General features: G+C 43.4%; 1 protein-coding gene across 1 annotated transcript; it reads left to right on the top strand.

Moving 5' to 3' along the window:
• The first annotated feature begins 157,941 nt into the window (after positions 1 to 157,941).
• WDR36 (WD repeat domain 36) lies at positions 157,942 to 277,783 on the top strand. Its single transcript, XM_077462297.1, has 23 exons — positions 157,942 to 158,189; positions 165,157 to 165,184; positions 171,409 to 171,509; positions 175,728 to 175,845; positions 175,985 to 176,117; positions 183,373 to 183,427; positions 187,456 to 187,588; positions 200,045 to 200,220; positions 205,890 to 206,010; positions 206,135 to 206,200; positions 212,301 to 212,384; positions 216,076 to 216,230; positions 235,151 to 235,265; positions 245,710 to 245,875; positions 249,244 to 249,352; positions 254,918 to 254,997; positions 258,486 to 258,593; positions 259,624 to 259,724; positions 263,135 to 263,277; positions 265,855 to 265,971; positions 267,659 to 267,740; positions 274,418 to 274,605; positions 277,259 to 277,783. Exons 1-23 carry the CDS (start codon positions 158,034 to 158,036, stop codon positions 277,406 to 277,408), a joined length of 2,685 nt encoding a protein of 894 aa, XP_077318423.1. The 5' UTR covers positions 157,942 to 158,033; the 3' UTR covers positions 277,409 to 277,783.
• The last annotated feature ends 10,575 nt before the right edge of the window (positions 277,784 to 288,358 follow it).

Genomic DNA, 288,358 nt, shown 5'->3' with positions numbered 1-288,358 from the left:
AAAGTTAGAAGCTGATTGGCTACCATGCACAGCGCTACCAGATTTTGCACCCTCCAGTTTTAGTAAATCAACCCTTATGTGTTCTCTCGGCTGGGATGGCTCATTTTTCCTCACCAGGAGAACACAACAGCTCCATGGGAGACCCATGGTTGCAGGAAAGAAAATGGCACCATCTGTGGCCGGCTTAAATCATGCAGATTGCTCCAGTCTCCGAAAGGCTCAATGATACGCTGATGTTTCATTCCCCTTCATTCTTGGTGAGACATCTGCCTGACTGTAAGCTGTCTTTGGGGAAGAAAGCACACTGGTATGCCTCCTTATTTTGTATGTAAAAATAATTGCACACAAGGCTGGAGAAGGAATTCCTTGCAATGATGCACTGATTATGTTTTGAATGTGAAAGAAGTCAGCATAAGGGGCCATGTACACTGGGCTTACAATAATGCCAGAAAAAAAAAACGCTCATACAGAGTGTTTTTATACAGGAGTTTAGGAGCATTTAGCATTTTTTTCTGCCAGAATACTCCTTTCAAAAATGCAAAGCAGAAGGTTTTTTTTTTTTTTCTCTAAATGTCCTAATGTGCATGGACACATAGGATAACATTGAGCTGCTTCTAGAAGGCAAAATGCAAAACTCCTGTAGAAGGATAATTATTTTTAAGTCAGTGTGCATGGACCCAAGTGTGTATGTTGAAATGTTTACAAGAATTTATTGTTACCTAGTTATTGCAAAATGTCTTTTATTTGCAAGTTTTTTTGCATAGTGTGTTTCTTTATATGTTTGGGTAATTGCTAGTTAGAAGGCAGGATTAATGAAAACTTGTGCAGGCACTTTTAAACAGCCACTGACTGAGTAGTACATAAAGCAACATTTTGATTTACAAAAGTGTGCCTGGGAAAAAAAATCCTTTTATTTCCTATTCCTTGCAATCTGATTGGTTGTTTGGTGTGCATAGATTTCAGGGCCAAGCGAACCTTTTGTAAATCAACTCCTTTGTTCTCCAATGTAGTACAAACAGAAACCATTCAGTTGTTTTCATTGGTGCCCTTTCTAGCAATAATAGGGGGAGATTTAATGAAACTGGTGCACACAGAATTTGGTGCAGTTGTGCATAGAAACCAATCAGGTCCTAGGTTTTATTATCAAAGCCTTATTAAACAAGCTAAAGTTAGAAGCTGATTGGTTATTATGAACAGGTGCACTAAAATCTGCAAAGTTTTAGTAAATCTCCCCCATAATGTTTACCATTTTTTGGGCAAAGGCGCTATTGCATGTTGCACTTTTAACATAGTTGCCAATTTTATGCTAAATTGAAAAATAGAGCTTTATATTTTCAAATTTTAGAGGTATTATAAATTAAAAGATCGTATATATAACGTTTGATGCTGGTTTTTAGTTGAACTTTATAACCAGATTATACTATTTGAATATAGTGGTTAGAGGAATGATATATTTAAAGGCAGGCATGTTTGCTACTAGTACCCAGTCCTTTACTGTTAATTATGTTTTTCTGTCCCTCAAATTGGGTTTTACTAGAAAGCATTAGTCCTCTGCCTTTAAATAAATCACGGATATTATGTTTTCACATTGAAAGTTTTGGACAATTAAACAAAACTGAACTTTGTCTTATTAACAATAATATTTGTTGCTGTCTATTTAACATGTTGCTTCATTTTGGGAAGTTTCAGGAAAAAAATGTTTATCCTTGACATGTAGATGCTTGTTGTCTAAATTATAATATGAACCAATTGATATCTAAAGACATAGTCCTGTTTTCTAAATTAGGAAAAATAGAGTTTATTTATGTTTATTTACTTTAACAGAGGGAATTGTTTCCTGATACCCGTCTCGGTGAACCTGTGCTCGCTTCTAACATCTCATTATGTTTAGGAAATATTTTTGTTTCCTCTTACTTAATTTAATTGGCTATTTGTCTGATGAGAACACAGGTTGTTGTAAAAAAAAAAAATAGTAAAATTTAAAGTGAACCTGTACACAGAGTATGCACACTAAAGTGTTTACATATTCCAAACAAGCTGTGGAAGCATGCCCTTATTCACCTCTCTAGCTATCAGCATTATGGAGACATTCATCTTCAAATTTCACAACAGTGGAACTGAATTCACAGCTATGTCTCCTTTTATTTCTATAGAAGCAGAGTATTAGCAGCTTGCCAGTCATCTAATGAAAACACAGAGCATGTGTTTCTAAGCTGTTTATGTGGTCTTTGAAAATCTTTGATCATTGATTACTTTAAATTACAAGCAACTAGAGAGGTCAGAGGTGGCTTGTTTTAAAGCTCTTCTACAGCTTCTTAAGAAATTATAAATACTTTATGGTCTGTAGTCTGGTGCATATTAATATTACTGTATGGTTGGTAAAATTTTAAATATTATTGTTGCAAAGAATATCATAAGATGTTATAAGAAGTACACTAATAAAATGTATGATATAAGCTATCATCTGTAACTGTATTGTGTCTTAAATAGATATGGTTTAATTTTACTCTGTTTCTGTCTTGTCTCATAGTTTTCATAATAAATAACTTATTGCATTTATTTAGAATGAGTCTTTTTTTTTTTTTTTTTTAAACGTTATCTGTGCAACCACTGATTATTGTACATAGGCCTCTGGCCTTAAAGTGGCTGTAAACCCTTACATATACCCAGTGACGTGACTGGTTTCAGGTCATACACAGAGATAAAACAAATTCTCCTGTATAAGTTGCACCGGTTTATCTGCAGCCATATCTCCTCTACAGTCATTCAAAGTGCTGAATTTATAGACTTGAATGAAAGTTGAGAAAAAAGGGGGCAGAAAGCTGAAATTACACTCTGCTGAGCTTAGTGAGAAGAGCTCTGATATTTGATTGGAGGGACACACCCTCCTCTACACAGAACATAGGAACAGGCCTGAAACTGTCAATCTCAGAATGTGTGCTGGAGCTCACTCCCTGTCACTATTTTTCTCTTGGTGTCAGGAAAACTTGTCATAAGTTACTCATGCTGACAGCAGGAGAAGGAGGCAGCAGACAGGAATGTACACACTATAGAGGGATATGCTTTGTTCATATTTCATGTTTGAGGTTTACAGCCACTTTAACTACATATATACACTTTTACCACGGTGCTTAATTGTCCTAGCTGCTATACTGTAAATGTAAAGTGCAAGGAAAGCCTTGCACTCCTTTCTTCACACCTTTAAATTACTAAAACGAAACTTAAGCTGCGTACACACGGGCGGACTGTATGGCCAACTTAGTCCGTCAGACAATCCGACGGACAGTCCGTCCTACTTTCGAGTGAACGGACTTGACCACACACGGATGCAAAACAGTCCGTCGAAAGTTTGCGCGATGACGTGTACAGCACGAACGACGGGACTAGAAATAGGAAGTCCAATACACAGCAATGCAACCTTTTGCTGTGTAAATCCTTTCTGAGCATGCGCCATACTTAAGCCCCGTACACACGAGAGGACTTATGTCCGACAGACCTCCAAAGGAGTTCCGCCGGAGTTCCGACGGAGTTCTGGCGGAGTTCTGGCGGACTTTTCGACCGGACTTGGACACACACCATCACACCAAACTCCGACGGAGTCGAACGTGATGACGAACGACTGGATTCGAATAAGGAAGTTCATAGCCAGTAGCCAATAGCTGCCCTAGCGTCGGTTTTAGTCCGTCGGAGTAGCATACACACGAGCGGATTTTTCGAAGGGGACCGGGTCCGGCGGAGTTCCGTTGGGAAAATTTGAAGCATGCTTCATTTCTAAAGTCCGTCAGACTTTTGCGAAGCTAAAGTCCGTTGCAGCCCACACACGATCGGATAGTCTGACGGACTCGGTCTGACGGACTTTGGATGTTGAAAAGTCCGCTCGTGTGTACGGGGCTTTAGTCCGTCGAACTAGCCTACTCACGAGCGGATTGTCCGCTGAAACCAAAGTACGACGGACAATATTACGGAAATTCCGAAATACTTAGTCCGCCAGACTGTCCGCTGAAAAAGTCCGCTGAAGCCCACACACGAGCGGACTGTCCGCTGAAATGTGTTTCGACTGACTAAGTTGGCCAGACAGTCCGCCCGTGTGTACGCGGCTTTACTCTCCTTCAAGATGGTCAACTTTTTTCGTTTAGACAACTGTCAGGACATCATTTTCCCTGAAATAGCCACTCTGGCCCACAAATGCAGACACAGTGGTCTATATTTGTGGTCTGCATATTTGTTCTGGTGCTTATCTCTGCCGGACTGACTCAAAACAACGTAAGCAGTATTCTTAGCTGACATTACCTACAGTAAACACAAGTACCATCAATGGTAATATTTCCAAACCAATCTACTGAATATGACAAAAAGGAATGCTCTGTGTAAGAAAGACATGGTGAAGAAATACATTGCAATACTCTAAACAGAATTTTGTGGTGACCATCCTAATAAGATTGACATTAGCGGGAGGACCTTGCGATGGCCCCCTCCTTGTCAGAATGGAAGGCTATGCCTCCTGGGATATGTGAAGTGCATATCCTGCGAGGCACAGTGGGCAGTATGCATGCCATTTGCCTAAGGCGACTGACATGCACGGGGAGGTGGGCCAGACATTTTTGTCAACAAAAAAAAGGTAAAAAAAACTGTGCGATGCCTACAGAGGATGGAAGGAGGGGTGGCGTGGAGGGAAATTTTGGAAGAGGGTGAAGGTCCGTTTTAGCAGCCAAGGATTTGTAAATTACTTATAGACACCTGAGAAACAAATATCAATCTGCACAATCTAATATAATAGTGCAAAATCCTAAATTAAGAAAAGAAAATAGCTGCTGTCACTGACAAGTGCTCTCCACTCCACTTAAATGAATACAAAATAACAAAAAAACTGTTCTGTGCTATAATACAAATGTATAATCAATTGGTGATACATCTAAGTACCCAATTCAGGAATAAGACATACGTATTAATCCATAAGAAAATGAGTGCTATAAAGTTCATATAATATATCTGGTGACTGATTGAAGTGAATTCAGAAACATCAATATTGCAAAAATTCTAAGTGCTTGTGCTCTCCTCCACCAGTCCCATAGGCCGCTCACCTCACATCTGAGTTAAATAAGCAGTGTTCCCCTCTGGGGATCATAGAGATAGCTGGCGTGGTGCTGGTAATTAACCTCCTTCCTCCAAGACACTTGGTCCTTTGGGATATAAACTCTGATCGTCTTGCAAGATAGGAAAGGTATGCAAAAGAAGTAAGGCAAGTTGGAAAAACATTCAGACACAATAAGTCTCGAGATGGCTGTGATGTGACATCAATACGCAAGCTCCGCCCTCCTAGATGCGTGTCGTCACTGCGTTGGCCTCTTCCGTCACTGTACCCTAATACTCAGAAAAGAGCATAAAAAGAAAAGGTTAGAGGAAAAGGAAGAGAGAGGAAAACAAAGAAGAGTGGGGGGGGGGGGGTCTCAGGGTGGTGGGTCCTCCTAACATTGACAGTTTTTCATTGCTAGCATTAGTAAATACACTAGAAAGTATATCATATTTATTTATTTAAAACTTAAAAATGTCTTCTGTTGCTTCCTGGTTTCCATGCGTATGCAAATGATGTTGTACATCCCAGGATTCTTTGGGGGGGGGGGGGGTTCTCAGCTAAGCATACCCTTCTACCTGCATGCCTGAGCTAAGGGCAGATGGATTTCAGGAAGTAAATGCTACATGAATCATCTGCCCTTAATTAAGATGGCCTAGGCCAGAAATGCAAACAAGTGCTTTTCAAAGTGATTTTTCAGCAAACTAAAGCATGGAGATATGGATGGATGGATGGATGGATGGTGGAGCTTGCTTTGGTCTGTGGTGATCAGATACAGTGTAGTTCCATTTTTTTTCAGTGCAGTACAATAGCAGATAGATCAGCCTACTTAATCCACAAAATATTATTTCTCTGTGGGTTGTACATGGATAATCTCAAACCATGCAGGGCTTATTACTAATGTTCATATAAATGAACATCTTGGTAGCAGTGACCATAACATTATTTGATTTGATGTTAGCTGTAAGCAAAAAAAAAAAAAACATACGGGAAAGAAAAAATAACTTAACTTCAAGAGAGCAAATTGTCCAAGGATAAGGGCTGCTCTCCCGGACTTGTACTGGGAGGGAATATTGGCATCAATGGGCACAGAACAGAAATGGGAATTCTTCAAAGTGACTGTTTGTGACCTCACTGCAAAGTATATTCCCATGGGCAATAAGTTTAAAAAGCTAAAAAGAAAACCTATGTGGCTCCGTTAAAAAAGCTATAAACGATAAGAAAAGAGCTTAGGGGAGCTCATGTCCATAATGGGGGTGGTAGTGACACAGTCCCAAATGATCCACACTGGCTCAAAAGGGTTATGGTCCAGAAATATTTAGACAGAATAAAGGTGGATAAAGCACCTGGGCCTGATGGCATCCACCCACGGATCCTAAAAGAATTGAGCTCTGTCATTTCAAAGCCATTATATCTAGTTTTTAGAGACTCATTAATGACAGGAATAGTACCACTGGATTGACGTAGGGCCAATGTGGTGCCTATATTTAAAAAGGGAACAAAGTCTTTACCAAGTAACTATAGACCCGTTAGTTTAACTTCTATAGTCGGGAAGATACTGGAGGGATTAATAAAAGACCACATAGATGAGTTCTTGCAGGAAAAAAATATCTTAACCTCCCTGGTGGTATGATTATTTCAGATTTTAGGTGCTGAAAGCGGTACCATTATTTTGCATGGAAATTTGGCGTTTTATATTGTAGGCCTGTAATTCTTAGGAATAATTCACCTAAATCCGTCCAGACAAGAGTCTAATAGACATCCTGAGTATGATAAAATTTGAAATATGAAATCATAAATTAAAATATAATATAATATATATATATATATATTATATTATATTTTAATTTATGATTTCATATTTCAAATTTTATCATACTATTAATATAATAAAATAAATAACTATAAATAATTATAACAAATAATAATATAATAATATTAAAAATTATTCATTAATGTAATCAAATCAAAAACACTGAAATGTGCTGAGTTTCAAAATTGTCACTGTCATTACTTTTAGTGGTTGATGACAAAATTTCCCCACAAATTACTATCGCTCAATTCTGCAAGTGATTCTAATTTATTATCACTGTTTTCTAGCTGGTCTATAACCACTTTTGATGTAAACGGACATTTTTTGGTTGCCATGGACAATCTGCAGTTTCCTGGCATAAAGAACAGTATTTATAATATAAAACTGCATGCAGGACACTGGACAGACCACTAGGGACAAAGGGGATGTGTAATTGTATCTGAAAGATTACAGTATACTGTATCTATACTGTGTTTTTAACTTTTTGAATTTGGCGCCGAACTTCGTCCCTGTGCGTTGCAACGCTCGCAGGGAACGGAGCTCTGCACTGTCACAGATCAAACAAGACACAGCAGCTCGCTAATCACAGCGGGGAGACATCACTGGATCCAGGGGACAAGGTAAGTAACCAGGGGCGGGCTGGGCCGGGGGGCAGGGTGGTAATTTCCCCCTAGGCTGCCCTAACAATATACGCATAACGTCCGGCAGCCGCCGCTCACGATTTTTTTTTTTTCTGGAGGAAGTCGGATCAGGGCAGGGGCTGCAAGCTGAGACAGAGGGAGGGGCGCAGAAGCTCAAGCGGCACTCACTTATGTAGTGGAGGCCGCTCTGTTCTCGCACCTCCCGTCGGTCGCACAGCCAACCTGACCTGTCAGTTCGTGTGTGGGATTTCCCCTCTCCCTCTCCTCCAAACACTGCAGCATGTGTGAGCTCCGCTCATACAGTCAGGCCACCCATTGTGTTCCCTCCCCTGCTTCCTCATTGGTAGAGGGAGGGAGCCCATCAGCCAAGCCTCCAGCAGCTGCAAAGCATCGTGGGACATGTAGTCCTTATTGCCGACAGCCCAATAGCAATTCCTGGGTGCAAAAAATTCCCCAGCTTGCCCACAGGAGGAGGATGAACGAGAGCCTGTGGGGGAGCAGACTGTTACTCCATGAGGCTGAGCCTGAGGACAGAGCAGAGATAATGTAAGTTTTTTGGTGAATGTGTTTTTTTTTTTTTATTAAAAAGAAAGGTCTTACACTTTGAAGTTTTCTCACTTCTTTCCCATTGTTTCAAGCTGGGAGCTGATATTATTAACCCCTTCATGCCTGAACCTTTTTTTGGCAATTGTTTACAAGCAACAAATCAATATTTTTGTTAGACAATTACTTAGAACCCCTAAACATTATATATATATATATATTTTAGCAGAGACCCTAGAGCAGGGGTCTCCAACCCCCAGGCCGCGGCCCGCTACCGAGCCGCGGCCCGCTACCGGGCCGTAGCCCGTTTGCAGCTGGGCCGCGAAGTGTGCACTGAGATGCAGATGCGGCGGTGGCGAGCAGAGCGATCACCGCACTTTCGCCCCCACACAGCCCTGCCACTACACTGCTGGGGGTGAAGCAGACAGATGACATCATCTCCCACCGCCCGCCCACATCACCGCTGTTCCGCCCACACAGTCCGGCCAGTATACTGTTGGAGGTGAAGCGGGGGAGCAGAGAGATTACATCATCTCTCACAGCCTGCCCCGCATCACCTCTGTTCTCTCTCACGCGGAACCCTCCACTCCACTCCACTCCACTCCACTGCACTTAGTCACAATTTGCATTTAAGATGCTGCATCTAGTGGCATGTGTCTGTGGCAATCTGAATCTGGTGGCATGTGGCAAGTGACTGTGGCAATCTGCATCTGGTGGCATGTGTCTGTGGCAATCTGCATCTGGTGGCATGTGTCTGTGGCATGTGTCTGTGGCAATCTGCATCTGGTGGCATGTGGCAAGTGACTGTGGCAATCTGCATCTGGTGGCATGTGTCTGTGGCAATCTGCATCTGGTGGCATGTGTCTGTGGTGATCTGAATCTGGTGGCATGTGGCAAGTGACTGTGGCAATCTGCATCTGGTGGCATGTGTCTGTGGCAATCTGCATCTGGTGGCATGTGTCTGTGGCAATCTGCATCTGGTGGCATGTGGCAATCTGCATCTGGTGGCTGTGGCAAGTGACTGTGGCAATCTGCATCTGGTGACGTGGCAATCTGCATCTGGTGGCATGTGTCTGTGGCAATGCGCATCTGGTGGCATGTGGCAAGTGACTGTGGCAATCTGCATCTGGTAGCATGTGTCTGTGGCAATCTGCATCTGGTGGCATGTGTCTGTGGCAATCTGCATCTGGTGGCATGTGGCTGGTTACATGTGGCAATCTGCATCATGTGGCAAGTGACTGTGGCAATCTGCATCTGGTGGCATGTGGCAAGTGACTGTGGCAATCTGCATCTGGTGGCATGTGTCTGTGGCAATCTGCATCTGGTGGCATGTGTCTGTGGCAATCTGCATCTGGTGGCATGTGGCTGGTGACATGTGGCAATCTGCATCATGTGGCAAGTGACTGTGGCAATCTGCATCTGGTGGCATGTGGCAAGTGACTGTGGCAATCTGCATCTGGTGGCAAGTGACTGTGGCAATCTGCATCTGGTGGCATGTGGCAAGTGACTGGCAATCTGCATCTGGTGGCATGTGGCAAGTGACTGTGGCCATCTGCATCTGGTGGCATGTGTCTGTGGCAATCTGCATCTGGTGACGTGGCAATCTGGTAGCATTGAACCGTGGCAATCTGCATCTGGTGACATGTGACTGTGGCATGTGTCACTCTGCATCTGATGGCATGTGGCAATCTGCATCTGGTGGCATGTGGTAAGTGACTGTGGCAATCTGCATCTGGTGACGTGGTAATCTGGTGGCATTGAACTGTGGCAATCTGCATCTGGTGACATGTGACTGTGTCATGTGTCAATCTGCATCTGATGGCATGTGGCAGTCTGCATCTGGTGGCATGTGGAAATCTGGTGATAGGCAACGTGGCAAGCTGGTAGCAAGTGACAAGCTGCATCTAGTGACAGATTCTGCATTATGGTGAGTTGAACTATTTCATTTTATATTACAATATAATAATAAAAATGATGCACTTCAATCATCCTGACACCACATTAACCATGGTGTTGTGATGACGTGCTAACACCAGCCATTTCCTGACAAATTGGCCGCGAAAAGCCGCATCGCTCCCCATGCGCCCACCCCCCGGGCCTTGCCACAATTTTCATCCACAATGCCGGTCCCCGGTGCCAAAAAGGTTGGGGACCACTGCCCTAGAGAATAAAACGGCAATTGTTGCAATATTTTATGTCACACTGTATTTTCAAATACAATTTTTTTGGAAGAAATACACTTTCATTAATTTACCATTAATTTACCACTTTAATACCAGGCATTTTCACCCCCTTCCCCTTCAGGTCAATTTTCATTGTGCGGTCATGCAACGTTGTACCCAAATTAATTTTTTCCCACACATAGAGCTTTCTTTTGGTGGTATTTGATAACCTCTGTGGTTTTTATCATTTGCGCTTTAAACAAAAAAAGAGCAAAAACTTTGAAAAAAAACTGAATATTTTTTACTTTTTGCTATAATAAATATGCCAATTTAATTTAAAAAAAAAGTTTCCTCAGTTTAGGCCAATATGTATTTTTCTACATATTTTTGGTAAAAAATTGCGATAAACGTACATTGATTGGTTTGCACAAAAGTTATAGCGTCTACAAAATAGGTTATTGATTTATGGCATTTTTATATTTTTTTTCTTTTTACTAGTAATGGTGCAATTTTTATTGTGACTGTGACATTATGGTGGACAGATCAGACTCTTTTGACACTATTTTGGGACCAGTATCATTTATACAGCGACAACTGTGGGGGAGATGGGACTGACTAGGGAGGAGACCGATCCTATATACTAGGAACACATGATCTGTCTCCTCTTTGTCCTATGATAAACAGCACACTGGTGACATCTATCATAGAACCTGGTCCAGGAGGCAGGACTTCGTATGACAGCAGCCACACCGGGTCAACGGTAAATCTCTGCTCGGTGTAATCCAGCGGCTCTTCTCTCTCTAATCCCCATGCACTGAACAGACTGTATTGATGGGCTATGGTGAGGCTGCATTGATGGGCACTGACAAGGCTGAGCTGATGGGCACTAGTGAGGCTGCATTGATGGGCACTGATAAGGCGCATTGATAGACACTAGTGAGGCTGCATCGATGGGCATTGGTGAGGCTGCATTGATGGGCACTGGTGATGGTGAGCTGATTCGTGGTTTAATGGGCCACTTGACTAGACTTGCCCCCCAGGCCTAAGGCTGTCAGCCCTCCCCTGTAAGTAACCCTTACATGGATCCAGCGATGCAATCCCGAGTCTGGCTCGGGAATACCGCTTATGGTAATTAAATCTCACCCCGAGCTAGACTCGGGAATACCGCCAGGGAGGTTAAGCAACAGACAGCATGGATTCATGAAAGACAGAAGTTGTCAGACAAACCTGATTACGAGAAGGTAAGTAACACCTTGGACAGAGGGGTGGCGGTGGATGTGGTATACTTGGATTTTTGCAAAAGCGTTTGACACAGTTCCCCACACACGGCTCATGTGTAAGGTAAAGTCTGCAGGCTTGGAAATATCAGTTTGTAAATGGATAGAAAACTGGCCAAAAGACAGAATTCAGAGAGTAGTGGTTAATGATTTTTACTCTGAATGGTCTAAGGTTATCAGTGGTGTACCCCAAGGTTCAGTGTTGGGACCCTTACTTTTTAATATCTTTATAAATGATATTATGTCTGAGATTAAAAGCAACATTTCTATCTTTGCAGATGACACCAAGCTATGCAGTGGAATAGCGTCCCTACAGGATGTCTCCATTTACAAGCCGACTTCAATGCACTGTCTAAATGGGCGACTATGTGGCAGATGAGGTTTAATGTTGATGAATGTAAAATTATGCATTTGGGGGCTAAGAATATTCATGCATCATACAACTGGGCAAATCAATGGTAGAGAAGGATCTGGGGGTTTTGGTAGATCATAAGCTCAATAATAGCATGCAATGCCAAGCTGCGGTTTCCAAAGTGAGCAAGGTCCTCTCTTGTATTAAGAGAGGTATGGACTCCAGAGAGAGAGATAATTTTGCCCCTGTACAAATCATTAGTAAGACCTCATCTGGAATATGCAGTTTAGTTTTGGGCACCAGTTCTCAAAAAGGATATCAGGGAACTGGAGAAAGTGCAGAGAAGGGTAACCAAACTAATAAGAGGCATGGAGGAACTCAGCTATGAGGAGATTCAGAGAAACTGAATTTATTCACTCTTGAGAAGAGGAGATTAAGGGGGGATATGATCACTGTGTATAAATATATAAGGGGTCCATATAGTAAACTTGTTATTAAGTTATTCCCTTTACAGTCAACACTGACGACAAGGGGGCATTCTTTAGGTCTAGAGGAAAAGAGATTTCATCTCCAAATACGGAAATATTTCTTCACAGTAAGGCCGCGTACACACGCGGGGACTGTTCGCCCAACTTTGTCCGCTGAACAGTGTTTCGGCAAACAGTCCGCTCGTGTGTGGGCTTTCAGCGGACAGTTTCAGCGAACAGTCTGCTGAACAAGGTTTTTCGGAAATTCCGAAAAACTGTCCGCTGAAACCTTGTTTCAGCGAACAGTCCCCTCGTGTGTAGGCTTGTTCGTCAAACTTCCGCGCATGCTCAGAAAGGATTTACACGCCGAAAGTTATAATGCAGTGTATAGGACGTCGTATTTTTCGTCCCGTCGTACGTGCCGTTCACGTCATCGCGCACGGTTTCAGCAAACTGTTCATCCGTCGTGTGTGGCCATGTCCGTCCATGCTAATTTTGAGCGGACTGTTTGCCGAAACTGTTTGACGGACAAAGTTGGGCGAACAGTCCCCGCGTGTGTACGAGGCCTAAGAGCTGTGAAAATGTGGAATAGACTCATGGAGGTGGTTCTGGCCAGCTCAGTAGATTGCTTTAAGAAAGGCCTGGGATTCATTCCTAAATGTACATAATATAACTGGGTACTAACATTTATAGGTAAAGTTGATCCAGGGAAAATCCAATTGCGTCTCTGGAATCTGGAAGGGATTTTTTCCCTCTGTAGCAAATTGGATCCTGCTTTTCTGGGGAGGGGGTTGAACTAGATGGACTTGTGTCTTTTTTCAACCTGACTAACTATGTAACTTTATATATTGCTCTTTACTTATCTATTTGAAGATTTATGCGCACTTTTGGACTTTATTCTTACACGCTGTTAGCATTAGCACTTTTTAATGTTGGATTAGCTTGTACATTATATATTTTACTTGATTGTACACACTGTGAGTTGCATCTAAGGTCATTGGATTTTGAGCACTGTGCAATTTGTACTGTATACTATGATCTGCACACTTGATGTTTAGTAACAATTTTTCTGTTTCTATATTAAGTTGATATGTACTACAGCGCAACACCACGTATTGATTTTTTATATATATTTTATTTGGTACAGATTGACCAACCCGGTGTCTGCCGCAACTAGTATATCCTTGCTCTGACTAAGGTTGCTTGGGAATATTTATTTTATTCACATGGATGCAATATTACCATATGTCATCTAGGTGGACAATGCCATAGAGTATATTTATCTGAGAGGATTGTAATGACATTTGATGTGTTTAGAAAATGACAACTTGCCAGGGATATACAATTATTATAGTACAAGATAAGGTATCCTACCATGTAATACATATATTGTTTGTGGAAGGTAGAATATAAATTATGGAAAAGAATAAGAAAAAAGGGAAAAGAAGAAGAAAAAGAAAAGAGAATCCATGCTTGAAGCGAGTCAAAGAGATTCCAAGATATTAATAATATATAAATTAACAATATAACAATAGAAACGTACAAAAGTGACGGCAGAAAAAAGAGTAGTCCATCGAGCCATTTACTGTTGACTGTCTCTCTTCCTCTGCTGGAAGTTTATTCTAATTATCAACCACCCTTTTAGTAAAATAATACTTTCTATAATTAGTTTTGAACTTTCCTCCAGTTAGTTTGAGGTCATTTCCCCATGTTCTTGATTTTGGTTTCATATGGAAAAAACAGCCCTTATTCACCCCCTTTATGTATTTAAAGGTTTAAGTCATGTCTCCCCTTTCCCTTCTTTCCTCCAGACTGTACATATTAAGTTCCTGATGTCGCTCTCAATATGTTTTATCCCCAAAACCTTTCACAATTTTTGCATTTTTGCACAACAGCAAGGCAAAGTACAAGAAGAACTGCATTCATTGAGGCACTTAGATTCTTCTGTCAGTGAGTGTAGTTTGTACAAGAGGTCATTGAGGTACTAGTAAGGAGGAGATAGCAGAACAACAAAAGAAGAATTGGCTGGATCTGCACTGCAGCAGCCATGGTTTGTTCTTCTTTCTCTCTCTGGAGCTCAATATTTAAGGCTCTACTAGTGTTTCACGCATATGGCACAGCCAAGGACAGCATGGGCCGCACACAGAGTGCCTGTAGGTCATATGTTGCCTACAGATCATGTGTTGGGCACTAGGGTTGTGAAGTATTGGGCACAAGGTAGGTCAAAGGGGATAGGATAAAAAGGGTTGGTTGTTGGTGATTAAGGTTTGTGCTTACATGAGAAAGATAACTTTGGGCAGATTTTGATCGGAGAGTACTTTTACCTAGCTGCATAAGGACTCAAACAAGGATTATTTTATCCATCTTCAGCTCAAGAATATTTTAGCATCTAAAACCATAGACACTCCTACCTATGTAGGCGCTTTAAATTGAAAGTTAAGCTACTGTGAGGAGATAAAATAAATATACTGCTTGAATGCAGTGAGGGTAATATCTGTAAAAGGATTTGAAAGCAGTTTTGTGGAGGTTACTCTAAAAACTACCCTTGGAAGTGGCTGCTCTAACAACAAAAAATTATAAGATGGTAGTGCTGGGCATGACATTAGATTAGTCACGAAACTAATACACAGGTCTGCAGAGGGTTATAAAAAGGTATCATACACTTAAAGCCCAAATTGATCTTTCAGCTAAACGCTGTACATCCTTGGTGCATTGCAACAAAAGGTGTGTAAAATCTTACATTTTGTTTTCTTTAAAAATAACTTTAAAGCCTGAGTTGAAAACCCTGTCTCCTGCTAGCGGCAGCAAAAATTGACCCTTGTTCTCTATGTTGAAGCTGTGATCTTTTTGAAAAGTTTTGACATGTCTCCTGATTGATCAGAACCAGAGTTCTACAATCAGCAGGGGGCATACGCTTTTCTTATTTTAGTGTAGCACCCTGATGTTTAGGCAGGGTTGCCCTTAAATTTACCTGTCAGGTATAGTTGTCTTGGTTAATTGTTAGGGATCAATTGATTTCATCTTAAGTCTGGAATTGCTGCACTTATCTCTTCTGTCACTAGATGGCCGGGTATCTAGTGACATTAGATAAGACAAGGGCATTGCAAGGACAGATTAGGAATAGATATGGTACCTCAGCCAATGGGCAGGGATTTTCTCTGGTCCCTTGGCCTGCTGGGAGAGCCTATTTAGGTGAGGTCAGGTGATCGGGGTTCTGTGCCACCTGGATGGCTGTCTGAGTAGAAGTGTGTTGTGCTGCCCGGGCTGCTAGCCCGAAGTTTGGGTCTATCCCTGGGACATCTGACTGCTAGGCTGTCTGAGGGCCTATCCAGAAGCAAGAGAGTAGCGTAGGGTTGGGATTGTGGCTTGCAGTCCAACCAGAAGTTACGGTTCTGCCGGACGGAGAAACTGTCATAGTCAGAGCTAGAGGGGAAGCTGTTGCCACTAAGGAGCCAACCACCTTGTTACCAGGGACCACAGTGAGAAGCTACAGCAAGTACCAGAGCAGTATTCTCACCAACCGGGGACAGTAAAGAATCGACACACTTCAGCAGGTGCCAAGCCTGGGACCCAGCCAGTGGTGTGGTGCTTGAGGAATATCTGGAGTGCCAAGTCAGGTACCCAGCAGGGAAGCTTGGTGATACTTGAGGAAGATACTAAAATAAGAATATCAGAGTAGCTCACGGGATTCAGTGGCAGTGAATCAGCAAGTCTAGTGAGAGAGACTGGGAGCTCGTGGGCTGAGAGTCTAGAAGAAGTGACTGTATAAAAGTAAGGGAGTTCATTACAATCTGTGTTAGGAACTGTTCTAAGACTGTTGCCATAGGAGAGAGCACTCCTACACATGCAGATGTGATGTCTTGCTGGATGCCTTTCCCTGCATTGCTATCTAAAATCTCGGAGTCTGCTATTGACATTGCAACTTTCTAAGGGTGTCCTGGCCCTAAAATCTCTCTCCTACTGTTCTGTTCAAGAGAAAATAAATCTCTTTGCATTCAATAAGTGTCGAGCACCCGTGAATCTACCTTACACCCACTATGCCTTGCAACCCACTCTATACAGAAGGATGTCAGCTGTCCTTGGCTATGAAGGTTCTCATTAGACTAAAGGAGGCCTGGGACCTTGCTACATTTGGTGCCCAACATGGGGCAAAGGTCTTATCCCCACAGCAGACACCCAAAGCAACCGGCTGCTGCTCCATCGTGATTTTGTCTGGCTCCTTGGGAAGGTAGCAAGTAACATCTGTACTTTGCATTCTGGCAACGTGGGAAAGAACCAACAAGTCTCATTGCTCATGGGAGAGGATCGGCCTGGTCTCTCTTTGAGGGTTAAACAGACTATTACAGACGCCATTACAGTTTTGGCATGCCGCAGCGTGAGGAAGGCGGGTGCTAATGTTTCCAGAAAGAGTCTGCACCGATCCATTGGCAGGGGGAGGAGTACCCACTCTGCGGAGGAGGATAAGGAAGTGCTGTCATGTGTGCCTGTTTGTGGGTCGAAGAGAAATATGGCACAGTTTGAAAGTGAGATGGCGGATTGGAAAAATAATTCTCCGGGTGTTGGTTTTGGCCTGAGTGAGTCTAAACCTGTTCTGACTGACACCAGAGTGCGGAACATACTGAAGGGTAATCTTGCCCTGGACACAGCTGGCGGCTATGAGTCCTTGGGACTGACCTGCGGGAAGTGTTCCAGTCTGGCCACGCATCTGAGGCCTTGGATCATCTGTGGGCATTGCGGGGAACACCTGCTTGAGGTAGGCGCACCAGCCCAATCTCTGCGGATACTACAGGCCTTCTGGGACAAGAATGTCGATATCCCGGTTAGGAGTGATATCACAAATCCACCTGCCATCACAGAGTCACGCAGGAATCTGCTTTCACTGTCTCTACGACTACCCCAGGACCCAGTGCTCCGGTCGCTCCTTGAGGCCACGGTCGGGCCTATCTGCTCGCTCCAATGTCAGAGCCACTGGGGAAAATAGTGCCAGAGTCAGGTAAGCATGCAAAGTGTGAGAACAGAGTGCTTGTAAGGGAGGTGATAGATACCTGTGGCTGTTATCTATCACAGTCATGCCAGTTAAAGCAAACGGCAAGCGCAACTATATCCCAGCCGAAGAGTGCTCCACCATAACCAATTCAGATGTGCCATCTAATGGATTTTCTGAACTGTTCTCGGACACTCTATCTTGGACAGGGAAAAGGAGCGAAAGTGATGAGATGCAGATGAGTGAAGTAGAGGAGGCTGAAGTTCCCATTGCCATGGCCACTAGTGTTAAAATGTAGCTGTCTGCTAACACAGCCCCGCTGATAAATATTACCAAGTCTTTTGAGGAGGACTGTTGGGCTCGATGGGTCCCCAAAGTTTGCCCTACCAAGCCAATGCCTGTAACCAAGCCTGATTACAAGCCAGATGTAGTTGCTGGGTCCCCCGGTTCAGCGTGCTCCAGACGCACCGGTCCTGCCCGGGTACAGAGACCCTAGAACTTTGCCTTGGCTGTCTAAAGTGCAGAGGATCGTTATAAAGTGGTGAAAGAATATGAGTATCTACACCCCTATATACCGGCCTACCTGGAAGAAGACATTTTGGATAAAGAGGTCTAGTGGGTGGATGAAGATGTGCACAGTTTTCTCCGGATCCCTCTCCAGTTGGACAAATTGTCACCCAAGGTGGCTGAAAGATACCTCTCAGTGCTAAACACCTGAGGCTATGACCTAAAAATCAATCTAGACGGTGTAATTATCTGTAGGCAAGACAAGAAGGACATTCAACACTTTGTCACCATTGTGAATGCTAAAGGAGAGTCCCAATCCTGGGTACTACTGGGGAATTCCATGAAAGTTAATCTATTCTTTACCCTCTGTGGATTACAAATGTGTGCTGTATGAAGTCAAGAACGCTATACTGTAAACAGGGGAGGGCTGGCAGCCTTAGGCCTGGGGGGCAAGTCTAGTCAAGTGGCCCATTAAACCACGAATCAGCTCACCATCACCAGTGCCCATCAATGTAGCCTCACCAATGCCCATCGATGCAGCCTCACTAGTGTCTATCAATGCCGCCTCATCAGTGCCCATCAATGCAGCCTCACTAGTGCCCATCAGCTCAGCCTTGTCAGTGCCCATCAATGCAGCCTCACCATAGCCCATCAATACAGTCTGTTCAGTGCATGGGGATTAGAGAGAGAAGAGCCGCTGGATTACACAGAGCAGAGATCTACCGTTGACCTGGTGTGGCTGCTGTCATACGAAGTCCTGCCTCCTGGACCAGGTTCTGTGATAGATGTCACCAGTGTGCTGTTTATCATAGGACAAAGAGGAGACAGATCATGTGTTCCTAGTATATAGGATCGGTCTCCTCCCTAGTCAGTCCCATCTCCCCCACAGTTAGAATCACTCCCTAGGTAACACATTGAACCCCTTGAATGCCCCCTAGTGTTAACCCTTTCCCTGCCAGTGACATTTATACAGTAATCAGTGCATTTTTATAGCACTGATCGCTGTATAAATGTCACTGGTCCCAAAATAGTGTCAAAAGAGTCTGATCTGTCCACCATAATGTCACAGTCACAATAAAAATTGCAGCATTACTAGTAAAAAGAAAAAAAATATAAAAATGCCATAAATCAATAACCTATTTTGTAGACGCTATAACTTTTGTGCAAACCAATCAATGTACGTTTATCGCAATTTTTTACCAAAAATATGTAGAAAAATACATATTGGCCTAAACTGAGGAAACTTTTTTTTTTTTTATTAAATTGGCATATTTATTATAGCAAAAAGTAAAAAATATTCAGTTTTTTTTCAAAGTTTTTGCTCTTTTTTTGTTTAACCCCCCTGACGGTATTCCCGAGTCTGACTCGGGGTGGATTTTTTATACCAAAAGCGGTATCCCCGAGCCAGACTCGGGACTGCGTCGCTGGATCCAGGAGGAGGTTTCCTTACCTTCTCCTTCGAATCCAGCGATGTCTCCCCGCTGTACGAGCGAGCCGTGTCTCGCTCGATCTATCACATCGGCGATCTCCGTGCCCTGCGAGCGTTGCGACGCACGGGCACGGAGATCGGCGCCAAATTCAAAAAGTGAAATAAACAGTATACATACAGTATAATGTAATCTTACAGATTACATTGCTGTATGTAAATATTTCACATCCCCTTTGTCCCTAGTGCTCTGCCCAGTGTCCTGCATGCAGTTTTATATTGTAAAAACTGTTCTTTATGCCTGGAAACTGGAGATTGTCCATAGCAACCAAAACTGTCACTGTACATCAAAAATGATTTTAGACCAGCTAGAAAACAGCGATAATAAATTAGAATGACTCGCAGAATTGAGCGATAGCGATTTGTGGGGAGATCCGTCATCAAATACTGAAAAGTAATGACAGTGACAATTCTGCAACTCGGCAAATTTCAGTGTTTTTGATTAGATTACATTATTGAATAATTTTTATTATTGTTATATTATTATTTGGTACAATTATTTATAATTATTTATTATATTATAATTTATGATTTAATTTTTCAAACTTTATCATACCCGGGATGTCTGCTAGACTCTGGTTTGGACAGATTTAAGAGAGTTCCTAAGAATTCCTAAGAATTGCAGGACTACAATATAAAACGCCAAATTTTCATGCAAAATAATGGTACCGCTTTTAGCACCTAAAATCCGAAATAATGGTACCGCCAGGGAGGTTAAAGCGCAAATGATAAAAACCGCAGAGGTTATCAAATACCACCAAAAGAAAGCTCTATGTGTGGGAAAAAATTAATTTGGGTACAACGTTGCATGACCGCACAATGAAAATTGACCTGAGCAGGAAGGGGGTGAAAATGCCTGGTATTAAAGTGGTAAATTAATGGTAAATTAATGAAAGTGTATTTCTTCCAAAAAAATTGTATTTGAAAATACAGTGTGACATAAAATATTGCAACAATTGCCGTTTTATTCTCTAGGGCAGTGGTCCCCAACATTTTTGGCACCGGGGACCGGCATTGTGGATGAAAATTGTGGCAAGACCCGGGGGGTGGGCGCATGGGGGACGATGCAGCTTTTCGCGGCCAATTTGTCAGGAAATGGCGTCATCACAACACCATGGTTAATGTGGTGTCAGGATGATTGAAGTGCATCATTTTTATTATTATATTGTAATATAAAATGAAATAGTTCAACTCACCATAATGCAGAATCTGTCACTAGATGCAGCTTGTCACTTGCTACCAGCTTGCCACGTTGCCTATCACCAGATTTCCACATGCCACCAGATGCAGACTGCCACATGCCATCAGATGCAGATTGACACATGACACAGTCACATGTCACCAGATGCAGATTGCCACGGTTCAATGCCACCAGATTGCCACGTCACCAGATGCAGATTGCCACAGTCACTTGCCACATGCCACCAGATGCAGATTGCCACATGCCATCAGATGCAGAGTGACACATGCCACAGTCACATGTCACCAGATGCAGATTGCCACGGTTCAATGCTACCAGATTGCCACGTCACCAGATGCAGATTGCCACAGACACATGCCACCAGATGCAGATGGCCACAGTCACTTGCCACATGCCACCAGATGCAGATTGCCAGTCACTTGCCACATGCCACCAGATGCAGATTGCCACAGTCACTTGCCACCAGATGCAGATTGCCACAGTCACTTGCCACATGCCACCAGATGCAGATTGCCACAGTCACTTGCCACATGATGCAGATTGCCACATGTCACCAGCCACATGCCACCAAATGCAGATTGCCACAGACACATGCCACCAGATTCAGATTGCCACAGACACATGCCACCAGATGCAGATTGCCACAGACACTTGCCACCAGATGCAGATTGCCACAGTCACTTGCCACATGCCACCAGATGCAGATTGCCACAGTCACTTGCCACATGCCACCAGATGCAGATTGCCAGTCACTTGCCACGTGCCACCAGATGCAGATTGCCACAGTCACTTGCCACCAGATGCAGATTGCCACAGTCACTTGCCACATGCCACCAGATGCAGATTGCCACAGTCACTTGCCACATGATGCAGATTGCCACATGTCACCAGCCACATGCCACCAGATGCAGATTGCCACAGACACATGCCACCAGATGCAGATTGCCACAGACACATGCCACCAGATGCAGATTGCCACAGTCACTTGCCACATGCCACCAGATTCAGATCGCCACAGACACATGCCACCAGATGCAGATTGCCACAGACACATGCCACCAGATGCAGATTGCCACAGTCACTTGCCACGTGCCACCAGATGCAGATTGCCACAGACACATGCCACAGACACATGCCACCAGATGCAGATTGCCACAGACACATGCCACCAGATGCAGATTGCCACAGTCACTTACCACATGCCACCAGATTCAGATTGCCACAGACACATGCCACTAGATGCAGCATCTTAAATGCGAATTGTCACTAAGTGCAGTGGAGTGGAGTGGAGTGGAGTGGAGGGTTCCGCGTGAGAGAGAACAGAGGTGATGCGGGGCGGGCTGTGAGAGATGATGTAATCTCTCTGCTCCCCCGCTTCACCTCCAACAGTATACTGGCCGGGCTGTGTGGGCAGAACAGCGGTGATGTGGGCGGGCGGTGGGAGATGATGTCATCTGTCTGCTTCACCCCCAGCAGTGTAGCGGCAGGGCTGTGTGGGCGTAAGTGCGGTGATCGCTCTGCTCGCCGCCGCCGCATCCGCATCTCAGTGCACACTTCGCGGCCCGGCTGCAAACAGGCTACGGCCCCGGTAGCGGGGGTTGGAGACCCCTGCTCTAGGGTCTCTGCTAAAATATATATATATATATATAATGTTTAGGGGTTCTAAGTAATTGTCTAACAAAAATACTGATTTGTTGCTTGTAAACAATTGCCAAAAAAAGGTTCGGGCATGACGGGGTTAATAATATCAGCTCCCAGCTTGAAACAATGGGAAAGAAGTGAGAAAACTTCAAAGTGTAATACCTTTCTTTTTAATAAAAAAAAAAAAAACACATTCACCAAAAAACTTACATTATCTCTGCTCTGTCCTCAGGCTCAGCCTCATGGAGTGACAGTCTGCTCCCCCACAGGCTCTCGTTCATCCTCCTCCTGTGGGCAAGCTGGGGAATTTTTTGCGCCCAGGAATTGCTATTGGGCTGTCGGCAATAGGGACTACATGTCCCACGATGCTTTGCAGCTGCTGGAGGCTTGGCTGATGGGCTCCCTCCCTCTACCAATGAGGAAGCAGGGGAGGGAACAGAGTGGGTGGCCTGACTGTATGAGCGGAGCTCACACATGCTGCAGTGTTTGGAGGAGAGGGAGAGGGGAAATCCCACATACGAACTGACAGGTCAGGTTGACTGTGCGACTGGCGGGAGGTGCGGGAACAGAGCGGCCTCCACTACATAAGTGAGTGCCGCTTGAGCTTCTGCGCCCCTCCCTCTGTCTCAGCTTGCAGCCCCTGCCCTGATCCGACTTCCTCCAGAAAAAAAAAAAATCGTGAGCGGCGGCTGCCGGCCGTTATGCGTATATTGTTAGGGCAGCCTAGGGGGAAATTGCCACCCTGCCCCCCGGCCCAGCCTGCCCCTGACTGTAAACCACTTCACCTTTGACAAAAGTTGTTGCTAGAGGAAGAACATTCCAGGACTGTACTGCTAGATTGTGCTTCACTGAATGCTGTCAGCATATACAGGAGTGCCCACCAGAGCCACGTTGGCTAGTGATTGAAGTTGTCAGGGTGCTTCACTCTGAAGAGTGACCTGTGATCTTCTGCAGGTTGATCTTTCTCTAATTAATGAAGAAAATCTTCTCAGTCCCTGGTTGTCATATGGACAGATTGAGGACATCTTTGCAAGGGAACCTGTGTCCCGAAGTGCGGTCCCTTGCACCGTGGCCTGACTGCTTGTTATCTGAACGCAGCTGTCTCTTTGCGCCCGGAGTTACCCCTAAAAAAGAAGGGGAACTGCTGGAAAGTGTTGTCCACCCCGAATGACACTGGGTCATGGACACTGGGTGTGTAGTTAGATAGAATAAGCTGCGGCAAAGGGGCAAATTCGTGCCTTTTCTGTGAATAACGGACTAATCCATGTATCAAGACTGTTGCTTGATGAAATATTAGGGAAGTTTGTTTTTGATAAGAAAAAGGGGTGGCATTATCGGCTGAGAATGGGGCTTACTTTCATGATGTGTATAAAGTAAATATATTATAGGGTGTATTTACACTACTATGCTCTTCTAAAAACCACGTAATCAAGTATGTATATATTAGGATGGATGCATTTGCATAGCTGTTTATCTCTCTATCAGGTGTTGCTGCATCGGTACGTCTTCCTTGGACAAGGAAAGATAGGGATCTAGCCTGATGGCAACACTAACCCTACATACCCTCTTATCACTGTATATATTAGCTAGATAGTTAAGAAGTAAGGTCATTGCTCATGTCTCCTTTTAAATATTTGGGTGGTACGTCACCTTTAAAATTGTGCATAATTTTTGATATTTATCTGTCATATATGACCTACCATTTCTCATGTGTCTGATATTCATGATTATTTCATATGGTGCTCCACACGTACTGTTGTCATTGTTATTCTTTCCTTGTTTACCCACCTATCCCAGTTTTTGCCAGGACATTCGCCCTCAGGCTGAGAGCTCAAATAATTTTTTTCTGCAGACTCCCAGACGTAGTTTTGTAGGCAGGGGGAATATGTAGCACCTTGATGTTTAGGCAGGGTTGCTCTTAAATTTACCTGCCAGGTATAGTTGCCTTGGCTAATTGCTAGGGATCAATTGATTTCCTCCTAAGTCTGGAATTGCTGCACTTCTCTCTTCTGTCACTAGGAGGCTGTGGTATCTGGTGGCATTAGATAAGACAAGGACATTACAAAGACAGATTAGAAATAGATAGGGTACCCCAGCCAATGGGCAGGGATTTTCTTGGATCACTTGGCCTGCTGGGAGAGCCTATTTATTTGGGTGCGCTCAGATGATCAGGGTTCTGTCCCACCTGGATGGCTGTCTGAGTGGATGTGTGTTGTGCTGCATGGGCTGCTAGGCTGGAGTTCGGGCCCATCTCAGGCACATCTGACTGCTAGGCTGTCTCAGGGCCTATCAAGACCCAAGAGAGCAGTGTAGGGTTGGGATTGTGGCTTGCAGTCCAACCAGAAGTGACAGTTCTGGTGGCCGGAGAACCTGTCATGGTCGGAGGTAGAGGGGAAGCTGTTGCCACTAAGGGACCAACCACCTTGTTACCAGGGACCACAGTGAGTAGCTGAAGCAAGTACAGGAGCAGCATTCTTACCAGCCGGGGCAGTGAAAAATTGGGAAACTTCAGCAGGTGCCAAGCCAGGGACCCAGCCAGTAGGGTGACGCTTAAGGAGTATCTGGAGTGCCAAGCCACACCAGCAGGGAAGCAGGGGTGACGCTTGAGGAAGATGCTAAAGTAAGAAGATTAGGGGAGCTCACGGGATTTAGTAGCAGTGAACCAGCAATTCTAGTGAGAGAGACTGGGAGCTTGGTGGGCTTAGAGTCTACAAAAAGTGACTGTATAAAAGTAAAGGAGTTTGTTACAATCTGTGTTAGCAACTGTTCTAAAACTGTTGCCATAAGAGACAGCAGGGGAGGGCTGGCAGTCTTAGGCCTGGGGGGCAAGTCCAGTCAAGTGGCCCATTGAACCACCTAATCAGCTCAGCATCCATCTGCACCACATTGCTTGCACAGAGAGAGAGAGAGAGGGAGGAAGACTGCTCCACATTGCCCCAGAGAGAGAGCGACCACTCCACATTGTCTGCACAGAGAGACGGAGAAAGAGAGAGAAAGAGACCACTTCACACTGCCTGCACACAGATAAAGAGACTGCTTCCCACTGCCTCCAGAGAGAGAAAGAGACTGCTTCACACTGCCTGCACAGAGAAAGAGAGAAAGAGACCACTTTACACTGCCTGCAAACAGAGAGACAGAGAGAAAGAGACCACGTCACACTGCCTGCAGAGAGAGAGAGAGGAAGAGACCACTTCACACTGCCTGCACAGAGGGAGAGAGAGAAAGAGACTGCTTCACACTGCCTGCAGAGAGAGAAAGAGACCACTTCACATTGCCTGCAAACAGAGAGAGAGAGAGAGAGAAAGAGACCGCTTCACACTGCCTGCACAGACAGAGAGAGAGAAAAAGACCGCTTGACACTGCCTGCAGAGAGAGGGAGAGAGAGAGAAACCACTTCACATTGCCTGCACAGAGAGAGAGAGAGAGAGAAAGAGACCGCTTCACACTGCCTGCAGAGAGAGAAAGAGACCACTTCACATTGCCTGCAAACAGAGAGAGAGTGAGAAAGAGACCGCTTCACACTGCCTGCACAGACAGAGAGAGAGAAAAAGACTGCTTCACACTGCCTGCACAGAGAGAGAGAAAGAGGCCAATTCACACTGCCTGCACACAGAGAGAGAAAGAGACCGCTTCACACTGCATGCACAGAGAGAAAGAGAGAAAAAGAGACCACTTCACACTGCCTGCATAGAGAGAGAAAGAGACCTCTTCACACTGCCTGCAGAGAGAGAGAAAGAGACCTCTTCACACTGCCTGCATAGAGAGAGAAAGAGACCTCTTCACACTGCCTGCAGAGAGAGAAAGAGACCACTTCACATTGCCTGCAAACAGAGAGAGAGAGAGAGAGAAAAAGACCGCTTGACACTGCCTGCAGAGAGAGAGAGAGGGAAAGAGACCGCTTCACACTGCCTGCACGGAGAGAGAGAAAGAGGCCGATTCACACTGCCTGCACACAGAGAGAGAGAAAGAGACCGCTTCACACTGCCTGCACAGAGAGAGAGAGAGAGAAAAAAAAAGAACGCTTCACACTGCCTGCACAGAGAGTGAGAGAGAAAGAGACCGCTTCACACTGCTTGCACACAGATAAAGAGACCACTTCACACTGCCTCCAGAGAGAGAAAGAGACTGCTTCACACTGCCTGCAAACAGAGAGACAGAGAGAAAGAGACCGCTTCACACTGCCTGCAGAGAGAGAGAGAGAGAGAGAGAGAGAGAGAGAGAGAGAAAGACCACTTCACATTGCCTGCAAACAGAGAGAAAGAGACTGCTTCACACTGCCTGCATAGAGAGAAAGAGAGAGAAAGAGACCACATCACACTGCCTGTACACAGATAAAGAGACCGCTTCCCACTGCCTCCAGAGAGAGAAAGAGACTGCTTCACACTGCCTGCACAGAGAAAGAGAGAAAGAGACCACTTTACACTGCCTGCAAACAGAGAGACAGAGAGAAAGAGACTGCTTCACACTGCCTGCAGAGAGAGAGAGAGAAAGAGACTGCTTTACACTGCCTGCACAGAGAGAAAGAGAGAGAAAGAGACTGCTTTACACTGCCTGCACAGAGAGAAAGAGAGAGAAAGAGACCGCTTCACACTGCCTGCAGAGAGAGAGAGAAAAAGACCACTTCACATTGCCTGCAAAAAGAGAGAAAGAGACTGCTTCACACTGCCTGCACAGAGAGAAAGAGAGAGAAAAAGACCACTTCACACTGCCTGCACACAGATAAAGAGACCGCTTCCCACTACCTCCAGAGAGAGAAAGAGACCACTTCACATTGCCTGCAAACAGAGAGAAAGAGACTGCTTCACACTGCCTGCACAGAGAAAGAGAGAAAGAGACCACTTTACACTGCCTGCAAACAGAGAGACAGAGAGAAAGAGACCGCTTCACACTGCCTGCAGAGAGAGAGAGAGAGAGAGAGAAAGAGACCACTTCACATTGCCTGCAAAGAGAGAGAGAGAGAAAGAGACCTCTTCACACTGCCTGCACAGAGAGAGAGAGACCGCTTCACACTGCCTGCAGAGAGAGAAAGAGACCACTTCACATTGCCTGCAAACAGAGAGAGAGAGAAAAAGAGACCGCTTCACACTGCCTGCACAGACAGAGAGAGAGAAAAAGACTGCTTGACACTGCCTGCAGAGAGAGAGAGAGAAAGAGACTGATTCACACTGCCTGCAGAGAGAGAGAGAAAGATGCCAATTCACACTGCCTGCACAGAGAGAGAGAGAGAAAGAGAACGCTTCACACTGTCTGCACAGAGAGAGAGAGAGAGAAAGAGACCACTTCACATTGCCTGCAAACAGAGAGAGAGTAAAAAAGACCGCTTGACACTGCCTACAGAGAGAGAGAGAGAGAGAGAAAGAGACCGCTTCACACTGCCTGCACAGAAAGAGAGAAAGAGGCCGATTCACACTGCCTGCACAGAGAGAGAGAGAAAGAAAGAGACCGCTTCACACTGCCTGCACAGAGAGAGAAAAAGAGACTGCTTCACACTGCCTGCACAGAGAGTGAAAGAGAAAGAGACTGCTTCACACCGCCTGGACACAGATAAAGAGACCACTTCACACTGCCTCCAGAGAGAGAAAGAGACTGCGTCACACATTCTGCACAGAGAAAGAGAGAAAGAGACCACTTTACACTGCCTGTAAACAGAGTGACAGAGAGAAAGAGACCGCTTCACACTGCCTGCAGAGAGAGAGAGAGAGAGAGAGAAAGAGACCGCTTCACATTGCCTGCAAACAGAGAGAGAGAAAACGACCACTTCACACTGCCTGCTCAGACAGAGAGAGAGAAAAAGACTGCTTGACACTGCCTGCAGAGAGAGAGAGAGAAAGAGACTGATTCACACTGCCTGCAGAGAGAGAGAGAAAGATGCCAATTCACACTGCCTGCACAGAGAGAGAGAGAGAAAGAGACCGCTTCACACTGTCTGCACAGAGAGAGAGAGAGAGAGAAAGAGACCACATCACATTGCCTGCAAACAGAGAGAGAGTAAAAAAGACCGCTTGACACTGCCTACAGAGAGAGAGAGAGAGAAAGAGACCGCTTCACACTGCCTGCACAGTGAGAGAGAAAGAGGCCGATTCACACTGCCTGCACAGAGAGAGAGAGAGAGAGAGAGAGAAAGAAAGAGACCGCTTCACACTGCCTGCACAGAGAGAGAAAAAGAGACTGCTTCACACTGCCTGCACAGAGAGAGAAAAAGAGACTGCTTCACACTGCCTGCACAGAGAGTGAAAGAGAAAGAGACGGCTTCACACCGCCTGCACACAGATAAAGAGACCACTTCACACTGCCTCCAGAGAGAGAAAGAGACTGCGTCACACATCCTGCACAGAGAAAGAGAGAAAGAGACCACTTTACACTGCCTGTAAACAGAGTGACAGAGAGAAAGAGACCGCTTCACACTGCCTGCAGAGAGAGAGAGAGAGAGAGAGAGAGAGAGAGAGAAACGGACCGCTTCACATTGCCTGCAAACAGAGAGAGAGAAAACGACCGCTTCACACTGCCTGCTCAGACAGAGAGAGAGAAAAAGACTGCTTCACACTGCCTGCAGAGAGAGAAAGAGACTGCTTCATACTGCCTGCACAGAGAAAGAGAGAGAGAAAGAGAACACTTCACACTGCGTGCATGGAGAGAGAGAACAAAAGACCGCTTCACACTGCCTGCAGAGAGAGTAATGGAAATAAGGTGTGTTCAAAGTGAACCGTGCTATTACCTGGAGGGATTGGTATTTAGAAGGTTAAAATAGGCAGGGAGGAAATGTGGTGATACCTCCTCACTGCCTGTCAAATACCTCAGAAAAGTGACCCGAGCACGAATCGATTTTCAGTGGAGTGGCCGTGCCTGTGACAAGTGAATAGCCTTTGGGCGCACACTGGTGTGCTGTGGCTGCAGTGCTGGTGTACTGGTGGTTCTCTTTAGCTGCAGTCCTCCAGATATCTTTTAAGTTGCACATTTTTTGCTGCATTTTCTAAAAGTGCACCAAAGGTGCAGCATGCAGGACTTTTTTGTGCACTTTCAGAACACTCAATAAAAATGTGCAACCTAATAGTGGTCTATGGGGTCAGGGGTAACATGCAGGAAGACTACCAGCTCTGCAGCATAGCAGGATCAGTGTGAACCTCTTCATACCACCTAGGGCAAGGTACTGTCACAGGCTGCCAGAAAGAAAACTCTTTAGCTGCAAGAAGGGGAGGGACATTCACTAGAGCTGACATCTTGGTTTTAACTTTCCTGCCCATACATCCTCAGTCTTCACAGACAGCACACGTGTGGGCTGCCCGGAGTGTGGGCGGGGAAAGAAAGAGCAGATCTACCGGCCATTCACGTGGAGGAGGGAGGGGCTGGACTGGGCTGCGCTCTGTAACACAGATCACTTTCATCCCAGTGACAGAACACATTGCTGCATGGAGCTGCTGCACTCGACCACTCGGGCCTGCACATGCGCAGTTGTGAGCTGGCGACACATCGGCCAAATTGTACAGCACATCAGAGTGGCCCGGGGGGCATTTGCATCCCTGCCCCCTGGCCCAGCCCACCCCATGGGAGACAGCGCTCCTACACATGCAGATATGGTGTCTTGCTGGATACAATTCCCTGCATGACTGTCTACCTGTAGAAGTCTCGGAGTCTGCTAATTGACATTGCAACTTTCTAAGGGTGTCCTGGCCCTAAACCATCTCTTCCATTGTTCTCTTCAAGAGAAAATAGATCTCTTTCCATTCAGGAAGTGTCTGGCACCCTTGAATCTACCTTACATTACACCCACTATGCCTTGCAACCCACTCTATACAGAAGGATGTCAGCTGTCCTTGGCTCTGAAGGTTCTCATTAGACTAAAGAAGGCTTAGGAGCTTGCTACATTAGAGCTGTATGTCTGAACTTGTAGAAGGCATGTCTGACCTCTGCAGAGAGACCATGGCTTCCTCACAGAGAGCAAGGGTCTCACTCTGCAGCTGCTGGCAGATGCATTTATACTCAGGCTGTATCTGCTTTAGGAAGAAAACCAAATAAACACCTTTTGTTTCATGGTTTCTTGATGACACGGCCAGAGCTGACAGTGTGAAAGAAATTGAGCATGTTATCCTTACAGGCTGACACTCATCTATTGTAAGTGCAATAATGTTGGATGTTTAATAAATGATCAAAGCTTTTTATACTAAGAGCCCCTCTCTTTCCCTCTTCTTGTATGCATGGGAAAAATGAGATGGGACAAGAAGAGAATGAGTAATCCCCATGTACATTTGTATATAATAAATGCTCACACATTTATATATCCTGGCAGAATTTATGATTTCTTGGCCATTTTTCAGAGAATATGAATGATAACACAAAAACTTTTCTTTCACTCATGGCTAGTGTTTGGCTGAAGCCATTTATTATCAATCAACTGTGTTTACTTTTTTTTTTTTTAATCACAATGGCAATAGAAACTACCCAAATTAACCTGATCAAACGTTTTCATACCCTGGTGATTTTGGCCTGATAACATGCACCCGAGTTGACACAAAGAGGTTTAAATGGCTATTAATGGTAACTATCCTCATCTGTTTGCTTGTAAATAATGTGTGTGAATAAAAGATCAATGAGTTTCTGGACTCCTGACAGACCCCTGCATCTTCATCCAGTACTGCACTGACGTTTCTGGAGACATGGCAAAATCAAAAGAATTGTCAAAGGATCTGTAGGAAAAGGTAGTTGAACTGTATAAAATAGGAAAGGGATTTAAAAAGATATTCAAGGAATTGAGAATGCCAATTAGCAGTGTTCAAACTCTAATCAAGAAGTGGAAATTGAGGGATTCTGTTGAAACCAAAACGAAGGTCAGGTAGACCAACTAAAATTTCAGCCACAACTGCCAGGAAAATTGTTCGGGATGCAAAGACAAACCCACAATTAACTTCAGGTGAAATACAGGACTCTCTAAAAATATGTGGTGTGGCTGTTTCAAGATGCACAATCACGAGGCACTTTGAAGAAAGATGGGCTACATGGTTGAGTCACCAGAAGAAAGCCATTACTTTGCAAAAGCCACAAAGTATCCTGCTTACAATATGCCAAACAGCACAGGGACAAGCCTCAAACCTTCTGGCACAAAGTCATTTGGAGCGATGAGAACAAAATTGAGCTTTTTGGTCACAACCATAAACGCTACATTTGGAGAGGAGTCAACAAGTCCTATGATGAAAGGTATACCATTCCTACGGTGAAACATGGAGCTGGATCGATGATGCTTTGGGGATGTGTGAGCTACAAAGGCACAGGAAATTTGGTCAAAATTGATGGCAAGATGAATGCAGTATGTTATCAAAAAATACTGGAGGAACATTTGCATTCATCAGCCAGGAAGCTGCGCATGGGATGTACTTGGACATTCCAACATGACAATGATCCAAAACACAAGGCCAAGTCGACCTGTCATTGGCTACAGCAGAATAAAGTGAAGGTTCTGGAGTGGCCATCTCAGTCTCCTGACCTCAATATCATTGAGCCACTCGGAGATCTCAAACGTGCAGTTCATGCAAGACAGTCCAAGAATTTACAGGAACTGGAGGCTTTTTGCCAAGAGGAATGGGCAGCTTTACCATCTGAGAAGATAGAGCCTCATCCAAAAATAACCCAAGCTGTCATTGATGTTAAAGGGGTCAATACACAGTATTAAGAACAGGGGTATATAAACTTTTGATCAGGGTAATTTGGGTAGTTTCTGTTCTCATTATGATTTAAAAAGAGTAAACAGAGTTGATTGATAATAAATGGCTTCAGCCAAACACTAACCATGAGTGAAAGAAAAGTTTAAGTTATCATTCATATTCTCAGAAAAATGGCCAAGAAAATCATAAATTCGGCCAGGGTATGTAAACTTATGAGCACAACTGAATGCTGTAGAGGATCTTTATCTGGCTGGAGAGTTTATGTACATTTGAATAGCGTGATAGTACCGTCATTTGTATTTGATTTTATATATTTTGTCCATATGGTGAGTACACTGTGTTGTCAGGGAGAGGTTACATGGTGATCACCGAGGAGTTTGGACTGCACTTCAAAACAATTTATTTTCACTTTAAACACTTGGGGAGTTCACACACTGGGGTTGATTTACCAAAGACAAATAGACTGTACACTTTGCAAAGCACAGTCATACTCTGCAAGGGCAGTTGCTCCAGAGATTAATAAATGGGCAGAATCTCTGCTGACTTCCATAATCCAATCATATGCATGCAAAAAATGCAGTTTTTTTTTTCCTTGCATGTGATTGGGTATTCTTTGCAAATTGAAGACTTACTTCATTTACTAAGCTCTGGAGCACTTACATCTGCAGAGTGCAACTGCTCTTTCCTTTAGTAAATCAACTCCAAATGAACTAGTTTTTATGAACTACACTTGAAATTAACGTTGTGATTTATTTATTTTTCATGGGCTTTATGAATTTCACTTGGCACGTAATTGTGACATATGTATATGTAAGGATCTATTGATTTATTATATACACTAATAGTGATGAATTTTTGATCATGTAACTTTATTCATGGGTGGTGATACATAAAATTTTTGATTGTTTTTTAGTATCTATATAGTCACATACAGCGTGGTTACACTGTATGTTTCACATACACTGTTGATCCCCTAGTAACTAGAGTAAAAAGACAATGTATACAGCATAATATATGGAAATAAAAACTCACAAACAAAAAACAAGGAAAATTACATTTAGCCTACAATGCTGTAAATAAAGCTGGAGTTTCAAACTACTGTACCATCTGTTCACTGGCCACCGTCCTCACGCTCCTGCCCATCCACACGTTGCTGTATGTCTGGCCACAGATTCTCATCAACATCACAGAGTATATCCTCCCTTGCGATGCATCCCCTACACTGATCTCCTGTAATATCCTCACAGGCAGCGTCCATTGCATGGAGCAGGGACCTCTGATCTTGAGCCCGATGCTCATACACTCTCCACCTCCAAGCGGAGAAAAACTAGGATTGAGGAAAGGAGAGTAAGGTGGTAGGAACACCTTATCCATCCTTGGATGAGCAGTGAACCAGGCCCTGATAAGTGGGCCACGGTGGAAATTCACATTGTCCCATACAATTAAATATTGTGGTAGGTGAAGCCCTATGAGACCTCTCTCATTTACAGGGATCAAATCCAAATGAAGGAGGTCCAAGAAGATGAGGAGCTTCTGTGTATTGTATGGGCCAAGACTGGGGATGTGAGTGGCCACACCATTCTCAGAAATGGCAGCACAAATAGATATATTGCCCCCTCGCTGGCCTGGTACATCCACCATGGCCTGGTGGCCAAAAAAATTATGGTCACGTCTTCGGCCCTTAGCCAGTTTGAAGCTAGCCTCATCCACATACACGAGTATGTGAGAGTTCTTGTTCCCTTCCAATGCCATTATTCTCTACAATAGAGTAAAAAAAGAAAACATCAAATCAGTCATACAGAAGAGTCATACACTACAGTTTACGACAGTTACATAGGAATGTTCTATGTTCTACACAAGTTCAATATACTACTGGTCAGTATTCCAGTGGTTCCAAACCTGGGGTACATGTACCCTATACAGAGGTACTACAGGGAGTATTTGACAGAAAAGGGAGGGGAAACATTATCAATGAGTAGACTTACTGAAATGTTACAGTATTAGATTTAACCCTCTTTAACCCTTTTCTTACTGTATTGTATGTTATATAAGGATTATAATGATAATTGCATCATACAGAAAACTGCAGTTTTTGGCAAAATGTTTATAAATCAGATACGTAAATCAAATACTTTCATACCTGGATTACCTGGATTCAGAAATCAGGTAAAGTGGGTACTGAAACCAATACATTTTGGGAACCACTGCTTACAGTAATTATAAAAAGGTTATCTTGATGGACAACCAGTGACTGACTTACATGTACATACTGGTACCGCAGCTCTTTCACTCTGTCAAAGTTCCTCTCAAATGGTACCCTGTGCAAGGCGCCTGGCCCGGATGGGTTCACAGTCCCTTACTATAAGACATTTCTCCCCTTGTTGAATGCACCCTTTGTCTCGGCCTTTAATGCCATATTGGAGGGCCGGCCTATCCCATCAGAGCTTTTGCAGGCCAGCATTTCAGTCATACCCAAGCCAGAGAAAGACACTCTTCTCTGTGCTAGTTACAGACCTATCTCCCTCTTGAATTGTGACCTGAAACTGTTCACAAAAATTTTAGCCTAACAACTGGCACCTATTCTTCAATGCCTGATACCCCTAGATCAGGTGGGGTTTATTCGTAACAGGGAAGCCAGAGACAGCACCACAAGGACTATGAATGTTGTAGAACAGGCCAGGCGCCTTAAAGTTCCGCTTATGCTACTATAGTTTGACGCCGAAAAGGCGTTTGATAGGGTGAATAAAAAGAAAACAAAAAGAAAACAAAAAGAACCGCGCAATCCCTAGAAATTAATATAGGGTGTACGTCCCTCAACCGAGAGACTAGAACTTCAAAAAAACAATAGTGATTAAAGTGCAATGTCCCTTACTGCAGGAACAATCTGTGTAGTTTAAAACCACCATGTATAAAAATATTACTTAGTAAATACCAAAATATTGTGTCACATATACAAAAATATTCATAGACATACAAGAGCAACAGTGCCACAAAATACTTGTACAAATGAATGACCTGAGTTGTGAACCCCACTCTATAGTGAAATACAAAATATAATGTGCAAAATTAATTGATCAATTTTGCACATTATATATTGTATTTCACTATAGAGTGGGGTTCACAACTCAGGTCATTCATTTGTACAAGTATTTTGTGGCACTGTTGCTCTTGTATGTCTATGAGTATTTTTGTATATGTGACACAATATTTTGGTATTTACTAAGTAATATTTTTATACATGGTGGTTTTCATTATATTTTGTATTTCACTATAGAGTGGGGTTCACAACTCAGGTCATTCATTTGTACAAGTATTTTGTGGCACTGTTGCTTTTGTATGTCTATGAGTATTTTTGTATATGTGACACAATATTTTGGTATTTACTAAGTAATATTTTTATACATGGTGGTTTTAAACTACACAGATTGTTCCTGCAGTAAGGGACATTGCACTTTAATCACTATTGGTTTTTTGAAGTTCTAGTCTCTCGGTTGAGGGACGTACACCCTATATTAATTTCTAGGGATTGCGCGGTTCTTTTTGTTTTCTTTTTATTCACATGTATATATTATTTTGGTATATAATAGAACTGCAGCAGCATTGACTGTCACACATTATTCTGTAGCGCAATTTTCCTTTTCTTTTCTTTGTTTGATAGGGTGAGCTGGCCCTTTTTGCTGGCCACCCTACGACGCCTGGGGGTCCCTCCTCCTATGATCTCATTGATAACGGCTCTATATTCCTCACCAACAGCAGTAGTCAGGATTAATGGGATTGCCTCGTCTCGCTTTTCTATTGGCAATGGGACAAGGCAGGGATGTCCTTTGTCCCCCCTCCTATTTATACTCTCCCTTGAGCCCCTACTCCACCACATCAGACTTAACGCAGATATCAAGGGGTTGGAAACCCCGACATATCACCACAAGGTCGCTGCCTTTGCTGATGATCTCCTGTTTTATATCTCAGAGCTGCACACCACGTTACCGAATCTGCTATTAGAAATAAGACGATATGGAGCTCTCTCAGACTTCAAAATCAATTTGCAGAAATCAGAGGCACTTAACGTCTACATACCCCACACCGTTCAGACGTCTATGAGCAAAAACGTCCCCTTTCGCTGGGCACCTCAGGCCATACAATACTTGGGGACTAGGATACCCCCAGACCCGCAGCTTGTTTTCCAACTGAATTTCCAGCCCCTCCTGAAAATCATTACCTCGGACCTGGAGAGATGGTCACATTTGGCAACCTCCTGGTTCGGAAGGTGTAATGTGCTCAAAATGAATGTAATGCCGCGAATTTTGTACCTTATGCAGGCCCTGCCAGTACGAATTCCCCAGTCATTCTTCAAGACTCTAAGGCCGCGTACACACGCGCGGACTGTTTGCCCAACCTTGTTCGTCAAACAGTTTCGGCAAACAGTCCGCTCAAAATTTGCATGAGCGGACTTGCCCACACACGAGCGGACTGTTTCAGCGAACTGTTTGCCAAACAGTTCGCTCAACTTTTGAAATGAACGGACTCGCCCACGTAAGGAGGAGGCAAATCCGCCCATTTCGAGCGCGTGTACAGGTAGGCGGGGCCCGCGAAGGAGACGTCGCGGGCTCCGCCGCCTGGAATGGGCTTAAAGGGGAACCCCAACGCCGAAAAAAATCGGCGTGGGGGTTCCCCCAAAGTCCACACCAGACCCTTGTCCGAGCACGCTACCCGGCCGGCCAGGAAAGGGGGGCGAGCGAGCGCGCCCCTCCTGAGCCGTACCAGGCCGCGTGCCCTCAACATGGGGGGTGCCTTGGGGAAGGGGGGGCCGCGCGGCCCCCCCACCCCAAAGCACCTTGTCCCCATGTTGATGAGGACAAGGGCCTCTTCCCGACAACCCTGGCCGTTGGTTGTCGGGGTCTGCGGGCGGGGGGCTTATCGGAATCCGGGAGCCCCCTTTAAGAAGGGGGCCCCCGGATACCGGCCCCCCACCCTATGTGAATGAGTATGGGGTACAATGTACCCCTACCCATTCACCTGTGAAATAAAGTACAAAAAAAAACACAACACAGGGAAAAAATATTTTATTGCACAGCTCCGGGGGTCTTCCGTCTTCGGGGGTCTTCTCGCCGGACTCCTCCGCTATCTGTGTGTAGCTCTTTTACTAGCGGAGGAGTCCGGCTTTCTTCCTCCCCGCCGCCGGCCTCTTCTCCCGACTTCGGGGGTCTTGTCCCCCTCTTCGGTTCTTCTGCCGGGCCACCGCGCCTTCTTGTAGCTCTTTTGCAGGCGGTGGCCCGGTCTTCTGTCGCCGCTGGCTTCCGTTCTTCTGTCGCCGCCTTCGGTTCTTCTGCCGGGCCACCGCGCCTTCTTGTAGCTCTTTTACAGGCGGTGGCCCGGTCTTCTGTCGCCGCTGTCGTCGCCGCCGCCTTCCGTTCTTGTTGTTCTTCTTCTTCTCCTGGAGATGTTGACTCGACGAGCTCTCCGGCCGGAATGCCAGAGCCGCGCTGTGCGGTCACTTATATAGTGACAATGGGGCGGTGTCACATGGTATATGTCACATGGGTTGGTCACATGGTGACCCCGCCCCCTTACGATGTCATAGTCCCCATGTGACATCAACCCATGTGACCAACCCATGTGACATATACCATGTGACACCGCCCCATTGTCACTATATAAGTGACCGCACAGCGCGGCTCTGGCATTCCGGCCGGAGAGCTCGTCGAGTCAACATCTCCAGGAGAAGAAGAAGAAGAACAAGAAGAAGAACAAGAACGGAAGGCGGCGGCGACGACAGCGGCGACAGAAGACCGGGCCACCGCCTGTAAAAGAGCTACAAGAAGGCGCGGTGGCCCGGCAGAAGAACCGAAGGCGGCGACAGAAGAACGGAAGGCAGCGGCGACAGAAGACCGGGCCACCGCCTGCAAAAGAGCTACAAGAAGGCGCGGTGGCCCGGCAGAAGAACCGAAGAGGGGGACAAGACCCCCGAAGTCGGGAGAAGAGGCCGGCGGCGGGGAGGAAGAAAGCCGGACTCCTCCGCTAGTAAAAGAGCTACACACAGATAGCGGAGGAGTCCGGCGAGAAGACCCCCGAAGACGGAAGACCCCCGGAGCTGTGCAATAAAATATTTTTTCCCTGTGTTGTGTTTTTTTTTGTACTTTATTTCACAGGTGAATGGGTAGGGGTACATTGTACCCCATACTCATTCACATAGGGTGGGGGGCCGGTATCCGGGGGCCCCCTTCTTAAAGGGGGCTCCCGGATTCCGATAAGCCCCCCGCCCGCAGACCCCGACAACCAACGGCCAGGGTTGTCGGGAAGAGGCCCTTGTCCTCATCAACATGGGGACAAGGTGCTTTGGGGTGGGGGGGCCGCGCGGCCCCCCTTCCCCAAGGCACCCCCCATGTTGAGGGCACGCGGCCTGGTACGGCTCAGGAGGGGGGCGCGCTCGCTCGCCCCCCTTTCCTGGCCGGCCGGGTAGCGTGCTCGGACAAGGGTCTGGTGTGGACTTTGGGGGAACCCCCACGCCGATTTTTTTCGGCGCTGGGGTTCCCCTTTAAGCCCATTCCAGGCGGCGGAGCCCGCGACGTCTCCCTCGCGGGCCCCGCCTACCTGTACACGCGCTCGAAATGGGCGGACTTTCCGAGCGGGAACAGTTTGCTCATTTCGAAAGTAGCCTACACACGGGCGGACTGTTCGCTCAAACACAGTTTCAGCGGACAGTTTTTCGGAATTTCCGAAAGACTTTGTCCGTCCAACTGTCCGCTGAAACTGTCCGCTGAAAGCCCACACACGGGCGGACTGTCCGCCCAAACACTGTTCAGCGGACAAGGTTGGGCGAACAGTCCGCCCGTGTGTACGCAGCCTAAGATCCACCTTTATCAGATATGTTTGGCAAGGCAAGCCCCCAAGGCTCAGTCGAACTTTACTACTTAGACTGAAACACAGGGGGGGGATTGGACTCCCAGACCCGGCTTGGTACTATACAGCGGTCCATATGAACAGGACGGTTGACTGGTGCAGACACTTGGAGGACAAGCTGTGGGTTCGTCTTGAGCGAGAATCCATGCCCTTCCAGATTGAAGGATTACCCTGGGGTGGGCCTGGCTCTACAGGGGTAACGCTGACGCACCCCCTTGTTGAGCCCACGCTACGAGAGATGACCAGATACTTCTCACTAGCGGGGGTGCCCAGCTTTCCCTCACCCATGACTCCAATCATTGGACACCCGCACTTTGAGCCGGGTACGGTAGACAGGTCCTTTCGCCTCAATCCAGACCAAGATCTGATCAGAGCTTCCCACTTTTTGGGCCCGAGGGCATGGAAGAGTGTTCTGACTATATATGAGCCGTTGGGGCACACTGCCCTGGGCAGGTGGAAACTGGCCCAACTCTCTCACTTTTTGAAGTCCTTGCCCAACAGTGAGAGCTTTCGCAGACCCTTAACTCCATTCGAAGACCTGTGCTTGGGTGAGGGGCCGATCCGTGGGTCTCTTTCCCAATCGTATGGGATCTTAATAGATCTTCTATCGCGAGGAGACCCGACGTTTATAGGAAAATGGGAGAGAGACCTTGATGTCAGGTTCTCGACGGAACAAAAGACTCGAGTGCTTCTTTTTGCACACAGGTCTTCCTTGTGCAGCAAATACCAGGAAATCACATATAAGATCTTGACTTGCTGGTACAGGACTCCCACAGTCCTAGCAGCCATGTTCCCTGGGCATAGTCCAGAGTGTTGGAGATGCGGCGCTCATGCAGGTACGCTGCTCCATATATTTTGGGAATGCCCGCAATTGTCCCATTTCTGGGGGCAAGTTATCAAGATTATACTTGACCTCACAGCTATTGATCTTAGGGATAATCCAGCGGCGATCTTTCTTAACCTGGCTCCACTTTCTGGTAAGAGATTTCGTAAGTCACTGTTAAAACACCTCCTGAACGCAGCCAGGGCATGTATACCTAGTATGTGGAAGCAGCAGGCCGCCCCGACAGTGTCTCAATGGTTTGCAAGAGTTTGTGACATCTATCGAATGGAACAGCTTACATCATCCCTGAATGATAGAGAGGAGGAACAAACCCCTCGATGGATGCCTTGGAGCCTGTTTAGGTATTCCGATGCATACAGAACTTACTTGTGAAACTTGGCAAGAGAACAGAGTGGCGGTCCCGGTCTGGGCACACCACCGGGGTCCCCCACAGTCTTTACTTCCACCTGAGGATCGTTCTGGTCCACCCCACCCCCTTTATTCCCTTTCTACCTTTTGACCCAATTTACCCCCCCTTCCTTTCTTTCTGCTCCTTAGCCTCCCCACCCCCCGCCCCCCTTCCATTCCCTCTTCCACTCCCCCCAATCCCGATAAAAATAACTGGTGATTGCAAGGGCCTTATCGAACTATTTACCCAGTTTTCTTTCTAAAGACTGTTGGCCATGGGAGTGGCCCCGACTGGGCTTCCCAATCTGCGAGTGATCCCAAGCCATTAACGAAGACCCCTCAGGGTCGGCCCAGGGGGGACCACTCCAAGTGCCGCATTAATATAGAAGAGAGTACCGAGCGGGAGAACCAAAGAAGCCAGTAAGTGTTAGGGCCTTGGATACTCTAGGTCTGATACTGCTGTAATATGATAAGCTACCAAATGCTCCCCAACATGTACTGAATGTATTATTCGATGTAATGAGAAGACTGGGTGTCTATTGTTTCTTTTACAGTTTGCTTCTGTATTACCTGCAATCCATAAATAAAGAATAAAAAAAAAAAAAATGGTGCCCTGTAAATTTGCTTGATTGTCATCTGATGCTTCTTCAATATGCGGGCTATTGTAGAGATGCTTATAAAATTATGGCATTGTCTTGTAGGATTGCGGTGCGGATCTGTCTCAATGTGCCATGCCAGGTTGTTATCCAATCCTAGACATAGAATTCAAAGGACAGCACTCCATTTGTAATTTATACCTTATGTATTCCCTACAGAACGAGTTACCAATGTAATCGTATTATTGTTTTACTTACAGTAACTTTACCACAATTCTAATGCATCAGTGACTGGAATACTACTGTAAACTGTATCATCAATATTGTAGAAAATAAACTATTCCATACTATTCTATAGTTTATTTTCTACAATATTTTTCTTGTCATTGTTAGTATCATACGTAACATCCCACTGAGGTAAGATACTGTAATACTATAGGCCTATCACTCACACACACACACACACACACACACATACACACACACACACACACACACACACACACACTAAATGAATACATAAATGAGTAAATAAACATATTTGTTGCTCTGTGCACAGTGTCCTGTCCTATACATTATATAATTCCATCATTGACTGACTACATACCTGTTTTCCCTGCGAAAGGTTTGGATGATAGAGGAGACTGTAGAGCGAGGCACATTAGGCTGCACTCGGCGACCTGCCTCTGCCATTGCGAGGCCATGGTTGATGACATGGTCTATAATTGTGGCCTGGATCGAATCAGGGACAGCATCTTCGTGATCCTCTGCCTCTTTCCCCTATTCCACCACCACGCACCCTTACTCCTCCTCCTCTTTTTCTTCCTCTTCCTCAAGAAAGCCATTTACTTGGCCAGGTGCCTAAATGTTCAGAAATTGTACTGGTCCTGCATGGTCAAGCTCTATATATACATGTTTGGCAGCATTCACAGTCATGGATAGCACCTGTCAGGTAACTAAACATACTGTTTGATTGGTCATCTGAGACCAACTCCAACTCCTCCTTCGCTAGTCAAGTTCTAGTTGCACCTGACTGTCAATTGCTGTAATCATTTTATCAAATGTTCCAAGAGATTCATATATGGTATTCATGGTATTATGTTCCTGAATAATTTTGACAATTGAACAGACTATTGTGCATGCGATGACTTAAACAATGAAATGATGCTGACACGTTTTGGAGAGAACAACCATTAGACTGAGAATTGACAATCAGTTACTGGATAGGGGCTGGTGGACTTGTGGCTCAGGGTATGGGAAAACCTCACAAAACTAACAGATAACCGGAAAGACGAAATATCGAGTTTCATATGTAGGTGAGTAGTAATGAAATACCCACATATCATGTGATTTATGGTAGGTACCAATGATATTTAACAATTATGTAGAAATATTAAAATATAGATCTCACATAGAGGTAAGTGATTCCCACTATAAATGTTTTCAACAAAGTATCAATAGTACCAAGAAATACCCATAGGCAAAATGGACGCTTTAGATAAGAATCGTCTGTCAAAATTCAATAACATATGGAGACCATGGATTAGATACTATATGTCAGATAATTTTGATAATCGAATGCTCTTGTCATGGTAATTTATATATTTAAATTTTTTTTTTCTCTCTCTTTCTGGTACGATATTTAGCTATATAAACTATAATTTATCCCTGGAGTTAAATAATTATCTCTCCCCCTCCTTTCTGTCCCCATTTCCTTTTACCATTTTCTCTTCCATACTTCTTCAAAAAACCTTTAATTATACTACAGTATTTGTTATCTATATAGAAGTATACCTAAGGTCAGGATTTCGTTTTGCTCAAATATGTAAAATTGATATATTTCTGTCTTTTCTAGTTTATTGAGCTCCTGACATTTCAGATATAAACAATTTTATACTCTAGTCTTCTCTAGCTTATATAATAACCACACCTTATTTTTTTTGGAGTGTTTATTATTCCTCCTTGGTATTTTATTCCTTTTTACTTAGATATCTGTAGTTATAATTTGCATTCATCTCCATAGGTTGTAAATGATGGAGCACCCCTAATTTTTTTGCATATTTATTTATGTATTTACTTATTTTTTATATAACATTTATACTTTAATGTTATATTTTAATATTTTTGTTTTGTCAAATATTCTGTATTTGTTGTTATTTATTATTTCTAAAACAAATAAATCTTTTGAACAAGAAATACCCATAGGTACAAAGCCAATGTATTAAATGGGTCAGTACACAATCCCCTCACATATAGAGACCGATGTCATATCTGAATATGTAAATAATGCACTTATCCCACAGGGGGAGACCTTTTGTTAGGGCTCAAACCAGTGTTGCTTCATAAGCAGGGGGAAATTTTGCCCCCTTCGACACTGCACCAGTGTTTTCCTCTCAGTGCTGATGGTTTTTTCTTTGTAATCTTTCTCATGAAATCTCTGTCTTCTGAGTCTGAGCATATCCGGTGGTATGTCATGGCCTGGCTGTGTATGATGGCCCATTTAGTGTGTTTGGGGTAAAAACTGGAACTGTGGAGGTAGTTGCACCTGTCAGTAGGTTTCCTGTATATCAAAGTGTGAAGCTTATCATCGCTGATGTATACTGTGATGCCTAGGAAGTTGACATGTGTATTTGAATAATCAATTTTTTGTTTAATTGATGGGGGAAAAATGTTGATCAATGAGTAAAACAGTTTTAGATTTTCTTCACCTCCAGTCCATAGATGAAAAAATCATTGATAAAGTGATATATTTGTATGGCTTTTGTTGTATGCTGTTCAGAAATTTGTCCTCCAGGTCTGCCCTAAATAAGTTTCCGTTTCGGGGTGCCATTTTACTTACCATAGCAGTTCCCATGCACTAAAGATAGATGTCATTGTTGAAGGCGAAGTAGTTGTGTGTAAGAATAAATTCAACGAGCTGTGTAACATCCAATCTGTGACATGCAGCCAACCCATCTTTGTGAAGGATGTTACTATACAGAGATTCTACATCCATAGTGACTAAAAAGTGTATTTGGTGGTAATTGCTGTATACTGTTAAGCTTGTTCAGAAAATCAGTTGTGTCTTGCAGGAAACTAGCAGTATTCAGGACTAATGGTTTTAACATTTTATATCTACAAGGCCTGAGATTTGTTCAGTAAGTGTACCTTGTATGATGGGTCTGCCTGGATTTCCTGGCTTGTGAATCTTGGGCAGTATGTAGAAGTCCCTAATTTCTGGGTTATGCGGAATCACATTGATAAGTTCTGAATTTAGGTGGGTTGGTAATGTTTTAATGAGACCTTTTAATTGCTTAGTAAAATCCTGGGTCAAATCATAATCCATTTTTTTTATAGTAAGTAACATTTGCCAACTGCCTCTGGCCCCCTGGTATGTATTTGCTTGTATCCATCATAACAACTGCTCCTCCTTTATCCACTGGTTTGATGTTTATGGCCTGATTATTGCATAAACCGTGTATAGTCCTTCATTCTAGTGGTGAAAGATTGTATAAAACGTTCTTTTGCTGGGTGGATATCAGGGATGTAACCTAAGTTGTCAATTTAGGTTTCCTGTTTAGGGTTGCGTCCTTGTGGAGGTGTGGAGTTTCTGTTCTTTTTCTTTTTGTTGCATTCCATTGTTATAGGATTCCTTTCATTACTTATGGAAAGATTCTTTGAGCCTTAGTCTCCTGAACAATTTTTTAAATTTCTGTTTTAATATTCTTTATTAAAAATCTTTGACAAAGAATAAAGAAATTAAAAAGATTTTAAAACAATACACAATTTCCACAACATGAATTGCATTTAGGACAAGAGCAATTAAGTTTGCATTATTATTCATCAATGGAAGAACAGAAGGCATATCAAATCCAGGCTCCACACTAGCTAAGGGTTACCCCTTCTAGAATACCTGTCTTCATCTCGTCTGAACCACATAACTGCGAGACTATGATGTATCCTCGAACATTTACTGTATAGTCCAGCAGTTATAGCCTATTAAGTGATTGTAAAAACCCAGATAATCTCAGTATATCATAATATTTTCATGAAAGCCATTTAATTTGAGGGAGTTCAGGGTATGCCCTCTACATTCGGAAGTGCCAGTCCCTTCAACCATAAGGAGAGGATGTACTAGCTTCCATAGAAGAATTTTTAATTGTAATGTTTTACTGGCATAAAACGTTCTACACTTGTAGAACAACATATAGACCTTCCATAAGTCCATAAAATAGGCCTGCAGATTACTTAGGAGCTTACATTTAAACGTTTCAAGCTATTCATTTAAAAAAATAAAGCAGCAATAGTCACATCTCTGCAGACAAAATGGTACCGAAAGACTATATGGGCTCTGGAAGAAGTACAGAGAAATCTAAGAACATCTTGGCAACATGACAGTTTTGATAATTAAGTTGCGCAACTTGGATAATACTTCAACTGTGCTTTTTTAGTTGCAATCTAGCAATAGTTGACCTTTAATTCTGTACATTTTCAGAGAGCCACATGAATTATCTTTCACTGACGTCACGCAGACCTATTAATTTTTCCAGCTTTGTGAATAAGAGTTTGCCAACCACCTTATGGTTTTGTCATGGTATGAATGGCTTCTTACCTTAAAGACTATTAACTTGTTAATTGGCATATGCTATACACATATCAAGGACTTTTCTTCCCTTGTATGAAATGTGCTTGTCTGTATTGTTTTAGAAGCTATCAAGGCTGCAATGTATTTGAAGTTAAAAGATGTTACTACAACATCTGCAGGTCCTTCAAAAATAATATTCACATTCATTGACAAACTACTTCAAAGAAGCTGACGAAATGGCTCTTTAACATCTTTTGTCACTCTAGACTCTATATAGTTGGATTTCTTTTACTTTATTTTATTTTAAACTATTATTTAAAACTATTGTTCCATTTACACTGTAATTCAATAAACCATGTATACAGTGTTATTGTAACTACAGTCTAAGACAGATTCATTGAAGAAATAAAGTTGTATTTTCAGTCTAGTTTTTAACTTAAGGGCAGACATATAAAAATCAGGGCTGGATTAAACTGGACCAGAACTAAAAAAAAAAGTTTTGCTGTCTTATGTAGAACATCTAAAAATGTCCATTGTGCCTAAGCAGAATGCCAAAAAATCTATCTTTTGTCTTGGATTCCTCCTGTAAAAAAGCAGTGCACTTCATGTGCCATGATCCTCATAGCTGGATAGCTGCAGTGTGAGACTATCTAAGGCACTGCTGCTTCTAACTCCTAGTTTCAAGATATTTGAGGTTTCATAGTGTCACTACTGTGCTGCTCAGCGGTACCTGAGAACCTGCAGTACATGCTTCTTCCTAATTCTGCTTCTTTCCTTCTGTGTATCTGTACTTTTTAAACCTCTCCTGCTGCTTTTTGAATATTTCTCCACCAGTCATCAGATCACTAGTCATCAGGAGGGTAACTCTGACATGAGGCAGAAAATCCTTCTCTTGTAAGATGACCGCTTCCACACAGAGGCAGTGTTTACAATGCATGGTAAGTCAGTAATAAGCAAAAGATCAGTTGTAGAGAGACCAGAGACAATAGTGGAGAAGTGTGCTTTGTCCTCTGTTCGCCATTCATTGTACACAGCTTCCACAGTTCAGGTGTCTTTAAAGGAAAATTTCTCTTTTTTTAATAAAATATCCTATGCAGTCAAGGAGCCACTATAAATATTAAATAACTGTGCATCCTTGTAAATGTTTATTAATTTGTCATACCTGTAGGAGATTTGGACCTCCCAAAAGTCTTTCCAGCAACCCCCGGTCACATACCTGTATGCAGTGCCTGAGATTACAAGGGTGGCCCCTTACACACTTTCTGCCCAAGTGCCCCTGGAAGCTAAGACAGAGTCTGCAGGAACAAAAGAAAGGCAAAATTGCCAATGTGCTGACACTATTGGCTGGAACTTCAGAGTGTCAAAATCAGGTGAGCAAGAGCACAGCTGGGTAGGTGTGACTACAATCCATTGTTAGTTGACACGTTGACACCAAGGTGGGATAAGAATGGATGATATGCCGACTCCGGGTTCCTGCTGGACGAATGAGCCAAAAATTGAGATAAGACAGTGCATCTGCTGCGGCATTGCACTTGCCAGGGATATGCTCACTATAAATGAATTGGTGGTGTAGTGATGATTGCACCAGCATGCGCAGGAAGGACATGACGGGGAGCGACTTGGATCTACCCTTATTAAGGACATCGGCTGCAGCCTGGACAGCTGTAATGGAGAGCACTGTCTGACCTGTCCACGTGTGGCTCCAGACTTGGGCCGCTGCCACGATGAGGTATAGCTCAAACAATGATGAAGACCAAGCAAAACCAGGAATTAGGCGGATTTCTGGGGGCCAGGATCTGGCAAACCAATGATGGGCAAAAATTGCAGCAAAGCCTGTGGAGGCTGCAGCATTTGTGATTACCTGTGTTGACTGAGCTTATGCCGAGGGAATAAACACCAATATGCGGTTCCAGTTGGTGAGGAACTCGTCCCACATAGCTAAGTTCACTATTGCTACTGGGTCTAGTCTGAGGACTTGGACGGGGTGCTGCACTCTGGCAAGAGAGACCAAGAGCCGTGAGATGAACAAGTGCCCCTGAGGAATAATTCTCATAGGGAAATTGAGCAACCCCATCAAGGACTGCAGCTGTATTTTAATACACCCCTATGACCGGGTAAAATCGTGAATGACCGAACTAACATGGGATAATTTGTCAGAAAGCTGGCTAGTCTGCATAGCATGCGTATCCAGGATGCAGGGGCAGATCCAGGGGGGGCAACAGGGCAATTGCCCCCTGAAAATTTCACACTGACATGTCACTTGCTCTGGTTCTGCCTGAGTCTCTCTCCCTCACATCAGCCGATCAGCGGCGCAGAGAGAGAGACTCGTCTAGTGTTATTACCGCTACGCTAAAACTGACCAGGAGCTGGAGGAGGTGGGTGGAACCTCTTCCCTGCAATCATTGCTAGCACTTGGGCCACCTGGCGTCTAGCAATGAGTGATGTCAGAGTCACATCGGACTGGAGTCTCAGACGATTGATGTCAGTGAGTCAAGTCGGACTCCAGTCTCAGAGCCAACGTGACAGGAGCTGGAGCCTCAAATAAGTGAACAGCTGTTGCTGCAGTTTAGAGTTTAGACAGACTAGTTCAAATGTCCATTATGCACAGTTATTATGTCAGTGGCAGAGCGCCAGCATTCTTCCTTCTCTGCCCCCCATTTGTGGCAAGGGTCAATCTGAAAAATGTGGCAGGTGACATGGCAAGTGGACAATCCACAATGTGTGGCAGGTGACTCAGCAAGTGGACAATCCGCAACACGTGGCAAGTGGACAATCCGCAACTTGTGGCAGGAGATGTGGCAAGTGACAATCCGCAACAACTGGCAGGTGACGTGGCAAGTGGACAATCCGAAACTTGTGGCAAGTGGACAATCCGTAATGTGTGGCATGTGACGTGGCAAGTGGACAATCCGCAACGTGTGGAAGGTGGCAAGTGGACAATCCACAACATGTGGCAAGTGACAATCCGCAACGTGTGGCAGGTGACGTGGTAAGTGGACAATCCACAACTTGTGGCAAGTGGACAATCCGCAACGTGTGGCAGGTGACGTCGCAAGTGGACAATCCGCAATGTATGGCCGGTGATGTGGCAAGTGAACAATCTGCAACGTGTGGCAGGTGACGTGGCAAGTGACATACTCAGGGCTCCCACTGATTCTGCATTATGGTGAGTTGATTTCATTCATTCCATTTCATTTTATATTACACTGTAATATTATAAATAATTCTCTTCAATCGTCCTGACACCATAACAACCATGGTGCCATGATGATTGAAGCACCAACACCAGCCATTTCTTAGATAAATTGCCCGCAATAAAAACATTTTCTGGCAGTGCCCCTCTTGAGACTAGACTCTGGATCTGCCAGGACAATGCCTAAGAAGGTGATGGAATGTGCCAGGCCTTCCACTTTATGTTTGGCTATAGGCCCACTGAGATTGCTGAAGACCACTGTTAGCTTGTCTAGATCTACCGGGGGTATGTCCAGCTGTTCAATGAGCATAAAACCGTAGAGATAATGGTTAACCCTGTGACATTGGGCCTGGTGTGACAGGGACCAGGTAAGGGACTGGGCGAAAACCAAACCGCCGTGGGCTGTCTTTAGACCCAAAGGTCAGCTTGGTGGGCGACAGAGGGGCAGGTGTGAAGTGCTCGCTGCCTGCCTGTGAGATGGCTCTGGCTAGGCGGGGGTGCTCATGTTAAGAGGAGTCATAGCCATAGGATAGAGACTGGAGTGGTAAAGAAAAAACTCAGAGAGGAGGAAATAGGGGAAAAGAACAGGAAAAGGAATGATAGGCGTAGAGCTGACAGTGTTCTGTTGTGGCAGAACTATGTAGAGTAAGAATTTAGAAAACTCAGAAGAGTATGAGGCGACCAAGGTGGGCCAGGAGGTGATTGGTCAGATAACCGATAGCTCGGGTGCCTGCTTGTGGCAAGCACAAACCTGAAGACCAGAACTCCAGGGCGTACTGGAGTGTGAAATTGAAGTCTGGTTCGGCCTACGTAGGAATGTTGTGGTCTGTAGTGGGTGACGTATGCTTGGCCTGCTAACACTTGCACTGCCAGCAAGCCTACTGTTGGATGACCTTGTCTGCGAGGTGAAGGGTCGCCCGTTGAAAACATATTGTCATGTATAGACATATGTGACAGAATCTAATGCCTGAAAAAGCATGTCCAATGATGTATGTGATGTAACGGTATAGTAAAAAAGGTGCTGCAGAATGATGTGATTGAGAAACCCGTGAACTATGCACCTGACTGACGCTCTAGTAGTGAGGTCCTGGTTAGGATCGAACTTGGTCACTCAGGAACACCTGCAGTAGGAGTGACATAAGTGCAACAAGAGTCCTTACTCCTTTCTTTTCTTTTCTTTTCTTTTTCCTCCTATTTATTTGTCCCCCTTGTATGCGACTGGCCCTGGTGAAGATACAATCATTATGTTTTTTTTGGGCGGGGTGGAATACGTCCAAGCTGGTACAGGATTGAACCTGAACTCGACTGACCTGAGGGAGAAAGACAGATGGAAAATAATGAGTGGCTTGTATGAATATCACTGGAGACGAGAGGCCGATTAAGTGCCACTAAAATGAAGTGTGGCTGTGTGAGTGCCACTGAGTGTGCTTCCAGCGATAGCAAGGAGTTTACACTGAGATGCATGTTTGCAGGGATTCCAAATGAGTAATGCTAAGATGCGTGTACTTGCCGCAATTGCAAGGAGTTTAGGCTGAGATGCATGCTTGCAGTGATTGTAAAATGGGCAACTGCTGAGATGCGTGAATTTGCAGCGATCGCAAGGAGTTTATGCTGATTTGGCAGCGATTGCAAGATGCATATTTTTGCAGCGTTTACAAGAAAGTTTACCTACCTACTGATAGGCGAAAAGAAAAGGATAGCAGAAATTGTATGTAGGAATGAACTGTGAAATGGCATATGTAACGAATCATAGAGTTTATGATAGGGACTGTTACGAATAGGTGTGCAGGATACTCATGATGCGAACCATTGTGCCGCTGATGCAACTAGGTTCGGTTTGGATTGTGGTGCATGTAGCTGCCGACGTGATTCGCATCAGTCAGAAAATTATTTGAATAATGAATCATAGGGTATGGTGCGAACCGCTATAAACCGGTGTGTGGGATGCGACTAATGTGCAGCGCTGTGCCACCTAGACGAGTAGGCTCGAATCAGAGTGATACATGTGGCACAAAAGTGATAGATGACATAACAACGAATCGTTTGTAGGGTATGAGCAGTATGATTCGGGGGCGGGATGTATCTGAAGTGAACCGTTGTGCCGCTGATGCGCTTAGGTTCGGATCAGAGTGTCATGCACATAGCTACTGACGTGATCCCAAAAAAATTATATAAATAACGAATCGTAGGGTATGATACGAACCGCTACGAATCTGTCATGAACAGGTGTGACCAGAACCGTGTGGTCTGCAACAGAGGGAACCAAATGCATGTAAAGTGAAATAATGTAATTTATTAAGATAAGTGAATACAGATATAGAAACACCTCCAATACCAAACAGTGTACAACAATCCAACAACCAGACACTGACCCACAAATAACAACAGACAAAACAGGTATGTACAATAGATGGGGTATACGAGAATCATAAACAAGGACCAAGACAGGACAGGGAAACGGTGGAAGTGATCAGGCTGCAGGGGTACAGGAATACATGATCACAGGATGGACAGGAACAGGTACAGGTTCAGGTTCTCAAGATCATAGGATACAGGTCAGGGCTCAAGGACAACACCAAGGCAAGTGTGTGAGTGCTTGCCGCGTATAAGTACACATCTTCTGCAATTAGCCTCAGGTGACGCCTGATCGCAGGAGATAATGTCGGCTCCAAACTGCCAGGAGACACCTGCTGGTGGACACCAGTACTGTGGCTAAAAGATCAGACAGTGCCACCAGCAGGTGAAACCTTTCCTGACAGTTCAGGACTGCTAGCAGACACCCACTGGTGGACATCAGTATTGCGGGGCAAAGGTCTGACAGCACCACCAGCAGGTGAAACCATTCCTGACAGTACCCCCCCTTGAAGGAGCTGCCTCCGGACACAGGCACAAGCACATCAAGCTGGGCAGTAGGCACATCAAGCTGGTGTCAGGGCTGGCTTAGCCCTACCTTCTCTGGGCTGGCTGCTCAGCTGTCGGCTATTGCCAGCTCTCATCTCTCTCCACGGTTACCCAGCTGTTCCTGATCCTGCTCATCTGACCTGCCTAGTTAAGGCTGTCCAGCTCACTTCATCTCTGCCTTCGCCTTGGTCACATCACAAGAAACCATCTCCTGCATTCCTGTTTAGACTGGCTTGCTGATATTCCTTCTGGCTCCTTATCCTGCTTGCTGTTCCTGCACTTGGATCCCTGGCCTGCCTGATTACCCAATCTGGTTATTGAACTCTGGCCTGGCTGACTACTCAATCCAGTTACTGGACTCTGACTATGCTTTGACTACGCTTACTCTATTTACCTTTTTTATTTTTTTTATTAATAAACAAGTGTAATTTAATTGTACTTCGGTCTCGGTCTGGTTCATGGTTTCTGACAGCTGGGTAGCGGGCACCGTGACATCAAGCTGGGCAGTGGGCATAGACACATCAAGCTGGGCAGCAGGCACATCAAACTGGGCAGCAGACACTTTAAGCTGGGCAGCGGACAGAGGCACATCAGGCTGGGCAGCGGACAGAGGCACATCAGGCTGGGCAGAGGGTACTTTAAGCTGGAAAGCAGACAAAGGCACATCAGGCTGGTTGGGCAGTGGGCTCCAGGTCATTTGGCCGAGCAGCAGGCTCTGGATCCTCTGACCAGGCAGCAGACTCCGAGTCATCTGGTTGGGCTACAGGCTTCGGGTCATCTGGTTGGGTAGCAGGCTCCAGGTCATCTGGCCGGGCAGGAAGCTCTGGGTCATCTAGCTGGGTAGCAGGCTCTGGGTCATCTAGCTGGGCAGCAGGCTGTGGGTCATCTGGCTGGGCAGCAGGCTTTGGCTCATCTGGCTGAGCAGCAAGCTCCAGGTCATTTGGCTGGGCAGCAGGCTTGGGATCATCTGGCTGGGCAGCAAGCTTTGGGTCATCTGGCTGGGCATCAGGCTCTGGGTCGTCTGGCTGTATAGCAGGCTCTGGGTCATCTGGCTGGGTAGCAGGCTTTGGGTCATCTGGCTAGAGAGCAGCCACTAAATCATCAGGCCTTGCAGCAAGCACCATATCAGCAGGCTGGGTAACAGGCAACGGCTCAACAAGCTGGGTAACGGGCACCGGCCCAGTAGGCTGCGTAACAGGCACTGGCTCAGCAAGCTGGGCAACAGGCATCGGCTCAGCAATCCGGATGACAGATACTGGCTCAACCGGCCAGATGACGGGCTCTGGGTCGCTGGCTGGGTAGCAGGCTTTGGGTCAACTGGCTGGACAGCCAACACTGAAAGTTCAGGCCTGGCAGCGAGCACCATATCAGCAGGCTGGGTAACGGGCACCAGCTCTAAAAGCTGGGTAACGAGCCCCGGCTCAGTAGGCTAGGTAACTGGCATGGCTCATCAAGCTGGGCAATGAGCACCAGCTCAGCAAGCCGGATGACAGCTCAACCGGCTGGGTGATGGGCTCTGGTTCAGCAGGCTGGGTAGCGGGCACCGGCTCCACAGGCTGGGATATGGACACCGGAAATTCAGGCTGGGACACCGGAAATTCAGGCTGGGACATGGACATTGAAACTTCAGGCTGGGTCATAGACACTGGAACTTCAGGCTGGGACACGGATACTGGAATTTCAGGCTGGGACACGGATACCGGAACTTCAGGCTGGGACACGGACACCAGAACTTCAGGCTGGAATACGGGCACCGGAACTTCAGGCTGGAACACGGGCACCGGAACTTCAGGCTGGAACACGGGCACCGGAACTTCAGGCTGGAACATGGGCACCGGAACTTCAAGCTGGAACACGGGCACCAGAACTTCAGGCTGGAATACTGGCACAGAAACTTTAGGCTGGAGCAGATTGACTGGTGTGGAGGCAGGTTGGGATAATGGCAGGATCGTATGGGTCGGTAAAATCTTCAGTTTTTTCTTTGGTTTAGCCACTGAAGTTCTGTAGGTGGCTGCAGGGCTGTAAGTAAGGGGTGTAGCAGATTGAAGAGGAGGGCTGGAATACGGTAATAAAGAGGGAACAGTGGCTAGGGGAAGTTTTTGTGGGGTTGTTGCAGGCAGCAGAGAAGAGCCAGATGGATTAAAGGCAGGATAGGTGCAGCGCATAGAAACAGGTATTGATATTTGGTTGGAAGCTGAGACTGAGGTTGCCGTGGGTGATGGGGGGAAAGACTTTTGGGCATGCAGGTGTCTGGTAGCAGAAATGGATTGTTGTGAGCTGACAGAATCTGCGTGCATTATATAAGACCATTCTTGGAGTAATGGTTGAATAAAATGTGGTTCACATGCTGCCTCTCTGATAAGGGACTGCACTGAGTCATCCTCCAAAAGCCAAACTCGAGACTCAACATGATCAACAATGGAAGGGGGAGAAAAATCATCACTGCCCTTTGGAATACAGGACAGGGCTAGCCTGCACACACCTGAATTAAAGTCTGAACATCCCCAAACAGCATATGATCAACTAGAGAATGAGCTAATCAGATACTCTCTAGTAGCTTGTCACTGGTCCACTTTTTCAATGTCTAGCGGCAATATTTACCATCCTCTGACACCAGCAGAGAATAATAAACAATTTAATCAAAATTCATTTTAGCAAACCCAACAGAACTGAGATGGTTCCTCTGTGCAGCCACTTTAGGTCAGGGATGTCCTTGGTATTCTGTCATGAGCAGGTGTGACCACAACCGTGTGGACTGCAACAGAGGGAACCAAATGCATGTAAAGTGAAATAATGTAATTTATTAAGATACTAAGATATTAAGTGAATACAGATATAAAAACACCTCCAATACCAAACAGTGTACAACAATCCAACAACCAGACAGTGACCCACAAATAACAACGGACAAAACAGGTATGTACAATAGATGGGGAATACCATAATCGTAAATGTAGCCCGGTCAGGGTCATAAACAGGAGATCCGCAGATGGGGCAAGGAGATAGACAGGACAGGGAAAAGCTGGAAGTGATCAGGCTGCAGGGGTACAGGAATACAGGATCACAGGATGGACAGGAACAGATACAAATACAGGTACAGGTTTGGGTTCGGGTTCTCAGGATCACAGGATTATTATTATTATTACTATTATACACAATTTATATAGCGCCAACAGTTTACGCAGTGCTTTACAATGTATAAGGGGGGACAACACAATTACAGTACAATGCAAAAGGTACAGGATGGTCCTGCTCGTAGAGCTTACATTCTAAAGGGAGGGGGTAGTGGTACAAAAGGTAATAGCTGCAGAGAATGATTTGATGGGGGTGGCTCGGGGACAGTTGTTAGGTGGGTGTGGGATAGGCTTCCCTGAATAAATGAGTTTTCAGGGATCTCCTAAAGGTGGACAGGGTAGGGGCTGATCAGATAGACTGGGGCAGGGAGTTCCAGAGGATGGGAGAGTCTCTGGAGAAGTCTTGAAGGCGAGCATGAGAGGAGGTAACAAGGGAGCTAGAAAGCAGGAGGTCCTGGGAGGAGCGGAGGGGACGATTTGGGTGATATCTGCAGATGAGGTTGGTGATGTAGATGGAGGTAATGTTGTGGATGGCTTTGTATGTTATGGTTATCATTTTGAATTTTAGATGGTCGGGTAGGGGATGCCAGTGAAGGGATTGGCAGAGAGGGGCGGCAGTCACAGAACGATTAGTGAGGTGTATTAGTCTAGCAGCAGCATTCATAATAGACTGAAGGGGGATAGCCTGCTTAAGGGTAGGCCATTAAGGAGAGAGTTGCAGTAGTCAAGGCGGGAAATAATCAAGGAGTGAATGAGTTGCTTTGTGGTGTCATTAGTCAAGAAGGGTCGAATTCTGGAGATGTTGCAGAGGTGAAGGCGGCAGGATTTAGCCAGTGATTGGATATGGGGGCTGAAGGAGAGGTCAAAGTCAAGGATTATACCCAGGACCCTGGCATGTGTGGAGGGACCAATGGTTGTGTTGTTGATATTAATGGTGAAGTCACGGGGGGATCGTGAAGGAGGAAATATAACAAGCTCAGTTTTAGAAAGATTGAGTTTGAGGAAGTGGTGTGACATCCATACTGATATGTCATTAGTAAGTTGGAGATCTGAGAGGAGATTGAGGGGGTGAGTTGAGGAGTGGAGAGATAGATCTGGGTGTCGTCTGCATAGAGGTGGTATTGGAAACCATGGGAGGTTATCAACTGGGCCAGGGAAGAGGTATAGAGCGAGATTAGGAGGGGCCCAAGGACAAAACCTTGGGGTACCCCAACAGAAAGAGGAAGGGTAGCGGAGGAGATGGAGTTGTAAGTGACACTGAAAGTGCCCTGAGATAGGTAGGAGGAAAACGAGGATAAAGCAGAATCGCGGAGGCCAAGGGAGCGTAATTTCCTGAGGAGAAGCAGGTGGTCAACTGTGTCAAAGGCAGCAGAGAGGTCTAAAAGTATGAGTATGGAGTAGTGCCCATTGGTTTTAGCAGTTAGTAGGTCATTGTTGAGTTTTAGAAGGGCAGTTTCAGTAGAATGTTGTGGGCGGAAGCCAGACTGTAGGGGATAGAGAAGGTTGTTGTCCATGAGGTAGCGACTCATCTGGTCATGGAAAAGGCGTTCGATAAGCTTGGAGGCAAATGGGAGCAGGGAGATGGGTCTTAAGTTGTTCAAACAGGAGGGGTCTAGTGAGGGTTTTTTGAGTATGGGGGTAACCAGTGAATGTTTGAGCAGGGAAGGAAAGGTGCCGGGGGAGAGGGAGAGGTTAAAGATGTGGGTTAGGGAGTTGAGGATAGAGTGGGAAGGTGGTATCAGTAATTGTGAGGGGACAGGGTCCAGGGAACAGGTAGTGAGGGGGGCCATGGAGAGGAGTTTATTAACTTCATCTGTGGTAACTGGGCAGGAGAGTATTTAGCGTGTTGTTGGACATGTTGTGTTGTGTAGGGGAGGAAGTTGAATGCTGGATATCTCCTTGCGAATTATACAGGATACAGGTCAGGGTTCAAGGACAATACCAAGGCAAGTGTGTGAGTACGCAGGAGATAATGTCGGCTCCACACTGCCAGGAGACAAACGAATCCTGACATTGCGTATGAACGAAGAGATTCAAACCCTACCTGCAGCAGCAAGCGAGAACTGCCGATGAAGACTAAGGATGAGCCGAACATCCCCCTGTTCGGTTCGCACCAGAACCTGCGAACAGACCTAAACTTCGTGTGAACTTTAGAACCCTATTAAAGTCTATGGGACTCAAACGTTCACAATCTAAAGTGCTAATTTTAAAGGCTAATATGCAAGTTAGTATCCTAAAAAGTGTTTGGGGACCCGGGTCCTGCCCCAGGGGACATGGATCAATGCAAAAAAAAGTTTTAAAAACGGACATTTTTTCAGGAGCAGTGATTTTAATAATGATTAAAGTGAAACAATAAAAGTGTAATATTCCTTTGAATTTCGTACCTGGGGGGTGTCTATAGTATGCCTGTGAAGGGGTGCATGTTTCCCATGCTTAGAACTGTCCCTGCACAGTGTAATTTCGCAAGGAAAAAAAGTATTTTAAAAATCACTTTCCATTGTCGGCTCCTGTAATACAGAGAACACTCAATGAGTGTTAGCCGACAATTCATTCATTGATAAAAAATGTTTTTAAAAAAAGCGTGGGGGTTCCCCTAAATTCAATTACCAGGCCCTTCAGGTCTGGTATGGATATTAAGGGGAACCCTGCATCAAATTTAAAAAAAATTTTGACGTGGGGGCCCCCTAGAAATCCATACCAGACCCTTTATCCGAGCACGCAACCTGGCAGGCCGCAGGAAAAGAGGGGGGGACGAGAGAGCGTCCCCCCGAACCGTATCAGGCCACATGCCCTCAACATTGGGAGGATGCTTTGGGGGTCTGTGACCCCTCAAAGCACCATGTCCCCATGTTGATGTGGAGAAGGGCCTCATCCCCACAACCATGGCCGGTGGTTGTGGGGGTCTTCGGGCGGGGGGCTTATCAGAATCTGGAAGCCCCCTTTAACAAGGGCACCTTTCAGATCCTGGCCCCCCCAGTTTGAAATGGTAAGGGGGTACAAAAGTACCCCTACCATTTCACAAAGAAAGTGTAAAAATGGTTAAATAAGACAATCACACTTTTGAAAAATTCCTTTATTAAAAATTAAAAAAATTTAAAAAAGATTCCAGCGGGGGTAATCCACTCTTGCTATCCAGCGACGGATGATCATCTCTCCAGTGTCCAGCGATGGCTGATCTGATCCAGCGACGGGTGATTTTCAGTCCAGCATTGTCCATACATCCGTCTTCTGTCTCCACTGCAGAGACACTGCGGGGATCCCAGCGCTGAAGTTTCTTATATTAGGAGGGCGGGGCCACCCATCACCTGACCCCGTCCCCTCTGACGCTGATGAGGGAAGCAGGTGCGTTACATCAGAGGGGGGCGGGGTCACCCATACGTCACTGGGGAACCCCATGGCTTCCCTCATCAGCATCAGGATAGCAAGAGTGGATTACCACTGCTGGAATCTTTTTTTTATTTTTTTTATTTTTAATAAAGGAATTTTTCAAAAGTGTGTTTGTCTTATTTAACCATTTTTACACTTTCTTTGTGAAATGGTAGGGGTACTTTTGTACCCCCTTACCATTTCAAACAGGGGAGGGCCGGGATCTGGGGGTCCCTTTGTTAAAGGGGGCTTCCAGATTCTGATAAGCCCCCTGCCCGCAGACCCCCACAACCACCGGCCAGGGTTGTGGGGATGAGGCCCTTCTCCACATCAACATGGGAACATGGTGCTTTGAGGGGTCACGGCCCCCTCAAGCATCCTCCCAATGTTGAGGGCATGTGGCCTGGTACGGTTCAGGAGGGGGGGCACTCTCTTGCCCCCTCTTTTCCTGCAGCCTGCCAGGTTGCGTGCTTGGATAAAGGGTCTGGTATGGATTTTTAGGGGGACCCCACGTCAATTTTTTTTTTTTGATGCGGGGTTCCCCTTAATATCCATACCAGACCTGAAGGGTCTGGTATGGATATTTAGGGGGACCCCACGTTAATTTTTTTTTTATTTAAGCACGGGAAACATGCGCCCCTTCACAGGCATACTATAGACACCCCCCAGGTACGAAATTTAAAGGAATATTACACTTTTATTGTTTCACTTTAATCATTATTAAAATCACTGCTCCTGAAAAAACGTCCGTTTTTAAAACTTTTTTTTGCATTGATCCATGTCCCCTGGGGCAGGACCCAGGTTCCCAAACACTTTTTAGGACAGTAACTTGCATATTAGCCTTTAAAATTAGCACTTTAGATTTCTCCCATAGACTTGTATAGGGTGTTCCGGCCTTTCAAATTTGCCGCGAACAGCCCAAATTGTTCACTGTTCGCTGAACAGGCAAACAGGCAATGTTCAAGTCGAACATGAGTTCGACTCGAACTCGAAGCTCATCCCTAATGAAGACCATGTACGGAGAAGCTGCAAGACATGTGGAATCGAACAAACAGACTCACAAACACGAGGTAAGCTGGGAAGAGCCGGCCCAGTGACGTGTGATATCGCACACTGGAACCGACAAAGAGCAAGGGCGAGTGGTCAGCTTAAATACCCTCCGGGCTCCTCTCATAAATTCAGGCCACCATACTGGCTTTCGAATATATACCGTGTTTCCCTGAAAATATGACCAGGTCTTATATTCATTTTGGCTCCAAAAAACCCTAGGGCTTATTTTCATGGGATGTCTTATTTATTTACGTATGTACAAAAATGTTCATTACCTTGTTAGCTCAGGAGTCAGCATTGTGAAATTCTGCAATCCCAAAAATAAACCTTAGTTAAAGTCCTTGTAAAATAATGTAAACCGTTCTGTAAAAAGATTATATAATGTGCAGTGTGTCTCCCTGTGTAACTTTATCTTGTAAAATTGCAGAAGATCCCCGCTGATGTCAGCCTGCTCCGAGCACTGCAAAGGAAGGGGTTGATGACGTCAGAGGCAAGTTATATAATCTTTTTACAGAATGGATTACATGATTTTACAAGAACTTTAACTAAGGCTTATTTTTGGGGTAGGGCTTATTTTAGGGGAAACATGGTATATAGCTTTTAGAGCTGTTATTGCTCTGACTTCCACTGTTCAATTCAGAATTATTAAATATAAAAGCAGGTTTTGCAACCTAAACTACCTTTTGGTACAAGTTCAAATTAATCGGTATGGGGTGCTGCTGTATTTTTTGCAAGCCAAGCTAAATGTAAAAGTTTGAATTACACATGCAAAATATGTGATGCCAGAGAACTGTGTTGCTTATCCTGTCTGTGGCGGTCCATGAGACCACATATATCTTAGAGGCATCTTCCAAGCATGTAAAATTGCATTACTCAGTCAGCATTCCTTTAAGTTCCAAAGTCCAGCAGAAACTACCTTGGGTATATTACATAAAACTTTGCTCTTTATATATCCATATTAAAAATGACTAAGTGTTCACGTTTTGCATGTTCCATTACTTAGTCATAGCTGTCATGCAGGGATATACTGTATTATCATATGTGATTTTGCTGTATCCGGACAACAGGTGAGTCTGCCAATGCTATTCAGGAAATACTGAAAATGTGCTAAATCATCCAGTCCCGTCATTTTATCTGTATCCAAACTTATTGGGGAGAGTCACTCATGTTTTTCGTACTGTGATCATTGTCACTAAAAGTTAGGGACTATACATATTTTTATGTAACACAGAACGGGATTAGAAGGGGAGTCTTCTGGTGAGGTCCCCCCTCACTTCCTGCTAACTACTGGACAGAAAGTGAAGCAAAATATCCTCAATGTAACACAGGTGGCCAAAACAAAAACTTTTAACCATTTTCTACTCTATCCAAAAATTGAAAATAGTGTTGGCTTTATATATTTTTTCATCTGCGTTTTATAAATACCTAATCAGGTTGAGCAGACTTTTCTTATTGCTATATATGCCGTATACAGTATTTGTCTCATGAGGCTACTGTAGGCTTAGATAGAGGGCTTTAATTCATGAAAACACAGAATTCTAGGACATTTACAACTGAAAAATATCAGAAGCCATCAAAATCTACCTAGCTGAGCAATCAACTGCACAACCTGGATGCCAGGGAAAACATAAAACATTCAGAATTTTTTGAGTCAATTCAACCACTTCACCTCTGGAAGGTCTAACCCCCCCCCCCCCGCCCTTTCCTGACCAGGCCATTTTAGCACTGCAATAGAATTAGAGCTTTCTTTCGGTGGTATTTGATCAACTCTACTGTTTTTATTTTTTGCGCTATAAACAAAAACGCACCTACAATTTTGGAAAAAACAACAATATTTTTTACTTTCTTCTATAAAACACATACAATTAAAAAATGTAAAAAAATCTAATTTCTTCATCAATTTAGGCAAATATATATTCTGCTACATATTTAAAATCCCAATAAGTGTATATTGATTGGTTTGCGCAAAAGTTATAACGTCTTATAGTGTCTACAAGCGATGGGATATTTTTGTGGAATTTTTATTTATTTATTTATTTTTACCTACAATGGTGGCAATCGGTGACTTATAGTGATATTGCAGGAGACAGTCGGAACACTAACTGACACTTTTTGGGGACCGGTGACACCAATACAGTGATCAGTGCTAAAACAATTTGCACTGTTACTGTACTAATGACACTGGCTGGGAAGGGGTTAACACCAGGGGCGATCAAAGGGTTAACTGTGCCTAGCCTGTACTTTTCTAAACTGTGGGAGATGCTTGTGCTAGGGGAATGCAGAGATCAGTGTATCAGCTTATCACACAGGATCAATGTCTTCCCCACTGACAGTATGGCAATCTGCCTTGTTTACATAGGCAGACTGCCGTTCTGCTTGTGTAATTAATAATCAGCGGGTGCTGGCGGACATCAAGTCTGCGACACTCGTTGATTGGCTACCGCGGGCCGCTGGCCGCGTGCCCCCGGCGTGGAAGTGCTAGGTATGTGATTCATGCGCAGGAGAGCCGCCTTGCAGCCATATATATATATATATATATATATATATATATACATACAGTATATGGTTGGCAAGCAGTTAATTGCATTTTACAGACAAAAATACAATCTTTCTTTGAAAAGCCAAACTATTGGTAAATATGATAAAGGTGCACTGGTCTTTTATAACTTCTCATACACATTTAATATGAGTCTACTCAGTATAATAGTAAGCTTTGAGTCATACAAATAACTATTCCATGCAAATGTCGAGTTTATGGGCAGGGGATTCTCCTGATAACAACATGAACTAGCCCTGGTATGATAATTCAATTTCCATAGCATTTACATAGAAACTGATGCAGCTGAATTCCATGGTCTATACAAGTGTATCCGAGTGTGGCTGTTTTGTCATGTGCTCCATTTTCACTGCCAGGTACTGGCAACCTCTGTGTGACTACCTTTCTGGAAAGGACATCTCATATGCAAACAAAGCGTTTAGGAAATATATGCTAGTAGGTATAACAGTTTTAGAAGGCTTTAATCATAAACCCATCGCAACAATATTTGTACAATGTATTTTTATCATACTGCCTATTTGCAGACTTAAGGTTTGACCTTTGATCTGTGTACAATATCAACTCCAGCAACTTCTCACATGTAAGAAAAAAAAAAAGACAAATTAATGAACGAAAATATTGATTCATTTCTTACTCTGCTTCTTCCCATGTTATCTTTTCTTTTACTTTTGTACAGTATGTAAAGTTATTTCAGTTTTTTTTTTGTCTTACTTATTTTGCATTTTTTCTTTACTCTTTTATATTATTTGATTGATTTTTCTTTATTTGTATTTTTGGATCATTATAAACAATGCAATAACATAATAAAATGTGAACTTTTTATTTACAGTATGAGCACTTGTTTTAAAACTTCCAATAATTCAAATCTAAAAAAAGCATATTTTTAATTTTAGGGTATTTTTGTTCTTAAAATATATATAAAGAAGACAGTATCACCAAAACAAACCTTTGTCCCCAAAGAAATTATATATTTTTTTCTTTAGTACTCTTTATTAGACATTATTTTGCCTTTTTTTTTTTACAACACAATTACACATAAGACACTTTACAACCACCAACAATTACAGTTTTGATTTTCTCCAGCTATCATAATAATTACCATATACCCCTAGTGCATTATAAACAAAATATACAAACACAAAATCATATATAATAACTCACTAAGTATAACCATTTCCTCGGTCTTCTAATTAATTTGTAAACCCACTCTTATCCTTTCTAAACAACTGCCATATTGGTTATCTAGATGGATATACATGCCTCCTGCATGTATACTTATCTGTAAAATGTCTACCCTCTGTCTGCAATGAGACCCAAAAACTGCAGATTATGTGGGTGGGTCTGTTTTCCAGGGCTCAGTGGGTGGAGTCGTGATGTCAGTTGACTCCCCGTCCACTTCTACACTCCCCTTATCAACATGCATTTTCTCCTTTTTATTTCTTACACTGAACTTCTGCTATGATCATTAACATCCAGTCAAAACCCAGAAAAGTCCCCACATGACTTCAGCATGCCCAATCATGCTGAGGTGTGGAACAGCCAATCCTTGCAGAGCTGCTGAAGAAAGGATTGTGAGGCAATTAAAAAATAATGCATGTCTTAGTCTAGTGCATAAGATATGTAAATCACCTGTCAATCACAGCAAGGGGGAGGATTTGACAACGTTTTTCTCTGTTTGTCAAGATTTATCTCACTGAACAATAAAAGAGGATTGCTCAGAGCTGGATTAACTGTTTGTGGCAAGACTGGGCACAGCTGATCTGAAATCCCATACTCTATATTGTGCCAAACAAAAATAAAATTAAAAAATTTCGGGTTTACATCCACTTTAAACTATTGATATCTCTGTATGTGACCCATACCATTTCCCTTATGACCATATTAACACTTTTGACCTAAGTTACATTTTTCACTTTATTCAGATGTTACTAATATACCATTTTCTATTATCCCATATCTAGTAACCTGACTCAAACTAATTGTAGAGGGACCACCTCCGTAGTATTCAACCATTTGTCCGATATTTTTATACATTTACTTGGGTTGCCTCTATGTTGGTATATCATATGTTTTTTTTGTATGACTTTGTTTACTGCATTAGCCCACAGAAAGTGAGTTGGGGGAGTCTTGGATATCCGTCTCTGCGCAAAACATTTTCCCCAAAGAAATTATATACAGTATGTATTACTTCAATATTATAAGTAATGAGAAAATTATTTTCATGCCAAATGGTCTAAAGCTAAAATGTAATAATGCATTTGTTTCATGTGATAGCTTGCAATCAAATAGAGTTGGGTTGAATGTAAAAATGTTTTTTGATTTCATGTATTCTGCCTGCCCCCTTTTCTATGGTTTCATGTTTTTGCTTGACATTTTGGATGTTTTTAACTAAAGCCCAAGTACTCCTGAGATGTCTTTGTCCTTTGATTTTAGACTGTTTTTGTTGGCCCAATCACACTCCAATGTTGCAGGGTTCTAATAAACCCCAGTTTGTGTTCTGGTGGGTGGTGGAATCAAAATGCAGATACTGGTGGCCAGCGTGACTAGATTTCCTGTAGACTTCAATGTCTAAGGCCCCATTCATTATGCAAATAGGGTGTAACAGTAGCTTCCTATGGCAATAAACACCGGATTCCTCTGGCTAGAAATACAGGTGTATCTAAATAGCTGTCCTCCTTCAGCCTGTGCACATGAATGAATGGCTGGCAGCAGCTGCATCTAATCACACATAGAGCCAATGATCTGCATACAGGAGCTGTCCCTAACTGCAGGTCACTTCACCTTAGTGCATGCAGCACTCTGCAGCATGGAGCCTTTTACACACAGCACACCTGTGTTACACATTTTTCAGAATTCTGGAACAACGTCTTGAAATATGTGAGCTGGGTTCACCTTAAACCCTGAAGACTACTCCCAGGTATCCTCCCCCTTATCCTCTTTTCCCCTTCTCCCCTTATTCTCATCTCTTTACTGCTACTTTTTTGTAGCTCTTTTATTTACATTTGAACTCAAAGCCTCCCCTTTTTTTATTCCCTTCCTTTCATGCTTCTCCTTTTCACCACTCGATTCCCACCTTTTGTAGGCTACTTACTGGTGTCATTGCTTGTTGTCTTATCAGCCCCCATTTTCTGCTCTACCACTTTCTGAATCCATATATAGAACCCGCTGTGTACAGTAGGTACATTAAGTTGGACTCCTGCTGTAGACAGTGGAGGCAGGGTTAATTTGTTGTTGTTAGTTTAGTTGCAAGAGCTCCACAAACTGAGTCTTAGTTGCCTCCCCCTGGCTTCCAGATTCTACTGCAGTGTTATAGAACTTAGAGGGCAAAGTGGTAGAGATTAGACCTTAATATTTATGGAGGCCCTGAATGTGGAGAGATAACTCATAAGTATTCTGGAACCTGGCCATGGGGAGCAAAGTTCAGGATCCAGAAGTCTGGAGGGAACCCCTGTGCTGGGGGGGGGACTCTGCCTCCAGGCAGAAGGGGACAGAGAGGAAGAGTAGAGGAAGCCTCACATCCTTCAGCCTCAGCTACGCTTAGCTGAGCCAACCTGGGAGCCATTGGGACCTGTCCATCAGTAGGCCTGTTCAGTATATGTGCTGCAGGATCTTTACAAGGGACTGAGTGAGAAGCCTCAAATTTTCTATACCCCAGAGCTTATAGAGGAGAAGCAGCCATATTAACCCTTTCCCGCCGAGCGTACGCAGATATGCGTACTCAGCTTCCGGGGGGTATACCGGGATGATGCCCGCACCTGCAGGCATCATCCCGTTACCGTTTTCTTCAGCAGGCGATTGGCTTTCCAGCCATAACAACCGATGCAGCTAAAAGCAGCTCGGCTGTTATGCCGGAGAAGCGGGAGGGGACGTCCCCCCCTCCCGCCGCCTCCCGCCGCTGTTACCGGTGCTCCCGTTCGATCGGGAGCACCAATTCAAATTGCGCTGCCTCCGGCCGCTGGGGAGGAACTGTAACGAAGCCGTAATTGGCTTCGTTCCAGTCTCCTCATAGTAAACACGGAAGCGACGTCATGACGTCACTTCCCGTTTACACGGCTGCCAATGGCGCCAGTTTAAAAAAAATATACGGTATTCAGAATCGCCGTTTTCAGCGATCTGAATACATTGAAGTGTAAAGGAGGGGTGGGGGGTCTTTTAGACCCCCGATCCCTCCATAAAGAGTACCTGTCACCACCTATTACTGTCACAAGGGATGTTTACATTCCTTGTAACAGCAATAAAAGTGATCAAAATATTTTTTTTTAAACAATTTAGTCATTTTAAAATAAATAAAATAAATAAAAAAAGAAAAAAATTTTTTTAAAGCGCCCGCCGTCCCCGCGAGCTCGCGAAGCAAAGAAAACACATACGGAAGCCGCGCCCGCGTATGTAAACGGTGTTCAAATCACACATGTGAGGTATCTCCGCGATCATCAGAGCGAGAGCAATAATTCTAGCACTAGACCTCCTCTGTAACGCTAACCTGGTAACCGTAAAAAAAAATTAAAGCGTCGCCTATTGAGATTTTTAGGTGCCGTACTTTGTCGTCAATCCACAAGTGCGTGCGATTATAAAGTGTGACATGTTTGGTATCTATTTACTCGGCGTAACATTATCTTTCGCATTATGCAAAAAAATTGGGCTAATTTTACAGTTTTTTTTTTTTTTTTAATTCATGAAAGTGTCCCTTTTCCCAAAAAGTTGCGTTTAAAACACCGCTGCGCAAATACCGTGTGACATAAAATATTGCAACAATCGCCGTTTTATTCTCTAGAGTCTCTGCTAAAAAAATATATATAATGTTTGGGGGTTCCAAGTAATTTTCTAGCAAAAAATATGGATTTTAACTTGTAAACACCAAATGCCGAAAATAGGCTTAGTCATGAAAGGGTTAATTACCCAGCTGGCTATCTGCAAGGGACAGCTCAAAGCTATTTAGCCTATTACAGCTACCCTAAACCTCTGCTCGGGGATCCTGAGTTGAGCCAGGTGCTTTGGAATTTCTTTGTGGAGATAGAGTTTTTGAGATCAGAAGTGGAATTTATATTTGCCTGTTGGTCATATAGTCTGTCCCTCAGGAACACAGCCTTGTGACATTTCCTGGAATCTATAGACATTGCATGTCCTCAAGTTCTACTTTATTACAGTTCTGGGCATCCCATACAACCCTAATCTCATCCAAGCTGATTCTGCTAATAAACTAAAGACAAAACAAAGCCCTTGGACTGGTTTCTGACTTCTGAGCAGTGCTGCCGCTCCATTAGGGGCGCAGGGGCGGCGCACCCCTAATCCAAGCACCCGGCCCCTAATCTACATGGATTTCAATGGGGTATTTTTTTTAAGCATGTGATTAGGGCCTAAGGCTCTAATTGGCTTAAAAAAAGGGTGGGCTTGGGGTGCAGAGCACTGCGCCCTGAGCCTACCCAGTTACGAGACAATAGCAAATTAATATTCACTATTGTCTTCCTGCTTGATTGGCTGAGAGGAGAAGCAACCGTATTGGCCAGAAGCAGGAGGGAGGCGCTGAGTAGGAGACGCAGGGGGAAGCATCCGAAGCTAGCCGCTGAAGCTGCCCATGACCTGGATGGGGTAAGTGTGGGGCTGATTGGCGGATGGACTGGTGAGCGATGGAGGGGTTTGTTTTCCGATCGCCTGAATGACAGGGGGGGTGGGGGGTATGACCGATCTACCAAATGGGGGGGTCAGGTGTTTTTTTTCCGTCCCCCAAAAAATAGAGCACCAGCCGCCACTGCTTCTGAGTGCCTGCTGAAAATACTTGCTGCCTGCCTGTGCAGGTAAAATTGAGTGGCCCTTAAGGGGGTAGCACTACACGTACAAATATCTCAATCTCTAAAAAGAACCACTAGCAAGAATTGCCAATAACTTACCCAACTCTCTTCTCTCCTCATGCCCCCCCCCCCCCCCTCTAAATATCCATCTTATAAGATGGCCATATAGATTAGCTAGCCAACAGTAAGGTGGATCCTTGTAACCAGTTGATCAAGAAAACAGTTTTCAAAAAGCCTGTATGATAAAAATTCAACTGATGATCGACTTCGAATTTAGACATGGACACACAAGCATCAAAATTTGTTCGGTCCCTGCTGAACCAGCAGAATTTCAATACATCTGTGTCCAGCTTAACTCTCAACCCTTACTCATCCCCTCAACTTTTCTTGTTGAAAGTTTGTTATCTCCTTCTCAACTATGTGGCACATGTTTGGATACCCTCTACACCAGGGGTGTCCAAACTTTTTTCAAAGAGGGCCAGATTTGATGAAGGGAGCATGTGTGAGGGGCGACCATTTTGCCTGACATTCTTTGAACCATTAAAATTTGGTCTAAGCCCCCGTACACACAGTCGGAGATTCCAACAACCAAATCCATCTGAGTAATTCCGACGGATTAACTCTGGAAGAGGTCCGGAAGTGATGTTGCATACACACGGTCGGACTAAGTTGTCGGAAAATCCGATTGTACTTAACGTGATGATGTTATTTCGTTACGAAGGGACTACATTCAGGCTAGTAGCCAATAGCTTTGGTCTAGGAAGCATGCGTGGCACTTTGTCCATCGGAGTAGGCTACACATGATCAGAGTATGTCTGATAGGAGCATTTTGTCGGGAAATTTTACCGGCAAGTTAGAAAACTTGGTCCGACGGATATTCAGACGGAAACAGTCCGATGCAGACCACACACAGTCAGAATATCCGACAAAACGGTCCGATAGGAAACATTCCGTCGGAATCTCCGACCGTGTGTACAAGGGCTAAGTGTGTTCGTTCGAGCACTAATACACTGCCCAACAAGAATTCTCTTGCCTTTGTGGCTGTGTGTGGTAAAGAGATGAGCTTGGGCGTATTATTTGGATATAACGTATTTATTGCCGTATAACACACACCTTCACTTTAAGAGGGAATTTTTTTTTATTTTAAATAAAGAACTGTGAAGCAAAATAATGGTCAATGCAGCCTAATCAGTGCCCATCTGCAGCCTCACAAGTGCCCATCTGCAGACCCACCATTATCATGAATGTAGCCTCACCATTGCCAGGAATGTAGAACCCACCATTGCCAGGAACGCACTCACCATTACCAGGAACGCACTCGCCATAGCCAGGAACACACTCGCCATAGCCAGGAACGCATTCGCTATAGCCAGGAATGCACTCACCATAGCCAGGAATGTCCCCACCATTGCCAGGAATGCCCCCACCATTGCCAGGAATGCATCATTATTGTCAGGAATGCACCACCATAGCCAGGAATGCACAACCATAGCCAGGAATGCACCGCCATTCCCAGGAATGCCCCCACCATTGCCAGGAATGCACAACCATAGCCAGGAATGCACCACCATTGCCAGGAATGCCCCCACCATTGCCAGGAATGCCCCCACCATTGCCAGTAATGCACCACCATAGCCAGGAATGCACCACCATAGCCAGGAATGCCCCCAGCATTGCCAGGAATGCACCATCTTAGCCAGAAATGCACCACCATAGCCAGGAATGCACTCACTGTAGCCAGGAATGCACTCACCATTTCCAGGAATGCAGCACCCTAGCCTGGAATGCACCACCATAGCCAGGAATGCCTTACCATTGCCAGGAATGCCTCACCATTGCCAGGAATGCACAACCATAGCCAGGAATGCACCACCATAGCCAGGAATGTCTCACCATAGCCAGGAATGCCTCACCATTGCAAGGAATGCCTCACCATTGCCAGGAATGCACAACCATAGCCAGGAATGCACTCACCATTGCCAGGAATGCCTCACCATTGTCAGGAACACAGCACCATTGCCAGGAATGCACTGACGAGCGCCAAAGATTACCTAGAGGAGAATCTCCTGTTTACACCGCGGCCTCTTTAATAGAAAGTCCCGCCTCCTTTGATGGACAGAACAGTCGTCCAATGGCAGCGACGGAGATGGGCCTTCCTATTACAGAGGCCGCCCGTAAACAGGAAATTCTCCTGTGTGCGTACGGAGCTCGGCCCTGCCTCCTCCCTGTCCCTTCCAAGGCATATACATCTTTTGTGGCCCTGGCGCTGGCTAATCGCGGGGAGCCACAAAAGATATATATGTCCAAATAACCAGGCGGGCCATTCAAAACCAGAACGCAGGCCACGATTGGCCCACGGGCTGGACTTTGGACATGCCTGCTCTACACTAACAAAAATATAATAAAAATATAGTAAAAAAAAACAAAAGTGGTCTTGTAAACGAAGTTATTGGCAGTTATTTCAGGATAATGAATATCAACATAACTGTCTCATCTTCTGGAGTCTTGACTTTGCTTCTATTTTTTTCAAAACTATTATGCAAAAACCTACATCCCTTTCTAAGCTTTATTATATTTACATTTGCAGATGAACAAGTTCATAGACAGTAACACATTTGCCCTTTCAACTTGCAAATAAGCCTTGAAAGTTGAAACCATGGAAATATGGTGTGCGTATATTCAGAAGGATAAACTGCAGTATAATTATAAGCTAAAACTGCCTTAATTAGGTTTGATACCAAGGGAAGCTTAGCATATACAAAAGTATTCAAGTCCTATTAAAGAGGAAGTAAACTTCCTTTACTGCCTTTTACCTATAAGTAAGCCTATAATAAGTCTTACCTATAGGTAGTGTAAATATCTCCTAAACGTGCACCATTTAGGAGATATTTACATTACATACAGCCAGTGACATCACTGGTGCATGCGCTCTGAAGGAACGGCCACCCATGCCATTCCTTCTATACCCTGTGCCATGAACAGCGGCTCCCGTGTGCATGCATGGGAGGGATGTCATTGCGGCTCTGGCCAGTCACAGAGCCAGAGCCTGCAAACCCGGAACTTAGACAGGTGAAGATAGAAGCATTTGCGTCGCTGACATTGTAGCACTGGAACAGCTTCTTTTAAGGTAAGTTTCACATAATGTGCTAGTATGCATTGCATTATGACTTTACCTTGCAGGGGGAAAAAACATCCAACGGTATACAACCGCTTTAACAGCACATTTCAATTTTTTTACAGATTCACAGGTGAAATAAGATGATAGTTAAAGCGGAGTTCCGCCTATTTTTTTTATTTTTTTTTTAAACGTCAGCAGCTACAACTACCGCAGCTGCTGACTTTTAAAATAAGGACACGTATTAAAATAAGAACACTTGCGTCTGCAATGTCTGCACCCGAAGCTGACTCGTCCCTCGGCTCATGGGTGGAGTCATCGCCATCTTCGGTAAGGGAATCAGGAAGTGAAACCTTGCAGCTTCACTTTCTGGTTCCCTACTGCGCATGCGCGAGCTGCACTATGCTATCCCACTGGTCCCTGCTGTCTTCCGGGACCTGTGTGTCTCCCAGAAGACAGCGGGGGGGGGGGGGGTCGGAGAAGGTGCCGGAGTTGGCGTAGATACTCGTGGGTGGTTCAGCTATCTATGCCCAGAAGTGGGAGAAAAATACCTGTATTAGACAGGTATCTGCTCGCCCCTCCCCCTTGAAAGGTGGCAAATGTGACACCGGGGGGGGGGGGATTCCGAAAAGCGAAAGTTCAATTTCTGGCCGGAACTCTGCTTTAATATTCTTTAAGGCTAACCATGCACAGCCCCATTTAAGCATTGTCTGCAACAATTGGGCTTGCATAGGGAGCATCATGTGAGCTTATTCACTGTTGGGGGTGTCAGTCTATTTGGTAAAAGATGTTGGAGGAAAATCTGTAAATTTTTCCCTTTTTAACAACTTCCCGACCGGCGCACGATGATGTACGTCGGGGTCCCGCGGACTCGATCACCACGGGGATACCTGCGATCGTCTCACAGGGAGGCTGAATGGGGAGAAGTGATAGTAAACAGCATCTCTCCATTCTGCCTAGCAACAAGTGACACTGATCTCTGCTCTGTGATTGGAGCAGAGATCAGTGTTCACTAACACACAGCCACGACCCCCACAGTTAATAACACGCCCCTAGGACACACTTAACTCCTACACTGCCACCCCTGGCTAACCCCTTCACTGCCAGTGTCGTTTACACAGGAATCAGTGCATTTGCATAGCACTGATTTCTGTATAAATGACAATGGTCCCAAAAATGTGTCAAAAATGTCCGATGTGTCTGCCATAATGTCGCAGTCAGAATAAAAATTGGCATTACTAGTAAAAAAAAAATATTAATAAAAATGCCATAAAACCATCCCCTATTTTGTAAATGCTATAAATTTTGCACAAACCAATGAATAATTGTTTATTGCGATTTTTTTACCAAAAATAAGAATACATATCGGCCTAAACTGAGGAAAAATAATAATTTTTTTATATATTTTTGGGGGATATTTATTATAGCAAAAAGTAAAAAATAATGCGTTTTTTCAAAATTGTCGTCATTTTTTATTAATTGCACAAAAAATAAAAAACGCAGAAGAAAGCTCTATTTGTGGGAAAAAAAGGACGTCAATTTTGTTTGGGAGCCACGTCGAACGATCACACAATTGTCAGTTAAAGAGACGCAGTGCCGAATCGCAAAAAGTGGCCTGGTCTTAAGCCAGCAAATTGGTCCGGTCTGAAAGTGGTTAAAGGAGGCAAGAATTTTTTTAAAAACTAGCTGATAAACAAACCTGCAGATAGTAATACAGTTGACCTTAAAACTCTCAAAATTTTTTAAGAGATTCTAATTCTTCTACAACTTACACTCTATCCAAAACTGTTAAAAAAATGGACTTATTGATACTGATACACTTTAAATGCATCCACTGAGGACTTTGGGGGTGCCTGTATCAGCAGTGCTCCACCTGGGCTCTCAGTGGTAGCATTTGTGGCAGATCTAGTTTGCCGTTTGCACTTTGGAACCTCAGTAGTAAACTTAATTAAGGTTTTATCTTCATAAATGACCTGCAGTCGATCCTCTTATTACCTGGGAGGCCTTCATTAACTTACATCCCACTATATGCACACACAACTTATTTCCTTGGTTGCAACACTTATCTGAAAGTTGAAAGGGCATATGTTTTACTATTTTTGAGCTTGTACATCAGCAAAGTAAATATAATAAAGGCAAGAAATAGGATGTAAATATTTAAAAGCATTATGCTAGTTTCCAAAAATGCAGATTTCCAAATGTGAAAACATTTACTATTATCTCTACTTTCTTAAAATAACACTATATTACAGCTTGCCAAATTATTTTGCAAGATGATATTCCATGGCTCCCTTGTGCATACAATAGAGGAGTTCATATTTTAGGTGATGCAATATCTAAGCAAACACTAACTTCTGTACTTCCTCTGTGCTTTACTTATGTGTTACATGATCAGTTTTATCTAGGAGTGTTACCACGAGGTGAAATTTGCATTGGTTATGCTGAAAATTTTCACATATGATGCATGCGTACATAAAAAATAATGAAAAGAAAAATTAATAAATATTTAAAAAACGTAAGAGTCGGATTGCATTATCATTCAATTATTATTATCATGATTGAAAGTTTCCTTGTACCAGTGGATTGTTTGGCCTTTATGTAGACTAATGTGGTAAAGCCTGTGGCAAAGCAAGTTCCTAGAAAGCCCATCTGGATGCTATTTTTCAATGACACGCAAAGCCACAAGAAATAAATATCCTTTAGTGCTAGTTCACACCAGATGCAGTCCATTGCGCTTTTTTCTGCACTAAATGATGACTTCTTGATGAACCACGATCATAGGACAATTAACTCAATGCTTGCTGTAATTCTATTAATCTTTGAGTGGTCAGTTTCATATCTTGACACAACCTGCATTAGGTCAGCTCAGTAGATTGTTTTAAAAAAGGCCTGGATTCTTTCCTAAATGTAAATAATATAACTAGATACTAAAAAATTTTTTTCATGGTATCAAAAAACAATGGTACAGAATTTTTTATTATAACACAACAGTATATGGAATACACAAAAGGCAAACCAGATATGGATACTAACATTTATAGGTAAAGTTGATTCAAGGAACATCTGATTGCTGCTGAAGCACCAAAAAATTAAAGAAGATCAACAGAATCAAACTCTGACTCTATCTGTTCTCTATGTAGCTTCAGATTATCTCTTGAATTGTGAATCACTGACTAACGGGGACAAGTATCTGTAACTGAATGGAAAGATCCCACGACAGTATCAAATGGTAATATAACATTGACCTGAAACTCCAACCAAAATCCCTTTTCCAATTTTGGTCAGAGTGGGGAAGCATTAAATCCTCTAACACAGACAGAATTAAATTCTTATTTCTTGCACTCTTTAAAAAATTGAATATTGGCAAGGCCATTGGCTGCAATTTCAGAGTTCCCCCAAATCAGCACTTGAGCATAAATTCTGATATTATGGCTTATTTAATTCAAATTCATTATAATTGTACCTCAATCATAGCCTTTAAATGCTCTTAAAATATGCAGGTTGTTTTATCAAATGCAATAGAGGTTGAAAACTTTAGTGAACTGAAAAAAAAAAAGAAAAAAAAGGCTAAATTAGAAATGAACAGAAACCAAAAAAAAAAAAAAAATGTGTTTGGCCTTTGTGACTTATACATGTACATAGAAAACCGTGATAACACACATGAGCTAATTTTAGCAGATCTGTTAACCTCCTTGGCGGTATGATTATGTCAGATTTTTTATGCTGAAAGCGGTACAATTATTTTGCATGGAAATTTGGCGTTTTATATTGTAGGCCTGTAATTCTTAGGAATAACTCACTTTAATCTGTCAAAACCAGAGTGTAGTAGACATCCCGTGTATGATAAAGTCTGAAACACAAAATCATAAATTATAATATAATAAATAACTATAAATAATAACAAATAATAATGTAATAATAATAATACATTTTATTCAAAACATTTTAGTCAATAATATAATCAAATCAAAAACACTGGCATTTTTTGGGCCAAACAAGGGTGCAATATTACCAGTCATATTGCTTCAGTAAACATCCCGGGTATGGTAAATGTTGAAACATGGGACTGCACAAAGTCCAACGTCACAATCAGGACAATAGAACCTGGTTTCCTTTCGGATTTTCCTTCCAGTGTCATCATGCTTTGAGCAACAAACCACGCACATCCTTGTGGGTGCTGACTTTTTTTCAGTTGGTGGGATGTGGTCCATGAAGTGACGACCAGTTAGTTGCTCCTGGTTGACAACACCAGTAGCACAACGTCCACCTCTATTTACAGTCGTTGGTGTTTGGTGGTTCAGAAAGATCAGTTTGGCAACTTTCCAAAGAAAGTCAGCATTAACCACAGGCTTGTCACTCTTTTTTTTAGCAGAATGAAGGCATTCCACAAGCATTGCTCAAGAAGATGCCTAAAGATCTTCTTGTAATACTTTTTTTGTTATTTTCTCATTGTTGGATAAAATGTCATTGCCTGGTCGGCTCTGTCAACACCTCCCATGGTGTTGTTGTCTATCACCACTTGTGGTTTCATGATGTCTTTTAGTGTGTACCATGACAGTGGAGGTGTTATGAATTGTACTCATTAGGTACATCTCTATTTTGTCATGCCATCGCAGTGCCATCATTTTGCCTTTCTGCCAGGCAACCATTTCTCCTGTCTTGAGCTTCTTATTGCCAAAGATTGGCAGCATGTCACACTGGTTAGCCCTTACGGTTCCATAGGCATCCGTTTTGTTCTGTATAAGGAACTCATAGAGTTCAGGAGATCTGTAAAAATTGTCTGTAGTTACACAATAGCCCTGATATAGCAATGGTTCAATCAATGAAAGAACTAAAGATATTACCATTCCATAATTACTGTATTCTTGGTTGAATTTGGTTCCTTTCCCAGTGTATAGGACAGAATTCCAAATGTAACCAGTGCTCGATTCACATAGCATGAAGGATTTGATGCCAAATCGTGCTTTCTTTGATGCCATATATATATCCAGTTGAGCCTTCCCTTGTAAGCCATTAGACTTTCGTCTACACTGATGTCTCTATCTGGCACATAGCTCTGTTGGAAATTTTCCGGATTAATTTGATATACTTCCCGAATCTTCTTGAGTTTGGGTGCTGGATGAGTAGTTTTGTCAAATTCTTCATTATTTTCAAAGTGAAAATACTTCATTATCAAGAAAAAGTTGTACTCCCTGAAGAATTATTAGGCCCAGAAATTTCAAAATGTCCTCTTTGGTCACTGGTTCCCACTACTGCTCCTTGAAAACCTCTAATGCGTAGGACGACAACTGGACTGATTAAATGAAAATAGTACGATTTGGTACAAGAAAAATTGTTGCATTTGTCCATTCGGATAATAATGGATAAATTGTTGTGATCAGCTCTCGAAAGCTCTGTACTAACGATCCAATTATTGTACGATCGCTTCAAAAGTGGTATTTTTCATCCAATTTTTGGATCATGTGTATGGGCCATAGGCCCCATTTACACTGTTCCAACTTGAAAATGACACGTGATTTTGCTGCGATTTTACGGCTGTGATTTCAGGGATTGCCTGTGTAAACTTGAGGTATATGGGCCTCAACTCGCATCAAAGTTGGACCAAAGTAGTACAGGGACTACTTTGAAGTCGTACGACTTGAAGTCGCACAGATATGAATGGTACTCATTGTAAATCATGGGGTATGACTTGTCATGTGTGGCATCCCAAGTCGCAGGACAAGTCGCACAAGTGTGAAAGGGGCCTAATAGACTTCTTATGCCCCGTACACACAGTCGAACTTTGCGATGTAAAATGTGCTATCGGAGCTTGTTGTTGGAAATCCCGACCGTATGTAGGCTCCATCGGCAGTTTCCATCGGAATTTCTGTCGCACAAAATTTGAGATCTGGTTCTCAAATTTTCCCTCAACAAATCCGTTCGCGTAAATTCCGATTGTGTGTACACAATTCCGACGCACAAAGTGTCACGCATGCTCAGATTATATTACGAGACAGAAGTGCTCGGTCCTGTAAAACTAGCGTTCATAATGGACATAGCACATTCGTCACGCTGCAGATTTTGAAATCTTCTAATGCAGTGCCTTCTCTTCTTCTTTAGAATGCTAGAAGAATGAAGATGTTTCGCTGCTCATATTCACTCAGATTTCTCACAAACATATTTCTTTATAATTTCTCATGATCTGATGAATAATATAAAAAAAATTTTGTCAGATCTCCATAATACTTTTTTTTTTCTAGTGCTCTCCATAATATTATTTCTCATTTTGTGTGTCAAGTTACCACAACACCATTATTATCTTGTTTTTTTTACCCCAAGTATGTTGGTTGGTCCCCCTTGTTAATTTGACCTTGTATTTTAGAAATGCACCTGCCTGCTCAAAAACAAACTGTCCTTTTTGAAGTAAAACACATAGGCAACTATTTCTGAAAAATAAATATACATTTATTCTGGGTCATAACAAAATAAAGAGGAAGGCAACGCTGGAGAAACTGGTGAAATTTGTGAAGCCTTTGTACCCCAGGGCACAGATCTATTATTTTACAGTCAAAATTGGTGGCCTGAGGAGTCCATATAATAGTGAGCACAATCCGGTCCAAGACTACAAGAGATCAGGAACAGCAGCAGATGACATATCCCCAGGCTGTGGTCATACCACAGCCTGCATCTTTTGCCAGATCAGACTGAACCCAGACCATCACTCTCTGGTCTTCCTTTTATGCTTCCTTCCAGGCTGTGGCTCTGGTGTTGGAGGTGTGGCAGGAGGTGGAGGAGGAGGGGCAAGTGTGGCTTTGGTATGTGAGATTGCCCCTCAACCCCTTATTTAGAGCATGCAAGATCACTTCCTCACATAAGAAGCATTGGCCCGCCTCCATTTCCAGCATTTTTCAGGCTGTCATGTAGGCATAGTCCTCTTAGTCCTCTTAAACACTGGGGGGTGTTCTGAGGGCCGCAGTAGCCTTCAGAAATAGGCCAATTGCTGCCTCCTTCAGGTTCGAGGGGAGTGACCTGTGATTCAGGCAGGCTACTGGGCCCGGCCACCTCCTGGCTCCCAGTTTCCACAGCCTCCTCCTGGCTGAGGCTTTCTTGAAAAAGGGACATCGTTTTAGTTTTTGGTTCATCAATCACACACAATTTTCTGCTCTTGACTGTTGCAAATTGAATTTAATAAATAGAAAAGACTATCATTCTGACCCCAGCATTTTTCATTCTTGTCATAATCATTTGTGGCCACTACTGTCTATTGATATGTAAAACACTTTGGGAAATCAGAGATTAGTTAAAAACATATATTTAATATCATTAATTTGACAACCAGAAATATTTTGAAGAATGCTATACCTGACTCAAGCTGGGCTCCTCCACATGTGGAGGGCCCAGGTTGGTCATCAGATTACTCAGCTGGGGGGAAGGAAGCCTTGAAGGAAGACTGGAAAGTGCTGGCCCGGGTTCAGTCTGGCCTGCCAGAAAATGCAGTCTATCATAGTACCACAGCCTGAGTACATAAATGGCATCTGCTGCAGCTCCTGATCTCAGGGAATCCTGGACCTTCTTGAGCTCCCTAATATAAATGCTCCTCATGACACCAATTAGGGCTTTCAAATAGGGGATGTCTGCCGTGGGGATCACCAGCTTCACAAATTCCAGCAATTGATCCAGCGCTGCCTTCCTCTTTGTTTTATTGTTATAAAAGGGGTAGTTTACCTGCCACAGACAGGGCAGCTCCCTGTACATATCAATGAATATGGGGATAAAGTCCTCATCGTTGAATAGATCAATTTTCTCTGCAAGACACAACAAGACAAACCCTAATATCAGGCGAAACTCTCCTAATCTTGACCCAATATATGCCTCAATCTATAAGCAGTATAGGCCACTGATGCACCAACTTAAAATTGTACATTCATTATAATGATCGTTGCTTCCGTTACTTCGCCCACCACTCACAGATCTACCTATGGCACACTATGTTCTGCTTTATATACACTGTGCATGCGTGAAACTCCGCCCGCCACTGACGTTCTTTCTAGTCTATTTCCCACCACCTTCTCTTTCAGGGCAGTGGGAGAGCACATGGCAGAGAGACAACAGCTGCATGCAGATATGCAGAGAGCAGCAAAGACAAAAGGCTGGAGCCCCGAATCTCCTGATCCCTGAGGAGATTGAAGGCCTCAATTATGGCCTTTATAGAGATGGTGGAGACGGTGGACATCTTCAAAAGGGCAGACTATGATGGGAAGTATGTACCTTACCCAAACCAAAATGTGAGAAAGGCCAAGATCATGCCTAAAGTTGTAAAAAGAGTCTGCACAGGAATTTTGGGGTATGGCGCTCCAAGGATCAACTGAGGAAACGATGGTCAGAACTCAAATTGAGGGAGCAGGATCAGTACCGAAGAATCAAGAGAGTGCTGCAAAAAGTATTTTCTTTACTGTTGTACATTTTAAAATGGTAACTTTCATGTTCATGGGCACAGTAATCGGTCCTAGGAAACATCGTTCATTCGCCCACTTTAAGATGTTTTAGGCAGATACAGGTTAACTACATTTGTTCATGCCTGTTTGTATTAAAATAAGTTTGTTGACTAGATGGGTTTGTAACTAGAATGAAATGCAAACTTAATTCAGTGTAAGGAGAGGACACTCAGCAGTTGTTTACACATTTGAATGCAGGAGTACTAGTGTGGGACACCAGAATCAAACTTTTTAGGGTGTCCCACACAGGTGCTCCTGTGGGTACTAGGGGTATCTCCATGTGTGAGACTTGTACAAAAAAGGGAAGCATTCCAGCTTTGTAAATTAAATAAAAATGTCTTTAGCTTGGAACTCTGCCAAAACAGAGAATTGTACGACACTTCCAAGCAATGTTTCATATTCCTATTTCTGCCCTCCAATATCTGTGTGCTAAGTATACCTTTTTTTTTATTCCCACAGGGGAGAAAAAACTCTGCACATCTGAAGACACCAGGGACCCCCCACCTCCGAAAGAAGGGGAAGTCACCAAAACACAACCAGAGGATGAGGAGGGAGAGGTTTTGGAAGTGTGCAAAATTGTCACCACAACAGGTGAGTGTCTGAGACCACAGCTTCAGGTAAGATATCTGTTCCTGCATATTTATAATACATGGTGTTTTTTGTTTTTGGTTTTTTTAGGTGATGTGGATGTTGTGGAAGAAGAATCTAATTTCACCATTGAAAGTGCCCAGCTCCTCATCATGGAGAGAATGGGGTGCAATCACGATTTAGAAAATCTAAAGCAAAACATCAATGATGTTCAACAAAAAATGAAGAACATCATTGATGTTTTAGGGAGAATCTAAAACACACAAAATGTAACCCTTTATTTCGTGTATTTTTGGTTTTAAAAAAAGATTTTATATTATTTTAAAAGCCAAATTTTGAAGATGCACACAGTGTGTCAACATGTGCTATCTGCCATCAGGGGATATCAATGTATGCATTTTGGGGGTGCAACCCCTTTCTCGCTACTAAAGTAGCTGAGGGGAAGGGGTTGCACCCCCAAAACATGTCCATTGATCCTCCATGATGGGAACTAGCACATTAGGCATGGGATCAGGAGGGAAATCCCCATTTTGAATCCCAATTTGTGTGCATCTTCAAAATTTGGCTTTTACAGGGGTGACATCACCCCATCTGATGAAGGCAATATCAACACCGTTTTGACATACTCATATCTGATATTGCCTTCCCTTTGTCAAAGTTCTGTATGTCATGTTTTGAAACATGCCTATTTAACCAAAAAATTTCTGAATAATGTGACAAAAAATAATATTATACACCAAAGATGTTGGTTTGTTCAAAATCACTTTTCTAAACGCGCATGTGAATGTGCTTTGAGTAAAAAGTTTTCTACTCAACAATGTGTGGCTCCTTCTTTCAATGATCAAAAGCAGTTTTTGGAATAAAAGTTGGTGTTTACAGTGACAATGGGGGTTATTTACTAAAGGCAACTCCACTTTGCACTACACTTTTAAGTGCACTTGGAGTGCCATGTGGAATTTCCTTTAGTAAATAACACCCACAGTGCTTTCTAACTTGCCTCAATCAGGCCATTTTCATGACTCCACAAAATTCATTCATGGTGCTGAAAATGATTTTTGTCAGTAATGCATTACATACATTAACAACAAATACAAGGTGTGCGTGTGGCAGATCCACAACATAATAATATTTCGCTGAAGAAGAGATTGTCACCTCATGTATCAAATAAATTACATTTGCACTATTGAAGAAAATGTCCAAAAAGAAAAGCCCATTGGAGGACCTCGGAGACAGCTAAAAGATACCAAGACAGCAAATCAAAGAAAATATTCTTTTAGTTTAAGTTCAACAATTTAGGATAAAATGTTTCTTAATCAGTTTCTGGCATATCAATGGCCCCCCATCCGCAAAGTACTCAACATACTTCTGTCTTACTTTGCGAGTGCTTTGGGGGGGCAAGCCAGGACGGCCAGCTTCAAGCGCCTAACTGAGGCCACATAGTTCATTGAATTTCTCCTTAACCCCCCTGATGGTATTCCCGAGTCTGACTCGGGGTGGATTTTTCAGACCAAAAGCGGTATCCCCGAGTCAGACTCGGGACAGCGTCGCTGGATCCAGGAGGAGGTTTACTTACCTTCTCCTTCGGATCCAGCGTTGTCTCCCCGCTGTACGAGCGAGCCGTGTCTCGCTCGATGCATCACACCGCCGATCTCCGTGCCCTGCGAGCGTTGCGACGCACGGGCAAGGAGATCGGCGCCAAATTCAAAAAGTGAAACAAACAGTAAACATACAGTATAATGTAATCTTACAGATTACATTGCTGTATGTAAATATTTCACATCTCTGTTGTCCCTAGTGGTCTGCCCAGTGTCCTGCATGCAGTTTTATATAATAAAAACTGTTCTTTATGCCTGGAAACTGGAGATTGCCCATAGCAACCAAAACTGTCACTGTACATCAAAAATGATTTTAGACCAGCTAGAAAACAGCGATAATAAATTAGAATCACTCGCAGAATTGAGCGATAGCGATTTGTAGGGAGATCCGTCATCAAATACTGAAAAGTAATGACAGTGACAATTCTGCAACTGAGCAAATTTCAGTGTTTTTGATTTGATTACATTATTGAATAATTTTTATTATTGTTATATTATTATTTGGTACAATTATTTATAATTATTTATTATATTATAATTTATGATTTAATTTTTCAAACTTTATCATACCCGGGATGTCTGCTAGACTCTGGTTTGGACAGATTTAAGTGAGTTGTTCCTAAGAATTGCAGGACTACAATATAAAACGCCAAATTTTCATGCAAAATAATGGTACCGCTTTTAGCACCTAAAATCCGAAATAATCGTACCGCCAGGGAGGTTAAAGAGTTGTGTAGAATGTAGCATGCAAGGATTATATGGTTAGGTTTATATTCCGCCATGTTGACTGGCATAAGGAATAGGTGGAACCGACTGGCCATTATCCCAAAAGCGTTCTCCACCACTCTTCTGGCTCTTCTGGCCAGATGGTAGTTATAAACCCTCTGGTCTGGGGTCAGGGTCCTCATGGCTTCAAAGCGGTTGGCTGGTCAGAACAAACTAACAGAAAGCACTGAAAAACAGAAAGGCCGGAGCTGAAAATCCGATACGAGCAGACAAGAATGCACTGAAAATCAAATACGTAATAGAAATACGAACCCACAAGCACAAACTGAAGAGCAGTAATGATCGTAAAAGCAGGAGGCTAAAAAGCATGAATCGTCTGTCACCAAACTTCTACTAACACGAGATTAGCCCAAAGAGTGGTGCACTTGGTATTGAACTTCCTCTTTCTAGTGCCGTCGTACGTGTTGTACGTCCCTGCGTTCTTGACATTCGGAAATTCCGACAACTTTGTGTGACCGTGTGTATGCCAGATAAGTTTGAGCCAACATTCGTCGGAAAAAATCCATGGATTTTGTTGTCGGAATATCCGATCAATGTCCGATCGTGTGTATGGGGCATTTTGCTACAGACCAACAATAAGCACTGTGCAGCAGAGATGATTTTTTATAAAAATGCCCGGGAATGTTTTTCCTCCCAGCACTGAGGAAGTTAGAGAGAGAGCAATTCTGTCTGGATTAGTGATTGGAAGGCCTAGGGAAAAAAAACTATTTTTATCAAAGCCATTTTATAATATATCTATGACATGCTATGCAAATTATATAATATGAAGACTGATGGAGATGATAACATGGAAGATTTCTAAAACTTTATATAAAGTCTTACATTTTTGCACATTCTCTCAGCAGGGGAAAGGCTCCAGTTTGTGAGCTCCATCTTGTACCTCCTACAGTTGGGTGATTGTTGAGTTACAGTAGATGATAGTTTCTGTCCTATCAGGCCTTAATTGACAGGTAAGAGGGTGAATTTGTCTGACAAAGTAGTTTATCTTTTTAACCTATAAATTATTCTTATTAATGTTCTCCACCAACACAGCGTAATTAATGTTTGCCTATAGTCTGGTTAGTAAATTGTTTTTTCTTTTCCTCCTCTCAGTGAAATGGTGAGACCATCTAAAGTTTGGAACATATTTCCATGGCATACCTCCCAACTTTCTGACATGGGAATGAGGGACACCTATTAGCAAAAGTATGTGTGCATAAGAAACACCCCTTGCCATTCTTAACCACTTCAGGCCTGGAAGATTTGGCTGCTCAATGATCAGGCCATTTTTTGTGATAAGGCACTGCGTTGCTTTTTTTTTTTTTTTAACAAAGTGAGGCACTGCGTTGCTTTAACTGCCAATTGCACCGTAATGCAAGTTTCCCACAAATAGAGCTTTCTTTTGGTGGTATTTGATCATCTCTGCAGTTTTTATTTTTGTGTGCTATAAACAAAGAAAGAGCCACAATTTTGAAAAAAAAACCTCAATATTTGGTACTTTTTGCTATAATAAATGTCCCCAATTTTTTTAAAAAAAAGCAATTTTTTCCTCAGTTTAGGCAGATATGTATGGCAGATATGTATTCTTCTACATATTTTTGGTAATAAAAATCACAATAAGCATATATTGATTGGTTTGCGCAAAAGGTATTGCATCTACAAAATAGGGGAAAGATTTATGGCATTTTTATTGTTATTTTTTTTTTTACTAGTAATGGCGGTGAACAGTGATTTTTATCAGGACTGCGACATTATGGCAGACAGATCGGACACGTTTGACATATTTTTAGGACCATTCACATTTATACAGCGATCAGTTCTAGAAAAATGCACTGATTGCTGTGTAAATGTCACTGGCAGGGAAGGGGTTAACACTAGGGGCAATCAAGAGGTTAACTGTGTTCCCTAGGGAGTGATTCTAATTGTGGGGGGAGGGGACTGACTGTGTGAAGAGACTGATCTTTGGTCATACTTAGTATGAACAACAGATCGCTCTCCTCACACTGACAGCACGGAGATTTGTCTGTTTACATTGACAGATCTCCATTCTGTCCCTGTGTGTAGCGATCACGGGTGCCCAGCGGTCATCGCTCCTAGTGGTCAAAAGATGAGCCAACGTACAGTTACGTCGGTTTGCCCAGGGGAGCCAACCTGTGGCTGGTCGTGAAGGGGATAAAGCAGAATTGTAGAAAAAAAATGATTGGTTAAACCCACAAGTGCATTTTATTCTATTTGTAATAAAAAATAAAATTTAAAAAGCAAGTTTCGTTTATTTACTGAATAAGCTGTACTATTCTTTCAAACATACTACTTTTATATACACTGCATTTCACTTTCCCAGTATAACAAAATGCCTTTCTTTAAAAGTACTCGATACTGAATTTTTTTTAAACATTTTTTAAATTTTTTAATTTTTCCCCCCAAAAAAACCTGGGGAAAAAAACAGCTTACATAGTTACATAGTTAGTCAGGTTGAAAAAAGACACAAGTCTATCCAGTTCAACCTTAAAAAAATAAAAATAAAATAAAAAATAATCGTACCATCCAAATACCCAATTTTATGCCCACAATTGATCCAGAGGAAGGCGAAAAAAAACCCAGCAGAGCATGCTCCAATTTGCTACAGCAGGGGAAAAAAATTCCTTCCTGATCCCCCAAGAGGCAATTGGATTTTCCCTGGATCAACTTTACCTATGTTAGTACCCAGTTATATTATGTACATTCAGGAAAGTATCCAGGCCTTTCTTAAAGCAATCTCCTGAGCTGGCCAGAACCACCTCTGGCGGGAGTCTATTCCACATTTTCACAGCTCTAACTGTGAAGAAACCTTTCCGTACTTGAAGATGAAATCTCTTTTCCTCTAGACGTAAAGAGTGCCCCCGTGTCCTCTGGGTTGACCGTACAGAGAATAACTCAACACCAAGTTCACTATATGGACCCCTAATATATTTGAACATGTTGATCATATCCCCCCTTATGCTCCTCTTCCCAAGAGTGAATACATTTAGTTCCTCTAATCTCTCCTCATAGCTGAGCTCCTCCATGCCTCTTATCAGTTTGGTTGCCCTTCTCTGCACTTTCTCCAGTTCCCCGATATCCTTTTTGAGAACTGGTGCCCAAAACTGAACTGTATATTCCAGGTGAGGTCTTGCTAATGATTTGAACAGGGGCAAAATTATATCTCTCTCTGGAGTACATACCTCTCTTAATACAAGAAACGACTTTGCTCGCTTTGGAAACAGCAGCTTGGCATTGCATGTTGTTATTGAGCTTATGATCTACCAAAACCCCCAGATCCTTCTCCACTATGGATTCCCCCAGTTGTACTCCCCCTAGCATGTATGATGCATGCATATTCTTAGCCCCCAAGTGCATAACTTTACATTTATCAACATTAAACCTCATCTGCCACATAGTCGCCCCAATTAGACAGTGTATTGAGGTTGGCTTGTAAATTGGAGACATCCTGTAAGGACGTTATTCCCCTGCATAGCTTGGTGTCATCTGCAAAGACAGAAATGTTACTTTTGATCCCAGACCCTATATCATTTATAAAGATGTTAAAAAGTAAGGGTCCCAGCACTGAACCTTGGGGTACACCACTGATAACCTTAGACCATTCAGAGTAAGAATCATTAATCACTACTCTCTGAATTCTGTCTTTTAGCCAATTTTCTATCCATTTACAAACTGATATTTCCAAACCTGTAGACTTTACCTTACACATGAGCCGTGTGTGGGGATCTGTATCGAACGCTTTTGCAAAATCAAAGTATACCACATCCACCGCCACCCCTCTGTCCAAGGTTTTACTTACCTCCTCATAAAAAGAAATCAGATTTGTCTGACAACTTCTGTCTTTCATGAATCCATGTTGTCTGTTGCTTAAAGTGTTTTTGTTCAGCAAGATCTCGTCGATGTGGTCTTTTATTAAACACTCCAGTATCTTCCCAGCTATAGAAGTTAAGCTAACAGGTCTATAGTTACTTGGTAAAGACTTTGATCCCTTTTTAAATATAGGCACCACGTTCGCCCTGCGCCAATCCAGTGGGACTATTCCCGTCATTTAATGAGTCCCTAAAAATTAGATACAATGGCTCTGAAATTACAGAGCTTAATAGTTTCTGGAAATGTTACATCTCTAGTCTGGATATATGCTTGCCAGCAGGAGACCATACCACCAGAGATCTGAGCCTGAGACTGAGAGGACACCCATGAGCAGAGCAGCACCACTTACACCACAGCACCTGTACTGCTGTCACAAGAAGACTGCAGCATTCACTCACCCTCTGCTTTACACTGCTGATCACTGGAAGCTTTCGGCGAGAGACTGAGAGGGCTCCTCTTCTACAGCAAGAGGTTGCCGCAGCATCTGGGACTGGTGAGTGGGCTATTTGCTTAATGCTGATACTGCTAGCAGGGACTGAGCCACTGAGAGCAGAATACCAAGTGTAAATGAAAAATCTCAGGATCTGTGATCTAAAAACCTCATACACCACTCATCCTACCATTGTGCCACAGTAAATACTCTAGAAAACCATAACTACAAATTCAATTTACATTTAAATGAGCTGCTGCCACTTAAAAAAAATAAACGTGTATCTCCCTTATATGTTTTAGGTAATTTTGGTAGGCTACCAAGTGTACCAAATCCCTGCCGAGCCCATACTGCACTCTATACCATGGTTTTTACAAACCTAGACTGCACCTATACCAACCCTATACCGCATTATACTGAATCTTTTTCTACTCTGAACCACATCTACCTTGCACCTGTGCCGAGACTGCACCTTACCTACTGTATACTGTACCTATACTGCACGTGGGTTACATAGAATTGTTGATCAGTGCACCAACGCTCATAAACGGCCCTAACAATAGATGGCACAAAAATATGTCAATGGACTGCCTCTTCCATAATAATTATTCTGCAAACCCGTTCTGTTTCTCCGCTCCTTCAGCTACCATCCTCCTTTACCTTTGAACAGTGCACACCCAGCCAGTCTTGGACTAGCATCACCACCATATATAGTATAGTTTCAGGACTCAGTAGAATAAACTTTACTACTGCTCACTGCTGCACTTGAGATGGCTTTGCTACTGCTTATGCTGATCTGGACTCCAAATGTTATCTTATGCCTAGTCCTTACTGTTATTCATTTTGTACGCTAAATTGTGTTATTGCCATTGTTAATCCATTTTTATGCTTGCCTAGTTACCAACTGTATTGGGTGACAATATATTAGGTTTGCCTTTACTACCTTATTTTCTGCCTGTTTTCTTTGATATAGCACTACTATTGGGTACTGAGTGTTACTTTCAGTGATTTCCTGTGGTATTGTATGTTTGCACACTCAACCTGTTGCAGCCAAAGGGCTGATGTTATTGAGAAGGTCAAGGCAAAGAACAGAGAGAATCCATCCTATCCAGTTGCTCCTTTGGGGATAGCGCTACATTCACATTCCAAAGGGATTGCTTTTAAGCGATAAGGTGATTCTGCTTGTCATGTACAAGGAGAATTTGAAACATAGAAAAGTTAAATCAACCCCTGTGTTTCCAGTGTATATATTCAAGGGAATTCATAAAAGAGTCTGGTGGGGAATACTGATGGGGAACTAGCATCTCATCTTCCCCACCAGGCTCTGCCAATGGGGAAGTGGTGCCTGCAAACATACCACTTGGCTTTAATTGAACTGAATCCAGTAAAGGGCCATAGCATCAAAATTATATTTTATAACCATAAACATGTACAGCTAAATTGCCCTAGCTAGAAATTATTATAACTGTTTTTTAATGATGGTTAAATCATAACATGTTCGATTTTTAACTATATGGGTTGAGTGTTTATTTTTGGTGAATGTATAGTCACTGTAATGTAATATAATCTCTGATAACGCTCCAGTGAAATACCGGTATTTCAAATCATAAACTGACGTGGATAGTTATAAAAACGAGGTTCCCTTTGCGTAGAAAGTAATATGACCAGGCTCTTCAGTTAATAAATCACATTTACAAAAATAGATACAAATGATGACTATATGTGAGTCAGATTTTCAGAAAGGTTAAATAGTTAGGTACTATGTTTAGTTTGTTAACCCCCATGTTATATAGGTACACAATAATAGCCATCTACTGACCTAAATTAAAAGTATGAGTCAAGTGCACATGTGAACAAAAGCTGCTGAGTTAATAAAGTGGTTATAAAGCTTTTTCTAAAATAATAAACGTGTTATACTTACCTACTTGGCCTCCTCTTTTGGGGTACTCTAGTATCCTCCTTTTTCTTGCACCTGGGGCCAGGTGTTTTACAATTAACCAAGTGTTTGATCCCAGGGTCAGGAATGACACAACATATTGTAAGTGCATGGTTTTATGTGATGTGGAATCCTTCCTCTCTTCCTTTATGGTGAATGCCATTAAACATTGTTTGAGGGCAAGTGGAAACCCACACATACGTGAATGCTCATTGGGAACGATTTCATCAGACCATGATTGGACTGTGTATGCTGCTAAAGTACCCGGTTTCCTGTGAGGGTGGAGGACACTGGGTCCAAAAACCTTCCTATTCTTTTTTGCACAAGCTTATTGCACTGTAAATTAGGGAGTTTTTGCACTTTTTCATATGGTATTTGAACGCTAGAGGAAAAAAGAAGATTTTTTGGACGCTTACAAACTTTCTTTATTGATGAACTTTTTCTATTGATGAATTTGGACTAATACACATATTTGTTTGTGATTTGTGAGTTGCGATTTAAGGTGTTTTTGATCTTCTCATTTATTTTTGTATGTTTTTTGTTTATTAATAAATTAAAAATGGTGTTGGAGGTATTGCACTAAGTGTTCCCTCCTTTGTTTCTTTTTAGTTATTTTTAATATTTATTTATCTGTTTAAGCACTTGCACTATATGTTTCATATATTTAAAACAATTTTGGACTTCCTTTTTGAATGTTTGCACTTTGTTTATGAAAATATTCACTTGTATAGATGCACGTAGAAAGAGAAGAGGGGTTTGGAACTTTGAATGAGGCCTATGACAGATAAGTCAAAATGCCTCCATCCCTGGTTGACGAGGAAAAGCAAAAAAGGGGTTGGGACTTTAAATGAAGCATGCAGTTGGAAAGCAAATGAACACTATAGTTCTGTAGAAATATTTTATTATTACACATGTATATACATACATTGAAAAGCACAGTGGTTCATAGTCACTTGCAACATACCAATTTATTAAATCCATATTGGCATAGTATATGGTACATAATTGATAAAGATGTAATAAAATCAAACATGTAAAATTGAGTAGATAAGAACCTAAATTGTAAACACACGATTGTAGCATCTCAATTTCAACAGGTTTTGTGGCTGACTGCCACTCATCAGGAGAAAATATGAAGGGGGTGTCTAAAAAATATGTAGGTAAACAATAAATCAGACTGAACAAAGAAAGAGAGGGAGTGGAAGTAACAAAACATCCACTCGTACTTACAGGCTAACTATGGATAAGAAGTGTGGCAGCGAGTACTGAGGTAACTGAGGGCATTGTCTAGAATGGGAGCTGAGGCAGCACAACCCATGGCACAGCAGCGGGAAATCATGAGAGGGGTGATGTGACTGGGAAAGTGGTCCCCATCAGACAATCAATGGTGATACATTGTTCATCACCAAAACCATCTGTGAATGAATGTAGAATTAAGTGTATTAGTATATAGGAGGATTGTATTAGATTAATAGTGGATAGCCCTGTGCTTGTCCTACAAATTAATAGGAAGTGTGGAAAAGTAGGGCTGATGTGATGGTGGGTAAACCACACTCTGGATAGAAAGCAATCTAGCAGAGTGACAGATTGCATAAATGCCCCAACAATAAGGGGACTAAGATGAGTAAGTATAGAAAAACTGAACACCAAAGAAAAGTGTAAAGAAAGAGAAAAACTGTTGTAGACATTACCTTATGTTGCTATGTTAAAGACATGTTCCAAAACCAGTGCACACTATCCCAGAAACAGCAACCCAAGCATAAAAGAGTCTGGTGGGGAATACTGATGGGGAACTAGCATCTCATCTTCCCCATCAGGCTCTGCCAATGGAGAGTTAGTGGCTGCAAACATACTACTTTGGTACACAGCATACAGAGAAAGGCACTCTGCCTGTCTTTGTATGCCAACTTAAACATGGCCTTAATTGAACTGAATCTGACAAAGGGCCATAGCACCAGAAAATTATATTTTCTAACCATATACAATATGTACAGCTAAACTCCCCTAACTAGCAATTATTATAACTTTTTTTTTTTTAACAATGGTTAAATCATAACATGTTTGAAGTCAGCGCCGGCCCTAACATGGGTCCCAATGGCACATCATTATTAACAACACCTCCCTCCCTCTAGCGTGCAGTGTCATCCTCCCATATTGTCATGCTGGGGAGCAGCGGGGAGCATGCAGAGCCAGTACTAGTGGGGGGGGGGGAGCAGGAGGGTATTATGGGAACAGTGTGCAGTTTTCTGGGTACAACCAGGGCTGGTGCAAGGATTTTTGACACCCTAGGCAAAACCTAATTTTGACCCCCCGGCTCCATCCCTGACTCCACCCCTTTTGCATTGCCTATGTATACCCCACCTTTTTAATGAAATGCTCATCAAATGCAGCCCACCAGCACCCATCAAATTCAGCCTCACTGGTGCCCATCAATTCAGCCTCACCAGCGCCCATCAAATGCAGCCACGCCAGCACCCATCAAATGCAGCTTCACTAGCACCCATAAATGCAACCTCACCAGCGCCCATAAAATGCAGCCTTACCAGCACCCATCAAATGCAGCCTCACCAGCACCCACCAAATGCAGCCTCACCAGCGCCCATAAAATGCCAGCACCCCATTCATTTCTACTGACATAAGGCTGCATGGCCACTATATTCTAATATGACGCACAGGTGTGGGTTCCAATAGAAATGAATGGGACACTGGCACAGTGATGCACCCAATGTCCGTGCATCTCTGTCCCGATAAAAGAGAGCCCTGCACAGGACACGGATCTACACTGCATGTAAATGGGCCCTAAAGAACTCCTGTACATGGAGGCTTAGTGAGCCCCCCGGGCATAAGAAAACAACAGGGATTTTACACAGGACCTACTTAACCACATAAGGACCGGAAGATTTGCCCCCTAAATGACCAGGCCATTTTTTGTGATACGGCACTGCGTCACTTTAACTGACAATTGCATGGTCATACAACATTGTACACAAACAAAACTGATGTCCTTTTTTTCCCACAAATTATATTTTTTGCGCTATAAACAAAAAAAAGACCGACAATTTTGAAAAAAATATAAATATATTTTTTACTTTTTGCTATAATAAATATATAGAAAAAAAAATCTTCATCAATTTAGGCCAATATGTATGCCAATAATAACAATAAGAATATATTGATTGGTTTGCGCAAAAGTTATAGGGAAACCCTACAAAATAGGGGATAGATTTATGGCATTTTTAGTATTATATATTTTTTCTAGTAGTGGTGGTGGTCAGTGATTTTTAGTGGAACTGCAACAATGAGGTGGACATATCTGACACTTTTGACACTTTTTTGGGACCACTGACATTTTTACAGTGATCAGCGCTATAAAAATGCACTGATTACTGTATAAATTTCACTGGCAGGGAAGGGGTTTTGGGTGATTAAGGGGTTAAATGTGTTCCCAGGGAGGTATTTCTGACTGTGGGGGGAGGGGAATGACTGGGAGTAGAGAGAGATCTCTGTTCCTGATGACTAGGAACAGATGATTACTCTGAACTCCCCTGTCAGAATGGGGATCTGTTTCTTCACATTGACAGATTCCCATTCTGGCTCTCTGCGGAGCAATCATGTGTGACCAGGGGATATCCTGGCAGCCCTGCCATGCACATCAGCTCCCCCCGCCATGCCCACTGTAGCTGTTAAAAGGACTGCCATACAGCTATGCTGATTTGCGGGAACGAGCCAACCTGCTGGCATATAATGACAGTGGCTGGTTGGCAAGTGGTTAAGCTGGCCATAGATGGATGGAAATTTGACTGACCCCACAAGGACTGGACGAGTTTCAATCCATCTATGACCATTCCTGCTAAAGAGAAGTAAATTTAATTATCAACTTCTCTCAAACCAGCAGAAATGTTGCCTTCAATCTGTAGCGCTGACAAAGATGTCTCAGCAGAAAGAATTGCCTCATCCACCTTAGTTGTGTGGATGGGGGGGGTCTGCTCAGTTTTTTTTATCAGACACTGACTGATCAATAACAAAAACGGATACATCTATGGCCAGCCTCCAGCTTACCATACATTGTACAATCTGATTGTACAATATCTTTTGGATCTACCAGCAACTACAAAAGGCCTGCCTGATTGGATAATACTTAAATTAATTGTTTAGGTTTGTCCATATATTACAAAGTTTTGGTAAGTCTAAAGGAGATTGTGCAGTCAGATTGTATAGTGTATACTCCCCTTTAGTATTTGTAATGTTTTCCCTATTATCTTATTCTCATCTATGCAGACTTGTTTGCCCAGGAGCTTTGTCTTTGCCCTTGTACACACGGTCGGAGAATCTGTCGGAATGAGTCTTATCGGACCGTGTCGTCAGATAATCCGACTGTGTGTGGTATGCATCGGACTGATTCCGTCCGAATCTCCGTCCGACCCAATTTTCCAACATGTTGGAAATATTTCCCAACCAACTGGGCCGGACGGACCTAATCCGATCATGTGTAGAGCATTTTCATCGGACCAAGTGCCACGCATGCTCAGATCAAATTCCTACATCAAAGCTATTGGCTACTAGCCTGAATGTAGTCCCATCGTAACGAAATTACGTCATCACGTTCTGAAAGATCGGATTTTTGGCCAACTTGGCCCACCCGTGTGTATGCAACAGTTTCGGACACAATCCGTCGGACTAAATCCGACGGGCAAAATCCGACGGATTTGGTTGGCAAAATCTCCGACCGTGTGTACAGGGGCTTTGAGTTGATTAAACACCCTGACACATTGAGGTGGATTCACTAAAGGCAAATCCATCTGCTCTACAAGTGCACTTTTATATTCTATGTATTTCACCTTTCCAATCATTCTAACTTTCTACTCTCACTAAGTTAGCCTTATCTATACACTTATTAGCATCTCATTATCCTATCCTTTACCAAGTTTAGGACAGATGACCTATTGTACCACATAATATGATCTTCCAACCTATTTTACAATCTTTCTTTTATTTTTAGCACATATGGTCACTGTTGACCATTATTATTTTTTGGAATTTACTTTCTTGGAAACCATCTTTGTCCAGTCCTGGTCTGCCTTAACCACCTCAGCTCCCACCAGTGATACCCATATGGGGTTATTCTGATTCATTTTGGCACATTGCTACTGCATAGATACAGATAATGTAAGTACTTTTGAGAGTGGTTTTGGGGGGTTTATCCTAGCCAATATTACTTCTAATTACTTTATTTTAATCTCTGCTTTGCGTGACAGGGTCAGACCTTACAGATATTCTTGTTATTATACTACAGCATTCAGTTGTCCATGTGCATGCTCCTGAAGAGTGGATGAATCCACAAAATGCATAGAGCTACTTTATGGCATGTTTTATGCCAACTATATGTTTTACTTACTTAATGATCACTTGTAATATGTGATTTGTATTTTTAGTGGTCAATTGTTATTGCTGTATGTTTATCCATTGAATGGAATATATTGGTCTTCTTGGTGTACTCATGATTACCCTCATGCAACTTACCATTGATTTTCCAATAAATTTAAATGTTTTACACCTGCCTGCTTCACTCAAAGTCCCAACCCCCAGTCATCCTGATTGCTGTAAATCTGAGAGGTAGATCTGAAATGAGGGGAATCTGCTGATTTAACATCCAATCATGTACAAGGAAATATGCTGTTTTTTTATTTTCTTTGCATGTCCCCCTCAGATCTACAGTGACTGCATTTCCAAGTGCACTTGCAGTGCAGTGCTAGTGCAAAGTGGATTTGCCTTTAGTAAATAAACCCCATTGTCTAAAGCTTGGTATGCACTAATGTTGCACCAATATCTGTTTTGTACCTGTAAGTACAAGTACACGTGCAAATGCTTAGTATCAGCACCAATATCGGTGCAACTCTATGTAGCAGCGGCCCCTGAAGAGTTCACGCTATGCGTTTTTCAAAGTTAAATTTATGCCTGAACTGCAGTTTGGTTTGGGTACAATTGTCTAAATTTGGACCTCAGCATCAGTCTGACTGGACTATGAGATGTTCAGCCTGGCCACAGGGGGCACTGTCTCTTCTGGAAGGCATGCCAGGCATCTAGTTGGGTGCTTTAAGTTTACTCTCTCTCGGAGCCCGCCCAGTGGGAGTGGTGCTTTTGCTGTGCTTTCTGGGGGAAGGTATTTAAGATGCGGATGTCACATGGTTCAGGGTTACGGTCCAGAATGTTGTACTGACTTCGTGGTCCTGGTCCTCCTGACCAGCCCCCAGGAGGGTTGGGAGAGACCCAGTGACTTCATGCTATCCAGGGGAGGACTCTTCAGAAGAAGGCCACGTACGGGTTGGTTTCTTAGTAAAAGCCTGGAGGAGCTGGAGTACCCAAGAGAATCCGGTCTCGTGGATATCGCCAAGCTGGCTGAAAAATCCATGTATCCTACTAGTGTTCTTCAAGTTTGGTTTTCCTACGTGTTCTACAACAACGTCTGTGGCAGAGACATATCTTGTATGTTCTACAACAACATCTGTGGCAGAGACCTGTTCCTGAGTAAGCACCTTGTTGGCTGCTAGGCCTTGTGAGAGTTATCGGGCCATCTACCACAGGACACCCCTAGACGTGAAGTGAGGTGAAAAGAAGGTAACGGTAAGCCCAATCTAACCAGCAGCTCCTTCGGGGGTTAGTGCTACATCTAGTATACACTAGTATTATTTTTTTCCAGCAGTCTGAACAGATCCCTGCATCCATGCAAACAAGGTGGATGGAGGAATCCCCCTCTGTGCTATTGTACTCTGACATCAGGAGTCCTCCATTGTCAGAATACAATGATTGGTTCTGCAGCACGCTGATCGAAGGAGGCTTTCTAGCAGGACCGTTTAACAGAAGCCTAGATGAACTTCAGCTAGTTCTAGAACAACATTTACAGTCTTCAAAAATCACTCTTGGGCAGCCAGGTTACTCATTATTAGCTGTGAACCAAGCCGTCATCAAAGCAATCTAATTGGCTTTGCTTTGTGATGACCAATCACAAATAGTAATACTGGTGCACTCTGCAATCCTCACATATTTTTGTGTGCTGCAAATGCTTCTACTAGCTCCACCCCCTGCTGTCCGGGGGGGGGGGGGGCATTTTTGCATCTTCACCTTGGGCACTGAATTACCTTGTCCCGCTACTGGGGATGGGGCTGGGGAGCGGAGCAAGGAGCAGCTCTCCGGCAAAAGCTGAAGGAGCAGCCGCCACTGCAAGCGCCACTGAGTAGGCGTTCCTGTCAGTCTCACAGTAATAAGTACATGATGGTGTACCGTACATCTTGTCAATGAGAAGGACTTGCCTTGATTAAATAAAGCGCAAACCCACTATCAGCATTTATAGTGGGCTGCACTATATTTACTCAGGGCAAGTCTCTCTCAAGTGCTGATCATTGGCTAAAGAGAACTGCCCCCTCCGGCCCACCCAAAAGTAATGGAGATGATGTGCAAAAACTGAAATTTAACCTCCCTGGCGGGAAGGATTATTTCGGATTTTAGGTGCTGAAAGCGGTACAATTATTTTGCATGAAAATTTGGCCTTTATATTGTAGCCTGTAATTCTTAGGAATAACTCATTTAAATCTGTCCAAACCAGAGTCTAGCAGACATCCCAGGTATGATAAAGTTTGAAAAATGAAATCATGAATTATAATATAATAAATAACTATAAATAATTATACCAAATAATAATATAACAATAATAAAAATTATTCAATAATGTAATCAAATCAAAAACACAGACATTTGTTCAGTTGCAGAATTGTCACTGTCATTACTTTTCAATATTTGATGACGGATCTCCCCACAAATCGTTATCCTTCAATTCTGCGAGTGATTCCAATTTATTATCGCTGTTTTCTAGCTGGTTTAAAATCATTTTTGATGTAAAGGGACAGTTTTGGTTGCTATGGACAATCTCCAGTTTCCAGGCATAAAGAACAGTTTTTATTATATAAAACTGCATGCAAAGCACTGGGCAGACCAAAAGGGACAAAAGGGATGTGAAATTATTACATACAGCAATGTAATCTGTAAGATTACATTATACTGTATGTATACTGTGTGTTTCACTTTTTGAATTTGGCGCCGATCTCCGTCCCCGTGCGTCGCAACGCTCGCAGGAAACGGAGATCGGCTCTGTGATGAATCGAGCGGAGGACGAGCTGCTCGTACAGCGCGGGGACATCGCTGGATCCAAGGGAGAAGGTAAGTAAACCTCCTCCTGCATACAGCGATGTGGTCCCGAGTCTGGCTCGGGGTTACTGCTTTTGGTATAAAACTTCCACCCTGAGCCAGGCTCAGGAATACCGACAGGGGGGTTAAGTGAAGCTGTTGCCCATGGAAACACACAAGGGCTGAAGCTAGATTTACATCTAAGCAGTTCTGTGTGCTGCAGTCACGATAAAAATTGCCGCCATTGCTAATAGGAAAACAATTAATAAAAATGCCATAAAACCATCCCCTATATTGTAAGCACTATAACTTTTGCACAAACCAATCAATAAACGCTTATTGCCATTTTTTTACAAAAGATATGTAGAAAAATACGTATCAGCCTAAACTAAGGGAAAAAAATGTTTTTTTATATATTTTTTGGGGAAATTTATTATAGCAAATTTCAAAAATTGACGCTATATTTTTGTTTATAGTGCAAAAAATAAAAATCCGCAGAGGTGATCAAATACCACCAAAAGAAAGCTCTATTTGTGGGAACAAAAGGACATAAATTTTGTTTAGGAGCCACGTCACATGACCGCACAATTGTAACTTAAAACGACGCAGTGCTGAATCGCAAAAAGTGCTCTGTTCTTTGGCCAGCCAAATTATCCATGGCTTAAAGTGGTTGTAAACCCTTACAAACCACTTTGACCTACAGGTAAGCCTAGATTAAGGCTTACCTGTAGGTCCAAGCAATATCTCCTAAACCTATATGGTTTAGGAGATATTTGCCCGAAAATGGGCACCGCTGTCTACGGCGCATGCGCCGTAGACAGCGGCGCGCAGGTGCACTGAGCGTGGCATTTCCAAGAATGGAGCTGCCGCGCGCGTCGACTCCCGTGCGCATGCGCGGGAGTGACGTCATCGCGGCTTCGCCGAATGACAGCGGCGAAGCTGCGAGACCCCACCAACAAGATGGATGCGGCGGACTACAGGGGACAGTGGCGACTTCGCTGGCTCCTGTGTCAGGTAAGTGACACATAATGGGCTACTATGCGATGCATAGTAGTCCATTATGCTTTGCCTTTGCAGGGAATGAAAGAGGAAGTAAACTCATCAGGGTTTACTTCCTCTTTAAGTGGTTAAATGTGACTGCACAGAAACTGCAAGGTGCTTTTGCCTTTATGTGTGCAGGAAATTACACTGTACTTTTCTGTGCATGGGGGTGCCATTAAGAGTTTTCTTAAAGCAGCGTGTTGTGTTTTTATGCAGGTGTAGGAACATATGCAATTTATATGCACCCACTCCAGCACCCACTCCAGCACCCACACTGAACATAGCCAAAATTTTGGTGAATGTGATTTTTTTTTATTTCTTTATTTGGGGGGGGGGGGGGGGGGGGACAGCATTTTATTGTTAGACACAGGCAGCACAATGTCTTGGGCCAGCCCTGGGTTGAGTGTTTATTTTTGGTGAATGTATAGTCACTGTAATGTAATATAATCTCTGATAACCCTCAGATAAAATAGTTCAAATCATAAACTGACGTGGATAATTATAAAAACGAGGTTCCCTTTGCGTAGAGAGTGATATGACCAGGCGTTTCAGTTAATAACTCACATTTACAAATATTGCTGCAAACGATGACTGTCTGTGAGTCAGGTTTTCAAAAAGATTAAATGGTTAGGTACTATGTTTAGTTTGTTAACCACAATGTTATATAGGTATACAATAATAGCCATCTACTGACCTAAATTAGAAGTTTTAATCTAATACAATCCTCCTATATACTAATACACTTAATTCTACATTTATTCACAGATGGTTTTGGCGATGAACAATGTATCAACATTTTATGTCTGGTGGCGACCACTTTCTCAGTCACATCTCCCCTCATGATTTCCCGCTGCTGTGCCATGGGTTGTGCTGCCTCAGCTCCCATGCTAGACGATGTCCTCGGTTACCTCAGTACTCGCTGCCACACTTCTTATCCATAGTTAGCCTATACGTATGAGTGGATGTTTTTTTACCCCCCCCCCCCTTTCTTTGTTCAGTCTGATTTATTGTTTACCTATATATTTTTTAGACATCCCCTTCACATTTGCTCCTGATGAGTGGCAGTCAGCCACGAAACCTGTTGAGATTGAGATGCTACAATTCAGATTCTTATCTACTCCATTTTACATGTTTGGTTTTATTACATCTTTATCAATTATGTACCATATACTATGTCAATATGTATTTAAGAAATTGGTATGTTGCAAGTGACTATGAACCACTGTGCCTTTCAATATATGTATACACATGTGTAATAATAAAATATTTTTACAGAACTATAGTGTTCATTTGTTTTGCAACTGCATGCTTCATTTAAAATCCCAACCCCGTTCTTGCTTTTCCTTGTATGGATGAACATGTTGATGCAATTAGTTTTTTTAGATTTTCAAAACAATTTTTTCACTTTTTATTTAACTGAATAACATATAATAAGGTTAAAATTAGTTAAGTGTGCTTGCCCTATTGTTTACCATTGCTATCCTAACTGCAGCTACACCTGTTTTTCATCTGTGGCGCCAGCTTGGTTTATATAATAAACTGCCTGCAGGCTCAACTACAGTGCGTACCCATCCCACTCCCGAAAGAAAAGTCAAGCCATAGTGCTGCTCGGTCATTCAGAAGAAGCTTTGTATTCTAACTTCCTCTGATCAGTTAAGGTGGAGTCCATGACATCAATAGCCCACCTCTCTCCACCTTAGTCAATCGGAGGAAACTTTGTATTCAATCATAGAATGAAAAGATTCCTCTGAATTACTGAGCAGCACTCAGCCTGACTCAGTTTTGTTCCAGAACACAGTGTTGTATACTGTGTGTTGCAAAGGCTGGACAGCAACATTGTCATCCTGTGAAGATGGTAGTGTTAGATGGACTAGTAGATTTAGGCCTAGCAGTCAACTTAGGTCTGCCTGTCAGTTTTTCAGGTGGACACAATCGGACCCTCTATTCTCCTCTATGGAGCAGCAAGTATAAACGGACATATATACATATAAAAAAAATGTTTGTTTATATCCTCTTCCATACAATCCATCCGCTAAAAACAGATGGATGGGTTCCCCTTACATCTAGCACAATAGTTCTCAACTCCTGTCCTCAGGACCCACTAACAGGCCAGATTTTAAGTATTACCTTGTGGAGATGCAGACTAGAATACTGCAATCACTGAGCAGCAAATGATATCCCCTGGCATGCATTTCAATTATCTTGCAAATACAGTAAGGAGAAAAGTTGGCGCTATACGTCACCCTTGGTGAAGATCCACCTATCTATTACACACCTTATATATAGCAAAAGGGGGCAAAAAAAATTTCAAAAATGTTTGCAAAATAGATGACTGTGTACAGTTGTTGATAAAGTCTGCAATAAAACACTTGAAGGCAGCCCAGTGGAGATAGAAGCAGTACTCTGTGAAAGCTGGGGAGGAAGCACAAAGTGCCACTCCAAGTGCAGAAGTTAAAGCAATTTATTTGAGCAAAGAAAACATTGTACTCACAAGAGTAGGTTTAAAATAGGGATTTCAGGAAGATTAACTGTCCAGGAGGAAGTCCGTCAGGAGCAAAGCATGGATGCCGTGGAGCGGGTTGCGCCGGTGGATGCATGTGTTTCCTGGTCCTCAGTCACATGAGATGCAGGCTGATGACTTCACTTCCGGTCAGATGTGGTATCGATTGCAGCTGACGCATTTGTGGAGAGGCCTGAAGAAGGATCGCATGCTCCGCAAACGCATCGCCTGCAATCGATACCACATCTGACCAGAAGTGAAGTCATCAGCCTGCATCTCGTGTGACTGAGGACCAGGAAACACCGGCATCCATGCTCTGCTCCTGACAGACTCCCTCCTGGACAGGTAATCTTCCTGACATGCCTATTTTAAACATACTCTTGTGAGTACAATACATCCTTTGCTTAAATAAATTGTTTTAACTTTTGCACTTAGAGTGGCGCTTTGTGCTTCCTCCCCAGTTATCTTGCAAACCTGGCCTGTTAGTGAGTCCGGAGGACAGGAGTTGAGAACCACTGATCTAGCAGATCAGAACAGATCAGATGGCAGTCGAGTGTAAATGGACAGGCGATACATTTACATCTGACCACTCATAGAGGATGGCGGACTGTGTTCGATTTGCATAAGCGGAGTGGACGTGAACCAGTCACCTGGAATCAGTGGACAGATCTCATGCTGAGCAAGCAGACTCCTGGCTAAGTCCACCCTGAATGAACAGAGGCCTTAGATGGACTTTACATAAACAAACTCCAGTTAAAATTTTTAAGCAGTAATGCCACGTACACACAGCCAGACTTTCCGGCAGACTAGGTCCAACGGTCTTCCCGACAGACTTTCAGCAGAGTTCTGACGGACTTTCCGAATGAACGGACTTGGCCACACACGAACAGACTAAGTCCGTTCAAAAGTCCGTTCATTTTGAATGTGACGACTTAAGACGGGATTAAACAAGGAAGTTCAATAGCCAATAGCTAATAGCTTCCCTTACGTCGTATTTGGTCCGCCGGACCAGCACACAAACAAACGGTTTCCTGATTTTAGTCCATCAGAATTGAGTACATCGGATAGATTTGAAACATGTTCTATTTCTAGGTCCGTCTGATTTATTTTTTGAAAAACGGTCGGACTAGCCCACACATGATTGGATTGTGCGATGGACTAACCTCTTTGGACCTAGTCTGCCGGAAAGTCCGGTCGTGTGTACGCTGCATTAGAATAGTGAGGTTTTTCCTTTTGAGATAAAGGTTTTAACTAAATAAATAAAACCTGACCAGGGTAAACAACCCTGTCAGCGTTAAATGGTTAAATAAATGCAGCCACCACATCCAAGCCCCTGTACACACGGTCGGAGATTCTGCCAACCAAATCCGTCGGATTTTGTCCGTCGGATTTAGTCCGATGGATTGTGTCCAAAACTGTTGCATACACACGGTCGGACTAAGTTGTCGAAAAGTCCGATCTTTCAGAACGTGATGACGTAATTTCGTTACGATGGGACTACATTCAGGCTAGTAGCCAATAGCTTTGATGTAGGAATTTGATCTGAGCATGCGGGGCACTTGGTCCGATCAAAATTCGCTACACATGATCGGAGTATGTCCGATCAAACCAGATGGTCAGGAAATATTTCCAAAATGTTGGAAAATTGGGTCCGACGGAGATTCGGACGGAATCAGTCCGATGCATACCACACACAGTCGGATTATCTGACGACACGGTCCGATAAGATGCATTCCGACGGATTCTCCGACCGTGTGTACAAGGCTCAAGAGCTAGTAAAATTAAATATATAACATTTTCATTTTTTGGATTCATCTAGGCTTTAGCAAAAATGTCAGCATAGGTTGTGATTGGTAAGAGCGATATCTCTTATGCTGCACACATATGAGCGGAATGTCTGACAGAAAAAGTCAGATGGGAGCTTTTCATCGTACATTCCGATCCTGTGTATGCCCCATCTGACTTTTTACGTCTAAAATTCTGACGGACCTAGAAATAGAACATGTTCTAAATATTTCCAACGGAACCAATTCCTATCGAGAAAACTGCTTGTCTGTATGCTGTTCCGATGGACCAAAAACGATGCATGCTCTGAAGCAAGTACGAGATGGAAGCTATTGGCTACTGGCTATTGAACTTCCGGTTTCTAATCGTGTCGTAAATATTGTACGTCACCGCGTTCTTGACGGTCGGATTTTGGTGTGATCGTGTGTATGCAAGACAGCTTGAGCGGAGTTCTATCGGAACTCCGTCAGAGCTCCATCGGAAAAACCTTCAGGGTTTATTCCCATGGGAAAACCTGTCATGTATACAGGGCATAACATAATACACATGTAAGTTGCCACATTGCCACACTGTCATGTGTCATGTTCTTGATGGTCGGATTTTGGTGTGATCGTGTGTATGCAAGACAGCTTGAGCGGAGTTCTATCGGAACTCCGTCAGAGCTTCATCGGAAAAACCTTCAGGGTTTATTCCCATGGGAAAACCGGTCATGTGTACAGGGCATAACATAATACACATGTAAGTTGCCACATTGCCACACTGTCATGTGCAGTGCTTGTGGTGTTTTATTCAGCACTATAAGAAATACACGGGACTGTACAACCCCACAAACAATCAATCTAATTCCACCACACCATAACCATCTGATCAAATCATGATAGTACCCAGATAGCAAACAATTGAGGTGCAAGTTTGAAGATGACTTGCTAAGCTATTGCTACACTTGCCAGGCCTCACAAGTTGGTTGCACAATTACAGCAAGTCTGCATTGCATGACTGCAGCTCAACTTTGTTTGCCGCAAACTGCCGCAAGTTTTGGTTCAGTTATGTTGTGCAATCCCACCACAGGGGTCACTGTGACTTGCAGAGCTCTTGCTGTAGAGTCCAGCATTAAAAATATCACAACCAATGTCAGACAAATTAATACAGTCATTGTAAAATAATCCAGGAATAAACCCTTCCAGCTTAAAATGACAGTAAGCATGGACATGGATTCACATATCAATCTGTCAACCCCTTTTCTGATCTTATCCATGTTCTGAATTCTACAACTGGTAGCCCAAATCATATAAAAGGCAAAACCAACTTAGTATCTGGCAGCTGAAAATAAATCCCAGAGCAAATCTTTGCAGCAAGTCCAGGTTTTTTTTATTTGCCAATATAATGTGTGGTACGGGCCCGACTTTCAACAGAAGAAACAAATGATTAATTAAGTTGTCCCATTCACTACTACATTTCCACCAGCATTTCCAACAAGCAGCTCATCAGTTGAAAAAGAGAAGTTGTTTGTGTAAATTCTTTCTAAAGCCCTTCTACGGACCCAAATGATAGATGAGTGGTCTATAATTCAAGCCAACCTTGGGGAATCTAAAATGGAGTAAAATACTTCAATCTAAATCTACCAGACCCCCCTCTGCCAAATATCTTGATACGGTTTTGGCTAAGGGTGGATATATGCTCATCAATGAGACCATTTGAAGCTAATTTTTTTTTTTCAAATACCATATTAAATGTAAATCCAACCAAGGAGTACCATCTTCATGTGCTAGAAACGAAAGAGGGATGTGGCTGCCACCTACTGAGATTCCAATGCAAAAGGAACAAATAACTACCAAAACATGGATGAAGGGTTAACCATTTACCTTTACTCAACTGGCCTTTTCTTGATTTGCACAAAATATATTAAAGAGGAAGTAAACCCTGATGGGTTTACTTCCTCTTTCATTCCCTGCAAAGGTAAAGCATAATGGACTACTATGTGTCACTTACCTGACACAGGAGCCAGCGAAGTCACCGCTGTCCCCTGTAGTCCGGCACATCCATCTTCTCGGTGGGTCTCGCTGCTCCGCCGCTGTTGTGATGACGTCACTCCCGCGCATGCGCATGGGAGCCGCCACTCGCGGCATATCGCCGTTGACAACGGTGCGCTCAGTGCGCCTACACGCCGCTGTCTACGGCGCATGCGCCGTAGACAGCGGTTCCTGTCTTTCGGCAAATATCTCCTAAACCCTGTAGGTTTAGGAGATGTTTCTTGGACCTACAGGTAAGCCTTAATCTAGGCTTACCTGTAGGTCAAAGTTGGTTGTAAGGGTTTACAACCACTTTAATAGTGTTATTTGTAAGGCCGCGTACACACGGGCGGACTGTCTGTCCAACTTAGTCCGCTGAAACACATTTCAGCGGACAGTCCGCTGAAACACATTTCAGTGGACAGTCCGCTCGTGTGTGGGCTTCAGCGGACTTTTTCAGCGGACAGTCTGGCGGACTAAGTCTTTCGGAATTTCCGTAATACAGTCCGTCCAATTTTGGTTTCAGCGGACAGTCCGCTCGTGAGTAGGCTAGTCGGACGGACTAAGTATGACGCATGCCCAGAAAGGATTTACAGGGCGGAAGCGCTCGGTCTTGTAAAACTAGTGTTCGTATTGAAGCTAGCATATTCGTCATGCTGCTAATTTTGTGTTTTTTTAATATAGCCCATTCTTTACTTCTTCATAATGCAAGAAAAGTGAAGTAGCTTTGCTGCTTATATTCACACAGAGTTATCCCAAATGTTTTTATTCATCCTCATCCTATGATTAATATTCCAATTTTAGAAAAATATTTAAAAAAATAAATAAAAAAAAACACCAAAAAAAAAAATATATATATATATATATATATATATATATATATAAAATATATATATATATATATATATATATATATATATATATATATATATATATATATATATATATATATATATATATATATATATATATTAAAAAATGTATAGAATTTATCTATTACTATATATTTTTGGAACTACTATTGTCAGTTTAAAATTATTTATTTATTTATTTTTTGTGGGGGGGGGGGGGGGTTGAAACAAGATGGACTTGCGTTTTTTTTGGCCAAGCAGGACTATGTAAGTAGAGATAGATAGATAGATAGATAGATAGATAGATAGATAGATAGATAGATAGATAGATAGATAGATAGATAGATAGATAGATAGATAGATAGATAGATAGATACCCAAACCAGCATTTTAGCTTACACATGATTGAATGTTCAAAATCAGCAGAGCTTCCCCTCATTTCAAATGTTAAGCCTCAAATTTACAGCGACTGCACTTCCAAGTGCACTTGCAGTGCTTTAAAAATTGCACTTGAAGTTAGCATATTTATATTAACATGAACGTGTGTTTTGTAAAGAACCCCCATAGTCTTTTGACATGTACCTGCCTACTCACAAATAAACTTTGTTTTTTTAAGCCAAAATAACAAAAAAAAAACATACAATATTTTTGGAAATAATAAATATTTATTTTTCGTCTGTACAAAACAAAATCAAGAGGGAGGCAACACTGGAGACAATTTTGAAGTTTGTGAAGCCTTTTGTCCCCCAGGCACACATCAAGTGAGTGGCCACCAAAATTCAGAACCTGTGTAACATGTAAATAGGGAGCACAACATGGTCCTAGAATCCCAAAGACCAGGAACAGCAGCAGATGAGATCTATGTCCCCAGACTGTGGTACTACAACAGCCTGCGTCTTCTGTCAGAGCAGACTGAAGCCAGGCAGTCACTTGCGACTCTTCCGTCTAGCCTTCCCTCCACGCTTCGCTGGAGGCTGTGCCTCTGGTGGTGGACTTGCGGTAGGAGGAGGAGGAGGAGGAGGAGGAGCAGTAGGGTCTGTGTTATACAGTTTGGTGGTCGGTGTTAGCTCACCCTTCAGACCCCGTTGAATCGCATAAAAAAAATGGCTTCGCACAAGTTGCGCTGTGCCTTCTCCATTTCTAGCAACTTGCTTGTCAAATATGTACCGTAGGCCTCCTCAGGATTGGGGGGGTTTGCTCAGCACTTGGGTGGCTTGGCGTATAAGTGCCAATGACTCCTCCTCTGTTCGTGTCATCCTCCTGGGCCTTTTGCTGGCTAGGCGGAGGGGAGGGACCTGACTTTCGGTCCGACTCCTGCTGGGCCCAGCTAGCTCCTGTGTGTGGCTGGTCCCGGCCTCCTCCTCCATACCACTGGTCCCGGCCTCCTCCTGGGTGAGCTCATCCTGTGTAAAAAACAAAGAAATCAATAAATAAAATATGTCTATATTTTGAAATCATCAATCACTAACAATTTTACAGTTCTCACTTGCAAATACATTTGTCTTGAAATACAAAAGGCCATCATTTTGACACCATCATTTTTCCATCAGTTCACCAAGATTTGAGCCACATTTGTGGAAACTACTGTATCCTTATATCTAATTTAATTTGTGATGAAATCCTAGATTTGGAAGCAATTCAAACATTGAACTTTACATCATTAATATTTGAGCAATCCAAACGTTAGAAACTAAAATATACCTGGCTCCAGCTGGGCGCATCAACTTCGTCCATCAAGGAAGGGTCTGGATCTTCCTGGGGTGGCTCACCTGAGGTGGAGGGAAGGGTGGAGGGAAGGGTAGACGGAAGAGTCGAAAGTGACGGCCTGGCTTCTGACGTGTCATCCAGAAAACGCAGCCTGTCGTAATACCACAGCTTAGGTACATAGATCCTGATGTTTGGGACTCTAGGATCTTTTTGCGCTGCCGCCTATACACGTTACGCAGGTTCTGAATTTTGGAGCTCACAAAGTCAATGTCTGCCTGGGGGAGTCGGGTTTTCACAAACGTCAAAATTGTCCCCAGTGTCTTCCTCCGGCCAGGACGGCTGGAATATTGTGGGTGTTTGGAATCCCACAGGCTCCTGTGCGACTCTAATATATCGATAAATATGGAGAGGAAGGCCTCCTCCTTAAAGGGGTCTGGGTTATACTTTTGCATTTTGATTTCTGAAAAACAAAAAAAAAAAAATGTCAGACCAAATGCACACTATTTATATTGTGACAATGTAGGCGAGACCCACACTACACCCACACACACACTACCACACACACACTACCACACATGCTACCCCCCACACACACACTACCCCCCCTCACACACTACCACACACACTACCACACACGCTACCCCCCACACACACACTACCCCCACACACCCACACTACCCCCACACACTACCCCCCCACACACACACTACCCCCCCACACACACTACCCCCCCACACACACACTACCCCCCCACACACACACACACTACCCCCCCCCACACACACACACACTACCCCCCCCCCCACACACACACACTACCCCCACACACTACCCCCCCACACACACACTACCCCCCCATACACCCACCCCCACACTACCACACAAAACACCAACCCCACTCAACCACCAACCCACATAAAAATCAATTAACCATCAACAAGGTGAAATCTCACTATATACATTCCTAACACATGCTTAAAATTAAAAAAAAATAAAAAGATAACCATCTTACCGTCGCGTGTAGCACTCGCTGCTGCCATTCGAACAAACGTACGGCCTCGCGGTAACGCTTTATATACAGCGCATGCGTTCAAGCTCCGCCTGCGTCGCCCACGTTGCCCGCCCCTGACGTTCCGTGTGACCGTATTTCCCTACCCCTTTTACCCTCGTTCCGCTGTGGGAGATTGATAGATGAAAATGGCGGACGGAATTTCAGTGAGCAGCGCGGAGGAAAGCCCTCAACCCCATGCTTCCGGAGCAAGGAAGAGATATAAGGCCACAAACATGGCCTTTGAAGAGATGGTGGAGATGGTGGATATATTGAGAAGGGAGGATTATGATGGGGAAAATGGCCCGTATCCCAAACCCAATATCCGCAAAAACAGCATCATGAATCTAGTTGTCGAAACTTTGCAAAGCAAATTTGGGGTCCGAAGAGGCAAGGATCAGCTCCGGAAACGATGGTCCGACATCAAATCCAGGGAGCCGGACCAATACCATCGAATCAAAAAGGCCCTGAAAAAAAGTGAGTAAACTCCGCGTTTATCGTGACTGTCGGACATAATCGTTCGTATAGGTATACGATATATTTGTAAATCTGGCGAATTTGATCGTTCGTGTGGTTAATAGTTCATGTAATGAGCGAATATGCTTGTTCGTATATGTGGACGTAAATAGCATGAATTTGTATATGGTGTACATTTATCTGGTGTTGGATTAGATTTTAATTAGTTATTATTTTTTTTGTATTGTTCATGATAAACTGAATTGTCACACTCAGTTTAGGATATAAATTTTTAATAAAGTTTCATAAATTTATTCAGTGTAATGTAGTCTCAATAAAAAAATGAGATAGATAGATAGATAGATAGATAGATAGATAGATAGATAGATAGATAGATAGATAGATAGATAGATAGGATAAAATGCTGGTTCAACATCTGGACTGGGAATCATTTAGTGTAGTGTAGTGTAGTGTAGTGTAGTTTGGGACATCATAGAACATTTTTTGACATAATCACACACAGGTACTCCAGGGGAGGATTCGAGTGTGTCCGTCTGTGAAACTTGGACAAAAGATATAAAGTATCACAGTTTGGTTAAAGGCTAGGTTCACATTGCTGCAATGTACGAGATCGAATGTGATTTGCACCGCACTGCAGTGCAAATCACATGTGATCTCTGTGTGATGCGATTTCAGCCATACATATAGTATGGCTGAATTCGCATCGCATCCGGCCCAAACTTGTACATGGCCCTTTTTTTAGTCCACAGCCGAATCGGATCACATGGGTGTTCACACCATGTGGTCCAATTCCTGTCCGAGTTTAAAGATTGCACTGTGATATGAGAAATAATTTGGAGGTGTCAATAAAACTTTACACTGACACTCCCAGCAGGTCACATAGGGCAGTGTGAACTGCCTCCGGGAGGCATGCGATGCGTGAAACCACAGTAGATTGGCAGCGTTCGCACATCGCAGCAGTCTGAACACAGCCTAACTAAAAAAATTTCATTTTAATGATGTATTAAACTAGGAGCTTGTAATAACCAGCTAATAATTGTACACCACTTCAAACCAATGTTTCATATTCCAATTTCTGAACTCAAATATCACTATGCTTAAAAGTATACCTTTTTTTTTTTGTTTTTTCATTCTCATAGGGGAACAAAGACTCAGACAAGAGTCGGAGCAGCCCAGGACCCCCCGACCTCACCAGCCTGATTGGGCAGTTAGCCCAAGCCCCGTGTCCGAGATGGAGCTGCCCAGCCCAGTGTCCGAGAGGGAGCAGCCCAGCCCAGTGTCCGAGCTGGATCAGCCCAGCCCAGGGCTAGATGTGGAGGAGGAAGAGGTGGTGGAGATACGCACCCCACAAAGTGAGTGTCTGACAACCCATCTTAAGGTAAACAATTAATGGCTGTATATTTTAACCAATTTTTTATCTATACATGTTTTTAGGTGATGATCTGGTTGTGGAAGGACAAGCCGCGGAGCCATTTACGACTGATAGTGCCCAGAGACTCATTGGTCAGATCATGGCCTGGAATGGCAAGATTGATTTGATGGAGAACAACATCCATGCCATGCAACAACAACTGGACACTATGAGGCAGGAAATGAAGAACATGATCGATGTTTTAGGGAGAATCTAAGCCCCTTTTCCCTAAAACGAAAGATCATGTTCTTCATTTCCTTGACAAAAAGTTTTTAATGTTTTTAGAACATTGTTTTTAGAGGCAAAATTTTGAAGATGCACACGGTGTGTCAACATGTGCTATGTGCCATCAGAGGATCGCAATGTACGCATTTGGTGTTTGCAAACCCTTCCTCATTCTAGTATGTGAGAGGAAGGGATTGCACCCACCAAACACGTCCATTGATCACTCATGATGGTACATAGCACATTTTGACATTACCAATTTTTGGTGTGCATCTTCAAAATTTGGCTTTACCCCTTGTTTTCTGTAAATAGTTAAAAATTAGATTTTATGTATTTTTTTTTATAATTTTATTTTATATATATATATATCTATATATTTATATGTTTCCAAAAAAAAAAAAAAAATTACAAAAAAACAAAAAAAACAAAAAGAAAGATATCTAAAAAAGAGGCACTGGTTGGAATGTGCACTATTAAAAATTAAAAAAAAGATGTGTGTGTGTGTGTCTACTTCTTTCAATACTCAATACCAGCTTGGGAAGTCATTTTGTGTTTTCTGTCACAAAGGGCCTTATTTACTATTGGCAAAAACCACTTTGCAATACAAATGCACTAGGACAGGAATATGCAATTAGTGGAAATCCAGCTGTTGCAGAACTACAAGTCCCATGAAGCATAGCAAGACTGACAGCCACAAGCATGAGACCCAGAGGCATGATTGACTTGTAGTTTTGCACCAGCTGGAGGTTGGCCAATTGCATATCCCTGAATTAGGAGAATGTAGGAGACAAGCACCGTGAAAAGCAAACAAGAACCAAACTTAAAAATTTGAACAGACAATACATATTTCAAGAAAAATAAATTTTTATTGGTCAGCTGGCATTGGAATAGCCCCCCTACCATTAAAATAGCTGACATACCGGTCAAGCACCTCACGTGCTGTTTGGGGGGCTAAGCCAGGAAGGGCATGATCCAGCCCTGTGAGTTCAGGTAATATTAGTCCGGCCTCAGGCCCAATTGGTTGCAGGTACTGGTTTCCTGAAAGTTTGCGTAGAAAATTGTGCAAAATGCAGCAGCAAAGAATTACATAGTTCAGTTTATACTCTGCTAAGTTGATTGCTGTCATAAACAGACGGTAATTAAAAACACTCCTCTCCGGGGTGAGGGTCCTTTGGGGGAAGGGTTTCATCAGATGGTCACTCAGACCGAACGCTTCATCAGCAATAAACACAAACGGTAGACCCTCCACATTCTCGGCATCTGGTGGCAAGTCCAGGCCACCAGTGATGAGACGGTGGCAGAACTCGGTCTGCCTAAAGACTCCTCCGTCAGACTTCCGGCCGTTCTTCCCCACATCCACATACAGAAAGTCACATTGTGCTGACACCACCGCCATTAACACCACACTATGGAACCCCTTATAATTCCAATAGTAGGACCCCGAATGGGGTGGGGGCACAATCCTCACATGTTTCCCGTCGATCGCCCCTCCGCAGTTGGGAAAGTCCCAACGGGCAGCGAATTGGGAAGCCACAGTCTGCCATTCCTGTGGCGTGGAAGGAAACTGGAGAGTCAAACACAGGAAAAAAAAAAATTTCATTAAATCCAAACAATGCATAACAAATAAAACTCAAAAACATTTTGGAACAACAGTTAAACAGAAATATTGAAAAAGTTTTTGATCAAACAAAAAAAAGACGGCCCAATTCACAGATTACTCAGCCCTCTGATGGACCAGGGGACATAAGTTAGGTGGGTGAGTGGGGTGGGGGACTAACTAATGAGTATACAATACCTGCAACCAATTTGAGTGGGGTGGGGGACTAATTAATGAGTATACAATACCTGCAACCAATTTGAGTGGGGTGGGGGACTAATTAATGAGTATACAATACCTGCAACCAATTTGAGTGGGGTGGGGGACTAATTAATGAGTATACAATACCTGCAACCAATTTGAGTGGGGTGGGGGACTAATAATGAGTATACAATACCTGCAACCAATTTGAGTGGGATGGGGGACTAATTAATGAGTATACAATACCTGCAACCAATTTGAGTGGGGTGGGGGACTAATTAATGAGTATACAATACCTGCAACCAATTTGAGTGGGGTGGGGGACTAATTAATGGGTATACAATACCTGCATATATACAGTGGTGTGAAAAAGTGTTTGCCCCCTTCCTCATTTCCTGTTCCTTTGCATGTTTGTCACACTTAAGTGTTTCGGAACATCAAACCAATTTAAACAATAGTCAAGGACAACACAAGTAAACACAAAATGCAATTTGTAAATGAAGGTGTTTATTATTAAAGGTGAAAAAAAATCCAAACCATCATGGCCCTGTGTGAAAAAGTGATTGCCCCCCTTGTTAAAACATACTATAACTGTGGTTGTCCACACCTGAGTTCAATTTCTCTAGCCACACCCAGGCCTGATTATTGCCACACCTGTTCACAATCAAAGCATCACTTAAATAGGAGCTGCTTGACACAGTAAGGTCCACCAGAAGATCCTTAAAAGCTACACATCATGCCGAGACCCAAAGAAATTCAGGAACAATTGAGAAAGAAAGTAATTGAGATCTATCAGTCTGGAAAGGGTTATAAAGCCATTTCCAAAGCTTTGGGAATCCAGCGAACCACAGTGAGAGCCATTATCCACAAATGGCGAAGACATGGAACAGTGGTGAACCTTCCCAGGAGTGGCCGGCCGCCCAAAATTATCCCAAGAGCGCAGCGACGACTCATCCAAGAGGTCACAAAAGACCCCACAACAACGTCCAAGGAACTGCAGGCCTCACTTGCCTCAGTTAAGGTCAGCGTTCATGCCTCCACCATCAGGAAAAGACTGGCAAAAATGGCCTGCATGGCAGAGTTCCAAGGAGAAAACCACTGCTGATCAAAAAGAACATCAAAGCTCGTCTCAATTTCTCCACAACACATCTTGATGATCCCCAAGACTTTTGGGACAACATTCTGTGGACCGATGAGACAAAAGTGGAACTCTTTGGAAGGTGTGTGTCCAAGTATATCTGGCGTAGAAGGAACACTGCATTTCATAAAAAGAACATTATACCAACAGTAAAATATGGTGGTGGTAGTGTGATGGTCTGGGGCTGTTTTGCTGCTTCAGGACCTGGAAGACTTGCCGTGATAAAAGGAACTATGAATTCTGCTGTCTACCAAGAGATCCTGAAGGAGAATGTCCAACCATCTGTTCGTGTACTCAAGCTGAAACGAACTTGGGTTCTGCAGCAGGACAATGATCCTAAACACACCAGCAAGTCCACCACCGAATGGCTGAAGAAAAACAAAATGAAGACTTTGGAGTGGCCTAGCCAAAGTCCTGACCTGAATCCTATTGAGATGTTGTGGTATGACCTTAAAAAGGCCGTTCATGCTCGAAAACCCTCTAATGTAACTGAATTAGGACAATTCTGCAAAGATGAGTGGGCCAAAAATCCTCCAGGACGCTGTAAAAGCCTCATTGCACGTTATCGCAAACGCTTGGTTGCAGTTGTTGCTGCTAAGGGTGGCCCAACCAGTTATTAGGTTTAGGGGACAATCACTTTTTCACACAGGGCCATGATGGTTTGGATTTTTTTTCACCTTTAATAATAAATACCTTCATTTACAAATTGCATTTTGTGTTTACTTGTGTTGTCCTTGACTATTGTTTAAATTGGTTTGATGTTCCGAAACACTTAAGTGTGACAAACATGCAAAGGAACAGGAAATGAGGAAGGGGGCAAACACTTTTTCACACCACTGTGTATATATATATATATATATATATATATATATATATATATATATATATATATACACATATTCACACACACACACACACACACAAAGGGTGTATACAAAGAGTATACAAAGGGTGGGGGGCAGTAAAATAGTACAATGGAGCTGACAATATGAATTATAGAGAAAAACAGTCTCGGCTGTGGGTGTATAGGGGCCCAGGATTGCATGCTGGGGACGTTGGTGAAAGCAAATATGCACGTGGGACACAAAAAGGTAAAAAGCTCCAAAAAATGACACAAAAAAAAAAAAAAACATAAAAAATAAATGTAAATAAATAAATGCATGCATTCCTATAAAGGGGACATTCACATCATATTCCTGTCATGGATATTAAAAGTCATGATGAAATTAATACAAACATACAATGCATATAATGCAATATTAAAAGAACAAACTTACCTTCATATATTCCTTCTGCAGGACCCGAATAATGGCAGAACAGGTCTCTGGAATAATGATCCCCAGAGCCTGGGGGGAGATGCCTGTCTAGAACTTGAGGTCCTGAAGGCTTCTCCCTGTCGCCAAGTAGCGCAACGTGGCGACGAGCCTCTGCTCTGGAGTGATGGCTTTCCGCATGCAGGTATCCTGCCTGCTGATATAAGGGGTCAGCAAAGCCAGCAGACGGTGAAAAACGGGGTCCGTCATCCTGAGATAATTCCTGAAATCATCAGGATTATTCTCACGGATCTCACGGAGTAAAGGCATATGCGAGAATTGGTCACGCTGGCGCAACCAATTCTTTGTCCATGAACTCCTCCTCACCCTGTTCACAGACTGGGCTCGGGTCAAAGTATTAACCCCAACACCAAGCCCCAATATAGCACGAACTCGTTCCCGAGTACGTCCACTCTCCATGGCTTTGAAACAGTCGGCTGGACAAACAAGCTCAACTGAACGCACTGAAGAACAGCCAGACCTATGAAGAACGACCTGAAACCCAGAAACGAGCGGACCAGAAGCGCCTAACAACAGGTACCAACTGATCCACGCGTACTGAAAGACAGATACAAACCTCACAGGTAGACTGCGCCGCAGTAAACGGACAAATTAAGCTGAAGTCTGAAAAGCGCGAATCGTCTCTAACCAAACTTGTACTAACGCAAAGTGAGCAGAAGGAGCCCAAAGGGTGCTTTGCTGTGTCTTGGACTTCCTATTTCTAGTCCCGTCGTACGTGCTGTACGTCATCGCGCAAGCTTTCAACGGACTGTCTGTTCATCGTGTGTGGTCAAGTCCGTTCATTCGAAAGTAGGACGGACTGTCTGTCGGATTGTCTGACGGACTTAGTTGGCCAGACAGTCCGCCCGTGTGTACGCGTTTTTACCCTCGTGTTCTCCAGCAACAAACCACTATCATACTTACACAAAGAGAAGAAAATACTGTTTTAGTAGCATCGAGCAGATCACAGAGCATTCTAATTTAAATAATTGACCTCCTGTTGGGGCAGTAACACTGATTTCTAGGGGAAGTAACAATTGAGTACTGTCCGTGACACTTTCTTTATTTGTACTATCATACAATTTTTCAGGACAAGCTTTCTGGGTATGTCCCCTTCTTTAAGGTCCTAGCAGTACTGATTCCCAGAAGTGATAGCCCTTGTACACACGGTCGGAGATTCCGACAACCAAATCCGTTGGATTTTGTCCGACGGATTTTGTCCGAAACTGTTGTATACACACGGTCGGACAAAGTTGTCAGAAAATCCAACATGATGACGTTATTTAGTTACGACGAGACTATGTTCACGCTAGTAGCCAATAGCTTTGGTGTAGGAATTTGATCTGAGCATGCGTGGCACTTTGTCCGATCGGAATTCTCTACACATGATCGGAGTATGTCCGATCGGAGCATTTTGTCGGAAAATTTTACCGACATGTTGGAAAACTTGGTCCGTCGGATATTCAGACGGAAACAGTCCGATGTAGACCACACACAGTCGGAATATCCGTCAAAACGGTCCGATCGGACACATTCTCTGACCGTATGTACAAGGGCTTAGGGGGAGAAACAATGTTTTCTTTTGAGGAACTGTTTTTTGATCACAGGAACAAACTGGGGCAGCATGTAGCTTCCTAACAAAATAAATACTTGGTAAAGTTTTGGAGAAATGTGCATGAGAATAACCAAACTGAATATATAAAACTATAAAATATATTAAAATTATATAAAAAGTCAGAATATAAATATCAGAATCAATTCCGGTGAGTCAGCTAATGGAAATAAATCACAGGCATTCTACACACCACCTCCTACATGCTAATAAATTGTTACTACAGGCATTTTTCATGTCATGATCATCTCATCACATCCTGAACTGATTGCTGATAAGGAGATAATAAATCTTTGGCCAATTTAGATTTTTGACTGTGGCTCCTTGGGCCAGTTTATGAGTAGTTGGAAATTCTGACAATATAAAACATCCATGAATTAAAAGGCAATTTTGCCTTGAGCCAAATGTTACAATCTAAAAGTAAAGCACAACGTGTCTCAGGAGGCTGACTACAGCAGGAGACAGACCAGACCATTAGTCTTGGTTCACACTGCCCATTGCCTGTCCCAAGCTGCATTGAGAAGTGCATCTGACTTCTGGTTCAGCGTTCTGTTAAGCCCCTTCCCGGGTTTCTTCCTCAGCCCTGTGTTAGAAATCCTCACAAGTGGGCAAAAATACATTTTGACCACTCTGCACCTGGCTCTGATAGTCTTCTCCCAGCGGACAGTTAACAGTTCTTTTTTTTTTCCAGACAACAGTTAACAGTTCTGTGCCCAACCTATACTTGCATCTAACAAGCCGAAGCTCTGAAAGGGGTAGTGGGCTTTATCCACTTATCGACCAGCTCATGCACATTGTACCTGTATGTCAGCTCCTTTAAGAGCCATAGCAGGAGTGCACACGCTGGAGGCACGCCCACGTGCCCGCTGCAAGGCAGGGGACCCGATGCACGTGGCCTGCTGTGTCCGCCGGCCGCCCACAATCGCAGGCACGAGAGCCAAAACAGATCCCCAATCTGACAGGGGAGGAGAGACAGATCTGCTGTTCATAGTAATTAGGAACAGCGATAAGTCTCCTCTTCTAGTCAGTCCCACCCCCCCCCCCCCACGGTTAGAAACACTCATGAGGGAACACATTTAACCCCTTGATCGCCCCCTAGTGTTAACCCCTTCCTGCCAGTGACATTTATCCAGTTTCAGTGGCTATGTTTATCTCTGATTTCTGTATAAATGTCAATGGTCCCAAAAAAGTGTCAAAAGTGATCAATCTGTCTGCCGCACCGTCGCAGTCCTGCTAAAAATCGCTGATCGCCGCCATTATTAGTAAAAAATAAATAAATAATAAAAATGTCATAAATCTATCCCCTATTTTGTAGACGCTATAACTTTTGCACAAACAATTCAATATACACTTATTGCAATTTTTTTTTTACCAATATGTAGAAGAACACATATTGGCCTGAACTGATGAAGACTTTTTTGGGGGGGGGGGGGATTATAGCAAAAAGTCAAAAATGTTGTCTTATTTTTCAAAATTGTCACTGTTTTTTTGTTTACAGCACACACAAAAAAACTGCAGAGGTGATCAAATGCCACCAAAAGAAAGCTCTATTTGTGGGAAAAAAGGGACCTCAATTTTTTTTGGATACAGTGTCGCACGACCGCGCATTTGGCAGTTAAAACAATGCAGTGCCATATCGCAAAAAATGGCCTGGAAATTAAGGGGGGGGAATCTTCCGGGCCTGAAGTGGTTAAAGAACCAACAGTTCCTTTTACTGTTCCAAATTAAGAGCTGGACAACCCACCAGCAGCAGCATGCAGAATTGACTGCGTGCCTGAAGTCAAGTCATGGGTGAGAAAGCAGATTGTAGGCAGCTTTTAAACGAGGCTTCTGGACAGTTTGCTCAGCATAGGAGTTTTCACAGTAGGCCATCCCTTCTATCCTGTAGGCTTGTATGAGATGAGTGGAGATGGAGATGACAGTTTGATGGAAGATTCAGACTGTTGTACCACACCACAGATGTTGGCACCTATAAAGGAAAACACTTCATTCCCATTGGTTGCTTGATTGGCTTTTAAATTTTGTTTCTAAGCATTTTTTTTAAAGCTGCCCTGGATCAAATCAGCGATTAAAGCGGGGTTCCACCCTAAAGTGGAACCTCCGCTGATCGAAACCCTCCCCCCCTCCGGTGTCACAATTGGCACCTTTCAGGGGGGGGGGTGGGTGATGATACCTGTCAAAGACAGGTATTTACACCCACTTCCGGGCATCGACTCCCGTGGGAGTCTATGCCATTTCCTGTCCTGCCGCGCTGTCTGCTGGGACACACACGGGTCTCAGAGACAGCGCGGAGAATTCCTATTGCGCTGCGCGTCTCGCGCATGCGCAGTAGGGAACCGGGAAGTGAAGCCGATTCGCTTCACTTCCTGATTCCCTCACCTAGAATGGTGGCGGCAGCAGCCGAGAGCCGAGCGATCGATCGGCCTCGGCTGCCGGCATCGCTGGAACCCGGGACAGGTGAGTGTCCATTTATTAAAAGTCAGCATCTGTAGTATTTATAGCTGCTGGCTTTTAATATTTTTTTTGTAGGTGGAATCCCTCTTTAACTTCTGACAATAGCTGTCTTCTGTGCCTTCTTATCAGTGACCAGGGTATGAGGTGAGGAGAAGAGAGATAGATGTCCCAGGACCTGAGAAATAAACAGAGAAAGCCAACAGAAAGATTCTGTACCTTTTATTATGGTAATTTAATTAAAGCTGTGAACTATGGAAGACCATACAAGAAGGAAAGGAGGGGTTGGTTGTAGGGGGTGACAAGTTCAATGGAGACATTTGGTTAGCCCCGTGTCCTTAGCAGAGCTGCAGTATCAAGATGACATTACTACATTTACTAAAACTTGAGCACTCAGAATATGGTGCAGCTGTGCTTGGTAGCCGATCTGCTTCTAACTTCAGCTTGTTCAATTAAGCTTTGGCAATTAAACATGGAAACTGATTGGTTTAAATGCAGAGCTGCACCAGATTTTGCTCGCGCCAGTTTTAGTACTGTAGCACTTACCCCCGAAGGAGCTGCTGAATTTGATTGGGCCTGCACTCTGCTATTACACCCCTAATAACTTGGCTCAATCCCCTTGACACAGATGTGGTGCAGTGTTGGTGTGACGCTAATAACAGGGGATGACCCCACAATCTACAATACAACAATAGTGTACCTTTACCTGGGTATATGTTGCTCCACCTGTAGGAAAAGGAACAACACTGCACACCAATTGTAATTAACCAGAATGTGTTTTTACTGAAATTGGTATAAACAGTAATTACAATATGTACACTCACACAAAAACATAATGCAACAGTGCAATAGATGTTCACCACAATTTTTACGTATAAGGAATTATTGGATAACCCTTGCACGCGTGTCTCCAAGTGGGACCAATGCTCAAAGTGACAATGCCTTAGCTCTGGGCACCTTACCACTTCCAGCACACTGTGATAAATACAGAAATGCAAAGCTATCAACACTACGCAATACAACTGCTAGGAAGCTCTCCCTGCTTTATAATGCAGTCCTTTCATATAGTAATTGCAAGGCCCTGCAATAAAAGATGCAGTCTTTGGTCTTCTGTCTTCTGCTAGCTATTTGGTTGAAGTAATTGTAGTCCACAACCAACAAGAATAATGTAGAATGAATATTGAAACTGTTCTTGTGATGTAGCAGACTTATAACTACCTCTGGTGTAGTTGTGTCCAAATCACGCAGTGTCAGTTCTCAGTGGAGTATTGGCTTGAGGCCTGCTTTAACTCGGTCTAAGTGTGAAACCTCCTCCGTGGGACTACAGGTCCCAGTAACACTGTGGTCTGAGTCTAAGTGTGTAGAAGTGTGTTAAGAATTATGGGCAGCAGCCCTCTCACCCAACCAGGCCTGAAAGAATGGGAAACCTCTGCTCCGGTTGTCTCAGTCTCTTTGCTGCGGCCATCAGGAGCCCTCAGTTACCTTTGTCAGGTGCCTCTGGATCCTTCCCGATCGGACCACACTGCTGCTCCAGCACGCTGTGGTATGAAGTCCTCCTCTGGCTTTAAACCGAGCAGGCAGGCCACGTGCCCAGAATTTATAACCTACCCAGCATGCATTTCAGTAATGAGTGTTCATGGGTAGGTCACTTGGCATTGTGGGTAGGTAGGTCACTTGTATAATGTAAACAGTCACTTCCTGTAACATTTCTCCATGTTCTTGAAAAGGAAAATAAATGAAGTCCATTTCACGTTTAGGCCACTAGATGGTGCCAAATGCCAATTTCTAACACTGCCATAGATTAACATTACATAACATTAACAGGCAAGAATGAAGGGGTACATATTTAAAAAAATTTGCACAGCAATTGACCAAGTGAAAGTGTACATACATATTAAAAAGGAAGTAAAACCTCTCTAAAAAAAAAAACACCCTGCAAGACAAAAGCATAATGAGCTAGTATGCATAGCATACTAGCTCATTACAGGCATACCCCACTTTTAAGTACACAATGGGGTTTATTTACTAAAGCTGGAAAGTGCAAAATCAGGCTCACTTCTGTATAGAAACCAATCTGGGGTTAGAAGATCATTGGTTTCTATGCAGAAGGGAGCCTGATTTTGCACTTTCCAGCTTTAGTAAATAAACCCCATTGTGTACTTAAAAGTGGGGTATGCCTGTATAAATTACTTACCTGAGATTGAAGCCCCCACACCGGTCCTCGTCACCTCCTCTGTTGCCGCCTTGATACCCGGAGTGACTTCCGTGTATCCAGGTGCTGTGACTGGACGGAGCTGCGATGACGTCACTCTTTCACATGTTTCGTAGGTGCTGTCTTTCTTGCAAATATCTCCTTAACCATGCAATTGCACTCTGCAAGTTGCTCCACAGCTTAGTAAATAAGCAGAAGCTATTCTGACTTTCATCATCCAATGTGCAAGCAAAAATTCAGTTTTTCTTTTCAATAAATTTTTATTAGTTTATAAAGGATATACAAAGGTGAGTGGTACAGGACATGTTGATATTACAATTGTAATTAACAGTCAATGTAATAGAGGGAGGGAAGAGGGGAAAGGGAAAGAAAGGGTGAAAAAGAAATGGGTAAGTAGGTGGTTACAAAAACAGTAATGCAAATACTGGTTACTACACAGAAAACATCTTATCAGGGTTAAGATCTAGTTCACAGAATTCTTATATTTGTTGGTCCAAATTTTCCATTGCTTATCAAATTGATCGCACTTCAATGCATTTATGGCAAGAGCACGCTCTATAGTGTGGTGTTGGTTCACTCTTCTAATCAGGTCAGAGATGTTTACCGTCATGGCAGTTTTCCAATGTTGTAATATCATGGATCTAGCAGAAAGAAGAATGTTGGAAATAACAATCCGCATATCATGCGGAAATTGGTCAATACCCATATGTAAAATTCCTAGGGATGGATTGGGTCGAGTGACAATACCCGTGAGCGATGTTATAAGTTGGAATACTTGATTCCAGTAACTAACCAAGTTGGGACACTCCCAAAACATGTGCAGTAGATGTCCTAGCTGTCCACAATTTCTCCAACATGTATTTTGGGCAGATGGAAAAAATGTTGCCAGTCTACACGGTGTGTATTGCCACCTATTAATTATTCTAATAGTCATTGCCCAATGATTAATAGAACGGGAGGCTTTTTGGATTTCTCGAAATGTGGTTGTCCACTGATCATCTGTAAATGATTTCCCTAAATCCGTCTCCCATTTATCAATCGGTTTTGTTTTCACAAAAGATTGTTTAGCATGTAGAAGGGAGTAAAAAAGTGAAATGCCTTTCCTGGTGGGGCGTTCTCGAGTTAAGAAGTTCCACGCACTGGATGGCATTGTTATAATAGGGGGAGGGTTATGTTTTAGAAAATGTGCCACTTGGATACATGTAGTCTGGTACTTATTGGAGAGATTGTATTGAACCATAATCTGTGTGCTGGAAAGAGCTGTACCATTAGACAATAGGTCTTGTATGGTATGTATACCATGGTTGGGGAACTGTTTTAGGGACAGCGTAGGGATTTTATGCTCGAGCAGGCTAAGCGGAAATTTGTATTCCACAGCATTTTTAGAGTTATGGGTATGATGTATGAAGAACCTCCATGCTTGTAGGGAGGCTATAAGGGTGGGAGCCATGGAATGGAGAGCCCAGGGTTTCCAGACATCACTCGCGAGTACTGCCACTAGATCTGGTATTGGGGCCATATGCCTTTCCAGCTCAACCCAAGGTGGTGAATCTATAGTTTTGAACCAGTGTTGGAGTTGGTCCAGTCTAGATGCCCATAAATAATCAGAAACTTCTATCAGTCCTACTCCACCTACTCGGTTATGCGGAATCAGGTTGCTAGGAGAGCAGCGAGCTTTTTTACCATTCCATATGAATTTCCACAGAGTAGTAGACAAGGTTTTAAGGAAATGGGTTGGGATAGGTATAGGTATGGATCTGAACATATACAATATGAGAGGGAGAACTAACATTTTACATGCTGCCAATCTGCCCATCCAGGATAATTCGGTCTTGGCTATACATTTGAGCGTTTCATCTATCTTTAGAAGCAATGACTTAATATTGACGGAGACTAGAGTTTTCGTGGAATTAGTAATTGTTATACCTAAGTAGGGTATGCCATCTTCTTTCCATACATATGGAAGAGTGGTTTGAAGTTGGAGTTTGGTACGTTTGTCAATTCCTAAATCTAGAATCAATGATTTGGCGAAGTTAACTTTATAGTACGAAATCTCACCAAAGTTTTTTAAAGTTTCATGGACTAAGGGGAGAGATCTGGTCGGGTTCGTCAGCATCAGTACAACGTCATCGGCAAACAGGTTAATAACGTGGTTACGAGATCCAAACACGTGTCCAGCTATATCGGCCTGGGATCTAATGGCCTCCGCCAGAGGCTCTATCATAAGATTAAAAATGGTTGGAGATAATGGACACCCCTGACGAGTGCCATTAGAAATAGGGAAAGGTGTAGAAAGCATTCCAGCTGTTAAGACTTGGGCGGAGGGATTGGAATATAAAGCCAACATTGCGTTAGAGATAAAACCTTGAAAGCCAAATTTTTGTAGAACTTCCTTCATATAACACCACTCCACCCTATCAAACGCCTTCTCTGCGTCTATGGAGAGCAGCAGAGAAGGAGTTTTAGTTAAATTAGCATAATGAACAATGTCAATAATACGTCTTGTAGCATCAGAAGTTTGTCTCCCCCTGATGAAGCCCATCTGGTCGCTTTTAATTAAAGAAGGCATAAACTCTGATAGTCTAAGGGCGATAAGTTTGGCGTAGATCTTTATATCTGTGTTCAGGAGAGAAATAGGTCTAAAATTACTAGGGGTAGTGGGATCTTTACCAGGTTTGGGTATAGTGGTCACGTATGCTTTTAACATTTCATTTGGAAAGGATGCTGAGTGTGCTGCCTGTGTGAACATCTTTTGGAGATATGTGGAAAGAATAGTGGAAAAGGTTTTAAAATATTCATTATTTAGTCCATCAGGACCTGGGGATTTCCCATGAGGGAGTGAAGTAATGACTGATGTTATTTCATGAATTGTGAACGGTGAATTCAGCAATTCAAGCTGTGATTCGGATAGTTTAGGGAGATCTAAATCTTTGAGAAAATGCTGTATTTTGGGAACAGTGGGTTGAGGAGTGTGGGGGTCGGTGTTAAGATTGTAAAGCTCACTATAATATTGTGCAAATTGGTTTGCGATTTCTTGAGGATTGATTACTTTGTGAAGGGATGTAGGATGTATCAGATGGGAAATCCTAGTTTTGGTGCGTATTGCTCTAATCCTATTGGCAAGGTATTTACCTGCTCTGTTCGCACAGGCATAGGTACGTAACTTCAAACGTCTAAGGTAGAAATCATAGTTTTGGGCCAAGTGATCTCTCAATTTTTCTCTAAGAGAGGTTATTTGGGTATTCCGCTGGTGAGAGGGAGATGCTTTGTTGAGGGTTTCTAAATTGTGGATATCGGAAGTAATGGAGTCTATGGTTGCAGTATACTTTTTTTTAGCTCTAGCTCCTAGCTGGATAAGGACGCCTCTAATAAACGCTTTGTGGGTGTTCCAGAGTGTGAAGGGACTCTCTACTGAATGTTCATTTTGTTGAAAATATGTTTTAAGGTTTTTAGAAATCAGTTCTTTGGTATCGGGGTCCTGTAGTAATCTAACACTGCAGCGCCAGATGGGTGGAGAGGGAGAGACACCCTTCTCATGAATAGAAAGTGATATAGCAGAATGGTCAGACCACGTAATATCATGTATCTCAGAGGATGAAACATTTTGTAAGGTCCATTGATCCGACAAAAAAAAGTCTATTCTGGAATAAGACCCATGTACATGGGAGAAGAAGGTAAAGTCTTTCTCGTTGCCATGTGTGCATCGCCAGACGTCGTATAGTTTTTCAGAGTGCAGGATCGTATTTAGGCAGTTATTGTTGTTGCGTTTAGCATTAGAAGTGTCAAGTTGTGGGTCAACAATGAGGTTAAAATCGCCACAAAGAATGAGACTGCCGTATTGGATAGGTTGTATCTTACGGAGTAGTCTATTGAAAAACCGAATCTGTCGGGTGTTTGGAGCATATAAAGATACAATGGTGTACGGTTTAGAATTAATATCACCCTGTAGAATAATATAGCGACCATTGTCGGCTGTGATGGATTTCTTGAGATGGAAGGAGACCGTGTCACGGATGGCAAGAAGGACACCTCCGCTTTTTTTATTCGGGTTATTTGCCAGGAATATATGTGGGTAGTTTTTATGTGTACATTTAGGATGGTTGTCCTGTTGAAAATGAGTTTCTTGTACACATAAAATATCCGCTTTTAATTTCTGAGCTTCTGTCCACAGCGAGTAGCGTTTCACAGGGTGGTTGAGGCCTTTGGCATTAATGGAAACAAAGGTAATGGTCATTTTTCAGGTAAGAAAAAAAAAAGATGTGTAAGTGTACTCACAGAATCCTTCAAGAATTATTAGAGTCATCTGAGCTCCAGGCGATTGACAGAAGAGATGCCGCTATGGTATTTAGAGATGTAGTAGAACAGGGGATGAAGAGTCCATCACGTGTAGGTCCAGTGCTAATGGAACAAAGGGTGTAACCACAAAAATAAACAATAACATATAGAACAATAAAAATAGAATCATATAAGCGATCCATATGCAAACAAAGCTGCAAAAATGACAAATGTCAGGGGTAAGAACAAGGAAAGATGAATAGATCCTTGTGCCCAGGGAGAGAACATATTTGTCAACGGTGTGTGATTATTTACTGCCATCAGTGACATTTCTGGGGGCTCTTCTGTGTGAAACTACTTGCCACTCATCCGGAATAGGGGCGTAGTTGTGTTGTAGGTGGTTCCAGAGGGTTTTGTTGTGGAAGTATGCCCCATTGACGCAGGAGTGCGATACCTTCAGCTAAAGTAGTAACTGTGTGCGTGGTACCATCATGTGAGATGGACAATTTCGCTGGATAACGCCATTTATGTGGTATATTATGGTTGCGTAAGGCCTTAGTGATGGTTGCCAAGTTTCGGCGCAATTGCAGAGTATGTCTTGATAGATCAGGGAGGAGGATCAATTCAGCATATTGAGATATGTTGTTGCCTCGAGTACGAAACGCAGTCATAATTTGTTCCTTGATATGATAGTAATGCATCTTGAGCAAAACATCCCGAGGGGTACCTTCAGGTAGAAATGCTGGCTTGGGGATTCTGTGAATCCTGTCAATGGTCAGATCCTGAGGAGATAATGTGGGGATAATGGTGGAAAATAGCGTGTGTACATACTGTAATAATTGGTTTGGAGGTATGGCTTCAGGAATACCTCTGATTTTAATATTGCACCTCCTAGAGCGGTCCTCAAGGTCTGCTACTTTACTCTTTAGCCATGTTATTTCTTCATCATGGGATTTGTGGGCCTCTACTAAAGTATTGAAAGAAGTTGTGCATTCCCCATGTTACGTTCCATTTGGTCCACTCTATTACCTAATGCCAATACTTCTCTATGGCAGTTAGTGATTTCTACAGTGAGGTCAGCTTGTATGGAGGCTTTGAGTGACATAAGCATCTCCTTAAGGACCGGATCTGAGACCGGACGATCGGATGTGGGGTAGGCCGCAATCAGGTCGGATGCCGGTGGATGTATAGCGTGGCCTATGGGAGCGGATCCGCTTACCTCCATGTCCGCTCGGTTTACCTCAGAAGATATCCGTTGCCTTTGTTTGGCTGGGCTTCTAGTCGTGGGGCTATTCGTTCCTGAGGAGGAATCGCTGAGGGAAGTCGTTCTGAGGTGAGATTGTTGCGAGGCCTGCTCTTGATTTTCAGTCACGCACGAACCGGCGCCATTTTGTGAGATTCCGTGCGCCTTGAAAAGATTCGGAAGTTTCCGCGGCGGTTGCTGACTCTTTCTATTTTTTGGCATCTTCTGTAGAAGCGAGGGTATCTACCCTACGTTATGGATAGGTTTATGTGGAAATATGTCACCAATGGAGTCGTTATAGAGTTGTTCTCTCCGGTGGTCGAACGGAGCTCTCAGCTCAAGCGTCCATCTTAGCGCTCGGTCGCCACGCCCCCCAAAAATTCAGTTTTTAAAAATTTTCCTTGAACGTGATTGGATACTCTTTGCAAAGTGAAGCTTTACCTCATTTACTAAGCTATGGAGCAAATGCGCTTGCAGAGTGCACAGTCTAATTTCCCTTAGTAAATAAACCCCTATGCATCATCTAGTGGCCAACTGCAGTATTTTCGATTTCACATCAATTGAAAACATTCAACAAGCACAGGAGATAGCCTAATAACATTTGTTTTTTGGACTGTTCGCAAAGATTAAAAGTACTTGCACTTTCATTGAGTGAATTGCTATGAAAATTATTTATAACTTCACTCCTAAGTGAGGATTAAAGGGATAAGGTACACAATCTTCAATTTTTTTCCTGTAGCGCAGGCGTAGTGCACGTGGGTTATGGGAGATGAGCAAATTGAGATTGTAGATGAGCAGGTTTACTTAGCTTATTGGACAAAATTATGGTTTTAATTACATATCTAAAAAGCTCTGCCCAGCTCTGAGATTAGAAACTGTAGTTAGTTCCCCGTAAGATAAGATAACAGGAATATAATGCAGAATTCATTAAAAGATATTTTATGGTGAAGTTGATAAGTTTTTGAAACCTGGTGCTACTCTAAAAGACATGGGCTTATCCTGCAAAATCAAGTTCTCCATCTCTTTAGTAGGCACAACACTTTCAGATGGTTTCAGGGGGTACTTCAAAGTAAACAGTTTTGCTTTTAAGCAAATAGGACTGAAAAAACATTTCTTGATATTTAAAGCAGAACTTCACCCAAAAGGGGAAATTCCGCTTTAAGTTTCCCTGGCCTCTCCTCTGCCACATTTGGCATGTCATTTTTTTTAGGGGGGGGGGGGGCGGGGGGAGCGGGCACCTTGTTTTGAAAGATACCCGATCCTACATCTGCTTGGATTTCCTAGGTCAGTGATGGCAAACCATGGCACCCCAGATGTTTTGGAACTACATTTCTTATGATGCTCATGCACTCTGCAGTGTAGTTGAGCATCATGGGAAATGTAGTTCCAAAATATCTGGGGTGCCAAGGTTCGCCATCAATGGCCTAGGTGATCCAAGCAGAAGTCCCCCCTCTCCCATGCAGTCTTCTGGGACACATCGCAGGTCCCAGAAGCCTGCGAGATCAATCACACAGCGCAGCGTGGCTTGTGCATGTGCAGTGGACAGCTAGTTGTGCAGCTGCAAACAGCAAAGCCCGCTGCCCTCGGTAAAGATGCTGGCACCAGGAACCCGAAAGCTGGTGATGAACTAGCTTGGGTTAGGACAGCGCTGGATCCCTGGACAGGTAAGTGTCCTGTTATTAAAAGTCAGTGGCTACAGGATTTGCAGCTGCTTACGTTTATTGTTTTTTTCCAGAGTGAAGAACCTTTTTAAACATAAAAGGATTTTTTTTTTTAAATACTAGGGTCTGCTCTACGCTGGATGATGCAATCTTATTCGACATTTTCTTCTCATTCATAGAATTCATTGTTCAGCCCACTGAGTCACACAGAGTTATCTATGCTTACAGTGTACCTAAAGGCAAAAGTTTTAATTTTTTTATTTTGGATAGAGTATGGGAGGGTTATAACCTCTGTCAGTTTACTTTTTGCCATCTGTGTTCCATTTGGTAGACTTCCCTTCACATCCTGTTCAATAGCCAAAAGAGGAAGTGAGAGGGAAGTGAAATCTCTGCAAATTAGGAGAATCCCTTGCTTGGGGACCCCCAGCTAACCAGAACTAGTGTCCTCATTGGAAGATTTTCCCTCTTACTTTTCTAGTGATAACCCAAAAATTGTGATTTTCTTTTACTTTCACTTTCAATAATAATGGTAAACAGGACAAATAAAGACTTTTGACTGTGGGGCACAGACAGCAATAAAAACTGACAGGTGTCTGTCTCCAATCTATGCAAAAATCTAAAAAAAAGTTTTGCTTTTAGTTACACTTTAACATTACTGACTGGGGTGTGGAAAGCATTTGTTAGGGATACTTAAGTGGTTGTAATCCCTTACAAACCACTTTGACCTACAGGTAAGCCTAGATTAAGGCTTACCTGTAGGTCCAAGAAATATCTCCTAAACCTATACGGTTTAGGAGATATTTGCCTGAAGACAGGCACCGCTGTCTACGGCGCATGCGCCGTAGACAGCGACGCGCAGGTGCACTGAGTGCGGCATTTCCAACAATGGATCTGCCGCGCGTGTCGGCTCCCGTGCGCATGCGCGGGAGTGACGTCATCGCAGCTCCGCCGAATGACAGCGGCGGAGCTGCGAGACACCACCAGCAAGATGGATGCGGCGGACTACAGGGGACAGCGGCGACTTCGCTGGCTCCTGTGTCAGGTAAGTGACACATAATGAGCTACTATGCGATGCATAGTAGTCCATTATGCTTTGCCTTTGCAGGGAATGAAAGAGGAAGTAAACTCATCAGGGTTTACTTCCTCTTTAATGTAAGGGACAACACTATTTACACTGGTGCTGGGAGCTCTACACTGTAGACTACTGATACCAATCTCTGTACAATGACAATGAGGGCAGAGACTGTTGTGAATGTACAGTATGTAAAGAACTGCATACATTGTTATCACTATATACTGTAAATGTCTACAAAATTAATAATAATAATAACTATTTCATGAACCATGCTTATATACAGTATAGTGAAGCATATCTGTATCTGTCCACACATGTCATTAATCAATTGACAAAACGATGTCACAGCATTCTACCTGCAAGAGTAGAGATTGATACTATAGAAACTACAATCAGTTAAAGCTTCACTAACTTTGATTATTTGTACAGATTAGGGTAGGTCTGAGAACCAAGCAATTCATAATCAATAATTATGACGCCAAAATTTTCTCAGATGACAATATACCGGAAAGCAGGTCCTGTCAAGAAAGGTGTAAACCTTCCTCGGAAGATAGAAGATATAAAGACGTATGCCTTGTACACACGGTGGGAAATTCTGACGGAAAAGGTCAGATCGGATTATATTGTCGGAAAATCCGATCGTGTGTGGGCCCTATCGGACTTTTTCCGAAGGAAATTCAGACGGAAAAAATTTGAGAGCAGGATATCAAATTTTCCAACAAAAAAATCAGATCAGACTTTTTCCGATCGTTTGTAGAGAATTCCGATTGGACAAAGTGCCACGCATGCTCAGATCAAATTACGAGACCAAAGCTATTGGCTACTAGCCTTAACGTAGTCCTGTCGTAACGAACGCACGTCATCATGTTCTGAACGATCGGGTTTTCCAACAACTTTGTCCAACCGTGTGTATGCAACACCAGTTTAGGACAAAATCCGATGGATTTTGTGGTCGGAATGTCTGATTGTGTGTACAAGGCATTAGTTGTGTGATATATGGTAGATTAAAAATAAATAAATCCCACAAATTACAATGCAAACATGATTTACCGTATTTATCGGTGTATAACACGCACCGGCGTATAACATAGTTGGCTGCATATAATGAGCACAGTTGGCTGCATTTGCTGGGCACAGTTGGCTGCATATGATGGGCACAGTGACGGCATATGATGGGTACAGTTGGCTGCATACGGTGGGCACAGTTGGCTGCATATGATGGGCACAGTGACTGCATATGATGGGTACAGTTGGCTGCATACGGTGGACACAGTTGCCTGCATATGATGAGGCACAAGTTGATGCATATGATGGGCACATTGGCTGCATATGATGGGCACAGTTTCCTGCATATGATGAGTACAATTGGCTGTATATGATGAGGCACAAGTTGATGCATATGATGGGCACATTGGCTGCATATGGTGGGCACAAGTGGCTGCATATGATGGGCACAAGTGGCTGCATTTGATGGGCACAAGTGACTGTGTTTGATGGGCACAGCGGCAACGTTTGATGGGCACAGTGGCTGCATTTGATGGGCACAATGGCTGCATATGATGGGCACAAGTGGCTACATATGATGGGAACAGTGGCTGCATATAATGGGCACAGTTGCCTGCATATGATGGGTACAATTGGCTGCATACGGTGGGCACAGTTGGCTGTATTTGCTGGGCACAGTAACTGCATTTTCTGGGAACAATTGGCTGCATAGGGTGGGCACAGTGGCAGCATTTTCTGGGCACAGTTGGCTGCATTTGCTGGGCACAATTGGCTTCATTTGCTTGGCTGCAGTGACTGCATATGATGGGCATAGTTGGCTGCATTTGCTGGGCACAGTTGGCTGCATATGATGGGCACAGTGACTGCATATGATGGGTACACTTGGCTGCATACGGTGGGCACAGTTGGCTGCATATGATGGGCACAGTGACTGCATATGATGGGTACAGTTGGCTGCATACGGTGGACACAGTTGGCTGCATTAGTTGATGCATATGATGGGCACGATGGCTGCGTATACTGGGCACAGGTGGCTGCATTTGATGGACAAGTGGCTGAATATGATGGACACAGGTGGCTGCATTTGATGGGCACAAGTTGCTGCATATGATGGGCACAAGTGGCTGCATATGATGGGCACATGTGATTGCATATGATGGGCACAGTGGCTGCATATGATGAGGCACAAGTTGATGCATATGATGGGCACAGGTGGCTGCATATGATGGGCACAGTGGCTGCATATGATGGGAACAAGTGGCTGCATATGATGGGCACAAGTGGCTGCATTTGATGGGCACAAATGGCTGTCTTTTATGGGCACAGTGGCTGCGTTTGATGGGCATAGTGGCTGTATTTGATGGGCACAATGGCTGCATATGATAGGCACAAGCAGCTACATATGATGGGCACAGTGGCTGCATATGATGGGCACAGTTGGCTGCACATGCTGGACACAGTTGGCTTCATTTGCTGGGCACAGTGACTGCATATGATGGGCACAGTTGGCTGCAGATTATGGGCACAACTGGCTGCATATTATGAGCACAGTTGGCTGCATTGGCTGGGCACAGTTGTCTGCATATGATGGGTACAATTGGCTGCATATGGTGGGCACAGTTGGCTGCATTTGCTGGGCACAGTGACTGCATTTTCTGGGAACAGTTGGCTGCATAGGATGGGCACAGTGGCTGCATTTGCTGGGCACAGTTGGCTGCATTTGCTGGGCACAATTGGCTTCATTTTCTTGGCACAGTGACTGCATATGATGGGCACAGTTGGCTGTATATAATGAGCACAGTTGGCTGCATTTTCTGGGCACAGTTGGCTGCATATGATGGGCACAGTGATTGCATATTATGGGTACAGTTGGCTGCATAAGGTGGGCACAGTTGGCTGCATTAGCTGAGCACAGTTGGCTTCATTTGCTGGGCACAGTGGCTGCATTTACTGGGCACAGAGTGCTGCATATGATGGGCACAGTGGCTGCATGTGCTGGGCACAGTTGGCTGCTTTTGCTGGGGACAGCTGGCTTCATTTGCTGGGCCCATTGGCTGCATTTTCTGGGCACAGTTGGCTGCATATGATGGGCACAGTTGCTGGATTTGCTGGGCACAGTTGGCTGCATTTGCTGGGCACATTTGGCTTCATTTGCTGGGCACAGTGGCTGCATATGATGGGCACAGTTGGCTGCATATAATGAGCACAGTTGGCTTCATTTGCTGGGCACAGTTGGCTGCATATGATGGGCACAGTTGGCTGCATACGGTGGGCACAGTTAGCTGCATTTGCTGGGCACAGTTGGCTTCATTTGCTGGGCACAGTGGCTGCATTTGCTGGGAACAGTTGGCTGCATTTGTTGGGCACAGTGGGCTTCCTGTGCTAAGCACAGTGGCTGCATATGATGGGCACAGCTGGCTGCATATGATGGGCACAGTTGGCTTCATATAATTAGCACAATTGGCTGCATTTTCTGGGCACAGTTGGCTGCATATGATGGGCACAGTGACTGCATATTATGGGTACAGTTGGCTGCATACAGTGGGCACAGTTGGCTGCATATGATGGCACAGTGGCTGCATAGGATGGACACAGTTGGCTCCATTTGCTGGCACAGTGGCTTCATATGATTGGCACAGGTGGCTGCATATACTGGGCACAAGTGGCTGCATTTGATGCGCAAGTGGCTGCATATGATGGGCACAATTGGCTGCATCTGATGGGCACAAGTTCCTGCATATGATGGGCAAAAGTAGCTGCATATGATGGGCACAGGTGGCTGCATATGATGGGCACACGTGGCTGCATATGATGGTCACAGTGGCTGCATTTGATGGGCACAATGGCTGCATATAATGGGCACAAGTGTCAGCATATGATGGGCACAGTTGACTGCATTTGCTGGGCACAGTTGGCTGCATATGATGGGCAAAGTTGGCTTAATTTGCTGGGCACAGTTGGCTTCATTTGCTGGGCACAGTGGCTGCATTTTCTGCATAATAATAATATAATTGTTTTGGGGGTTAAAGTGATTTCTAGCAAAAAAATAGATTTTAATGTGTGTGCGAAAATTACAAAATCGCCCTGGTAGAAAAGTGGTTAATGTTAATGCAAGTAAACCAGAAAAGCCTATAGTAATGTGACTGACTGACTGGCAATAGGAAAACAACAGTATATGCTTACCTGTGAAAGCTCTCTACTTTGTGGCTGAATTTAATATTTTCAAGCATAGCCAGGCCCAACAGGGGTGCAAGGAGCATGGAGTGCCACCTGCTGGCTGAAAAAGGATTAAACTAGACAACATTTGCAATTCTTCTTGTCCAATATACTAAAATTCCCCTTTTTAATTCCTGCAAATGTTGTAACCAGTGTTTACTGTAATTTTCTTCCTCTCTATGTGACAGTGACATTTCATATATGAAATTTCACCAGATTCTTAACTCAGTTTAAGGGAATGCCTCAATCTGGTTATTCTAAAAATAGGGGCGGGTACCATCATCCACAATGGTTAAATATTGAGAAGGGAATACCTGGGGCTGCCCCAAACATGCCCCTGGCAAAAATTTAGAAAATAGGACCAGCTCTGTAACCAAGGATTAGGAAAATATAAGGTTAATATAACAATTTATTAGTAGAAAAAACATGATTAAAATGGAAAAAGGGATCATTTTACAAAAGGGACTATATACAATCAATGGTTACAACTGTCCATTGTTTATACAAAAGGTTTCAAAGAGTTGATGAACCCCAAGGATCAGAAGGGGCACAGTATTGTAGATTTTGACACAGTCCTCTACATGTTTCACAGCTTGAGCTGCTTTTTCAGGAGAAATTAGCCTTTGTCATCCGCAGGGACCAATGAAACATAGAGCAGCACGATAGAGGCACCAAAAGGTAGTTCCCCCACGACGGACACGGGAGACACTAGGGAATGCTGGGTTCTAATATATCTGGACGTTCAATATAGCAACCCGGGGGTCAGAAGCAAATGGCAGAAGGCAACTTCAACTCATGGGTGTTAAACAGTTTTTTTAGAGGCATTTTTCAGGTTGTTGCTTGCAGACAGAGGCTATGTTGGAAGATTCCCAAGAGAGTCTATCATAATACAATCACAGCCCCATAAACCTTTGGCTCCCGCTGCTGTCAATCAAATGTCGTGATGAGGGGGTGGGGGAAGGGCCAAGTCCCCTGGTCTGTGTCAATAGACACAGGCTGGGCGGCTCAGGAGTGAACCTGCACAGAGACTGAAAAACTTACTGATGAGAAATGTATTGCATATGAGAACTTTATTGTGGGTGGGGCCTACTCGCCGTGCAGGTGGGGGTAACTTTTACCATGTACATGCACTGGGATTCAGCCCCATGATCTCAAATTGCACTGCAATCTCAAAATGCATGTTCAGGTGCCATTCATTTTCAAAGGAACCTAAACACGGCAGTTTTGCCTCGATTATCTTGCGGCAATCGTCACAACATACGAAGCTTGTCACACAAAAAAAGCAGGAGCTTCTTTTGATTAGCAGGCTTTGTGCGTTGCAGTTTGCCTCATGATTTATCACAGTAAGACCGCACCACATTTAGATGCCATTGAAAATTAATGGCACCCGAACATGCGTTTCGCAATTGCAGTTCAATTTGAGATTGTGGGCAGAATCGCAGTGATTCTGCCTGAGATCCCAAAAGGCCAAATTTTGAATGGAGCCTAAAAGGTGTGAGTTCATAACTGGTTTCCTCCAAAGCTGGAAGATTCTTCTGACGTTCCGGTATATTTCGAGGGGCTACATGGCACAGCAACCCCTTCTCAACATCCTATGTGCAGGTTCTCTCTTGAGATGACATCTTTAGGCTTGGCCTCTCTCTTCTTCCCATGCAGGCAGCTCTGTGTAAGCAGAGCTCTACCCCCTTTTATTTACAGCACAGCATACCCCCAAACTTTTTGAGATGGAAATGAGGGACACCTACTAGCAAAAGTATGAAGGCACAGGACATGCCTCCCCCGTCACGCCCTCTTAAAGGAGAATTAACCAAAAATAAGATTACTGTATTTATTGGTGTATAACACTCACTTTTTCACCCTGTAAATTGGGTAAAAATAGTGTGTGCATGTTATACGCCGATGCTGCAATTTGGGCTGCCTAGGAGAGAACAAGGAGGGGACAGGACAAGAGCTGTCAGATTACATACAGCGAGAATCTCCTGTTTACTCAGCGGCCTCTCTAATAGGAAGTCCCATCTCCTGGGCCAGCATTGGACCAGTGTTCTGTCTATCATAGAACTTTGTATTAAAGAGGCTGCCGAGTAAACAGATTTGCACTGTATGTAATCTGACGGCACTCATCCTGCCCCATCCCTGTCCCCTACAAGGCAGCAGTAATCTAAGGTGAGACTGCAGATGGGCACTGATCAGGCTGCATTTATGGCAAAGGTGAGGCTGCAAATGGGCATTGATCAAGCTGCAATGATGGCCAATTGTGAGGCTGCAGATGGGCATTGATCAAGCTGCATTGATTGGCAATTGTGAGTCTGTAGATGGGCATTGATCAGGCTGCATTGTTGGGCAATTGTGAGGCTGCAGATGGGCATTGTTCAAGCTGCATTGATGGGCAATTGTGCGGTTGCAGGTGGAAATGATCAGGCTACAGATGGGCAATGTGGGAAAGGGGGGAAAACACATATGAAAGTCATATGATATAAATGACATAAAAAATGGTGATCACAAAATAAAGTAAAACAAATAAAAGCAACACTAACGGTCTTCAACAGGGGCATGTTGAAGACCCTTAGTGTCCAAACGCGTCGGGCCAGCATTACTTGTACCCCACATTGCATTTATTTGTTTTACTTTATTTTGTGATCACCATTTTTTATGTCATTTATATCATATGACTTTTTTAATAAACCTACTGGTTTGTTTTGGACCTGCACCATCTGGAGCCCCTCTTTCTTTCCTGGATATAATCAAATTCTGAGTGTATGACCCTCTGGAGTCCGGGGATGGATAAATGAGTATTCCATACTAGGAATAGGGCTGCAACTAACGATTATTTTCATAATCGATTAGTTGACTGATTATTGTTTCAATTAATCGATTAATCGGTTAATAACCTTAAAAAAATAAAAGTGGGTCAAATTAACGTTCATTTTCAACCACAGTGATGGGAAAATTTGGAAATAATAGAAAACTTCTTAGTCAAAGGAATTTTAAGACAGTGTATGTGGTTTTCATTTTAAAAACAGAATGTTAAAAACAAGTTAAAATTTCAAACAAAATTCTTTCATTCAGCGAATGTACAAAGATTTTTTGTCTGAATATTCTCTTCTGAAAATTGATCCGTGTGGCCAGCATAAGGCTCAGTACACACCTATACAGTTTGCTTTTGATCTGTTTCTGCAGTGCTTTTTGCTGTGCGTTTTGATTTTTGCGCACATGATTTTACTGCAATTTGCATTTTTTTGGGCAGATTAAAAAACACAAATTGTTTCAAAAATGCATTACATGATTTTCTGCAGCTTCTCCATGGAAGTGTATTGAACCAATAAAGCACCATTTAGATTTAAAAGTTCCTGACCCTTTCAGATGTGAACATGTCCCATAAGAAACCATGTAAATGAACTGTAGTGCATTTCTGCAAAAAGCACCATAAAACGCATTGATGTGAACCAGATCTAAGACGTTTAGTAACATAATGGGGTTAACAAAAACTAAAATGAGCCCTTTATAGTAGAAAAAAGCAGATAATCACTACTGTAAGGGGTTATTTTTTTTACTGTAGAACAGTGAAAGTAATATTTACAGTAGTGATTATTTGCTCTTTTTGTACTATAAAGGGCTCATTTTCGTATTTTTTTTTCACCCCATTATGTTACTGCCCGATTAATCGATTATGAAAATAGTAATCGATTCATTTCATAATCGATTAGTTGTCGATTAATCGATTAGTTGTTTCAGCCCTAACTAGGAGTGCCTACCTTTACAGAGCCCAGAGATGGAAAAATGTGGATTTCTCACCAAGATTCACTCAACGTACAGTACCTGATTGGGAGCAGTCGGGATTCTAAGCTTGTTTGACTCATTGTTGTATGACAAGTGCGTCCAACCATTCTGGTAAGAGTATCCATCTTCTCTTCATTATTGATACAACTTCAGACAAGGATTTGTTTATTTTTCCTGTTGGTCTGTGCGGGCTCCACCTCGGTTATAGGAAGACCCTCACCGATACATTTTCATTGCATATTATATGCGGACTGCCTACTGGGACATTGCTCTGTTCCTTTTAGCATGGAACTTACATACCCAGTGAATTGTGGACTTTCCATTCGCACTTTTTATTATTATTTAATTCCGTTTCCTTTCACTCACCTGTGCTATACCACTATGGACTGTTTACACGACTAGTCTTCATTGGTATCTTATATATTTAGTCAAATTTTACACATATATAATTCTATGCTTTTATATTAGCGCTACACTATTTTTCATTTATACAGATGGGCAATGGTGAGGCTGCAGATGGGCAATGATGAGGCTGCATTGATGGGCACTGACCCTTATTTTGCGCCAAAGTTCTTCATTTAAAATATTTTTTTTTCTGAAACTTCCCTCATAAAATGAAGGTGCGTGTTATATGCCGATAAATACGGTAGTTAAACCCTCACAAATTTACAAATGCAGCAATTTAGAAAAAATTTCTTTACCGTAGAGAGTGATGGGCTTTGGTTAGAAGTCCAGGCCCATGTGAGACCCGCCTGCCTGTCAGCAGACACAGATGTATCCAAGGTGTCAGGGTAATTGCTGTCCCTTTATGTGAGGCGTCGGAAGGTCAACTGTGGAGAGTGACTGAAAAGACAGATCATCTGGTCTTTGGGTAATTTCGTAGATGCAATGCCCTGTATATATTGGATTATTTGATCCAGATAAGTTTGGATTGGGATGCAAGACCAAAAACGATGTAGGAGTGTTGGCCTGCTGGTGTTGCACCATGGACAAATTGCAAGAAGTGGGTTTCTACAGTCCATGTAGGCAGGCATGAATGTCCTATGCAAAATTTTAAACTGAGTCTCCCTCCATTGTTCATTGATAATAACTTTGCAGACCACCTTGTATCCTTGTAGAATTTGTGTGATGTCCTCCAATTCTGGGAAGTCCTTGGACCACTCTTTCCCAATGGAATGACCTGTGAGAAACGTAGTGTGCTGCAGGATTTGGGACTATAGGGTCGAGATAGAGCAGCTTTTCTGTTGTACTGCCTTATCGACCACTGGATGAGGTAGATGAGTTCTCTTCCGGCCCAATTGTGATTTGACATAGGCCACCAACTGAAGGTAGTGGTAGTAGTGGTAAGGGGGTAGGCCGTATTGTTTGGTGAGAAAAGAGCGAATGTTACAGGTGCCTGGGTGTAGCAGTGAGGCTGCCCGGGTTAAGCCCAGTGTAGACCATATTATGAATGCTTCATGAATCAGACCTGCCGGGAACAATGGATTAACTTGTATTGGGAGGTGATTTGAGATAGTGTGGAGCACCTTCATACACTTGCAGACCTCTCTCCACATTACCACCATGTCTCTTATCAAGGAATTACTTCGCAGATGAGATGGCAAGGCCCTGATCGGAGAGTACTACTTCTCTAAAGCATGGTTGGAATAGCTGGATCTATGTGTCAACCAATCCCTACCCTGTCTGAGTAAACAGGAAAGGTTGTATAGGCGGAGTTTGTACCAAGCGATGCGTGACCTCTTGGATTGCCAAACAAAATTGCTCAGTACTTTGTTAAGGTTTTGGATATCTTTATGCTTAAAGAGGGATTCCACCTATAAAAAAAAATATTAAAAGCCAGCAGCTATAAATACTACAGCTGCTGACTTTTAATAAATTGACACTCACCTGTCCCGGGGTCCAGCGATGCCGGCGGCCGAGGCTGATCGATCGCTTGGCTCTCGGGTGATGCCGCCACCATTCTAGGTGAGGGAATCAGGAAGTGAAGCGAATTGGCGCAGCGCAATAGGAATTGTCCGCGCTGTCTCTGGGACCCGTGTGTGTCCCAGCAGACAGCGCGGCAGGACAGGAAGAGGCATAGACTACCACGGGAGTCTATGCCCGGAAGTGGGTGTAAATACCTGTCTTTGACAGGTATCTCCACCCCCCTCCCCCCTGAAAGGTGGCAATTGTGACACCGGAGGGGGGGAGGGTTCCGATCAGCGCTTTAAGTAGTAATGGAAGTGTTTGTAGGGGATATAGCAGTCTGGCAAAAGAGACCATTTTATATAAATGACATCTTCCGAAAAATGATAATGGGAGAGACCCCCAGCTCCCTTTTGATCCTATCAAAAATGGGTGGGTAATTAAGGTGGTATAGAGAGGAGGGATCCCTGCCTATTCTGATGCCTAGATATGTTATGCAGTGTTTTGCTACATGTAGTGGGGAAGATTGGGTCCAACGATGGGAGTATGTCAGATGTAGCGAAAGTACCTCACTCTTCATGAAATGAATGCGTAGTCCTGAGCGGTGTCTAAAATTAGAAAAAATATCTTGAATGATAGGGAGGCCAGTGGGCATATCTGAGGAGAAGACCAAGATGTCATCTGCAAAGACCGCAGGCTTCATCTTAACGTCTCCAATTTGGATTCTTGAGAAAAGTGGATGGTCATTAAGCAGTTGGGACAGTGGTTCTATGGCTAGATTAAATAACAGGGGAGAGAGAGGGCACCCCTGGCACGTTCCTTTTGACAAATGGATCAAGGCTGATATGGGGCCTGATGTCGCTAGACAGGCTGTGGGGGCGGAGTACATGGTTCTTATAAAATTTGCTACTGGGCCCAAGATCCCAAACTTCCTCAGTACCAGAAACAACCATTGAAAGCTGATATTATCAAATGCCTTTTCTGCGTTGAGAGAAAGAATGGCCATGTCTTTGTCTGGGTGGTGTTTGGCTTGTTCCAGGGCTAGTATGACCTTGATATTGAGCACTGCTGACCTGCCTGTTAAAAGGTCAAAGGTCAAAGCATCGCTTAGCAGCTAGCCATGTCTGCCTATTTTCCGTGGACTCATGTAGGGTCAAATCAGCTTGCGCTTTCCTTAAAGCAGCACTAGCCTGGCAATATTGTTCTAAAGATATAAAATTAAAAACAAGAGCTAAGCGGGACTTTAAATGAAGTACGGGGTCTTTTATTGAAAAAAAAGGAGAAATATTGTTATGCGATTATATGATGCGACAAAATGACATGTATATTAAAGAGGTGCACAGACAGACACATTATTAACATTGACATTTTGTTTTATATAATCTTACTGACCAATACAGAGTAGGTTATAAAAGCGCACCTCCATTATATACATAAGACAACCAAATATGGAAATAAATTAAACAAATACAATGTAGGCAACAACTTTGAATCTATGACTTCTTGGTTGTTGCAGTGGATTAGTAAAGAAAAAAACAACATAGTTGATGCAATTTTTCAAGAATTGATGCTAGTTGAAATTGGGGTACCAAAATACACGGCGATTATTGGCTCTACGCGTTTCGCGGCTTACTACCGCTCGTCAGGAGCAAGCTCGTGATTGGTCTGAAAATACAGAGTAGTGGTAAATTAATGTTTGCAATGATGGAACATGGGGAGATTGAAATACCCCTACCTAGTGGTCACTTACACATAGCCATGCAGTCAAAAGTGCACACCACAACCAAGAAGTCATAGATTCAAAGTTGTTGCCTACATTGTATTTGTTTAATTTATTTCCATATTTGGTTGTCTTATGTATATAATGGAGGTGCGCTTTTATAACCTACTCTGTATTGGTCAGTAAGATTATATAAAACAAAATGTCAATGTTAATAATGTGTCTGTCTGTGCACCTCTTTAATATACATGTAATTTTGTCGCATCATATAATCGCATAACAATATTTCTCCTTTTTTTTCAATAAAAGACCCCGTACTTCATTTAAAGTCCCGCTTAGCTCTTGTTTTTAATTTTATATCTTATATTTGATAGGGATGGAGGCTATGACCTCATTTAAAGTCCCAAAATTTCCCCCTCCCCTTTTCCCATCATGTTACTATTGTTCTAAAGAGTTTTTTTTTTTTGTATTTGGCAGTGTAAGAGATAATTGTGCCCCTAAGGACGGCTTTACCTGTCTCCCAGTATAAATTGGGGTCAGATATATGCTCAGCATTGTTGAGCGCATACTCACTCCACGTCTTGTGAATTACCTGTTGAAAATCCTAATTTTTTGCTAAATATGCCGGAAACCGCCACTGGGGGGTGTATTGTGGGGTTTGAAGTCACCCATTACCACCTCTATTGGGCTGTGAGTCTTGTACCCTCGGGATTAGGGCAAAGGAGGAAAAGAAATAGTCTATGCGTGAAAAAGTGTCATGGGGTGGAGAATAAAAAGTATATTCCCTATCGGTGGGGTGAGTTAGATGCTATATATCAGACAAATGTAGTAGGGACATTGTTTTGGCTAGTAGGGTAGCAGGCTGTTGAATGGACGATGAGAGGGACCCCGGTGCCAAGTTGTTAATTACACTATTAAAATCACCCCCTACTAGGTGCTGTGTGGCTGGGGACTGAAGTATCCACGAGGAGAGGTCTTGGAAGAATCTAGTGTTCGGGGAGTTGACCGCATAGATTTTAGGTTAGGTCTTTCAAGGCAATTGCCAGGTGGGCCGTTAATTTGCGGCCTTCTTGGTCTTTGTCAATTGATCTGATGGAGTACGGCAGATTTTTATGTAGAAGGATGATCACCCATGCTTTGCGCCCTATTGCTGAGGAACCAAGGACCTCCCACACCCATAATTTCTTGAGGTGTTGGAAATCTTGTTCGCCTAAGTGGGTTTCTTGTAAAAGGGCGATGTCTGCATGCATGCGCTTTAAGTGGCGAAGTATTTTCATCTGCTTGTTCGGTGACCGGAGCCCCTTGACATTCCACGACACTATCCGCATGATGGATACTGAGAAAATATTTAGGCTCTGCAGGTGATGCCGCCACCGAACAAGCAGGGAGAAAACAGAAAAGAAACTAAAGACAACTGTACAGAACAAAGGGGATGGGGAAAGCAGATACCCCTTCCCACCAATAAAAGTTAACCCTCGGTAGGTATGGAAAGTTGGTAGGTAAAGAGTGTACAGATCAATTAAGCTCACCTAGTTTGAGGGCAACGAATCTGATTAAATATAGTACCCATGTAGTAGAGAACCAATGAATTTGGAAACAACCAAAACTATACAAGAAAAACAACATCCAACTGTATCTATTGACTTCACTTTCTTCCATGCGAGAGAGGAAATCAAAGAACGTTCACAAGAGAGTCCATTTTCCCTGCCCCCATCAGAAGGGCTTTAGTGTGAGAGATACCCAGGCATGGTGGTGGCTCTGCAGGTAATTTTGACCCTTGCCCATACATTTCCACCCAAACTGCGTTTTGGCTGGGAAGCCAGCGCCTCCTAAATAACAGAATATAAACATGGTATAATCTTACAAACATATCTCTCTGACTTATGAACCTGCAAAGAGTGAACACTATCAAATACTCAGATATATTACCATCCTGAGCGTAATGGACTCAAGCATGTCCTATGTGGCAAATAGTAATGTAATTCCTGGGTCAACGTACTCCTGACCTTTGAGGAAGAGGCGTGTATCGGCCTCACTTAGATGGAAATTTAACTGGGCTACTTTGGTGTTTAGATGAGTTCGGAGCAGGAGAAGAAGGAGCAGGGGGGGGGTGTCATCCATATTGGTGGCGGAAGCCATATCCACTGCTAGTAAGGATTCAACATATTGCTGGGCATCTGCTGAGGATGAGAAGGAAATCTGATTGCCCTGTGGCGATTGCAGGCGCAGATATGCCAAGGAAAATTTCAGATTATGCTGGTGTAGTTGTGCACATATAGGAGCAAAAGATTTTCGCTGTTTGGCGACCTCCACCGAGTAATCAGCAAAGAGTAACAGCCTGTGGCCATCTATGAAGAGACCCTTCGTTTTGCAGTAGTGCTGTAGGAGAGAGTGCTTTTCGGCATGGTTTAGAATACCGTACAAGGTCGTGGCTTAGGCTGCTGGTCTTGGAGGGGACCTATGCGGTGTGCACGTTCCACAACACATGGGTAGCGAAGCCCCAACGCTTCAGGAATTCGATGGCTACAGAGCTCCATGAGACTGGTCGATTTGTAGGTCTCAGGAAGGCCTATGACACACAGGTTGCTCCTGCGGGACCTGTTCTCGAGGTTCTCAAGCTTATCCATCAGAAACTGAGGCACTCCTGTGTTTGTGGATATAGAGCAGGGATCTCAAACTGGTGGCCCTCCAGCTGTTGCAAAACTACAAGTCCCATGAGGCATTGCAAGGCTGACAGTTACAATCATGGTTACCACAGGCAGAGGCATGATGGGACTTGTAGTTTTGCAACAGCTGGAGGGCCGCCAGTTTGAGACCCCTGATATAGAGGATGTCACCTGTTTCAAGCGTTCCTCCACTACGGCTGTGCGCTGTTCTGCCTCATGCAGCCTTTGTGTCTGGCTATGGATGTCCTGTCTAAGTTGTTCCATGCCATGCTGAATCACCCTATCTACTGCCTCTGATATCATGGGGTTAAGAAGCTGGGCCACCACCAATGCTATTTTCACGCGTGCCTCCTCCGCCTCCGCTGGGAGATGATTGGCCTGTGAGGAGAGAGGCTGCCCTGTGGCATTCTCTGCCGGGATAGCGGCCGCCTTTATGGCCGCTGTATTCACAGCTGACTCGGACGGGCTGCTGGGAGCCTGTGTCCTGCAGGGAGCTGATTGCTTCACAAATCGGTCCATTCAGCCCTCTGGCTGTCCACGAAGTCTGTCTCCCGCTGAGAATGTGGCTGTAGTGTGGTGCGACTTGGCAGATAAGCCGAGGATTGCGGGAGCTTAGGGGACTCACTCCATCCTCGCACGGTGCCGGAACCGGAAGTCTACACATGAACTTTAATGGCATCCCAGTCTTAGTCCATAGGGTTCAATATTGAGTTGGCCCTCCCTTTGCAGCTATAACAGCTTCAACTGCAGGCCAGTCAATTTCCTTCACCCCAAACTCGCTCATCCATGTCTTTATGGACTTTGCTTTGTGCACTGGTCTAAATCATTTGGTGGAGGGGGATTATGTTGTGTGGGTTTTTTTTCAGGGGTTGGGCTTGGCCCCTTAGTTCCAGTGAAGGGAACTCTTAGCCCTTGTACACACAGTCGGAGATTCCGACAGAATGTTTCCTATCGGACCGTTTTGTCGGATATTCCGACTGTGTGTGGTCTGCATTGGACTGTTTCCGTCAGAATATCTGACGGACCAACTTTTCCAACTGACCGGTAAAATTTTCCGACAAAATGCTCCGATCGGACATACTCCGATCATGTGTAGCCTACTCCGATGGACAAAGTGCCACACATGCTCAGATCAAATTCCTAGACCAAAGCTATTGGCTACTAGCCTGAACATAGTCCCGTCGTAACGAAATAACGTCATCACGTTATGTACAATCGGATTTTCCGACAACTGAGTCCGACCGTGTGTATGCAACATCACTTCCGGACCTCTTCCGGAGTTAATCCGTCGGAATAACTCTGATAGATTTGGTTGTCGGAATCTCCGACTGTGTGTACGGGGCTTAAAGCAGTAGTAAACTCCCTTCTCAAATGTTCCTTCTTGAACCAGCCAGTATGAGAAAGCTTCCCTTAGCATTCTACATTATTATTTCCCACTTTGGATGTTTCCTACTTTGATTCCATGTTGTTTCTAAATTCTTCTTTCCTGGGCTGAAGCTGGCACCATGGTAACTATTGCCTTCTGTGTTTGCAGTGCCGTGTGCTTCCACCCTCTCTGTTTGCCAGAGCCGTAACCTTGCACATGCACAGTAAATAGGCAATCTCCTCCTTGTTTGTGAATGGACCTGTAGTCTTGCGGGAATGAAATGCCACAGAGAGGAGATCACAGAGCCACGGCATATTAATGAATGGACTGATGGCAGGAATAGTGTGCTGTAAACAGAGGACGAAAGGCGCATGCGCACGTGACATCATGTAATGGAACACTGACCGATTACTAGAAACATGAGAAGATTAGAATCCATACATTTACACAGAAATTTTTGTATAGCATTTAGTAATGATTTAAATGGGGAAAATGATTCAGAGAGAGTTTACTTCCTCTTTATGGCTTCAGCATACCAAGACATCTTGGACAATTTCATGCTCCCAACTTTGTGGGAACAGTTTGGGGATGGCCCCTTCCTGTTCCAACATGACTGGGCACCAGAACAGAAAGCAAGGTCCATAAAGACATGGGGAGTGCCTTTGGGGTGAAGAAACTTGACTAGCCTGCAGACTCCTGATCTCAACCCGACAGAACACCTTTGGGATGAATTTGAACAGAGACTGCGAGCCCACATCAGTGTCTGACCTCACAAATGGGCTTCTGGAAGAATGGTCAAACATTCCCATAGACACACTCCTAAACCTTGTGGACAGCCTTCCCAGAAGAGTTGAAGCTGTTATAGCTGTAAAGGGTGGGCCAGCTCAATATTGAACCCTACAGACTAAGACTGGGATGCCATTAAAGTTCATGTACATGTAAAGGCAGGTGTTTTAATACTTTTGACAAAAAAGTGTATATAGATCAGACCAAAATGAGGGTCTAATGAGGGGTGCAAAATACTGCACAACATACAAGGTAGAGGAATGTAGAAATAAATGTTTTTACATTCCGTCTGAATGGCATCCAAACACACCAGCATTGCGGTGCATCGCAGTACTGTGCGTTGTGGTGTGTTTCATAGTTACAAAGTACATACATCAGTTTTGGTTCATTAAATGAATGGGCCACCTTATATCAGCGCAAACTTTTTTTTTTTTGCAATAAAAGTTTTATTGAGCCAGCAGAAAAATCAGGTACATCCTTATATACAGTCGTAATAAAACATTTTTTTGCAAGCACCCAATAGTGGGTGTGTTGTTTTGAGAGAAAACGTGCATATATAAAATAAAGGTATATCAAAGTATTAAAAAAAAAAAAGGATTTGAATAAAAAATACATTAACAGAGGGAAATGGTTATATACAGTACATTGTATACTAATTGATTGACATGTGAATATCACATGGGATAAGAGCAGAGATAGGATGTCATCTGGGATACAGGAGGATAAGCACATCATGTCTATAAGTATATAAGCACGTCAACCAGCCGATAAATGTGTAAATTAGTCTGAGTAGCAGAACATGGTCCAAGGAGTCCACTGTTTATGAAAATTTGCAGTTGATTCCTTAGCTATAGTTACCATTTCCTCCATTTTATGGATGTCCTCTATTACATTTAGCCATTCAGCAATAGTTTTTTTATTCTTTTTTTCTTAGGGAATAGGTGCAGGAACTCCCCCTTTTGGGAGTTACCCATTGTCTTTGCCCCTATATACCTCTGAGCACCAGTCCTTGGTTCCACCCCCTACCCACCTGCCAGCACTGCCCCTTTTAGCCCTTGTACACACAGTTGGAAATTCCGACGGAAAATGTCCGATCGGACCATGTTGTCGGATAATCTGACCTTGTGTGGGCTCCATCTGACTTTTTCCGTCGGATTGTCCGACCAACAAAGTTTGAGAGCTGGTTATAAAATTTTCCAACAACATGATCCGATCGGACTTTATCCAATCGTTTGTAGAGAATTCCGATCGGACAAAGTGCCACACGAGCTCAGATCAAATTACGGGACCAAAGCTGACCGTGTGTACAAGGGCATAGGGAATACAGAACCAAGTAACATTTGTGGTACTGTATGGAATTTGTTATTGATAACAAGAAAAGCAGTAAAATAGATCCCCCATAGCCAACAACAATAGACCCACCAGCATCAATAGCCCCCCCCCCCCCTTCAACAATAGACCACCTACAACAAAATACCACCCAGCAACAATAGACCCTCTAGCAGCCAGCTATAATAGACTGCTCCCTCAACAGTAGATTCCTCCCAGCGACAACTGACCCCCCAGCAACATAAGACCCACCCCAGCAACAATAGATCCCCCACCAGCAACAATAGACCTCCCAAGCAGCAATCAACCCTTCTGCAGAAATAGATCCCCATCCAGCAACAATAGATCCATCAGCAGCCAGTATCAATAGATGGATTTCCAGTGTCTAAGAATAAACAGCATTGCGACAATTAAAAAAATGTCTAGTTAGAGACTTTTCATATCGCCTCATGGTGCAGTTGGCAATATGCAATAGAAAACAGTGTTATTTTCATCTCTGTGATGTGCCTGATTAATTCACACACTTTATCACAGAAAGGAGTCATTTTAGAGCATTCCCACCAAATATGTAGCATGGTACCCCTATCTTGTTGGCATCTCCAGCATACATCTGAAGACAGGGGGTACCATATTTTCAACCTGGCGGGAGTAGCACACCAATGTGTGAGCAGTTTGTAAGACATTTCCTGGATTCTAGTGCTAATTGAACATTTGTGTCCAAAAATGTTAGCTCTCTGCCACTGTTCAAGCTTATTTGAAGTGCCCTTTCCCACTGTGTTTGGGATCTCAGGGGCACTTCCTTGTCGGCCAACTGCAACCATGAATAAATGAGGGAGGTAGTTTTCTCAACAGGATTACCCGAGAGGCATATGGATTCAAAAGAAGATAGAGGTCTAAAAACTTTACTTTTGTCCAGAGAAACACATAGTTGTGCAATTGGCGATAGGTCCTAAAAGAAAAGTGTTGCAGGGAGTCTAAAGGTCTGTACAAACGATACGAAAACCGGATGGAAATTTTTGTACGACAAGCTGTCTGCCGATTTTCGGATTGTTAGTATGGTGCGTTCGCCAATTTCGGTTTGTCGGATGTCAACTCAACATCAGATTTTCGTTTCATTAGTACGATTTTGGGACAAAAAAAAATCATAAGCGCAAGACTACGCATGCTCAGAAACGAAAGAATACATAAAAAACTATTCAACACATTACGTCACTTCTGACGTTGTATTCTGGCATACAAAAATTTTCGTATTGTTAGTAACCTCTTCACTTTCCACATAAGACTAGCATGCAAAAAAAAACGGACGAATGGTCATCCAAAAATCTAAGCATGTGTACAAGGCTTTATTCTAATGTAATGTCTTCATATGACTTCATTTTTTTATGAGTGATACAATGCGTTATTAAAAGGGAGGTGTTTTTGTCTTTAGGTGGTATAAGGCATGGGTCCAGATCTGGAGAACAGTCAGGGCTTACTGGGATTGGAGTAAGCGGACCAGGGGAAGAGGAGATTGTATGTTCCCTAGTGATTTTCCTAAACACTTCTAGCCTAGCACCTACTTTTTTCTTTAGTAAATCATTTTCTTTAGTACAATTCTCCTTTAACCACTTGCTTACTGGGCACTTAAACCCCCCTCATGCCCAGACCAATTTTCAGCTTTCAGTGCTCTCACACTTTGAATGACAATTACTCAGTCATGCAACACTGTAACCAAATGATTTTTTTGTCCTTTTCTTCATAACAATAGAGCTTTCTTTTGGTGGTATTTGATCACCTCTCGGTTTTTTATTTTCTGCGCTATAAATGAAAAAAGACTGAAAATTTGGAAAAAAAAAATGAATTTTTCTTCGTTTCTGTGATAAAATTTTGCAAATTAGCAATTTTTCATCATAAATTTTGCCCACAATTTATACTACTACACATCTTTGGTAAAAAATAACCCAAATTATTGCATATTATATGATCTGTGTGAAATTTATAGTCTACAAGCTATGGTGCAAATCATAAAGATTTGCAAAAAAAGATCACATCTGATGTACTAAGGCCTATCTCCATTCTTGAGACCCTAACAAGCCAGGAAAGTACAAATGCCCCCCAAATGACCCCTTTTTGGAAAGTAGACATTCCAATGTATTTAGTAAGAGGCATGGTGAGTCATTTTAAGTTGTCATTTTTTCCCACAATTCTTTGCAATATTAAGATTTTTTTTTTTCACAAAATTTTCATTGTAATAGCTTATTTCTCCCACACGGAATGTGCATGCCACAAATAACACCCCAAAATACATACTCCTACTCCTCCTGAGTATAACGATACCACATGTGTGAGACTTTTACACAGCCTGACCACATACAGAGGCCTAATTTTGAAGTAGCACCTTCAGGCATTCTAGGAGCATAAATTACACATTTCATTTCTCAACCACCTATTACAGTTTTGAAGGCCCTGGAACACCAGGGCAATGGAAACGTCCACAAAAATGACCCCATTTTGGAAAGCTAACATCCCAACGTATAATCTATGAGGCATAATGAGTCTTTTCAATGGTTCATTTTTTCCAGAAGTTTTTGGAAAATGTGGAAAAAAATGAAAACGCATTTTTTTTTACACAAAGTTGTCAGTTTATAAGATATTTCCAACGCATAGCATTTACATAGCAAAAATAACACCCCAAAATACATTCTACTACTCCTCCTGAGTATGGCAATACCACATGTGTGAGACGTTTATACAGCCTGGCCACATACAGAGGCGCAACATGCAAGGAACACCGTCGGGCGTTCCAGGGACACATAGCCTGCACATACCAAGAATTACACCCCCAAATACATTATGCTGAGCAAAGGGTAAAGAAAAGATTACCTGTGGTTTTAGAAGCGCAGTTGTCCACAGGAGGATATCACTGGTCCAGGCAGCAGGCAGGGATTTGGTCAGCAACAGCGAACACAATTTTTCAGGCAGCAGGCAGGGATACTGTCCATATACAGTTCAGGGTCAGTGCAGAGATATTGTCAGCAGTGCCAAAAATATTGGTCCTGGTAGTAGGCAGGTCCATGTGGTGTGGTCAGTGCGGCATGACGGCAGTAAGTCCTACAGGCAGCAGACAGAAGTAGAGCCTCGTTCAGGACAGAATGGGGATAGGGGTAGAGGCTTCTCCCTCCAAAATCTCTTTGAAGCCTCCGAGTCTCTAGACCCTAATCTAGGAATAAGAAAACAAAGAAAATAGTTTTCTTCATCCAGAAAAACTATACTGGAGCCCCTCACATATGTGAGACCCTGTGTTGAATCCCACTAGTCCAGTTGCAGAATACAAGATCAGTCCAAGAGGCAGGCAAATATCGTGGTCAAACAGTCCAAGGTCAGTTCCAGATCAGGCAGAGGTATGTACAGAATCGTTAGGCAGAAGCATGGTCGAATAACAGTCCAGGGTCAGTTCCAGATCAGGCAGAGGTATGTACAGAATCATTAGGCAGAAGCATTGTCGAATAACAGTCCAGGGTCAGTTCCAGATCAAGCAGCGGTATGTACAGAATCGGCAAGCATAAGAGTGGTCAAATAACAAGCCAGGGTCAGTTACAGAGCAGGCAGTGGCATAAGGGGTGTGAAGGTGTATGAAGGCAGGAACTGAGGATTATGTTTACCATACTTCACTAAAAATTTATTGAAGTATGGTAACGCCGAAAACAGTCCCCTATGCAGAGGCCTGGTTGGGAAGGACATTGTGCACAATAATAAGATGTGTCTTTTCTGACTCCTGCTCTGGTACACACCTTACATCTTTTTTGACGTCTTTGGCCTGTTGGTTTGGGAGGGATTTTATCGGGAAAGTGGCGCTCAGAGAGTCGACTAACAACATCTGATCGGATATTTTCTGGTGGGCCGTTTGAGAAAATAAGGGCAGTGAAAACTTCCTCCTGGTAGCCAAAGAAACATTTGGGGTTTTGGGTGGAGTTGCGGTAAATGACATAGGAATTGTAAATGGCCAATTGAAAAAAATAAATTGCTACTTTTTTGTACCAATGGTATGTCCGTGGTAGCCTTTATCCAATAGGGGGTATATGAGGTCCCAAACAACTTTCCCGCTGGATCCCAAGTAGTCCGGACAATTAGGGGGCTGGAGCTGGGTGTCCTTCCCTTCGTACACTATGAAGGAATATGTGTACCCCGTGGCTCGGTCGCATAATTTGTAGATCTTCACCCCATAGCGGGCCCTTTTGCTGGGCATAAATTGCTTCATTTTAAGCCTACCGCTAAATTTAATAAGGGACTCATCCACACATATGTGTTGGTCCGGGGTAAACAATTTGGGGAATGTTTGTGAAAAATAATGAAGTATTGATCGAATTTTTAAAGCCTGTCGTAATTTGGGTCATTTCGTGGAAGGCACTGGGTATTGTCGCTGAAATGTAAGAACCTCATGATCATCTGATACCTGGTTCTGGGCATTACCGTGGAGAAGAGTGGTGTGTGGTGGAGGGGGTGGGTTGACCAATAGGTATGCAATTGATTTTTTTTGTTGAGTCCCATGTTAAATGTGAGGCCTAAAAAAACCTTGAACTCCTCCACCGTTAGGTCTCTCCATTCGTAGGGACGGACATAATAAGATGTCGGATTTTTCAAAATAAATTGTTGTGCATACATGTTGCACTGGGCCACAATTGACGCCAACATATCCTCCGTAAAAATTAAATTAACCACTTGCCGACCGCCTAACGCCGATGTACGTCGGCAGAATGGCACGGGCAGGCATAAGCACGTACATGTACGTGATTTGCCTCCCGCGGGTCGGGGGCCCGATCGGGCCCCCGCCCGGTGCCTGCGGCGGTCGGTTTTCGTTCGGGAGCGATCCCGGACGAGGGGACGGCCATTCATTCATGGCCACCCCCTCGCGATCGCTCCCGACGAATAGAAATCCCCGGTGACATCACTTCCTCTCCTGTAATGTAAACACAGGAGAGGAAGTGATGTATTCTCTCCTCCGTGTCGGTATTTTTCGTTCCGACACGGAGGAGAGCGGATCAGTGAGTTGCACCAACACATCCCACACACAGTAGAACATGCCAGGCACACTCACACCCCCCCTTTACCCCCCGATCACCCCCCCAATTACCCCTGCCCCCCAGTCACAGTGACACCAATGTCATTTTTTTTTTTTTTTTTTTTTTTTTTGCATTGGTGTCATTTGTGACTGTAATAACTGTTAGGGCAGTTAGAGTTAGCCCCCTTTAGTTCTAATGTACCCCCCTAACCCCCCCAATAAAGGTTTAACCCCGTGATCACCCCCCGTCGCCAGTGTCACTAAGGCTGGGTTCACATTGCAGCGGTTTATGAGAACGAATGTGATTCGCACCGCACTGCAGTGCAAATCACATCCGATCTCTGTGCGATTCGAGTTCAGCCATTCGCCGCACCCGCCGCACCCGCCACACCCGCCGCACCCGCCGCAAATTCGCACGGGACCCTTTTTTTGGCCCGCAGCAGAATCGGATCGCATGGGTGTTCACACCATGCGATCCGAGTTTGCAGATCGCACTGCGATATGCGAACTGATCTGGGGGTGTCAGTAACATTTCACTGACACTCCCAGCAGTTCGCATAGGGCAGTGTGAACTGCCGCCGGGAGGCATGCGATGCGGGAACCCGCCGCGGATTCGCGGCGTTTCCGCATCGCTCCAGTGTGAACCCAGCCTAATAAGCGATCATTTTTCTGATCGCCGTATTAGTGTCCCAGGTGACGCTAGTTAGGCAGGTAGGTATTTAGGTTCGCCGCAGCTTTTTATAGCGCCAGGGACCCCCATATACTACCGCATAAAGCCCCCTGATTGCCCCCTAGTTAACCCTTTCACCAGTGATCACCATATAACTGTTACAGGTGACGCTGGTTGGTTAGTTATTTTTTTATAGTTTCAGGGCACCCGCCATTTATTACCTAATAAAGGTTTAACCCCCTGATCACCCGGCGGGTGTCATTTGTGACTAATAACTGTTAGGGCAGTTAGGGTTAGCCCCCTTTAGTTCTAAGGTACCCCCCTAACCCCCCCAATAAAGGTTTAACCCCGTGATCACCCCCCGTCGCCAGTGTCACTAAGGCTGGGTTCAGATTGCAGCGGTTTGAGAACGGATGTGATTCGCACTGCAGTGCAAATCACATCCGATCTCTGTGCGATTCGAGTTCAGCCATTCGCCGCACCCGCCACACCCGCCGCACCCGCCGCAAATTCGCACGGGACCCTTTTTTTGGCCCGCAGCAGAATCGGATCGCATGGGTGTTCACACCATGCGATCCGAGTTTGCAGATCGCACTGCGATATGCGAACTGATCTGGGGGTGTCAGTAACATTTCACTGACACTCCCAGCAGTTCGCATAGGGCAGTGTGAACTGCCGCCGGGAGGCATGCGATGCGGGAACCCGCCGCGCATTCGTGGCGTTCCCGCATCGCTCCAGTGTGAACCCAGCCTAATAAGCGATCGTTTTTCTGATCGCTGTATTAGTGTCACAGGTGACGCTAGTTAGGCAAGTAGGTATTTAGGTTCGCCGCAGCTTTTTATAGCGCCAGGGACCCCCATATACTACCGCATAAAGCCCCCTGATTGCCCCCTAGTTAACCCTTTCACCAGTGATCACCATATAACTGTTACAGGTGACGCTGGTTGGTTAGTTATTTTTTTATAGTTTCAGGGCACCCGCCATTTATTACCTAGTCTCACTAGTGTACCCCTAAATTTAGGGGTGTCTACTTTCCAAAATGGGGTCATTTGGGGGGGGTTTGTGCCATCTTGGCATTTTATGGCCTTCAAAACTGTAACGCCCTTAGAAAGCCTGAAGGCGGTGCTTGGTTTTCGGGGCCCCGTACGCGGCTAGGCTCCCAAAAAGTCCCACATATGTGGTATCCCCGTACTCAGGAGAAGCAGCAGAATTTATTTTGGGGTGTCATTTCACATATGCCCATGGCATGCGTGAGCAATATATCATTTAGTGACAACTTTGTGAAAAAAAAAAAAATAAAAAAAAAGTTTGTAATTTTCCCGCAACTTGTGGCAAAATATAAAATATTCCATGGACTCAACATGCCTCTCAGCAAATAGCTTGGGGTGTCTACTTTCTAAAATGGGGTCATTTGTGGGGGTTTTGTGCCATCTTGGCATTTTATGGCCTTCAAAACTGTAATAGGTAGTGAGGAGTGAAGTCAAATATTTACGCCCTTAGAAAGCCTGAAGGCGGTGCTTGGTTTTCGGGGCCCCGTACGCGGCTAGGCTCCCAAAAAGTCCCACATATGTGGTATCCCCGTACTCAGGAGAAGCAGCAGAATTTATTTTGGGGTGTCATTTCACATATGCCCATGGCATGTGTGAGCAATATATCATTTAGTGACAACTTTGTGAAAAAAAAAAAAAAAAAAAAAAAGTTTGTAATTTTCCCGCAACTTGTGGCAAAATATAAAATATTCCATGAACTCAACATGCCTCTCAGCAAATAGCTTGGGGTGTCTACTTTCTAAAATGGGGTCATTTGTGGGGGTTTTGTGCCATCTTGGCATTTTATGGCCTTCAAAACTGTAATAGGTAGTGAGAAGTGAACTCAAAAATTTACGCCCTTAGAAAGCCTGAAGGCGGTGCTTGGTTTTCGGGGCCCCGTACGCGGCTAGGCTCCCAAAAAGTCCCACATATGTGGTATCCCCGTACTCAGGAGAAGCAGCAGAATTTATTTTGGGGTGTCATTTCACATACGCCCATAGCATGTGTGAGCAATATATCATTTAGTGACAACTTTGTGTAAAAAAAAAAAAAAAATTTTTTTTTTGTCATTATTCAATCGCTTGAGGCAAAAAAATAAAATATTCAATGGGCTCAACATGCCTCTTATCAATTTCCTTAGGGGGTCTACTTTCCAAAATGGGGTCATTTGGGGGGGTTTTGTACTGCCCTGCCATTTTAGCACCTCAAGAAATGAGATAGGCAGTCGTAAACTAAAAGCTGCGTAAATTCCAGAAAACGTACCTTAGTTTGTAGATGTGACAACTTTTGCGCAAACCAATAAATATACAATTATTGACTTTTTTTTTACCAAAGACATGTGGCTGAATACATTTTGGCCTAAATGTATGACTAAAATTGAGTTTATTGGATTTTTCTAATAACAAAAAGTAGAAAATATCATTTTTTTTCAAAATTTGCGGTCTTTTTACGTTTATATCGCAAAAAATAAAAATCGCAGAGGCAATCAAATACCATCAAAAGAAAGCTCTATTTGTGGGAAGAAAAGGACGCAAATTTTGTTTGGGTACAATATTGCATGACCGCGCAATTACCAGTTAAAGCAGCGCAGTGCCAAAGTGTAAAAAGACCTCTGGTCATTTACCAGCAAAATGGTCCGGTCTGAAAGTGGTTAAAAAAATCTATTGGGGTAAAATTCTCCATGTCCACCTGGACTCCTGGCTGGGCAGTGAAAGGGGGAACATTGGCCTCTCCTGAATTAGGAGGAAGCCACAAGGGGTTCTGAAGGGCATAGGGAAGGCCGGCATGGCTCCTAACACTTTGGGGCTGAGATGACACCCCACTGGTACTTGGCCTTTCTTGCCGGGGCACTGCGGTGCTGGTGGACGGCACTTCGGTGCTGGTGGACAGCACTGCCTCACTAGAACGCCTTCGTTTGATGGGCCGGATATCTTCCTCCTCGGATTCAGTCAGTGTTTCACTACTGAGGACTGGCTCATAATTTATGTCGGCTTCAGAATCCGAATCTGAAAGAGAATCTGAAGAGGAGAGCTCCCCGTTGCTCTCGTCGGCCGTGGAAAGAATTTTGTACGCCTCCTTGGCGGAAAAGACTCGTTTAGACATGGTTGCTGGTGTTGAGACTGCACAGGTGTGTGCTAAGCCTGCACTGATGGGCACTGATGAGCTGGCACTGATGTGCACTGATTGATGGCACAGATGTGCACTGATGAGGTGGCACAGATGTGTACTGTTGAAGCAGCACAGAGGTGGCACAGATGGGCACTGATGAGTCGGCACAGATGTGCACTGATGAGTCGGCACAGATGTGCACTGATGAGTCGGCACAGATGTGCACTGATGAGTCGGCACAGATGTGCACTGATTGTACAGATGTGCACTGTTTAGGTGGCACAGATGGGTGCTATTTAGGTGGCACAGATGGGCGCTTTTGAGGTGGCACAGATGGGCGCTGTTGAGGCGGCACAAATGGGCACTGATGGGTCGGCACAGATGTGCACTGATTAATTGCACAGATGTGCACTGATGAGGCGGCAGATGGGCACAGATGGGCACTGCTGAGGCGGCACAGATGGGCGCTGCTGAGGCGGCACAGATGGGCACTACTGAGGTGGCACAGATGGGCACTACTGAGGTGACACAGATGGGCACTGATGGGTCGGCACAGATGTGCACTGATTTATTGCACAGATGTGCAGATTTATTGCACAGATGTGCATTGATGAGGCAGCAGATGGGCACTGCTGAGGCGGCACAGATGGGCACTGAGGCGGCACAGATGGTACAGATGGGCACCGATTGGTACAGATGGGCACGATTGGCACTGGCGGGCACTGGCGGTGCACAGATGGGCACTGACGTTGCACAGATGGTGCACAGATGGTGCACAGGTGGGCACTGGCGGGGTAGAGATGGGCACTGGCGGGGTAGAGATGGGCACTGGCAGGGTACAGATGGGCACTGGCGGGGTACAGATGGGCACTGGCGGGCACAGATGGCACTAATAACACTTGTAATAGTAACTCTCAGAATCTCTCTCCTCACACGCTGTCTCTGTGTGAGGAGACAGATTCGGCAATGGGAGATGATCTCATTTGTTTACATTTGAGATCATCACCCATTGGAGGCGGCGATCGCGCTGTAAACGGCCGCTGTGATTGGCCGTTTACAGCGATCTGTGATTGGCTGTGTCCAGGGGACACGGCGAACACAGATTTTCCCCGATGCGCACTCCCGGGAGCGCGCAGGGAGCCATTAAAGGGGACGACGTCAATAGACGTAGTCCCGGCTATCGAGATCCGCGCTGTAGCCGTCATTTGACTATAGCGCGGATCTCAAGTGGTTAAGGGGCGTGGCAAGAGGTGTGTCCTATGCCTGCATACTTTTGCTAATAGGTGTCCATAGCTTCCAACTGTTCCTGATTTGGAGCAATGTCCCTCTGTCCTTCGTTCCTCCTCATTTGTCCCTCATTTTGGTCTGATCTATATAGTTGTATATAAAATGCACTTTTTATCTGTCAAAAGTGTTTTCCAGCACTAAACCTTTCATCTGATTTCCAAATTGCTGCATTTGTAAAAGCCAATATAAAAGAATAGTAGTGGTAAAAAAAGCACTTGTGTGTTTAACCAATCTTGTTTTTTTTGTACAATTCTACTTTAAGGGGGCATGACAAGGGGTGTGTCCTATGCCTGCATACTTTTTCTGATAGGTGTCCATCATTCCCATCTCAAAATTTTGGGAGGTATGTGTGTCCCTTACTCTTATCTCAGAGTGTTGGGAGGCATGGAACATATGTACATATTAGCATAATGCGTGTGGTGTGCGATTAGGCACTGCTGCGGATCTGTAAGATCCCTTTTACACTGAGGTGGTTATCAGGCGTTTTATCACTACAAATAGCCTCCCATTCATTTCAGTGTGACTTTTCATTGAAATGAATGGGCAGCACCTGAAAAGCGATTCGGAAGCCACGCAACACGGGCACTTTTAAAGAGGAAGTAAACCCTGATGGGTTTACTTCCTCTTTGATTCCCTGCAAAGGTAAAGCATAATGGACTACTATGCATTGCATAGTAGTCCATTATGTGTCACTTACCTGACACAGGAGCCAGCGATGTCACCGATGTCCCCTGTAGTCCGGCGCATCATCTTCTTGGTGGGTCGCTATGATTCGCCGGAGCAGCGATGACGTCACTCGCCGCGATCTGCGGCTTACCCAGTGCGCCTGCGGTGGCTGTCTTCAGGTAAATATCTCCTAAGGCCGCGTACACACGCGCGGACTGTTGGCCCAACTTTGTCCGTCCAACAGTTTGAGCGAACAGTCCGCTCAAACTTAGCATGGACGGACATGGCCACACACGACGGACGAACAGTTTGCTGAAACCGTGCGCGATGACGTGAACGGCACGTACGACGGGACGAAAAATACGACGTCCTATACACTGCAATGCAACCTTCCGACGTGGAAATCCTTTCTGAGCATGCGCTAGACTTTGTTGGCCGAACAAGCCTACACACGAGCGAACAGTCCGCTGAAACCTTGTTTCAGCGGACAGTTTTTCGGAATTTCCGTAAGACCTTGTTCGGCCAACTGTCCGCTGAAACTGTCCGCTGAAGCCCCACACACGAGCGGACTGTCCGCCCAAACACTGTTCAGCGGACAAGGTTGGGCGAACAGTCCGCGCGTGTGTACGCGGCCTTAACCGTATAGGTTTAGGAGATATTTCTTGGACCTACAGGTAAGCCTTAATCTAGGCTTACCTGTAGGTCAAAGTGGTTTGTAAGGGTTTACAACCACTTTAACACCTTCTAGTGGCCGAAAAGTGACAATTAAAGAGCAATAACGAGCGGCGCTTTAACACTAACATAGCTGGGGTTGCCCCTTTTTCTTCAAGCCAAACCCGAACTCTTAAGTGGCCCAGGGCAAGGGGGTACTCTGCAGACTAAGAGTCTGCAGAGCATCCTTTACATCTGTGTCCCCCTCGCATTGAGTAAACTTGCTCAGGGGCAGGGCAGAGAAGAGAGGGAGGGGGCCTATGCACATGGTTGTGGTGGTACTTGGTTAATAGAGAGCATAGGTGTGTGCAACCAGGGCAACAGGGGGAATCTGCACTGCATTGGGTGAATAGAGTGTGCCCAGGCATGCCTAAGTTGGGGGGGGTTGCAGTCCGGGATGAATAATGTGTCCGGCTTTTAGACAGTCTAAAACCTGGACACATGATTCAAAACCCAGACTGTCCGGGTGAATCCCAGACATGTGGTAACCATAAACGCAGCCCCAGTGTGAAGGGGGTCTTAAATGGCTGCTTGTATTGCCACAACACACAAGTATTAACATAGCCTAACTTGTACAAGTTCTCTACTTATTGATATTTAACAGTAAACCAAAAGCAGCCGATGTGTGAATGGGTTCTATACATATTTATGGATAGGAATACATCAGATGGTGATTGGGGTGACAGGATTGGCATCTTCAGGAAAGTTGTCTTCAATACAATAAAGGCTGCGCATTCTGGGAACACTGAGCTTATACACTGGCAAATAGAAAATACAAGGGCTCTTGCTGGGAACCAACATGCAGGGACAGAGAGAGGCGGAGGAGTTAGACAACTGCGCGCTCACCCGGAAGCTCTATTGATAGGCTATGTTGTGAAGCCACTAGCTGCTTGCACCCACGTGGTTGTCGCTTTGCTGGCTGGAGCTTCCGTGGGTGAATATGGCAGCGGAGACGAGACGGGGCAGCGTTCTATTTACCGGGTACCGGTCTCTGGGCTTGTACAGTAACCACATCCCCCATGTAGTCAGATACCACAAGAGGCACAAGGAGTTCTACGTGGTTACCGCCGTGGGGAAAAGCTTCCTTACTTACAATGTGAGTACGAGATACACAGAGCAGTGCACCGGTGATCACGTGTCACCCCCAGACTGAGGCTGTAGGGAGCCCAGTGTAAGTCAGTACACCCAGCTATCCTACACAACCTCTCAGGGCTCTGAGCCCTAGAGGAAGGCAACTAAAGTCATGTCCAGCCATACAAACCACAGGCATGGAGTTGATCTGGATGGATGCGGTCTGGTGTGTTTCCCACACATTGGGCAGTCCATTCATTTCATAGACTGCCCTATGGGTGAGAAATGCGTTGTGTGCGTTGGCAGATGCGTGGGGGTGCCATTAACAAATAATGGCACTGCTGTCCATCTGCTAAATGGCATGTTTGTCTTGCGCGTCAGGAAAGCACGTGATTTTCCATGCACTCCAATACACAAAGGTCTGAACATAGCCTAAATAAGGATGAGCTCAGGCGTGTTAGCGCAACCCACGTGCAGAGCCCGCCAGGAAATTGGCGCAGCCCTGCGCTAATCACAGGCAGTGAGACATCGTTCCGATGTGCGGCTGCAGAGATCGGGAAATGTCTCACTGCCTGTGATTAGCGCTGTGCAGTGCCGACTTCCTGGTGGGCTCTGCACGTAGAGTGTGCAAACACGCCTGAGCTCATCCTTAAGCCTAAAGTAGAACTCATTTTCCTTCATTGTTGATAAATTAAAGTGGAACTTAAAGGGTAAGTTCCTGTGTCCTCTTAGCAGGGAAGAAGAGAGAAAATTGAGGAGATTTCTAAGAGTCATGAGGCGGCTGTACCGGGGCTCAGAACAAGGTCGCCACGCTCCAGATCAGCGCGGGGGGGGGGGGGGTCCTGTACAAGATCACCTTACAGATTTTTCTGTAAAGGTGAACTTACACTTTAAGGCCCCTTTCACATGACCGATCCATTCAGGTCCTCCTGTCAGTTTTTTAGGCGGACCTGAACGGATACTTCATAGCCCTTTATGCAGCGTCGGATGTCAGCGGTGACATGTCCGCTGACATCCGATCCAAAAAAGTGTGACGGAGGAAAAACCTACTTTTCCATCCGTCATCGGATCGGGTGACGACAGACTCTGCGGTCCGTTGTCATCCAATCTCCCATAGGGGAGTGCGGCGCTCTAACAGGTCCGTCCCTGCACAGTGTGCAGAGATGGACCTGTCATCTTCCTGCTCAGAGGGGATCGATGGAGCGATCTCCGCTGAGCAAGCGGGTGTCTGCGGGGTGGATCCGTCCCGTGTAAAAGAGCCCTTAAGGAAATGTAAAGCCGGAAGGTTTTTTTATTTTAATACATTAAGATAAAAAGCCTTCTCTGTGCACCTGCACCCCCTAAAACTTACCTGAGCCTTATCTCTGTTCACTAGTATCTCGGCCATCCAAGACCCACCCTCCTGATTGGCTGAGAAACAGCAGCAGCACCATTGGCTCCTGCTGTCAATCAAAGTCAATCAGCAATCGGGGCTCAGCTCAAGTACCCCTATAGCAAGCTGCTTGCTGTGGGGGCCCTTGACAGAAGGGAGGGGCCAGGAGCACAGAAGAGGGACCCGAGTACAGGAGGATCCAGGCTGTCTGTGCAAAACCAACTGCACAGAGGAGGTAAGTATAACATTTTTATTGAAAAAAAAATAGACTTTGAAATCACTTTAAGTCAAAAAAAAAAAAAAAGTCTTGATAGAACACAATGGGCTGGTCCCTTTCTTGAGTATAACTATGTAAAACATTAAAAATAAGTGCCTATTAAGGATGAGCTCCGGCGTGTTCGCACAGCCCACGTGCAGAGCCCACCAGAAAGTCGGCACAGCGCTGTGCTAATCGCAGGTAGTGAGACATTGTCCCAATGCGCGGCTGCAGAGATTGGGAAATGTCTCGCTGCCTGCGATCAACGCAGTGCCAACTTCTTGGCGGGCTCTGTACGTGGGCTGTGCGAACACGCCGAAGCTCATCCTTAGTGCCTATACTGTTTAAAATCCAGTAATGCACTGCTCTGCACATGCTCAATTGCTGTCTATTCTCAGAACTGTGCCTAAAATCGGAGCCACTAGAGGCCGATCAGCTAACAGGCTCCCCGGAGCTTTCATCTTCACCTGGTCTTCCAAGTTTGCAGGCTCCAGCTGTATAAATATCTGGGACTGCGATTATGGCATGGGTATACTGTCCTTTCAGAGCACATTGTGACATCACTGGCTGCATGTTGTGTGAATATCTCCTAAACCGTGCAAGTTTAGGAAATATTTACTGTACCTACGGCTACTGTCACACTGGGACGGGGGTGTTAGTGGTAAAGTGCTGCTAATTTTAGCAATGCTTTTAACCCCTGCTAGCGGCCAAATAAAAGGTTAAAAGTGCTCACAATGCAGGGGCGGTGGAGGAGTGGTGTATACACCGCTCCTGCACTGCCTGAAAAATGCTGCTTGCGGGACTTTTTTTAACATCCTGCAAACACACCCACCCCAGTGTGAAGGCACTCGGGCTCTCACACTGGAGCAGCACGGGAGGTGCTTTACAGGCACTATTTTTAGCCCAAAAGTGCCTCAGTGTGAAAGGGGTCTTAAGGTAAGTCTTATTATAGGCTTACCTGTAGGTACAAGTTAAAAAGTGGACTTTAAACTTGCATAGATAGTGTCTTTTCTTATCTCCCTGATATTTTTCCCTTTCTCCCTCTTCCACTGTTTGTAAACTTCAGCACTGTAAAGCTTCTGTAAGCCGTCCGCTCTATCTGAGCCAATACATAAAATCAAGGCTAGAAATGTACATTGTTTAATTGAAAAACGTGACCTATAGTTTTTAAGACCAAGGAGAGGGGGAGAACTACTTTTATATTACTGGGTTTAGTAACACTTTAAAGTAGAATGTGTGTGTTTTTTTTTTTTTTTTTTTAACCTCAATTGTTATGGGTAACGTTACATTTTAAACCCCTGTTATAACCCATTTGTTTTCCTTTTTTTTTTTTTTTTTTTTACAATTTGTGTCCCATTTGGGAGATTTCCCCTCACTTCCTGTCCAATAGCCACAATAGTAAGGCTGCTTTCACACTGGGGCGGTATTCAGGCGTTACAGCGCTAAAAATAGCGCCTGTGTAACGCCTGAAAAAAACCGGCCCCTTTAACTCCAGTGTGAAAGCCGGAGGGCTTTCACACTGGAGCGATGCGCTGGCAGGACGGTGAAAAAAGTCCTGCTAGCCGCATCTTTGCAGCGGTGAAGGAGCGGTGTATTCACCGCGGCTACCCATTGAAATCAATGGGACACCGCGGCAATACCGCCGGCAAAGCGCCGCTGCAGCGGCGCTTTGCGGGCGGGTTTAACCCCTTTTCGGCCACTAGCGGGGGTTAAAACCACCCCGCTAGCGCCCGCACACCGCCGCTAAAACGACGGTAAAGCGCCGCTAAAAATAGCGGCGCTTTACCGCCGACGCTGCTCTCGCCCCAGTGTGAAAGCAGCCTAAGTGTGTGACAATCCCTGGTTGTCACCAAAAACTAGTGTCCTCCCCATTGGAACATTTCCCTCTATACCTGTTCTGGTGACAATCTGAAATGTGGGTTTTTTTTTATTCCTGATAACAAAAGTAAACGGGACAAACAGAAATGGTGACTCTCCATAACAGGGCACTGACAAAACTAAAAAAAAATAAAAAATGTTTTGCCTTTAGGTGTACTTAAATCTTTTTGCTGCCGGACCATTTTTGGTCATTTTCCATACTCTTTTAAATCTGCTTTCTTGGCTTAAAATTTACTTAGCCGATTTCCATGTTTACTCTCACTTTAGGTTTTTGGGCCAAGCTGGCCCAAATGAACTATTTCCTACACTAACAGGTGGGTGCACAGTGTATAGCCTCAGCCACATACAGTGTACAGCCTTGAGACAAGCGTTTTTCATCTTTTACCCATAACAAAAAAAGGTTGAGCTGTGCTGAGCCATTAATAGGCAGCTTTGTATTCTATGAATGACTATTAGGCTTCCGCTGATTGGAAGATTTGGAGATCATATCATCATCCCCACACCTCTCCAGGCCTGTTGATGTCATGAACTCTACCTATCAGAGGAATATTTGCATTCATTCATATAATTGCAAAGCTGTGTAGGATTGGCTGAGCACCGCTCAGGCTGACTCTGTTTTGTTCCGAGTGTGAGACAGGAAGGACTGGTCCTACTCCCGAAACACGGTGCTGTATATAGAGGCTACATACAGTGTATACAGCAGACACACACACCTGTTAGTGTAGCAAAAGGTTTATTTGGGCCAACCTAGCCCAAACGAACTAGTTTAAGTGACCGTAAAGCTGGAGATCAGCTTTAAATCTGAACTCTAGGGACAAAGTTTTTCATATCGTTTGATTTAATATTCTTCCGTTACCCATGCAGAGTGCCTTATTCATTTTTTCTTTCCTCTGATAAGAATGTCAAATCACTTGTAGGCTTCTTTTACATAGGTGTACCAGTCCATACATCCATGCAAAGGGCCGCTCGTGATGCACAGGTGTTCAATGCAGGCAGCCTGTTGCAATAATTAACATGCAGGCGACAGTACACATCCATGCGAGACCGATACATGGATCAGACTTTAATCTGTCTGCATTCTGACCAGGGCTGCAGTCTAGCATGGAAGTACAGTCGGGGATGAGCTTGGAGATGTGGGTAAAGGCAGCCACCCACTTGGGTGTATGGTACCGTTTGCCCATGTGGATGAGGCCATAAACTTCCCCTGGAAGCACAGCTGGCCTCACAACAACCTCGGGACTGTGGTCATGTCCCCATTCCCATTCCCATGTGCGCTCTTTCCCATGCAAAAACCCAGACTAATGATGCAGCATGATCACAGTTTGGTGTTTTTGAATGGCACTGCAGCACCATCATAGTCTTAATGGGGGGAAAAAAAACACCAATGTGCTGGGGATGTCTCTGGTACAGCCAGAGGTTAAACAGGCTTATGGCTGCCATAGGTTAAAGTTGAACTAACATTTTAGTTTTAGGTAGAGTGGAGAGGGATTAGCACACCTGCCAGTTTTTATTGCTGTCTGTGCCCCCGTTAAGGAGATTTACCCTCTCTATTTGTCCTGTTTACCTTTATCATTATCATTAAAAGTAAAAGAAAATGCAAAATTTTTGAGTTGTCCCCAGAAAAGTAGTAGATGGGAAATCTTCCAATTAGGTCACTAGCTCTGGTGACCTGGGGGTACCCTAGGCATTCCCTTAATTTGTAGGGGTTTCCTCCTGTTTCCTGTTTGGCTATGGGACAGTAAGTGAAGAGAAATTTTTGCAATGGAATGGTGGGAAAAAAAGCTGGCAGAGGTTATAACCCTCCCTCTATCCAAAATGAGGGGGGGGGGGGGGGTTTACCTATAGTTCTATTACTTTTAAATATGCTTATGGTACCCCTCTCCCCATTTTATGGTTTCCAGGCTCCTCCTGGGATCTTAAAAACTATTGCCAGGATCGCAAGCATGAGGAAATCGGGAAACGTCTGTTCCCTGGTCTGCTCTGCTGACTGAACACAGAAGTGTAAAGATTTCAGCATTTCTTGGTTAGGAGCTGTCAAATACTGGCTGAAAGTCCAAGTAAACACGTGATCGAGTACCGCTCTATGCTCAGTTAGCTGGAATAGAGTGCATGGAAGTCTCTTGGGGTTCTAAAAAAACAAAACGCACTTATGTTTCCATAAACGGTACCAACCACGTACCCAATGCTATAACATAGGGAGCTTGTGATGGCAATAAAGTAAAATGTAAAAATACAATAAAAAATTAAAGCCCTTAGTAGCAGCATGCGCACACATTTTGAACACAATGCATGCCGCATGTTGGTAGACAATAGTTGTGCAATGCATATTGGGTATTGTCACGCAGTTTGGAGTGAGCAGAATAATTATAGGTCCCTCATTTACAGTCCACTCTAAACTGAGCTGTGCAGACATTGAAAGTGTTTCCTTTTGATGGCTTTGGGTACAGTTATTCTACATAGTTTTTAGCTGCACAGTTTTCTGGCCTCACACATATAGTATTTATTTATTTTGTGGGGAAAAAAAAGTTGCGGATTAAATTGTCTGTTTACGAAGATACGTTTTAGTTTTTTTTTTTTCCTAAAAATATAGGTTTGATAAACAATTTTACAAATATGCAAAATAAAAAATGTAAATCTTTTTTTTATTTTACAAATCTTCTGCTTTCAGAAAATATATAATGTTCTGAGGGTTTTTAAAATAACTCCTAAGCACAGATCCATTCTTGTATAACTACAGTATAATTCAGAAGACAATGCTTTGGGGCAAAACAAAATAAATAAATAATCACTTCTTGCTTATATATGTTGGGTTAGAACCCAGGTATGCCCAACCATTCTTCCTTCTCAGCATTCTGTAACTAAACAGGTCTGAATCAGGAATTCAAGATAAGGAAACACAGAAAAGCTTGTTGATACAAGACCATCACATCTATATGAGCTTGTTGGACATCCCATTCCAACATATTGGACATTAATGACCCCCCCCACTTTAAGCTTTTGCAATTTGTGAGAATTGTTTCAAACAAAAGAGCATCTATGAAGTCCAAATACTGACCTGGTTTGTAATTGGCAATCTAGATCGTCTCAAAGGTGTTAGAGCTGAAGTCAGAGCTGCTCAACTTCTTCTACACCATCCTCCTAAAACCACGACTTTATGGATTTTACTTGCACAGGGATACTATAATGCTGGAACAGAAAATTGTCTTCCCCAAACTGTTGCTGCAAGATTCTAAGAGCACAATTGTCTAAAAATGTCTTTGTATGCTGTAGCATTAACAATACTCTTACCTGGAAACAGTATGAAGAGGTGTCCAGGTATTTGTCACCACATAGTGTTGTTAATAGCTCTGCAGGTAAAAGTTATTTTTTTTTTATAACTTTTTAAAACAGTTTTTCTTTAGAAAGTATGTCTAGTTGTAATTCTGTAAATGTTTTTTGATAAGAGAAAACAACTGTTCCTTATGGTGCTTATCATTGTTTTCTTAGGTGAACAGACTTGGTCAAGTTGCAATCAGTAAGTATAATTTTTGAAATTACTCCATCTGTCATTTAGGTTTAAGTTCCCCTCTTTCTGTTTTTCCTGCCACCAATGTATGGCATATGTTGGTGACACCGGGAAGGTGTGTGTGTGTGTGTGTGTGTGTGTGTGTGTATATTATTCTATATCTCTCTATCTATAGATGCATATGTATATACTCCTTTTTTTTTTTTTTTTTTTTTTTTTATTCCGCAACCTCAGGTAGCCTTCTCCTCTGCAGCCTGTTACATAAGGTAGTTTTCTATACAGTTCACTTCCTCCACCAGCTTCTATGTGCTAGCTCCAGCATCCAGGGCATGTGCCACACATCTGACTGATCGGTGCCCAGATGTCGCAACTGTTGGCATTAATGGGGATTCCAGAGGTTCCCCACCTGTTGCCTGTCAGATCTGTGTAGTACGGAGCCAAGTGAAGCTCTCTGACTGGGGAAGATGGGTTCCTGCACCTATTCCCTGAGAAAAAAAAAAATATACAGTACAGACCAAAAGTTTAGACAAGCCTTCTCATTCAAAGAGTTTTCTTTATTTTCATGACTATGAAAATTGTAGATTCACACTGAAGGCATCGAAACTATGAATTAACACACGTCCAATTATATACTGAACAAAAAAGTGTGAAACAACTGAAAATATGTCTTATATTCTAGGTTCTTCAAAGTAGTCACCTTTTGCTTTGATTACTGCTCCGCACACTCTTGGCATTCTGTTGATGAGCTTCAAGAGGTAGTCACCTGAAATGGCTTTCCAACAGTCTTGAAGGAGTTCCCAGAGATGCTTGGCACTCGTTGGCCCTTTTGCCTTCACTCTGCTGTCCAGCACACCCCAAACCATCTCGATTGGGTTCAGGTCCGGTGACTGTGGAGGCCAGGTCCTCTGGCGCAGCACCCCATCACTCTCCTTCTTGGTCAAATAGCCCTTACACAGCCTGGAGGTGTGTTTGGGCTCATTGTCCTATTTGAAAAATAAATGATGGTCCAACTAAACGCAAACCGGATGGAATAGCATGCCGCTGCAAGATGCTGTGGTAGCCATGCTGGTTCAGTATGCCTTCAATTTTGAAAAAATCCCCAACAGTGTCACCAGCAAAGCACCCCCACACCATCACACCTCCTCCATGCTTCACGGTGGGAACCAGGCATGTAGAGTCCCTCCGTTCACCTCTTCTGCGTCGCACAAAGACACGGTGGTTGGAACCAAAGATCTCAAACTTGTACTCATCAGACCAAAGCACAGATTTCCACTGGTCTAATGTCCATTCCTTGTGTATTTTAGCCCAAACAAGTCTCTTCTGCTTGTTGCCTGTCCTCAGCAGTGGTTTCCTAGCAGCTATTTTACTATGAAGGCCTGAATCACACAGTTTCCTCTTAACAGTTGTTCTAGAGATGTGTCTGCTGCTAGAACTCTGTGTGGCATTGACCTGTTCTCTAATCTGAGCTGCTGTTAACCTGCGATTTCTGAGGCTGGTGACTCAGATGAATTTATCGTCCGCAGCAGAGGTGACTCTTGGTCTTCCTTTCCTGGGGCGGTCCTCGTGTCAGCCAGTTTCTTTGTAGTGCTTGATGGCTTTTGCCACTGCACTTGGGGACACTTTCAAAGTTTTCCCAATTGTTCGGACTGACTGACCTTCATTTCTTAAAGTAATGATGGCCACTCATTTTTCTTTACTTAGACTTTGTATTATGGCAAGAAAAAAGCAGCTTAACAGTCTATTCAGTAGGACTATCAGCTGTGTACTGTATCCACCTCCTGCACAACACAACTGATGATCCCAACCCCATTTATAAGGCTTGAAATCCCACTTATTAAACCTGACAGGGCATACCTGTGAAGTGAAAACCATTTCGGGTGACTACCTCTTGAAGCTCATCAACAGAATGCCAAGAGTGTGCAGAGCAGTAATCAAAGCAAAGGGTGGCTACTTTGAAGAACTTAGAATATAAGACAAATTTTCAGTTGTTTCACACTTTTTTGTTCAGTATATAATTGGACATGTGTTAATTCATAGTTTTGATGCCTTCAGTGTGAATCTACAATTTTCATAGTCATGAAAATAAAGAAAACTCTTTGAATGAGAAGGTGTGTCCAAACTTTTGGTCTGTACTGTGTATATGTGTATATATATAATATATATATATATACCATTTCTGCAATTTTGTTGATTCTCTGAAACCATTTTTTGATTAAGGGAGCATGTGTCTTGCCAAATAAGACTGGGATACATAACTTGGCTGCGTTTTATCACGTGCATGGCTAGAGATCTATTTTAAGCGCATCCGGATAATGTGGTGTAAGAAGTTTGGCGGTTGTTAAAATCCAAAGCTAGGGTGGAAACCCTTGATGTTACGTCATGGACTTATCTCCAGAACTGTCGACTGATGGGGCATGCCCACTAGATGTGTATAAGAGAACCTGGCTCAGAGTTGCATCTCCAACATAAGTTGAACACTGATGGAGCAATATTGTGAATAGTGGATTTTATAACAATTTTCTTTAGTTGATACATTTGCCGATTTCTTTAAGGATGTTTTCATAAATTCGTACCCAGTGTTCTTCCGTGATATCTAGAGAGAATTATTTTTCCACAGAATTGACAGCATTTTTTTTGTTGTGTATGGGATGTTTAGCAAAGTGTAATTAGTAGATGGTTGAGATAAGATGTCTTTGTGGGGTATTTTCAGAGCGTAACATTTCTATGGGGTAGAGGTGCACAATTAATCGTGAAAAGATCACGATCTCGATTCACCCCCCCACGCGATCTAAAGTCTGGATGGCCCGCGATTTTCGTTTTAGCGCTGCCGGTTCCACGTAACCAGCGTGGAACGCAAATGGCGGATATCGGAACTGACGTCAGTCATCGGAGCTCGTGATGGGGCAATATAAACTACCTGAAGACTGACTGCCATAAGGCCCTATAAGAGGTGGTGTACTGAGGACTATAACTCCCAGCATGACTGATTTTGGCTTATGGGGGACTATAACCCCCCCAGCATGATTCTGGTTTATGGGGGACTACAACCCTTAGCATGCCCCTATGTGTGGGGGACATATAACACTGAGGACTGCAACTCCCCACCATGACTTATTCTCTAAGGGGGACTACAATTCCCGGCAGGGACCTGTGTATAGTAATGAGGAGTCCTCACTACTATACACAGGTCCCTGCTGGGAATTGTAGTCCCCCATAGAGAATGTCATGCTGGGGAGTTGCAGTCCTCAGTGCTATATGTCCCCCCCTCCCCACATAGGGGCATGCTAAGGGTTGTAGTCCCCCATAAACCAGAATCACGCTGGGGGGTTGTAGTCCCCCCATAAGCCAAAATCAGTCATTCTGGAGGACTGCAGCTCCCAGCACAATCATTTTGTGGGGGGACTACAACCCTTAGTCGGGCCCTCTAGCGCTTAGTGTATAGTCCTGAGCAGTGTAACTCCCATCATGGCTAATTCTGTTATGGAAAGGCTACAACTATCAGCATGGCCCTGTAGTGGGCCTTATTTTTTCTTATTTATTCTCAGTTTTTGAGAATCGTGATCTTCATTCTAAGCAAAAGAATCGCGATTCTCATTTTTCCCAGAATCGTGCAGCTCTACTATGGGGGTAAGTTGTTGCGTCCAATGTGGTTTGCAGCTTGGACCTTGGCTGAAGTGTTGTATTTGAATGTATATCCACAAAGGGAATTTACCATCTATCATTTGGGAACCGAGGTCTTCTCTATTCCTGAAAGTGTTTGTTTGGCTAGGATGTGTTTATGAGGCCATGAATTAGAGAGAAATTGTCAGAACATACCTGATGGAAATTAAGGATTGAGATGGAGTTGAGGGGGTCAAGGGACCTGGTGTGGATGATGGGGAGAGTTTGTTACTTTGAAAGCAGCGTAAAGTGAGGCCTATGACATGATCGTCAGTAGTGGTAGGAATATGATTGGGGTGTAACTAGGGCTGAAACAACTAATCGATTAATCGACAACTAATTGATTATGAAATTAATCGATTACTATTTTCATAATCGATCGGCCAGTAACATAATGGGGTTAAAAAAAAAAACTAAAATGAGCCCTTTATAGTACAAAAAAGAGCAAATTGCTACTGTAAATTTTACTTTCACAGTTCTACAGTAAAAAAATGAACCCCTTACAGTAGTGATTATCTGTTTTTTTTTGTTTTTTTTGTACTATAAAAGGGCTAATTTTTGTTTTTTTTAACCCCATTATGTTACTAAACGTCTTGGTTCACATCTATGTGTTTATTGGTGCTTTTTGCAGAAATTAACTACAGTTCATTTACATGGTTTCCTATGGGACACGTTCACATCTGAAAGGGTCGGGGACTTTTAACGCAAAACGGTGCTTTATTGGTTCAATATACTTCAATGGAAAAGCTGCAGAAACGCATGTAATGCGTTTTTGCAGCAATTTGTATTTTTTTTTGGGCATATTAAAAAACTCAAATTGCAGTAAAATCACGTGTGCAAAAATCAAAACGCACAGCAAAAAGCACTGCAGAAACGGATCAAAAGCAAACTGCATAGGTGTGTACCAAGCCTTATGCTGGCCGCGCAGATCAATTTTCAGATGAGACTATTCAGGCAAAAAATCTTTGTACATTCGCTGAATGAAAGAATTTTGTTTGAAATTTTCACTTGTTTTTAACATTTTGCTTTTAAAATGAATGTAATTTCTGAACGAAAACCACATACACTGTCTGAAAATTCCTTTGACCGGGAAGTTTTCTATTTCCAAATTTTCCCATCACTGTGGTTGAAAATGAACATCAATTTGACCCACTTTTTTTTTTTTTTTTTTTTTTTAAGGTTATTAACAGATTAATCTAAACAATACTCGGCCAACTAATCGATTATGAAAATAATCGTTAGTTGCAGCCCTAGGTGTAACCAAGGTGCTGACTTTGTGGATACATGCGTGTTCCAATCCACTATCCTTGTAAGAAGGCAGGTTCTACAGTAGATGAATAGGTCAGGGAGGCCTTTACCCCCTTTTGGATTTGGGGAGTGTGAGGTGTTCGTATTTGATGCATGGGCGTTTATTGTGCCATAGAAATTTTGTGCATATATCTTTGTATGTAGGGGGTAAGTTGAATGGTAATAGTTTGCATGATGTATAGTGTGTATAGTAATCTTTGGAGAATGTTAGTTTTCAGGAAAGCACCTCTTCCAAACCAAGAGAAGGAGGGGACATCCCACTTTTGTAAATCCTGTTTTTATGGATGGTGCAAAATTTAGTGCATATAGGTCGGAAAGGAAGGCTGGGAGTTGGATACCCAAGTATGTAATTGGATTGGATTTCCAGATAAATGGGAGATTGTTTTGACATTGGGTTACTGTGTCTTTGGGTAAGGAGATGTTCAGAGCGTAGGATTTACCAAAATTTATTTTGAGGTTGGAGATCTTTTTGAAAGTGAGCGCAGTCCCTTAGCAGATTTGGGAGGGTAATGTGAGGATGCAATAAAAATATCATCATCTGCAAAGGCTGCAATTTTAAATGCACATCGTAAAGCCGAAAGTCCTCTATTTTTGTTATCTCTGAGGCGGTTATGGATAGAGAAGGCATTCGACAGGTAGCCATTGTCTCTTACTTTTGCAGTAGGGTTTGTGTACAGTGCCAGGGTTGGGTGGAGCATGTTGTCCTTCAGGGCAATGGCCCTAGGAGTTTCTTCTATGTAGTCCCAGGCTACTCCTGTCGAATGCCTTCTCCACATCCAATGAAAGAAAGAAGCCGCTTTTTTTGTAGGAGCTTAGCCAGGAGTGGAGATTGATGGCTTTGATGGTGTTGTTCCTGGCTTCTCGGCCAGGGATGAAGCGCACTTGGTCTGTGGACACTAGTGACGGGTTAGTGGAAGAAGGCGGTTGCATATTTTTTTCTCAAAGAGTTTGGTGTCTACATTGAGAAGGGGGACAGTAGTTAGAGACTAGTGTGTGGTCTTTGGGCAGAACGGTTATGTGGGCTTCTAGGAGACAGTGTGGGGGAAGCGTTGTGAATGTGAGAGAGTTAAATGTGGAAAGGTAGGGAGCGACAAGAGTATCTGTAAAAAGTTTAATAGTATGCGGCTGTGAAGACACTGCAGATTTTATTATTATTATTTTGAAAGGTAATAGACTACTGTAAAGCTCTGTGATGTAACAGCTCCATATCAAACACTTCATGCCAATTTTGGAATTTAATTTACCTTTTCTTTTGGCTATTTTAGGCAATGCTCTTCCAGAAGATATTAACTGTCTGGCTGCAGATCGTATGCTGGTATTTGTTGCTCATGGGAACCTTCTTAAGGCATTTGCAAAGAACAAAGAGGTATGCAATTAATTTCCAAATCTAAGTAAAAGTAAAAAAAAAAAAAAAGTCTCAAATCTTTACCCTGTTCAAGAGCAGAATCTTTGGCAGAATCTTCACATCCAGCACGTTTCTAGGTGTGTTTTGATGTTTGGCCTCCCGCTGCACTGTGATTTCATCCTCTGGCCCCTACATCAGTACTGTGCCAGAAGGGTGTCTGTTGTAAAGCTTTTGCCATAGATCTTGGACAGTTGGGGACATGTAAGAATTAAGTCATGTAATGCTTGAGTTCCAAAGTAAACCAGGTTTTTTTTACTTTAACCACTTGCCGACCGCCGCACGACGATGTACGTCGACAGAATGGCACGGGCAGGCATAAGGGCTTACATGTACGTCCTTGCCTGCCCGCCGGTCGGGGGCCCATTCGGGCCCCAGCCCGGTGCCTGCGGCGGTCGGTATTCGTTCGGGAGCGATCCCGGGCGAGGGGACGGCCATTCATTCATGGCCACCCCCTCGCGATCGCTCCCGACGAATGAAAATGTCCCGTGACATAATTTCCTCTCCTGTAATGTAAACACAGGAGAGGAAGTGATGTAATCTCTCCTCCGTGTCGGTATTTTTCGTTCCGGCACCGAGGAGAGAGCATCGGTGAGTTGCACAAGCACTACACTACACAGTAGAACATGCCAGGCACACTCACACCCCCCCTTTACCCCCCGATCACCCCCCAATTACCCCTGCCCCCCCAGTCACAGTGACACCAATTGCTTTTTTTTTTGCATTGGTGTCATTTGTGACTGTAATAACTGTTAGGGCAGTTAGGGTTAGCCCCCTTTAGTTCTAAGGTACCCCCCTAACCCCCCCAATAAAGGTTTAACCCCGTGATCACCCCCCAGTGTCACTAAGGCTGGGTTCACATTGCAGCGGTTTATGAGAACGGATGTGATTCGCACCGCACTGCAGTGCAAATCACATCCGATCTCTGTGCGATTCGAGTTCAGCCATACAGATAGTATGGCTGAATTCGTGTCGCACCCGCCGCAAACTCGCACGGGACCCTTTTTTTGGTCCGCAGCAGAATCGGATCGCATGGGTGTTCACACCATGTGATCCGAGTTTGCAGATCGCACTGCGATATGCGAACTGATCTGGGGGTGTCATTAACATTTCACTGACACTCCCAGCAGTTCGCATAGGGCAGTGTGAACTGCCGCCGGGAGGCATGTGATGCGGGAACCCGCCGCGGATTCGTGGCGTTCCCGCATCGCTCCAGTGTGAACCCAGCCTAATAAGCGATCGTTTTTCTGATCACTGTATTAGTGTCACAGGTGACGCTAGTTAGGCAGGTAGGTATTTAGGTTCGCCGCAGCTTTTTATAGCGCCAGGGACCCCCATATACTACCGCATAAAGCCCCCTGATTGCCCCCTAGTTAACCCTTTCACCAGTGATCACCATATAACTGTTACAGGTGACGCTGGTTGGTTAGTTATTTTTTTTATAGTTTCAAGGCACCCGCCATTTATTACCTAGTCTCACTAGTGTACCCCTAAATTTAGGGGTGTCTACTTTCCAAAATGGGGTCATTTGGGGGGGGGTTTGTGCCATCTTGGCATTTTATGGCCTTCAAAACTGTAACGCCCTTAGAAAGCCTGAAGGTGGTGCTTGGTTTTCGGGGCCCCGTACGCGGCTAGGCTCCCAAAAAGTCCCACATATGTGGTATCCCCGTACTCAGGAGAAGCAGCAGAATTTATTTTGGGGTGTCATTTCACATATGCCCATGGCATGCGTGAGCAATATATCATTTAGTGACAACTTTGTGAAAAAAAAAAAAAAAAAGTTTGTAATTTTCCCGCAACTTGTGGCAAAATATAAAATATTCCATGGACTCAACATGCCTCTCAGCAAATAGCTTGGGGTGTCTACTTTCTAAAATGGGGTCATTTGTGGGGGTTTTGTGCCATCTTGGCATTTTATGGCCTTCAAAACTGTAATAGGTAGTGAGGAGTGAAGTCAAATATTTACGCCCTTAGAAAACCTGAAGGCGGTTCTTGGTTTTCAGGGCCCCGTACGTGGCTAGGCTCCCAAAAAGTCCCACATATGTGGTATCCCCGTACTCAGGAGAAGCAGCAGAATTTATTTTGGGGTGTCATTTCACATATGCCCATAGCATGTGTGAGCAATATATCATTTAGTGACAACTTTGTGTAAAAAAAAAAAAAAAATTATTTTTTGTCATTATTCAATCGCTTGAGGCAAAAAATAAAATATTCAATGGGCTCAACATACCGCTTATCAATTTCCTTAGGGTGTCTACTTTCCAAAATGGGGTCATTTGGGGGGGTTTTGTACTGCCCTGCCATTTTAGCACCTCAAGAAATGAGATAGGCAGTCGTAAACTAAAAGCTGCGTAAATTCCAGAAAACGTACCTTAGTTTGTAGATGTGACAACTTTTGCGCAAACCAATAAATATACAGTTATTGACTTTTTTTTTTACCAAAGACATGTGGCTGAATACATTTTGGCCTAAATGTATGACTAAAATTGAGTTTATTGGATTTTTCTAATAACAAAAAGTAGAAAATATCATTTTTTTTTCAAAATTTGCGGTCTTTTTACGTTTATATCGCAAAAAATAAAAATCGCAGAGGCAATCAAATACCATCAAAAGAAAGCTCTGTTTGTGGGAAGAAAAGGACGCAAATTTTGTTTGGGTACAACATTGCATGACCGCGCAATTACCAGTTAAAGCAGCGCAGTGCCAAATTGTAAAAAGACCTCTGGTCATTTACCAGCAAAATGGTCCGGTCTGAAGGTGGTTAAAACTGAAGTCGAGGTAAAAACTTTATTGGGTCAACTAGCTACCAATATTGTTTTCTAATGATGGGTGTACCACTGATGTCTACTGCTTATTCCTTAAAAAAGGGTATTTACAGGCAGCCTCTGACAGTGATGTCACAGCTGACATTCTGATTTTAAAATTGGTTAGGACTGATCTTGGCGATCACAACAGTTTGTTTGCTGTGCAGCTCCTGTATTTAGAAAATGTTTTCTGTTCTTCAAAAATAAATTCAAGTCATTCTGTGATTGAACAGGGGGCATATAAACTTTACGATTTCCCCTTTGTTCAAGCTCCAAACTTTTTTTTTTTTTTTCTTTTCTTTTCTGGCAGAATTTTAAGAATATGATCAGCTTGTTTGGTATCTAATTTATTTGCTAACTGATGTACTTTCCTTTATGTTTGCGTTATGCTGACTTGTTAAAGTAGAACTATAGATTACTTTTTTTGTATTTTGGATAGAGTAAGGGAGGGTTTTAAAGCGGGAGTCCGCCGGGACTCCGCGTTTTTATTTTTTTTTTATTTTTTATTTATTTATTTTTTTTTTTTTAAAGCCAGCAGCTACAAATACTGCAGCTGCTGACTTTTAAATAGTGACACTTACCTGTCCAGCGCGCCCGCGATGTTGGCACCCGAAGCCGATCGCTCGCTCGTGCCGCCGCCATCTTGGGTATGGGAATCAGGAAATGGAGCCTTTCGGCTTCATTTCCCGGTTCCCTACTGCGCATGCGCAATCCGGACGGTCCCCGCTGCCTCTGGGAGCTGTGTGTTTCCCAGCAGGCAGCGGGGCACTTGCTGAAGGGGGCGGGCGCTTGCGGAAAGGGGCGTAACGTACGCCCCTTTCCGCAGAGAGCTAGCCCGGAAGTGGGTGCAGTTACCTGGATTATCCAGGTAACTGCACCCCCCTCCCCCCTGAAAGGTGCCGATTGTGGCGCCGGAGGGGGGGGGATTCCGATGAGCGGAGGCCCATTTTAGGGTGGACCTCCGCTTTAAGTTATAACCCCTGTTGGCTTCTTGCCATCTGTGCCCTGTTGTGGAGATATCGCTTCACTTCCTGTCTTATAGCCAAAACAGGAAGTGAGAGGAAAGCCCTAAAAATTAAGGGAATTCTTTTGGGACCCCCAGGTCACTGGAATTAGTATGTCCATTGGAAAGGTTCCCCTCTTACTTTTCTGGGGGCAGCCCGACATTTGGGGATTTTCTTTTACTTTCAATGCTAATGGTAAACAGGACACACAGAGAAGGTGAATCTCCTTAATGGGGACACGGACAGTAATAAAACCTGACACCGCTTCTAATCAATCTCGACTCTATCCAAAACTAAAGAAAATGTTTTGCCTTTTAGTTATACTTTAAGTATAGTAGATATTCTTGTGTCAATATTTTTTTTTCCTTTTCCAGGTAGTTCACACATATAGCGGACATGAGGCAGAAATTCATCTAGTGCTCCCATTTGGCGACCATGTAATATCTGTGGACACTGATAATAACATGATCATTTGGGATGTTGCGTCAGAAGGTAAGATTGTAGGTTATTGCTAAATATGTATGTTTTATACAAAATGCACCAGTGTAGTGCCTTAGCCAGATATCTTCATATTTTTAAGTCTATTGCGTGTTTTACTTATTTAATTTTTTTTGCTTTATATAACCTTCAGAGGAATACTTACAGATGAATTTTGATAGAAGCTATTTCACTATCTCTGCTATAATGCACCCAAGTACCTACTTGAATAAAATTATTTTGGGGAGCCAGCAGGGAACTCTTCAGCTCTGGAATGTCAAATCCAAGTAAGTAAAGAATTGTATTTGGTAGTTTAACATTTTTTGGGTAGATTTACTACAACTGGAGCACCTGTGCATGGTATCCAGTCAATTTCTAACTTCAGCTTGTTCAATTAAGCTTTGACCATTTAAAACCTGGAAGCTGGTTGGTTTCTATGCATAGCTGCACCAGATTTTGTACGCTCCAGTTTTATTAAATTCCCAGTGTGTTAGGCTTTTGTTGATGTGTGCAGATGTCCATGCTACTGTTGAAAAAATGTATTGTACACACATTTTTAAGCTCAAGTATACCACACTCCACATTTGTTTATATATATATTGTACAGTGGGTATAGAAAAGGATTCCCTCCCTCTTTAAAATAATCCAGTTTTATTGCTTTGCAGCCTGAAATTAAGACAGACACCGTTTTTGTTTTATCCAGCGGTAGTTGCTCAGTGCAATGTATAACTCCGAGTGAAAACACCAACCTGTCGGAAAACAATAAAAAATAATCAAAATCAGAGTCACGGGGTTGGAAAGATCACCCCTCCTAAAAATGACCTGTAAACTCAATCGGGTATGGCTAATCACCAACTTAATGGCACACAAAGTCATTTGACTTTCAACTGTGATCAGCTGCGGTCATTTTGATTAGCTCAGTATTAAAAGAGCTTTCCTGGAGCATTTCAGTTTCTGGTAGTGCAACTGAAGCAAACAATCAACTATGGGTGGCAAGGCACTTGTGCCTGTCCACAACTTTATCCCAGAGATCCAAGGGACAAGTCAGGAGATGGATACAAAAAAAAATATCAAAGGCTTTATCAATTCTTAGAAGCACAGTGAAGTCTATTATTAAGAAGTGGTACAACACATACCCTTCCTGGATCTGGGTAACGCTCCAAACTGGATGAAAGAGCCAGGAGTAAAGTGGTCAGAGAGGCTACCAAGAGGCCTACAGCAACTCTAAAGCAGTTGCAGGAATTTATGACAAAGAGTGGTCATTGCGTGCATGTGACAACAATATCAGAAATTACTCAAATGTGGCTTGTACGGGAGGGTTGCAGGATAAAGGCCACATGCAGTCAGTGTCAACACCAAATGATATATCTGGTGGAAATTCAATAAAGCTCACCATCCAAATACCACCAGTAAAGCATGGAGGTGGTAATATCATGTTATGGCTGGGTTTCTCTGCAGCAGGGACTAGAGCACTTGTCAGGATTGAATAAGAAAATGGATGGGGCAAAATACCATCACGTTCTTGACGAAAATCAACTGTCCTCTGCCAAAAAGTTGTCAATGGAAAGAAGATTGAAAAAGAAAAGAGTTTGGGACTTTAAATGAGGCCTCTGAAGTAGGAATCAGAGGTACCTCCATCCCGGCTTTTGCGCAGCAAAAAGAGAAAAAGGGTTTAGGACTTTGAGTGAAGCAGGCAGCTGGAGAGCAAGGAGGCACTAAAGGTTATCAAAATTAATTTTATTCCATAAATACAACATACAATAAATACATTGCTGGAACAGAGATACACTGAGACGCGCAAGCCATCTAAAGTTGAGTTGCATAATTTATAATATGCGATATAAATACGTAAACATAAAGTTTTACCTCCCAACATGACAATGACCCAAAGTACACTGCAAAAATTACCACACAGTGGCTAAAGAAGAAAAAAGGTGAATGTCTTGCATGGCCTAGTCAGAGCCCAGACTTAAACCCCATTGAAAATCTGTGGAATGACTTGAAGGCTGCAGTCCACAAACAGTCACCATCAAATTGAACTGAACTTAAGCAGTTCTGCAAAGAAGAATGGGCAAATATTGCAAAGTCTGGATGTGCAAAATTAGCAGAGTCATATCCCAACAGACTAAAAGTTGTAAATAAAGCAAGACGTGGTTCAAACACAAACACAAGGGGTTGATCCTTTTTACAACTCTACTTTTTTTTTCTGACATGTTCGTGTTATATCTTTCACTTGGATGTTATATGTTGTACTGAGTAAATACCGTTGGACAAAACAAAAAAGTGTATGCCTTCATTTTAGGCTGCAAATCAACAAAATGTTAAATATTTTAAAGGGGGGTCATTCTTTTCTATACTTTCTGTGTGTAATCTACAGTATCTGACAAAAGTGAGTACACTCCTCACATTTTTGTAAATATTTTTCATGGCAAAACACTGAAGAGATTACATTTTGCTACGATGTAAAGTAGTGAGTCTACAGCTTGTATAACAGTGCCAATATTCTGTCCCCTCAAAATAACTCCGCTAATCGGAACCCTCCCCCCCTCCGGTGTCACAATTGGCACCTTACAGGGGGGAGGGGGGTGGAGATACCTGTCAAAGACAGGTATTTACACCCACTTCCGGGCATAGACTCCCGTGGGAGTCTATGTCATATCCTGTCCTGCCGCGCAGTCTGCTGGGACACACACGGGTCCCAGTGACAGCGCGGAGAATTTCTATTGCGCTGCGTGACTCGCGCATGTGCAGTAGGGAACCGGGAAGTGAAGCCGATTTGCTTCACTTCCTGATTCCCTCACCTAGAATGGTGACGGCAGCAGCCGAGAGCCGAGCGATCGATCGGCCTCGGCTGCCGGCATCGCTGGAACCCAAGACAGGTGAGTGTCCATTTATTAAAAGTCAGCAGCTGTAGTATTTATAGCTGCTGGCTTTTAATATTTTTTTTTTTTTAGGTGGAATCCCTCTTTAATGTCTAAACCGCTGGCAACAAAAGTGAGCACACCCCTAAGTGAAAATGTCCAAATTGGGCCCAATTAGCCATTTTCCCTCCCCGATGTCATGTGACTCCTTAATGTTGCAAGGTCTCAGGTGTGAAAGGGGAGCAGGTTTGTTAAATTTGGTGTTATCGCTCTCACTCTCTCATACGGTTAACTGGAAGTTCAACATGGCACCTCATGGCATAGAACTTTCTGAGGATCTAAAAAAAATGATTTGCCAAGACACTGAAACTGAACTGCATCACGGTGGGCAAGACCATACAGCAGTTTAACAGATCTGGTTCCACTCAGAACAGGCCTCACCATGGTTGACCAAAGAAGTTGAATGCACGTGTTTAGTGTCAATTCCAGAGGTTGTCTTTGGAAAATAGATGTATGAGTGCTGCCAGCATTGCTGCAGAGGTTGATGGGGTGGGGGGTCAGCCTGTCGGTGCTCAGACCATACGCCGCACGCTGCGTCAAATTGGTCCGAATGGTTGTCATCCCAGAAGGAAACCTCTTCTAAAGATGATGCACAAGAGAGCCCGCAAACAGCTTGCTGAAGACAAGCAGACTAAGGATTACTGGAAACATGTCCTGTGGTCTGAGACCAAGATAAACTTATTTGGTTCAGATGGCGTCACACGTGTGAGACGGCAACCAGATGAGGAGCACAAAGACCAGTGTTTCTTTTTTTTTTTTTTTCGTAAAATCTTTTTTTATTGCATTTTTTGTGACATACAAAATCGTCCACGCAGGGGCCAAACATTTCCCACACAGGGGTAATCTTCCAAATGTGGCAACAGGCCACAGAAGGCACATTACATAACACATATCCTGCCTCTGATGCAGCAACCGACCACAACAGGGCAAATCAACACAAACATAACCTTATCTATCTATACCCCACTGTGGGGAGAGGATATTGTAGGATAATTCGTACTAAGTATTAAAATGACCGGATAAGGTGTCATAAGAGCAGGTGGGTCAGCCTATAACCGTACTACATCTATAACGATGAACTATGGGTCATTCACCACATCCGTTGCCGTAGTGTTATCATCCAACCAGCAGTTCCACACCTTCTCAAATTTCTGTGGGCAACCCCTGCTCAAGTAGGTGGCCCTATAGAGGGGTAAGCTAGCGTTCACCAGGTTTTTCCAGAATTTGATAGAGGGGGGAGACGATTGTTTCCAGGTCATGGTGATGGCCTTACGTGCATAGTAGAGTAACAGGGATATGAGTGTTTTCCTAGCCCTGAGGATCAACATTTGTTCCACCAGCCCCAGCAGACAATATTTAGGATCGTAAGGAATATTCACCTCAGTGGCCTTAACTATCACCAGGAGAACTTCTTTCCAAAAGCATACAATCGCTGGGCAAGCCCAGAAAATGTGAATGAAGTCTCCCGGCTGATAGGAGCAGCGCCAACACTCCGGGGAGTGCATCGGCGACATCTTGTGGAGTCTGTGGGGCGTGTAGTGGACTCTGTGTACAATTTTGTATTGGACCAATTTGTCCCTGGCTGAAACCAAAGGGGAGAACGGAAAATCCCAAACCTCCCTCCAGTCATCGTCATCCAGCTCCGGTATGTCCACCACCCATTTCCTGCGGAGGGAGGACAGCTCGGGGACAGCAGCAACCAGCAGGGACCCGTAAATCTGAGACATGGTTTTCTCCAGGTCTTTTACCCCGAAGGATGGATTCAAGCTCAGAGTATTCCAGTACGACCGGTTGTCCCAAAAATTGACAGCGATAAGCATGTGCGATTTGAAGATAACGGAAGTGGGCCCATGCAGGCACATTAAATTTATCACACAGGATATGAAAGGGAGTGAGTTCCCCATTGGTAACGACATGCTCGAGCGTCAGTATTCTACACTTGGCCCAGGCCTGAGGGTCCGGGATGGTATTAAACTGCGGAAGGCTAGGATTCAGCCACAGGGGGGTGTGAGGAGACCAGGAGTTCGGCAGGGATGCCTTCAGTGCCTCTCCCACCCTCCATGCCCTTAAAGTGGTGCGCATAGAAGGGGTGAGGCAGTGAGGTGTGTTTGGCCCCCTGAAAACCAACCCCCCTAAGGCCTCCAGAGACCCCACTATAGCTGCCTCCAGGACCGTTGCAGCATTGGTCAAGTCCGGCTGCAGCCACCAGTGAACGGTTACAAGCTGGGTGGCTAGGAAATATTTGTGACAGTCAGGAAGAGCTAACCCTCCACTACCCACAGGCCTGGTGAGCGTGGTGTATTTGAATCTAGGGGATTTGGGCCCCCAGATGAAGGAGAGAAAAAGTTGTTTCAGAGAGTTAAAGAAAGCTTTAGTCAGCCATTGTGGGGAGTTCCTACATATGTATGTAAGTTTGGGAAGGACCTTCATTTTAAGAAGGTTTATGCGGCCAATAAGAGAGAGGGGAAGATTGCCCCACGCCTTTAATTTGGACTTGATTTCTATCAGAACAGGTTCAAGATTGAGCCGGACAAAGTCCTTGTTCTCTCTTGAAATGACAATACCCAAATAGGTAAACCTATCCACCCATTGAAGCGTGGTGGAGGATGGTGAGGTCCTGGCCCCCTCATCCACCAGAAAGAGCTGAGATTTATGCCAATTCACCTTCAACCCGGTGAAGGCAGAGAAAGCATCCATGATTCCAAGTGCGCCCCGCAGAGAGTCACCAGGATCATTTAAAAAAAGCAGAAGATCATCCGCATAGAGGGCCACTCTCTCCTCCAGCCAGCCCACCCGAAGACCACGGACCTCGGCCGAACTCCGAAGAGCCTCAGCAATAGGTTCCATGGCTAGGGCGAACAAGGCCGGGGAGAGAGGACACCCCTGCCTGGTGCCCCGCTGCAGGGGGAACGAGGGCGACAGGGAGCCATTCAGTTTAATGCATGCCATAGGACCGGTGTATAATGTACGTATCCAGGCAATAAACCGCAGTGGAAAACCCATTCTTCTAAGGACCTCCCACAGATACACCCACTCCACTGTATCAAATGCTTTCTCCATATCAAGGGTGGCAATGGTCCTAGTACCTTGATTATCATGGGGGGCATGAATGTTAGAAAACAATCTGCGGATATTGATGTCAGTGGATCTACCTGGCATAAAGCCTGTTTGATCGGAGTCAATCAGAGATTTGATTACCGTATTGAGTCTAGTGGCCAAAATTTTAGTCAATATTTTTAAATCACAGTTCAGGAGTGCTATCGGCCTGTAAGAGGCACATTGCTTGGGATCCTTATTAGGTTTCGGAATGAGAACTATATGGGCCTCTCTCATAGTGGCCGGCAGGGAGCCTTGTTGAAGACAGGCTCGGTACATCTGAGCCAGCCTGGGGGCAAGCAGCTCCGCATGGGCTCTGTCAAAGACCAGTGTTTCTTGCCTACAGTCAATCAAGCATGATGGTAAGCGTGTCGTGGTCTGGGGCTGCATGAGGGCTGCTGGCATTGGGGAGCTACAATTCATTGAGGAAACCACGAATGCCAATATGTACTGTGACATACTGAACACTGGGCCGCAGGGCAGCATTGCAACAAGAGGGTTAAGGCAGTGCTGGAAAATAATGGTGGCCACACAAAATATTGACACTTTGGGCCCAATTCGAACATTTTCACTTAGGGGTGTACTTGCTTTTGTTGCCAGCGAATTAGACATTAATGGCTGTGTGTTGAGTTATTTTGAGGGGACAGTAAATGGTACACTGTTATACAAGCTGTACACTGTTATACAAGCTGTACACTCACTACTCTACACTCTAGCAAAGTTTAATTTCTTTAGTGTTGTCACATGAAAAGATATAATATATTTACAAAAATGTGAGGAGATATATATTAGTTAGTTCAGGGCTGTCTTAATCTGGTTTTAGTGCTATTTTAGGTTTCACTTAGTGGCAGTATAAGTGTCAGTTAGTAGTAGTCTTGGGGTCAGTGTGTTTTTTAGTTAGGACAAAATTGTTCACAATTGTTTCTTGGCCCTACTTGCAGGTACAGAGAACAAATAATGCATACATGATGGTGTTACCATGATTGTCAGGAGTGAATTTTATTTTGCAGGGTTGTTTTTTTTTTTTTTTTTTTTTTTTTAGTGGGTTATGGTAATGGCATAAAAATATACAGTTAAATTTCAAGCAAGTTTTATATTTTTATTGGCTTTGGGCAAATTTTGCTTTCATAATAAAACAAAATCAGGAGATATCCATTAACATTTATTAACATATAAAAGCCCAATCTGTCCTGAAAAAAGCAAGATGTAGTTCACCATGCTAGTGAAGAGGTTAAAGCCCAAATGAACTTTCAGTTTAATCAGCGAAATGCATTCCAAGTGCATCAAAACAAAAGGTGTTTTAGAGTATTGCAGTTCTTATTTAAAAATCAATCCACCGATTGGGTAGAAAAAGCTACTACAGCGAAGGGCCCTTGCTCTTGTGTGAAGGCATTGGCCTCTCAGCAAAGATCTGACATGCACCATGCTGAACCAGAGTTGGAGCTCTCCAATAAGCAGGAAATGGGGTTAAGTGGAATATTTCTGTGTGCATAAAAATACTTTTTATTTTTTTTCCTTTTTATAGCAAACTTCTTTATACATTCAAAGGCTGGGAAACTGGTGTGACTGTTCTTCAGCAGGTATGTAAATAAGGCTGTGGTTTCATCACCATTAATAAATTTAACACCCACTGTGCTTTTTTGAGTGTACAAAAATTTAAGAATTTACTCCAACCCACTATAAAAATCTTGTTCCAACAAACCAACAAAAGGGCAGAACAAATGAATCTATATCAATACAGTGATAAGTGTATAAACTGTATATCACCTTGTTAATGTCACAAAAAATATACTGTGTGTGTGTATGTATGTATATATATATATATATATATGTATCTATCCTATCTATCCTATCTATTCTATCTATCTATCTATCTATCTATCTATCTATAGAATCTCTATCTCTAAATCGCATATGTCAAACACAAGCCCCGTGGGCCGAATCCAGCCCGACAGGCCTTGTCATGTCATGTGGCCCTTGCACTCGGTTTTGTAGTCCGAATACATAGTGCAGTCCTGAACTCGGCACTCTGTACGTAGCACACCCCAGATACAATCGGCTCTTTGAGTGCAACCATACTGCTGATGAGGCCCATGATGAAATTGAGTTTGACACCCCTGATCTAAATTTATATTGCTTTAAAACTAGTAGCAAAAATAAATGTGTACATAAATCCCAAAAAGTCCTGCAATGAGCTGAAACAAATGTAGCAAAGCTTCTTTCTTCACTCACTGACTGTGGTGATGACCAATCATCCACCTTTAGAACTCCAAACCAAACACCACATGCTGTTCTCCACCCACATGGATCTGCACTCGCCAATCTGCTGCCAATCAACACACACAAAGCCTGGCTTTACCCGAATGTATTTTGTCAGTATGATGACTTCTTCCAGAGGAAGCCTCGGTAGATGAGGTGCCAGACTTTAAAGATGCCACAGATAAGAGGGCAGAGTCCCTCTTTAAGACAACCTTCTATCTGGTAGAAGAGAGAGGTTCCAGGGAAACGGATGTAAAAGATCCTGCCATATGGCAGCTTCCTATGGTGACACCTGCAAGCTTGATCCCAATCTGCACTGCCTGTGTCCATAGATGCAAACGGTGCTGCTCACTTCACCTCACCCCACCCCATCCTTGTCACTGGCTTTGATAGCAGCAAGAGTGCCTTAGCAAAGCCCATAAGACCAGAAAGTGAGAGAAGAGAGTTGCTGTTGATGGGCACAGTGCTGGATCGAGTCAGGACTAAAAAAAAATGTTTGGGCTTTAAAACCACTTTAGGGGAAAGGTGAAGGCGTTGTGGTAGAAAACAGTGTCGCCTTCTGAATCCAAAAAGAATTACTTTCATGTGCAAGCAGAAGCCCACGTCCGAGCTCCATAAGAAGAACTGGACTTTCAAGTCTACTGGTTCTGGAGGCGTGCCCTCAACACAGTAAAGGGACACCCCTGTTTGCATGAGTGGGGGCATCTTATTGGCCTTTGTAGTTGTCTGAACTCGGGAAGTCTGACAACTGGGTCTGCAGTTCCTTTTGTCCATTCAGACCTGGAGCCCTGGTTCGAAACCCCCACCCCCTGCCAATGGCATCGCAGCTGTCTCAGCCAATCAGGAGGGAGAGTCGCGGACTGCTGAGGCACTCATGGACATTGCTGGCTGAAGGGGGCTGCTGCACACAGAAGGCTTTTTATCTTAACGTGTGTTAAGATAAAAGCCTTCTGCCTTTGCAATCACTTTAAGGGCACGTTCATACAATACGTTCATGAAAACTGATGGGAAAACCGTGCAGACTTCACTTGAAGAGACATCAGTTTCACATCAGTTTTCATGCGCGTTTCTGTGAGTTTTTATGCATGCACTAATGTGGCCTTTTAACACCAATGTTGATGACATGTCCTTTTGTTTACAGTGCAGAAAACTGTCTGCACCATGGTGTGAACAAGGCTTATTGGTATCTTCAGATCCACAAAAAACGTTTTTTTTTTGCCCTGGAAAGACTGCTTTCCCAAGGGGTCATCCAACTTGTGCCAACACCTGACATGTTTTGCAGCTTCTACTCTAGCTTGGTATGCTAGATGGAGGCACCACACACTGTTCGCTCAATGTGCATCAAATGGCGTGGAGCGGCCTTGACTCCTTCTGAGACTACACCCCCTGATGCATTGTATCCTGCCTCTGGTACATGTCATGACTCATGGTGATGCAAATTGAGTTGCGTTTGGTGCCTCTGTATAATATACCTTATTAGGCTGCTGGAAAAAGTGTTTTAGATGCCAGCACCCCTTTCGGCTGTGGGTTGTTTGAGCAGCATCTTTTGGCACTTTAAGCAGCACTCCAAAAACATTCTGTTGCAAATTGTTCACATTTCCGAAGCCAAATGGAGACGTCCAGCCCTTTTTGCACATCCCGATTTTGCAGCCCCACCAATGGTTTCTGTGATTCACAGTGGAGGATCGCCACTATCAGTTGGAGGTGTTACCCTTTGGCCTGGCTTCTGTTCTGGGATTGTTGAAAATCCAGGGTATCCCCATTGTGGGGTACCTGAATGACCTTCTTTTAAGGGAGCAATTGGCTCAGAATCTGACGACCAAAGTAATTGGGCTTAGTCGACAATACGACTCTGGTACGGGGACTGCTCACGCAGGACAAATGCTCAGATGTTGCCTTTTAATATGGCCCCTTTGCCCAGTTTCTCCGCAGGGCGGTGCAACTCAAAATCCACATCAATCCAATCGCAATCAGCATAAAAAGGCAATCTCCTGGGGCGTGGCTGTACGCCAACCATCTATGACGCATAACGTTTACCGGATGTGACGTATCGATACTGACTAACAAGTTAGTGAGGGTGAGAGTTGGAGGTTACACTGTGGGTCCGCCATGACCACAATACGCCGCTACAGTTTTTTCCCAACAGAAGTTTGCCTTTTAATGCTGATTGTGATTGGATTGATTTTTACAATAAATTGCTTTTAAGTTATTACACTTATTACACGAGTCAACCACTTGAAGTTTATCACTTTCATGGACTTTAATTTTATTGAAATTTCCTTCATTTATGTTTTGCTCTCTTTATTTTTAATTACGGTTCTCACTATTCACATGGTGTTATTGTATATTAGTACACTGTTTAGTATTTCATTCACTATTATATTGTGATATCAGTGCCACTATTTTTTTTCATTTAAAATACCTCTATATTTCATGATTATTCTAAGTGGCAGCTCTAGATTATTATTTGCATGAGCGCAGTGGTGGGACTTCAAGCGTGGGCATGCTAGAAATGCTAGACTTGCTGACCAACAGATATAGGATTTTGGTACAGTAAAATAAAGCGAAAGTTGCATATAGTGCAAAATCCTTAACCATTTAAAAATTGTAAGTAAAAATTAAATACTCATAATGATGGTCCGCTAAACATCGTGCACACATAAAATCGCTCATTGTTCATAACTCTGATTGTTCATGGCTGAATTTCTCCTCATTCAGCTAGCTAGTCCTGTCCATGATTTCCAGGTAAACAAGTCATCAGTCTTTGTCCAGTGCCTTACGTGTTACATCTGTTTAAACTTGCTCAGAGGCATACATAATGCCCTCATCTATCACGGAGAATCATTCATTTCCATTTTTCCTATCACCCAGTGTAAACCATTGTGATGCAGATTAACTTTTTTGATCCTTATATGAACACGTTTTCAAGCAATCACAATAGCACCAGTAGCACATTGGCACAGCTAAGACTAAAAGCAGAGAACCCTTAGTTTCTGTCCTATTAATTGCCTATACAATTTTTTTCTCCAATTCCTTAATCCTTAATTTCTCTCGTAGAACCATCTGCGACAGTGCTACTTTGAAATACAAATATGTAAACTTTAAAGAACACTAAAGAGTATGGAAATTTAGTAGGACCAAAAACCTATTAACAAAGATAAGAGTAGTAATAATATGTAAATACTTTGTTTTGGGAAGGCAGGGGTGTAATTTTTAATGCAACAAATAGTTTTAGGTCAGTAAGAGAAGTTTCTAGTATGTAACTTTTTTTTTTTTTTTTTTTATTAAAACGTTATTTATGCTATACTGGTGGCAATAGAAATTTTACTTTTTGAAATTGTAATTCTAGGCTCCTGCAGTTGATGTCGTGGCTGTTGGGCTGACCAGTGGTAAAATTATTGTGCACAACATCAAATTTGATGAAACCCTGATGATTTTTCATCAAGACTGGGGTCCGATTACTGCAATATCTTTCCGTACAGGTGAGTCCACATATTTGTTATGCCAGTTTCCAATAACCTTAAAGGAAATCTGTCAAAAGCATAGTCAGCATTTTCAGAAGGAAAGGTCAAAATTGGCAGGTGCCTGTTACTCTTGCCACAGTATTTGCTCACAACATGTCTTTATACAGTATCTCACAAAAGTGAGTACACCCCTCCACATTTTTGTAAATATTTTACTATCTTCATGTGACAATACTAAAGAAATCACACTTTGCTACAATTTAAAGTAGTGAGTGTACACCTTTTGTATAACAGTGTAAATTTCAGTCCCCTCAAAATAACGCAACACACAGCCATTTAATGTCTAAACCGCTGGCAACAAAAGTGAGTACATGCATGAGTGAAAGTCCAGATTGGGGCCAATTAGCCATTTTCCCTTCCTGGTGTCATGTGACTTGTTAGCGTTACAAGGCCTCAGGTGTGAATCGGAAGCAGGTGCATTAAATTTGGTGTTATTGCTCTCTCTCATACTGGTCACTGGAAGTTCAACATGGCACCTCATGACAAAGAACTCAGAGGATCTGAAAAAAGAATTGTTGCTCTACATAAAGATGGCAAAGGGCCCTAGGCTGTAAGGAGATTGCCAAGGCCCTGAAACTGAGCTGCAGCACGTTGGCTAAGACCATACAGCGGTTTAACAGGACAGGTTCCACTCAAAGGCTATCGCTATGGTCGACCAAAGAAGTTGCGTGCATGTACTTGGCGTCATAACCAGAGGTTGTCTTTGGGAAATGGACGTATGAGTGCTGCCAGCCTCGCTGCAGAGGTTAAAGGGATGGGGGGGGGGGGGGGTCAGCCTGTCAGTGCTCACGCCGCACACTGCATCAAATTTGGTCTGCATGGCTGTTGTCCCAGAAGGATGCCTCTTCTAAAGATGATGCACAAGAAAGCCCACAAACGGTTTACTGAAGACAAGCAGACTAAGGACATGGATTACTAGAACCATTTCCTGTGGTCTGATGAGACCAAGATCAAATTATTTGGTACAGATGGTGTCAAGTGTGATGGCAAACGGGGAGGAGTACAAAGACAGGTGTCTTGCCTACAGTCAAGCATGGTGCTGGGAGTGTCATGGTCTGGGGCTGCATGAGTGCAGTCAATTCCTCTTTAAAGAGATGGTCTTGACTTTTGGCACAGTTCATACCTTGTTAGAATTGGAGGATCAGCTTGAAGCTTCTACCAGTACTGCTACCTATCTAGACTTCTTTAGAAGTCCCAAGACTACCAAGATCTTTCCGGTGCACCCGCTGTTCCTAACCATTCTTTCTTTATAGAGTGTGGGAGGCTTTTGACAAGCTGTTTACATCTTCCAAAAGGTTGTCAGCTCTTTTCCTCTGTGAGGAGACTTTATTAACAAGTGCACTGTTCCGCTGTTGATCCAGCAGTAACCTAATAACAAAGCACTAACCCATGGAGGTTTTACTGGTTTTTAAGGATCCTATTGGTAAACTTTAGTATATTCTTTGCAAAAACGTTCTACTTGTATGATGCAGGGCTCAGGACTTCTGTTCATAGACCATAAATGCAAAACCAAAAGCCTATTCATTTTTGTATCCGTTCCTTGAGTACCCCGGGTTTGTGCTCACTTACACAACAGTAGATCACAGATACAAGGTTGTTGGGCTAAAAGTACCGAATAGCTTGCATTCTCCTGATGGCCTAACGGCACTCAGACAGCTATTCCTTTGTTCACGGAGGATTGTCCAGTTACAATATTTCTCATCACCTCCGTCTCTAGCTCCCTCTCGGGAGCACATAATCTGGCCTATCTGGCTAAAATATATTTCTCTTTCGTTCACTGACAGACACAGAGCTCCATTATTCAGAACCATTGGGTTATACCACCCCCTACAGGCGTGTAGGACACTAGGCAGAAAAAGACTTGGCTACGCCTATGGGCAGTCCTAGGTGGTATTCACCCCCCTCTCTGCTATAGGCCTTCATTTTTATTTTTCTGCCTAGTCAGGATCTAGTTCCCTGCTGGGATCTCTAGTCCTGGGAATGATTTTTTGTTTTTTGTTTTATTTTTTCCTGGATTTTTCTCCGATGAGATCTACAGTCAACTTCTGGGCTGGACACTAAGATCCAGTGGTCTCCCCAGTCTGGCCAGTGCGTGCGAGCAGACCGCTGCTACCCGCTAGGTTGGCTGCGACTTAGCTGGACGGGGCTGGCCTTGTGAGTTGAGTTGAACTCCTCGCGAGGTCGCATAAGACCAGGTCTCAGCCTAAATCACAGCGTTCCTCATGGCCAACAGCCCCCCCCCCCCCCCCCCCCCACTTTGGTGGCGAGGAGATCTGTCTGGGAGCGCTTCGCTGGATCGGTAAGTACGGGGGCCCTCTCCTCCTTCCTTGGATGTGGCTTGGGGCTCAGGTATACCCTGGGGTGGTCGGTCCCTCTGGCTTTTTCCTGCCCCCTTGGGCCCACCTGCTACAATGGTTGAGCCTAGGAGGCGGGTGACTGGACATACGCGATGGGGGGACTGCCTGTGGCGGCCCTCCCATAATTTAGGCCACGGCTTTGCAGCTACCGACTGGCAGCAGAGGGGGCGCCCCCAGGGCAGGCGACAGGACACCACTTTACATTTTTGTGCGTCCGCCCTTTGTTCATTGGATTGGTCCAGTCCCCTCTGCCTCATGGTCGCCTCCTGCCAGAGAAGCGACGCTGTGGGGGTCCTCGCCCCCCCTGTGAGGGACCTCGGTCTCTGTCCACTGTGCAGCCTGGGGTGGCGGGATTCTTAGTTGGTGGGCCCCCTTTTTGAGTTTTTTTTTTTTTTTTTTTTGTGGTGGCGCTTAGGCATATAGCCTAGAAAATGGCTATGCATATCTGGCTCTGCCGTCACAGATGTGGCTCACCTTGCGGGCTTGGTGGCTACGCTCTTTGTCCTGTCAGGGAGTGAGGATTCCTCCACAACTGTAGTGGTACATGAAAAGGCGCTGGTTGTCGTACTTCGTACATCTGTACGGGAACTTTTCAAGATGGGAGATGCGGCGGAAGGCCGGTTCCCCTTTTGGCACCCATAAACCGTCTTGTCCGGTGAAAGCGTTCCCTTCTCTCTTATTTTGCCAAATTTTGTCCATGAAGACTGGGAGTCTCCAAAGTGCCCCTTTTTGGTTCCAAAAACACTTGCTGTGAGGTACCCCTTTGAGGAGTCCCTCCTTCAGAAGTGGACTGTTCCACCAGTAGTGGACCTCCCTGTCTCTAGGCTGCTCAAGGCAACCATGATTCCAATAGAGCAATCTGTGGCTTCTAAAGATCCAGCTGACATACCTGGAGGGGGAACAGAATCCCCCTGTCTTTGCTGCGTTTGGGGCACTTCCAGAGCATGTGCAAAAGGTCACCATTGTCCTTCTGACATTTTGGATATAGGGGTGTGTCATGTACTCCCCATTTGTGGAGACGTGCCAGAGTTCTGTATGCCAATGTAACAAATAAAGATGGGACCGTTTTTTGAGAGGCGGATACTGAGACCAGGGGAGCAGAGGTGAGGCAAAGGTTCCAAGTCTCCCCATCTATGACTCCCACATCCTCCTCCCATTTGCGTCTACAAGGTAGTTTGGCTGGATCTTGAATTGTGTTGGGAAGCACATTATAACATCTAGAGATCATACCCTTCTTTTCACCTTCCATTAGGGTCCCTTGTATTAGTGGGTGGTCTATCAATCTAAGCTCTGTTTGTCTTGACTGCGTCTGTAGTGCGTGTCGCAGCTGCAAATAGTTGTCAAAATTAGTATGTGTTATGTTAAATTCTGTGTTTTAGCTCCATGAACGATTTAAGGATAGTCCCATTATATATTTGTGCCATGTATCTTATGCCCGCACTGTCCCAGTTCCCGAAATCTCTAAGTTTGTATAGCTCTTTAAGGTTCAGGTTTCGCCACAAGGGAGTATGGGACAGATAGCCCCGTATCCCCAGCAGCCTTTTAAAGTTGGACCATAGTGTTTTAAAAGGAGTATTAATGGAGCCCCAGGATCTAAATGTGGATAGCCCGCCTCCAGACACATCAGCGGCGTTGTATTATCGTCAGCTGTAACATGGAGGAGCCTGTGTATCGCATCTGACGTATTCATTAATCCCCAGCCTCCCAGCTGTTGTAGCTGTGAAGCAATGTAATAGGCTCTAGAGTGAGATGCTGCCAGTCCTTCATCTTTATTATATTGCAACGTCGATGAGCTAATTCTTGCTGTTTTTTACGCCATATACGTTCCCTAAACTGGGAGTCTATCCTATCAAACCAGCTTCGAGGAATCCAGGCCAGGGAGTTGTTAAAAATGTACATTAATTTGGTTGCCCATAACATCTTTATAAGGTTAATTCTTCCTACTACAGATAGAGGCAGTTTGCACCAGGCATTGGATTTATGCATGCAATGGAAAAACAAGTCTCTGGATGGTGGTTGGGGTTTCACTACAGCAGGGTGCATAGTGCAAACCATTATGTGGAATATTCAAAGTTCTCCTTTTTTGTACGCCTGGACTAGAAGAGGCGGTTAGTAGAAAGCGTGGGGGGGGGGGGGGGAGGAGGGCTCCAACCCTCCACCCCTCCACTACCCTACAAACCTCCCATGTAGCAGGATTAAGGACCCTAATGCTGGGTGTTTGTTTGCTAAGCTTTGAGTGTTCTCTCCTCGCGATCTAGCCATTATGCAGCTGCAGTAGGTCGATCCTGTTCTGCCTCTGCTTTTACCTGGCCACCACTGGCTAGGAAAGTAGCTGATCAGACTGCTCTTATTGGCTGCATGGAGGCTAGAGAAGAGATTTGGGGTCTAATAGACAACAGATCTCTCCCTATAGAGGACCTATCACAGCCCATGCTGTCACAAGGGATGTTGTTTATCCCTTTTGATAACAAAGTTAATCCAAAAAACAAAGTTTAAAATAAATAATAAAACATATTTTTTACAGCGCCCCTGTCCCACCATGCTTACGCGCTAATGCGAACGCATACGTTACATGTGTAACGCATGTAAACGTTGATCGCATATATACTGTGCCGCGCTACTAATACTCCTCAATTGATAAAACCTGTGCTATAAAACAATATAGATATAATGTGCAACATAAAAAACGTGTCTTTCAATAAAAGTTAAAGAGGAATTAAACCCTGATGAGTTTACTTCCTCTTTCATTCCCTGCAAAGGCAAAGCATAATGGACTACTATGCATCGCATAGTAGCCCATTATGTGTCACTTACCTGACACAGGAGCCAGCGAAGTCGCCGCTGTCCCCTGTAGTCCGCCGCATCCATCTTGTTGGTGGGGTCTCGCAGCTCCGCCGCTGTCATTCAGCGAAGCCGCGATGACGTCACTCCCACGCATGCGCACGGGAGCTGACACGCGCGGCAACTCCGTCGCTGAGAATGCCACGCTCAGTGCGCCTGCGCGCCGCTGTCTACGGCGCATGCGCCGTAGACAGCGGTGCCCGTTTTCGGGCAAATATCTCCTAAACCATATAGGTTTAGGAGATATTGCTTGGACCTACAGGTAAGCCTTAATCTAGGCTTACCTGTAGGTCAAAGTGGTTTGTAAGGGTTTACAACCACTTTAAATATACTATAAAGTGCTTGTGCTCCGTGAATCATACACAGTCCATAATGATAGTAAACAAAGTCCATCAAAATGAATAAAGTGATGAGGTGTCTTCATGCAATGTGCACTCCTCCCCCCCATCAGTTGTACCCTCACCTTAAGGGCTTAGAAAGTAAGCCTATGGTTATCAGCAGTTAGCCAGGATCATACTTATGTCTCCTATTAGTATACTGGCTGCTGTATGGTGATGCTCCACACTGGTCACCTCCTGCTCCTGATAATAGCCCAGCTTTAAAAGGATACCAGTATCTCCTGGTCACTTCCAGCAAGCCTCCTCATATATGCCACATAGGGAAAATGATAGACGCATACAATAGTGTGATACCGTCTGAGAAACTTTTAATCTTTAAAAAAACACTCAATTTACATTCAACTCACATTTGCATAATAAAAACATCGCTTGTAAAGTGCTGTGGTAGGCAGGGGGGATAGGGTCACCTGGATCTGCAGCCCTGGTTTCAGTGTTCAGTGTATCCTATGCCTCCTCTCCAGACCACTTCCTGCTTCCCACACGTCAATCAGGCTCCTCCTACCGGTTTTGTCACAGATCTCGTGACTTCCTCTGGCATTTCTGAATGCCTGACGTATTTGCTTACTACATATACCGGCCGGTGCCGCCATTTTCTTGTAGCCCCAGCTTATTATTATGTTAAAACACAATCGCCGCCATTTTTTGTAGCCCTCTGTTATAATTAGATAGCGATCCAGTGTATTACACCCTGAGGTGTATATAATGCTCAATAGCCTTGCAGGAATAAATAAAAGGAGGAATTGTATTGCAATTAAAACATAATTCATATATATTAAACCACTAGTATCAAGACATGACACTATTGACAAGGGAGACCCCTAGTGGAAAGAAATAACTATTGAAAGAGAATTACCATAGGGTCCTGACAATAGCCACTATCCCATTGCCTTGATATATTATGTATAGCAATGTGATATTTAAATTGCTTACATTGTACATACATTTATAGCAAGAAAAACACATAATTGCCCAACCTTAAAAATGACCTCCAATTTGAACATTATATAGAAGGGAACTTTAAAATGGGAAATCTGCAGAATATATTATAAAAATCATATATAGACAATACTCATCTCCATAGAGTCCAATCTAATAATACTGAAATGAACTGCATTATAATTGCGTCTACTTACATGGATTAAAAAATGTAAATGTTAAAATTGGCCAGGAAACAATTGAGGTCAAATTCCTTATCCAATCCTCTGGGCACCAAACTACCCAGTTGGTATACCCACCAAGATTCCCTTTGAGCATCCTAACCAACTTCCTCTCATGTTGCCATCTTGGACACCCTTTTTTTATGCATGGTAGTATTTAATTAGGCAGCACTTTAGTGTTTGTTTGCAGTTTTGGTAAGGTTCCGAACCCTTAAAATTGCAATCTATTATAATAAATTGAGGTTTATTTAGTGGTTTAATTATGTCCCATAAGTTGATATTGCACAATTTAGAGCTATTTAGCCTAGCGCTAGTTATAAAACATTAATTTGGTCTTTGGCCCAGTGCATGTGGGTCATACTCCCAATCTGTTCGATTCCCAAACCAAAAGGGCGTACCTACCTTATCTTCGATCTCAGGACCTAAATTTATTAATTTTTTTTAGTTCAGGCTTAGAAATGTTGCATACAATTACTCAAATCTATCTCAGCCTTTGTTCACCAGGGAAACGGTCTGGCCTTGGCATCTAGGATGTGTACTGATATGTCCCCAGTTTTCCAGTGCATCAGTGATTCGTTTACTTTGCTGTGAGCTCTCAACGCTTCCAATTTCTGCCCTTGCCATTTGGCCTGTCCTCGACACTGGGTGTTGACCAAGGTTTTGGTCCATCTGCTTACCTTGCTGAGCTCCCAAGGCATCCCCGTTGTGGGATATCTGAACGGTCTACTTCCGAGGGAGCAGCTGGCACAGAACCTGACTAACGTAGCTTGATTTGTCCAGAACCTGCAAGATCTTGGCTGGTTCCTGAACCCTCAGAAGTCTACACTGGAACCGACTTATTGTTAGAGGTATCTGGGGGTTCATCTTTTATGCAGCTCAAGCTAGAGTTTTTCTTCCTTGGGAGAAACTTTAAACTCTCCACTCTTAGACTTTGGACCCTCTGTCTGAGTTGCCTCATTCTCCGCTTCTGCATCAGAATTCTGAGAAGAATGGTAGCCACCTTTTGAGGCAGTTCTATTCCCCAGTTCCACTCCTTGTCTTTACAAGACAACATCCTGTCATCATGGGACAAGGTCAGTCTAGTCTTTAAAACATACTGACCTGCCTGTCTCCAAAGAACAGGCTGCCTCTGACCTAGTGGCTTGGGAATCCAGCTCTGGATTTGAGGAACATTTTTCCTTCCAATGTCTCTGAAGCTCCTCAGACACCAGTCTACCAGGCTGGAGCGTTGTTTTAGACTCCGTCAGTGCAGGGGTCTTGTACATCAGACACCTTGACTAGAGGGTCATTAATACTGTTGGACAGTGCCATGGCAATGGCGCACAGCAATTTTTAGGGAAGGACCAGAAGGTATGCCATGGCAAGGGAGAGAGAAATAAGTCTGTCCTGGCCAAACTTGCACATTACAGCCTTATCCATCATTTTACATCCTAGGAGTGGACAGTTGGTACGGTAGGTAGACTTCCTTACCTGGCAGTACATAGACTTGGGGGAATGGTCCCTACACCCACAGCTGTAGACAACACTGGATGTGGTTCCTCTTCATACTTGACACTGTCAAGTCATGGTCCAATAGGAGGGAGCCTGGAACCTGACACCAAGCTGCAGTCCAGCAGTTGAAACACTGTGCTCTAGAGATACTCTTGCCCAGCAGGTGTCTGTGCATTTTCATATTTTCTGGTAGAAAAGTAAGGTAGAAAAGGTCTCTACCACAATTTATTGCAGTCTGTTATTTTTCCTTACTTCCTGTCCAGTTCATAATGAACCGAGAGAAAACAGAAATATCTTGTATTGGGCACACAATCTCACAGAGATGTGTCCATATGGACACGGCATTAAAAAAAAAAAAAAAAAAAAAGGTCTTTAAAAGGAAAAAAATATCTTGAATGAAAGAATAATGTAACTTATACAATTGCGATGCAAGCCATATTGTAACTTAATCAATCCACAGCACTGTAATGTTTTGTAAAATTCAGTACAATATGGCAACCTGGAGGTGTTCAGTACACAGTTGTTCCTGTTTTTGTGGTCAGCTTAGTGATTTTTCCCAGAAGTCTACACTAAGATGCAGACTTCTGGGAAGGATTTGGATCTTGTGGGAATTTCAGAGACCTGGTCCAACAGCTCTCATGATTGGCTGGCAACCAGTCAAGGATATACCCTTTATCGCAAGGATAGAGGGGGTAAAAAGGGGGAGGATATCAAGAATGATGTACAAGTGAATGTGAGAGATGGCATCACTGAGGGAGCTAGGGAGGAGATGGAATCCTTATGGGTAGAGCTCCAAAGGGATGAAGCTAAGGGGAAAATTAATACTGGAAGTATACTATAGGCCCTCTAACCTGAGTGAGGAGGGGGAGACATATCCTATCACAAATTGGATTAGCAGCAAGAATGGGAAGTGTTATCCTAATGGGGGATTTTTATTATCCAGACAGACTGGGCGGAGGGAACCACGCATTCATCTAAGGCTTGCCAGTTCCTAAATATCTTGCAGGACAATTTTATAGGTCAGGTGGTAGACACACCAACTAGAAATAAAGCGTTACTGGATCTACTGATTACCAACAATACAGACATGATCACGGGTGGCTTAACTCTTTTGGAAAAATGCATGTAAAAAGAAAGGGGAGGCTTTAAAAAAAAAAAAAACGTGATTGAGGGATCATACTCTGCATTCAGACTTTATAAAGAATGCAACAAGAAATGTAAAGGGTGCAATAAGGACAGCTAAGATAGAACATGAAAGACACACATAGCAGAGGAGAGAAGAAGAAAAAAAATCCCAATAAATTTAAGTATGTAAACCGTAAAAAAAATAAAAATAAAAAAAAATAAAATGAGGACAGACCATATTGGTCCCATAAAGAATGAAGGATATCTGGTTACCAAGGATGGGGAGATGGCGAAGGTATTGAATTTATTCTTCTCCTCAGTCTTCACGAGGGAATCGGGGGGCTTCCGTAACCAAAACTGCAGTGTTTATCCTTATGACACATCACAGGAAGCACCTCCATGGTTAAAAAGTTGGACTTGGGGAAACTTGACATTAATAAATCACTGGGACCAGATGGCTTGCACCCGAGAGTACTTGGGGAACTCAGCCAAGTAATTGCCAGACCATTGTTTCTAAATTTTACTGACTGGAATGGTACCAGCTGATTGGAGAAAAACCAATGTAGCACCAATATTTAAAAAAGGGGCCAAAATACATCCCTGAGAATTACAGACCAGTTCGCCCAACATCAGTAGTATGTAAACTCTTGGAGGGGATGATAAGGTACTATATACAAGATTTTAGCAATGAGAAAGGTATCATTAGCAGTAATCGGCGTGGATTTATGAAGTATCGTTCTTGCCAAACCAGTCTATTAACTTTCTATGAGGAGGTGAGTTGCCATCTAGATAAAGGAAGGCCCATAGACATGGTGTATCTGGATTTTGCAAAAGCATTTGACAGTTCCCCGTAAATGTTTACTGTACAAAGTAAGATCCGGAATGGTCAGGGTGGGCAGTGGGGTCCCCCAAGGTTCTATGCGAGGACCAATCCTATTTAATTTGTTCATAAATGACCTGGAGGATGGGGTAAACAGTTCAGTCTCTTTATTTGCAGACAATAGTAAGCTAAGCAGGGCAATAACTTCTCCGCAGGATGTGGAAACCTGTCAAAAAGATCTAAACAAATTTAATGGGGTGGGCAACTACATGGCAAATGAGGCTTAATGTAGAAAAATGTAAAATAAGGCATTTGGGTGGCAAAAATATGAATCCAATATATACACTGGGGGGAGAACCTCTGGGGGAATCTAGGGTGGAAAAGGACCTGGAGGTCCTAGTAGATGATAGGCTTAGCAATGGCATGCAATGCCAAGCTGCTGCTAACAAAGCAAACAGAATATTGGCATGCATTAAAAAGGCGATTAATTCCAGAGATAAAACAATTATCCCGGTCTACAAGACTCTAGTCTGGCCGCACCTAGAGTATGCTGTCCAGTTCTGGGCACCAGTCCTTGGAAAGGATGTACTGGAAATGGAGCGTGTACAAAGAAGGGCAACAAAGCTAATAAAGGGTCTGGAGGATATTGGTTATGAGGAAAGGTTGCGAGCACTGAACTTATTCTCTCTGGAGAAGACACGCTTGAGAGAGGATATATCAATTTACAAATACTGTACTGGGGACACCACAGTAGGGTTAAAAACTTTTCGTGGAAGAGAGTTTAACCAGACTCGTGGCCACTCATTAAAATTAGAAGAAAGGTTAAAGAGTTTTAACCTTAAACTACGAATTCCCTTCCACAAGCGGTGGTCTCAGCGTGGAGCATCGATAGTTTCAAGAAACTATTAGATAAGCACCTGAACGACCACAACTTAAAGGGATATACAATGTAATACAGACATAAAAAGCGCACACACAGGATGAACTTGTCTTTTTTTTCAACCTCGCCTACTATGTGACTATGAACTTGGCAAATGTGTGAAGAGAAGACCAGGTAGTAGCCTCACAAACCTGAACAGAGCCCTGAATACCCCTGAAAGCACCAACACTCCTAATAGAGTGGGCCTTAACCAGGAAAGGAAGAACCTTCCCCTTGAAACCTAAGGACTGGGAAACAAGATGACAAATCCACCTAGAAATAACAAGTCAAGACCTAGCCTGACCCTTGGGACAACTCTCAGGGAGAACAAACAGAGAATCAGACTGTCAAAACAATGCTAAACTCAGCTTGAGTGGAGCCACTTCTCCTTAAGATGCTTAGGACAAACCTATGTGTTAAAGTGGAAGTAAACAGTGATGGGTTTACTTCCTCTTTGATTCCCTGCAAAGGTAAAGCATAATGGGTTACTATGCATCACATAGTAGCCCATTATGTGTCACTTACCTGACACAGGAGCCAGCGAAGTCACCGCTGTCCCCTGTAGTTCCGAGCTTCCATCTTCTTGGTGGGTCTCGCTGCTCCAGCGCTGTGATTCGCCGGAGCCGCGATGACGTCACTCCTGCACATGCGCACCGGAGCCAACACTCACGGCATATCGCTGCGATCTGCGGCTTGCCCAGTGCGCATGCGCCGTAGACAGCGGTGGCTGTCTTCGGGTAAATATCTCCTAAACCGTATAGGTTTAGGAGATATTTCTTGGACCTACAGGTAAGCCTTGATCTAGGCTTACCTGTAGGTCAAAGTGGTTTGTAAGGGTTTACAACCACTTTAAGATGCTTCAACCTCACCTACTATGTAACTATGATGCAAGTCAGATTTTAGGCATAATCTGTAACAAACATTTCAGTTTTGGTGAGATGCTCCTAAAAGACTAAACACTTCTAAAGGAATGCAGACACTGCCACTCTCCTCGTGAGAGCCCTGTAAGTGTATAAGATCAAAAATGGAAAAAGTTGTTCCCATTCAGAATCTAACAAAAAGCTCTTTCTTTAGATCAGAAAGGGGGAGAAGGGACTGAAAGAAAGAGGTTGTTAAAATCCTTGCAATGTACATTGATCACATGGAGGTGATTGTGTGTTTTATTTTTTTTTCCTCTCAACAAAAATCTATTTGCTCTCTAAGTATAAGAGTCACTTACTATTCGTTTGTAAAAATAGGTGTTCCAATATGCCCTCCTTTCAACAGTTACTAGTTTATATTTTTAACACTGCTTCTTGCTTTGCAGATGGACATCCAATAATGGCAGCTGGAAGCCCCATTGGTCACATAGGCCTGTGGGATTTGGAGGAAAAGAAACTGATGAGCCAGATGAGAGATGTTCATTCCACTGCTATCGCCGGGCTAACCTTTGTTCATGGAGAACCTCTGCTCATTACCAATGCTGCGGATAATGCGTTACGGGTATGGCAATATGTAGACCTCATCTTGTGCTTTGTTCATGAACACTCAAAAAGGGATTTGAAGTTGTAATTGTATTCTTGACTACTTGGGTTATGCTGACACCTGCAGGCAAATGGGCACTGTCCAAAAAAACAGGGCGTTTCAGGTATAACCCATACCCCCTCCACTCCCACCCCACACCCAAACCCCCCGGCTCAGCTATGCCTCAATTTTTTTTGGTAGTGTCTCCATGTGCCTGGCTGTGCACTCCCTTTGTCCCTTTGAAGATCTTCCTCAGACTTGTTCCTGTATATGCAGCCTATTATGCCCCTGGTAGGGCAGAGGTGGGCCCTATATGAATAAGTTGCTACAGCCAGGAGGCTGTACCTGGATTCCAAATACAAAAGTGGGAAAAAGTGCCTTATGTCTACAAGCCAGTGCTGGACCTTGTGGACAGTGATCACTGGTATACTCAGTAACTGGTTACCTCGAAGCCGAATGCTCTACAGGTCCTGAGAGGTGATCCCTCTAGAGGGAAGTCTAGTCCCTGAAGCTCCTGCGGGGCTCACCTGCCCTGATGGGTGAAGATTAGGCCTGCTGGTGCTGCAATACCCATTTTAGTGGAACAGTGTGGCAGATCCCCTGACAGTGTTTTCTGTGTAGTGGATTGTTTCTTGACAGTTTCCACTGATATGACATGCAGTAGCGGTGGTGCATCAATGGGGTTTGGTCGTGGCAACAACATTGCACTGGCATCAACCCTCGGTCCCTGGAATGCAGTACACTTCTTGCAGCACCTGAACTACACAGTATAGGGATACCAGACCACATCACCTAATTTATCACCTACTCGGCCTATGCCTACAGTCCTGCACAGCTGCATTTATCTATAGGGTTGACTGCTACATAGGTGTTCTGGCTTAGGCCAACGCTCCTTTCAGTTGGGTGGCCTCTTCCTCCTGTGGTTTACAGGCCTGTTTAATCCTTACCAAGCCACACCCTGCAGATTTAGCTAATCCGGAAGTAGCGTTTTTCACTGCCTAAATGTATTATTTAACAGTACCCCATGATCGAGGATTTCTACAAGAAATGGGGCTCTCCAGCTATTTCTTACTTAAAGCTTAAGTTTAGTATAAGGTTTTATAAGCCTTGACTTGTTCCCTCAGTCTCCTGATGCACACAATTTATAGATTTCTGTATAAAAAGTCTAAAAATGCATTAAGGACGATGTCCTTTGAGACGAAACGAGTTGGGGAGGACTCCGCTTCCGCTATTTGTTTTTTAGAAAAGCGCTGATTTTAACCTTCTAAATGTAAGTTTTCTAACTTCATTAAATTTATTGCGTACCAAAACGGAATTACGCTATGTGGCCCTTTTTTGTTCTTGCCCCTTTAATTCTATTAACTGCATCTATGGACATTTGATCACCGTCCCCCATGAGATACACATACATAGTTATCTACCACCTTGAGGGTAGCCGGGCGTTCCTGTTCCAGCCATCTGAGGATTCCAGTGTTCATTCCCATTGGTTGTTTACATAAATACAAGCCCGTTGACTCACAGAACATATGCTCTTGTGCGTTCAAACGTTCCGGTAATCCTCCTAGTTTTCGGTGGTGGTACTTCTCACTTCAGTTACATATCCTGTTCACGGTTGGGATATTCACATGAAGTTTTGAATATAGATTCCACGTGGGACTTTGAACCACATTTTGAATATTTTTTTTACTTGTACTTTTCCTTTGATATTTATCACTAGTTGTAGTGTTCAATATTTTTGTACATGTCTCCTCTTCAGTGGTGTTTTATTTAGGTTTAGTACCTTTTTTGTTTGTTACACGTGTCTAGTCATGTTTTTCACAAGCGCTATACTGATATTGATTTCTTAAAAGTGCATTCAATTTGGCTGATAAGAATGTGATATGTCAGCATTGTAAATCTCTTGACAGACATGCTTTGGACGACATTTGTCGTTGCATGGTACGATCTTCTATCATGTTTTACTAAGCTAATAAGTTGTCTGAAAGTATGTCGTGGAGCATATTTTAGCACTTTTCTCCAGACAGGTGTGGAAAACTCCCTTGCTTTTGAGTACCATCAAGGGTCAAATCTCGGCTTGAGCTGTGCTTTTATTTAAGAGACTTATTATGCCTCATTCCTTAGTTAAAGGTATGGTTACCTGTGCCTTTACTAGGCATTTGCAGTGTAAAGAAAAGAATGCCTGCAATTATTGGTTAAGGACCGACCTTGCCCGTCCTTAAGGACCAATGCCAATTTCAACAGGTGGTGTGTCTGACCAGCGAGGAAGAGGCCGCTTAGCGCTACTGCCTTACTGAGGCTAACACAACAACTTTAGAGGAGTGGATTCTGGCATCTAAGCTGCCGCCAAAGATCCTCTTTCACCTGGGTGACATGTCCAAAAGTCATCCAAGCCTCCCCAGTGGCTTACTGATTTGTATCCCTCTGCTGGATGGCGGGACAGGCAAGATGGCATCGGCTGCATGCATGGAGATACAGCCAGTCTTCTCAGGACACTGATGAGTTCTTTACCCCCAACACACCAAGTCCAGCTAAATCTAGGCAGAGGAGGGAGGGCACGCATTCAGCTATGCGGTTTCAGGCTGATACTGGAGGAGACCTGTAGAGAACACAGCACATCCAACCTTTTGATTCACTTTCTGCTGCTGGCAACCCTGTCTCAGAGCACCATGACGTGTGCTGCTCTGTAAGAAGTCCCCTGCCCTCACTTATTCCCCTTCTCCTGCGCTCACTTATCCCCCTACTCCCAAAACACCCCCCCCCCCACCTCTTAAACCACCTCAGTGGGACCTTAATTTTCTCTTTTGTCTTTTTTCCAGTCTCCTCCTTTTCTTAACTTCTTAAAGATTAATTCCCTTGTCACACTTTGCATGTAAGGTTTTCTTTTTGGTGGCCATTACCTATGTGGATTTGTCATCTTGTTTCTCAGTCCTTTGGTTTCAAGGGGAAGGTTCTTCCTTTCCTGGTTAAGGCCCATTCTATTAGGAGTGTTGGTGCTTTCAGGGCTATTCAGCATCAAGGCTCTGTTCATGTTTGTGAGGCTACTACCTGGTCTTCTCCTCACACATTTGCTAAGTTCATAGTTACATAGTAGGTGAGGTTGAAAAAGACACAAGTTCACCCTGTGTGTGCGCTTTTTATGTCAGTATTACATTGTATATCCCTGTAAGGTGTGGTTGTTCAGGTGCCTATCTAATAGTTTCTTAAAACTACGATGCTCCCTGCTGAAACCACTGCCCGTGGAAGAGCATTCCACATCCTTACTGCTCTTACAGTAAAGAACCCTCTTGTCTAAGTTGTATCCCTATTGTGGGGTCACCAGTACAGTATTTGTACATTGAAATCCTATCCCCTCTCAATTGTCTTTTCCAGAGAGAAGAGTTCAGTGCTTGTAACCTTTCCTCATAGCTAAGGTCCCCCAGTCCCTTTATTAACTTTGTTGTCCTCCTTTTGGACTCCCTCCAGTTCCAGCACATCCTTCCTGAGGACTGGTGCCCAGAACTGAATGGCATGCACCCAGTGCTGCCGAACCAGAGTCTTGTAGAGTGGGAGAATTATTGTTTTATCTCTGCAGTTAATCCTTTTTTTATTGCATACCAATATTCTGTTTCTTTGCTTGCAGAAGCTTGGCATTGCTTGCTATTGCTGAGCCCATTATTTACTAGAACCCTCGGGTCCTTTTCCATTCTAGATTCCTTCCAGAGGTTCTCCCCCTAGCGAGTAGATTGCATTCATATTTTTGCCACCCAATTGCATTATTTTAAATTTTTCTACATTAAACCTCATTTGCCATGTAGTTGTACACCACATTAATTTGTTAGATCTTCTTGACAGATTTCCACATCCTGCAGAGAAATTGCCTGCTTAGTTTAGTATCATCTGCAAATACTGAGATTTAACTTTTGATCCCATCTTCCAGGTCATTTATGTTAAAATTAAATAGGATTGGTCCCAGGACAGAACCCTGGGGGACCCTGCTTTCCACACCGGACCTTTCTGAGTACTCCCCATTTATTAGTACCCTCTAAACTCGCCCCTGTAGCCATTTTCAATTCATGACCTCATCCAATGGTCCATGCCGATAGACCTTGTTTTGTACAGTAAACATTTATTGGAAACTGTATCAAAATCCAGATACACCACATCTACAGGCCTTCCTTTATCTAGATGGCATCTCATAGAACGTTAATAGGTTGGTTTGGCAAGAACGATTCTAAATGAATCCATGCTGATTACTGCTAATGGTGCCGTTTTCATTACTAAAATCTTGTATATAGTCGCCTCCAAGAGCTTGCATATTATTGTTAGGCTAACTGGTCTGTAATTCCCAGGGATGTATCTTGGTCCTTTTTTAAATATTGGAGCTACATTGTCTTTTCTCTAATCTGCTGGTACCATTGTTCCAGTTAATTAGGGACAAATATGATCTGACCTCCCTTTCTTACTTGGGATTTTTTTTTCACTCTCCTTCACTATGTGCCTTTCATGTTCTCTTAGCTGCCCTGATTGCACTCTTGCACTCTCCTCACTGGAGGAGTTATTCCCCTGGCAGCTAGGGGCGTCACTCTGCTCCAGCAATGCTGCTCCGTGACTGGTTTCATCTATGGCATGCAACGGGGGTGTATTTATTGGGATGTTCTAGCCCAGGACCGGCCTCCCTGGCACTTTCCCTTCTACCCTTCCCGACTGTCACCCATCTACTCTGGTGCCTGCCTCTCTTTATCACCACCCACCTCTCTGCTGGCACCTGTCTGATATGATCCCAACTCTCCTTTAGTATGGAGTCTTCTCAGTGTTGACAGTTGCTTCCCTAGATGCAGAACCTGGGTTTCAGGGAAACAACGTGCTTACATTTTGCACAGCAGTATTCGCCCTTGATCGGATGATCAAGGAACGCATACATGCCACAAGATGTACACAGAGTTGCATTTCCACAGCTGCCGGGCATTGTACCCCCTAATTTAAAGGGATTATACCCTGTCCAAATTAACTACTAGCTTCCTGACACTAATACTCAACAATACAACACACAGGTACTCGCAGCACTCGCTAGGTAGATGTTTGCTTCTATGGATGCCAGCTTTGGCCCAAAGGCTTTGCAAGCGACTTTTGTAATGAGGTTCCCTCCTGTTTTTGTTTTAGGATTTTGGGTATGTTGGCCATGTTACACTTGCTGATAGGTAAATGAAAATTCCACCTATTTTAGTTGGTATAGTTGCTACTTATTAAACCACTGCAGTGTGCAGGTGTTCTTCATCGCTGGCTTCTCAAATCCTTTAAAAAAAAAAAAACCTAAGGTACAGTGTTTGTTCTTGGTATGTTATGCTTCTTACAAAAAAAGTTTTAAAAAAAGCTTAAGCTATAGTTTATTCATCCTTTCTTTTGTCCTGGTGACCCCGCTCACCAAGAGTGTACATTTTTGGAGTTGTGAGAGCAACAGGTAAGAAGATATCTTTCAATAAGGGCACATGTTTGAATAATTGTCTAGGGTGGGAATTTCTCTCACTTTGGAGAGATTTCCTCTCGCTCCCTGTTGCATCTGCAAGACGGGATAAAGGGAAATCGCCACAGCAGGACACATTATTTTATTATACATTTTTTAATTTTGTGTATACCAAATTCTCTGACCTCCTTTGTCTTTTTCTAACCAGGTCTGGATCTTTGATGGCCCAGGAGGCCAAGGTCGTTTGCTTAGGTTTCGTATGGGTCATAATGCTCCACCCACTTTCATTCGACATCATGGTCTAGATGGCAAGCAGATACTTAGTGCAGGTAGATTTAAGAGCTTTTTGTATTTGAGAACATTGTTCTTGCATATGAAATATATTTTTAATACTGGTATATAACAGAAAACTAGTTAAGCACTGAACATATTTTCTTGCTTTTCATTTTGCAGGCCAAGATGGGGCGTTACATTCATTTTCCACAGTTCATGACAGCTATAGTAAAAGCCTTGGTCATGGTAAGTTAACATTTAGAGCCAGATCTAGATTTAGGACTGCATTTTAGGTCACTATTAACTGTCCTCAAGGCAAGAGGATTTTTTGACCATTTTTGTATTTCTTAACCACTTGCCGACCGCCGCACGACGATATACGTCGACAGAATGGCACGGGCAGGCATATGGGCGTATATATACGTCCCTGCCTTCCTGCGGGTGGGGTGCCCGATCGGGCCCCCCCCCCGGTGCCTGCGGCGGTCGGTATTCGTTCGGGAGCGATCCGGGATGAGGGGGCGGCCATTCATTCATGGCCACCCCCTCGTGATCGCTCCCGACGAATAGAAATGCTCCGTGACATCACTTCCTCTCCTGTAATGTAAACACAGGAGAGGAAGTGATGTATTCTCTCCTCCGTGTCGGTATTTTTCGTTCCGGCACCGAGGAGAGAGCATCGGTGAGTTGCACAAGCACTACACTACACAGTAGAACATGCCAGGCACACTCACACCCCCCCTTTACCCCCCGATCACCCCCCAATTACCCCTGCCCCCCCCCCAGTCACAGTGACACCAATTGCTTTTTTTTTTTTTTTGCATTGGTGTCATTTGTGACTGTAATAACTGTTAGGGCAGTTAGGGTTAGCCCCCTTTAGTTCTAATGTACCCCCCTAACCCCCCCAATAAAGGTTTAACCCCGTGATCACCCCCCGTCGCCAGTGTCACTAAGGCTGGGTTCACATTGCAGCGGTTTATGAGAACGAATGTGATTCGCACCGCACTGCAGTGCAAATCACATCCGATCTCTGTGCGATTCGAGTTCAGCCATACAGATAGTATGGCTGAATTTGCGTCACACCCGCCGCAAATTCGCACAGGACCCTTTTTTTGGTCCGCAGCAGAATCGGATCGCATGGGTGTTCACACCATGCGATCCGAGTTTGCAGATCGCACTGCGATATGCGAACTGATCTGGGGGTGTCATTAACATTTCACTGACACTCCCAGCAGTTCGCATAGGGCAGTGTGAACTGCCGCCGGGAGGCATGCGATGCGGGAACCCGCCGCGGATTCGTGGCGTTCCTGCATCGCTCCAGTGTGAACCCAGCCTAATAAGCGATCATTTTTCTGATCGCTGTATTAGTGTCACAGGTGACGCTAGTTAGGCAGGTAGGTATTTAGGTTCGCCGCAGCTTTTTATAGCGCCAGGGACCCCCATATACTACCGCATAAAGCCCCCTGATTGCCCCCTAGTTAACCCTTTCACCAGTGATCACCATATAACTGTTACAGGTGACGCTGGTTGGTTAGTTATTTTTTTATAGTTTCAGGGCACCTGCCATTTATTACCTAGTCTCACTAGTGTACCCCTAAATTTAGGGGTGTCTACTTTCCAAAATGGGGTCATTTGGGGGGGGTTTGTGCCATCTTGGCATTTTATGGCCTTCAAAACTGTAACGCCCTTAGAAAGCCTGAAGGCGGTGCTTGGTTTTCGGGGCCCCGTACGCGGCTAGGCTCCCAAAAAGTCCCACATATGTGTATCCCCGTACTCAGGAGAAGCAGCAGAATTTATTTTGGGGTGTCATTTCACATATGCCCATAGCATGTGTGAGCAATATATCATTTAGTGACAACTTTGTGTAAAAAAAAAAAAAAAAAAAATTTTTTTTTTGTCATTATTCAATCGCTTGAGGCAAAAAAATAAAATATTCAATGGGCTCAACATGCCACTTATCAATTTCCTTAGGGGGTCTACTTTCCAAAATGGGGTCATTTTGGGGGGGTTTTGTACTGCCCTGCCATTTTAGCACCTCAAGAAATGAGATAGGCAGTCGTAAACTAAAAGCTGCGTAAATTCCAGAAAACGTACCTTAGTTTGTAGATGTGACAACTTTTGCGCAAACCAATAAATATACAGTTATTGACTTTTTTTTTTTACCAAAGACATGTGGCTGAATACATTTTGGCCTAAATGTATGACTAAAATTGAGTTTATTGGATTTTTCTAATAACAAAAAGTAGAAAATATCATTTTTTTTCAAAATTTGCGGTCTTTTTACGTTTATATCGCAAAAAATAAAAATCGCAGAGGCAATCAAATACCATCAAAAGAAAGCTCTATTTGTGGGAAGAAAAGGACGCAAATTTTGTTTGGGTACAACATTGCATGACCGCGCAATTACCAGTTAAAGCAGCGCAGTGCCAAATTGTAAAAAGAACTCTGGTCATTGACCAGCAAAATGGTCCGGTCTGAAAGTGGTTAAAGTGATACTAAACACACATGGTTTGATTTGCATTCTCCCTTTTTTTTTCTGTCTATGGATGATCCCACTTTAATTATTTGTAATAAAAACAAAGTACCTTTTTTCCTAATCCCTAATATAACTGTCACATGACCCAGATCTTTCCTAGCCAGTCTGCAGGGAAACATAAGCAGGAGGAGCTTCTAGTCCTCTGCTGCTGGTCACATGTTCAAAAAAAAAAAAGCCTTTGGAATACTGAGTAAAATAAATGTTAATGGTTTAACCACTTCAGCCCTGGAAGATTTTCCCCCTTAACCTCTTGCCACCTGCCATCGTTTGACGGCGGCAGAATGGCTCCCCTGCCCGATTTGCCATGGTTGTACGGCAGCCGATTTAAGGGGTATAGGGGAAGACTGCGCCAGAACGGGGATGTGTGTGAAACATGCGCATCCCCATTCTGGCAGTGGAGAGGAGACAGATTGTGTGTTCCTAGTATATAAAAATGATCATTCTACTCCCCCAGGCAGTCCCATTCCCAACTACAGTTAGAACACACTGAGGGAACACATTTAACCCCTTCCCCGACAGAGACATTTATACAGTAATCAGTGGCTATTTTTAGCTCTGATCGCTGTATAAATGTCAATGGTCCCAAAAGTGTTCGATCTTTCCCCTGTAATGTTTCAGTCCCAATAAAAATCACAGATCTCCGCCATTACTAGTAAAAAAATTAAAAAAAAAATCTATCCCCTATTTTGTACACACAATAACTTTTGAGCAACCAATCAATATATGCTTATTGCGATTATTATTATTTTATTTTTTTCTTTACCAAAAATATGTAGAATATATATTGGCCTAAACTGAGGAAGAAATGTTTGTCTTTTTAAAATTTTGTGATATTAATTGTCGCTCTTTTTTTTTTTTTGTTTATAGCGCAAAAAATAAAAACTGCAGAGGTGATCAAATACCACCAAAAGAAAGCTCTATTTGTGGGGAAAAAAAGGACCTCCAATTTTGTTTGGGTACAATATCGCATGACCACGCAATTGTTAAAGTGACGCAGTGCCGTATCGCAAAAAATGGCCCGTTCAGGAAGGGGGTAAATTCTTCGGGGCCTGAAGAGGTTAATGACTAGGCTGTTTTTTGTGATACGGCACTGCATCGCTTTAACTGACAATTGCGCGGTCATGCAACGCTGTACCCATACAAAATTTACGTTCATGCCAACCCCCCCCAAAAATAGAGCTTTCTCTTGGTGTTATTTGATTACCTCCCTGTAGTTTTTATTTTTTGCACTATAAACAGAGTGTCAATTTGGAAAAAAAAAAATTGTACTGTTTGCTATATAATATCTGTAAAAAAAAAAAAAAAAAAAATTTTTTTAGTTTAGACTGATGTATAGTCTTCTACATATTTCTGGTTAAAAAAAATCGCAATAAGCATATATTGATTGGTTTGCACAAAAGTTATAGCGTCTACAAAATAGGGAATAGATTTATGGCATTTTTTTTTAATTATTTTTTTTTTGTAGTAATGCCGGCGATCTGTGATTTTTAGTGGGTTTGCGGCAGACAGATTAGACACTTATTTTTTATGACCATTGATGTTTATACCGTGATCAATGCTATAAAAATGCACTGAACACTGTATAAATGTCACTGGTAGGGAAGGGGTTAACACTAGGGCGATCAATGGGTTAAATGTGTTCCCTTGTGTTTCTAACGGGGGGGGGGGGGGGGGGTGGTAGCTTGGACTGGCTAGAGGAGGAGACAGATCGCTATTCCTGATTAGTAGGAACAGCAGATCTGTCTCCACTCCTGGCTTCTGTCTAAATTGGCCCTAGTATATGAATGTGAGTTGAGGACCTTTTTAAATTTTAAGCTCCTTGAGGGTAGGGACTGATGTAAATGTACAATGTATATGTAAAGCGCTGCATAAATTGACACCGCTATACAAGTACCTTAAATAATAATATAAGATGACCATGCTTCTACAATAATGGAATAGTGTACCTAAAACCATGTGATCATAGCTGAAAATATAGCATCACATTTATTATTATTTTTTTTTTAATCAACAGACAAAAGTCTTCTTGTACTATATATAAAAAAAAAAAAAAAAAAATGTTTAAGTTCATGCATGTGAAGAAAAAAAAAAGTTCATGCATGTGATAATGTTGCATAAAAAATGTATAAACTGGAAATTTGTCAAAAAATCTTGTAGTGACGTAAAGTGCAAAAAAGTGTTTACTATATTGAAAGTTCATCCATAACAAACTGAATAAGTTAATTAGTAAAAAAAAAAAAAAAAAAAAAAGTAATACATTAAAAAAAGTGTATATGTGCTTATTGAGCACATAGGCAATTTTTTTCACACATTAACTTTTTATTTTTTTAATTAACCACTCGAGCCCCGTAAGAATTTACCCCCTTCCTGATTTTTTTTTTTTTTTTTTTGCGATATGGCATTGCGTCTATTTAACTGACAATGGCATTTAATCACGCCTGCGTTTTTATTTTTTTGCGCTATAAACAAGAAAATGCTGTCAATTTTGAAAAAAACTTCTTTTTTTTTATTTTAAATATCCCAAATTTAAGAAAAAAAGCAAGACAAATTTCTACCTCTGTTTAGCCTGATATATATTCTACATGTTATTGGTAAAAAAAAATCGCAATAGGCATATATTGATTGGCTTGCCCAAACGTTAGTGTCTATAAAATAGAGGATAGATTTATGGCATTTTTTTTTTTTTTTTTACTAGTAATGGCAGCGATCTGCAATTTTTTATTAGTACTGCGACATTGCAGCAGAGATATTGGACACTTGACACTTTTTTGGGGCCATTGACATTTATACAGCGATCAGACATAAAAATAGCCACTGATTACTGTATAAATATAACTGGCAGGGTTAACACTAGGGGTGATAACACTAGGGGTTATCAAGGGGTTAAATGTGTTCCCTCAGCATGTTCTAACTCTAGGGGGGATAGGACTGCCTCGGGGAGGAGACCGATCATTGTTTTTTTTGTTTTTTTATACTAGGAACACACAATCTGTCTCCGCTCCCCTGCCAGAATTGGGGTGGGGTGTGTGTTTACACACACCTTCCCGCTCTGGCTCGGTCAGGAGCGATTGCAGGTGCCCGGCGGACATTGCATCTACAGGGCACATGCATCGGCTCCTCAGTGAAGCCATGGGGGTGCCCCATGATCAACAACATCCAGTCAAAACCCAGGAAAGGCACTACATGACTTCAACATGCCCAATCATGCTGATGTGTGGAACAGCCAGTTCTGGGAGAGCTGAAGAATAAAGGAGGGGGATGTAAAGTACACAGAATGCCTCTCATGCTTGTGCAAGAGAGGCATTATAAGATAAGGAATTCACCTGTCACAGCAAGGGGGAAGAAATGGACACCTATTTCTTTGTTTTTATCTTATTGAAAAAAGATAAGAGGATTCCTCAGAGCTGGATTAACGCTTTGTGGCAAGACTGGGCACAGATGACTTGAAAATCCTATACTCTAAAAGGGACAAGCCTTAATTAAAAACATATTTTTTGGGTGTTTACATCCACTTTAAGCCTAGTACACACGGGCCAAATGTCAGGCAGCATCAGCCGATTCAATAGAAAGTGTGTACCAGGCTTTAGTGTACAGTATATGCAGGCTTCCTCCAGCCAGGAAGGTAGCAGTTCTTTTTCAGTTTTCCATGTTCTTTGGAAATTGACTTTCATACAGAGCACAGCAAAAATAATAATGTAACTTGCATGTGATAGTCTGTATTATGGTATTATGGTCTAGTTTAACAGTCTGAATTTTACCCTTGAACCTGCCTTATATCTTTATAAACATACCGCTTTTCTTTTGTATTTCCAGGTTCTAGAAATAAAGTCAAAGCTAAAAAGATGGGTTCGCGTGGAGCTGTTTTAAGACTTGCTCCTGTCATTTCCTTTGCCTCTGGTATGTAATCTACCTAAATATTTATTCTTCCCTTAAAACACTACCACATCCAAGAATACTGTATGACTGTTTACAATTAGTCAGGCCTTTAGCTATGTATACAAATGATAACTTTTTTACAGAGCATATAGTCAGCATAAAGATTGATTATATGTAATTAATTTCTCGCTGTATACTTGCATAAGTTGTTAGACCCCTTTCACACTGGTGCGTTTTACAACCCTAAAGCGCTTGAAAGAAGCCTCATCTGCAGTCCCAATGTGAAAGCCCAAGTGCTTTAAGCGTGGGCGGTAAAACGCCTCTATTTTTAGCGGCGTTTTACCGCCGATTTGCGGCGCATTTCATCCGCTAGCGGGTCACTTTTACCCCCCGCTAGCTCCAAAGAAGCTGCTGGCAGGACTTTTCCCTGACGTCCTGCCAGCGCACCGCTGTAGTGTGAAAGCCCACTACAGACGATGGTGCAGCTTCTTTAGGGCGGATTGCAGGTGCTATTTCTGACGCTACAGTGCCTGCAAAACGCCCTGGTGTGAAAGGGGTCTAAGAGCCCTTTCACAATGTCAGTGCACGAAAAACGCTCGTAAAGCGCCGCTTAAACTAGCAGCGCTTTACCAGCGTTTTTCTAGCATTATTGGGGCACTTTTAACCCCTGCTAGTGGTCAAATAAAGGGTTAAAAGCGCTCACAAAACGCTGCTGCTAATAGCACTTTTCAAGCGCTTCCCATTAATTTAAATGGTAAGGGGCGCTTTAGGAGCCACAATCGCTGCAAAGAAGCTGCTTACAGGACTTTTTTTGGTGCCCTGCAAGCGCAGCGCCTCTGTGTTAAAGCACTCGGGCTTTTACATTGGGATTGCAGTTGCGGCTTCTTTCAGGTGCTTTACAGGCGCTTTTTTTTAAAGCTAAAGTGCCTGAAAAACGCTCCAGTGTGAAAGGGATCTCCGTGTGCAAGCACTCGGGCTTTTACATCGGAATTGCAGTTGCAGCTTCTTTCAAGCGCTTTACAGGCGCTTTTTTTTTAACACTAAAGCGCCTGAAAAACGCTCCAGTATGAAAGGGGTCTTATTGTAACTCCTGATGAGAATTCCAGTATATACTTTAAGACCCCTTTCACACTGGGGCATTTTTCAGGCGCTTTAACGTTAAAAAAAGCGCCTGTAAAGCGGTTGAAAGAAGCCTCATCTGCAATCCCAATGTGAAAGCCCGAGTGCTTTCACACTGAGACCCCTTTCACACTAAAATAAGCACCTGAAAGAAGCCGCAACTGCAATTCCAGTGTGAAAGGGGTCTAAATGCTCAAATCCCCTTTGCCGCTGTCTCTTCTCAAGTCCTGCAGCTTAGTGTCCAAGTCTGTGACAAGAGCCTGCTGTTCTGCTTTGGGCACTAAGTTGCATTCGCTGTGTTCCTTACAGTGGGTTCCTCGAGTACACTGCGCTCCTACCCAGGTTTCCCTGTGATATGTTTTGGATCATAGCAATGCTAGAATTGTAGCATAATGATCATCCATGGTGCACTCCAGCAAGTTTGTCAAAGTTGCTTTATATCTAATAAAGTCATTTGCTGGATCCAGTCTCCTGTTGTCCACCGGAAAAGAGGGGGGATTGGTGAACGTTTCACCAGTACAACTGACCTTTTCATTCCCTTGAACATCGGGCCAAATAACAGTGCCTTGGAGGACCCTTAAGAAGGATACAGTAAACACAGCTGAGCCTTGGAAGTTGGACATTTGTGACAGACTGCAGACACTAATCTACTAGTTTTGTGAGGACGATGACCATGGCAGCATGGATTTTGGCAGTGGACCACTTGGGTGTGTACAGCTTTAAGTACCAAAAGTCCCACCATGAGTTACAATAGCATATGAACATATGCAAATATACAACAAAAAATTGCTTGAATCGGACAAATGGCGGAGTGAATTATACTGACACTGCTTTGCAAAAGGAAAAAAAAAAAAAACTTTGATCGGTTGTAAGTAATTAGTCGTAACATATATATCAAAACTTGTCTTAGTTTTTCTGTAACTATTATTTTGTTTATATACAGCATCATAAAATTAAGTACACCCATCACGTTTTTGTAAATTTTTTATTATATCTTTTCATGTAACAACACTGAAGAAATGACACTTTGCTACAATGTAAAGTAGTGAGTGTACGGCTTGTATAACAGTGTAAATTTGTTGTCCCCTCAAAATAACTTAAAACACGACCATTAATGTCTAAACCGCTGGCAATAAAAGGAGTACACCCCTAAGTGACAATGTCCAAATTGGGCCCAATTAGCCATTTTCCCTCCCTGGTGTCATATGACTCCTTAGTGTTACAGGGTCTCGGGTGTGAATGGGGAGCAGGTGTGTTCAATTTTGGTGTTATCACTCTCTCTCATACTTGTCACTGGAAGAACACTCTGAGGATCTGAAAAATATTGCTCTACATAAAGATGGCCTAGGCTATAAGAAGATTGACAAGACCTTGAAACTTGGCTGTAGCATGGTGGCCAAGACCTGTGGTCTGATGAGACCAAGATATTTGGTTCAGATGATGTCAAGCGTGTGTGGCGGCAACCAGGTGAGGAGTACAAAGACAAGTGTGTCTTGCCTACAGTCAAGCATGGTGGTGGGAGTGTCATGGCGTGGGGCTGCATGAGTGCTGCTGGCACTGGGGAGCCACAGTTTGAGGGAACCATGAATGCCAACATGTACTGTGACCTACTAAAGTAGAGCATGATCCACCTCCCTTCAGAGACTGGGCCGCAGGGCAGTATTCTAACATAACGACCCCAAACACACCTCCAAGACAACCACTGCCTAGCTAAAGAAGCTGAGGGTAAAGGTGATGGACAGGCCAAGCATATCTCCAGACTTAAACTCTATGCTCAAGAGGGTTAAGACAATGCTGGAAAATAATGGTGTCCGCACAAAATATTGACACTTTGGGCCCAATTTGTACATTTTCAATTAGTGATGTACTCACTTTTGTGGCCAGCTATTTAGACAATAATGGCTGTGTGAGTTATTTTGAGGGGACAGAAAATTTACACTGTTATACAAGCTGTACACTCACTACTTTACATTGTAGCAAAGTTTCACTTCTTCAGTGTTGTCACATGAAAAGATATAATAAAATATTTACACAAATGTGAGGGGTGTACTCACTTTTGTGAGATACTGTAGATGGCTCTAAAAAAGAAGGGGTCTGACATGTCACATGTGGTTCCCCCCTTTGTTTTTCTAATGCATTTTTTCAACCACGGTCGACACTCAGTCCACTCTTTTGTATGCTGGCCATCCTGATACAGGGAGGAATTTATTTTGAAAGCTTTTCCAGTTTATATTACCTTTCTGTTGAGAAAGTTTCCAGTATTATCTGTCGTAAAAAGCAACTTTTGCACTGGCTGTTATTCAGCACAGTTACTATTTTGCACATGCTCTGACTTATGTTGCACATTTAGTAAGTGCAAAGCGTTGGTCTTGGCTAACAAAATGTGTAGATTAGCATATATTAAATACATAGGCTTTATATTTTTGGATGACTGGGAGTTTGTGTCCATTCTCAGCTTTTGGGTGGATTTCTTTAGTTCCAAGTAGAAAGGAATTTGTAAATCCTATTAAATTATACATGCTCTAATTAGGAACAGTTCTGATTGTCATTTGTTAACAGACAATATATAACAGACTACTATTCTATGTTTTAGAGACGGCACGACAGAATGACTGGGATGGTATAATTGCATGTCATCGGAATTCACTAAGGTGTACCACTTGGAATTATGTAAGGTCTACTATGGGAGCATACAAGCTAACACCACCTGATCTCAAGAATACCAAACCACGTAACATTTATGCAACAGTGAGTACACCTCGTCAGAGTTGAAGAACTCAAGCACCTTAGTCATGCAAAAGGAATGCTTAGAAGTGGTGTGTTTATGCACTGTATAATGTGTTGTTGGCAGTGAGAACAGCTTTTCTTTTAAAGCCTAACTCCGAGACACCTGTAAATGATTGAAATCTTTTATGGTGGTGCTGTGCCCGCACTGCAAGTATTAAGTGTGATTGATTGTAAAGTTATACCTTGTTTGTTGATTATTTTTATTTAAAAAAAAAAGTTATACTTGCCTGCTCTGTTAAATGGTAGTGCACATAGTGGCCCCAAACGTCCTCTTCTGGGGTCCCTCGCCAGTGCTCTTAGCTCCTTTTTCCCTTCTGAGTGTCCCCATAACAAGCCATTTGCTATAAGGCCACTTTTGAGGGCTCGATCCTGAGCCATGCTATGTGCTCTTATAGACAAACAGTGAGGCCCAGCCCTGCACCTGCTCCCTCCTTACAGGATTTATTTGACAGCAGCAGGAGCAAATGGCTCCCTCTGCCTACTCTGAATCCTGTGACGTGTTCAAGAGTAGCGTTTCTGCTCTCAGGCACATCGCTGGATTGGGATTGGGGCTCAAGTATGTATTTTAGGTGGAGGGAGGGGAGCCAATTATGCAAGGTTTTTTTTCACCCTAATGCTAAAATGCATAAAAAAAAAGAACTTAAGCCTTTACAAACACTTGTTTAGGTCTAGGGGACACAGATCTACTTACTCAACCCTTCATGCTGCAAGACCAGTCCCCACGGTGTCTTCTCCCCCATGCTCCTGGGGTCTGAAGCCCTGACATCCTCAAAACCAATGCAGAGTCTGTAGCTCTGTATTAGATGTGTACGCCTACTAGGGATGAGCCGAACACCCCCCGGTTCGGTTCGCACCAGAACTTGCGAACGACCCCCGCGTTCGGTACGAACGTTAGAACCCCATTGAAGTCTATGGGACTCGAACGTTCGAATTGGAAAGTACTAATTTTAACAGCTAATATGCAAGATAGTGTCCTAAAAAGGGTTTGGCGACCTGCCTCCTGCCTCAGAGGACATGGGTCACTGCAAAAAAAAGTTTTAAAAACTACCGTTTTGGCGGGAGAACTGATTTTAATGACGATTAAAGTGAAAGGAAAAAAAGTGAAATATTCCTTTAAATATGGTGCCTGGTGGGTGTCTGTAGTATGCCTGTGAAGTGCCACGTGTTTCCCGTGTTTAGAACAGTCCCTGCACAAAATGACATTAAGCAGAAATAACACCATTTAAAACTGCTTGCGGTTTTAATGTTATATCTGGTTCCTGCAATATGGTTGAAAATCATTCAGAAAAATGGCATGGGTAGCCCTCCCTGCCCATTACCAGCCTATTTGGGTCTTGTACGCATATTAAGGGGAACCCCGTACCCATATTAAAAAAAGGAAATGCGTGTGGCCCCCAGGCCCTATATACTCAGAACAGCAGTATACAGGCGGTGCAAACAAGACAGGGACTGTGTAGGTTTCTTGTGTTAAGTTGAATCTGTTTGTCATTTTCAACTGGTACATTTTTAAAGTGTAGCTCCAGTCAAAAAAAATATTTTTAAGCTTTTTGGAAAACATAGGGAAGGGTTATCACCCCTGTATAATTTGTTTTGTCGTCCATCTTTTTTCATCTCACTTGCTGTTGTCTCCTTCCGTTTGCAAGTAGGAGATGTTTGTAAATTGGATGTTTGAAAGTAGGGGCCTGCCCTATATGCTCTGCAGAAATGGCGGAACAAGGTGTTGGTTTTGCAACAACATTGTAAGCCCTCAAAGTGACTCTTGGTGGGCGCTGGAGCGCCCTGCTGTGAACGATTATATCAAGAATTGTAATTACATGCCATTGTTGAAGAGTGGTAGAAAAATTGACCTTTGGTGGTTGTGGTGCTGGTGCCACAACACTATAAGTCCTCACCGTTACTCTGGGTGGGCACAGGAAGGGGCCCTCCTGTGAAATATTATATCAAGAATTGTAATTACATGTCCCTGTTAAACAGGGGCAGAAAAATTGGGCCTTAGGCACTGGTGCCATCACACTGCAACCTCTGCCATACACTCTAGTTTTATTGCAGGAATTAGCCCTGCTGCAAAGCATTGCATCAAAAATTGTACTTAAACGCCCCTGTTAAACAGGGGCAGAAAAATTGGGCCTTAGGCACTGGTGCCATCACACTGCAACCTCTGCCATACACTCTAGTTTTATTGCAGGAATTAGCCCTGCTGCAAAGCATTGCATCAAAAATTTTACTTAAACGCCCCTGTTAAACAGGGGCAGAAAAATTGGGCTGCTGGCATCACCCAGAACCAAAAATGTTCTTCCAACATATCAGCGGAGGAGGAAGAGGATAGACAATCAACATAACAGGACAGTCACTCAGCATCAGCATAGGCAGTCTTGAAGGGATGTGGTATTTCAAAAAAAATTATTCGGTTACATCAGCTTCAGGTGCTTGGTAGCTGTGGGTGATCCAAGACTGATTCATCTTGATGAAGGTCAGTCGATCAACTGATTCGGTGGACAGGCGCACCCTGTGATCGGTAACGAAGCCACCAGCAGCACTGAAGGTGCGTTCCGAAAGAACGCTGGATGCAGGACAGGCCAGTAGCTCAATTGCATACTGTGCAAGCTCTGGCCAGTGATCCATCCTCAAGACCCAGTAAGCCAGAGGATTTTCGGTGGGAAAGGTCTCCAAGTCTGACCTTGCCCCTAGGTATTCCTGCACCATGTAAATTAGACGCTGGCGATGGGTGCTGGAACCAATCATACCTTGGGGCTGCGGACTAAAAAATTGTCTGAAAGCATCAGTCAGACGGCCACCTTCTCCACCGCTCCTTCTGACTGATGCCTCAGCAACACGTTGTCCAGGACCAGGAGTTTGTGACCTCCCAGTCTCTGGGAACGCGTTGCACAGAGCTTTCTGCAAGGCCTCCCGGAGATGTCTCATCCTCTGCTCCCTCTGCGATGGCAAGATAAGGTCGGCAACCTTACCCTTGTACCGTGGATCAAGGAGAGTGGCCAGCCAGTAATGGTCCCTCTCCTTGATCCGAAGAATACGAGGATCCTTCCGCAGGCTTTGCAGGATCAGGGAGGCCATGCAGCGTAGGTTAGCTGAGGCATTCGGTCCGGAGTCCTCTGGGTCACTAAGGACAACATGATCCGCAGCTACCTCCTCCCAGCCACGTACAAGTCCACGTGTTTCTTGGGACTGTAAATCATCCCTATAAGACTGCTGCTGCTGATGCTGAGTGCCAGCCTCCACCTCCATGCTGACACAATCATCCTCCTCCTCCTCTTCCTCCTCCTCACCTTCTTCCTGTGTGATGGGTGGCACAGCAGGAACACTGTCTGGATAAAGGGGGCCTTGAGAGGCAAGGAAGTCCTCCTCTTCCTGCCTCTGTTCTGCCTCAAGTGCCCTGTCCATTATTCCACGCAGCGTATGCTCCAAGAGGTGGACAAGAGGTATAGTGTCACTGATGCATGCACTGTCACTGCTCACCATCCTTGTGGCCTCCTCAAACGGTGACAGGACAGTGCATGCATCCCTGATCATGCCCCACTGGCGTGGTGAGAAAAAACCAAGCTCCCCTGACCCTGTCCTGGTGCCGTAGTCGCACAGGTACTCATTGATGGCCCTCTGCTGCGTGTGCAGCCGCTGCAGCATGGCCAATGTTGAGTTCCATCTGGTGGGCATGTCACATATAAGGCGGTTCTTGGGCAGGTTCAACTCCTTTTGGAGCTCAGCCAGCCGAGCACTGGCATTAAATGATCAGCGGAAATGCACACAGACTCTCCTGGCCTGTTTCAGGACATCCTGTAAGCCGGGGTACCTGCCCAAGAACCGCTGCACCACCAGGTTAAGGACGTGAGCTACACAGGGCACATGGGTCAGTTGTCCCTGTCGGAGGGCGGAGAGGAGGTTGGTGCCATTGTCGCAAACCACCATTCCTGGCTTAAGCTGGCGTGGCGTCAACTACCTCTCGGCCTGCCCCTGCAGAGCTGACAAAACATCCGCCCCAGTGTGGCTCCTGTCCCCCAAACAAACCAGCGCAAGCACGGCATGGCATCGTTTTGCCTGCGTACTTGCGTAGCCCCTGCAACGCCTACGGAGCACCGCTGGTTCTGAGGACAGAGCACTGGAAGAGGCCATGGAGGAAGAAGAAGAGGAGGGGGTGGAGGAGAGAGGTGTGTCACAACCAATAGTAGCATTTTGGAGGCGTGGTGGCGGAACAACCTCCAACACTACTGCACCTTGTCCTGCATCCTTCCCAGCAGCCAGAAGAGTGACCCAATGGGCCGTGAAAGACAGGTAACGTCCCTGTCCATGCCTGCTGGACCATGAGTCAGCGGTAATATGCACCTTACCGCTGACCGCCCTGTCCAGCGAGGCAAGGACATTGCCTTCCACATGCCGGTAGAGAGCCGGAATCGCCTTCCATGAGAAAAAGTGGCGTTTGGGGACCTGCCACTGAGGAACCGCACATTGTACAAACTCACGGAAGGGGGCCGAGTCTACCAACTGAAAAGGCAGCAGTTGAAGTGCTAGCAATTTAGCCAAGCTAGCATTCAACCGCTGGGCATGTGGATGGCTGGGAGTAAATTTCTTCCGCCGGTCCAGCAGCTGGGGCAGGGACATTTGTCTGCTATAATCGGACGTGGATGTACCACTAGCAGAGTTCCCGGAAGCACTTGGCTGTGACACACCTAATTCTACACCTTCATTCCTCTCAGAGCAGGTTTCAGAGAGGACTGAAGGTCTAGTGGGGTTGGAGATGCCAGCTGATGAGGAGCAAGGAGAGGTCCGCTTTGTTCTTTGGTGTGGGTCCTTGAGGTATGCTTGCCAACGAGCTGCATGGCAGGTCAACATATGTCTGGTCAAGCATGTGGTGCCCAAGCGGCTGATGTTTTGGCCACGTGAGATACGCTTGAGACATATGTTGCAAATAGCAGCGGTGCGATCTGATGCACTCGTCTCAAAAAAGGCCCACACCAAAGAACTTTTAGAATAACGCGCAGAGGAAGCGCTCTGCGCAGGCGGAGCTCTGCGGTGTGATTCAGTCGGTGTGCTGCCCCTAAGCTGGCCCCCGGAGGGCATCCTGCCTCGTTGGACATGTGCCTCCTCCTCCTCCTCCTCCTCCTCCTCCTCCTCCTCCTCCCTCCTTCCAGGCACCCACGTGGAGTCAGTGCCCTCATCATCCCCTCCCTCTTCATCGCTGTAGCAAACCTGGCAGTATGCTGCAGCTTGTGGAACATGACTGCCAGATTGCTGTCCTTCTTGAGCATCCCCTCTCTCTGTGCTCACGCTACTGCCTTCCTCTAGCTGAGTGTCATCATCAGAGCCCACCAAACACTGGGCATCCTCCTGGAGCATGTACCCAACACTGTGCTCAAAGAGTTCAGGAGACTCCTCAGGAGGACGTGGTGGGTTTAGGGAAGGAGTCACTGATGATGACATTGAGAGGAGGGACGACAATGTGTTGGCAGCTGCTTTTCTACTACCCTGAGACTGGGTGAGAGAGGATGAGGAGGATGAAGAGGGCTTGGTCATCCACTCTACCAAGTCGTTGGCATGTTGCGGTTCAACATGTCCAGCTGCAGAAAAGGACAAGCATGTCCCATGGCCACGTGCTGATGACAATGCACCGCGTCCACGACCAGCACTGTTGTCTCTAGACACAGAGCCTGCTTGCCCTCTTTTATCGGCTCGCGCCTGTCTGCCTCTCCTTGCTGGCCTTCCAGACATGGTAATGGCCTGAAGGGAGTTGGGTAAAACAGTAGTTGGGTAGTTTATATTGTGCTGGAGGCACACAACACCCACTAACTCCTGCAGATGCCTTTTTTATAGAACAGCAGAGTTAAAGGGGTATATACAGATGTATACTGTGCTGTGCTGGAAGCACACACAACTTCCAATAACTCCCGCAGATGCCAATCGGGCCCAAATAGAGAACAGCTATGTAGGTGGATAATAGCGGTATGTACTGGGTACAGAGCACGCACACAGCACGCACTATCTCCTGAGTGACACTACTGACTGCAAGCTCTATTGTTAAAGATGGACCACTAGCTATATAGGTGAGGTGAATATCACGGTGTATACTGTGGTCAGGGCACGCAGACAATAACAAGAAAACAGCAGAGTTAAAGGGGTATATACAGATGTATACTGTGCTGTGCTGGAAGCACACACAACTTCCAATAACTCCAGCAAATGCCAATCGGGCCCAAATAGAGAACAGCTATGTAGGTGGATAATAGCGGTATGTACTGGGTACAGAGCACGCACACAGCACGCACTATCTCCTGAGTGACACTACTGACTGCAAGCTCTATTGTTAAAGATGGACCACTAGCTATATAGGTGAGGTGAATATCACGGTGTATACTGCGGTCAGGGCACGCAGACAATAACCAGAAAACAGCAGAGTTAAAGGAGTATATACAGATGTATACTGTGCTGTGCTGGAAGCACACACAACTTCCAATAACTCCAGCAAATGACAATCGGGCTCAAATAGAGAACAGCTATGTAGGTGTATATAGTGGTATGTACTGGGTACAGAGCACGCAGACAGCACGCACTAACACTACTGACTGCAAGCTCTATTATTAAAGCTAGATCACTAGCTATATAGGTGAGGTGAATATAGTGGTGTATACTGCGGTCAGGGCACAGACAGTAACCACAACACAAGAGCAAAATAGTAAATCAGCCAAAAACGATTGGTGTGTAACTGTGTTGAAGGTACACAGAACACCCACTGCTTCAGATGCTAACAAACACTACACGAGGCCGCCTGAAAGGCAGCTTTATATAGTGTGGGGCGTGCACTACACAGCCTGAGCTATGATTGGCCACAGGCAGGATGCCTGTGGCCAACCATTGCTCTCCTCGCTACTGGCGCTGCGATTGGCCAAGCATGCGGGGTCACAGTGCATGCTTGGCCAATCGTGAGACAGCAATGCATTGCGCCATCGCAGTGCATTGTGGGCCACACGAATTTTGCCGCAAACGGCCCAAACGTTCGGAATTCGGCGAACGCACGAACGACCGATGTTCGAGTCGAACATGCGTTCGACTCGAACACGAAGCTCATCCCTAACGCCTACAGACCACCACTGGAGGAATCAAGTAAGTGAAACCACTTCTCTTCCATAGACAAAACAAGCCACATTGGAAGGGATAATTTAAAAATTTCCCAGAGTTAGGTTTTACAGTATAACTATAATTTTTTATTTTTATTTTTTTTTACCCAGAAAGAGTTTAGTGAATCAGGTATTTAACTATTTCATTGCCATCAACATGGCTGAGGGTTTAAATGGGTGTAAACCTGAAAGCCAACTTTTATCTGTCAAGTGGAAGCAGTCCGGCGAATGGATGGTCCATCTGTCTACTGGAAGACTAGTGAGACATCAGGGGACCAATAGACCGTTGATGTCAAAACAAAATGCTACCACATAGGGGACTTTTGGACCCTCATCTGTTAAAAATAAAGTAAAAGTGGCTGTAAACCTCATATATACCCAGTAAAGTGAACTGCCTCAGATGATACACAGAGATTAAACAAATCTCCCTATATGTTTTACATGTATATCTGCTGTCTTCAGCTTTATATATTCTTTAGAATGTTCAGATCCTGTTAGATTTTCTCTCCCTTTAGCACTGCAGTGAATCCTGGGCATACAGCCAAGACAGCTGATTGGAGGAAATGCACACTCCCCCACTCCACATAGGTAGAGGCTTTCAGAGCTGCTTGTTAACCACTTGGGTACCGCGCTATTGCAAAATGACGGCAACAGCGCGGACCCACATTTCCGGGACTACGTCTATTGACGTCGTCCCGGATACGAGCGGCCTGCGCGCCCCCTGAGGGGCGCGCGCGGCGCGCTCTGTGATCGGCGAGTCCGTGAGACTCGCCTGATCACCGATCCGTGTAAGGGGTCGATCCCGACCCCTTATCACGTGATCAGCTGTCAGCCAATGACAGCTGATCATGTGATAAAACGGAGCCGGTAATCGGCTAGTATTCCTCCTCGCGCTGACAGCGCGAGGAGAAAAAAAAAAAGCCGATCGCCGGCGGCCGTGTTCGGGACATCAGTCCCGATCACGGCCAGCAATTTAAGAGGACACCTGCCCCCTGCCAGTGCCCACCTGCCACCCGCAGTGCCATCCTGAAATAAAGTAAGTGCCCCCCTGTCAGTGCCACCCAGCAGTGCCCACAGTGCCACCCAGCAGTGCCCACAGTGCCACCCAGCAGTGCCCACAGTGCCACCCAGCAGTGCCACCCAAAATCTGCCTCAAAGGTGCTGCACCCCAGTGCCGCCCATCAGTGCCCAGCAGTGCCGCCCATCAGTGCCCAGCAGTGCCGCCCATCAGTGCCCAGCAGTGCCACCTATCAGAGCCACCTATCAGTGCCACCTATCAGTGCCCATCAGTCCCATCTATCTGTGGTACCTATCAGTGCCCATCCGTGCCACCCATCCGTGCCACTTATCCGTGCCACCCATCCGTGCCATCTTATCTGTGCCCATCAGTGCCGCCTTATCTGTGCCCATCGGTGCCGCCTTAACTATGCCTATCAGTGCCCACCAGTGCAGCCTATCAGTGCCCACCAATGCAGCCCATCAGTGCCCACCAATGCAGCCCATCAGTGCCCACCAATGCAGCCTATCAGTGCCGCCTAATCAGCGCACTTCAATGAAGGAGAAAAATGACCCGTTTGCAAAATTTTATAACAAACTATTAAAACATGATTTTTTTTTTTTTTTTGCATTTTTTTTGTTTGTTTAGCAAAAAATAAAACTCCGAGCTGTAACTAAATACCACCAAAAGAAAGCTCTATTTGTGGGAAAAAAATGATAAAAATTTCATTTGGGTACAGTGTTGTATGACCGCGCAATTGTCATTCAAAGTGCATCAGCGCTGAAAGCTGAAAATTGGTCTGGGACTGAGGGGGGTTTAAGTGCCCAGTAAGCAAGTGGTTAAATAGTTTAGCATGCTGCTAATCTATAACATCCACCCCAACACAACTGGGCTGCTTTTATCTCAGTTGACAGAGAACATATCAGGATGGTAACAGAAGAACGGAGCAGGAGACAGCTACAAGCAGTGAAGCAGTGCTTTGAAGAGAGTTGAGGAAACACTGAAGATATGTGCCCAGCACAAACATGAATCTGGTTTACATCCACTTTAAAGCAGAACTAAACTGTATCTGAACACCACAAATTAAAAACGCTATTTAATTTTTATTTAAAGCAAACTCCCTAATCCATCCATGTCTCTACGCTCTACTTTGTTGAGAAATCGCTTTCAAAATTACCCCACTATCATTTCAGTTGCAGCTGTTTTGCATAAAGTCAGATGACTCATGTAACGTTTACTTCCTGGAATTCAGCTGCCTCAAAGTGGTTGTAAATGCACAAAAACAACAAAAGGACTACAAGACAAAGGTATAATGAGCTAGTATGCTTAGCATACTAGCTAATTCTAAAATACTCCCTTTAGATCGCAGCCCCCCGCAGAGGTTCCTGTACACTGCTCCGCCCCGCAACATCACTCCTGGAGGTATTTCCAGGTATTGCTGGCTCCAGCGCTGTGATTGTCCGGATCCACAATGACATCACTCGGGAGCCTGGTGGCGGCACATCAGCTGAAGCAGCGGCACAAACGTGCCGTTTTTTCAGTGCGCATTTGCCAATGACTTCAGCACATGCCGATAGAGGGGATATCTCTTAAACCGTGCAGGTTTAGAAAATATCCACGATAGCTACAGGTAAGCCTCCATTATAGGCTTACCTGTAGTAAAAAGTGGATTGTAAGGGTTTACAACCATTTTAAGACAGACATGCAGGCAGGAAAACATACTTAGCTGTGAAAGCTCCTCCTCCAGATGAAAGCAACAAAATGGCCATGCATGACATAATTTAGTCAGAAAATTATGTCCTGATAGAGCACATCTCATAGACTGATAACAGATTGGTCTGACAAGAACCAATCATAAATCCATGCTGGTTGTCACTTATACCTTTTTATCAGAGACCTATTTCTGTGTAGAGTCCCTTACCATTCCCTGAAAAATCTTACACGTTATTGATGGATAAGTATCTGGCTGTTCTTTTCAGCATTGAGGAGACCAGCCATTTTGAACAAATCCATGTGCAAAAATGCAGCCCCAAACCTGCGAGGAATCTTCACCATGCTTCACTGTTGCCTGCAGGCACTCATCCTTCTACCACTCTCCAGGCTTTCAGTGAACAAACTGCCTTCTGTTACAGCTGAATATTGCAGATTTAACCACTTCCCGACCAGCGCACGACGATGTACGTCGACAGAATGGCACGGGCAGGCATATTGGCGTACAGGTACGTCCAATATTTAATGCCGCCCTGCCATCGGGAGCGCGCCGGCGCGCTCCCGCGCTGGTCGGGACCCCCGTGAGTCCGGTCGCGGGACCCGTGGACTCGATCGCCACGCGGGCATCCCCGCGATCGTCTCACGGAGCGGCCGAATGGAGGAAATGCTGTGTAAACAACATTTCTCCATTCTACCTAGCAACTAGTGACACTGATCTCTGCTCCATGTGATTGGAGCAGAGATCAGTGTTCACTAAATGAAAGCCCAACTCCCCCACAGTTAGTAACACACCCCTAGGAACACTTAACCCCTACACTGCCACCCACTGGTTAACCATTTCACTGCCAGTGTCATTTACACAGTAATCACTGCATTTATATAGCAGTGATTACTGTATAAATGACAATGGTCCCAAAAATGTCCGATGGGTCCCCCACAATGTCGCAGTCACAATAAAAATCGCTGATTGCTGCCATTACTAGTAAAAAAAAAATAATAAAAAATGTATTAGTAAAAATGCTATAAAACTATCCCTATTTTGTAAACGCTATAACTTTTGCGTAAACCAATCAATAATCGCTTATTGCAATTTTTTTTACCAAAAATGTGTAGAAAAATACGTATCGGCCTAAACTGAGGGAAAAAAATGTTTTTTTTTTATATATTTTTGGGGGATATTTATTATAACAAAAAGTAAAAAATAATGCGTTTTTTTTCAAAATTGTCGCTCTATTTTTTTTATAGCGCAAAAAATAAAAACCGCAGGGGTGATCAAATACCACCAAAAGAAAGCTCTATTTGTGGGAAAAAAAGGACGTCAATTTTGTTTGGGAGCCACGTAGCACGACCGCGCAATTGTCAGTTAAAGCGACGCAGTGCCGAATCGCAAAAAGTGGTCTGGTTTTTGACCAGCAAAATGGTCCGGTCTGCAAGTGGTTAAACTTGTCAGCCCAAAGCTTCTGCTGCCATTTTTCTGCACACCGGTTCTTGTGTTTTCTTGCATAGGCGAGTCATTTGGCGTTATTTCTACAAATGAGGTATGGTTTTTGGCAACTCGGATGCTCTTGAATAAAAGTACTTTATTACATGAGTACACGGGTACAAGCTATACGTTGACGTGTTTCAGCTAAGAAGCCTTCATGAAAGCATACATGTCTGATTTAAAAACTTATATTTATAACAAGGCAAGCCCTCCAAATTGGGCATCCTGATCAGAAACAATCAAATCAATTAAAACCACAGGAGAAAAAAGAGACAACAGCAGGCATATGAAGGACATATCATGAACAAAAAAAACATGTTCTACCAGTACTCCAACGAATATATCAAAACAATTTAGTTATGTTAATAACAGATTTATGTCTATCCTATAATTCAAGCCACATGGTTTTCTAGTATTGAGGGTATGAATCCACCACACCTCACTTTAAGCAAAATACAATGAAGGGGCAAAAGTTTCTCCCTCTCTGACAAATCTCTATATGGGCTGGTGGGAAGAATTAATTTTATTTGCCCACAGTAATCCATTTAAAATCAATATTGCCTGGTATGGATGCTACATTGATGACCTGATTGTAGTTTGGCATGGATCGGGTGACGCCATATGTTGAATATATAATATCTTTATACTAATTCTCTAAATTTGGAGTTCACCTGTGTGCACCACCTGAGCCAAATAGACCATTTGGATTTGACTCTGATGGGGCGTTCAGTTAGCAACACAGTGACTTCTAGAACTTTTAGAAAGCCCTGTGCAGGGAAGTCCCTTTTTATTGGTCAATAGCTGTCAACCCAGTCACACCATTAAATCTTTGCCCCAGGAGGAACTGTTCTACAGAGGGAGGACTTTCTGCAAGAATGTACAGTAATTCAAAAGCGACTTTGAATTATAGCTCTTCACAGAGATCAGGCGGAGATGTTTCAGAATAGTAGTACAAATTCAAACAGTGTAGTGATTTTGATAAAAAATAAAGTTAGTTTTGTTACTACATTTTCTTTAGAGTACAACAAAATGATTGCAATTCTTAAATAACATCTTCCAATCCTGTATGCTGACAAGGATCTGTACAGTGCCATTAAAGGGGTTTCCAATCTCTCTAGTAGAAGGGGCCCCAGTCTAGATAGTATGCTGTCGCCTAGTTTATTTTGCTCTCAGAAGCCAAACAAACCACAGGCTTGGCTTTCCACTATAGAATCCTACATGTGTGGCCATAATACCTGCAGGCAGTGCCATAGACATAAAAAAAAGTACCTTGATTTTTACATTTTCTACTAAGAAAACATATACCATCAAACAGTATATTGTAATTCTAAATCTGTGGCTTATGTAATTCAATGTAGTGCCTGCAACCTGCAATATGTTGGGTGTACTATATGCCTGTTAAGAGTTAGAATCTCGGAACATGTGAATGACACTACCAATACTAATGCTAAAACTATTTATTTCAAACGTGTCAAAACACCTCCGAGAAGTACACCATGGCAGTCATGACCTTTTTTCTTTTTTTTGGTGCTGAACAGGTTAAAAAAACTCCCAAGAGGAGGTAACACTCATCGTATTTTGCTTAAACGTGAAGTGTGGTGGATCCATACCATACCCTCAATACTAGAAAACCATATGGCTTAAATGATCGGATGGACATAAATCTTTTCTTAACATAACTACATTGTTTTGATATATTCGTTGGAGCACTGGTAGAACATGTTTTATTCATGATATGTCCTTCATATGCCTGCTGTTGTCTCTTTTTCACAATGTGTTTTTAATTGATTTGAATATTTCTGATCAGGATGCACCCACCCCTTTTGCAGGGCTTACTTTGTTATAAATATCAGTTTTTAAATTACCGTATATACTCGAGTATAGACCGACCCGAATATAAGCCGAGGCCCCCAATTTACCCCCAAAAAAACTGGCAAACTTATTGACTCGTGTATAAGCCGAGGGTGAGACATGCCTGTCCATCCCTGTGTGTGTGTCCGTCCATCCCTGTGTGTCCGTCCATCCCTGTGTGTCCGTCCATCCCTGTGTGTCCGTCCATCCATCCCTGTGTGTGTGTGTGTGTCCATCCATCCATCCATCCCTGTGTGTGTGTGTCTCCATCCATCCATCCATCCCTGTGTGTGTGTGTCTCCATCCATCCATCCATCCATCCCTGTGTGTGTGTGTCTCCATCCATCCATCCATCCCTGTGTGTGTGTGTATCCATCCATCCCTGTGTGTGTGTGTGTCTCCATCCATCCATCCATCCGTGTGTGTGTGTCTCCATCCGTGTGTGTGTGTGTGTGTGTGTGTGTGTGTGTGTGTCCAGCCTACCTGTGTCCCGAGCCTTTGTCCCGAGCCTCCGTCCCGTGTCGTGCCTTGCCTTCGTCCCGTCCCGTCCCGTCCCGTCCCGTGCCGTGCCGTGCCTTGCCTCCGTCCCGTGCCCTCTTCGTCGGCGGCCATTGTAAAATTCAAAAGCCGCGCCTCCTCCTTCGCCTGTGATAGGCGGAACACTGAATTTCCCAGCAGCCTGTGTTCCGCCTATCACGGACGTCGTATCATCCTCGTCCGTAGTACGAGGATGAGACGACGCCCGTGATAGGCGGAACACAGGCTGCTGGGAAATTCAGTGTTCCGCCTATCACAGGCGAAGGCGGAGCCGGAGGCGCGGCTTTTGAATCATAGAATGGCCGCTGTCTGTCTGCTCGACACGCTGATCGAGCGGGCAGACAGCGATGACTCGAGTATAAGCCGAGGGGGGCACTTTCAGCCTCAAAAAAGAGGCTGAAAATCTCGGCTTATACTCGAGTATATACGGTAGGCATGTATGCTTTGATAAAGGCTTCTTAGCGAAAACGCACCGACTAGAAGGCCTCTGTTCCAGTACATCACAGAAGTGTTCAGTAGTGCTTTATGCAGGCCTCCATTAATATTGGTTCCTCCACTAAACCTGTAAAACATTGTCTTTGTGGAGATGGCTTTGTGCACAGAGACAGTCATGCTAGAACAGTAAAAGGCCTTTTGCCAAACTGTTATCACAGGGTTTGAAATCATTGTCAATGTCTTTGTACTGTGTTCAAATTTCATCTTGATGAAGTAGGTATAAATATACAGTATGTGTGTGATTGGCAGGTGCTGGACTATCATTTAACCGTGCTCCCACTGTAAGAAAAGCTGCATTTAATTTTTTAGATAGTATTCGTTTTCAGTAGATCCTATTTTTTTGTTTTAAAACACATCCGGTTTCTCAGTCAGTAATGGTGGTGTTCTATAATAAGAGCCATACAGTGCCTTGCAAAAGTATTCACCCCCTTGGCATTTTTCATGTTTTGTTGCCTCACAACCTGGAATTAATATGGATTGTTTGAGGATTTGCATCATTTAATTTATAGAACATGCTCACAACTTTGAAGATGTGTTGTGTTTTTTTTTTTTTTTTTTTTTTTTTTTTTTTGTGAAGTAAACAACAAATAGGACAAAATAACAGAAAAAGTCAATGTGCATAACTATTCACCCCCCTAAAGTCAATACTTTGTAGAGCCACCTTTTTGCGGCTATCGCAGCTCCAAGTCGCTTTGGATAAGTCTCTATGAGCTTGCCACATCTTACCACTGGGATTTTTTCCCATTCCTCCTTGCCAAACTGCTTCAGCTCCTTCAAGTTGGATGGTTTGCGCTTGTGAACAGCAATCTTATTGGTCTGACCACAGATTTTCTATTGGATTGAGGTCTGGGCTTTGACTAGGCCATTCTAACACATTTACATGGTTTCCCCTTAAACCACTCAAGTGTTGGTTTAGCAGTGTTTGGGGTCAATGTCCTTCTGGAAGGTGAACCTCCATCCCAGCCTCAAATCCCACACAGAGTGGTACAGGTTTTTCCTCAAGAATATACCTGGATTTAGCACCATCCATCTTTCCCTCAACTCTGACCAGTTTCTCAGTCCCGACTACTGAAAAACATCCCCACAGCATGATGCTGCCACCGCCATGTTTCACTGTGGGGATGGTGTTCTTTGGGTGTTGTGAGGTGTTGTGACGTGTTGGGTTTTTGCGGCAGACATAGCATCGTCTTTGACCAAAAAGTTAAATTTTTTCCTCATCAGATCAGAGCACCTTGCTCTGTACATTTTGGGAGTCTCCCGCATGCCATTTCGCAAACTCAAAACATGCCATTTTGTCTTTTGCTGAAAGTTATGGCTTTCTTCTGGCCTATGGCTTTCTTATGGCTTATTGTCGTCATGTGTACAGATACTCCAGTCTCTTCTGTGGAACTCTGCTGCTCCTCCAGGGTTACCTTAGGTCTCTGTGCTGCCTCTCTGATTAATGCCCTCCTTGCCTGGTCCATGATGGTGTGCGGCCATCTTTTGGCAGGTTTGCTGTTGTGCCATGTTCTTTCCATTTGGTTATGAATGATTTGCTCCTAGGGATCATCAAAGATTTGGATATTTTTTTTATAACCTAACCCTGACTTGTACTTCTCAACAACATAGTCCCTTACTTGTTTGGAGAGTTCCTTGGTCTTCATAGCAGTGTTGGGTTAGTGGTGTCTCTTGCTTAGGTGTTGCGGCCTCTGGGGCCTTTCAAAAAGGTGTGTGTATATATAATGACAGATCATGTAACAATTAGATTGCACACAGGTGGACATCATTTCACTAATTATGTGACTTCTGAAGGTAATTGGTTGCACCAGAGCTTTTTATGGGCTTCATAACAAAGGGGGGGATACGTACGAACATGCCAATTTATCAGGTTTTTTTTATTTCTGAAAAATAGTTTTATGTATATATTTTTCTAATTTTACTTCACCAACTTAGACTATTGTGTTCTGATCCATCACATATAATTCAGATTAAAAAAAACACTGAACTAAAGGCTGTAATGTAAAAAGCCAAGGGGGTGAATACTTTTGCAAGGCATTGTACATAGGCAGAGAGAGCTCTGAGAATGATGTGACTGATATTCATATTTGCCTAGTTTGTGTTGAAGGCTGTAGAAATTTTGACCTCCCATTTGTCTGACTTCATGTTGCAACACCAGCTCTAAACTTAAAGTGGATGTAAACCCAATTCATGAAATTTGAGCTGGGCACATATATCCACAGTGTTTTCTTATCTCTTCAAAGCCCTATGTCCTGTAGTATCTGCCTCCTGCGCCGTTCTACTGTTATCAGCCTGATAAATCCTGACAAGTTCTCCAACTGAGATAAAAGCAGCTTGAGTTTTGTGTTGGGGAGGATTCTATAAATAGATTAGCAGTGTGCTGAACTATGAACAGTTCTGAAAGTCTCTACCTATGAGGAGAGGGGGTGTGTGCCTTTCCTCCAATCAGTTGTCCTGGCTGTATGTGCAGTGCTGAACAGGAAGAAAAAAATCTCCTCCTAACATCTGAACTTTCTTAAGAATATATAAAGGTGAAGAAAGCAGATATAAAAGTATACAAGTAAAACTTATGTAGCGAAATTTGTTTCATCCATGTTTATCATCTGAGGCTGGGAATATGTGAGGGTTTACATACACTTCAAGCCTAGTACACACCATTAGAAAATGACAGCTCCGGTCGGAGCCCCTGTACTGACAATCCGATGTTAGTACAGCGATCTCCTCTGCTGTTTTATTCTGCCTGTTTTCCAATATGATCGTCCGACAGAAGCCGGCTGAATGACCGACTTCTGTTGTACCAGCTACCATACACACGGGCTGAATGTCACCCGATTGGCTGTGTACTGGGGGCGTTTTCAGGACTGATAATTGAAAGAGAGCAGGCTTCCCAGCACAGCTAGATAACTGACCACGGTGTGTTTCCCTACTTAGTGTGGTTTTTAATAGGAAAGCAGGACTGACAGGTACGCTAGAGATTCCACACAAAGGAAGCAAATACAAAGAGAACAGGATACTTTCTCATACAAGTACATGGTACAGCAGGTACATATCAGAAATATGAAGTGTTGGGGAAACAAACTCTTTAAAGCGTAGTTCCACCCAAAAGTGGAACTTCCGCTTTAAAGTGGTTGTAAACCCTTACAGACCACTTTTTGCTACAGGTAAGCCTATAATAATGCTTAACTGTGTAGCTACCCAGGATATCTCCACGGTTTAGGAGATATGCCCTGTGTTTGTATGTGCAGACGTCATCGGCACATGCTCACTGAAGCAATGACACGTGGCGTTGCTTCAGTGAGTGTGTCATTACCGGCGGCTCCCGCGTGCATGTGCAGGAGTGACGTCGCAGCACCAGAGCCGCGATACCGGGAAGTAACCCCCGGGAATAATGTCACAGACTGATGCTGTGTACGAGCACTGCAGCATGGGCTTCGATCTCAGGTATTACATAATGAGCTAGTATGCTAGGCATACTAGCTCATTATGCCTTAGTCTTGCAGGTGTTTATATTTATTTTTTGCTTCAAAGTGGGTTTACAACCACGTTAAGCACTCCTCACCCCTTACATGCCACATTTGGCATGTCATTTTTTTTGGGGGGGGGGGGGTGGGTACCCTCTTTCCTGTCCCATTTCCTGCTTCCTCTTCTCGGCCGCCTGGGCAGCGACTCCTCTCCCCCTAGGCAGCCCCATCCTGCCAGCAATCTTCTGGGAGACATCACAGGTCCCATAAGATTGCCTGCCCAATAGCAGTGCACGCCCAGTCATGAAGCCGTAAGCTGTCATGACCTGGTGCCCAAAGTTGCGATGACTGCGCCGCAGAGAGGAGGGGGAGGGGAGAGGAGTGAGGCTCTGGGCGGCCGCATCGCTGGACCATGAGACGGGTAAGTATCTGTTTATTTAACTGTTTGTAGCTGCTGACTTCTAATAAACTAAAAAATGGCTGGAACTCCGCTTTAAAGTGGTTGTATAGTCATTTTTGTAACTTGCCTACAGGTAAACCTATAATAAGGAAGAAAAAGAATATCTCTAAACCTGTACGGTTTAGGAGATATTCCCCTCGCAACGAGCCGCTGACTTCTGCGGCGCATGTGCACCAGGGATTCTTGGCTGAAAGTCCGGCAGACTCCAGACCCTGCTGGGTAGAAAACGGCATCATGGCTCCGGCCACTCAGTGCCGAGCCGCAATACCCGGAAGACATGTCCGCTCCCTCTGGGTGGACAGAGTGAGATGCCGGCGCCTTGTTCTAAGGTAAGTATTTCATGATGAGGTAGTATGCGGTGCATACTAGCTCATTTATGCCTTTTCCTTTTACAGGTGTAAAAAAAAAGGGGGGGGGGTGAAGTCAGCGGGGTTACTCCCGCTTTAAGTCCCAAAACAAGCCCAAAGATTAAAGCCAGTGAGAATGGACAACAAACATATAGTGGTTAGATAATGGCAGTGAGTCAAACCCCAGAAATTGTTTTTCATTTGCATCCTCAGATGGTTTTAAAACTCTTTTGCAAAATAGTTAAAATGTGCCCTGTCAGGTAGGTGTTAGCACGATTTGTGAGATTGTTGAGGCAAATGAACAGGTTACATGGTCCTTCACTGTAGATGCAGAATTTATACTAATAAAAGGGAAGCATCTGGAGATCTAATTGGTCATGTTCCAGGGTGTAAAGTAATTATTAAATCTGTTTCTCTTTTAGGCTGTAGAGTTAACAAGTTGTGGAAATTTTGTGGTGATTGGCCTGTCAAATGGCAATGTAGATGTGTATAATATTCAGTCTGGAATTCACAGAGGCCACTATGGAAAAGACACAGGCAAGTATTTGATTTGTGTTTTACCTTAAGTAACAGTGAAAAGTCACAGCTTTGGGCAATTTGTTGCAAAATGTAGAAGATGGCAAATGTATAATAAAAAATATAAGCTGCCTATATTATACTTCAATTCCAGGTTCTTTAAAACTACAATTCCATAGCCCTGCATGAGTTAAAAAATTAAGAAAAAAAAATCAGTGAACATACATAGAAATGTTACTGTCCTAGCTGTCTTGCGGATCATTCAGCAGCCAGGTGTGAACCTACTGAGAACTGCTGGTACTGCAGTAACCAGGTACTAACAAGCAGCCTACGTTTCTGCTTGATTTTTATAATGACCAACAAGCTTTTTTGCAAGTAGTTCAAACTCGCAAAGCTAGACTGGCACATCGCTTGTCACCAGACTTTCATCTACCCTTTGACACCATGACTGCAAAGTATGCTGCTTGCAATAAAGCTCGTTGGGTATTAAGAAAATCAGAGAAAGTGTCTGATGGTATCTAAAAAAAAAAGAGCTTTCAGGGCTATACCCTATTTTCGCTATTGTCCCCCGCAGAGTCACCACTCTGCAATCCAACAGCTGTGGGGTAAATGATGCTCCTTATTATTAAATCTACTTCCCATGAACCCAGGGTGTCAAAAATCTACCCCTGGAGAGTGCATCTAGTCGCCCTAGGTTCACAGGTTAATGCTGCAGAGAACGGTGCCACTACATCATTACATGGTAGCAGTCTTGTGACATTTAGGGTGCCCTAATGCCAGAGGAAAAGGAGCTGAGATTTCATGTGACAAGACTGAAGACCTCTGGAAAAATAATAATAAAAAATAAAATTTGAGGTCCAGCCTTGTAATCTGCTCAAGCCTTTAGCGTTCTGTTGCAGATAACTTCCAGCCTACTATATACTTTCCTACCCAGACAGTGCATTGCAATTTAGTAGCAGCCATTCCCATTCATATACAAAACATGTACACCTACTTAGAAAAAATTTGTACAGGATAACTACTGCAGCTGAAAACATAGGAAAAATTCAAGAACAGAGAGAGCGTATTTCTTTTTTTCTTTTCTTACATCAGGGGACACAGAGCCATGGTACTTACTGTGTGGGTTATAGGGCCACTGATAGGTGATGGACACTGGCGCGCCCTAAGGCAAGATGTGTACTCCCTATATAACCCCTTCCACTACTGGGAGTCCTTAGTTTTTTTCGCCAGTGTCTAAGGTGTTGGTCACGAGTAAAGATGTACTATGCTGAGCTGCACTGGAAGCTTCCCTGCTGGCGCTAGCCATGCTGACCTGATCCGTTCTGATGTCCTTTCCTAGGCTAAAGGAATGGTACCCGGACCTCGTGTCCAAAGAAACAAGGTTTTGCTTGAGAATGCTTCTCTTTAGAGAGCTGGACCCTGGGATCCAGTACTTTTTGGTAGTAATGCCATAAAGTTTTTACTGGCAGGGTGCTGTTGCAGGTCCAGGATTGTGAGTAACCTGAGCCTCCCCTGTTCCTGAAGGGTTTGGAGCCCACCGTGAAGGTTGACGATTGGGTTTATCTCAAAATACCCTGCTGCGAGGAAAGGTAGGGGATATTTTCTTAGGAATTTCTCCTTCTGTGTATAATGCTGTCTTGCCTATGTGTCACCACTGGGGGCTGTATTGAGCACTCGCCGTCTGATGCTGGAAACCGCACAGAAGCCTTCATTTCTCCTCTCTTCCGGGCCACAAGCAGATCCTCCGGTAAGAAAGGGGGGTCTGGTTCTCCTCCTGCGCTCCCAATGTTGTTTTATTTCCACTTCGGGGTGTTGATATGCCAAAAGCAGTTTCCTTTAAAAAAAGGGGGGGGGGCAGAACCCCCCCCCCCCCCCCCCCCCCCCCGCCGTGTCTGCTGCTTCACAGGATGCCTGAGCCTGCCCCTCGTGCAGGAAAACACTTTCCTTTGAAAGCAAATGGGGGCGTAATTTGCACGGGGCATGGCTAACGACGTCAGACCTCAGCCACGCGTGGTGGAAATTGTTAAAGCACTGTGTGTTTGTACTTGCTGCTGTCTGTGGAGGGACAGAGCAGGAGGATGGCTTGTTTCAGGTTGATGACACGGGCATTCCCTTTGACACATTGTACTTTACCAGGCTAGGTATTAATAGCAGCTATTAGCGCTGGACTATAACCTAGCGGTGTACATTATTTTGCTGATAGTGCTTCTGCTTTGTGCTTCAGGCTATGAGTGGGTAATGGGACCAGGAACTCCTCTAAGGATTCTAAAGGGTCAATGGTTTCAAAATAAACGAAATCCATTTCCAAAAGAATGTCATCCTCCTCTGAGAGGGATGCGGCTGGTCATATTAAGCCGTCAGGGGAACCTGTTGTTGCAGCTGCGCTAGACACTTCAATCCCTGTATATATCACACAAGAGGTTTTTTTCTTCTACCATTTGTAATTTGGAAAAAAGATTGATTGCTATGATATCTCTCCATGGAGGGGTCAAACATAGAAGATTCCCATCTAGTGCTCAGGACCCTCTAATTGAGGTGCAGGAGGCTGGGGATCGGGTAGATCTTCCCAAAGATTTGGAAGATACTTATTTATCCTCTTCCGAGGATTCTAATATAGGAGTAGCATCACAAGATGGGTTGCTTGTGCACTCCCTTACTAAAATGGTTCATTCAAACTTTTTGCTGCCTGGCTCTTGAGGGACCCACCTCTAATTTGGGTTCATTAGAATCTCCCCCATCTGGGGATGTTTTTCCTATCTATGCAGGGTTAAAAAAAGCTTATGTATTCTGAATGGGAACATCCGGATAAACAATATTATCCTCCTAAGAAATTCTCCACACTTTATCCTATGGATGAGGATTTCTCAAAAAAAAAAAAAAATCGGGGGGGGGGGGGGGGGGGGGGGTGTTGTTCCAGCAATTGATGCTGCAGTCGCCTCGGTGAACAAGAGATCTAACAGATAAAAAGTTGGAACTTCTTTCTAAAGCAATATGTCTTTAGTAAGTTCAGTAGCGCAGGCAGTTGTTGCTGCAATTGGGGTATCCTAGTCCATGAAGGAACAGTTTGTGGAAATACTTAAAATTCTACCTGATCAGCAGGCCCGGCAGTGAGCTGATGTATTAGACGCACTGTTACACAGTAGATGATATGAAAGATTCTATCATTTAAGCCTCACGGCTTATGCTTGGACTAATGCATTCTCGAAGAGTTCTATGCCTAAAAAAATTGGTCAGCCGAAGCACCCTGTAAAAAAAGCTCCTAGCCAGTTTCCCCTTTTCATGGTGAACGCCTATTTGGAGACGAACTCTAATGGGAAAAGCTCTCTTTTTTTTTTTTTTTTTTCCCCCAGTAAAGAAGAAATTCAAATATTTTCTCCTTTAAGCGTGCTGCCTCTCCTGTGCCTGGGGCATCAGCCTCTTGGCAGTCTCAATGGCCTCAACCGTCAGGTTCAAGGGGAAGACCCCAAGGGCAGCTCCAGGGTCGGAAGAGATCTTGGGGCAGAAAGCCCACAAAGCAGGATGCTAAAGCTTCCTCATGAAGGGGCACCCCCGCTCGCTCAGGTGGGGGGAAGGCTCCTGCATTTCTCAAAGATCTGGCAGGAACAAGTTTTCTCTAGGTTACAACTAGAGTTCCGAGAGTTTCCGTGTCCTTTTTTTCTAAGGTCAAATGTTCCCAAGGATCCAGAGAAAAAGAAGTCTCTTTCTGGCGCTGGATCATCATTATCCCAGTCGGTGATACGGTAGTGTATTTAATAGGGGTGCACCGAATGGGTTTTTTGGTGCCGAAAATGAAAAATACACTAGGCCGAAAACCGATACTGAAACAGCACCGATACCGAAAATGACTGTTTTTAAAAAATATTTTCATACAGGAGATGGTCAGAGACTGCAGACATGCTACAGGAGATGGTCAGAGACTGCAGACACGCTACAGGAGATAAATGTAGCCTCACCAGTTCCCCTCAGATGCAGCCTGCCTGATAAAAAAAAAAAATGCATGCACAGTGTTTTCAATGTATTCCAATGGCTCTAGTTCACACCATGCCGTCAGTTTCCGGTGCGGAAACTGACTGCATGGTGTTAACTAGAGCCATTGGAATACATGGAAAACACTGTGCATGCATTTTGTGCAAAAAAAAAACACACAGAACTGCATCTGGTGTGAACTGGCCCCCAAGCAAGCTACCTGGTTCCGTTCCAACAGACTTCTATTGGGAATGATCATATCGTTACCTCAACTAGCAATAATAACTTAACCCTTCCCCATTCTATCACATGGCGATAAAAACCTAGCTGGGTCAAAATCAAGATTATTATTTTTTTTTTTTTTCATATGGCCATTAGAGTACAGCCTTTGGCCTGTGACCTGGTTTTATATTGCATGGCTACATTCACACAAGTGGCCAGAGGTGGATAGTTTCAGAGGCAAATTACTCTTTTGAATGCAGTAGCACTGTGGGCACAAAAAAACTTGTGGTTTAGCTGCAGACAAAACTCTGCAGTAATGCTTGCCCCGGGCACACGCTTTTCCCCTCATGCAGCTTGCCAATGTCTGAATGCAGCCTCATCCGTGGTCGGATCAGAGCGGTGATCTCTGTGTGTCACGGAGCTGTGCATTGAATTGCCTGGGCGGCTGCAGTAATAATGTCCCGCCTCCTGTAATCACGTCAGGTTGATTCAATGTCCCGCCATTCAATCAGTGTGCTGTCTGTCACGGGAGGAAGGACATTGTTACTGCAGCCGCCCAGGCAATTCAATGCACAGCTCCGTGACACACAGAGATCGCCGCTCTGTGGGGCAGGAGGAGGGAGGACTGGGGACGAGCAAGGAAAATGCCCCTGCAATGGACGGCACCAGGGGGTGGAGGCCTCAGGCCCCACCCCCATTTTTGGCCCCATTATCGGCAAGATTTTCCTTTCGGCAATTTGCCAAAAACACCATTTTTGGCCAATATGTTTCAGCGGCCGAAATTTCGGTGCATCCCTAGTATTTAAGTTTTGTGCTGCCCTAGGCCTGATTTAACTCGTGCACCCTCTAATTTAAATATGACCCACCTTTTCCTGTCAATGTCACAACCCTTGCTGTTTAAGACCCGCCCTGAAATTTTTCAAGTGGGGACACTAGTTCTGAGGCCAGGATACCACATTGCAGTGTTATCAGAGGTTCCCTTAGTGGAACGTGGCACAGGTTTTGATTCAAACCAATCTCAATCTCAAAGATCTGAATCGGCACTTAAACATCCGATCCTTTCACATGGAGTCAATCTGATTGGTTGTGTCCATCCTGTGTGCTGCACACCGTCGTGTACCATCCACACTATTTGACAGAGACGCATACCTCCTCCATTGTAAGCTGATGTTATACTGTGTAAGCTAATTGTTTAGCCTCACAGTGGAGACCTTGCAGTCACAGCATCCATGGACGCTATGGCTTAATGCCTTATCCATTGTACTCAGCATTCCCAGCTTTACTATGGCATTTTAAAGTCATTTTTCATTGCACTATTAGCCTCTTTGGCTGTTACTTGAATACTGCTACCCCTCACCGGTTACTTTTGGTGACAAGTTTAGGCTGACTATGTACATATGAGATATATTATATGCCTAGGAAAAAGGACGGACGTTCCGAAACATGATGACATTTTTCTTAATTTCACATGTGTCTCAAGCCAACTGTTAACAAAGTTCTGTCAAGTACCGTATTTATCAGGGGAAAATCACGGGTGCGGGTTATACGCCGATCATCCTCGATTTTTGCATGATTTTTGAGCCTCTTGGCGGCTTTCAGCCGCCTTCGGCCCTTCTTTCGGCTGCCTTCGGCCCTTCTCGGCCGAAAGCCACCGAGAAGGGCCGAAGGCGGCTGAGAACTACCGGACGCCGCCGAGATACACAGGACATCTCGGCGGCGCCATTTAAAAAAAATAAAATCTGAAATTAACACTGACAAGGGGACAACAATGCACAAGGCTGCATTACAAGGCTTCAATGATGGACAAGGCTTCAATGATGGACAAGGCTTCAATGATGGACAAGGCTTCAATGATAAGGCTGCAATGATGGAGAGGCTGCATGACAAGGCTGCAATGATGGACAGGCTGCATGACAAGGCTGCAATGATGGACAGGCTGCATGACAAGGCTGCAATGATGGACAGGCTGCATGACAAGGCTGCAATGATGGACAGGCTGCATGACAAGGCTGCAATGATGGACAGGCTGCATGACAAGGCTGCAATGATGGACAGGCTGCATGACAAGGCTGCAAATGACACTCATAAGGCTGCATTGATGGGCATTTAAATGTAAGGTTTTTTTTCCTTAAATTTCCCTCCTAAAAGTTTATTCCTTTTAAAATTCCATCCTAAACTTGGGGTGCGTGTTATTTGCCGATAAATACGGTAACTTTTTATTTGCACATGCTGATGCTAAAAAACTTTTCTGAACACAAATGTACTAATAGATGTATTACTAATAAACTATTTTGTGTTATACTTTATTTATAAAACCTAAAAAAAAAAAAAAAAGTCTAAACCAGAGTCTGGTCACAGCTGTAAGCTACCTGGAATCTATGGGTTGGATACTCAACCTAGAAAATCCTCCTTAAAACCATGAAGGAGATTACAGTTCTTGGGGCTGGTTATAGACACCGTACAGAAGAAGGTATTCTTACCCCAGACAAGAATCCGTTCCATTGTAGGACTAATTCAGCTTATCAAAAGAAAGGAAAATCCTTCCATTCGGCTGTGCATGAGATAGGGGAAATGGTGGCCCCCTTCGAGGCCGTCCCTTACGCGCAGTTTTCACTCAAGACTGCTTCAAACCCCCATCCTATCGGTCTGGAATAAAGAGATTCAGGCCTTGGCTTTTTCCAATGTGCTTGGCTCCTGATGCAAGTCGGGGCCTTAATTGGTTGTTATCCAGCAAAAGGGAAAACCTTTTCTAACTGTATCCTGTAAAGTGTTAACAACAGATGCCAGCCTTCTAGGCTGGGGAGCAGCCCTGGAAGAAGATTCTGTCCAGGGGAGATGGTCCAGGTTAGAGGACCTTGCCTATCAACTTTTTGGAAGATTCGGGCAGTACGTCTGGCCCTAGAATCTTGGACGTTCAGACTACGGGACTGTCCTGTCAGGATTCAGTCTGACAAGGCCACGGCTGTGACTTGTATCAATCACCAGGAGGGCACGAGAAGTCTTGCAGCCCAAAAATAGGTGAATCATGTTCTAGTTTGGGCAGAACACAACATTCCTTGCCTATCGGCAATTTACATTCCAGGAATAGAGAATTGGCAGTCAGACTACTTGAGTCGCCAACAATTATTTCTGGGAGAATAGTCTCTTCACCCCGACATTTTCCTAGTGATATGTCAGGGGGGGTATTCTGGACAGGGACCTATTCGCATCCAGATTCAACAACAAATTCTACAACTTTGTGTAGAGAACAAGGGATCCTCTAGCAGGCCAAACAGATGCATTAATCTTCCCATGGAATCAGTTTTTTTTTTTTTATTGATCTATGTCAGTGATATGCAATTAGTGGACCTCCAGCAGTTGCAAAACTACAAGTCCCATCATGCTCTGCCTCTGGGTGTCATGTTTGTGGCTGTCAGTCTTGCTATGCCTCATGGGACTTGTAGTTCTGCAACAGCTGGAGGTCTGCTAATTGCATATCCCTGATCTATGTGTTTCCCCCCCAGTTCTGCTACTTCCTGCTTGATCCTGCGGAGAAAGCACAGAACAAAAGGAGGTGATTCTGGTGGCCTCAGCGCGGCCCAGAAGATCTTGATTTACCGAGATCATAAAGATGGCAGTTGGTCCTTTAGACTCTGCCATTATAGCCAGACCTTCTCACACAAGGTCCGGTATTCAATCTTGAATCATTTACTATGGAGTCTTGAAGGCATATCTGTCTTGGTGTGGATCCAGGGATTGGCAACCCAGGAAGTATGTCATAGGCAGGATCCCTGATTTCCTGCAAATGGGATCTGAAATGAAGCTGGCCTTGACTTCTATCAAGGGCCAGATCCTGGCCTTGTCAGTGTTTTTTTTCAGTGGCCTCTTGCTTCCCAGTCTTGGTGTGTAGCTTATTCAGGGAGTAACATGGATTATTCCCCCTATCAAGGTACCTCTAAATCCTTTGGATTTAAATTTGGTCTTATCGGCTTTGCTAAATCAGCCGTTTAAGCCTTTCAGAGAAATTCCCTTGGTTCTTTTGACAAGAAAGATTATCTTTCTGGTTGCCATTTCTTCTACTAGAAGAGTATCGGAACTAGCGGCTCTGTCTTGTAAAGCGCCATATTTTATCATGCACAAGGATGAGATTGTTTTATGTCCTCATCCTGAATTCCTACCAAAAGTGGTAACAGGTTTTCATTTAAACCCAAGATATTATTCTTCCTTCTTTCTCCCCAGAGCCTTAATCTAGGGAAGAGAAGGTACTACGTTCTCTTGATGTAGTAAGAGCGATCGGAGTCTATTTAAAGGCGACCGCCCAGGTTCGCAAAACACATGTTTTGTTTATACTGCCAGAGGGTCCAAAATGTGGTCAGGCAGCGTCAAAATTACCATTTTCCAACTGGATTTGTCAAATGATTGTTCAAGCTTCGACTTAAAGAAGAAAATTCTTCCTTGTTAGAGCACACTCATCCAGGGCGATTAATACCTTTTTGGGTGGTGTATCATCAAGCCTCTATGGCTCAGATCTGTAAGGCAGCGACTTGCTCTTCGGTTCATACGTTTATCAGATTCTATCAAATCGATATTAAAGGTCATGAGGATATTGCCTTTGGGGGCAGTATACTGCAGGCTGCAGTACGAGTCCTCTGGCCTCCTTTTTGCCCTACTTTTTTGTTTGTGTCTCCCTCCCTTCAGTTGCCATTGCTATGGGACATCCCACATAGTAAGTACTATGGCTGTGTCCCCTGATGTAAGAAAATAAAACAATATTTTTATAACGGCTTACCTGTAAAATCCTTTTCTTTGATTCACATCAGGGGACACAGAGGTCCCTCCCTTCTTGGTACACACTTGTATTGCTTGGCTACAAAACTGAGGATTCTCAGTAGTGGGAGGGGTTATATAGGGAGTACGCTTCTTGCCTTAGGGTGTGCCAGTGTCCATCGCCTATCAGTGGTCCTATAACCCACATAGTAAGTACTATGGCTCTGTGTCCCCTGATGTACATCAAAGAAAAGGATTTTACAGGTAAGCTGTAAACAGGATTTTTATTTTTTTTGAACTCTGGATTTTCTGCATTGAGGCACCTGAACTGAGAAGGAGGGTCTGTACTTGACTGGTGGAGGAAAGCTGGTTGGATTAAAGAAGTTAGGGGAGATCTCTATTGTTAGGAATATGGGTAAGGAGTGAATTGCATTAAGCAGATGGGGTCATTTGGTGGTACTTTGTAAAGTGGTCTGTGTGTTAGGGCTTGTTGGCAGGCAGGAAAACCCCTCAGCTGAGCTGCATTTTTACCACCTCCCAACCATTCCCCCTTAAGCTGCAGAGGCAGAACCCAGGGGTGTATGCACACTGTGGTCACAATGCTTTGATTCATGTCCCTGGAAGTAATTATAGGTCTTTACATACTATTAAAAAAATTTATAAATAAAAAGGCGCATCCCGGTGATCTTTGATCTCCTCCATTTTGTTAACTTGGATCTCCACCTTTTTAAAGGTTGCCTACCCCCTGTTCTAAACCATCCTTCCTTCCAAAGGCAGCTTCAGAATTCTATAGGCCATTGTTCTACCATCCTTGTACCCTGCTTCTAAGCATCCAAAGGAAGTCGCTCTGCATTGCCTGGACATTCAGAACCATTAGTGTGTCTAAAAGCTACTGCTTCCATTAAACAATTTTTCCATTTGTTCTTTCCTCTGGACCTTACAAAGGGGCACCGTGCTTCAAAAATCCACAGGCTTGCCTATAAATTAGATATCTTGGAGTACAGTACAGGACATAGGCCACTCTCCTTGTTTATCTTCATTGTTTACCTCAAAATTGAGGGCTTACGGAGTGGGGCAGGGATATAGGGGAGTTGCCCCAGGGAGATGTCTTCTAAAGCTTGCCAGTGTCCAATCATCTGAAGGTGCAAGCCTGTAACCCATGACCCATACACTAAATTGATATTTGAAGCTCCCAGCTGATCTTCCCTTTTCAACAATTGTCAAAATGTATTCAAGCACTAAGGTGGTGAGAGTAGGGGGTGGGACTTTTATTCTTCTATGTGTGTTTCCTGTCCCAGTTGAGTGGGAGGAGCAGTTTCTCATTTGACCATCATGGAAGTAAGATTACCAGTAAGAGTAATTCGGGATTTTTAGTCGGTTTGAGCAAAACTGCAGAAATAAAGCAAAATAAAAAATGCACTTGTCATGTGTTTTGTATGTGAATGTTTTCTTTGGATTTGACCTATGCATGAGTGATACTGCTTCATTTCTTTGTGTATAGATTTCATACATTTTTTTGTCTTGCCTTTAGCCCATGATGGCTCAGTCAGGGGAGTGGCTGTAGATGGCTTAAACCAGATGACAATCACAGCTGGCAGCGACCAACTAATCAAGTTTTGGAAGTTTAAGTCAAAAGAGTTGATTCAGACCGCAGACCTCAGCATTTCTCCAACAGCCATTTTACTCCATAGAGAAAGGTAAAGGAAACTGTGTATTCTGTTTGATTTTTCTCCAAATTATTATGCTGTTTATAAAGCCCATTATAAGCTGTGTAAGGGCTTACGTTTGCCCACTGACAAATTATCAGTCTATAATCTTAATGGTAGATTTTTAACAGTGAGAGACAGAATAACAAAAAAATCCAGGGGGACCTTGCAGTTCTCGCAAGGTCCCCCTGCTCAAGAAAGCACATGTACAGGCCTGTCTGAGGTTTGCTAATGAATATCTGATTCAAAGGAGAACTCGGTAAAAGTGTTATGGTCAGATAAGACCAAAATCATGATCTTTGACTCGCCGTATTTGAAGGAGGGGGAATGCTGCCTGTGACCCCAAGAACACCATCCCCACCGTAAAAATAACCCAAATTAGTGGATATTATTTGGTCTTTGTGAAAGTGAGAGAGTCTACAAGCTGTGGTGCGAATCGCACAAAATTGATCACATCTGATGTACTGGTGGCCTATCTCGCTTCTTGTGACCCGAACAAGTCAGGAAAGTACAAATACCCCCCAAATGACCCCTTTTTTTGAAAGTAGACATTCCAAGGTATTTACTAAGATGCATGGTGAGGTTTTTGATGTTGTCATCTTTTTCCCACAATTCTTTGCAAAATTAAGATTTTTTTTTTTTTTTTCTCACAAAATTTTCAATGTAATAGGTTATTTCTCTCACATGGCATGTGTATACCACAAATGACACCCCAAAATACGTTCTGCTACTCCTTCTGAGTATTATGATACCAAATGTGTGAGACTTTTACACAGCCTGGCCACATACAGAGGCCCAATATTGAAATAGCACCATCAGGCGTTCTAGGAGCATAAATTACACATTTCATTTCTCAACCACCTATTACATTTTTGAAGGCCCTGGAGCACCAGAACAATGGAAATGCCCACAAAGTGACCCCATTTTGGAAAGCTAACACCCCAACGTATAATCTATGAGGCATAATGAGTCGTTTGAATGGTTCATTTTTTTTCCCAGAAGTTTTGGGAAAATGTGGAAAAAAAAATGAAAACGCATTTTTTTTTACGCAAAGTTGTCCATTTATAAGATATTTCCAACACATAGCATGTACATAGCAAAAATGACACCCCAAAATACGTTCTACTACTCCTCCTGAGTATAACGATACCAAATGTGTGAGACTTTTACACAGCCTGACCACATACAGAGGCCCAATATTGAAATGGCACCATCAGGCGTTCTAGGAGCATAAATTACACATCTTATTTCTCAACCACCTATTACAGTTTTGAAGGCCCTGGAGCACCAGGACAATGGAAATGCCCACAAAGTGACCCCACGTGGCACTGACGACACGTGGCGCTGGAGGCAGATGGGGCTGGCAGATGGCACTGGGGCTGGCACTGGCAGATGGTGTTGGCTATTTGCTCTGGCTAATGGGGCTGGCAGGTGGCACTGCGGCTGGCAGGTGGCGCTGGCAGGTGGCACTGGCGCTGGCAGGTGGCACTGGCGGCACTGGGGCTGACGGGTGGCACTGGCACGTGGCACTGGCGGCACTGGGGCTGGCGGATGGCGCTGGCAGGTGGCACTGGCGCTGGCAGGTGGCACTGGTGGTGGCAGGTGGCACTGGGGCTGACGGATGGCGCTGGCAGGTGGCACTGGCAGGTGGCGCTGGCAGGTGGCACTGATGGCACTGGGGCTGGCGGCACTGGGGCTGACGGATGGCACTGGCGCTGGCAGGTGGCACTGGTGCTGGCAGGTGGCACTGGTGGCACTGGTGCTGGCAGGTGGCACTGGTGCTGGCAGGTGGCACTGGTGGCACTGGGGCTGGCGGGTGGCACTGGGGCTGGCGGGTGGCACTGGGGCTGGTGGCACTGGCACTGGCAGGTGGCACTGGGCTGACGGATGGCACTGGGGCTGACGGATGGCACTGGGGCTGACACGGCAATGGGAGATGATCTCATATGTTTACATATGAGATCATCTCCCATTGGCAGCTGCGATCGCGCTGTGAACGGCCGCTTTGATTGGCCGTTCACGGCGATCTGTATTTGCCTGTCTCCGGGAGACACGGCGAATACAAAACTTCCGCGATGCGCGCCCCCGGCGGCGCGCATTGCGGAAGTAAACACAAGGCCGTCCAGGGACGGGGCAGGCGAAGGAACCCGCCTGCTCTAAGGCCGTCATTCGGCTATAGGGCGGGCGGGAGGTGGTTAAAGAGGGAGTTCCGCCGTTTTTTGTTTTTTTAAAGCCAGCAGCTACAAATACTGCAGCTGCTGACTTTTAAAATAAGGACACTTACCCGCCCAGCGCGCCCGCGATGTCGGCACCCGAAGCTGATCTCTCGATTGTCTCTCGGGTGCTGCCGCCGCCATCTTGGGTATGGGAATCAGGAAGTGGAGCCTTGCGGCTTCATTTCCCAGTTCCCTACTGCGCATGTGCGAGTCGCGCTGCGCAATAAGGATGGTCCCCACTGTCTCTGGGATCTGTGTGTTTCCCAGTAGACAGCGGGGGACCTTCGGAAAGGGGTGTAGATTCTGCGGAAAGGGGCGTAGATTCTGCAGATATCTATGCCGGAAGTGGGTGCAGATACCTGTACTGTACAGGTACCTGCACCCCCCTCCCCCCTGAAAGGTGCCAATTGCGGCGCCGGAGGGGGGGAGGGTTCCAATGAGTGGAAGCTCCACTTTAGGGTGGAGCTCCGCTTTAATGCATCCTATGCATTAAGGTAAAAAAAACTTTTGACACTGACCGCCCCACCAGCCCCACTGTTTTACTCACCTGAGCCCTTCGTTCCCTCGGTGGAGATGCGCTCTTCCTCTCTGCCTGGGGTTCTCGGCCCTTGATTGGATAGATTGATAGCAGTGCAGCCATTGGCTCCATGTCGGCATTCTGTGTCTAGATGCAAATGCTGGACTCAGGAGTGCGCCCACAAGGTAACCCACTCTCCCAGGGGGTTTACCCATGTGAGGAGCCGCCGGGGGACCCCAAAAGACTAATTGGGGCCACACTGCACAAAACAACCTGCACAGTGGAGATAAGTATTATATATATGTTATTTTTAAAAATAGGAACTAGTGTAACCATTGGAAGGTTTCCCCTCTATTACTTTTTTGGGGACAACCAATTTTCAATGATAATGGTTTAACAGGACAAATGGGGTGAATCTCTCTAATGGAGGCACAGACGGCAAGTTTTTACTTAATAGGTGTTCTAATCCCCCTCCACTCTCTCCAAAACCAAAATTGCCTTTAGATATACTTTAATGACACTTCAAGTATGAAAAATAGTTGATACCGTTTTAAAGGTATTTGGAAAAGCAATTATCACAATTGTTTTAATATGTTCTATAATTTTTGTGTTCTTAATTTTCACAGTGGAATGTTGGCAATTTCTCTGGATGACTTCAGCATTAATGTTTTTGACATTGAAACACGGAAACTTGTAAGACGGTTCCCTGGACACAATGGGAAGATAAATGACATGGTAAGAGTTGATGCCATCCACTCCCTTCAATGTAAAATTAAATCTGTCAAATAATTGATATCTCAATATTTTACTTCTGTTTTAACTAAAAGTATTTCATAATATACAGATGTAAAAAAAAAAAATGCAATAATTAACCCATATTCCAAAAAATCGTATATTAGTTTTTTGTTGGCAATATCTCTTGTCCTGTGCTTTTTAATTACCTGCAAATTAATTTGTAAAATGTCTTGGCACCACACCTCTGCTAACAGTTTCGCTGCAACAGGGGAACCAGGAGCATTTATTGTATACCTTCTAAGGATACCGACTTTTGTAATCTGGAATGCAGTGACCCAATTATTATGGGGTATATATAATCGCAGTCTCATTTAGCTCTTATGGTTGAGACCAAGTCATGAATCGTGAGGGGCATCTACTACAGTCCTGAAACTTTGTGGCTGAAGTCACACAATTCCTTGCATACACTAACCTCAGAGGCTCTAAACATGCTCCCCTGCCTTCCCCTGCAGTGTCATTAATGACTAGGGCTCCAAACAGGCCAGGCCACTGGTCATAATGACAATCTCTGACTTATACCTAGAGTCCCTACAGTCTATCTAAGGTGAGTTTTTGAGACAGCAGTCTCCTTCCGTCACCTCAGAATTTAGAAACGTTTTACAGCTGTTGCAGTACCCACTACCTTGAAATTGATCGTTTAGCCTTTCAGAGCTTCTGCAGCTGCAAAATAAATTCCCCTGCACCTGCTATTCTAGGTATACCTCTATTAAGTTTGAAAGCAAACTGAAAGACCCAACCTAGGAGTGTGTTTTAACTGTTCCCTTTTGAAACGGAATTAGATGAACAATGGTATATAACCACTGTTGATCTCTAGCAGTGGCCCACCATAACAGAAAACATAAGACAAACCAGGCCCTAGAAAGACCAGCCAGTCTACCGGAGAAAGCCCTAAGCCTTTACCCCCATGACCCCCTAGGATCAGGGAACAAGTTCTTCTCGGGACTTTTTTTTTTTTTTTCCAAGGGGCTTGACCCCATTTCTTGTTGACCACATGAGCTGATAGGCCCTATTTCCCTGCATGAAAATATTTTTGTTCCACCTGTTTTTGGATGGGTTCTAACTGATCAGCTTCTCAGTGCTTCAGGTTTGAAGTCGACATCTGGTTTGAAATCATCCCCCTCCGATGGTTCTTTTCTGTCTTGGCCTTAAGAAATAGGTTTATTTTCCATGCCCTCCCTCTGGTCATGTTGGCAGGTTCCCCTATTGGGTAAGAGGCTCAGCTTTATCTGTTTTCAGCTTTGAGCATTGGACCTTCCGGAAGCTTTTGGGCTTACAGGCAGTCCCCAGTTAGGTTTCATTAGATCTGTTGGTAGTTGTTTTTGTGTTTTGGGTGTTCCAAAAGTATCCACATTCTTGTGTCCCTCAGTGAATGAGAAAGGAAAATCCTTTCCTTTTGGAGTTAATGGAGGGACATGTTTTGCCAGCATCCAATCCTCCTATAGGTTGCAGTATAACCTTACAGTATCCAAATTCTTGTGTCTCTAAATTGACTCCAAAAGATGGTTTTTACAGTGAGTACAAAAATGTTATTCTATACAGTAATATGCAAATGTTTTAGGCACTTGTGAAAAAAATGTAAAGTTATTAATATAATCTTGGTGGGAATGTTGTTTCGAACATCTAAGGAACTAACTACCCATCTAGGCTCATTAATTTTAAGGTCATAGCTCTGTGGGAGCATGATCTCTTTCAGAATTCCCTGCTTTTTTTTTTTTTTGCTAAAGCTAAATAAGTTTGGTTTGAGGTCATTGTCATGTTGCAAAATTTGGGACTTATCAGACTCCCTGTTGGTATTGCATGATGTAGAAGTATCAAAAAAGTTTTAACAAAAATAGTGCGCCGGTACTGTGACATACCTTCAGTAAAACATTGATAAATTACCTTATCTAGTGCACACAAACTATCTTGATCACACAATTTTTTGCTTAAAACCAACTTGAATGAGACCAGCTTGACCATCTGTTAGCTGCAGATCCTGCAGTGCCCAATCTTGCTAAACGTCATGTAGCTGCCATCTCCAGGGTCAACCTATCTGATGCATTTTGAGGGTGGACTCTTCCTCAGAGCTATTTTTTCTTACATGCCTATCTTTAAAGACCTCTCCCCCTTTTTTTTCCTCCTATTCATGTGCTGCAAACCCACAGCTAGTGTAAATGGTATATACAGACAAGCACTCCACATACAAGAAGGGGACAAAGCTAATAAAGAACCAATGTCAAATTACGTGTATGTGTGTGTGTGTGTATATATATATATATATATATGTGTGTGTGTGTGTGTGTGTGTGTGTGTGTGTGTGTGTATATATATATATATATATATATATATATATATATATATATATATATATATATATATTTTAGAGTTGGTTTCAACTGAAAAGTATTGTTCCAAATATGAAACTATTCCTATTATTGCATAAGGAGATTACCATAGCTCAGGGGCAAACCTGGCACTAATTGCTGTTTCTCTTATCAGTCTATAATAATCATCTAGAAATACAAAATGATCAGGGACAAAGTAAATGCAATACTTTTCAAAATGAAAGAGTTCTGTTTTCAGTGTATATTGGTATTTTTTTATAAAAAAAAATGTTGCATTGCCTGCAGGCCAAATTCATGTCTAATAGAAACACATAACATTGACATATTCAGTGATTTCTCTTTGACCGATGCAAATTTTTTATAGGATATTGGGAACAGTTAAATATTTGGAACAGCATTTTGGCCCCTTTCACTTCACTTTACGTAACATAAGAGAAATACACAGAGGTTTTTTTAGTCTCCATATATTTTGCAGAAGACATGAAAATAATCTTTTTGAATTAAAAAAATAAGACAACAGTAAAGTTAGCCCAATTTTTTTTTTATATTGTGAAAGATAACGCCGAGTAAATTGATACCCAACTTGTCACGCTTCAAAATTGCACCCACTTGTGGAATGGCAACAAACTTTTACCGATAAAAATCTCCATAGGCAATGTTCAAAGAATTCTATAGGTTGCATGTTTTGAGTTAGGAGGTCTAGGGCTAGAATTATTGCTCTCGTTCTACTCATCGCGGCGATACCTCATATGTGTGGTTTGAACACCGTTTTCATATGCGGGTGCATTCGCTTCTGCACGCGAGCTCACCGGGACGGGGCGCATTTAAAAAAAAAAAATCAATAATTTTTTTTGTTATTTATTTTAACTTTTATTTTTTTATTTTACACTGTTCTTTAAAAGAAAAAAAAATTGTCACTTTTTTATTTCTATCATAATTAATGTAAACATCCCTTGTAATAGAAAAAAAAAAAAACATGACAGGACCTCTTAAATATGAGATCTGGGGTCAAAAAGACCTCAGATCTTATATTTACACTAAAATGCAATAAAAAAAAAATCAGTCATTTAAAAAAAAAAAAGTACCTTTTTAAGAGCTATGGGCGGAAGTGACGTTGCTTCCGCCCTGCATTGATATGGAGACGGGTGGGGGCCATCTTTACTTCACTCATCTCAGTGTCGCACAAGAGAGAAGATCCGATCACCTCCACCGCTGCTGACGGCTCCAGTAAGAGATGAAAGGAGGGAGGGTGGGCCTCTCCCACCGCTAATAAAAGTGATCTCCCAACAAATCTGCAGCTTAAACTACTTTTATCTTGAAGTAGACCGCCTGCTGAAGAAGAGAATACTGGGGATAAAGCAGATAGCTGCTGCCATAACAACGATATTCTTCTTCAAAGTACCAACGTATAACGGTGGGCGATCCAGAAGTGGTTAAAGTGATCAGGCAGCTGTGGAGCCACTCAGCTCACTTTTACTGTTTACAGTCTGAAAGTGTTTAAAGGAGAACTGGCTCCATTAATATTTAAACCCTCGGCATTTTGTACCTTTGGGTCCCCTGCCAGTGCTCCTGGCTCCTCTTCTTTGGCGAGTGCCCCCATAGAAAAATGCTTTCCATGAGGGCAGTGGTGCAGGCTCGCTCCCCTGCCACCTTGTCTATGTCTATTGACCTAGATAGCATGGCTCTGCTCTGCCCCTCCCCTCACTCCCTTGTCAGCAGAATGTGATTGACAGCAGCGAGAGCCCCTGCCTCATCAATCTGCCTCGTGGGGAGGAAGAGATTGGAGAGAGCCCCTGCTCTCATGCACAGTGATGGATTGAGATCAGGCTCAGGTAAGTACAAGGGGGGGTGAGGGGGGGATCCGATGATACAGGTTTTTTACCTTCATGAATAGAATACATGAAGATAAAAACTTTTTAGGATTTATAATCACTTTAGATAAATAAGTTTAATCTAATTTTAAGATCACAAAGTAATACATACTTGTGTTTTTCTTGACCAAAGGGGCTTTCTTTTCGCAATGTTGTCTTTTTTTAAAAATAACTTTTTTTTGTTCTGCATTTTCTTCTTTTTTGAACAGTGTTCCTTTAAACAAAAGCAGTATTATTGTAAATAAAAAGTGTGTGTGTGTATATATGTGTGTGTATATATATATATATATATATATATATATATATATATAAAAAATCAAGAACATAAATTGGAGGGGAAAGGCAGTTATTTTAGGGTTTTTAGGGCAAACTGCGTGTTAATAAGGGGTTAATTAGAGGTCAATTGTAATCCATTATTTTTTTTTGACTTGTCAGGTTATATATTATATGCAGACCAAAACTGAACCCTTTGATTCATGGGTGAATCTTTTTTTCTGATTGTGGCTAAACACTAGAGCTACTGTACTCCCAGCTTTTTTTCCACACCCAACATGCTTAAAGCCGGCCATAGATGGATATTCAGCTGGTTCAGAAGGGACCGGCTGAGATTCAATCCATGTATGGACAGGCTTATCCATTGAGCGACTTTGGTACAACCAGCCTTTTTTATTTTTATTTTGTTTACCTACAATTACTGCCGGCAGCTTTAACTTCTAGCAGTAGTCATTGTGTTCTGCCGGCTACCTACACCCCCCTGCCAGAGGAACATAATAGCGATGCGGGAGGCATTCCTGAGCAATTTTCTTTCAGGAAACAAATTGAAGTCATCTTTGGTCTGCTTAACTGGTTGAGTACAGGCTGTTGTAATCCAGCCAAATCCCTGTACTGTATGGGTTGCATATTGTACAGCTCTTTTAAAACCTTTTCATGCCAGTTCTTGACACTAAGGCCATTCGATTTTCTGAAGATTTACCAAAACCATGTAGTGCAAGGGGCTGCCTGATTGCATACAAATTGAAACTGTTAAGGTTTGACCTCATATTATATGGATTTGGTAAATCTGAAGACAAAAATCTACAGAAAATCTGATGGTATGTATGAGGTCCAAGTTTCCCTGCCTGGTCTGTTGTCTGCTGATTGGATTGCCAGTGAGCATCACCACACTTTTGGCACCCATCTTTAGCACTCTTCTTCCTGTAAGCTGCCTGACTAATTATCTTTTTACCAACAAATGCTAAATCACTAAACTTAAAGATGCCTATCATGAAGTAAAACAAATTATTTTTTGTTCTTTGTCTTTTCATTTGTAGACTTATAGCCCGGATGGCCGATGGCTAATGACTGCATCTATGGACTGTACAATCAAAGTCTGGGACTTTCCATCTGGATGGTAAGACATTTTGGACTGGTACAAAGTAACGGATACTAGTACATTTTTGGGCAGCAGGATGTTCAAAACGGAGCAGGTTCTGTAATGGCTTGCATAATACATGCATACCTACAGGCTATTTTTATCTTTACTTATTTTTTTGATAAAACATAGACTAGGTGTGCTGTTTCCAGTTACTCATTTCATAAGCACGTCTTTGCCTGTATTGGCTGCAACCACTTCCATAAATGGAACTTTGCATTAAGAAATACCTCCCAAGTAATCACTTTTGAATAGCACAGTTTTACTCTGGAAAATTAGTTGTTCTCCATCTTGGTTTTAGGTTTTATACGTAAAGAGTGGGTGTCTGCACATTGGAACTTGAGTTTATTAATATATTTTTTTTCTAGAAAAATTAACGTTAGAAACTTCAAGGAGTCATTTCAGTTAAACTGGAGCCCCCTTCTGGAACCCAGCTTGCTTATTATTGCTTATTAATGTGGAATCACATTTTTAATAACTGGTTCTGTTAAACTAAAGTCGCTTTTTTTTTTTGGCTTAGCCCATGTCTGGACATAGAATGGACATAGAATGGAAGAGTTCTAAAACTATTTGCATGGCTAGGCTTGGCAATCTAGGGAAGCTTGTATTTGAAGCCTCCTTAATCTGTAGCAACTGCATTGGGTTTCACAGTCCAGGTTTAGATTTTTATTTTTTATACCAATAAATATCATGATAGTATAATTATTGTAATATTTGTAAAATATTTATGAATAAGCTGGAGGATAAACATTAATGATTTGATTAGAGTAAAAGTTAGGTTTAAGTGTAGTTTTTTTTTGTTTGTTTTTTTGTAGGCCTAAAATATTTTTCAATGTAGCAACAATGCAGAAAGCACTTCAGATCTATTCCTGTGTGTGCATTCATTCAATCCCAGGGCAAAGATGTACACTGGGCCTTACATTTAGCCAAAGTAGAGATCAAGCTCTGTCCTTTTCTGGCACTAAGCCCCATGCCCTGTCATTCTGCTGTCACATATTAGAACATCTGGGACCCATTAACGTTTTGGAAATTAACAAGACTTGTTCATGTCAGAAGTTGAGGCCCCATGTAAACCTTTGGCCTAGGATTCAAAGAAGGCTCCATAGAGTCAAAGGGGTTGATTTGAAGACTAAAATGGGAACTCCAGTGCTATTGCTACCTTATAAATATTTTAAGCCAGGTTCACGGTAATGTTGCATTTTAGTGCCATTGCCTTGAGGCATGCCTCAACATGTGAAAAAATCTGCACTATTTTTGCCAGTGCGGTGCATCAGAATGCAAAGAGGTGCATTGCCCTATATGTGCATTAGCATGGCATTCAACGTAAATTGAAGTGTATTATAACACACGCGCACACACACACATTCATTACAGTGCAAAATGCAGCCTCTTAGATAGCCTCCCTAGCGGTAATCCTGAGTCTGGCTCAGGTTGGGAATTTACTAGCAGGAGCAGTAACCCCGAGCCAGACTCGGGATCGCATCGCTGGATGCAGGGGAGGACACAGGGAGACTTACTTACCTTGTCCCCTGGATCCAGCGATGTCCCCCGCGCTGTGTGAGCGAGCTGTCCTCCCCTCGATTCACAGTGCCGAATGCCGCCGAGCTCCGTTCCCTGCGACGTTACAGCGCACGGGAGCGGAGAACGGCGGCAAATTCAAAAAAGTAAAAACACACAAAACACAAACGGCACTGTAATCTTACAGATTACAGTGCTGTATTAAAAAATACACACCCCCTTTGTCCCTAGTGGTCTGTGCAATGCCCTGCATGCACTTTTATATTATAAATACAGTTTTTTCTGCCTGGAATTTGGAGATTGTCCATAGCAACCTAAAAGTGTCCCTTTTTCAGTGTTTTAGGATTTGATTAAAATATTGAATAATTTTTATTATTCTTTATTATATTATAAACTTTATCATACCCGGGATGTCTGCTAGACTCTGGTTTGAAGAGATTTAAGAGAGTTATTCCTACGAATTACAGGACTACAAAATAAAACGCCAGATTTCCATGCAAAATAATTGTACCGCTTTCAGCACCTAATTCCAGACTGAATCATACCGCCAGGGAGGTTAAAGACTTAGGTTGACGTTAAGGGTAATGGCCAATATAAATTATTTTGGTTTTGATAAACGTGATCTGAAATCTTATGCTGCTCAGAATTCCAGTAGCCAAAGCAGCCACCTTAATTTTAATAATAAAATTATTTACTTTTATTTTTGCATTATTTATTTATGTAAATCTTTAGAGGTCGACCGATATATCGGTCGATATTTGGCGTTTTTTAATTAATCGGCATCGGCAAAGGCCGATGATATCTTCAGTGGGACTTGCAAATTACTTCAGTAATAGAAGTCAATGCAAGTTGCCTGAAGACATCAGTGAAGACTTGTTTCCTCTCTGGGCAGTCTGCCAAGAAAAGATTAAAGAGATGCAATGTTTCCACTTATGAACGAATTCATCATTATTTTTAGCAGAGACCCTAGGGAATAAAATAGCGGTTGTTGCAATATTTAATGTCACACGGTATTTGCGCAGCGGTCTTTCAAATGCAATTGTTTTGGAAAAAATACATGAATGATTTTAAAAAACAAACTAAAACCGTAAAGTTAGCCCATTTTTTTTTCATCCAAAAGTTTTGATTACCTGTTTTTGTGAGATATATATATATATATATATATATATATATATATATATATTATAAAAAAAATTTTAACCTAAATTGTACATACAAGTGAACTGGAGCGGGCAGGCATTGACGGTAAAACGCTGCCAGTTTTAGCGGCGCTATTTGGCTGCTAGCGGGGCACCTATAATCCAGCTACCAGCCGAGGAAGGGGTTAAATGTGCCCGTGAAGCACCGCTTACAAATCGCATTGCAGGTGGTTCGGCAGCAGTGCCCATTCCTTTTTAATGGGCAGGAGTGGTGGAGGAGCTGTATACACCACTCCAAAGATGCTGCTTGCAGGACTTTTTTCTTTTTTTTTTTTTTTAACGTCCTGCCAGCGCATCTCCTCAGTGTGACAGCACTCAGGCTTTCACACAGACTGCAGGGGAGCCATTTTGCAGGCACTTTACAAGTGCTATTTTTAGCCCAAAAAACGCCCCAGTGTGAAAGGGGTCTAACTGTTAGATTTTATGAGATGAAGGGGGAAAAAAAAAATCAAAAAAAAAAAAATCAGCCTAATATATCAGCCCAAAAAAATCGGCATCGTATGTCGGCCATCGGCTGCGGCAATTTCTTAATATCGGCCAGGGAAAACCCATATCAGTCGACCTTTTATTAATCTTAAATAAAAAATGTATATAATTTTGCAATAAAATTCCTGAAACGAAACAGTGGCAAGCTGTGAGCACATATTTTACAGATTTCACCACTGGACATTGGTGCCCTGTAATGAAAATTAGAAGCCTTTTGGGTAAAGATAATTTCTTATATATAATTTTCTTGTGTTTTCTTTCCAGCCTCATTGACTGTTTCCTGCTGGATTCAGCTGTTGTCAGCCTAACGATGTCCCCCACTGGAGATTTTCTGGCCACTGCTCATGTGGATGACCTTGGTATTTACTTGTGGTATGTCCTATATCTATCTGCTCATGAAATACAGATCCCCTCTGTTTAAAATCATTGCTATTTGTAATGTAGAAATATGGACACTTCATCAGGTTCAGATGGCCTAGAATAATGTTTACCTTTTTGATTTTAACTGTGACCACATTTAGCGCCAAGACATTCTATATGGGGCTATCTTACTGCTTGGCTTGTATGTGTTGTGTTGCCTTTAAGACCAGTCTCTGCATCAAAAATGGACCTAAATTCAAAAATGATCTTTGTTTAAAACCCATCTCTGGGCAAACAAAAAATTTCCCTTGCAGTGGGGGCTGTGCCTGCACTGCAAGGTTTAACGGCTCGTTTTTATCTAGGGGATTGGAGAAAGATATACTTACCAAATCCTCCCTGCACAGGACTGGTCCCTGCGGTTCCTCTCCCCCCCTTTATGGTCTTGTGTGGTGGACTGTTCCTGATGTCATCAAGCCAATAGACACCTGTTCTAAATGTGAGGATGTCAGGAACAGTTTTTATTTTTTTACTTTTAGTAATGAATCTGCATGTGCCCTCTAAATGCTTCTTGTGTTATCAGAAACAGCCCTCCTAGTTATCTTGGACTATAGATCTGAGAGAGGTGGTTTAGCAAAGGACACTAGAGTGACTAACACATGAAAAAAAGAACAAACCAGAGAAACATTACTGGCAGATCAATTGAGGCTTTTCTTTACTTGCAGGATATTTAAGGAGATAAAGCAGGAAAATGTATTGCAGAGATGTACTGCGTTTTTTTTATTTGCCGTGACATACGTTTTAAGTATATTGCAGCTATTTGTATTCTTCAAATAGTAGACAGAAAAGGGGGCAAGGGGCTCCAATATATTTGTATGTTAGAATGACGTGCTAGTAAACAGGAACATATAGTATGTCTGTTGTGGTTGAAGTGTGTGATATAGACTGATCTTGGTGTGTTCTAAGCTGCTTGCTTTATTTTGGGTTATAATACTTCTGCAATCTGGGTGCATTTACCTGACTATTGTTTGTTCGTTATCTACAGGTCAAACAAATCTCTCTTTTCCCTGATCTCCTTACGCCCACTTCCATCAGATTATGAGCCTGTTGTGGTTATGCTTCCTGGAGCAACTGTTAATATTGAAGGCAAGTCTCTTTCTCAAAATATATATTTATTTAGTTTATACTATTAAAGTGCATACTTCACATGGTCCAGAGTCGCCTTGAGGGGGGGGAGGGGATGGTGACGATACCTCATCCAGTTCAGAGGACTCTTGAGGATGTTTCTTCTTAATAATGCAGTGTGCCTGTGTCTAAAACTAAAGCAGCCTGTGTCAGCTGTGCACTGGGTCACCACTTTCAGGGTACGATATATCTTATTGAAAGAGGTTTCTGCAGAAGTAGGCTGTACTGATCGTAGACCTTGCCATATTCAAAATGGCAGACAGGATGTCCCTGACCTGGACCAGGAGGACTGGGAAGATATCTGGGAAAGGCTGTTCAAACAACTTGTCTCCAGTCAGCATCACCTAATTCAATTTAAAATGGCTCATTGTGCTTATTTTAAACCACACAGGCTTCACAAGGTTAGCCCAGTGAACTATTCCTCCTGCTGGTGGTGCAATCACTCAGTGGGGGACTTTTCACATATCTTCTGACCTTGTCCAGCCATCACTCAGTATTGGCATAGCATTGTAAATATTATGAACGCTGTTGCTCACACCACCTTTTCTCAATCCCAGAATTTGCCTACTAGGCTTAGTGTAAGATCTGGTCTCTATAAATGTGCAATGGACAACCCTTGGCCCCCTATTGTTTTACGCTAGAAAATCTATTACCTTACATTGGAAAAAGCCTTCTCTTCCCTCTTCATTCTTTGAAGCCCCTAGTGAACTCCGCTCTACCTTTCTACCAAGTCACTTACAGTAACAGAGGTTGTCCAAAAAAAAATTCAGACTGGCTTGAGGATCTATCTATGGCTACACCACCTAATATTCAATAACCCCTTCAGTCATGGTTGAATTAACACTTACACCTCTACTTCTTTTATTTGAGGTTCAGTGTGGGAGGACCATACAGTTAATTAATGTGTGCTTGGTATGCATTATAAGTTTATTGGTTTCATATTTCCTACCAATTTTACGTGAGCCGCACACCAGCTCTGTGATATAATTGGGTTCACTTTGTTTTACTGTTGATGGTTCTGAGTGTTTTCCGTGGCATGTCCTGGGCACACTGCTTTTGTACAAGGTTTTGGAAATCTTAAGAGAAATTTCAAGACCTGGCTATATCATGTCTAAGGAAAGCTTTGACAATGCTTGTTAACCTCTCGTTGTGGGTTGATGTCATGTGATGGCCGCCCAGAACGACCACTGAAATGTGCCCGGGGGGCGCGCTGCGATTGTGGCTGCGCCGTGTTGCTAGGACACCGTGCGACCCTAATCTGTGTAAAGGGCTCTGTATCTTAAACCATGTGATCGGCTGTGTCCAATCACAGCCGGTCACATGTAAACACAGAGATGCCAGTAATCGGCACTCCTCACACACTGACAGAGTGTGAGGAGAGGAGAGCCGATCAGCGGCATCTCCTCAGAGGACGTCTAAGAATGTAATCAGGGCACTGATCATCAGTGCCCTGATTACAATTAAGTGCCACCAATCTGTGCCCGTTAGTGTTGCCAGTCATTGCTGCCCATCACTGCAGCCCATCAATGCTATTCACTGCTGCTCATCAATGCCACCCATCAGTGATGCCTATCTGTGCCCAGTGCCACCTATCGCCCATAAGTGCAGCATATTTGTGCCACCTAATCAGTGTAGCCTATCAGTGCTGCCTCATTAGCACCCATCAGCGAAGGAGAAAATTATTTACAAAATTTACTGACAGAAACTAAAACTTTTTTTTTTTTCACTTTGTTTTTTTGCTTTAAAAACAAAAACAAAAACCCAGGAGTGATTAAATACCACAAAAAGAAAGCTCTGTTTTTGTGAAGAACATTATAAAGAATTCACATGGTTGCAGTGTAGCAAGCTAGCAGGTACTCTGGCCTATATATATATCCAGGATTGGTCTGCTTATGGCACATAATGAAGAGGATCCTTTTGGCTTGAATTCTTGTCAAGGGAAGGATCTCTTTTATTCCCACATCAGGAAAGTCACAGGAGGTGGTAAGAGTGCCACTTTACCCCAGAAAATCAAGACAGATCCCCAGTGGGTAAAACTGCTGCTTCTTGCCAAAATTGCCAACATCTACACAAAGCTGAGTGGTCCGTTTCACTGCTGATGAGCAGCTCCTTTCTCAGGAGGTCATGGCTACTGTCCCAGAAGAGGAAAGGTTCCAGGGTTTCTATACAGACTTGCGTACAGTCCCCAAGGCTAAAGGAGGCATCCCCCATTCTGGATCTCAATTTTCCCAACAGATTATTTTGGTTTCCAAAATTTGTGTATGCAATCAGTCTGGTCAGTCTTGGTTTTCCTTCATCTGGGAGACTTTCTGCTGCTGTAGATATTAAAGTGATTGTAAACCCCATTCATGAAATCTGACCTTGCCACATATATATCTGTAATGTTTACTTGTCTCTCAAAACCTCTAAGTCCCGTGTCTTTCTGCTGCTCCGTTCCTCTGTTATCAGCATGATCACTTCTAAAAAGCTCTAACACAGGGAAATGAAAGCTGCTAGAATTTTTTGTCGGGCGTGAATTTACACTAACCTGGAGTTTAAGTTTAAATAATAACATGGTACAGGACCTTGTTGTGTTGGCTTCTTTCACTTAGAAAATTGACAACAAATGTAATGTGACCAGGTGTGCCAAAACTGTTTGCAGACCTCCACGATAATAAATAGTTTAGAGGTGAATAAACTCTGTTAGAACAGGATAAATCTCTGCTTTTCCTCCAAGATGTCATTCTTCTCACGGGTTTATATGTATGAGATTTTTACACTTTGAGAGAGACTACTGTTTCTGTGAAATAACAGCAGGGGTACGTTTTTGATATAAACCGTGATACCTGGAAGTCTTTAAAGTAGATTTTTTGGCAAAACATAGGCCCCTTTCACACGTGCGGACACTATGTCCGTATTTCATCCATCCGTTTCTGGATGAAATATGGACATACATGCATTCCTATGGGATAGCGGGTGTCGGCGGATGAACATCCACTGACACCCGATATCATCCATCCCCGCTATGGTCTTTAAAAGCGCAGGTAGGCTTTGCTAGAATTCTACTTTAATGCTTGTGGGATTCTGGGAAAATGTACACAGTCCAAGCAGCATATTCGTTTTTCCATAGTCAATGCCTTTTGTCTGCAGCATGACAAATAGCTAAAGAATGGCCAGAGAACTCTGGTGGAGTAGCTTCATAATGCACCACTATATAAAGTCTTAATGGAAAGCGTGACAGGAAAAGGTGTTTTGCAAGTCTTGGAGTCCTTTTGAAAGCCAGGTTTTCACTTTAGGTAAATTGTATTTTCTACTGCATAACCGTAACTGTTTAGCATTAATTGTACCTTGTGAATTTGATGTATAATATTATCACCTACTTTGTGCTAAAGAAAATGAACTTGAAGTAAGGGAAGACTCCAGTGAGGATATGATGGAATATGAGTCTCCAGAACAGTTAGCAGAGCAGCTGGTGACCTTATCACTGTTATCTGAATCAAGATGGAAGAATCTGCTAAACCTTGATGTCATTAAGGTACTGTGTTTTTTAGTCAGTTCAAAAGTGCCAATATAGTCTATTAAGAGTTTAAGTTTTTTGAGTTAAAGTTCATTAAGTACTGCTAGTACTGATCAGAAATTGAAGGACTGTAGGTCGACACGTTAAAGGATAGGTTCACCTTTTGTATCATGTTACATCCATATTCAGGGTGTAACATGTTACATTTTTATTTTTTGGAAGAAACTGTTTCACTAATAAAAACAAAACAGTAAAGTTATCCCAAATTTTTTTCACACTCTTTAAAATTGCACACATATATAGAATGGCGCCAAATGTCGGTACGTAAAGATCTCCATAGGCAGCGCTTTAAAATTTTCTTTTTTTTTTTTTTTTTTTTTTTTTTTTTTTTTTTACAGGTTACCTGTTTAGAGTTGGAGGCGGTCTTGGGCTAGAATTATTGCTCTCGCCCTAGTGTTCGTGGTGATACCCCACATATGTGGTTTGAACGTCGTTTACATATGCGCATGCGACATATGTATGCGATCTCTTCTGCGTGCGGGGACGTGGGTGCTTTAATTTTTATATTTATTGTTTATTTTAAAAAAATATATTTTTACACTTTCCCTTTAAAAAAAAAATTGGATTAATTTTATTCTTATTACAAGGAATGTAAACATCCCTTGTAATTGGAATAGTATGTGACAGGTCCTCTTTATAGAGAGATGTGGGGTCTGAGCCTGAGCTCAAAAAAATAAATGATCTCAGACTTTCCTGCCAAGTCCCCAGCATTGTTTCCTCCCGGGCCTCCGAGAGTCAGAGACTGCCGGGGACCATCTGATCCTCTATATTCTCTATGGCTAACTTCCGGCATAGGCAGGTTTCTTCTCCGGCTCGCGATCGTAGTGGCGAGCCTGTAGAAGCATCGGAGGGAGGCGAGAGTGGGGATGTCCCCTTCCGCTGCCTGCAAGAATGATCAAGCAGCTGAACTGCCGCTATGATTGTTCTTACGGTGCAGGGAATCGCTGTCTGAACAAAATGGCATCATTCTGATATCCCCACTCAAAGTCCAGGACGTCATATGATGTACCTTGGGCGGGAAGTGGTTATGATTCCTGTGTCAAGTGTAACTGCTTGCTCATGTCAGAGGTATACATAGGCAGTATGCAGGACCGTGGCATTATAGCCACGATCTGCTGAGTGTGGGTGCAATGCTTTACAGATCCCTATAAAAAAAAAATGTATGCACATTTCCCTGCAAAAAAAGTGCATTTCTATTATTTTTGTAAACGTAAACCACTTTTACAGTCAAATTTGAGAAAACCCCTTTAAATGTTAGCATTCCATTCACTTTTTTTTTTTTTTTCTCTCAATCAGTTTGTGATCTGTCCCTATAGAAAGGTACACATGGGGTGAAAATGGCCAGCTGACTTTTGGCCTGTGTGTACAGCTATCTGTTCTACAGAAACTGGTCTTGTGGCTGGCTTCTGTTAAATGGGCACACAAGAGATTAGCTCCCTCTCATTAACATACAATGGAGAAGCCCAGTTGGTAAATATTTAACACTTTTATTTGGGCAGTGTTCAAGCCTGGTTTACTAAAATGAGATCTGCTAGCACAGTACAGAGAAGGTTAATTATGGTGGGCACAGCTCCTCAGCCCTCTCATAAACAAAGATGACTAGTTTAAATTTTCAGTGTTGGACTTTTCAAAAGAAACGATGAGCTGCAATTTTGTTATGTGGTGTTCCAACTTTGATGTAAAAGGGGAGATACCGTTTAAGTTTATTCCTAATGGCATATGTGGAAGTGTACCCTAAATAAATAATAGGCAGCACTCCAAATGGCTAACTTTTTGAATTTCATATATTTATGAAAGGCATCCTATAAACACATAACAGTAAATCAAAGTGCATGCACTGGATCTCCCCACAATTCCTCTAGCTAGACCAAGGTAAACACCCAGCTCCAAACATAATGCATATTTTACTGAACAGGGAGGTGATCCAGGCTAAAAGTACTGCAACTAACAAATATCAATACACATTGATAAAAAACACAAAAAACCTTCAATTGGCATGCGGACACCTATGATTCAGGTGGCTGTGGGAATCGTAATGTTTCAGAGTAAAAACCCCTTTCTTAAGTGAGATTCTTAGGTGGATATTACTTGAGAAAGGGCTTTTTTACTCTGAGAAGTTGTGCACTGATGTGATTTGGGGGTATTTTTTTGTTTTACTATTTTTGTTCTTTTATTAATATGTGGAAGTGTCCCACAGAAGTCGACTTTATATGTAGACTGCTTTCACACCTGCGTGTTTTTGCCGCGTTTTTTTAACCCCAATTTTGCCGTGATTTTGTTCAGGTCACCAATGTAAAAGGCAGAAAAACGCCTATAATCTGCCCCAAAGAAGCTCATGTTATTTTTTGAGCTAGGGTCTTTTTTTTAGGCATTTTGCTTCGGGTGACAATGCTCAGACGTGAACAGGTGCCATTGAAATGAATGGGATTTTGCTTGTTTTGCAAGCTGAAAATACTCAGGTGTGAATGCCTTAATGTCACTGGTAAGATAATTTCTGCAAAGTAATATCTTTTTTAATTTTTTCCACTTTTTCAGAGAAGGAACAAACCCAAAGAGCCTCCGAAGGTGCCCAAATCGGCACCATTTTTTATCCCAACTCTTCCAGGACTTGTTCCACGCTTTGGTTCTGAGACCCAGGAGGAAGATCCTCAAGTAAGTTATTTCATTTACTTAGAATTTCTTGCTTATTAGCAACTGTAGTCAAAGTGTATCAGACACTGGAGAATGTCCTACTTATCTTGTGATCTATTAGTTTGTAATTAAGTGTTCTTGCATAGCAAGAGCACTTACTGTTCTCTCACATATATATATTATTATTATTATTATTATTATTATTATTAGCCAAATTTACCACCCTAACTCCTCCCAGAGCTTTTACACTATATAGACAGTAATCTACCAAAATGTGCGAATTGTTCCTGATTGGTGTGCTATTACTTTGTGGAACATTTTGCCGAATGGTTCAAGAAATATCAGCGTTTTTGCAGCAAAATTTGTCCCATAGGTGTGAATGGCGAAATGTTCAAAACTAGAGTGGGAAGTGACAAAAGCTGACAACCCCATGATCAGCCAAAACATTATGACCCCCCCCCCCCCCCAGTTTCTCCGCCCACTCCAGTAGGTGGAGGCAAGAACACTTCACACAATATCCCCAGAAATTTTAGCTTTTCTAGTTCATGTATGCTGTAGGGAACTTTGTCTTTCTCTCAACAGTTCACCTGCATTTCTCCTGTAATGGTTATTGGATGACTTGTATTTGTCTATGTCTGACTTATAGAGGAAAAATATAAAACCCAGTTAAAAATAAATGTACTCTTTGCAAACACACCAGACACCTGTGCTTTATAAGATTTTGGATTTTAAGAGCTTTCGTCATTACAGACTGATAAATTAAAGTGATCCCAAAGTGATGCTAAAGTCAATTTTGGCATATAATATATTCTAATAACCTGTATGCACAAGGCAGTTCAGGGTAAGTGACCTTACCAAGGGTTAACAGCATAATTCTCCATCACTTCCATCATGTGATATACAGTGGGGAAAATAATTATTTCATTACCTGCAGATTTTTTAAGTTTGCCCACTTACAAAGAAATTAAGGGTCTATAATTATTATCATAGGTGTATTTTAAATGACAGACACAGAATATCAACCAAAAATCCAGAAAGACACCTGTCCACAGAATCTTTTTTTTTTTTAATGCACATAACAAATTGTCGCTAGGAGCACCTTCTTGAATTGACAGGACTAATCTGTGTAGTGCATACTGTAGCCTGTCTGTGGGAGCCAGAATTATTGTTGGTTGGTAGGGGATCAAATACTTATTTTACTCACTGGACTGAAACTCAAATTCTAACATTTGTATCATGTGTTTTTTCTGGATTTTTGGTTGATATTCTGTGTCTGTCATTTAAAATACACCTGTGATAATTATAGACCCTTCATTTCTTTGTAAGTGGGCAAACTTACAAAATCTGCAGGGGATCAAATAATGATCTGCCCCACTGTCTCTCCGCTTCAAGAATTTGACTCTAGGAGCTAAATATTTCACATATGGGCTATACCCTCCTTACAGCCAGCTAGATAACCAGTATAGCTTGCCTTTTATAAGACTTTTTTTTTTCTTTTATAAATATAACTGCTTTTTAGGGTGATCACAGAAGTACCCTGTTATCTTCCAGTAGATATCTAGAACTCAGAAGGCATGGTCTTTAATATTTACAGAGGCATACAGTTATTAGACACTGTGTGAAGAATTATAATTATGTCTGTAAAGTAAATTTTGTGCATGACATTTTTGTTTGGTAAGGTGGACTGAAATGTATATTTTATTTTTAGTCTAAAATTTTGAATCTTGGAGTTCTTGAACAGAAATCTACTTTCTGTGTCCAGCTTGAAGAAGCCCTTGATCACCAAAACTGTAAGTCTCATTTCTGTCTAGCTAACTGAAATTAAAATAAATGGTTGCCTGTCTATAGTAAAGGACGTATAAGTTTAAATTCTTTCATTAAAAAAAAAATCCAGAATGTTACTCTTAAATATATTCTATTTTTTATTTTTTTTACAAAAATTCGGGCTTCATGGACCATAGATCCTTGACATCCACTGATGAATTTTATGGTACAAAGCCCTATCATTTGAAGTATATCTAGATATCCAGTGGAATAAAACCATTTATCTCAATAGTCTCTGGTAGCCTCTAAAATAGACTCTTATATGCAAGAACATTGCTTCCTTTTAACTTCCGCCCTTAACCCTTGTTGATAATACAATGTGTTATGCCCCATTCACACAGTCGGACATTCCGACCACAAAATTCGTCTGATTTTTTTTTTTCCACAGGATTTTGTCCAAAACTTGTGTTGCATACACACGGTCGCACAAAGTTGTCGGAAAATCCGATCGTTCTGAACGAGGTGACCTCAAACACGTACGCCCGGACTATAAACGGACCAGTAGCCAATAGCTTTCGTCTTAGTTTATTCTGAGCATGCATGGCACTTTGTCCGTTCTACACACGATCGGAATTTATGCGATCGGATTTTGTTGTCGGAAAATTTTAGATCCTGCTCTCAAACTTTGTGCTTTGGAAAATCAGACAGAAAAAGTCTGATAGAGCCAACACACGATCGGATTTTCAGACAACATAATCCGATCTGACTTTTTCCATCGGAATTTCTGACCGTGCACACAGGGCATTAGTGTTCCACTCAGCTATGAGATTCACATTTCATCCAATATTATGGATCCAATGATCCAGATTTCTTTCTCATCCATTGAGGGACACAGGAAGCCTTTCACCATAAGATTACACTGCTACATAAAAATTAAGACTGCACGCTAGCAGACAAAAAACTGTAGGCCAGCCCAGGCTAATCCCTCCCGCTACCAGCATGCCTCAGTTTTTTGGTTTTGTTTTTTTGCTAGTGTCCTAGGAAGATGGCCTTTACTTAAACTCTGATGTAACCTGCTTTTGCTAGCATTTTTTTTGTTCAACATTTTTTTCTACAACCAAGGCTTCATTGTTGCTTGAGCTGGTCTCTTTGATTGCAGTTATCCAGCATGACCTTCCTCAGCTTAGTCGGAATATTGGATTGAACCGCTGGCCTGGGAGTTGTGGGACTAGCCTTAAATTGGCCCTCCAGCATTAGTTTTCCAAGTAGGGCACTTTCCAGACCCTGTTCTGGTAAAAGTTAATAAAAATTAAAAATAGCACTGCGCTGTAATCCAAATAAAATGAAAGCGGCTAACACCACAAAGAACATTTTGTGATAAGCTCCGTAACAATATTGTACAGCGCTAATAAATAGGGTGTGTGAGGGCCCTGTATAAAAGGAACCTCCACAGATGCTATAGTGAATAACCAATATAACCTGTAATCGTATGCGGTGCTCAATATTAATAAGCATCACGAGTTGGCATGATATATATCTAACGTACTGGAAGAGTCTATTATATAAGTGCCCTCAGCACATGTAGAAAAGTCCCATATCCAGAATGGAATAAATATGCTCAAATGTGATATATAAAAATAAAGCGAAAAAGTCCAAATAGATGTGTTAAATCACCAGGGTAATCCAAAGCCAGGAATGGTAGATAGATCCAGCATAATGAATCTAGACAGGCAATGGTGAATAAACACCTAGTAACGGGTATCTTTACTTGTGTCCGCCATACGATTCTCCATGCATCAATGGAAAGGAAAAATCTACTCCCGCTATGTCTCAAACATCTGTAGTGGAGCAGCTATAAATGGCCTTCAACTTCTCTCACATGCATGAATCTCTTCTGCCATCCACGGATAGTATACTCATCCAAAAAGACAACAAAACACCTCCACATAGTGTAAAACTGTATGGTTAAAGGAATTTAATAAAGCTCAGGGCACTTACAGTTCAGCTGATACAATTTTTACACTTTTCAAATATCTTTCAGTTCAAAGGACACAATGACTTCAAAACAAGCCTCGACTGACGCGTTTCATCTACATAGACAACTGGGGTGTAAGATTGTCCAAGTCATTGCGTATAAATAGAAAATGTGACCCCCCCCCCCAATCAGATAACCATCCCGTGACACCAAGCATGTAAATGACCCAATACATTTCGTATTATGAACTAAGCGCGGGTCTGTGCATGCCAAGGCTCATTTTGATAACAATGTTGCCGCAACCCTCCACCACGTCCTGTACGTGATCGAATTAATTTCCTTATATGAGCTAAGATGGCGTGGGTGGGTGCATGTCAAGCCTCCTTCTGACAACGTGGTTGCTGCAACCCTCGATAGTCATCAGCGTACTTCACATACAATCCGGAAGACAGCTCATCAAGCCTCGCTTCGCTCTCGCAGGCAAGCCACGCTTCGCTCTCGCAGGCAAGCCACATTTCAAGCCTCATTGTCAATCTATATACTCATGTCAAAAAGTGAATAGATCGAAATAAAAGTAAAACGACATATCTTTAAAGCATACATGTTAAGTCTACTAAAAACCGGACTTATTTTAATTGGTTTGTTCAGGGCGGTCTGTGTGGATCGGATCACACTAATGAACAAAAATCCACAGAAATCTATCATTTAAAATGGTGAAAACCACATATTCTATGCATCATAGACAAACAAAAAGTATAATATTTGATATTGAAAATTTGATGTACCTAAAAATAAACACATTATAGCTTCATATATTATATATCCAATATGTGAAATCATTTAAAAATTGTATATTAAAAACAAAAACGAACCCACCACGTCTATATGGACTATGCTCTATTGATGCAGGCATTAATATCCCACTTCACATTCATACGGAACGGGGAATGGGTGTGCAACTCATAAACCCAAATGTTTCAAGACGTGAAACTCCCCTTCTGTTGGCCCCACCTCACCAAGGAGGAACAGATTTGTCTATAATTAAATATTCTGTACCTCTCAGTTATGAGATTTTAAGTAATGTTTTGGTACGCTGTGATTGGTTGCTCATTTTTTAATATTAGCTATATGATCATTAACCCTTGCAGGAAATGGTCAGATAGTCCTACCGACATATTGTTTCCTTCAAGGGCAAGCCAGCAGATATACTATATTTTTGGTGGCACAGGTAAAGAAAAAGTAGTAGCTATTTAATATATGAAGCTATGCGTTTTTTTATTTTTAGGTACATCAAATTTACCATATCAAATATATATATATATTTATGATGCGCATAGAATATGTGATTTTTTTTTAACCATTTTAATGAATACATTTCTGTGGCAGGTTGCATGTTTTGAGCTACTGAGGAGAGGGGCTTTTATTGCTCTCATTCTACTGATCATTGAATTGAACTGAACACAATTTTCATATGAATGCGTTACTCGTATGCGTTCGCTTCTGCACACGAGTTCGGCGAGGCGGGGCGTGTTTAAACTTTTTTTTTTTCTTATTTATTTTACCTTTTTATTTTTACACTGTTCTTAAAAAAAAAAAGTCACTTTTATTCCAATCATTTGTTTACATCCCCATAAAAAGGATCTCGCTGCAAATCCGCCACAGAGACCACTTTTATCTGAAAGAAGACCACCTGCTGAAAAAGAGGATACCAGGGTTATGGCAGCGCCGTAAACCTCCAGCCGGCAGTCCGTAAGTGGTTAAAGCAAGCACCCCAACGTATAATTGGAGGTATTATGCGTCTTTTAACCACTTTCAGACCGGACCAATTTGCTGGTCAAAGACCAGACCACTTTTTGCGATTCAGCACTGCGTCGCTTTAACTGACATTTGCGCGGTCGTGCGACTTGGCTCCCAAACAAAATTGACGTCCTTTTTTTCCCACAAATAGAGCTTTCTTTTGGTGGTATTTGATCACCCCTGCGGCTTTTATTTTTTGCGCTATAAACAAAAATAGAGCGACAATTTTGAAAAAAACGCATTATTTTTTACTTTTTGTTATAATAAATATATAAAAAAAAACATTTTTTTTCCCTCAGTTTAGGCCGATACGTATTATTCTACATATTTTTGGTAAAAAAAAATCGCAATAAGCGATTTATTGATTGGTTTGCGCAAAAGTTATAGCGTTTACAAAATAGGGATAGTTTTATAGCATTTTTATTAATAATTTTTTTTTTTTTTTTTTCCTAGTAATGGCGGGGATCAGCGATTTTTAATGTGACTGCGACATTGTGGGGGACCCATCGGACATTTTTGACACATTTTTGGGACCATTGTCATTTATACAGTAATCACTGCTATATAAATGCAGTGATTCCTGTGTAAATGACACTGGCAGTGAAGGGGTTAACCAGTGGGTGGCAGTCTAGGGGTTAAGTGTTCCTAGGGGCGTGTTACTAACTGGGGGGGGGGGGGGGTTGGGCTTTCATTTAGTGAACACTGATCTCTGCTCCAATCACATGGATTTTTTTTTTTTTTAACTAGTTTTTGGAAAATGTGGTAAGAAAATGAAAACTTTTATTTTTTTCTTACACAAAGTTGTCAATTTATACGATTTTTCTAACTCATAGCATGTACATAGCAAAAATTACTCCCCCAAAATATATTCTGCTACTCGTCCTGAGTATGGCTATACCACATGTGTGAGACTTTTACACAGCGAGGCCACATAGAGAGACCCAACATGCAGGGAGCACCATCAGCTGTTCTAGGAGCATAAATTACAAATATAATTTCCTGATGGCCTATCACACCTTTGAAGGTTCTGGAGCACCAGGACAGTGGAAATACCCACAAAATGAACCCATTTTGGAAAGCAAACGCCCCAATGTATATTCTATGAATCATGGGCTGGTGACAGGTACTTGGGTTTCGCTGATGACAGGTACTTGGGTACACTGATGGGCTGGTGAGACGGGTCATCTGATGGGCTGTGACAGGTCCTCTTTATTTAGGGGGGCAATCGGACACTGTTCTGTGTTTCTTAGCCAGGACGACTCCTTACACACTGTGTAGGAGAACCCAGAAACAGCACTACAGCTGACATTTGTGACTGGCTGTGATTGGACACAGCCAGTCACGTGGTAAAGAGCCAATTTTATTGGCTCTTTACCCTGATTGGGATGAGCTGTGTCTGAGGGACGTGCCTCATCCCCAACTGCCACACTGCAGGGGCCCGCAGGAGCGGCGAAAACTGGAGGACATTATATGATGTCCACCTGGAGGGAGGAGATGTTCCTCCTGGCGTCATTTGTCTATGGTCTGGTATGGAAGTGGTTAAAGATATGTAGTTTTTACTTTTATTTTTGTCGGTTCACTTTTTGACATGAGTATACAGATTGATAATGAGGCTTGTAACGTGGTTTGCCTGCAATCCCGGAGCGAAGCTTGATGAACTGTCTTTCGGATTGAATGTGAAGTGTGCTGATGATGTGGTCAATACCAGGAGGTGAATTGGATCATTTACATATATTGGTGTCATGGGTCAGTCATCTGTTTGGGGTCACATTTTCTATTTTTACACAATGAACACGATGAGGTCTATGTCGACGAAATGCGTCGGATCGAAGCCTGTTTTGAAGTCATTGCGTCCTTTTTACAGAAAGCTATCTGAATAGCGCTAGTGTATCAGCTGAAGTGTTCTAAACTTTATTAAATTCCTTTAACCATACAGTTTTACGCTATGAGGAGGTATTTTGTTGTCTTTTTGAATGAGTATACTATCTGGGGATGATGGAAAAGATTCTTGCATGTGAGAGAAGTTGAGGGCCATTCATAGCTGCTCCGCTACCAACTTTTGAGACGTAGCGGGAGTTGATTGTTCCTTTCCATTGATGCATGGAGAATCGTATGGAGGTTGGCTTTAAAGATACCCATTACTAGGTGTTTATTCATTATTACCTGTCAGAGATCCATTAGGCATATGCCAATTGGGTCCCTTTGATCTGCTAAGCATCTTCAATTTCTGTTGGTTGTGACACCCTTCACAGTGCTGACCCCTACTCACTATTGCTTTAATCCATCTACCATCCTGGCTTTGCATTACCCTGGTGATTTGTTTATCACATCTATTTGGACTTTTTCACTTTTATTTTTATATATCACACATTTGGGCATATTTATTCCATTGTGGATATGGGCCTTTTCTACGTGTGCTGAGGGCACTTATATATATAATGTTTACTAATCTATTGAACACCCCATATGATTGCATGTTGGTTATTCACTATAGGATCTGTGGAGGTTCCTTTTTATACAGGGCCCTCACATACCCTATTTATTAGTGCTGCACAATGTTGTTTCTGGTAAAATTTAGCCAGAGTTCTTTCCAATTTCAGAGCTCTTGCATTGGATAAGTGCCTGCCTTGTGTCTGAAGACTGAGTAGGCTGATCATGCTGGAACTGGGAGCTAGCTAATTTGCTGGATTACCTAGATTGCTGGGTCCTTCTAAGGTTCTTTCTTTCCATAGTTTTGCAGCATATAAGGGGGTTAACATTTACAAAACTATACGCATTCTATTTAAATTGTGCTTTTCAAAAAAATAAAACTGAGGGGTGGAAGTTTTCCCTAACAAGTGCCATGATTCATTGTAAAAGCACAAAGTACTGCAGTAATCACAAATGTAAAAACAACTTGCAAATATATAAAATGATTGTTTTTATCCTTAGATGACATTCCACTGAAAACAATAAAGGAGATGGGACCTTCCAACATTGACACAGAGATTCGGAACTTGGCTCCAGAAGGCGGTGGTTCTGTTGAAGTAATGCAGAGCTTCTTGAAGCTGATTGGCAGAATGTTGGACATAAAACGGGATTTTGAGCTTGCCCAGGCTTACCTTGCTTTATTCCTAAAGGTAATTGTTGACTCTGTTTTTTTTTGTTCTTATATGATCCATTTTCTTTTTAGCTACTTGTGCAATTGCTACATCAAATTATGTTTGGGATTGGCCTAGGTTAAAAAGTATCAAAAGAGCAAATATATTGCAGTTTACCAGTTATTAGAAGCGGTCACTACATTTTTTTTTTCCCCCTTTATTTTCACCTAGTAATCCTAGGAATGACATGCGTATGGTGGCTACAGTCACTGCTCTGTGCCAAGGTGGTTATTACCCAGCTGCACTCCAAGCATGTCTTCCTCTCATCTCCATTACATATGGGGGCGAAGGAATAAGTAGTTCACAGAAGAAAGATAATCTAGCTTTTGCTTTGCGTTTTGCTCAGATGGAGTGACAAGGACACTACATTTCTGGCAAGATAAGCAGGTAGTTTTGTTTCTGTACATGCTAAAAATGTTTGTAGCCTGAATAATTTAAAATAATGAAACCACCACATCTAAGGACTGGTAAACTGTAAAATATTTTTTGTTCTTAGGTTTAGCTATACTGTAGGATGTTGAACAGCCAAAGTCCCATTCTGTGAACAGAAGCCAATCTCGTGGCTGATGGTTGAGGGATCATTGTAACAGCCCGTTAAAAAGTTAGGCTGTTGCAGCTCGTTGGTGCTAATCTTGTACTATAATCTCCTCCTACAGCAGCAAACCTTTATTAAATAATAAACCTTGTTTACATGGTTGTTTTTAAGGTTTAACCCTGTGTTTTTTTTTCTTAAATGTGGTGTTTTGCTTTAATTGTGTAGTAATTTTTGTAGTTGGTGGCTTTAAAACAACATATAGCATATAATATAATATATACATGTATGTATGTGTGTAGTGCATGTATGTGTATATTAACTTAATATGTTCTTAGCACAATGTTTGGTGAAATTTAATTTAACCCATTCCCACCCCATGTATAGGCAGATGATGCCAGCGGGAACCTCTTGTTGACCCGGGCAGGTGTCATGTGACATCCTCCTGGATCGTGCGGCAGTGCGATCTGTCATCGGTGCAGCAGATGACGGATCACTGTACGGGCCTGCTGCCGGTGCCATGTGACCACTGTAACCAATCACAGCAGGTCACATGATAGTTGTAAACAATAGATAGCTTCCTTTCAAGCCATCTCCATTGTATACAAATGTGTTGCTAGCTGTGATTGGTCAGTGTGATCACATGGTACACACTGAGCCAATCATAGCCCATCTGTGCCATGTGATCACCTGTGGCTAATCACAACGAAAACAGAATGAATCAATTTTGTTCAGTAAAATGCTGGCATATAGCAAATTCATCGCTATATGTAAACATAATGTGTAAAAAAAAAAAAAAAAACACTGACTTCACGAGTAGTACAATGTTACTATGGTATATTATGATCACCACCGCATCCATTATATGATGACCCTGTACTGCACTGGTGACAGTAAAAAAAAAAAAAATACATTTCTTAATCTTCAAAAAATTACTACTTTAAAAAAAAAAAAAACACCATTCCTCTTACTAAATACCTTGGACTGTCTACTTTCCTAAATGGTCATCTGGGGGATATCTGTTCTGTCCTGACATTTTTGGGCCTCAAGGAATGAGATGGACTGTCAGTATATCAGGATTGATCAATTTTTACATATATACTCTATGACTTTCCTACATACTAAATATACACTGATTTGGGTTGCTTTCACCAAAGAAATGTAGCAGAATGTTTTTTTTCGCATAAATTCATGAAGAATGTTTATGTGCAAAATTTTATAACAGAAACAATGAAAAACGTGTTTTTTGGTCTTTCTTCGTTAATTTAGCAAAAAAATAAAAAACCCAGTGGTGATTAAATACCACCAAAAGAAAGCTCTATGGTTTGGGTACAGTGTTGCATGACCACACAATTATCATTCAAAGTGTGACAGTGCTGAAAATTGGCCTGGGCAGGAAGGAGGTGAAATTGCCTGGTATTGAAGTGATTTATTTTCTATTCTGTATATGTTGTATGTTTTAAAGCCACCCACTACACATTTTAAGGACTAAAACCAGCTTAAAAAGCTTAATAAATAACAAATGTTTAATATTTTATACAGGTTTGTTGCTGTAGGAGAGGATTATAGAGCAAGATTAGCAGCAACAAGCTGCAACAGCTTAACTTTGTAACCTAAAACTGACCGTTGCAAACGCTGAGCTATTAGATCATGCTCAGTTAAAAGTAATGGTCTGCTAAAATGAGATTACGGGAAGTGCCAGGGTTCCCTTTAAAGCAGCAGCACATGGGAAAACTTCCAGGATTAATGGAAATCAATTTTTGTCCTTTGTAGAAATGACAATGTTTTCTGCACGTCAGTTCAGCCACCTGTTCTGACAGTTCTTTGTTTTAGCAATGTGGATGGGTACTTAGTCAGGCCCACAAATGCCACATTTCAGCTCATGCAATTAAGACTCAATTGTGGAATTAAAATAATAGACAAGAAGAATGTTGTATCCTTAGTTATTGCACTACAATATAGCATATAGCCAAGGCCTCACTCTCCCGAAAACATGTCATTGGTGCCCTGAGATTGATTATTAAACTATCAATGTTGTTTAGTGTCCCATATTCAGATTTTTTTGTTTTGTTTTAAACAAGTCGTGTGTATTCTTTCTAGATCCATCTGAGGTTCATTTCAGCCGAGCCAAAGTTGTTGGAAGAGATTTCTTTGTTATCACCGCACCTTGACGAGACATGGCATCATATGCAGACCTTGTTTAATCAGAGCTTGTGTGTTCTAAACTACATGAAAAGTGCTTTATTGTGAAAAGTGTTTTGTGCCATGGTTGCTTTTATTTTTAGGAAAGCAAAGACTTGAGAGAGAAGTTTTTTCAAATTTATGTCTAAATACTTTCAGAAGAAAAGTATGTTTGTGAGTGGCCATGAATGGTTTGTCAAATATTGTGTATATACAGTATCTTTGTATATGTTTTATTATGAACAGCCTCATACGGTAAATTAGCTACAACACCATCTACAGAGGAATTATTTCCCAGTATACAGAATTTTTTGTGTGATTCATAGAACCAGTATTTATAAAACGAATCCAGTGTTTATATGGTCTTGTAACAATGCAGAATATTTTATATGCCAAAAGTACAAAAATTTGCAGATCCAATAAACATTTGTTTGGACCTTTTCACATATGTGCGTATTCTTTAATTTATCCACCTATGTTCTAGTATTATACACATGATGCCTGCCTGGTGTATAATTTAGAAATAGACATTATGAAACTAGTCCATAGCAATGTTATCTTTTATACAGTTTGAGCCCATAAATGGATCAGTATTATCCCAATTAGAAAGTATTCAGTGTTTTAAAACCTGCTTCGAGTGAGGGGATTTGATCACGGAAAAGTCAATGTGAATCAACTGCAAACTTGCAGCCAGATGGAGAACGTCTATGAACAGCAATTTTCAAATCTTGCCACAGATTCTAAATTGGATTTGGGTCTGGACTTTGACTGGGCTATTCCAACACACGAATATACTTTGCTCTAAGCCATTCCAATGTTGCTCTGGTTGTATGTTTAGAGTCGTCGTCCTTCTGGAAGGTGAACCCTCCACCCCAGTCTCGAGACTTTTGTACACTCTTAACAGGTTTTCTTCTAAGATTGCCCTGTATTGGGCGCTATCGATCTTCCCCTCAACTCTGACTAGCTTCCTGCCTTTGTTGAAGATAAGCGTCCCCACAACATGATGCTGCCACCACCATGTTTCACAGTGGTGCTGGTGTTCAGTGTTCCTTTTCCACCACACATAGCATTTTGCTTTTAGGCCAAAAAGTTCAGTTTTGATATCATCTGACCAGAGCACTTTCTTTCACATGTTTGCTGTGCCCCCCACATGACTTGTCGCAAACAGGACTTACTATGGCTTTCTTTTAACGATGGCTTTCTTTTTGCAACTCTTCCATAAAGGCTGAATTTGTGGAGTTCACAACTAATAGTTGTCCTGTGGACAGATTCTCCCACCTGAGCTGTGGATCTCTGCAGCTCCCCCAGAGTTACCATGGGCCTTTTGTCTGCTACTCTGATTAATGCTCTCCTTGCCCGGCCTGTCTGTTTAGGTGGACGGCCATGTCTTGGTAGGTTTGCAGTTGTGCCATACTCTTTCCATGTTTGGATAATGGATTGAACAGTGCTCAGTGAGATGTTCAAAGCTTGGGATATTTTTTTTTTTATAACCTAGCCCTGCTTTAAACATCTCCAACTTTATCCCTGACCTGTCTGGTGTATTCCTTTGCCATCATGATGCTGTTTGTTCTGTAAGAAACCTCTGAGGACTTCACATAGCAGCTGTATTTATACTGAGATTAAATTACACACAGGTGGACTCTATTTACTAATTAGGTGACTTCTGAAGGCAATTGTTTCCACTAGATTTTAGTTAGGGATATCAGAGTAAAGGGGACTAAATACAAATGCCCCCCCACACTTTTCAGATATTTATTTGTAAACTATTTTGAAAACCATTTACCGTATTTGCCGGTGTATAAGGCGACCCGGCATATAAGACGACCCCCTAATCTTACAGGACAAAAACGCTTTTAAAACTGTACTTACCGTATAAGACGACCCGGCTTTCGAGGCTTCATATTTCTTCCTTCTTCCTGCATTTGCTGGAGCCAATCGCGGCGAGCGATGTATTCTATTAATGAATACAAAGCCTGCTTGGATTGGCAGAGGCTGTAACATCATCAGCCTGCGCCGCTCTGACTCTCCAAGCCAATCAGAGCAGGCTACAGAGTAGCCTGCTCGGATTGGCAGAGGTCGTTACTCCAATCCGAGCAGGCTTTGTATTCATTTGAATACATCGCTCACCAGGATTGGCTCAGCGGTATATACTGTATGTAGCCGAAGCTACATACAGTATTACCGAACACCCAGCCGGCATCCGAGGGGCTGACCCGGCGTATAAGACGACCCCTGCTTTTTGGCCAATTTTTTTACATGCAAAAGGTCGTCTTATACGGTATCATTTTCCTTCTATTTCACAATTATGTGCCACTTTGTGTTGGTCTATCACAGGGGTAGGTAACCTCTGGCAATCCAAACTTCTTTTGCGCCAGCACTCGACTCCCCCCTCCACAAACAGCAGAGCAGCGGAGGGAAGTGTCAGTGAGACACTAATGCATTACAATTTCAGATTTTTCCCCACACATTGTAAAAGATGGGAAACATTGCTTGGTTCTCTAACTTTTTGCTTTAGCTGCGATCATCAGCTTTTGTGATAGGGAAAAGATTGGGTGCAGTTATGCTAGGGGGGAGATTCCCTTTTCCAGGAGGACTATCTTGGCCACTACTAAAACCAATTGCAGTCCTGTTAGCCCCGTTCACCATCTGGAGGAAGATGACTTGCTTGGTTGCCACTACCAATCTCAGAAAGGGATTGCACTGTGCTTGAGAAAACCACAATCTGGTAAGTTTGTGGAATTACTATTGAGCTTCCCGGAACTTTGTTGAAATTATTCCTGAACCTTTGTGTCACTACTGTACGCTTGCATTCTGTGTCCCTTTAATCCACAGCCAGTATTCAGTGCAATGAAAATCACACCCAACCACTTTTTCTCAGCTGCGGGTGCCCAACTTATGATTCTGCACACAGGCCCACCGTTGTCAGAAAATGTCCCTGACCTCAGCTCCTCATTGCGCATCCATTCCATATGCTTGTATGTGACATCACATACAACCACGTGGGCTGGATGCGAGAGGTGGATCAGCAGGATGAGTGTGCCAGGACAGGTAGTTGTCTCATCTCTGCTTCCTTTCACCACTCTGCATAACACGCATATCATAGATAAGAGGGTACAGCGGTGGATCAGATGAGCAGCGAGGTACAGTGGTGGAAGAGATATGAAGGGGGTTAAGCAGTGGGACAGATGAACAGGGGGTTACAGTGGTGGGGCAGAAAAGGAGGGCGATACAGAGGTGAGACAGATGTGCAGGAGGTACATTGATGGGGCAGATGAGAAAGCGGCTTACAGTGGTGCAGCAGATGGGTTTAGAGTTAGGACAGATGAGAAGGTGTGTGACGAACCCTCTGTCCTCAAACAGGTCTCTGTCCGCCATCTATGCTTCCTCCGTCCAGAACCAGCACTATCCAGGACTCTTTAGCCCACCCTGTCATCAGACAATACAAGTCTTGGAGTGACAAACACCAAACTTATTTATAATCACACATGGACACAACAGATATCTCACTTCAAAACACTTCCCTCCCACCCTTGGAAAACAGGGCAGGTTAAACTGTCCAATGACAATGGACACACAGGTCAGGTGTGTTCAAACTTCTCATTAGTAAACAGGCTTATCCACGGGGGGGGGGGGGGGGGGGGGGGGGCTGCTGGAGGAACTCCCCCCTCCATCTTTCCTTACAGTAAACACTTTCACATCCCATAATATTTGAGGCAGACAGCCACAATAGAACAATTGAATACAGCCACACCCCAAACGAATCACAGCAAATAGTCCACAACAAAATGAGACAATATACATATATACAAGATTAAGTCCGATTAGTACAGATCAGACTGGATTTCCCATGCACCTTGCAAACAGTATTGTTCCCTTAAAATCCAGGGCCCATAATCAGAAAGTGAGAGACTAGCATTCAGTCCTTTCCAAAAGCCTCTCTCCCGGCTAGGTCTGTGACAAGGTGATTCAGTAGTGAGACAGAAACGCATGGGGATACAGCAGTGGAGCAGATGTGCGTAGAGGTACAGTGGTGGGGCAGATGAGCAGGGGGGTTGCAGTGGCGGGACAGAAGAGCAAGGGGGTACAGTGGTGGTGCAGATGTGCAGGAGGTATATTGCTGGGAGGAATAAGAAGGGGGTTCTGCAGTAGGACAGAAAATAAGGGGGTACAGCGATGGGGCAGATGTGCAGGGGGGATCAGTGTTGGGCCAGATGAGAAGGGGGTTACAGTGGTGGGAAATATGAGAAGGGGGTTCAGTGTTGGGGCAGGTGAGAAAGGAGGTACGTTGGTGGGACATATGAGCAGGGGATTACAGCAGAGGAGCAGGGGGTAGAGAGGTGTGGAGGGGTGCAGAGGAGAAAGGAGGTGCATTGGTGGAACACGTGAGCAGGGGGTTAGTGTGGTGGGACAGAAGAGCAGGGGAGAACAGAGAGGTGGGACTGATGTGAGAAAGGGGGTTACAATGGTGGGGCAGTTGAAATGATAAGTTCAGTGTTAGGACAGATGAGAAGATGGTTCAGTGGTGTAGCAGATGTGCATGGAGGTACAGTGATGGGGCAGATGAGCAGGGGGTTACAGTGGTGGGACAGAAGAGCAGGGGGTTACAGTGATGGGGCAGATGAGTAGGGGGGTTACAGTGGTGGAGCAGATGAGCAAGGGGGTACAGTGGTGGGGCAGATGTGAAAGTAAATGTATTGGTGGGGAAGATGAGCAGGGTAGTACATTGATGGGGCATATGTACGGGGGGTACAGTGGTGAAACAGATTTGCAGGGGGGACAGTGATCTGAGGTGTGGAGTTGCAGGATTTGAGGCTTGAGTGCATGATAATTTCTCACTACTAAAGTAGTTTACAACATTTACTTTATAAAAAAAAATATATATATTTTCGTGATTGTGTGTGAAGTTGACATTTTTTTGTTATAAAATCTGCATGCTCAATTTCTTTGAAAATAAATTTGGTGGCACACTGTGCTCAAAAGGTTTCCTACCCCGGGTCTATCACATAAAATGCCAATAAAATTAATTTACATTTTTGGTTGTAACATGACAAAATGTGGAAAATGTCAAGGGGTATGAATACTTTTTAAAGGCACTTTATACTCACTGCTACTATGCCCTCACCATTGTCGCACTTGTTTCTCCTACCTTTCGCTATGCTAAAAAGACATTCACCAACAAATAAAATGGACAGTAATGCCACACGACCAGACTTTCCGGCAGACTAGGTCCGATGGAATCAGTCCGTCGGACATTCTGATCGTGTGTGGGCTAAACCGATCGTTTTTCATTTAAAAAAAATCAGACAGACCTAGAAATAGAACGTTTCAAATCTGTCGGACGAACTCTAGTCCTATCAGGAAAACCGTTTGTATGCTGGTCCGACAGACCAAATATGACGCATGGGAAGCTATTGGCTACTGGCTATTGAACTACCTTTTTTTTAGTCCCGTCTTACACCACCATTTTCAAAACGAACGGACTTTAAGATGGACTTAGTCCGTTCTTGTGTGGGCAAGTCCGTTCGTTCGGAAGTTCGTCAGGAAGACCGTCGGACCTAGTCTGCCAGAAAGTCTGATTGTGTGTACACGGCATTAGGTTAACCTGAAAACCTTCTTACCCTTTCAAGAATCATTGCCACAAAAGAAAGTTCACTGAAAAATTATCTTCTGGTGGTAAACCCTGACATCTCAATTGTAAACATCTTAATGTGTCTAAAGAAAATGTTTCTTCTTTTCTAGATTCTGTAGAAAGAAAATTTTAAGACGCTTTTAAGCCCACGTTCACATCGGCACAATTTAGCATGTCAAATCACAGCCTGTTGCACCGATTCAGACATATCCTTTGCCGGCAACGCTGACTTTGGTGGCGCAACACAGATTTTCAAAAGTACCGTAGTTCCTGCACCACTTTTAGTGACTTTGGGAGACATTTCAATAGACATCTGTGTATGAACCCGCACAGACGTCTTTCAAATTTCCCCAGAACTCGCACTGAAATGCAGGTTTATAATCGTGCAATTTCAAAACCACGTTCAGTGTGAATGAGGGCTTGGGGTTCTCTTTAATCTCACAGACCCAGCTCTACAATCAGTTATTGCTGCTGTTTTCTGCTTGCTTGACAGCAGCTACTTAGACATTGAACAACCAGCAGGATCCTGTCTTCTGGGACTAAACCTTGGCTGAGCAATTGCAGACCACCACCCTCTGTCTCGAGGACACTTAGATTTGCAGACCACCCTCAACCATCTCTTGTCCGAAGGGGTGATCATTCCAGTCCTCCTAGACCGGTTCGAAGGATTCTATTCAAACCTGTTCACAGTACCAAAACCCAATGGGGTATTTGTCTTATCCTGAACCTAAAACCCCTAAACGGCTAACTTCACATTCCAAAGTTTTGCACGGAATCCAAAAGGTCTATTGTCTCTCTGAGACAATGGGAATACTTCTCAGTAAACGTACAAGATGTTTATCTACAGTTTTCCATCTACTCCCTTCATTAGTATTTTTTGCAGTAGGAGACTATCCCTTCCAATTTGTTGCACTGCCATTTGACCTATCCTGTACACTCAGAGTATTCACACACTTGCACCTCTTCTTACCCTCTTTGGGACCCAGGGCAATGAGATCACAAGGGTATATACAATAATGTGCAAAAGTTTTAGGCAACCGTGAAACATGCTGTAAATTAAGCATACTTTCAAAAATAGAAGTGTTAGGTTTTTTCCTTCTTAAACAGCCCTTAACCACTTCAATACTAGGCACTTATGCACCTTCCTGCCCAGACCAATTTTCAGCTTTCAGCACTCTCACACTTTGACAATTAGTCATGCTACACTGTATCCAAATAAAACGTTTTTTTCATTTTCTTCTCACAAATAGAGCTTTCTTTTGGTGGTATTTAATCACCACCGGGTTTTTTTATTTTTTGTGATATAAGCAGAAAAAACTGTGAAAATTTTGAAAGAAAACACACTTTCTAGTTTTTATTGTAAAATTTTGCAAATAAGTAATTTTTCTTTATACATTTGTGACAATTTATAATGCTACATATCTTTGGTAAAAATAACCCAAATTAGTGTATATCATTCGGTCTGAAAAGTGAAAGTTATAGAGTCTACAAACTATGGTGCCAATCACTGAAAATTGATCGCACCTGATGTACTTTCTTGAGACACTAACAAGCCAGGAGAGTACAAATACCCCCCAGATTACCCCTTTTTGGAAAGTAGACAGTCCAAGGTATTAACTAAGAGGCATGGTGAGTTTTTTTTGAAGTTGTCATTTTTTTCCCCCCCACAATTCTTGGGAAAATTAAGATTTTTTTTATTTATTTTTTTATTTTTTACACAAACTGGTCATATTAACAGGTTGTTTCTCTCACAGCATATGCATAATTGAAACTACACCCCAAAATACATTCTGCTACCTCTACCGAGTATGGCGATACCACATGTGAGACTTTTACACAGCCTGGCCACGTACAGAGGCCCAACATTGAAGTAGAACCTTCAAGTGTTCTACACGCATAAATTGCACATATCCTTTTTGAGCCACCTATTACAACTTTGAAGGCCCTGAAACACCAGGACAATGGAATTTTCCACAAAATGACCCCATTTTGGAAAGCAAACACCCCAATGTATAATTTTAGGCATAATGAGTCTTTTGAACAGTTCTTTTTTTTTTTTTCCAGAAGTTTTTTGAAAAAAAATGAAAATGCATTTATTTTTTACACAAAGTTGTCACTTTATAAGATATTTCTAACACATAGTATGTACATAGCAAAAATGACATCCCAAAATACATTCTGCCACTCCTCCTGAGTATGACGATACCACATGTTTGAGACTTTTACACAGCCTGGCCACATACAGAGGCCCAACATCCAAGTAGCACCTCCAGGCATTCTAGCAGTATTAATTACACATATCATTTTCTGACTACCGATCACATTTTTGAAGGCCCTTCATATTTACACACATAGCAGGTACATACCAAATAAAAGATTACCTGTGGTTTTAGAAGTGCAGTGGTCCACAGAGGAGAGCATCGGTCCAGGCAGCAGGCAGGAATGGGGTCAGCGACAGCAAAAGCAATCATCCAGGCAGGAATACTGTCTATAGTTCGTACAGGCAGAGATACTGTCAGCACAGGTCCAGATAGCAGGCAGAGGTGCCCCGGCAGAAATACTGTCCAAAGTCAGTAGAGACAGCAGGCAGATATATGGTTAACACAGCCAAAGTATTGGTCCAAGCAGCATGAAAAAACATGGTCCATAATGTCATGGGTTATTACAGGCAGCAATATGGTCAGCACAGCCAAAGTATTGGTCCAGACAGCAGGAAGGACCATCAAGCTTAGGGACAGGGGTAGAGGCTTCTCCCACCCAAATCACTTTGAAGCCTCCGGGCAACCAGACCCTTTTCTGGGAGTACAGAAAACTGTTTTTCTCTACTCAAAATTCTATTCTGAAGCCCCTCGCATATGTGAGACCCCTGTGTACTACAGTAGATGGCCAAAAGATCAGTCCAAGTGGCAGGCAAAACCATGGTCGATTAACAGGCCAAGGTTAGTGCACGTGGAAGTCAGAAACGTGGTTTAAATCGGCAAGCAAAGACATCATCGGTAAACGGGCCAGGGTCAGGTAATTAACATGCTAGCAGGCAAATGGGGAAATGGCAGTCTTAATAATAAGGGGAACTAATATTGGGTGGATGTATGATCATTTTTTAATTGATTTCCGATGCACAGGCCAGGTTGGGAGGGATATTGGGGACAATAATAGCTGGTATCTCTACTTACTCCTCTGCTGCATACACAGCATTTCTTTTGGCGTCTTCTTCCAGATTCTGTGGGGGGAATGTGATAGGGAAAGTGTTGCTCGTTATGTCGATTCACGCTATCAGAGCGAATGCATCCTGGGGAGGGACCTTGTCGGTAAATGAGGGCAGTGACGATATCTTCAATATACTTGAGGTAGGTGATTTGTTGGTTTTGAGTTGCTATTTGGTAGCAGACAAACAAATTAAAAAGGGCCATGTGAAACACAAATTTCTTGTACCAATAACGGGTCTTTCTGGTTGATAAATAGGGCTGTAGCATCTTATCATTTAAATCCACCCCCCATGTACATATTGTAGTCGTGGATACATTCGGGCTTTACAATGCCACGTCTTCTTTGGATGGCAACCATAAGGGGTTTGCCAGGGCATCGGGAAGGTAGGTCTGGGGCTGGGTTCTTCGGGTTGGGCGTGTGATTCCACTACTTGTATTGGGTTCCTCTTCCTGGGGTCTGGTGCTGCTGGTGGTGGGCAGATCTCCTGATCTTGGTCCTGATCTTATTCTTTTGGTAGGGACGTTTCCTTCTCGCAATCTGATCCACTATCCTCCACTGGCTCGTATTCCGAACCAAAATCAGATGATGCAAGCTCCCCGCTGTTCTCATCATTCGACATGGTAAGAATGGCATATGCCTCCTCGGGTGTGTAAACCCTTTGCGACTTTATGGTAGTGCTTTTTGGGGGGCCTATGTAATGCTAGTGATGGTACAGATGTGGTATTAGTGGCAAGCCTGTGTGGCGGTACCGATGGCGGTGGGCCTGTGACAGATAATTGACAGATTGGCTGACTGATTGACAGATGGGTTGATTGACAGATGGGCTGAGCTGTGTGACAGGTCCTCTTTATTGGGGGGGGGGGGGGGCAGGGGCCATGTTGTGCACAGTATACAGACATTATACACTGACAACTTCATTGACTGTTTACCCTGATCGGGGAAGCGCTGTGTCCAACGCTGCCGCCGAGTTTGTTATGACATGTGATCGGCTTTGACTTTGACACAGCCGATCATGTGGTAAACAGCCAAATTCATTGGCTGTATACCATGATCGGGGAAGCGATGTGTCCAAGGGACACACGCTGTCCCTGATCACTGCGCCGCGTGCCCCCTCCCCCCAGGCGCGCGCTAGGGGGTTATCCTGCTGGACATCATATGACGCCCAGTCAGGATAACACAACCACTTCCCGGTCGTCAATATGCTATAGGCCGGGCAGGAAGTGGTTAATCTCCCTCTATGTTATCCTATGTGTCCATGGACACATTAATGTTTTTAGGAGTTTATCAGCAGGGGAGCTTATGGGTTGTTGTCTGAACACCCTAAAATCGTGTTCAAGAGAAGCTCTTCTGACCACAAAGAACACTGAAAAACACTCAAGTGCTAAACGTGCCTAGAGTTTACGCATGTTTATTTCAATGGTCAGAATAAATTCAAATTCTGGCCCATAAAATAAACTCTCAAATTCTGATAAATGCTATTGAAAATACTGCTAAGGTGAGTTTTATAAAGCTGATTTTCTTCTGTCGGGATAAATAGCATTTACAAGAAGCTAGTGTGCATGAGGCCCTAATCGTTTATTTTTTATAACAAAATGGAAAGTAAATTAACAGAAGAGAAATCCTAATCAGTTCAATATTTGGTGTGCCCAACCTTTGCCTTCAAAACAGCATCAGTTATTCTAGGTATACTTGCACACAGTTTTTGAAGGAACTCAGCAGGTAGGTTGTCCCAAACACACTTTGAAACAAACCACAGATCTTCTATGGATGTAGGCTGCTTCAAAGCCTTCTGTCTCTTCATGTAATCCCAGGCAAACTCGATTTTGAAATCAGGTCTTTGTGGGGACCAAACTGTTACCTCCAGGACTCCTTGTTCTTTACCTTGAAAATAGTTCTTAATGACATTGGCTGTATGTTTGAGGGTCGTTGTTCTGCTGCAGAATACATTTTTGGCCAATAACATGCCTCCCTGATGATATGGCATGATGGATAAGTATCTGCCTATATTTGTCAGCATCGAAGACAACATTGATTCTGACCAAATCTCCAACTCCATTTGTAGAAATGTGGCCCCAAACGTGTCTGCAGATACTCATTATTAAACTGCTCTCCAGCCCTGTGGCAATCTGCCTCCTGCTATAGCCAAGTGTTTGTTTAATTGACTCCTAAATGCAGATCACCTG

This window comes from Lithobates pipiens, unplaced genomic scaffold, assembly GCF_037356315.1.
Source record: "Lithobates pipiens isolate NorthernLeopardFrog02 unplaced genomic scaffold, aLitPip1_a1.2 Scaffold_3, whole genome shotgun sequence".
Classification (NCBI taxonomy): domain Eukaryota; kingdom Metazoa; phylum Chordata; class Amphibia; order Anura; family Ranidae; genus Lithobates; species Lithobates pipiens.
This window is presented reverse-complemented; position numbering and strand designations above follow the sequence as displayed.

What these genes read in the sequence shown, in the direction of transcription:
- WDR36 (XM_077462297.1), top strand. Translation starts at nt 158,034, where the DNA reads ATGGCAGCGGAGACGAGACGGGGCAGCGTTCTATTTACCGGGTACCGG. An exon ending in CCCAGGAGGAAGATCCTCAA is followed by an intron (nt 265,972 to 267,658) that starts GTAAGTTATTTC and finishes TTTTATTTTTAG; the next exon opens with TCTAAAATTTTGAATCTTGG. An exon ending in AGCCCTTGATCACCAAAACT is followed by an intron (nt 267,741 to 274,417) that starts GTAAGTCTCATT and finishes TTTTATCCTTAG; the next exon opens with ATGACATTCCACTGAAAACA.